The sequence below is a fragment of the Somniosus microcephalus genome, chromosome 4 (genome assembly GCF_052327205.1).
Source record: "Somniosus microcephalus isolate GS21.2 chromosome 4, FLI_Smic_1.0, whole genome shotgun sequence".
NCBI lineage: Eukaryota > Metazoa > Chordata > Chondrichthyes > Squaliformes > Somniosidae > Somniosus > Somniosus microcephalus.
The window spans coordinates 66,385,677-66,663,656 of NC_140990.1; the positions used below are offsets into that span (position 1 = coordinate 66,385,677).

At 48.3% G+C, this 277,980-nt stretch overlaps 1 protein-coding gene and 1 pseudogene across 1 annotated transcript; one reads left to right on the forward strand and one right to left on the reverse strand.

Moving 5' to 3' along the window:
- Positions 1-9,077: 9,077 nt before the first annotated feature.
- Positions 9,078-18,871, reverse strand: LOC147119108 (uncharacterized). The gene is made up of 2 exons (XM_085984796.1): positions 18,818-18,871; positions 9,078-11,423 (listed from the first exon to the last, which is right to left on the reverse strand). The coding sequence occupies exon 2, from the start codon at positions 11,177-11,179 to the stop codon at positions 10,529-10,531; it is 651 nt and encodes a 216-aa protein (XP_085840922.1). The 5' UTR covers positions 11,180-11,423; positions 18,818-18,871; the 3' UTR covers positions 9,078-10,528.
- A 2,778-nt stretch (positions 18,872-21,649) lies between these two features.
- On the forward strand, positions 21,650-216,956 carry LOC147119109 (uncharacterized; annotated as a pseudogene).
- Positions 216,957-277,980: the final 61,024 nt, after the last annotated feature.

Below are 277,980 nucleotides of genomic sequence, written 5' to 3' on the forward strand. Positions count from 1 at the left end.
AGTTGGAGTGAAGGAGGAGTTGGGGTGAGGGTGGATGGAGAGTAGGGGCGAAGGAGTAGTTCGGGTGAGGTGGGTTGGAGAGTAGGGTTGAAAGAGGAGTTGTGGTGAGGGGAGTTGGAGAGTAGGGGTGAAAGAGGAGTTGGGGTGAGGGGATTGGAGAGTTGGAGTGAGGGGGGTTGGAGAGTAGGGGTGAAAGAGGAGTTGGGGTGAGGGGGGTTGGAGAGTTGGGGTGAAAGGGGAGTTGGGGTGATGGGGGTTGGAGAGCTGGGGTGAAAGAGGAGTTGGGGTGAGGGGTTTGGAGATTTGGGATGAAAGAGGAGTTGGGGTGAGGGGGGTTGGAGGGTTGGGGTGAGGGGGGGTTGGATAGTTGGGGTGAAAGGAGTTGTGGTGAGGGGGGTTGGAGAGTTTGTGTGAAAGAGGAGTTGGGGTGAGGGGGGTTGGAGAGTAGGGGTGAAAGAGGAGTTGGGGTGTGGGGGGTTGGAGAGTAGGAGTGAAAGAGGAGTTGGGGTGAGGTTGTTGGAGAGTAGGTGTGAAAGAGGAGCTGGGATGAGGGGGGTTGGAGAGTAGGGGTGAAAGATGAGTTGGGGTGAGGGGGGTTGGAGAGTAGTGGTGAAAGAGGAGTTGGGGTGAGGGGGGTTGGAGAGTAGTGGTGAAAGAGGAGTTGGGGTGAGGGGGGTTGGAGAGTAGGGGTGAAAGAGGAGTTGGGGTGAGGGCGGTTGGAGAGTAGGGGTGAAAGAGGAGTTGGGGTGAGGGGGTTGGAGAGTAGGGGTGAAAGAGGAGTTGGGGTGAGGGTGTTGGGGAGTAGGGGTGAAAGAGGAGCTGGGGTGAGGGGGGTTGGAGAGTAGGGTTGAAAGAGGAGTTGGGGTGAGGGGGTTTGGAGAGTAGGGGTGAACGAGGAGTTGGGGTGAGCGGGGTTGGAGATTATGCGTGAAAGAAAAGTTGGTTTGAGGGGGGTTCGAGAGTAGGGGTGAAAGAGCAGTTGGGGTGAGGAGCGTTGGAGAGTTGGTGTGAGGGGGGTTGGAGAGTAGGGCTGAAAGAGGAGTTGGGGTGAGGTGGTTGGAGAGTTCGAGTGAGGGGTGTTGGAGCATAGGGGTGACAGTGGAGTTGGGGTGAGGGGGTTGGAGAGTAGGGATGAAAGAGGAGTTGGGGTGATGGGAGTTGGAGAGTAGGGGTGAAAGAGGAGTTGGGGTGATGGGGGTTGGAGAGTAGGGGTGAAAGAGGAGTTGGGGTGATGGGGGTTGGAGAGTAGGGGTGAAAGAGGAGTTGGGGTGATGGGGGTTGGAGAGCTGGGGTGAAAGAGGAGTTGGGGTGAGGGGTTGGAGAGTAGGTGTGAGGGGATTTGGAGAGTAGGGGTGAAAGAGGAGTTGGGGTGAGGGGGTTGGAGAGTAGGGGTGAAAGGAGTTGGGGTGAGGGGGGTTGGAGAGTTTGGGTGAAAGAGGAGTTGGGGTGAGGGGGGTTGGAGAGTTGGTGTGAGGGGGGTTGGAGAGGTGGGGTGAGGGGGTTTGGAGAGTAGGGATGAAAGAGGAGTTGGGGTGAGGGGTTGGAGAGTAGGGGTGAAAGAGGAGTTGGGGTGAGTGGGGTTGGAGAGTAGGGGTGAAAGAGGAGTTGGGGTGAGGGGGGTTGGAGAGTACGTGTGAAAGAGGAGTTGGGGTGAGGGGGATTGGAGAGTTGGGGTGAAAGCTGTTGGGGTGAGGGGCGTTGGTGAGTTGTGGTGAGGGGGGTTGGAGAGTAGGGTGAAAGAGGAGTTGGGGTGAGGGGGTTGGAGAGTAGGTGTGAAAGAGGAGTTGGGGTGAGGGGGGTTTGAGAGTTGGGGTGAAGGAGCAGTTCGGGTGAGGTAGGTTGGAGAGTTGGGGTGAGGGGTTATTGGAGAGTAGGGGTGAAAGAGGAGTTGGGGTGAGGGGGGTTGGAGAGTTGGGGTGAAAGAGAAGTTGGGGTGAGGGGGGTTGGAGATTAGGGGTGAAAGAGGAGTTGGTTTGAGGGGGTTGGAGAGTAGGGGTGAAAGAGGAGTTGGGGTGAGGGGGGTTGGAGAGTTGGGGTGAGGGGGTTGGAGAGTAGGGGTGAAAGAAGAGTTGGGGTGAGGGGGGTTGGAGATTAGGGGTGAAAGAGGAGTTGGTTTGAGGGGGGTTCGAGAGTAGGGGTGAAAGAGCAGTTGGGGTGAGGGGGTTTGGTGAGTTGGGGTGAAAGAGGAGTTGGGGTGAGGGGAGTTGGAGAGTAGGGGTGAAAGAGGAGTTGGGGTGAGGGGTTTGGAGAGTTGGGGTGAAAGAGGAGTTGGGGTGAGGGGGTTGGAGAGTTGGAGTGAGGGGGGTTGGAGCATCGGGGTGACAGTGGAGTTGGGGTGAGGGGGTTGGAGAGTAGGTGTGAAAGAGGAGTTGGGGTGACGGGGGTTGGAGAGTAGGGGTGAAGGAGGAGTTGGGGTGAGAGGGGTTGGAGAGTAGGGGTGAAAGAGGAGTTGGGGTGAGGGGGGTTGGTGTGTAGGGGTGAAAGAGGAGTTGGGGTGAGGGGGGTTGGAGAGCTGGGGTGAAAGCAGTTGGGGTGATGGGGGTTGGAGTGTAGGGGTGAAAGAGGAGTTGGGGTGAGGGGGGTTGGAGAGTTGGGGTGAGGGGGGTTGGAGAGTTGGGGTGAGGGGGTTGGAGAGTTGGGGTGAAGGAGGAGTTGGGGTGAGGGGGTTGGAGAGTAGGTGTGAAAGAGGAGTTGGGGTGAGGGGGGTTGGAGAGTAGGGGTGAAAGAGGAGTTGGGGTGAGTGGGGCTGGAGAGTAGGGGTGAAAGAGGAGTTGGGGTGAGGGGGTTGGAGAGTAGGGTTGAAAGAGGAGTTGGGGAGAGGGGTTTGGAGAGTCGGGGTGAAAGAGGAGTTGGGGTGAGGGGGTTTGGAGAGTAGGGGTGAAAGAGGAGTTGGGGTGAGGTGGTTGGAGGGTAGGGGTGAAAGAGGAGTTGGGGTGAGGAGGGTTGGAGAGTAGGGGTGAAAGAGGAGTTGGGGTGAGGAGGGTTGGAGAGTAGGGGTGAAAGGGGAGTTGGGGTGAGGGGGGTTGGAGAGTAGGGGTGAAAGAGGAGTTGGGGTGAGGGGTTTGGAGAGTAGGGGTGAAAGAGGAGTTGGGTGAGGAGGTTTGGAGTGTTGGGGTGCGGGTGGTTGGAGAGTTGGGGTGAAAGAGAAGTTGGGGTGGGGGGGGTTGGAGAGTTGGGGTGAGGGTGTTGGAGAGTTGGGGTGAAGGGGGTGTTGGGGTGAGGGTGGTTGGAGAGTAGGGGTGACGGTGGTTGGAGAGTTGGGGTGAAGGAGGAGTTAGGATGAGGGGGTTGGAGAGTCGGGGTGAAAGAGGAGTTGGGGTGAGTTGGTTTGGAGAGTAGGGGTGAAAGAGGAGTTGGGAGAGGGGGGTTGGAAGGTATGTGTGAAAGAGAACTTGGCCATTAGCTCTGGAATTCCCTCCCTAAAACTCTCCATCTCTCCCCCTTTCTCTCCCCTTTTAAGATGCTGCTTAAAACCTACCTCTTTGATAAAGCTTTTGTTCATCTTTCCTGCTATCCCCTTCTGTGGCTCGGTGTCAAATATTTTTTTTTATATTGCTCTTGTTGAGCGCCTTGGGACATTTAACTACGTTAAATGTGCTAAATAAATGTAAGTTATTCTGATATGAAATCTAGGGACCACATACAATGTGATACCAAATCCAGGGACCACTTGCAGCATTACATCAAACCAAGGGTCCACTTACACAGAGACAGCAAATCCAGTAACTAGTTGCATTGAGACACCAAATCCAAGTATCACTTACACTGTGACAAAAACATCCAGGGACCACTTACAGTGTGACACCCAATCAATGGACCATTTGCACTTTGACACCAAATCTAGAGACCACTTATACAATGACACCTAATTGAGGAAACATTGACACTGAGACACTAAATCCTGTGACCATTTACACTGAAACCAAATCCAGGGATCATTGACATTATGAAACCAAACCCAGGGGCCATTTACACTATGACACCAAACCCAGGGCCAATTTATGGTGGGACTATTTGCACTGCAACAATAAATTCAGGGCCCACATGTACATTCCCAGGGTTAGAATCCCCATGTACAGTCCCAGGGCTAGAATCCCCATGTACAGTCCTAAGGTTAGAATCCCCATGTACAGTCCCAGGGTTAGAATCCCCATGTAGAGTCCCAGGGTTAGAATCCCCATGTACAGTCCCAGGGTCGGAATCTCCATGTACAGTCCCAGGGTTAGAATCCCCATGTACAATCCCAGGGTTAGGATCCCCATGTACAATCCCAGGGTTAGAATCCCCATGTACAGTCCCTGGGTTAGAATCCCCATGTACAGTCCCAGGGTTAGATTCCCCATGTACAGTCCCAGGGTTAGAATCCCCATATGCTGTCCCAGGGTTAGAATCCCCATGCACAGTCCCAGGGTTAGATACCGCATGTACAGTCCCAGGGTTAGAATCCACATTTACAGTCCCAGGGTTAGAATCCCCATGTACAGTCAACGGTTAGAATCCCCAGGTACAGTCCTAGGGTTAGAATCCCCATGTGCAGTCCCAGGGTTAGAATCCCCATGTACAGTCCCAGGTTTAGAATCCCCATGTACAGTCCCAGGGTTAGAATCCCCATGTACAGTCCCAGGGTTAGAATCCACATGTGCAGTCCCAGGGTTAGAATCCCCATGTACAGTCCCAGGGTTAGAATCCCCATGTACAGTCCCAGGGTTTGAATCCCCATGTACAGTCCCAGGGTTAGAATCCCCATGTACAGTCCCAGGGTTAGAATCCCCATGTACAGTCCCAGGGTTAGAATCACCATGTAGAGTCCCAGGGATGGAATCCCCATGTACAGTCCCAGGGTTAGAATCCCCATGTACAGTCCCAGGGTTAGAATCACCATGTACAGTCCCAGGGTTGGAATCCCCATGTACAGTCTCAGGGCTGGAGTCCCCATGTACAGTCCCAGGGTTAGAACCCCCATGTACAGTCCCAGGGTCAAAATCCCCATGTACAGACCCAGGATATGAAACCCCACGTACATTCCCAGGGTTAGAATCCCCACGTACAGTCGCAGGGTTAGAATCCCCACGTACAGTCCCAGGGTTAGAATCCCCACGTAAATTCCCAGGGTTAGAATCCCCATGTACAGTCCCAGGGTTAGAATCCCCATGTACAGTCCCAGGGTTAGTATCCCCATGTACAGTCCCAGGGTTAGAATCCCCATGTACAGTCCCAGGGTTAGAATCCCCATGTACAGTCCCAGGGATAGACTCCCCGTGTACAGTCCCAGGGTTGGAATCCCCATGTACAGTCCCGGGGTTAGAATCCCCATGTACAGTCCCAGGGTTAGAATCCCCATGTACAGTCCCAGGGTTAGAATCCCCATGTACAGTCCCAGGGTTAGAATCCCCATGTACAGTCCCAGGGTTAGAATCCCCATGTACGGTCCCAGGGTAAGAAACCCCATGACCAGTCCCAGGGTTAGAATCCCCATGTACAGTCCCAGGGTTAGAATCCCCATGAACAGTGCCAGGGTTAGAATCCCCGTGTACATTCCCAGGGTTAGAATCCCCATGTACAGTTCCAGGGTTAGTATCCCCATGTACAGTCCCAGGGTTAGAATCCCCATGTACAGTACCAGGGTTAGGATCCCCATGTACAGTCCCAGGATTAGAATTCCCATGTACAGTCCTAGGGTTAGAATCCCCATGTACAGTCTCAGGGTTAGAATGCACATATACAGTCCCAGGGTTAGAATCCCCATGTACAGTCCCAGTGTTAGAATCCTCATGTACAGTCCCAGGGTTAGAATCCCCATGTACAGTCCCAGGGTTAGAATTCCCATGGACAATCCCAGGGTTAGAATCCCCATGTACAGTCCCAGGGTTAGAATCCCCATGTACAGTCCCAGGGTTGGAATCCTCATGTACAGTCCTAGGGTTAGAATCCCCATGTACAGTTCCCGGGTTATAATCCCCATGTACAGTCCCAGTGTTCGAATCCCCATGTACAGTCCCAGGGTTAGGATCCCCATGTACAATCCCAGGGTTAGAATCCCCATGTACAGTCCCTCGGTTAGAATCCCCATGTACAGTCCCAGGGTTAGATTCCCCATGTACAGTCCCTCGGTTAGAATCCCCATGTACAGTCCCAGAATTAGAATCCCCATATGCTGTCCCAGGGTTAGAATCCCCATGCACAGTTCCAGGGTTAGATTCCGCATGTACAGTCCCAGGGTTAGAATCCACATTTACAGTCCCAGGGTTTGAATCCCCATGTACAGTGAACGGTTAGAATCCCCAGGTACAGTCCCAGGGTTAGAATCCCCATGTGCAGTCCCAGGGTTAGAATCCCCATGTACAGTCCCAGGTTTAGAATCCCCATGTACAGTCCCAGGGTTAGAATCCCCATGTACAGTCCCAGGGTTAGAATCCACATGTGCAGTCCCAGGGTTAGAATCCCCATGTACAGTCCCAGGGTTAGAATCCCCATGTACAGTCCCAGGGTTTGAATCACCATGTACAGTCCCAGGGTTAGAATCCCCATGTACAGTCCCAGGGTTAGAATCCCCATGTACAGTCCCAGGGTTAGAATCACCATGTACAGTCCCAGGGATGGAATCCCCATGTACAGTCCCAGGGTTAGAATCACCATGTACAGTCCCAGGGTTGGAATCCCCATGTACAGTCCCAGGGCTGGAATCCCCATGTACAGTCCCAGGGTTAGAACCCCCATGTACAGTCCCAGGGTCAAAATCCCCATGTGCAGACCCAGGATTTGAAACCCCACGTACATTCCCAGGGTTAGAATCCCCACGTACAGTCGCAGGGTTAGAATCCCCACATACAGTCCCAGGGTTAGAATCCCCATGTAAATTCCCAGGGTTAGATTCCCCATGTACAGTCCCAGGGTTAGAATCCCCATGTACAGTCCCAGGGTTAGTATCCCCACGTACAGTCCCAGGGTTAGAACCCCCATGTACAGTCCCAGGGTCAAAATCCCCATGTGCAGACCCAGGATTTGAAACCCCACGTACATTCCCAGGGTTAGAATCCCCACGTACAGTCGCAGGTTTAGAATCCCCACATACAGTCCCAGGGTTAGAATCCCCACGTAAATTCCCAGGGTTAGAATCCCCATGTACAGTCCCAGGGTTAGAATCCCCATGTACAGTCCCAGGGTTAGTATCCCCACGTACAGTCCCAGGGTTAGAATCCCCATGTACAGTCCCAGGGTTAGAATCCCCATGTGCAGTCCCAGGGATAGACTCCCCGTGCACAGTCCCAGGGTCGGAATCCCCATATACAGTCCCGGGGTTAGAATCCCCATGTACAGTCCCAGGGTTAGAATCCCCATGTACAGTCCCAGGGTTAGAATCCCCATGTACAGTCCCAGGGTTAGAATCCCCATGTACAGTCCCAGGGTTAGAATCCCCATGTACAGTCCCAGGGTTAGAAACCCCATGACCAGTCCCAGGGTTAGAATCCCCATGTACAGTCCCAGGGTTAGAATCCCCATGTACAGTGCCAGGGTTCGAATCCCCGTGTACATTCCCAGGGTTAGAATCCCCATGTACAGTTCCAGGGTTAGAATCCCCATGTACAGTCCCAGGGTTAGAATCCCCATGTACAGTACCAGGGTTAGGATCCCCATGTACAGTCCCAGGATTAGAATCCCCATGTACAGTCCCAGGGTTAGAATCCCCATGTACAGTCCCAGGGTTAGAATGCACATATACAGTCCCAGGGTTAGAATCCCCATGTATAGTCCCAGTGTTAGAATCCTCATGTACAGTCCCAGGGTTAGAATCCCCATGTGCAGTCCCAGGGTTAGAATTCCCATGTACAATCCCAGGGTTAGAATCCCCATGTACAGTCCCAGTGTTAGAATCCCCATGTACAGTCCCAGGGTTGGAATCCTCATGTACAGTCCCAGGGTTAGAATCCCCATGTGCAGTTCCCGGGTTATAATCCCCATGTACAGTCCCAGTGTTCGAATCCCCATGTACAGTCCCAGGGTTAGGATCCCCATGTACAATCCCAGGGTTAGAATCCCCATGTACAGTCCCTGGGTTAGAATCCCCATGTACAGTCCCAGGGTTAGATTCCCCATGTACAGTCCCAGGGTTAGAATCCCCATATGCTGTCCCAGCGTTAGAATTCCCATGCACAGTCCCAGGGTTAGATTCCGCATGTACAGTCCCAGGGTTAGAATCCACATTTACAGTCCCAGGGTTAGAATCCCCATGTACAGTCAACGGTTAGAATCCCCAGGTACAGTCCCAGGGTTAGAATCCCCATGTGCAGTCCCAGGGTTAGAATCCCCATGTACAGTCCCAGGTTTAGAATCCCCATGTACAGTCCCAGGGTTAGAATCCCCATGTACAGTCCCAGGGTTAGAATCCACATGTGCAGTCCCAGGGTTAGAATCCCCATGTACAGTCCCAGGGTTAGAATCCCCATGTACAGTCCCAGGGTTTGAATCCCCATGTACAGACCCAGGGTTAGAATCCCCATGTACAGTCCCAGGGTTAGAATCCCCATGTACAGTCCCAGGGTTAGAATCACCATGTACAGTCCCAGGGATGGAATCCCCATGTACAGTCCCAGGGTTAGAATCCCCATGTACAGTCCCAGGGTTAGAATCACCATGTACAGTCCCAGGGTTGGAATCCCCATGTACAGTCCCAGGGCTGGAATCCCCATGTACAGTCCCAGGGTTAGAACCCCCATGTACAGTCCCAGGGTCAAAATCCCCATGTACAGACCCAGGATTTGAAACCCCACGTACATTCCCAGGGTTAGAATCCCCACGTACAGTCGCAGGGTTAGAATCCCCACGTACAGTCCCAGGGTTAGAATCCCCACGTAAATTCCCAGGGTTAGAATCCCCATGTACAGTCCCAGGGTTAGAATCCCCATGTACAGTCCCACGGTTAGAATCCCCACGTACAGTCCCAGGGTCGGAAGCCCCACGTACAATCCCAGGGTTGGAATCCCCATGTACAGTCCCAGGGTCAGAATCCCCATGTACAGTCCCAGGGTTAGAATCCCCATGTACAGTCCCAGGGTTAGAATCCCCATTTACAGTCCCAGGGTTAGAATCCCCATATACAGTCCCAGGGTTGGAATCCCCATGTACAGTTCCAGGGTTAGAATCCCCATGTACAGTCCCAGGGTTAGAATCCCCATGTACAGTCCCAGGGTTAGAATCCCCATGTACAGTCCCAGGGTTGGAATCCATGCGTTGGCAATGAGCTTGGGCCCCAGCATATGCTCACGGTAAAACCCGGGCAAGGGCAAACCCAGCGTGCCACTCTGAACCCGGTTTTCTGCTCACTCTGTGCCCAGCACTACCTGCACCCCCGATGCACGGATGTGGAATTTCAGCCTCAGTGTTACAAGTTTCATCGGTTACAGGCTGGAGAGAGGAATAATTCAATCTGACCCAGAGCTGTGTGATTGGTTCAGTCTGTGTATCACTGACGGGCCCTTTTAAATTTGAGTGGTCAGGTATTCAAATTCCTGTAAACTCTAATCCCGGATATAAAAGAGGGGAGAGCTGTGTTTAAATCAGAGTCCCCTTGGAGATTCTCTGAGAGAAGGAACTGGTCAGCTTGAAATTCGAATCAGAGTATCAGTGAGAAATTTCCAGTAACAGATTTTGACCATAGAATCAATGGTTACAGCACAGAAGGAGGCCATTCGGCCTGTCGAGCCCGTGCCGAAACAATGTAGCTCATCAGGACGGGGATTGAACCGACGACATTGTCATTATTAGCACCATGCTTGAACCATCTGAGCAAACTGACCAATATCAACTCCCACAGGGATGGGGAATTCTAGAATAAGAAGGAACCAGTCACGATTTGAAAGGTATTAAAGTATTCCAGGGGCCCTTACATTTGGGATATTTCTTTATTTTGTCCACTCGAGGAGTTAGATAACAGACTTCCTCCTGTGAATGTAGAGCTGGATTATTGGGCCGTGATGTGTTTCCTTGTTGATCTTCTGTTAAATACATTTCCTGAGTTAATTTAAATATAAACCAGGTTCTGGGGCGTGATGTTCTATTCACTCATCGAAGGTGAGAGAGATGCTGTGGGTCACACGCTAAGTCCAGTAGCTGAAAGTGATTAACAGACTGTGTTTTGTGTTTAGTGATCCCGGGCGTGTTACCGATACCTTCCCTGGATACCAAGGCTAGGAGAGGCACTCTGGAAGGTTTGGGGAGCTGGGACTTGTCCATGAGAGTAACCGAAGGTATGAGAACTGAAATATTCTAGAGTTAGAAAGGTGAAAAGGCCCAAATCTGCAGCAGTTGGTAACAAGACATCAATTAGTCTCTTACCTTGGAGACGTCAAGGACTCCACACACTGTGTGTTGGAAACAAAGCTGATTTATTTGGCATATGTCCAGAAGATTAAACTCCAGCCCAGTTAGGGAGTTATTAACATCAGAAACAAACCCCAACTATCAGAATGAACATGGTTCAGTCCTGGATGTGATTAACAGCAGTAGTAACAGCAGAATCCAACCCCTGCAGTCAGTTGTGAACTCGCTGGTGTTTCAGTAGGCTGGATGACTGAGTGAATCCCTTCCCACACACGGTGCAGGTAAACGGTCTCTCCCCAGTGTGAGTGCTTTGGTGTGCCAGCAGATCATTTTTCCTTTTAAAGGTCTTCTCACAGTCAGAACATTTAAATGGTCTCTTATCAGTGTGAACAAGTTGGTGTGACGTGAGGTCAGCTGATGAAGTGAATCCCTTCCCACACACAGGGCAGGTGAACGGCCTCTCCCCAGTGTGAACTCGCTGCTGTGTCAACAGATCCCTTGTGCTTTTGAAGCTCTTCTCAGAGTCAGAACATTCTAAAGGTCTCTTTTTGGTGTGAACAAGTTGGTGTGCAGTGAGGATGGCAGACTCTGTGAATCCCTTCCCACACATGGAGCAGGTGAATGGCCTCTCCCTGCTGTGAGTGCGTTGGTGTGCCAGCAAAGAATTTCTGCTTTTAAAGCTCTTCTCACAGTCAGAGCATTTAAAAGATCTATCATCAGTATGAACAAGCTGGTGTGCAGTGAGGTGGGATGAAGAAATGAATCCCTTCCCACACATGGAGCAGGTGAACGGCCTCTCCCTGGTGTGAATACGTTGGTGTTCAGTGAGGTTCCATGAATGAGTGAATCCCTTCCCACACATGGAGCAGGTGAACGGCCTCTACCTGGTGTGAATACGCTGGTGTTCAGTGAGGTTCCATGAACGAGTGAATCCCTTCCCACACATGGAGCAGGTGAACAGCCTCTCCCCAGTGTGACTGCGCCGATGAATTTCCAGCTCAGATGGGCAAGGGAATCCCTTCCCACAGTCTCCACATTTCTAGGATTTCTCCGTGGTGCAGGTGTCCTTGTGTCTCTCCAGGTTGGACAATTGATTGAAGCCTCGTCTGCACACAGAACACATATATGGTTACTCCCCGCTGTGAATTTTCCTTCTATAACAGATTCGACAAACAAATACTAATTATGATATTCATACAATATTATAGTTGTGTAGTAAAGTTCTTCTGACAGGCAGTGTCCACCAACTGAGCAGACCGATAGTTAGCAGATCTGGGAGACACCACAAGATGTTCCACCTTGACTGCAGCAGTCAGCTTTCTTATCCCCGGGTTACGGACTCACAACTAAGCTGCTAATCGCCCCTCTATTAAGGCTCGAGAAGTAAAGCCTGCGTGATTCTTGTTACATCTGTCAATCAGATCATCCTGCTGAAGGAAAGTTACAGAACACACAACCTCAAACTAATCTTACAAATAATGAACTAACAAAGGGCCTCCATCGAACTGCAAGGAATATTACTTCCAGCTGCATTCCTTTTACAGATGTGCTCATTCTAACTCGATCTTCCGTAGACATAGGCTGGGCAGACTGTGTTTGTAACTAACAGCTCCTTCAGTATATTTTCTTCCCACAATTGAGTGTTGTGCCTCAGGAGTTAATTGGAACTATAAACTTCTTAAATTGATAGTTAAGACAGATGGCTTTTGTTAGATCCGTGTATCTTGATGTTGTGTGCCCTTCAATAATTAGACAAGAGACTGCAGGGAACAATCAACAGGTGTTTACTGGATGAGGGTTACTCTAAAACTAACTGTACAGATCCCTACTCAGGGTTTATATACAGGTGTGGTCACTGCCGGTACTACAGTATACAGGAGCTGTAAAAAGTAGTTCTCCCCTTAAAGGTACATACACTACAATTCCTCCCCTTTTAGATTAACAGTACCATAACATTCATTTAACAATTAAATATCAACTAATTACAATTAATACTTTTAACATGCAACATTAACTGAAAATAGTCCATTTATAAATTCAGTCTTTGGGGCGGCTTCCTGATCCTTTCTGGATAGCGCCTTTCCTGAGTGTCTTGCTCTTGATGCAGAGGCGATTCTGGCCCCCTGTCGTCGGTTGGTTCATCAGCTTCCGATGCTACTGTTTCTGGGGTAGATGCTACCTGTATGTTGGGTCCATCACCAGGTACGCGAGACATGGGGTTGACTCATTCCTGAGACTCTAGGATCTGGTCGACATGGCGTCTCACAATGTTCTCCCCAACATCCACTGTGTACATTAGTGGCCCCTGCCATGTGCATATCGTTCCTGGTTGCCATTTCTCTGTTCGGTAGTCGCGGGCCAAGACTGGTTACCCTACATTGAAGCTCCTTGTCGGCTTCTCATTGATGTGCTGGAATTGCTATTCTCAACATCTCTTCGTACATTTGGTCTGAGCAAATCCAGACGACATCTCAACCTTCGGTTAAAGAACATCATGGCCGGGGTCTGGTTGGTGTCCGCATGTGTAGCATTTCTGTAGGCTAACAGGAAATTGTCCACCTTATGTTGCAGTGGAATGTCATCATCGCACATGGTCCTTACTGCTTTTTTAAAGGTTTGTACGAACCTCTCAGCCAATCCATTTGTGGCTGGATGATACGGGGCGGATGTGTAATGCCTTACCCCATTCCTTTTCATAAATCTTCGAAACTCTTCGGACACAAACTGTGGTCCGTTATCAGAGCAAATCTGCTCTGGCAAGCCGTTCCTGGCAAATATGGTCCGTAGGACTGCAATAGTTTTCTCCGTGGTGGTGGAGGACATTTTGATCACCTCAGGCCATTTCGAGTGCGCATCCACGGCTATTAAAAACATTGAGTCCATGAATGGACCAGCAAAATCAATATGCACCCGTTGCCATGGAGATGAGGGCATGTGGTAGTGCATTTTGGACCTTCTGGCATCCTGAGCAGCTGTTTGTCAGGTCCTCGATTTGCTGATTGATCCCCAGCCACCACACATAAGCCCTAGCAAGGCTTTTCATTTTCACCCCTCCCAGATGACCTTCGTGAAGCTCATTGAGCACTCTCTCCCTTAACTTGGGTGGGATTACCACTCGGGATCCACACATCAAGGTCCCCTGGCATACTGACAGCTGTTCTCTTCTGGATGAGAATGCTGGCAACAGTGAGTCACCATGTGTTGGCCATCCCTTCACCGTCAAGTCATATACCCGAGACAGTGTCGGGTCATTTCGGGTCTCCTTCTCTATATCCGCGTTAGTTACTGGCAAGCGTTCAATTATAGTCGAATAAAATATTTCGACAGGGTCCACTGCTGGTGTTTCCTCCGCAGTAGGCAGTGGCAGGCGTGATAGCCCATCAGCGTTTCCATGCTGTTGCGTGCCCTTATACTCGATTTCATATTGGTCCGCCCCTAGAAAAGGGACCATCTTTGTAGCCATTGCGCAGTCATCACTGGAACGCCCTTCTTTGGATTAAAGATGGAGACAAGTGGTTGGTGGTCAGTCAGCAAGGTGAACTTCTGCCCGTGCAGATAGTGGTTGAACTTTTTCACTCCCCACACTAGGCTGAGGGCCTCCCTGTCAATCTGGGCATAGTTACGCTCAGCTGAGGTTAGTGACCGAGACGCAAAGGCTACTGGCCTCTCCGAGCCATCCCGGGATTTTGTGTGACAGCACCGCTCCAATACCATAGGGTGATGCATCACACGCCAACCGAATTGGTAGTGCTGGGTTGAAATGAGCCAACAACTCTTTTGATGTGATCAATTCTTTGCACTTCTGGAAAGCTCGTTTACATTCGTCATTCCACTTCCATGGTACCCCCGTTTGCAGTAGGGTGTTCAGTGGGTGTAGTACTGTAGACAAATTCAGCAAGAACTTATGGTAGTAGTTCACCAGCCCTAGGAACGACCTCAGTTGTGACACATTTTCCGGTGCTGGAGCCTTGACTACTGCCTCAATCTTTACAGGGGACTTATGTAACCCCTCTTCATCAATAACGTGGCCACAATACGAGATCTGCTTCTGGAAAAACTCGCATTTGTGGCAATTAGCTCGGAGCCCATACTCCTTCAATCTAGTGAGCACCTGCTCCAGGTTGGCGAGGTGATCACTGTCATTTTCACCCGTGACCAGGATGTCATCCAAATAACACTGGGTCCCTGGAATCCCTTGCAGGACTTGATCCATTGCCCTTTGCCAAATAGCCGGAGCTGATGCTACCCCGAACACCAGCCGGTTGTATTGGTAGAGACCTTTATGATTGTTGATCGTGAGGTACTGTTTCGAGGCTTCTTCTACCTCCATTTGCAGGTACGCCTGGGCCAGATCAATCTTAGTGAAGCGTTTCCCTTCAGATAGCGAGGCGAAAATATCTTCAATCCGCGGAAGCGGATATTGTACCGTGTGAAGGATTGGGTTCACTGTCACCTTAAAGTCCCCACAGAGGCGAGCCTTCTTTGGTTCCCCAGGCGTATTACTCAACGACCTCTTCATTACAGGAACGATGGGTGTAGCCCACTCGCTCCAGTCCACTTTGGACAGTACTCCTGAACGTTCCAAACCTTCCAGCTCTGCTTCGACGGCTGGGCGGATCGCATAAGGCACCAGTCTGGCATTAAAATACTTTGGGCTAGCATTTTCCTCTATTTTGATCGTCGCCGTTATGCCTTTTAGTGTTCCGAGTCCCTCTGGAACACTTCTTGTGCGTCAGTTAGCATTTTTGACAATCGTCCAGGTGTGACGTCGTCATCCTTTTTGGCATCTACAGTCAGTGCTTGTATGGAATGCCAATCCAGCTGTATCTTCCGGATCCATTCACGTCCTAGTAGTGGTGGTCCTCCACCTGGCAATACATATAGGTCCATTTTTGGTGTTTCCTTGCTGTTATATATAACGTTCACCCTTATTTTTCCTTTGGGGTAGACATTTTGCCCCGTGTACGTCTTCAAGACAATCTCTGTATCTCTCAAGGGTATATTTGAGAATAGCCGCTTGTAGTCCCTTCGGTTTATGACTGTTAGGGCTGATCCTGTGTCCAATTCCATTTTCACTTGGACTCCGGCTATCTTGAGCGTGACCCAGATAGTTTGGTGATCCTCCGTTTTGATCACATTATGTAGTTTCAGACAACCCAGCTCCTTGCTTCCGGAGTCTGTATCACTCTTCTGTTCGTCTGAACTACTCTCCATCACCTTATGTACCTTCTTGTACTTCTCCTGTGGAGATTTCTTGCTGCTGGTTTTCTTTCCCAACCTGCAGACTCTTGCTATGTGTCCTACTTTCCCACACTGTCTGCACACTTTGTCCTTGAACCAGCAATCATTATGGTCGTGTGTTGTTCTGCCGCAGCGTTAGCACTGTACTGTTCCGTATGACATTTCATTTGTGCCATATTCTTGCGGTCTCCGTTGTATCTCTGCAGTGCCCCGTGCGGCTGCTTCGTGTGATACTGCCATGCTGAAAGCCTTGTCCAGCGTAAGATCCTTTTCTGATAGAAGCCATTTCTGGGTTCCTTCACTTTGAAGCCCACACACAAACTTGTCCCTTAAAGTATCTGCTCATCCCGTTCCAAACTGGCAGTGTTTCGATAGCTTGCGCAGTTCCGTTAAATACTCAGCATTACTTTCATCTTTATGCTGGTTCCTTTTGTGAAACTTAAATATTTCTGCTATCAGCAGCGGTGTGGGGTTTAAGTGGTCCTGTAGGATTGACACTATGTTTTCAAAATCCTTTTCCACTGGCTTCTCTGGGGTTACTAGATTTCGCAGTAAGCGATACATTTTTGCAGCCATTGAATTCAACAATACCAGCGCTTTCCTGTCATCTGGCACTTCATTCGCCTTGCAGTACACTTCTATGCGTTCAACATATGTCACCCAATCTTCGACTTCATTGTTGAACGCTGTGACACTGCCACTCTTCGGCATCCCTGGGTGTGGTTAGACTGGCTCCAAATGGCGTCTCCTGCGCTCTCCCTTATTCTCCGCTGTGGCTCAAAATGGCATCTCCCGTGCTTTCCTTTCTTCCCGCGCTCTCCCTTCTTCTCCGCTGTGGCTCAAAATGGCGTCTCCCGAGCACTCCTTTCTTCCCCGCTGACGCTGCTCGGCCCTTGAACACCGGCTGCGCTCTGCGCATTTTCCTGTGCACCTCTCTCTCTCATTGACGCTGCTCAGCCCTTGAACACCGGCTACGCTCTGCTCTCTCTCGTTGACGCCGCTTGGTCCTGAACACCGGCTGCGCCCTGTGCGCTTTACCCTCCCTCTTCTCCCGTCAACGCCGCTCGTTCTTGAACACCGGCTGCGCCCTGTGCGCTCTACCCTCTCTCTTCTCCCATCGACGCTGCTCGGCCTTTTTCTGTGCCATCGGTCGGCTCTAGCCGTCGCTGTCCGGGAAGGGTCTGCACGGTACCTGTTGCCAGCCCGTTTTGCTGGACCACCGTGACTTGAGAACCAAGCCCAGCTCTCAACAGCCTCCCCTGCGATGCTCAAGTCTCCGCTGGATGGTCGACGCCCGTACTTCTGGACTCAGCCTTTTTGTTTCACTGTTCTCCAGGAGCGAATCCGTGGGAGGTGATGCAGAGTTGCAGGTAGGTTTGAATCTTCCCGTCGCCAATGTTAGATCCGTGTATCTTGATGTTGTGTGTCCTTCAATAATTAGAGAAGAGACAGCAGGGAACAATCAACAGGTGTTTACTGGATGAGGGTTACTCTAAAACTAATTGTACAGATCCCTACTCAGGGTTTATATACAGGTGTGGTCACTGCCGGTACTACAGTACACAGGAGCTGTAAAAAGTAGTTCTCCCCTTAAAGGTACATACACTACAGCTTTGCCCATTGCCTAGACAGCACAATGATGTTTATGGGCGTCTCCAATAGGGAAGGTCTCTGTGTAGAGAATAACAACAACTTGCATTTATGTAGCACCTTTAACATAGTAAACTGTCCCAAGGTGCTTCACAGGAATGTTAGCAAACAAATTTTCGACACCAAACCGCATAAGGAGATATCAGCACAAAAGAGGTAGGTTTTAAGGAGTGGCTTAAAAGAGGAAAGAGAGTTGGGGAGTTTGGGGGAACGAATTCCAGAGCTTAGGGCCCAGTAGCTGAAGGCACGGCCACCAATGGTGGAGCGATTAAAACTGGGGACATGCAAGAGGCCAGAATTGGAGGAGCGCAGCAATCTGGGAGGGTTGTAGGGCTGGAGGAGGTTACAGAGATCGGGAGGGGTGAGGCCAAGGAGGAATTGGAAAAATGCTTCAATTCTAGAGAAAGCAGGGACAGGGTACTGAACTTGGATGATCAGCCATGATCTCATTGAATGGCGGAGCAGGCTCGAGGGGCCGAATGGCCTACTCCTGCTCCTAAGTTCTATGTTTCTGTGTTTCTAGCCAGTTAATCTTTTAATTCAGAATCTAGCAATTCTAGTAAACATACAATAGCAAAATACTGTGAATGCTGGAAATCTGAAATGACAACAGAAAATGCTGGAAACACTCAGCAGGTCACATGTATATGAAATAAAGAAAATCTGTCCTGTGTTTAGAAATTCATTCTAAATCTAATTTAATCATGACAATATTTTCATTTTAATTCCAGACTTCTAAAACACTATTTCCCACACTCGGTCCCTCCCTATAAAGTGTCCCTGTGTAATATTTCTCAGTTTAGGTGAAGGACGGTCCCTGACTATTCTCCATTTCTCCTCCATTTACAGACGCTCCCTGACCAGTCTCCATTTCTCCTTCATTTACAGACGCTCCCTGACCAATCACCATTTCTCCTCCATTTACAGACGCTCCCTGACCAGTCACCGTTTCTCCTGCATTTACAGATGCTCTCTGACCAGTCACCATTTCTCCTGCATTTACAGACGCTCCCTGACCAGTCACCATTTCTCCTGCATTTAAAGACGCTTCCTGACCAGTCACCATTTCTCCTCCATTTACAGACGCTCCCTGACCAGTCTCCATTTCTCCTGCATTTACAGACGCTCCCTGACCAGTCACCAGTTCTCCTCCATTTACAGACGCTCCCTGACCAGTCCCCATTTCTCTTCCATTTACAGACGCTCCCTGACCAGTCTCCATTTCGCCTTTCATTACAGACGCTCCCTGATCAGTCACCATTTCTGTTCCATTTACAGACGCTCCCTGACCAGTCTCCAGTTCTCCTCCATTTACAGACGCTCCCTGACTCACTTCCTATCTGTCCCGGAGTTTGGCGCTTTGTTGAGATTCGGGCCGGAGTGAAACAGGAACCCACGGGTGGGGGCGGATAATGTTCACTGCTCTTATAATCGGGCCTAGGGCTGCACTCGGTGTGTGTGAAGCCCGTTCACACAGCACCGAGCAGAGCGGAGCTGCTGAGAATCTCGCAGCCTCCCCCCGGGGTTCATGAACCCGCTCCCTGAGCTCGGGGTGTGAGCGGCCCGCGGTCCCCCGGGGTTCATGAACCCGCTCCCTGAGCTCTCTCACCTGATGTGTCAGCGGCTGCTGCCAAGGTCCGCGCATGCTCAGCTCACCTTCTGTTGTGCAGGTTGAAAGGTCAAGCCCCGCCCCTCACACACTCTGATTGGTTGGAGGAACCATCGCCCGCTCGGTCCTCCAGCCCCGCCCCTCTCTTCCTATTGGTCCGGAGCTCCCGTCAATCACCCGGGCTGTGTGAGCTGGGCATGTGCGGACCTTGGCAGCAGCCGCTGACACATCAGGTGAGAGAGCTCAGGGAGCGGGTTAATGAACCCCGGGGGGATGCGGGCTGCTCACACCCCGAGCTCAGCGAGCGGGTTCATGAACCCCGAGGGGATGTGGGCTGCTCACACCCCGAGCTCAGGGAGCGGGTTCATGAACCCCGGGGGGACGCGGGCTGCTCACACCCCGATCTCAGGCAGCGGGTTCATGAACCCCGGGGGGAAGCGGGCTGCTCACACCCCGAGCTCAGGGAGCGGGTTCATGAACCCCGGGGGGACGCGGGCCGCTCACACCCCGAGCTCAGGGAGCGGGTTCATGAACCCCGGGGGGACGCGGGCCGCTCACACCCCGAGCTCAGGGAGCGGGTTCATGAACCCCGGGGGGACGCAGGCCACTCACACCCCGAGCTCAGGGAGCGGGTTTATGAACCCCGGGATCCCTGACAGCCAGCCAGGAATCTTGTGCTGCTGCTGTGCCAGAGGAGAGGAGAGGAGAGGTCTCTCTCTCTCTCTGTGTCCAGGAGAAGAGACCACATCTGTTGCTGCTGCAGCTACTATTGGGGTGCCAGAGGAGAGACCAGGAGACTAGACCAGAGCTAACAACAAAGGGAAGCCATTCCATCACTGCTTCCCCAACTGGGCTCCATTACAGGAGAGGGGAGAAAAACAATCATCCTACATCTGTTCAGAAGGAGGGAGAGCCATTGGAAAACTTCTACGGGTGGGTGTTTCATGGTGCACTCTCATAAAGACTTTGTATTTAAATGGGGGGGAGGAAAGAAGAAGGAGAAGAAAACATCTAGGGGTGTGTGTGGCTCTTATGAAAACTAGGCCATGCACACCACTAGCAAACACCCCTCCCTATTGCTTGACATGGGACAGCTGGAGCTGCCCAGGCGAAGTCATCCTTTAATTATCACATCGTTCAGACCTGGTGGTGGACTGAGCCTGGGCATCTCCAGCTTTATTTTCCCAGGTGAAGACATCTTCTCCCCCCACAAGAAGACCATCAATAGAGACTTATTTTTCAGAGAGTGCACCCCTGCGAGCACCCACCCACCATCTTGAGTGGAGACCCAGCCCCTGCGGCCTCCCTCCTTCCCACTCCCCTTTCTCTCTCTCTTTGCCTCTCTCTAAGAGGCACCTCATATCCATTAATTGCCTGTTGAGCAGAGGGGAGAAGGCCCCTCTCCCAATTTAATCAACAAGGGGAGAGGTGTGCCTTCACTTTTAAAGCTCCCTCTGCTCAGGAAAAATAACCACTGAGGCCATTAAGATCACCAGGCCTGTGGCTTGGAGTGGGTGTAGCCCTTTATAATGAGCACCCCATGATGGCGACCACATCATCGTCGGTGACGGGGCCAGCAAGGTCATATGCAAGTGTGGCAGCCACGGCCATGGCTGCTCCCGCTGCTTCTGCTGCCCCGTCACCATTCCGCCTCATCACTAAAAAACACGGGGTGAAGAGCTACACTCACCCCAACATGACTATCGAGGTGTGCATGAATGCCATGGCTTAGGTTGTCGGCCCTTCAGCCATCGTCGCCGCCTTGAAAATGTACGGCAAGGCTGTGTTCTTCCTGGGGTCAGAGCGGGCGGTGTCCCTGACCGTAACCAAGGGCTCACCGTGGGTGGGACCTTCCTGCCGGTGAATCCTCTTGAGGCCACCGCGCAGAGGATCCTCTTATCAAACGTCCCGCCCTTTGTTTAAGCTGAGCTCCTCCTTCCCCACCTATGTCAACTGGGGGAGGTGAGGTCGGGGATCACACCGATCCCGCTCGGATGCAGGGAGGCCAGCCTCCAGCACGCCATCTCCTTCCGGCGCCAGCTTTTTGTTCAGCTGGCGCGGGAGGAGGACACCGAGGGCGCTTTTATTGTGTGCCACGAGGGGGCTGACTACTGTGTCTTTTGGACGTCGGACGGTGTGCGGTGCCACACCTGTAAGGAGGTGGGGCACGTACGAAAGAACTGCCCCGCCTCCAAGGCCGCCAGAACATCTGAGGCGGCCAAGGCTGGCGCCGCCGCCGCTCCTCCCTCCGATTCTGTCCGCGCGTCCTCAGCACCTGATGCACGGTCGACGTCGGAGGCCAACGCCACCACGGCCTCCAGCGGGGGGGAGGGAGAGCGTCCGCGTGAAGGGAAGGTGCAGAAGAAGATGAAGCACCTTAGGGCGGGTCCCCTCGGTGAGCACACGGATACCGACGATCTGGCAGAACTTACGCCCGCATACCTTGCGCTGGTGGCGGCGGAGTCTCAGAGTTTGGGGGCCTCGTGCCCGGGCCCTTGATCGCAACCGCTGAGGTGGAAAAATTAAGACCTGTGACCGGGCTCGGGCTCGAGGAACCCGAGCAACCCGCACGACGGGAGGGAGCGGAGGAGGAGGTCTCGGTAGGTATGGAGGTCTCCCAGCCTTCGTGTCCCTCCATAACAAAAAGGAGGCGCGAGTCCCTGGAAGAGGAGGAGGACCACGAGAGACAATGTCCCTCCTCGCGGAGGGAATCATCGCCCACCGTGGGTGCTGCGCCCCCCCCTACCATTACTGTCATCTGTATTCGGCAGGAGTTGCCTGTCCCTCGGGAGGGTACGACAGATGAGTCTGTCCCACCTGCGCCTCCCGGGGATGGGGAAGAGACCCTGCGCGTGGGTGGTCTGCGGATCTACCGCGGAGGAAATAACAAAAGAATCGTTACATCTCGCCATGTCGGGCGCCCTGGAGACTGGGGTGGGCGAGGCCAGTGAGGCTGGGCTCACCCAGGACATTCCGGACCATTCCCAGGTGCTGCTCGATGTGGCAGAGGAATGTATTCAAGCTCCCCAGTCCGCTGGGTCGGTGGCTGATGGCGGTGAGGGGGAAGGCCTCCTGACTCCGTCTCCGACGCTGGCACCAGGGGTGTTGGGGATAGTGTACTCCCCGGTTTCCCCATGCACCCTGGGGCAGAGGGGTCCCTGAACCACTGCCGCCTCCTGACCCGGCACCTCCGGAGGAGCCCAGGGAGGAATCCTCTGCCGCCGATCCTCGGGGTGGGATCGAGACAGAGGTGGGGCTGGCTGATGACGACCTCCCGGAGGAGGACGGGGAGCCGGCGGAGAGCACTGGGGATGAGTCAGACTCCGTCGCCAGTGAGGCGGCAGATACCCTCGTGCCCCGCTCCGAGTCCCCCCTCATCCCCGTTGTGGAACTCCGGGACTTTCTGGCTGCGTGCCGGGGTTGCCCTGGCAAAATCCGGCTGGCCCTAGACAGATGGTCGGATTTGGCGTTGCTCGTCGGCTCTGTCCGTGGCGCTGTCAAATCCATGGGCGCGGACGAGAGCGCGGGGCCGCGCGAGCAGCGTCGGATCAACAAGTTCCTCGCTGGGCTGCTGAGGGAGTGGCGGTCGACAAGCGGCCGCTCTCCCTCCTCCCGTTAGGTTAAGTAGAGGTTGCACTATGCTCTTGTCATGAAGATAACCATAGCCAGCCTCAACATCAACGGCAGCAGAGATGCGCGCCGTAGATTTAATAACTTCTCAGTCCTCCGGGACGGGAGGTATGCGGTGTGCTTCCTGCAAGAAACCCACACCGTTCCGGAGGACGAGGCCACGTGGCGCCTGGAGTGGCAAGGAGGGGTCAGCATGAGTCACCTCTCCAACTATTCCAGCGGGGTGGCTATCTTGCTGGCCCTGCATTTTCAGCCGGAGATCTTGGGGGTCAAGGAGCACGTGCTGGGCCGCTTGCTCCAGGTCACTGTTCACGTGGGGGGCGTGCCGCTCCATCTAGTGAATGTGTACGCCCCCGTGGCCGGTGCGCAGCAAGTGCGCTTCTTTGAAGAAGTGTCCGCTCTTCTGGGCTCCATCGACGTCGGCGAGTGCGTCATCCTCGGGAGGGATTTTAATTGCACCCTCGAGGCGAGCGACCGTTCGGGTCCCCCATAAAGCCTGGCGGCGATGGAGAAGTTGAGGGACCTGGCCGGGTCCTTCGACTTGGTGGATGTCTGGCGAAATCTCCATCCCGACTCCAGCGCCTTCACTTATGTGAGGTCTGGAGGAGGAAGGTCCAGAATCGACCTCCTTTACATTTCCCAGGCGTACGTCTCCTGCATTCCAGCAGCTTCCATGCGGCCGGTGCCGTGCACGGACCACCACCTGGTGTGGGTGGAGCTCGCTCCGTTACGCGCACCTGGGGGGTCCGTGTACTGGCATTTTAATAACCTGCTGCTGGAGGACGAGCGGTTCCGGGATTCATTTCGTCGGTTCTCTGCTGACTGGAGAAGGAAGCGGGGGGGGTCTTCCTCTCCTTGAGGCTATGGTGGGACGTGGGCAAGGCTCACATCCGTCTCTTCTGTCAGGAGTACGCGAGGGGGTCGACCAAGAGGCGGGAGGCCCGGGTCGGGCGGTTGGAAAGGGAGGTGCTCGACCTGGAGTCCCGTCTCGGTCAAGTCGTCGATGACCCGGCCCTGCGGAAGGTGTACGAAGAGAAGAAGGGCGCGCTGAAGGACCTGCAGCTCGTCGGGTCCCGAGGCGCGTACATGAGGTCGCGGATCCAGATCCTCCGGGACCTGGACCGCGGCTCCCCCTTCTTCTACTCACTGGAAAAAAGACAGGGGGTCCGTAAGCAGCTCTTGGGGCTGCTGGCCGATGACGGATCTCTGGTCTCGGATCCGGAGGGGATCAGCGCGGAGACCCGGGCCTATTACGGGGCTCTGTTCTCTCCGGATCCATCCAGTGAGGATGCATGCAGAACTTTGTGGGAGGAGCTGCCGAAGGTCGTCCCGGAAGGCACCGAAAAATTGGATGCTCCGCTAAGCTTGGCGGAGCTGACCGGCGCCCTCGACCAGCTTTTGAGGGGAAAGTCCCCGGGGTTGGACGGGCTGACCATGGAGTTCCACAGGGCATTCTGGGACATCCTGGGGGGCGACTACGTGCGGGTCCTGGGGGAAAGTCTGGCGACCAGGGAGATGCCCCTCTCGTGGTGCACGGATTATAAAATTTTTGTCAGGGCCATTTTTGCCCGCCTTGGCACCGTGCTGGCCCACATGGTCCACCCTGACCAGTCCTACATGGTCCCGGGTCAGACTATCCACGGTAATATCCATCTGGATCCGGGACCTGGTCCACCATTCCCGGAGGGCTTGTCTGTCGGTCTCCTTCCTTTCCCTGGATCAGGAGAAGGCGTTCGACAGGGTGGATCACGAGTATCTCTTCGGGAGTCTGCGTGCATTCAGGTTCGGGACGCATTTCGTCACCCGGATCCGACTTCTGTACGCCACCGTGGAGTGTCTGATTAAAGTTAATGGGTCTTTGACGGCGCCCCTTCGCTTCGGGAGGGGGGTGTGTCAGGGATGCCCCATGTCCAGTCAGTTATATGCCGTCTGCGTGGAGCCTTTCCTGCGCCTCTTGCGGAAGAGGTTGACGGGACTGGCTCTGCAAGGGCCAGGCGTGGAAGTCGTCCTCTCGGCTTACGCCGATGACGTGCTCCTCATGGTCACGGATCTCACTGACTTGCGGAGGATGCGAGAATGCCAGCAGATTTACTCGGACGCATCCTCCGCCAGGATCAACTGGGAGAAATGTTCTGGACTCCTGGTGGGCCAGTGGTGGGTGGACTCCCTGCCGGAGGAGTTCAGGCCCTTCGCCTGGAGTACCATGCACCTCCTCTACTTGGGAGTCTACCTCAGCCCCGCCGAGGACGCCTGGCCGGCAAACTGGCAGGAGCTGGAGGCCAAAGTCACCGCTCACCCAGGACGCTGGACAGGACTGCTCCTAGTGTTGTCCTACAGGGGTCGAGCACTTGTCATAAACCAGCTGCTGGCCGCCATGTTGTGGTACCGGTTGGTCACTTTGATCACGCCCCCTGCGTTTGTCGCCAAGATGCAGAAGAAGCTCATTGACTTCTGGGTCTCTGCCGCGGTTCTGAGTCTCCCGCTTAGGGAGGGCGGTCAGGCGCTGTTGTGCCTTCGCACCTGGGCGGCGACTTTCCATCTTCGGACCCTGCAGAGATACCTGTACGTCGAGAATCCTCCTCGATGGTGTGCGCTGGCGACGTATTTCTTCCACCAGCTGCACGGCCTCAACTATGACATGCAGCTCCTGTTTGTGGAATTGGGCCGTACGCGTGCCTACCTGCGGGAGCTGCCTGTCTTCTACCAGGAACTGCCATGGGTCTGGAACAGCATCGCCTCCAGGCGGAGTTCTCCCCTGTCAGGAGTGGTGGCTCTCCTTCAGGAGCTGCTGCTCAGGAATCCGCACCTCCGTGACCGCTGGATCAGGCGGCTGGCAGAGGGCAGGGCTGTGTCGGGAAAGGTGACCAGGGTTGGGGACCTGCTCGATGGCGGAGGAGCGGGCTGGATGGTGCCGGAGGAGCTGATGCAGCGCCTGTCCTGGGCCAACGTCCGGCTCGCGTTCAAAGCCATCGAGACGCTGGAAGCGGCACTGGGCCCCGACTCCACTAGGTGTATCGAGGAGGCTCAGGCACGTGGGGCGATCCCATCCATTCGGACGGAATTCCTCATCGGCGCACAGCCCCAAAACCCCTCTCGGGAACCGGCACCTCACAACTTGAGCCGTCTCGGGGAAATGCCCTCTGTGCCTTTTAGTTCTGCGCGGAGGGGTTTCCTGTACGGGCTGCTCCTGCACACTCTCCACTTTGTCATCTTCGCCTGCCGTCCGGACACGCCTTGGCATGCCATTTTGCCATCCGGCGGAGGCGGAGGTCCCCAATGGGGGGCTCTCTACGCGGGAGTCCTCCCTTTTTCTATTGGGACTTGGCCTGGAGGGTGTTGCATGGAGCAGTCCCGTGCAATAAGATTTTAAGTAAGTTCACGGACTCCCAGGCCGCTTGCTATTTTTGCGGCCTAGAGGAGTCTGTGTTCCATGTTTATGTGGAATGTGAGAGGTTGCAGCCCCTGTTCCATTATTTGTAGGGGCTACTCCTCGATTTTTGGCTGCACTTCAGTCCCACGCTTCTGATCTTTGGCCACCCGGTGCGGAGGGGAGAGGGCGGGTCGGAGGACCTCCTTGTAGGACTGCTCCTGGGCCTGGCCAAAGTGGCCATAAACAGGTCCAGGCAGCAGGCGGTCGAGGGGGTTGTTCGGCCCAATTGCCTGCCTCTCTGCCGCGGCTATGTTCATGCCCAGGTGGCCATGGAGATGGAGCACGCGGTGTCTGCCGGCACACTTGAGGCCTTCCGAGACAGGTGGGCACTGTGGGGACTGGAGTGCATCGTCACCCCGGCCACTGTGATTTTAATTTAATTTGATAAGTTTTAAAAATTAATCTAGTGTTTTCAAGCTTCTTTACAGTCCATTTGTTCGGCCAGGAGAGCGGGAGTCTCTGCTCGGCGATGCAGAGAGCCCTGCAGATGGAGAAGAATGTCGACCAGAGTCTGCTGGATCTGCACAAACTCTCCACTGGGAGCGCCGACCCTCAACTGTGTGAATTCCTGGAGACCCACTATCTGAATGAACAAGTGAAGACGACCAAGAAGCTTGGAGATCACATCATTAACTTAAAGAAAAAAGAAAAAAAAGAAAAAAACAATGAACCCCAGGGGAGGCTGCAAGATTCTCAGCAGCTCAGCTCTGCTCGGTGCTGTGTGAATGGGCTGCTCCACACCCCGGCTGCTCACGGGGAATGCCAGTGTGGAGGGCCCAGTGCAGAAGGCCCAGGGTGGAAGACCCAGAGGAGAGTGTCCTAGGCGGGAGGCCCAGCACGGAGGACCCCAGGCGGGGGGCCTAGGGCGGAGCGGCTGGTCGACAGAAGCGGAGTCGGGAGATGCTGTGCGTGTGCATGCTGCACGGTTTCTAAAGTTGAAGAACGGTCTCCGGCCCGAATGAGTTCCAGCGGCCCCGCCTGTGCACCGTTTGGTGGCAGCTGTGAGGCTTTTTCTTGGTGACGGGGGCCGGTTTGTGCGCTGCCATTTTGGTGGAGGAAAGACAGACTGTTCCCATCTATAGTATGGTGCTTGAGCGGCCATAAGATGGGAAAAGAGAACGGAATAAAAGTGAAAAAGGAAAAAAGGAAAATAAAAGGCAAAACAAAGTAATATCGGCGAGGAATAATGAATGTCTTGATGGCTGGGTCCTGTGAGTGATAACAGCAAGAAGAAGGGAATTTGAGTACTCGTTTTCTTCTTTTACGGGATTTGAGAAAGTGGTCGGCTTCCTTTCTGTGGAAAGGTTGAAGACTGCGGATAAGGATTATGACATCATATGGTTGGATAACATCAAGTGAAGATGAGGAGTTATTAGAGTGCCAATAGGACTGGCGTAGAACTGGTATTTACTTGTTTTGTTGAAGAAGTTTTGGGTTTCTGGATAAAGGTAGTCTACTTGAAGCTTTAATTGATTTCTGATATGGTTACGGGACTTTGTATATTGTGGTGTTATTTAGTGTTAAAGCTTTCCTCAATGTACGGACGAATGAACGCTCTAGTGAACGCACGCGGACACAAATAATATGCACACACACACGCATACACAATGGAACTTACGTTCGACCGAATGAAGGGCCCTCGCTCACAGAATCACAGAATCACAGAATCTACAGTGCAGATAGAGGCCATTTCGGCCCATCGAGCTTGCACCGACACATATCCCACCCTATCCCCGTAACCCCACGTATTTAATCCCCTAACACTAAGGGTCAATTTATCATAGCCAAATCAACCTAACCTGCACATCTTTGGACTGTGGGAGGAAACCGGAGCACCCGGAGGAAACCCACGCAGACACAGGGAGAATGTGCAAACTCCACACAGACAGTCGCCCGAGGCCAGATTTGAACCCGGGTCCCTGGCGCTGTGAGGCAACAGTGCTAACCACTATGCCACCGTGCTCCCCAGGATGAAAGTGGGCATCCTATTGGGTGAGCGTGAGGCCTGCCAGGATGGATGAACGAACGCACGCATGCATGCAGGTAGACAAATGACACGCACGGACGCAGACATGCACAATGGAATTTACGCTTGAGCGAACGAACGAACGGCGGAATGAATGACCGAATGATTGAGCGATGCCAGTAGGACTGGCGTATACGGGTTCTTTCTTTTCTTGGTTTATTAAATAGTGGCAGTTTGTACTGTAAACATTATTGATTTACGTGTAAAAATTTATTATTGTATTTATATTGTTGACCATAAAGCTGTTTTTGAGGCTTTATCCTTTTTATTGTGGTCAATGAATGTAATGGATTTACTATGTAATTGATGAGTTGTATAAGCACTGTTGTACTTGAATGTTAAAGTAAAAAAAAGGACAACAGGTAATACCAAGCAAAAACAAAGAGTTACTAGATTGCCAATAGGACTGGTGTAAAATAGTTTTTCACTATGGGTACCTGTACTGTTAATATTATTGGTTTATCTGTAAAATTTACCACTGCATTTATACTGTTAACCCTAAAGCTGTTTCTAAGGCTTTGTTTTATTGCGACTAATGAATGTAATAGATTTATTATGTAATTGATGAGTTGTAACAAGTACTACCATATTTAAATAAATATGTTTGGCTAAAAAAAAATAAACCCCAGTGGGACGCGGGCTGCTCACACCCCGAGTGTGGCCCCAGGCCCCATTATTAAAACACTCAACATTATCCGCTTCACACACACCCGGGGTGGGCCTCAGGCCCCAAACAAGAGCCTCCGGGCCGGGCGTTTGCCCCGAGCAGGGCGGCAGCTGCGGGGCTTTTTCCCGGTGACAAGCCCGGGGTAATGGCTGCCATCTTGAGAGGCTCAGGCGGCAGCAAGGTGCTTGCACTGCCCCCTTGGCTTGGAACCAGGAGGAGAGAATCTTAAGAGGGCACTAACAGGATGCAAAGCAACTAACGCCCGGGCACGGCGATGTTTGCGCCGCTCGCGAAATTAACTAGACATTTTGCGGCAGCGCTAAACACTACTGCAACGATCACCTGCGCCGGCAGATCGTGACGTCAGTCGAGTGCGCAACGCACTGGTAGCGCCCCGGACCGGAAATTGAGTGGGGCCCCCTGCCTTACCACCTGCCGCTGGCAACGACAGGTTGAGGAGAGCGTTTTGCAGTCAGGAAGGGACTGGGGGAGCGCTATTTAAAGGTGACCGCTTCCTGCCTTTTTTTGTTGGTGACATTGTTGCACCACAAATTCTGAGAGAGAGAGAGAGACTTCTGGAGAGATTCAACGCTGTGTGAAGGAATTTTGGGTACTGAGCAGCACTTTGCAGGTTCATTTTGATTTGCCCTTCCTTGCTTCGCCAGTGCCCTGAGGTAGCACCTCGCTCCTCAGCCTTTGCACCTTAAGACAGGTGTGAAGCACCTGATTTAGCACTCCAATCACCTCCAGGGGCGATAAAAGCCAAGTTTGCCATCGAAGGCGATAGTTAGCGCCAGGCGCTAAACTTTGCGCACGGCCGATAATGGCGCCCCAAAAGGGGCGATACTGAATTTTTCCTCCAGAGAGTCATAACGGTCAGAAGGAGGCCATTCAGCCCATCGAGTCCATGCCAGCTCTCTGCAGAGCAATCCAGTCAGTCCCATTCCCCTGCTCTATCCCTGTAGCCCTGCAAGTTTATTTCACTCAAATGCCTAACCAGTCTCCCCTTGAAAACATTGAGTGTCAGCAGTGATTTCCAGGTCCTCACCACTCGCTGTGTGAAACAGATTTTCCTCACATCCCCCCCTGTATCTCTTGCACAAAACCTTAAATCTGTGTCCCCTGGTCCTTGTGCAATCAACTGGTTGGTAAAATGTTAGAGTCCATTATTAAGGAGACAGTAACAGGACATTTGGATAAACATAATTTAATAGGACAAACTCAGCATGGTTTCATGAAGTGGAAGTCATGTTTGACAAATTTACTTGAGTTTTTTGAGGAAGTAACATACAGGGTGGATAAAGGGGAACCAGTGGACGTAGTGTATTTAGACTTCCAAAAGGCATTTGACAAGGTGCCACACAAAAGATAATTGCTCAAGATAAAAAATCACGGGATTGGGGGTAATATTCTGGCGTGGGTGGAGGATTGGCTCTCTAACAGAAAGCAGAGAGTTGGGATAAATGGTTCATTCTCAGATTGGCAACCAGTAACTAGTGGTGTTCCACAGGGGTCAGTGCTGGGTCCCCAACTCTTTACAATCTATATTAACGATTTGGAGGAGGGGACCGAGTGTAACATATCAAAGTTTGCAGATGATACAAAGATGGGAGGGAAAGTAGTGAGTGAGGAGGACATAAAAAACCTGCAAAGGGACATAGACAGGCTAAGTAAGTGGGCAGAGATTTGGCAGATGGAATACAATACTGGAAAGTGTGAGGTTATGCACTTTGGCAGGAAAAATCATAGAGCAAGTTATTATCTTAATGGCAAGAAACTGGAAAGTACTGTAGTACAAAGGGATCTGGGGGTCCTGGTGCACGAAACTCAAAATGTTAGTATGCAGGTGCAGCAAATGATCAAGAAGGCCAATGGAATGTTGGCTTTTATTGCTAGGGGGATGGAATATAAAAACAGGGAGGTATTGCTGCAGTTGTACAAGGTATTGGTGAGACCGCACCTGGAATACTGCATACAGTTTTGGTGTCCATACTTAAGAAAAGACATACTTGCTCTCGAGTCAGTACAAAGAAGGTTCACTCAGTTAATCCCGGGGATGAGGGGGTGGTCATATGAGGAGAGGTTGAGTAGATTGGGACTCTACTCATTGGAGTTCAGAAGAATGAGAGGCGATCTTATTGAAACATATAAGATTGTGAAGGGGCTTGATCGGGTGGATGCGGTGAGGATGTTCCCAATGATGGGTGAAACTAGAACTAGGGGGCATAATAAAATAAGGGGCTGCTCTTTCAAAACTGAGATGAGGAGAAACTTATTCACTCAGAGGGTGGTAGGTTTGTGGAATTTGCTGCCCCAGAAAGCTGTGGAAGCTACATCATTAAATAAATTTAAAACAGAAATAGACAGTTTCCTAGAGGTAAAGGGAATTAAGGGTTACGGGGAGCGGGCAGGAAATTGGACATGAGTCTAGGTTCGGAATGGTCATGGCCCTGTGGGTAGTGGAGTGGGCCCAGGGGCCGTGTAGCCTTGTTCTGCTCCTACTGTGTTCTAATTCTGTGTTAGATTTCAGGAGATGGTTTTATTCCTGTTCCTGGCTAGGGTGGAGATCGCCTTTACAGAAGGTAAGTACTGTAGGAAATATAGGGACAGAGTGATCTCCTGGAAGAATTTTGATCGCCTAGATGGGTCGGAGAGGAATTTCCCAGATTTCTTTCTCCCAAAGTGGCCATGGGGTCTTTTATCTGGTTTTTCACCTCTCCTGGGAGATCACATGGGATCGGGTGGATGCAGACTGATGGAAGATTTGAGGTTAGGATCAGATCAGCCATGATCTTATTGAATGGTGGAGCAGGCTCGAGGGGCCGATTGGCCTACTCCTGCTCCTATTTCTTACGTTCTTATGTAACTAGTGGGAACAGCCTTTCGTCGTCTAGCCTTACCAAACCTGTCAATCTTGTACACCTCTATCAAATCACCCCTCAACCTCTATTGCTCTAATGAAAACAAATCCAGCTTCTCCAACCTGTCCTTGTAGCTAAGATCCCCCATCCCCGGAACCATTCTGGTAAATCTCCTCTGCACCCTCTCAAGGGCCTTCACATCTTTCCTAAAGTGTGGTGATCAGAACTGGACGCAATACTCCAGTTGTGGCCTAACCAGTGCTTTATAAAGGTTCAGCATAACTTCTCTACTGTTTGTACTCAATACCTCTATTTATGAAGCCCAAGATCCCATATGCTTTGCTAACCACTCTCTAAATATGTCCTGCCACCTTCAGGGACCTATGCACATTAACTCCCAGGTCCCTCTGTCCCTGCACACTCTTTAAAACTGTGCCATTAAGTGTATATTGCCTCTCCCTGTTCCTTCTGCCAAAATGCATCACCTCACTCTTCTCTGTATTAAATTCCATCTATCAATTGTCTGCCCATTCTGCTGGCCTTTCTATGTCCCGTTGCAGTCGATTGATGTCATCATCATTGTTTGCCACACCCCCAAGTTTGGTGTCATCGGCAAATTTAGAAATTCTACTCTGTATTCCAATATCCAGGTCATTTATATATATCAAAAAAAGCAGTGGCCCCAGCACTGACCCTTGGGGATCACCACTGTCTGCCATCCTCCAGTCTGAAAAACAGCCATTTACCACAACTCGCTGTTTTCTGTCCTTAAGCCAATTCCTTATCCAAGCTGTCACTGACCCACCTATTCCATGAGCCTCAATTTTGTTAACCAGCCTTCTATGTGGTACTTTGTCAAACGCCTTCCGAAAATCCATGTAGACAACATCCATTGCATTCCCTTCATCAGTCCTCTCTGTTACTTCATCAAAAAATTCAATTAGATTCGTCAAACACGATCTGCCTTTTACAAATCTGTGTTGGCTTTCCTTAATTAGCTTAAATCGCTCCAAATGCCCGTTAATATTTTCCTAGATTATTGTTTCTAAAACTTTTCCCACCACTGATGTTAAACTGACCGACCTGTAGTTACTAGGATTGTCCTCACACCCTTTCTTGAGCAATGGTGTCACATTTGCCACTTTCCAATCACCAGACACCTCCCCCGCATCTAGGGAAGATTGGAAAATTATGGCAAGCCCTTCCGCTATCTCCTCCCTCAATTCCCTTAGCAACCTGGGATGCAAGCCATCCGGACCAGGCGACTTGTCCACTCTGAGCATACCCAGCCTTTCTAGTACATCCTGTCTATCAATTTTCACCCCTTCCATTGCTTCTACCTTTTCCATTCCACCGATATTTTGTTAGCAGCCACCTCCTTAGTAAACACCAATACAAAGTACTCATTGAGTATTCTAGCCTTGCCCTGCGCCTCTAAGCATATATCACCTTCTTTGTCTCTAATAGGCCCCACCCCGCCTCTTACTACCCGCTTACTGTTTACATGCCGGTAGAAGATTTTTGGGTTCCCTTTTATGTTAACCGCCATTCTACTCTCATTCTCTCTTTGCCAATCTTATTTTCATCTTCACATCCCCTCAACTTATTGTATTTGGTCTAGTTCTCCCTTGAAGAATTCACCTGACATGTATCATACACCCTCTTTTTTTGTTTCATCATCATCTCTATCTCCCTCATCATCCAAGGAGCCCTTGCTTTGGTTCCCTTACCCTTCCCTCATGTTGGAATGTACCCAGCCTGTACTTGGAACATCTCCTCCTTAAAGATCACCCATTGTACCATTACAGTTTTTCTGTCAGTCTTTGGTTCCATTTTACCCTGGCTAGATCCATTTGCATCCCATTGAAGTTAGCCCTATTCCAGTTTAGAAGTTCCACTCTGGATTGTTCCTTGCTCCTCTCCATTGCTAATCTAAATCTTATGATACGATGATCACTCGTACCCAAGTGTTCTCCCACAGACATTTGGTCAACCTGGCCAACCTCATTCCCCAGCACCAGATCCAGCAATGCCTCCTTCCTAGCTGGGCCAAGAACATACTGGTGAAGGAAATTCTCCTGAACACAATTCAGAAATTCCTCCCCCTCCTTTCCCTTTATCCTTGCATTATCCCAATCGATATTTGGGTAATTAAAGTCCCCCAATATCACCACTTATAGCTCTTGCATATCTCTGCAATTTCCCTGCAGATTTGCTCCTCTACTTCCCTCTCACTATTTGGAGGCCTATACAATACCCCCAATAGCGTGATCATATTCTGTTTGCTCCTCAACTCAATTCAAGGGCTCTCATCATAAATTAAGGGGAAAGATCAGACAGCAGTTCTTAAATGAACACTGCAGCCCTGACAAGTCAATCAGCAATATATCCTGAATATTAAACTTCATCCCAGTTATAGGGGTTATTAACATCAGCAGAAACAAACCCCAACTGTCAGAATGAACATGGTTCAGTCCTGGATGTGATTAACAGCACCAATAACAACAGAATCCAACCCTTGCAGTCACTTGTGAACTTGCTGATGTTTCAGCAGGTAGCTTGATAGGCTGAATCCCTTCTCACACACGGAGCAAGTGAACGGCCTCTCCCCAGTGTGAATTCACTGGTGTGTCAGCAGGTTGGATGAACGATTAAATCCCTCCCCACACACAGAGCAGATGAACGGCCTCTCCCCAGTGTGAACGCGCTGGTGTAGTATGAGGTTGGCTGACTGCTTGACACTCTTCCCACAGTGAGTGCAGCTGAATGGTCTCTCATCATTGTGAACTCGCTGATGTGTCTGGAGAATGGGCGAGCGAGTGAATCCCTTCCCACATACGGAGCAAGTGAATGGTCTCTCCCCGGTGTGACTGCGTTGATGAATTTCCAGTTGGGAAGGGTAATTAAATCCCTTCCCACAGTCTCCACGGTTTCTCTGTGGTGCAGGTGTCCTTGTGTCTCTCCAGGTTGGACGATCAGTAGAAGCCTCGTCCACACACACGTGTACGGTTTCTCCCCGCTGTGAATGGTGCGATGTTTTTTCAGGCTGTGTAACTGGTTAAAGCTCTTTCCACAGTCAGTGCACTAGAACACTCTCACTCGGGTGTGGGTGTCTCGGTGCTTTTCCAGTCACACTGATGTTTGAAATCTTTTCCCACAGACAGAAGAGACAAACATTTCTCCAACCACATTCAAAGGCCGATGATATTCAGGTCCTGATGAATGGAGTGACTCTGTCAGATCTTGATGTGATGTTTGGTTTGAGTTTGCGGTGTGTAAATGCTGCCCTTCTCACAGCCTGTAAAAGGAGTTTACAAAAGCCATCACTGTGAGTCCAGGATAGAAATTGACAAGATTCTCTCCTCCTGGTTCCTGGGCAAGGGGGCCACGCATGCGCCCTGCTGCCCCCCTGAGCCTCTCAAGATGGCGGCCGTTACCCCGGGCCTGTCACCGTGAGAAAGCCCCGCAGCTGCCGCCCCGCTCGGGGCAAACGCCCAGCCCAGAGGCTCTTGTTCAAGGCCTGAGGCCCACCCCGGGTGTTTGTGAAGCAGATAATGTTGAGTGTTTTAATAATGGGGCTTGGGGCCACACTCGGGGTGTGTGCAGCCCGCGTCCCCCCCGGGGTTTATTTTTTTTTCTCTCTTTTATTTAAATCTGGTAGTACTTGTTACAACTCATCAATTACATGATAAATCCATTACATTCATTATCCACAATAAGGCTAAGCCTTAAAAAAAAAGCTTTAAGATTAACAGTACAAATACAATAATAATTTTTTCCAGACAAGAACAATGTCAACAATACAGGTACCCATAGTAAAAAAACAATACATACCAGTCCTACTGGCAATCTAGTAACTCTTCATTTTTGCTTGGTATAACCTGTTGTCCTTTTTAAAATTTTAACATTCAAGTACAACAGTACTTATACAATTCAACAGTTACATAGCAAATCCATTACATTCATTGACCAATTATGGTCAACAATATAAATACAACAATAAATTTTACAGGTAAATCAATAATGTTTACAGTACAAACTGCAACTATTTAATAAACCAAGAATCTGTACACGCCAGTCCAACTGGCATCGTTCAATCATTCAGTCATTCATTCCTCCATTCGTTCGCTCAAGCGTAAGTTCCATTGTGCATGACTGCATCCATGTGTGCCATTTCTATCTGCGTGCATGCGTGCGTTCGTTCATCCGTCCGGCAGGCTTCACGCTCACCAAGCGGGCCTTCATCCTGGGGAGCGAGGGCCCTTCATTCGGTCGAACGCAAGTTCCATTGTGTATGCATGCGTATCATTTGTCTACCTGTGTGCATGCGTGCGTTCGCTCATCCGTCCGGCAGGCCTCATGCTCAGCGAGTGACCCCCGTCCTGGAGAGCGGGCCCTTCATTCGGTCGAACGTAAGTTCCATTGTGTATGCGTGCGTGCGTGCATATATTTGTATCCACATGCGTGCGTTCACTAGAGCGTTCGTTTATTCAATTAAGGAAGGCTTTAACACTAAATAACACCACAATATACAAAGTCCCACAACCATATCAAAAAATCACTTAAGACTTCAAGTAAACTACTTTTAACCAGAACCCGAAACTTCTTCAAAAAACAAGTAATACCAGTTCAACGCCAGTCCTATTGGCACTCTAATAACTCCTCATCTTCACTTGATGTTATCCAACCATATAATGTCATAATCCTTATCCACAATCTTCAACCTTTCCACAGAAAAGAAGTCGACCACTTTCTCAAATCCCGTAAAAGATGTGGTGCATGTGCCTTTAAAAGCAATTGTGGTGTATGTGCCTTTAAGAGGCAGCCTTTAAGGGGCAGCACGGTGGCATAGTGGTTAGCACTGTTGCCTCACAGCGCCAGGGTCCCGGGTTCGAATCCGGCCTCGGGTGACTGTCTGTGTGGAGTTTGCACATTCTCCCCGTGTTTGCGTGGGTTTCCTCCGGGTGCTCCGGTTTCCTCCCACAGTCCAAAGATGTGCGGGTTAGGTTGATTGGCTATGATAAATTGACCCTTAGTGTTAGGGGGATTAAATACATGGGGTTACAGGGATAGGGTGGGATATGTGTTGGTGTAGGGTTTACGGGGATCGGGTGGGATACGTGTCGGTGCAGGCTCGATGGGCTGAAATGGCCTCTATCTGCACTGTGGGGTTTCTGTGATTTCTGTGAAGAGCCCCAGGTGTGCGCAATGCCGGTAATTGCCACTTGGGCTATATAAGCCTGTGTATTGTGTATATCCTTTAGAACCCGCCCCAGACTTGCTTAGTAAATACCTATGAACCAACTCCTGTCTTCAGTGTCTTTATCTACACACGGACACTACAGTGGCGACGAAGTGGAAACGGACTTACCTGCAATTCAGCAGCACCTCAAGGACATCGATTCCTCCAGCGTCCAGAAGACTCAAGGAAGTAATAGAAACTGTGGTTTCACCAGCTGGCCAAGCTGGTGGCAGGTACTGCGCTAATCCTTCCTGGGCGTCAGGCTGGGGCTCCAGCGGCGGGCTCTACAGCTGAGACAGGCAGCGAAATCGGAGGCAAGCAATAACGGACTGGGAGGGTGCACTCGGGAGACGGCCGGCGCGGCAAGCAGGTCAGCGTTTAGACCTCCGTCGGGAACGTGTCTCCAACAGTGAATAAACGGAAACCACAGTAAAACAGCATTGTTATCGGTAGCAGCGGCGGGAAAGCGCAGGAAGCGCCATATCGTTGCTACAGAGAGAAAAAAAAAGCGCGGGAAGCGCCATATCTTTTTTTGAAATGCCTAAGTCTGGCAATATTGATGCTTTTGATAACGAAACAGAGCCTAACTTTGGCAATATTGATGTTTTTGATAACAAGATAGAGGATTGGACCACATATGTAGAAAGAGTGGAGGTGTTTTACACCGCAAATGGAATAGAAGATGAAAAAAAAGCTTCATTGCTTCTGGATCTAATGGGCGCAGAAACATACAAGCTGTTACGCAACTTAATCACTCCAGCCGAACCGATGGACAAGAATTTTGAGGAGATTGTTGATACCCTACACTGCCAATTCGAGGCAGGACTGGCAGATTCTCTGCAAGACAAATTCATCTGCGATCCCCTAAGTGTAGAAACACAAAAAAAGGTATCTTCTGGAAAAGATTTAACACTGGACAAGGCTTTCAGTGCAATAGGAGCGGCAAAGATACAGCAAAGGCCACAGGACTTCGGCACCCATGAAATGACACGGGGTTTCAAAAGATGTTATCGCTGCGGCAGATCCAACCATGACCAGAGGGATTGCTGGTTCAAAGAAAAAGCATGCAGGCGATGCGGAAAGATGGGACACATTCCACGTGTATGCCGATCTGAAAGTAAAAAATCCACTAATGGGAAAAGAATCAATAAGGAAAAGCACAGAAAGGTACAAATGATGACGGACAGTAGCTCCAAAGACCAGAAGAGCGATAGCGACTCCGGGAACAAGAGACTAAGCTCTCTCAAATTACATAATGTAATTGCCAATGAAGATTACCAGACCATTTGGGTTACCCTCATAATAGCAGGGTCCCCAGTTAAAATGGAGCTAGATACAGGATCAGCTCTAACCGTAATAAATCGACGAGATTATGAGAGGCTATTTTCGCATATACCTCTAAAAGACACATCCATTACCTTAAAAACATATACGGGGCAGAAAGTATACCCCAAAGGAAAAATAAAGGTGCCTGTGGTATACAACGGCAAAGAAATACAAAAGTTGTATTTATACATTCTACAAGATGGTGGTCCACCGTTGTTGGGACGTGAATGGATAAGGAAGATACGTTTAGACTGGCACTCCATTCAGGCACTGACGGTGACCAGTAAGGAAAAAAACAATGATGACATCATACCTGAACGATTAAAAGACATCTTGGCCAACGCCAAAGAAGTGTTTCAAGAGAAACTAGGAACCTTGAAAGGCATCACCGCCTCAATAAAAGTGGAAGATGCAGCAATTCCAAAAATTTTTAAGGCAAGACCGGTGCCATACGCAATACGTCTGGCAGTCGAGGCAGAGCTGGAGAATTTGGAAAAGGCAGGCGTATTATCCAAAATAGATTGGAGCGAATGGGCAACACCCATCGTTCCAGTCATGAAAAAAGCATTGAAAAATAACTCTGAGGAACAGAGAAAAATTCGCATCTGTGGGGACTTTAAGGTGACTGTAAACCCGGTCCTTCACACGGTACAGTATCCTCTTCCGAGGATAGAAGATATTTTCACCTCACTATCCGGAGGAAAACGTTTCACAAAAATTGACTTGGCACAGGCATATCTACAGATGGAGGTTGAGGAGGCCTCTAAAAAGTATCTCACAATAAACACACACAAAGGCCTGTACCAGTACAATCGACTGGTTTTTGGAGTAGCATCAGCTCCAGCTATCTGGCAAAGAGCTATGGAGCAAGTCCTGCAAGGGATTCCGGGGACTCAGTGTTACCTAGACGACATCCTTATAACAGGAGAAAACGACAACGAGCACCTTGCCAATTTGGAGCAGGTGCTCACTAGGCTGAAAGAACGGGGCCTACGAGCAAATCGCCCCAAGTGCGAATTTTTCCAAAATCAGATATCATATTGTGGCCACATAATTAATAAGGAAGGGTTGCATAAGTCACCTGAAAAAATTGAAGCAGTTATAAAAGCCCCAGCACCTGAAAATGTTTCACAATTGAGGTCATTCCTGGGATTAATAAATTACTATCATAAATTTTTACCGAACTTATCAACTATTCTACACCCTCTTAATGATCTTCTACACACAGGAGTGATTTGGAAATGGAACGAAGACTGTAAACGTGCCTTCCATAAATGTAAAGACTTAATCACATCCGAGAAAGTTTTGGCTCATTACAACCCATCACTACCAATGAGACTGGCGTGCGATGCATCCCCTTACGGCATAGGAGCGGTATTGTCCCATAGATTCCCTGATGGCTCGGAATGGCCGATAGCTTTTGCGTCATGCTCATTGAACTCAGCTGAGCGTAACTATTCCCAGATAGACAGGGAAGCACTCAGCCTGGTATGGGGAGTGAAGAAATTCAACCATTACCTACACGGACAAAAATTTACCTTGCTGACTGACCATCAACCCCTCATCTCCATATTCAACCCTAAGAAAGGTGTCCCCATTATGACGGCACAAAGACTACAGAGGTGGTCCCTTTTTCTAGGGGCACACCAATACAACATTGAATACAAAGGGTCAAAACAGCATGGGAATGCTGACGGTTTATCGCGCCTACCGTTGCCAACGATAGAAGAGGCACCTACAGTAGACCCAGTAGAGATATTCCACTCTACCATAGTGGAATGTCTACCGGTGACAAATTCTGCCATTGAAAGGGAGACCAGAAATGACCCTACTCTCTCACGGGTCTACGATTTAACAATGAAGGGATGGCCAGCACATGGCGAACCACTGTTGCCAGCATTCTCGCAAAGAAGAGAACAGCTGTCAGTGTGCCGAGGAACCTTGATGTGTGGATCCAGAGTGGTGATTCCACCCAAACTCCAGGATAAAGTGCTAAAGGAGCTTCACGAGGGGCATCTGGGTGGAGTGAAAATGAAGAACCTAGCTAGGGCGTTTGTATGGTGGCCAGGTATCGATGGAGACATCGAAGACATGACCAAGAGCTGCCTAGGATGCCAGAAGGTCCAAAATGCTCCGCCACAGGCCCCTCTACATCCATGGGAGTGGCCCTCATCTCCCTGGCAAAGGGTGCACATCGACTTTGCTGGTCCATTTATGGACTCAATGTTCTTAATCGCAGTTGATGCACACTCCAAGTGGCCGGAGGTAATAAAGATGTCCTCCACCACCACGGAAAAAACCATCACAGTATTAAGGACCATATTTGCCAGGAATGGGCTGCCGGAACAGATATGTTCTGATAATGGACCGCAATTTGTGTCCGAAGAATTCAGAAAGTTCTTAAAGAACAATGGGGTAAAGCACTACACGTCCGCCCCATACCATCCCGCCACCAATGGATTGGCTGAAAGGTTTGTCCAGACCTTCAAGAAGGCCATAAAGGCCATGGGTAATGAAAACATAAAACTTCAGCACAAGGTGGATAACTTCTTATTTGCATATAGGAATGCAACACATATGGTTACAAACCAAACTCCCGCCATGATGTTCTACAATAGAAACCAAAGATGCCAGCTGGATTTGGTCAAGCCCAACATCCGAAGGGACGTGGAGAACCGGCAGTTTCAGGGCATGAATGAAAGGCCAACTAGGGCCTTCCAGATAGGCCAACCGGTTTTGGCCCGGGACTACCGTACCGAGAAATGGCAGCCTGGAACTATCTGCACACGACTAGGACCACTGATGTATACCGTGGACATCGGAGAAAGCATAATAAGGCGCCATGCTGACCAAATCATCAAGTCATCCGAAAAGGGACAACCTACACCACCACGCTATACATCTAACGATGAAGTAGAGATACCCATATCTACCTCCGATCCGGTGATACTGGAACCCGATGAACCCGACACTGGCCTTCAAGCCGAATCCGCCTTACCAGAAGAACCTACTACACCACCAGAAACTACTACACCCGCAAGGCGTTATCCGGACCGAGTCAGGAAGCCTCCTGAGAGACTAACTTATAATTAATTAATACAGCAATGTATATTATTTTGCATATAACATGTAATTAATAATTACTTAAAATATGATGTACTAGTTAGCTAGAAGGGGAGGAATTGTGGTGTATGTGCCTTTAAAAGCAATTGTGGTGTATGTGCCTTTAAGAGCCCCAGGTGTGCGCAATGCCGGTAATTGCCACTTGGGCTATATAAGCCTGTGTATTGTGTATATCCTTTAGAAACCCCCCCAGACTTGCTTAGTAAATACCTATGAACCAACTCCTGTCTTCAGTGTCTTTATCTACACACGGACACTACAAAAGAGGAAAACGATTACTCAAATTTCCTTCTTCTTACTGTTATCACTCACAGGACCCAGCCATCAAGACATTCATTATTCCTTGCCGATATACCTTGTTTTGTCTTTTATTTTCCTTTTTTACTTTTATCCCGTTCTCTTTTCCCATCTTATGGCTGTTCAAGCACCATACTATAGATAGGAACAGTCTGTCTTTCCTCCACCAAATGGCGGCACAAACCCGATCCCGTCACCGAAACAAAGCTTCACAGCTGCCACCAGATGGAGCACAGGCGGGGCCGCTGGAACTCATTCGGGGCGGAGACCGTTCTTCACCTTTAGAAACCGTGCAGCATGCTCACCCACAGCATCTCCCGACTCCGCTTCTGCCGACCAGCCGCTCCGCCCTAGGCCACCCGCCTGGGGTCCTCCGTGCTGTGCCTCCCACCTAGGGCCTCCCGTCTAGGACACTCTCCTCTGGGTCTTCCACCCTGGGCCTTCTGCACTGGGCCCTCCGCACTGGCATTCCCCGTAAGCAGCCGGGGTGTGGAGCAGCCCGTTCACACAGCACCGAGCAGAGCTGAGCTGCTGAGAATCTCGCAGCCTCCCCCGGGGTTCATGAACCCGCTCCCTGAGCTCTCTCACCTGATGTGTCAGCGGCTGCTGCCAACGTCCGCGCATGCTCAGCTCACACTGCCCGGGTGATTGACAGGAGCTTCCACCCAATAGGGAGTGAGCAGGGCGGGGCTGCAGGAGCGAGCCGGTGGCGGGTCCTCCAACCAATCGGGAAGCCCGAGGGGCGGGACTAGCGCCAGCTGATTGTCTGATCCGCAGGGCAGCGAGTTTCTCCAGTCCCTTGTTCAGGGCCCGGGGCCAGGGGAGGCTGTGGACCGGACCTTTATTCCCCTTATTGGACACAAGGCTCTTTGTCTCACAACACACTGGCTCAGGTTTTAGTATAGGCTTTTAAAATTCATGAATAAAAGCAGATCAACCTCGTGGAACAAAATATTTAATATTTGGGAGTAAAAATACTGTTATTTTTCCTCTGTGAAATTTGTTAGTTTCAGACAATAACAACAACTTGTATTTATATAACATCATTAATGTAGTAAAATGTCCCAACGCGCTTCACGTTATTAAACAAAATTTGACACCAGGTACAAACCAAGCATATTCCCATAAGGAGGAAAGGTGGGTTGTCCAAAGCTCGAGCTCCCGATGACAAAGTAGAGGTTAGAATAAAACAGAAAAAGGTTTACGACAAATGTCAGGTACAGAATACAGTCAAAAACCAGGAGAATACAGAGAGCGGGGGAAATTGAAAAAGGATATATGAAAGAAAGACTTGTAATTATATAGCCAATGAAGTACTTTTTGAAGTGGAGTCACTGTTGTAATGTGGGAAACACGGCAGCCAATTTGTGCTCAGCAAGCTCCCACAGACAGCACTGTGATAATAACCAGATTATCTGTTTTTGTTATGTTGGTTGAGGGATAAATATTGGCCAGGACACCGGGGATAACTCCCCTACTCTTCTTCACCTGAGAGAGCAGATGGGACCTCAGTTTAAAGTCTCATCAGAAAGACAGCACCTCCGACAGCGCAGCACTCCCTCAGCACTAGCACTGGAGTGTCAGCCTAGCTTTATGTGCTCAAGTCCCTGGAGTGGGACTAGAACCCACAACCTTCTGACTCAGAGGCGAGTGTGCTACCCACTGAGCCACAGCTGACACAAGGGAGAAAATACAAGAAAAGATTAGTGGGTAACGTAAAAGGGAACCCAAAAATCTTTTATAAATGTATGAAAATTAAAAGGATAGTTAAAGGAATGGTGGGGCCAATTAGGGACCAAATCGGAGCTCATCATACAGAGGCAGAGGGTGTGGCTGAGGTACTGAATGAGTACTTAGCCTCTGTCTTCACAAAAGAAGAGGATGAAGTTAATGTCACAGTAGAGGAGGGGGGAGTAGAGAAATTGGATTAAAATGGATAGAAAGGAGGTGCTAAATAGGTTGTCATCACTCAAAGTTAACAAGTCACCCTGTCCAGATGCGATGCACTCTAGGTTGCTGAGGGAAGCTAGGGTGGAGACAGCAGAAGCTCCGACCACAATCTTTCAATCTCCCTCAGATAAATGGGAGTGGTGCCAGAGGACTGGAGGATTGAAAATGTTACACCCTGTTTAAAAAAGGGGAGATAAATAAACCTGGTACCTACAGGCCAATCAGTCTATTGTCAGTGGTGGGTGAACGACTAGAGACCATTGTCAAGGACAAAATTAATTCTCACTTGGAGAAGCATGGGTTAATAAGGGGCAGCCAGTATGGATTTGTTAAATGTAAATCGTGTCTGACTAACCTGATTGAGTTCTTTGATGAAGTAACAGAGGGTTGATGAAGGTAGTGCAGCAGATGTTGTATACATGGACTTTCAAAAGGCATTTGATAAAGTACCACACAAGAGACTTACTCGGAAAATAGAAGCACAGGGAATTAAAGGGCTGATGGTAATTTGGGTATATAATTGGCTAAGGGAGAGGAGACAGTGAGCAGTGCTGAGGGATGTTTTTCTGACTGGAGGGAAGTATGGAGTGGGTTCCCCCAGGGGTCGAGATTAGGACCATTGCTTTTCTTGTTATATTTAACTGACCTGGACTTGGGTATAGGTGTGCAATAGTGAAGTTTAGAGATGATACAAAACTTGGCAACGTAGTAAATAGTGAGCATAGTAGTAGCAGACTTCAGAGGGATAGAGACAGACTGTGAAATGAGCAGACACAAGGCAGATGAAATTAAATGAGGATAAGTGTGAAGTGATGCACTTTGGGAGAAACAACAGGGAGAGGCCGTATAATCTAAATGGGACTACTTTGAGGGGGTGCAAGAGCTGGGGGTCCATATTCACAAATCTTTGAAAGTGGCGCGGCAAGTTGGTGAGGCGGTTCAGAAAGCGTATGGGATACTTGGCTTTGCAAATAGGGCCATTGAATACAAAAACAAGGAAGTTACACTAAACCTTTACAAATCACTAGTTAGGAACATAGGAACAGGAGGAGGCCATTCAGCCCCTCGAGCCTGTTCCGTGCACAGCCAGTTGTCATGGTGCGTATAGGTACCAACGATATAGGTAAAAACCGGGAAGAGGTCCTAAAATCCGGGTATAAAAGGGGAGGGGCTAGTGCAGTGCACGGAGTGCCTTGTGCATTGAGTGGTGCTGGAGTTTTGCTAAGTGGGAGAAAAATCATTTAAGTGTATTTAGTGAATTTTAGTGTGTTAAGAAGTCAATAATTTGAAGTAAGTTTAATTTTTTAAGGGATTTTTAAACTCTTGGGCAGTTTAAACCGGAAGTAGAATCCGGGTATAAAAGGGGAGGGGCTAGTGCAGTGCACGGAGTGCCTTGTGCATTGAGTGGTGCTGGAGTTTTGCTAAGTGGGAGAGTTCGGATAAGTGGGAGGTGAGGGTGTGTTTTTTGCTGTTTTGTTCCCCACTCCCAGGCTTGGACAACGCTGCGGAGGCGGAGCAGTGAGACAAGTCAACCAAACAGGCCCCACAGACAGTATTCAAGGAGGAGGTTGGTGATCAGCTGGTTGGTTGGTTTTCTTCCTTCTCTTCTCTTTTATACCTTTAAGTTGGTAAGTCCTTTGAATAGTGGTGTGACATTATCATCTATATCCGGGCAGGGTCTTCATAACTAATAATAAGAAATTTAATTAGTTATATAGAATGGAGCAGGTGATGTGTTACTGTTGCGAGATGTGGGAGCCGGTGGTCCCCATTGAGGCTCACGGTGATTACATCTGCGACAAGTGTTTGCTGTTAGAGGAACTCAAGTTCCATGTTATGGAGCTTGAGACCGAGCTTCAGACACTGCGACACATCAGGGAGGGGGAGAAGTTCCTGGACTCTATGTTTCAGGAGGTGGTCACACCTATGAAGTTAATTACTGCAGATGTAGTCCGTGGTCAGGGACAGGACGGTGTGACTACGAGTGAGGAAGGTACAGGAATCCAGGATGTAGTGTTGAAGGAGACGCAGCCCTTGTTCTTGTCCAGCAGGATCGAGGTTCTTACTCCCTGTGAGGGCGGGAGCGGGGACTGCAGGGAGGATGAGCAACCTGGCCACAGCACCGTGGTAGAGGGGGCCATTCAAGTGGAGGGAGTAAAAAGAAATGTTGTAGTGGTCGGGGATAGTATCATTAGGGGGATAGATAGGGTTCTCTGCAGTCAAGAGCAGGAGTCCCGAAGGCTGTGTTGCCTGCCCGGTGCGAGGGTTAAGGACATCTCTTCTGGGCTGGAAAGAAACTTGGAGTGGGAGGGGGAGGATCCAGTTGTCGTGGTCCATGTTGGTACAAACGACGTAGATAGGACAAGGAAGCCGTTTCTGTTAAAGGAGTATGAGCAGCTAGGGGTCAAATTAAAAAACAGAACCTCAAGGGTAATAATCTCTGGGTTATTACCTGAGCCACGAGTGAATATGGCTAGGATAAATAAAATTAAAGAGTTAAATGCGTGGCTCAAAGACTGGTGTGGGAGAAATGGGTTTTGCTTCTTGGGACGCTGGCACCAATACTGGGACAGGAGGGAGCTGTTCCGTTGGGACGGACTCCACTTGGCCAGTGCTGGGACTCGAGTCCTGGCGAATCATATAACTAGGGCTGTAGAGAGGGCTTTAAACTAATTAGTGGGGGGGAGGTTTCTAGAGAGCAAATAATAGAAATGGCAACAGAGAAGGTCATAGACTTAGGTAGCAGTGGGGGAATTAAAAAACAGAATGTGTCAGGAAGGGGCAGAAGGTATGGAGCAAAAAGTAAAGTACTAAAAAGGGAAAAAACAGGAACTAAGTGTTACAAAACATATTTGAAAGTTCTTTATCTGAATGCACGTAGCATTCGTAACAAAATGAATGAGTTAACGGCACAAATAATGACATATGGGTATGATCTTGTGGCCATTACAGAAACATGGCTGCAGGGTGACCATGACTGGGAATTAAACATACCAGGTTATTTAACAATCAGGAAGGACAGGCAGGAAGGGAGAGGAGGTGGGGTGGCTATGTTAATAAAGGAAGGAATCACTAAAATACAGAGAAATGATATTGGGTCGAAGGAGCAGGATAGTGAAACAGTTTGGGTGGAGATAAGGAATAATAAGGGGAAAAAAACACTAGTGGGTGTAGTCTATAGGCCTCCGAACAGTTGCAACTCTGTTGGACGGAGTATTAATCAGGAAATAGTTGAGGCTTGTAATAAGGGAACAGCTATAATTATGGGGGATTTTAATTATCATATTAACTGGACAAATCAAATTGGGCAGAGCAGCCTTGAGGATGAGTTCATTGAGTGTATTAGGGATGGGTTTCTTGAGCAGTATGTAACTGAACCGACCAGGGGGCAAGCAACCTTAGATTTGGTCCTGTGTAATGAGACAGGATTAATTAAAAATGTCCTAGTAAAGGATCCCCTTGGAATGAGTGACCATAACATGGTTGAGTTCCATATTCAATTAGAGGGTGAGAAGGTTGGATCTCAAACAAGCGTGCTGAGCTTGAATAAAGGAGACTATGAAGGTATGAGAGCGGAATTGATTAGAGTGGACTGGGAAAATAGATTAAAGGGTAAGGCGGTACATGATCAGTGGTGTACATTTAAGGAGTTATTTTACAACTTCCAAAAAATATATATTCCACTGAGGAAAAAAGGGTGTAAAAGAAAAGATAGCCATCCGTGGCTAAGTAAAGTAATTAAGGATAGTATCCGACTAAAAACAAGGGCATATAAGGTAGCCAAATCTAGTGGGAGGATGGAAGATTGGGAAGTCTTTAAAAGACAGCAAAAATATAACTAAAAGATTCAGAAAGGGAAGATAGATTATGAAAGTAAATTAGCAAAAAATATAAAAACAGACAGTAAAAGTTTATATAGTTATATAAAAAGAAAAAAGGTGGCTAAAGTAAATGTTGGTCCATTAGAGGATGAGACCGGGAAATTAATGGTGGGAAACATGGAGATGGCAAAAACACTGAACAATTATTTTGTATCAGTCTTTACAGTAGAGGACACTAAGAATATCCCAACACTGGACAAACAGGGGGCTCTGGGGGGGGGGAGGAACTAAATACGATTAAAATCACTAAGGAAGTGGTACTTGGTAAAATAATGGGACTCAAGGCGGATAAATCCCCTGGACCTGATGGCTTGCATCCTAGGGTCTTGAGGGAAGTAGCGGTAGGGATTGTGGATGCATTGGTAATAATTTTCCAAAACTCACTGGACTCAGCAAAGGTCCCGGCAGATTGGAAAACTGCTAATGTAACACCCTTATTTAAAAAGGGTAGTAGGCAGAAGGCTGGAAACTATAGACCTGTTAGCCTAACATCTGTGGTTGGTAAAATGTTAGAGTCCATTATTAAGGAGACAGTAACGGGATATTTGGATAAACATAATTTAATAGGACAAACTCAGCATGGTTTCATGAAGGGGAAGTCATGTTTGACAAATTTGCTGGAGTTTTTTGAGGAAGTAACATACAGAGTGGATAAAGGGGAACCAGTGGACGTAGTGTATTTAGACTTCCAAAAGGCATTTGACAAGGTGCCACACAAAAGATTATTGCTCAAGATAAAAAATCACGGGATTGGGGGTAATATTCTGGCGTGGGTGGAGGATTGGCTCTCTAACAGAAAGCAGAGAGTTGGGATAAATGGTTCGTTCTCAGATTGGCAACCAGTAACCAGTGGTGTTCCGCAGGGGTCAGTGCTGGGTCCCCAACTCTTTACAATCTATATTAATGATTTGGAGGAGGGGACCGAGTGTAACATATCAAAGTTTGCAGATGATACAAAGATGGGAGGGAAAGTAGTGAGTGAGGAGGACATAAAAAACCTGCAAAGGGACATAGACAGGCTAAGTAAGTGGGCAGAGATTTGGCAGATGGAATACAATACTGGAAAGTGTGAGGTTATGCACTTTGGCAGGAAAAATCATAGAGCAAGTTATTATCTTAATGGCAAGAAACTGGAAAGTACTGTAGTACAAAGGGATCTGGGAGTCCTGGTGCACGAAACTCAAAAAGTTAGTATGCAGGTGCAGCAAGTGATCAAGAAGGCCAATGGAATGTTGGCTATTATTGCTAGGGGGATAGAATATAAAAACAGGGAGGTATTGCTGCAGTTGTACAAGGTATTGGTGAGACCGCACCTGGAATACTGCATACAGTTTTGGTGTCCATACTTAAGAAAAGACATACTTGCTCTCGAGTCAGTACAAAGAAGGTTCACTCGGTTAATCCCGGGGATGAGGGGGTGGTCATATGAGGAGAGGTTGAGTAGATTGGGACTCTACTCATTGGAGTTCAGAAGAATGAGAGGCGATCTTATTGAAACATATAAGATTGTGAAGGGGCTTGATCGGGTGGATGTGGTGAAGATGTTCCCAATGATGGGTGAAACTAGAACTAGGGGGCATAATCTTAATATAAGGGGTTGCTCTTTCAAAACTGAGATGAGGAGAAACTTCTTCACTGAGAGGGTGGTAGGTTTGTGGAATTTGCTGCCCCAGAAAGCTGTGGAAGCTACATCATTAAATAAATTTAAAACAGAAATAGATAGTTTCCTAGAAGTAAAGGGAATTAAGGGTTACGGGGAGCGGGCAGGAAATTGGACATGAGTCTAGGTTCGGAATGGTCATGGCCCTGTGGGTAGTGTAGTTGGCCCAGGGGCCGTGTAGCCTGGTTCTGCTCCTACTGTGTTCTAATTGTGTGTTAGATTTCAGGAGATGGTTTTGTTCCTGTTCCTGGCTGGGGTGGAGATCGCCTTTACAGAAGGTAAGTACTGTAGAAAATAAAGGGACAGAGTGATCTCCTGGAAGAATTTCGATCGCCTAGATGGGTCGGAGAGGAATTTCCCAGATTTTTTTCTCCCAAATTGGCCATTGGGTCTTTATCTGGTTTTTCGCCTCTCCCGGGAGATCACATGGGTTCGGGTGGATGCACAGTGATAGAAGATTTGAGGTTAGGATCAGATCAGCCATGATCTTATTGAATGGTGGAGCAGGCTCGAGGGGCCGATTGGCCTACTCCTGCTCCTATTTCTTATGTTCTTATGAATACAGGGAGTTAGGAGGTAAATTAAAAAATAGGACCTCAAAGGTAGTAATCTCAGGATTGCTACCAGTGCCACATGCTAGTCACAGCAGAAATAGAAGGATATTTCAGATGAATACGTGGCTAGCGGAATGGTGCAAGGGGGAGGGATTCAAATTCCTGGGACATTGGAACCGGTTCTAGGGGTGGTGGGACCAGTACAAAACAGACGGTTTGCACCTGGGCAGGGCTGGAACCGATGTCCTAGGGGGGAGTGTTTGCTAGTGCTCTGGGGGAGGGTTTAAACTAAAATGGCAGGGCATTGGGAACCTGAGCGGGGAGACAGAGGAAAGGGAAACAAGGATAAAAGCAAAAGGCAGGAAGGAGAAAAACAAAAGTGGCAGACAGAGTAATCAAGGGTTTAAATCAAACATGGCCACAGTAAATAATAATTCTAAAAGATCTAAGAGCGTGAAAAAAACAAGCTTTGTGTCTTAATGTGAAGAGCATTCGGAATAAGGTGGATGAATTAGCTGCGCAAATAGAGGTAAATGAATATATGATTGGGATTGCAGAAACATGGCTCCAGGGTGGCCAAGGCTGGGAACTCAACATCCAGGGGTGTTGAATATTCAGGAAAGATAGGCAAAAAGGAAAAGGAGGTGGAGTAGCATTGCTGGTTAAAGAAGGGATTAACACAATTGTAAGGAAGGGTATTAGCTCTGATGATGTGCAATCTGTATGGGTAGAACTGAGAAATACCAAGGGGCAGAAAACATTTGTGGGAGTGGTATATAGACCTCCAAACAGTAATGCGGAGGTCGGGGATGGCATTACAAGGGAAATTAGAGAAGCGTGCAATAAGGGCACAGCAGTCATCATGGGTGACTTTAATCTACATATAGATTGGACTAACCAAATTAGTAACAATACTGTGGAGGAGGAATTCCTGGACTGTATACAGGATGGTTTCCTGGACCAATATGTCGAGGAACCAACTAGAGATCAGGCCATCTTAGATTGGGTATTATGTAATGAGAAAGGATTAATTAGCAATCTTGTTGTGCGAGACCCCTTGGGTCGGAGTGATCATAATATGATAGAATTCTTCATTAAGATGGAGAGTGAAATAGTTGACTCAGAGACTAGGGTCCTAAATTTAAATAAAGGAAACTACGATGGTATGAGGCGCGAGTTGGGTAGGATTGATTGGGGAATGTCACTCAAAGGGTTGACGGTGGATAGGCAATGGCAAACATTCAAGGATCGCATGGATGAACTACAGAATTTGTTCATCCCAGTTTGGCATAAAAATAAAACAAAAAAGGTGACTCAACCGTGGCTAACAAGGGAAATTAGGGATAGCATAAGATCCAAGGAGAGGCCATATAAATTGGCCAGAAAAAGCAGTAAACCTGAGGATTGGAAGCAGTTTAGAATTCAACAAAGGAGGGCAAAGGGATTCATTAAGAGGGGGAAAATAGAGTATGAGAGTAAGCTTGCAGGGAACATAAAAACTGACTGTAAAAGCTTTTATAGATATGTGAAGAGAAAAACATTGGTGAAGTCAGGCGTAGGTCCCTTGCAGTCAGAATCAGGCGAATTTATAATGGGGAACAAAGAAATGGCAGACCAATTAAATACATACGTTGGTTCTGTCTTCACAAAGAAGGACACAAATAACCTCCCAGAGATGTTGGGGAACATAGGCTCTAATGAGAGGGAGGAACTGAATGAAATCAGCATTTGTAGGGAAATGGTGTTAGAGAAATTGACGGGATTGAAGGCCAATAAATCCCCAGGGCCTGATAATCTACATCCTAGGGTACTTAAGGAAGTGCCCCTAGAAATAGTAGATGCATTGCTGATCATCTTCCAACATTCGATGGAATCTGGAACAGTACCCATGGATTGGAGGGCAGCTAATGTTACCCCACTATTCAAAAAAGGTGGTAGAGAGAAAACGGGGAATTACAGACCGGTAAGCCTGACATCGGTACTGGGGAAAATGCTAGAGTCCATTATAAAAGATGTAATAGCAGAGCACTTGGAAAACAGTGACATGATCAGACAAAGTCAACATGTATTTAAAAAAGGTAAATTGTGCTTGACTAATCTACTGGAATTTTTTGAGGATGTAACTGGTAAAATAGATAAGGGAGAACCAGTGGATGTGGTGTATTTGGACTTACAAAAGGCTTTCGATAAGATCCTGCATAAAAGATTAGCGTGTAAAGTTAAGGCACATGGGATTGGGGGCAAGGTATTGACTTGGATAGAGAACTGGTTGGCAGACAGAAAGCAAAGAGTTGGAATAAACGGGTCTTTTTCTGAGTGGCAGGCAGTGACTAGTGGGCTACCGCAGGGATCAGTCCTTGGACCCCAGCTATTCACAATATATATTAATGATCTGAACGAGGGAACTAGATGTAATATCTCCAAGTTTGCAGAAGACACAAAGCTGGGTGGGCGTGTGTGCTGTGAGGAGGATGCCGAGAAACTCCAGTATGATTTGGACAGGTTGGGTGATTGGGCAGAAGCATGGCAGATGCAATATAACATGGATAAATGCGAGGTTATCCACTTTGGCAAAAACAAGAAGGCAGATTATTATCTGAATGGCAATAGATTGGGAGAAGGGGAAGTGCAACGAGACCTGGGCTTCCTTGTGCACCAGTCGCTGAAGGTAAGCAGACGGTTTAGAAGGCAAATGGTATGTTGGCCTTCGTAGCGAGAGGGTTTGAGTACAGGAACAAGGATGTCTTGCTGCAATTCTATTCAATGAAATCATGGCTGATCTGCGACCTAACTGCATATACCCGCCTTTGGCCCATATCCCTTAAAATCTTTAGAAACATAGAAGATAGGAGCAGGAGTAGGCCATTCGGCCCCTCGAGCCTGCTCCGCCATTCAATGCGATCATAGCTGATCATGCAAATTCAGCACCCGGTCCCTGCTTTCTCCCCATACCCCTTGATCCCTTTAGCCTTAAGAAATATATCCAACTCCTTCTTGAATATATTTAATGAACTGGCCTCCACCGCCTTCTGTGGTAGAGAGTTCCACAGGTTCACCACTCTCTGGGTGAAGAAATTCCTGCTCATTTCTGTCCTAAATGGCCTACCCTTTATCCTTAGATTGTGATCCCTGGTTCTGGACTCCCCGGCCATCGGGAACATCCTTCCTCCATCTAGTCTGTTCAGTCCTGTCAGAATTTTATAAGTTTCAATGAGATCACCTCTCATTCTTCTAAACTCCAGCGAGTACAAGTCCCATCGACCCAACCTCTCCTCATACGTCATTCCTGCCATCCCAGGTATCAGCCTGGTGAATCTTCGCTGAACTCCTTCCATGGCAAGAACATCCTTCCTCAGATAAAGCGACCAAAACTGCACACAGTACTCAAGATGTGGTCTCAACAAGGCCCTGTACAACTGCAGCAAGACATCCTTGTTCCTGTACTCAAACCCTCTCGCTACGAAGGCCAACATACTATTTACCTTCTTAACCGCCTGCTGCACCTGCATGCTTATCTTCAGCGACTGGTGCACAAGGACACCCAGGTCTTGTTGCACTTCCCCTTCTCCCAATCTATTGCCATTTAGATAATAATCTGCCTTCCTGTTTTTGCCACCAAAGTGGATAACCTCACATTTATCCACGTTATATTGCATCTGCCATGTTTCTGCCCAATCACCCAACATGTCCAAATCATCCTGGAGTTTCTCGACATCCTCCTCACAGCACACACGCACACCCAACTTTGTGTCATCTGCAAATTTGGAGATATTACATCTAGTTCTCTTGTCCAGATCATTTATATATATTGTGAATAGCTGGGGTCCAAAGACCGATCCCTGCGGTACGCCACTAGTCACTGCCTGCCATTCAGAAAAGGACCCGTTTATTCCAACTCTTTGCTTTCTGTCTGCCAACCAGTTCTCTATCCAAGTCAATACCTTGCCCCCAATCCCATGTGCCTTAACTTTACACGCTAATCTCTTGTGCGGGACTTTATCGAAAGCCTTCTGAAAGTCGAAATACACCACATCCACTGGTTCTCCCTTATCTATTTTACCAGTTACATCCTCAAAAAATTCCAGTAGATTAGTCAAACACTATTTACTTTTTGTGAATCCATGTTGACTTTGTCCGATCCTGTCACTGTTTTCCAAGTGCTCTGCTATTACATCTTTATAATGGACTCTAGCATTTTCCCCACTACCGATGTCAGGCTTACCGGTCTATAATTCACCGTTTTCCCTCTACCACCTTTTTTGAATAGTGGGGTAACATTAGCTACCCTCCAATCCATGGGGACTGTTCCAGAGTCTATCGAATTTTGGAAGATGACCAGAAATGCATCTACTATTTCTAGCGCCACTTCCTTAAGTACCCTAGGATGTAGATTATCAGGCCCTGGGGATTTTTCAGCCTTCAGTCTCATCAATTTCCCTAACACAATTTCCCTACAAATACTGATTTCTTTCAGTTCCACCCTTTCATCAGACCCTATGATCCCAGCATCTCTGGGAGGTTATTTGTGTCCTCCTTTGTGAAGACAGAACCAAAATATGTATTTAGTTGGTCTGCCATTTCTTTGTTCCTCATTATAAATTCCCCTGATTCTGACTGCAAGGGACCTACGCTTGACTTCACCAATCTTTTCCTCTTCACATATCTATAAAAGCTTTTACAGTCAGTTTTTATGTTCCCTGCAAGCTTACTCTCATATTCTATTTTCCCCCTCTTAATTAATCCCTTTGTCCTCCTTTGTTGAATTCTAAACTGCTCCCAATCCTCAGGGTTATTGCTTTTTCTGGCCAATTTATATGTCTTCTCCTTGGATCTCATGCTATCCCTAATTTCCCTTGTTAGCCACGGTTGTCACCTTTTTTGTTTTATTTTTATGCCAAATTGGGATGAACAAATTCTGTAGTTCATCCATGCGATCTTTGAATGTTTGCCATTGCTTATCCACCGTCAACCCTTTGAGTGACATTCCCCAATCAATTCTACCCAACTCGCTCCTCAGACCATCGTAGTTTCCTTTATTTAAATTTAGGACCCTAGTCTGTGTCAACTACTTCATTCTCAATCTTAATGAAGAATTCGATCATATTATGATCGCTCCGACCCAAGGGGCCTCGTACAACAAGATTGCTAATTAATCCTTTCTCGTTACATAATACCCAGTCTAAGATGGCCTGATCTCTCATTGGTTCCTCGACATATTGGTCCAGGAAACCATCCCGTAAACACTCCAGGAATTCCTCCTCCACAGTATTGTTACCAATTTGGTTAGCCCAATCTATATGTAGATTAAAGTCACCCATGATGACTGCTGTGCCCTTATTGCACGCTTCTTTAATTTCCCTTTTAATGCCATCCCCAACCTCCGCCTTACTGTTTGGAGGTCTATATACCACTCCCACTAACGTTTTCTGCCCCTTGGTATTTCTCAATTCTACCCATACAGATTCCACATCATCAGAGCGAATATCCTTCCTTACAATTGTGTTAATCCCTTCTTTAACCAGTAATGCTACCCCACCTCCCTTTCCTTTTTGCCTATCTTTCCTGAATATCGAATACCCCTGGATGTTGAGTTCCCAGCCTTGGCCATCCTTGAGCCAGGTTTCCGTAATCCCAACCAAATCATATTTGTTTACCTTTATTTGCGCAGCCAATTCATCCACCTTATTACGAATGCTCCTCGCATTAAGACACAAAGCCTTCAGGTTTGTTTTTTTAATGCTCTTAGACTGTTGGATAACAAAAACCTATCAATCTCACATTTAAAATTAACAATTGATCTAGCATCAATTGCCATTTGCGGAAGAGTTCCAAACTTCTACCACCCTTTGTGTGTAGAAGTGTTTCCTAATTTCACTCCTGAAAGGTCTGGCTCTAATTTTTAGACTATGCCCCTAGTCCTAGAATCCCCAACCAGCGGAAATAGTTTCTATCTACCCTATCTGTTCCCCTTAATATCCTGAAAACTTCGATCAGATGACCCCTTAACCTTCTAAATTCCAGGGAATACAACCTTAATTTGTGTAATCTCTCCTCGTAACTTAACCCTTGAAGTCCGGGTATGATTCTGGTAAACCTACGCTGCACTCCCTCCAAGGCCAATATATCCTTCCTAAGGTGTGGTGCCCAGAACTGCTCACAGTACTCCAGGTGTGGTCTAACCAGGGTTTTGTACAGCTGCAAGGTTTTGTTCACTCTGGCAAGTGAGTCGGTAACCAAACGTCACAGATTTAAAATAGTTGCTAAAAGAACTAGAGGTGAATGAGGAGAACTGTTTTCAGACAGAGGGTTGTTAAGATCTGGAACGCACCATCTGAAAGGATGCTGGAATCAACTTCCACAGGAACTTTCAAACAGTAATTGGACATGTCCTTGAAGAGGACTAGTTTGCAGAGTTCTGGGGAAAAAGCTGGGGTTTGGGACTAAATTGGACAGCTCTTTCAAAGTGCCGGCACAGACACGGTGGGCCGAATCACCTCCTTCTGTGCTTTTAGATTCTATGGTCAGTGTGAAGTCGCTGGTGTCTCTTAAGGCTCTTCGAGCTTTTAAAGCTCTTCCCACAGTCAGAACATTTAAAGGGTGTCTCGTCGGTGTGAACAAGCTGGTGTGACAGGAGGGTGGATGACTGAGTGAATCCCTTCCCACACACGGAGCAGGTGAACGGCCTCTCACCAGTGTGGAGGAACCAGTGTCTCTTCAGCTCCACGGAGCTTTTAAATCTCTTCCCACAGTCAAAACATTTAAAGGGTCTCTCGTCAGTGTGAACAAGCTGGTGTGCCAGCAGGTTGGAGGGCTGAGCGAATGCCTTCCCACACACGGAGCAGGTGAACGGCCTCTCCCCAGTGTGTAGGAGCCGGTGTCTCTTCAGATCCCCGGAGCTTTTAAAGCTCTTCCCACAGTCAGAACATTGAAAGAATCTCTCGTCAGTGTGAACTTGCTGATGTACCAGCAGGGAGGATGACTCAGCGAATCCCTTCCCACTTTCAGAGCAGATGAATATCCTCTCCCCAGTGTGGAGGCGCTGGTGTGTCTGCAGGTTGGATGACTGAGTGAATCCCTTCCCACAGTCAGAACAGTTAAACGGCTTCTCATCAGTGTGAACAAGCCAGTGTTGCTTCAGATCCCTGGCGCTTTTAAAGCTCTTCCCACACTCAGAACAGTTAAATGGCCTCTCATCAGTGTGAACAAGCTGGTGTTGCTTCAGATCCCCGGAGCTTTTAAAGCTCTTCCCACAGTCAGAACATTTAAACGGCCTCTCATCAGTGTGAACAAGCTGGTGTTGCTTCAGATCCCTGGGGCTTTTAAAGCTCTTCCCACAGTCAGAACAGTGAAACGGCCTCTCATCAGTGTGAACAAGCTGGTGTCGCTTCAGATCCCTGGGGCTTTTAAAGCTCTTCCCACAGTCAGAACACTGAAATGGTCTCTCGTCAGTGTGAACTCGCTTGTGTCCCTTCAGATCCCCGTAGCATTTAAAGCTCTTCCCACAGTCAGAACAGTGAAATGGTCTCTCGTCAGTGTGAACTCGCTGGTGTGTTTGCAGGTGGGACGAACAAACAAATCCCTTTCCACACACGGAGCAGGTGAACGGACTGTCCCTGGTGTGACTACGCCGTTGAACTTCTATTGCAGACATGGAACTGAATCCCTTCCCGTCGTCCCCACCTTTACCCGGTTTCTCCCCGGTGTGACGGTGCATGTGTCTCGCCAGGTCAGGCGATCGGCTGAATCCGCGACCACACACCGAACACGTGTGCGGTTTGTCATCGTTGCGATTGCTGCTTTCTCCTTCCATGTGCAAAGGCCGATGATATTCAGGTCCTGATGAATCGAGCGACTCTGTCAGATCTTGACGTGATGTTTGGTCTGAGCTTCCCGCCTGTAACTGTTCACTTCTATTACCCTGTAAATTGAGTTCAGAAAAGGATCAGAGGCAAACTGTTATTTAATTTATCCCTTTCTGACCCTAGGGGCAGTGAAGCTGATTTTCAGGCCCCAGCTGCTGCACAGGTTGGTTGAAAGGATCAGCAGTAATGGCGGCTGTAGTACCCACAAGCCCCAGCGCTCCAGAAAGCTCTGTTGACTCTGAGTCCCGCCCATGTGCTCATGGCCCCCGCGCTCTCCCTCCTGCTCCACAATCGCCCATCCCGATCGGTCCGCAACGCACATGCTCAGCGCACAAAACCCCGCGGTTGGAACATCGGGTGCGCATGCGGAGCCGAAACATCTGGTACGCGTGCGCGGCTCAGGTGGGGGCGAGTCGGTGTTTCACGTCAGCCACCAGGGAGGTGCACATGCGCTGAACGACTCAATGTTTTTCCTGTCAGCAATCACTCCCTCGTTTCTTTAATAAAAACAGAAAATGCTGGAAATACTCAGCAGGTCAGGCAGCATCTGTGGAGACAGAAACAGAGTTAACGTTTCAGGTCGATGACCTTTCGTCAGAACTGCTTGTTCTTTAGTGTCAGCCAGTGGCTCAGTTGGTAGCACTCTTGCCTCTGAGTCAGAAAGTTGTGGGTTCAAGTCCCACTCCAGAGACTTAAGCACAAAAATCTAGGCTGACACTCCAGTGCAGTGCGGAAGGAGTGCGGCACTGTCGGAGGTGCCAATTTTTGGAGTAGATGTTAAACTGAGGCCCTGTCTGCTCTCTCAGGTGGATGTCAAAGATCCTATGGCATTATTTCGAAGAAGAAAAGCAAAGAGAGGGCATGAAAAAATATTGGCAAAGTAAAGAAGTGGAGCCTATTAGGGACTATAAAGGTAACCTGTGTGTGGAAGCGGAAGACATGAATATGGTTCTTGATGAATACATTGTGCCTGTTTTCACAAATGAGAGGGACGATGTAGACATTGCAATCAGGGAGGAGGAGTGTTGCAGTGGAGAAAGAGTTAAACTGACATCGCTGGCAGTTTCACTGAATGGTGTAATAAAGACCATACTTTGCAGTAGTAAGCTTTTTCTAAGTTGCTGAATTGGCAGTTGAGTTAACATAGCCAGACATGGAACCATAAGAGGCCGAGAGGATGCAAGTTCTGTTCTGGCAGGAAAGTAAAACAATGAGTTGGAAGTAAAAGAGGCCGAGAGAGGCAGGAAAGGAGGACGAGTACCCCATCTGGCATTAACACAGGTCAGAGGTTTTACACACTGCTTGACATATACTTTCCGATAATAAAGGCGGTACTTTAATGTAACGCGGCATAGGCAACCAATCACTGAAGATGCATGTGGGCCAAGGTCCAATCGGGTGGCAGGAATGAATTGTGCATGAGATGGCCATGTGTATTGTAATGTATAAAAATGTAGTGTTTGCTGCGGCAATTTGGAAAGGTCTGGCTAAGACAGAGCAGACTGTTTCCCCACCGGTGCAATAAAGGCAACTTGACTATCGATCTAAAACCTTGTGTCGAGTGTTGGTTTAAAATACTCCACAACAATTGGCGTCACGAACAGGATTTGAACCTGTGCGGGGATAGACAGTATACATGGACCAGGGTCCCGCAGGGGTTCCACAATGGTCCAAATATATTCCACCGTGTACTGAGTCAAGCCTTAGACGAGTTAGACCTATCAAAGTACCAGAGCGCCCTACTCCAATATGTCGATGACATAATGATTGCATCAGAGGATGCCAAAGGATACATGGGAGCATTACTAGCCACCCTCCAGACACTTCAGAAAGCTGGCTTTAAATTGAAACCAAAAAGGCACAGGTTGGACTGTCCAAAGTAAAGTATCTGGGGCACGAAATGAGCCAGGGGTATAAGGCCCTCCCGCAGGAACGAAAGGCAGCCATAAAAGACATGCCAAGGCCAGTGACGGTCCGAGGAGTGAGGAAAGTGTTGGGACTGTTTAACTACTGCAGGAATTTTATATCAGACTTTGCAGGGAAAGCAGAGCCGATTCAACGGTTAGTTAAAGGGGGGAGACCCACCACTGATAAGATAGAATGGGAATCGGAGCAGGACGAGGCTTATGCAAAATTAAAAGCAGTCCTGACATCTGCACCCACACTAGGATTGCCAAATATAGTCAAATCATTCCATATAGACTATAGTATAGACAGGAACTTCTATAACGCTGTAGTCACCCAAGAGTACGGGGGAGATATGAGGCCAATTGCCTATTACTCCACCCAACAAACCCCCGTGGCTAAAGGAATGGCGAGATGCGTGGCGGCCCTCGACTGCGCCGCATGGGCGGTGCGGATATGCGAGCCTGTCACTATGTCAGGACAGCTGATATTACACACACAACACACAGTGTGGACCTGCTAAACACAGGCAAAATGAAGGCTGTATCAGACAGAAGGAGGGCGGATTGGGAAGCAGTATTGATACCCAAGGACAGATCAGTCCTGATTATAAGGAACATAGAGTCAACCCCGCAGAGGGAATGCTATCAGGGGGTGAGGCACACGAGTGTCAGTAATTGAAGGAGAGGTCAGAGGAACCGTATCAGAATCGCCCCTTGAAAATCCCCAAAACACCTTTTATGTAGACGGATCTTGCCGATATATAAATGGGGAGCCACCCACTGATTGGGCAGCAGTATCCGAAAAGAGAAACAGTTGCAAAGGGAGGACTTGAAGGAGGAACCTCAGCGCAGGTAGCAGAACTAGTGGCTCCCACGGAAGCACTGAAATTGGCATAGGGAAAACGAGTAAATATATACACAGACAGTAGGTATGCGTTTGGGGTAGTACATGATTATGTGATAGCATGGAATAGGAGAGGAAACATAGAAACATAGAAGATAGGAGCAGGAGTAGGCCATTCGGCCCCTCGAGCCTGCTCCGCCATTCAATGAGATCATGGCTGATCATCCAAATTCAGTACCCTCTCCCTGCCTTCTCCCCATATCCGTTGATCCCTTTAGCCTTAAGAAATATATCCAACTCCTTCTTGAATATATTTAATGAATTGGTCTCCACTGCCTTCTGTGGTAGAGAATTCCACAGGTTCACCACTCTCTGGGTGAAGAAATTCCTCCTCATCTCTGTCCTGAATGGCTTACCCCTTATCCTTAGACTGTGACCCCTGGTTCTGGACTCCCCAGCCATCGGGAACATCCTTCCTGCATCCAGTCTGTCCAGTCCTGTTAGAATTTTATAAGTTTCAATGAGATCCCCTCTCATTCTTCTAAACTCTATCGAGTATAAGCCCAATCGACCCAATCTCTCCTCATACGTCATTCCTGTCATCCCAGGTATCAGTCTGGTGAATCTTCGCTGAACTCCTTCCATGGCAAGAACGTCCTTCCTCAGGTAAGGTGACCAAAACTGCACACAATACTCAAGGTGCGGTCTCACCAAGGCCCTGTACAACTGCAGCAAGACATCCTTGTTCTTGTACTCAAACCCTCTTGCTACGAAGGCCAACATACCATTTGCCTTCTTAACCGCCTGCTGCACCTGCATGCTTACCTGCAGCGACTGGTGCACAATAACACCCAGGTCTCTTTGCACTTCCCCTTCTCCCAATCTATTGCCATTCAAATAATAATCTGCCTTCCTGTTTTTGCCACCAAAGTGGATAACCTCACATTTATCCACATTATACTGCATCTGCCATGTTTCTGCCCAATCACCCAACCTGTCCAAATCGTACTGAAGTTTCACGACATCCTCCTCACAGCTTACCCTCCCACCCAGCTTTGTGTCGTCTGCAAATTTGGAGATATTACATCCAATTCCCTCGTCCAGATCATTAATATATATTGTGAACAGCTGGGGTCCTAGGACCGATCCTTGCGGTACCCCACTAGTCACTGCCTGCCACTTGGAAAACGACCCGTTTATTCCAACTCTTTGCTTTCTGTCCGCCAACCAGTTCTCTATCCAAGGATGCTCCAATCTCCAGATATGAAACCTGGACCCATGAATGGACTAGTATTATTTACCGAGGGAGAACAATTGTATGGTAACGTGAGACACGAAATTGTACCGGTGCTAATGAACTTAACCATATTACAATGGCCAGGATATTGTGAAAGGTTTACTAAAACTAGAGAATTGTATGCATATATGATGAAGAATGTAATTAACCGAGCTGCTGATGTGACAGGGGCTACTAATTTTAGGGGATATGCTGCATTCCACCAAAGGATTAAGAGGAGCTTAGGAACCGATATACTCACGGGAATAAGCATGGGGACATCATTCATTAATGGCCTAGATATACAAGGAGTCCAAAGTAGTGTGGAACGACTACAAAGGGTAATACAACAGATTTTAGAGAAGCAAACTGGTTTGGTTCGACAAGGATCAGAGTTGGGAGGACATACGATAAGGAAATTACTCGAGGAAATCAAGGTTATAGAGGACCATGCCAGCATTATCAACAAACTAAACCATAGAGATGAGGAACAGGCAAAAGACGGGGTAGGGAGAGGCTTGTGTCATGCCTATGGCCAATGGATCACCGGACAGTTAAAACATAATCTGGCACAGACACAGCGAGGCAAGGTACCAGACTGGATTAACAGCACACAGCTCTATGGCCTGAGCCAGAATCCATGCCCTCTGAGTGCTTGTACCCTCAAAGGGATGACCAGAGTATATCCAGTGATGCAAAAATGTAAAGCAGAAGTGACAGCAATGATAGGCATGGTACTCCTGATACCAGTGGTGGGACTAGACACGACTCCATACCCACAGTACCAGGTAACAAACATAGGCATAGTGAGGGGTGAGACATACCTCCAATACTATCCAATTGATACCTATGCCATCAGGAAGAATGGTACTATGAGAGGAGTCTCCCTAAACGGATGCCACGGGAAAGGCATGCTTACGATATGCCCACATCCGGTAGGAGAAGGCCCTAAGGATGAGTGCAGCTATAATAAGACAGAGGGGTGTGTGTTGGAATTATCACATGTTGATCACCATCACACCCGCTCGGGATATAGAGGCGAAGGGGAGTATTGTATAGCCACCACAGAGACTGAGTACCAATATAGTAACCTTGTATGTGCAATCACAATGCCTAACTTCTGCTTTACGCCAAAGATCCCTGTGACAATTGGACACACCAGATTGGTGTATGTACATTCAAGGGAGGAGATAAAACTAAATGTGCCAGATAGTCTGAAGGACGAGTTGGTTAATTATGAAGATCCGGTCGGGGCCCCAATACCCCGCCTGCAAAAGGATCTGCAAGAAATGAAAGAGGATTTAAGGAAGATGGTGAAACGGTGGCATAGTGGTTAGCACTGTTGCCTCACAGCGCCAGGGACCCGGGTACGAATCTGGCCTCGGGCGACTGTCTGTGTGGAGTTTGCACATTCTCCCCGTGTTTGCGTGGGTTTCCTCCGGGTGCTCCGGTTTCCTCCCACAGTCCAAAGATGTGCGAGTTAGGTTGATTGGCTATGATAAATTGACCCTTAGTGTTAGGGAGATTAAATACGTGGGGTTACGGGGATAGGGTGGGATATGTGTTGGTGTAGGGGTTACGGGGATCGGGTGGGATATGTGTTGGTGTAGGGGTTACGGGGATCGGGTGGGATATGTGTCGGTGCAGGCTCGATGAGCCGAAATGGCCTCTATCTGCACTGTGGGGTTTCTGTGATTCTGTGAATACATAGTGTTGCAAAGGAATCTTGGGGAATTAGAAAGGGACATAGAGGTAGAGTTACAGGAAGTCCCGTGGTATGAGAAGCTGTGGGATTGGGGAGTGAATGTCAACATACACCCATGGATCTGCATCATTTCTCATATATTAGTGATAGTACAGTTAGTCATGGCTATAGGATGGGGAATAGCAGCATGCACAGCTTGTAAAAAGAAACGGACCAAACAAAGAGCTAAAGCGAGTCGGAAAACACAAGTTTGCTCTAAACATGATGGGTATGCAGGGCCTCCCGAACCAGTGTCTGATCACCGCATGGGGCAGGAGGCACAGCGATGCTTATACATGTGGTTTAACTTGGGCAAGGGTCAAGTTCCAAAAGGGGGGATTGAAGTGGGGAAAGAGGTAAACTGACATCGCTGGCAGTTTCACTGAATGGTGTCATAAAGACAATAATCTAATGGGCCTTTTGCAGTAGTAAGCTTTTTCTAAGTTGATAACATAGTCGGATGTGGAAACCATAAGAGACCTAAGAGGATGTAAGTTCTGTTCTGGCAGGAAAGTAAAACAATGAAAGAGGCCGAGAGAGGCAGGAAAGGAGGACAATGAGTCAGAAGTACAATGTTGATGAGACCCATTTGGCATAAACAAAGGTCAGAGGTGCAAAAACAGCTTGAGGGATAACGGCCGATAATAAAGGAGGTGCTTTAATGTAACGCGGCATAGGCCACCAATCAGTGAAGATGCATGTGGGCCAAGGTCCAATCGGGTGGCAGGAATTAATTTTGACATGTGTATTGTAATGTATAAAAATGTAGCCATGGTGTGGAGATGCCGGTGTTGGACTGGGGTGGACAAATGTAAGAAATCACACAACACCAGGTTATAGTCCAACAGCTTTATTTGAAATCACAAGCTTTCGGAGCGCTGCTCCTTCGTCAGGTGAAGTGGAGAGATGCATAAAGACACAACTTATATAGTCAGAGAATAATGTTAGATGTTTACAGGTAATCTTTCCAACTGCCATTTATCACACCTCGGCAGAGAGATAATCACAGCAATCAAAGGTGTAAATGGTGTCCAAACAGGTCAGTCAGGAAAACATTACATCAAAGAACAATGAGGTGGGGTCACAAGGGGTCAAATGTTGCAGATGCTGGGGTCTGTATGAAAAACAAAAAAAAGACAAAAAACATTTTTTTTGCTGGAAATCACAGCAGGTCCGGCCGCATCTGTGTGGAGAGAACAAGCCAATGACGACCCTGACGTAGTGTCATCCAGACTCGAGTCATCGTTGGCTTGTTCTCTCCACACAGATATGGCCGGACCTGCTGTGATTTCCAGCAAAAAAAATGTTTTTTGTGTTTTTTTGTTTTTCATACAGACCCCAGCATCTGCAACATTTGACCCCTTGTGACCCCACCTCATTGTTCTTTGATGTAATGTTTTCCTGACTGACCTGTTTGGACACCATTTACACCTTTGATTGCTGTGATTATCTCTCTGCCGAGGTGTGATAAATGGCAGTTAGAAAGATTACCTGTAAACATCTGACATTATTCTCTGACTATATAAGCTGTGTTTTTATGCATCTCTCCACTTCACCTGACGAAGGAGCAGCGCTCCGAAAGCTTGTGATTTCAAATAAAGCTGTTGGACTATAACCTGGTGTTGTGTGATTTCTTACATTTATAAAAATGTAGTGTTTGCTGTACCAATTTGGAAAGGTCTGGCTAAGACAGAGCAGACTGTTTCCCCACCGGTACAATAAAGACAACTTGACTATCGATCTAAAACCTTGTGTCGAGTGTTGGTTTAAAATACTCCACAATAGTGTAGTCACGGACAAATTATTCCAAAGAGCTTTTAAAAGCTACAAGATACAGGACTGACGACGTTCCTCAAACGGAGGGGGGACAAATCCCAGGGACATGATGGTTTCCATCCGAGGATTCTGAGGGGAGCCAGGGGAAGGAATAACAGAGGGTCCCCGAGTATAAATTGGCTGGCACCTTTCCCTACATTACAACAGCGACAGCAATTCAAAATCAATGAATTGGCCGTGAAGCGCTTTGGGCATCCTGGGGTCGTGAAGGGCGGCGAATAAATGCACTCTCGTCTGAGTCAGAGGTTGTGGGTTCAAGTCCCACTCCAGAGACTTGAGAGCAAAAATCCAGGCTGACACTCCAGTGCAGTACTGAGGGAGTGCTGCACTGTCGGAGGTGCCGTCTTTCAGATGAGACGTTAAACCGAGGCCTCGTCTGCTCTCTCGGGTGGACGTAAATGATCCCAGGGCACTATTTCGAAGATGATTAGGGGAATTATCCCCGGTGTCCTGGCCAATATCTATCCCTCAATCAACATCACTAAAAAAAACAGATTATCTAGTCATTATCACATTGCATAGAAACATAGAAAAATAGGAGCAGGAGTAGGCCATTCGGCCCTTTGAGCCTGCTCCACCATTCAATATGATCATGGCTGATCCTCTATCTCAAGATCATATTCCTGCTCTCTCCCCATACCCCTTGATGCCTTTTGTGTCTAGAAATCTATCTATCTACCTTCTTAAATATATTCAGTGACTTGGCCTCCACAGCCTGCTGTGGTAGAGAATTCCACAGGTTCACCACCCTCTGAGTGAAGAAATTTCTCCTCATCTCAGTCCTAAATGGCCGTTCCCGTATCCTGAGACTGTGACCCCTGGTTCTAGACCCTCAGCCAGGGGAAACATCCTCCCTGCATCCAGTCTGTCTAGCCCTGTCAGAATTTTATACGTTTCAATGAGATCCTCTCTCATTCTTCTAAACTCTAGTGAATACAGGCCTAGCCGACCCAATCTCTCCTCATACGACAGTCCTGCCATCCCAGGAATCAGTCTGGTGAACCTTCGTTGCACTCCCTCTATGGCAAGTACATCCTTTCTTAGATAAGGAGGCCAAAACTGCACACAGTACTCCAGGTGTGGTCTCACCAAGGCCCTGTATAACTGTAGTAAGACATCCTTGCTCCTGTACTCAAATCCTCTTGCAATGAAGGCCAACATACCATTTGCCTTCCTAACTGCTTGCTGCACCTGCATGTTTGCTTTCAGTGACTGGTGTACAAGGACACCCAGGTCCCTTTGTACATCAACATTTCCCAATCTATCACCATTTAAATAATGCTCTGCCTTTCTGTTTTTGCTACCGAAGTGGATAACTTCACATTTATCCACGTTATGCTGCATCTGTCATGTATTTGCCCGCTCACTCAACTTGTCTAAATCGCCTTGAAGCCTCTGCACCCTCCTCACAACTCCCACCTAGTTTTGTGTCGTCAGCAAACTTGGAAATATTACATTTGGTTCCCTCATCCAAATCATTGATCTATATTGTGAACAGCTGGGGCCCAAGCACTGATCCCTGTGGTACCCCACTAGTCACCGCCTGCCACCCCGAAAAAGACCCATTTATTCCTACTCTCTGTTTCCTGTCTGTTAACCAATTTTTAATCCATGCCAGTATATTACCCCCAATCCCATGAGCTTTAATTTTGCACACTAACCTCTTATGTGGGACTTTAATCAAAGGCCTTCTGAAAATCCAAATACACTACATCCACTGGTTCTCCTTATCTATTCTGCCAGTTACATCCTCAAAAAACTCCAGTAGGTTTGTCAAACACGATTTCCCTTTCATAAATCCATGCTGACTTTGTCTAATCCCATTGATATTTTCTAAGTGTCCTGTTATCACATCTTTTATAATCGAGTCTAGCATTTTCCCTACGACTTATGTTAGGATAACTGGTCTGTAGTTCCCCGTTTTCTCTCCCTCCTTTTTTAAATAGAGGGGTTACATTTGCCACCCGCCAATCTGCAGGAACTGTTCCATAATCTATAGAAGTTTGGAATTGCCGTTTGTGGGAGCTTGCTGAGCACAAATTGGCTGCCGCTTTTCCAACATTACAACAGTGACTACACTTCATTGGCTGTAAAAGCGCTTTGGGATGTCCGATGGTCGTGAAAGGTGCTATATAAATGCAAGTCTTTCTTTTCTTTCTTTAAGTTCTTTGTTTCTCTTTTTCACTCCATTTTGACCCAGACTGTCTCACAATGGAGGGGTTATCATAGAATCACAGAAATTTAGGGCACAGGAGGCCATTCAGCCCATCATGCCTGAGCCAGTCGAAAAACAGCTTTCCAGCCTAATCTCACTTTCCAGCTCTTGGTCCGTAGCCCTGCAGGTTACAGCACTTCATGTGCATATCCAAGTACTATTTAACTGAGATGAGGGTTTCTGCCTCCACCACCCTTTCAGGCAGAAAGTTCCAGACCCCACCACCCTCTGAGTGAAAAAAGTTTTCCTCAACTGCCCTAGAGTCATAGAGTTATACAGCACAGAAAGAGACCCTTCGGCCCATCGTGTCCGTGCCGGCCATCAAACCCTCTCTATTCTAATCCCATTTTCCAGCACTTCGTCCGTAGCCTTGTATGCTATGGCGTTTCAAGTGCTCATCTAACTGTTTCCATCAATTACTTTAAATCGATGGCCCCTGGTTATTGACCTCGCTGCTAAGGAAAATAGGTCCCTCCTACCCACTCTATCCAGGCCCCTCATAATTTTATACACCAAAGAGCAGTTAGTAACAGAGATTGGAGAAGTTTGGGGCTTTTTTTTTTGCACTGAAGCAGCAAAGGATGAGGGCCAGCCTGATGGAGGTCCTCAAGACCACGAGGGTTACTGATCAAAGGCAAATGACAGATTCCTCTCCGGGCACCTCAAAGTCCGCATGCGCCGCTCTTGTTGGGGTTTAGAACGCGCATGCTCAGGGGCAGAGTCCCAGGACCAGCTGCTAGTGTGCATGCTCAGGGGGCAGCGGAGTCCCAGAACCAGCTGCTAGTGGGCATGCTCAGGGGCAGATTCTCAGGACCAGCTGCTAGTGGGCATGCTCAGGGGCAGAGTCCCAGGACCAGCTGCTAGTGGGCATGCTCAGGGACAGAGTCCCAGGGCCAGCTGCTAGTGGGCATGCTCAGGGGCAGAGTCCCAGGACCAGCTGCTAGTGGGCATGCTCAGGGACAGAGTCCCAGGGCCAGCTGCTAGTGGGCATGCTCAGGGGCAGAGTCCCAGGACCAGCTGCTAGTGGGCATGCTCAGGGGCCGCGGCGACCCAGAACCAGCTGCTAGTGGGCATGCTCAGGGGCAGCTGCTAATGGGCATGCTTAGGGGCTGCAGAGTCCCAGGACCAGCTGCTAGTGGGCATGCTCAGGGGCAGAGTCCCAGGACCAGCTGCTGGTGGGCATGCTCAGGGGCAGAGTCCCAGGACCAGCTGCTGGTGGGCATGCTCAGGGGCAGAGTCCCAGGACCAGCTGCCAGTGCGCATGCTCAGGGGCGACACTCATTAACGGTTGAAGAGTCGGAATTACCGGCGGAAAGCGAGTTTTTTCACCTGGACGGACGAGCGGAGAGGGACGGGGAAATAAATGACGATAAACACAAACCGTCGAGGGTCCCGGGAAGCGAACGGAGCGGATTCAGCCTCGCGAAGCGGGTCAGACTTCCTCAGAGGCACGTGACCGGGGCCCACGGCCTCAGTGACGTCACCGCCTCATGGACACGTGATCCGGGCCCACTGCCTGATTGACGGGATCTTCTGACCAATAGGGAGCGAGCGGGGCGGGGCTGGAGGAGCGGGTCCTCCAGCAATCGGGGAGCCCGAGGGGCGGGACTAGCGCCGGCTGATTGTCTAATCCGCAGGGCAGCGAGTTTCTCCAGTCCTTTGTTCAGGGCCCGGGGCCAGGGGAGGCTGTGGGCCTTTATTCCCCTTATTGGACACAAGGCACTTTGTCTCACAACACACTGGCTCAGGTTTTAACAGAGGCTTTTTAAATTCCTCTATAAAAGCAGATAAACCTCGTGCTTCTGTAGAACAAACTTTCTAATATTTGGGAGTAAAAGGACAAGTTTTTTTCCCTCTGGGGAATTTGTTATTAGTTTCAGGAAACAACAACAACCACTTGTGTATTTATAAAGCGCCTTTAATGTAGTAAAACGTCCCAAGGCTCTTCACAGGATCGTTATAAAACAACATTTGACACCGAGCCACGTAAGATATTAGGGCAGATGACCAAAAGCTTGGTCAAAGAGGTAGGTTTTAAGGAGCATCTTAAAGAAGGAGAGAGAGGTAGAGAGATGGAGAGGTTTAGGGAAGGAATTCCAGAGCTCAGGGCCCAGGCAACTGAAGGCACGGCCACCAATGCTGGAGCGATTAAAATCGGGGATGCTCAAGAGGCCAGAATTAGAGGAGCGCAGATATCTCGGGGTGTTGTGGGGCTGAAAGAGATTACAGAGATAGGGAGGGGTGAGGCCATGGAGGGATTTGAAAACAAGGATGAGAATTTTAAGGATGAGACACTTGAGGAAAAGCAGGGAGAGGGGGAGGGTCAAGCCCTTATGGTACAGGGTCGCTTATTCTGTTCTGCAACAGTTACTGGGACAGACTGTATCTCCCCCTCTCCTCCACACAGGGATTTGTGGTAGTTAAAGGGACAGTGCTACTTCTTGTTCTGCAAGATTGTAATTAAAGGGTCACGACTCTGAGATGGCTGCGAACTTTTAGTGCCGCCAGCCTTTCTAAAACATCTTCCTGTCTTTGAGGATCTGTGTGAACTCGCTGGTGAGTCAGCAGGTTGGATGAACTCTGAAACCTCTTTACACAGTCAGAACATTTAAAGGGTCTCTCATCGGTTCTAGGGCAGGAGGGATCTGGTTAACAGTGATCACAATATCAGTAGGTTTAAAGTAGTTATGGAAAGGGACAAAGAAAAATCAACGGTGAAAATACCCAGCTGGAAGAGAGCCAATTTCAGTGATGTGAGAAGGGATTGAGCACAGGTGGACTGGAAACAAAGATTGTCCAGGAAAACAGTGAATGACCAATGGCAGGCCTTCAAGGCTTAGATAGTTCGGGTACAAACCAAGCACATTCCCATAAGGAGGAAAGATGGGGCATCCAAAGCTAGAGCTCCCTGGATGAGAAAGGATATCGAGGTTAGAATAAAACAGAAAAAGGAGGTTTACGACAAATGTCAGGTACAGAATACAGTCAAAAACCAGGCAGAATACAGAGAGTGCGGGGGAAATTGAGACAGGATATAAGAAGGGCAAAGAGACAATATGAGAAAAGATTAGCGGGTAACATAAAAGAAAACCCAAAAATCTTCTATAAACATATGAAAAGTAAATGTATAGTTAAAGGAATGGTGGGGCCGATTCAGGACCAAATAGGAGCTCATCATACGGAGGCAGAGGACGTGGCTGAGGTACTGAATGAGTACTTAGCATCTGTCTTCACAAAAGAAGAGGATGAAGTTAATGTCGCAGTAGAGGAGGGGGGAGTAGAGAAATTGGATAAAAATGGATAGAAAGGAGGTGCTAAATAGGTTGTCATCACTCAAAGTTAACAAGTCACTCGGTCCAGATGGGATGCATCCTAGATTGCTGAGGGAAGCTAGGGTGGAGATAGCAGAAGCTCCGACCACAATCTTTCAATCTCCCTCAGATATATGGGAGTGGTGCCAGAAGACTGGAGGATTGCAAATGCTACACCCTGTTTAAAAAAGGAGAGAGGGATAAACCTGGTAACTACAGGCCAATCAGTCTAATGTCAGTGGTGGGTGAATGACTAGAGACCATTGTCAAGGACAAAATTAATTCTCACTTGGAGAAGCATGGGTTAATAAGAGACAGCCAGTATGGATTTGTTAAAAGTAAATCGTGATTGAGTTCTTTGATGAAGTAACAGGGTTGATGAAGGTAGTGCAGTAGATATTGTATATATGGACTTTCAAAAGGCATTTGATAAAGTACCACACAAGAGACTTACTCAGAAAATTGAAGCAGAGGGAAATAAAGGGCTGATGGTAATTTGGGTATATAATTGGCAAAGGGAGAGGAGACAGTGAGCAGTGCTGAGGGATGTTTTTCTGACTGGAGGGAAGTATGGAGTGGGTTCCCCCAGGAGTCGGGATTAGGACCATTGCTTTTCTTGTTATATATAACTGACCTGGACTTGGGTATAGGTGTACAATTTCAAAATTTACGGATGATACAAAACTTGGCAACGTAGTAAAATAGTGAGCATAATAGTAGCAGACTTCAGGAGGACAGAGACAGACTGTGAAATGAGCAGACAAAGGCAGATGAAATTATGGTGTGGAGATGCCAGAGTTGGACTGGGGTGGACAAATGTAAGAAATCACACACCAGGTTATAGTCCAACAGCTTTATTTGAAGTTACAAGCTTTTGGAGCGCTGCTCCTTCATCAGGTGAAGTGGAGAGATGCATAAAGACACAACTTATATAGTCAGAGAATAATGTCAGATGTTTACAGGTAATCTTTCGAACTGCCATTTATCACACCTCGGCAGAGAGATAATCACAGCAATCAAAGGTGTGAATGGTGTGCAAAGAGGTCAGTCAGGAAACCATTACATCAAAGAACAATGAGGTGGGGTCACAAGGGGTCAAAAGTTGCAGATGCTGAGGTCTGTGTGAAAAACAAAAAAACAGACAAAAAACATTTTTTTTGCTGGAAATCACAGCAGGTCCGGCCGCATATGTGTAGAGAGAACAAGCCAATGATGACTCGAGTCTGGATGACCCTATGTCAGGTGGGGTTACATGTAGCGTGACATGAACCCAAGATCCCAGTTCAGGCCGTCCTCATGGGTGCGGAACTTGGCTATCAGTTTCTGCTCGACGATTTTGCGTTGTCATGTGTCTCGAAGACCACCTTGGAGAATGCTTACCCGAAGATCGGAGGCTGAATGTCCTTGACTGCTGAAGTGTTCCCCGACTGGGAGGGAACACTCCTGCCTGGCGATTGTTGCGCGGTGTCCGTTCATCCGTTGTCGCAGTGTCTGCATGGTCTCGCCGATGTACCATGCTCCGGGGCATCCTTTCCTGCAACGTATGAGGTAGACAACATTGGCCGAGTCACGTGTGTGTACCATGTACCTGGTGGGTGGTGTCCTCACGTGTGATGATGGTATCTGTGTTGATGATCTGGCATGTCTTGCAGAGGACATGGGGACCAAATTCGCACCCCAATACGCCAACATCTTCATGCACAAGTTCGAGCAAGACTTCTTTGCTGCACAGGACCTCCAACCAATGCTATACACCAGATACATCGACGACATTTTCTTCCTATGGACCCATGGTGAAGAATCACTGAAAAGACTACACGATAACATCAACAAGTTCCATCCCACCATCAAACTCACCATGGACTACTCCTCAGAATCGGTTTCATTCTTGGACACACAAATCTCCATCAAAGACGGACACCTCAGCACTTCACTGTACCGCAAGCCCACAGACAACCTCATGATGCTCCACTTCTCCAGCTTCCACCCTAACCATGTTAAAGAAGCCATTCCCTATGGACAAGCCCTGCGAATACACAGGATCTGTTCAGATGAGGAGGAACGCGATGGACACCTACAGACGCTGAAAGATGCCCTCGTAAGAACGGGATATGATGCTCGACTCATCGATCGACAGTTCCAACGGGCCACAGCGAAAAATCGTATAGACCTCCTCAGAAGACAAACATGGGACACAACCAACAGAGTACCCTTCGTTGTCCAGTACTTCCCCGGAGCAGAGAAACTACGCCATGTTCTTCGCAGCCTTCAACATGTCATCGATGACGACGAACACCTCGCTAAGGCCATCCCCACACCTCCACTACTCACCTTCAAACAGCTGCCTAACCTCAAACAGACCATCGTTCGCAGCAAATTACCCAGCTTTCAGGAGAACAGCGACCATGACACCACACAACCCTGCCACAGCAACCTCTGCAAGACATGCCAGATCATCAACACAGATACCATCATCACACGTGAGGACACCACCCACCAGGTACATGGTACATACTCATGTGACTCAGCCAATGTTGTCTACCTCATACGTTGGAGGAAAGGATGCCCTGGAGCATGGTACATCGGCGAGACCATGCAGACACTGCAACAACGGATGAACGGACACCGCGCAACAATCGCCAGGCAGGAGTGTTCCCTCCCAGTCGGGGAACACTTCAGCAGTCAAGGACATTCAGCCTCCGACCTTCGGGAAAGCATTCTCCAAGGCGGCCTTCGAGACACACGACAACGCAAAATCGTCGAGCAGAAACTGATAGCCAAGTTCCGCACCCATGAGGACGGCCTGAACCGGGATCTTGGGTTCATGTCACGCTACATGTAACCCCACCTGACGTAGGGTCATCCAGATTCGAGTCGTCGTTGGCTTGTTCTCTCTACACATATGTGGCTGGACCTGCTGTGATTTCCAGCAAAAAAAATGTTTTTTGTCTGTTTTTTTGTTTTTCACACAGACCCTAGCATCTGCAACATTTGACCCCTTGTGACCCCACCTCATTGTTCTTTGATGTAATGTTTTCCTGACTGACCTCTTTGGACACCATTCACACCTTTGATTGCTGTGATTATCTCTCTGCCGAGGTGTGATAAATGGCAGTTAGAAAGATTACCTGTAAACATCTGACATTATTCTCTGACTATATAAGCTGTGTCTTTATGCATCTCTCCACTTCACCTGACGAAGGAGCAGCGCTCCGAAAGCTTGTGACTTCAAATAAAGCTGTTGGACTATAACCTGGTGTTGTGTGACTTCTTACAGATGAAATTAAATGAGGATAAGTGTGAAGTGATGCACTTTGGGAGAAACAACAGGGAGAGGCCATATAATCTAAATGGGACTATTTTGAGGGGGTGCAAGAGCAGAGGGACCTGGGGGTCCATATTCACAAATCTTTGAAAGTGCCACAGCATGTTGGTGAGGCGGTTCAGAAAGCGTATGGGATACTTGGCTTTGTAAATAGGGCCATTGAATACAAAAACAAGGAAGTTACACTAAACCTTTACAAATCAGTAGTGAGGAACATAGGACAGGAGGAGGCCATTCAGCCACTCGAGCCTGTTCCGCCATTCAATGAGATCATGGCTGATCTGCGACCTAACTCCATACACCCGCCTTTGGCCCATATCCCTTAATACTGTTGGTTAACAGAAACCTATCAATCTCAGATTTACAATTAACAATTGATCTCGCATCAATTGCCGTTTGCGGAAGAGAGTTCCAAACTTCTACCACCCTTTGTGTGTAGAAGTGTTTCCTAATTTCACTCCTGAAAGGTCTGGCTCTAATTTTTAGACTATGCCCCCAGTCCTAGAATCCCCAACCAGCGGAAATAGTTTCTCTCTATCTACCCTATCTGTTCCCCTTAATATCCTGAAAACTTCGATCAGATCACACCTTAACCTTCTAAATTCCAGGGAATACAACCCTAATTTGTGTAATCTCTCCCTGTAACTTAACCCTTGAAGTCCGGGTATCATTCTGGCAAACCTACGCTGCACTCCCTCCAAAGCCAATATATCCTTCCTAAGGTGTGGTGCCCAGAACTGCTCACAGTACTCCAGGTGTGGTCTAACCAGGATTTTGTACAGCTGCAGGGTTTTGACCTCAGCTGGAGTCTTGTGTACAGTTCTGGGCACCACACTTTAGGAAGGATGTCAAGGCCTTGGAGAGGTTACAGAGGAGGTTGACCAGGATGGTACCAAGGATGAGGGACTTCAGTTATGTGGAGAGATTGGAAAAGCTGGGATTGTTCCCCTTAGAGCAGAGAAGGTTAAGAGGAGACCGAATAGAGGTATTCAAAATGATGAGGGGTTTTGATCGAGCAAGTAGGGAGAAACTGTTCACTCTGGCAAGTGGGTCGGTAACCAAAGGTCACAGATTTAAAATAGTTGCTAAAAGAACTAGAGGGAAATCAGGAGAATTGTTTTCACACAGAGGGTTGTTAAGATCTGGAACGCACCATCTGAAAGGATGCTGGAATCAGGTTCCACAGGAACTTTGAAACAGTAATTGGACATGTACTTGAAGAGGACTAGTTTGCAGAGTCCTGGGGATAAAGCTGGGGTTTGGGACTAAATTGGACAGCTATTTCAAAGAGCCGGCACAGGCACGATGGGCCGAATCACCTCCTTCTGTGCTGTTAGATTCTATGATCAGTGTGAACAAGCTGGTGTCTCTTAAGGCTCTTGGAGCTTTTAAAGCTCTTCCCACAGTCAGAACATTTAAAGGGTGTCTCGTCGGTGTGAGCTCGCTGGTGTTCCTTCAGATACTGGACGCTTTTAAAGCTCTTCCCACAGTCAGAACACTGAAATGGTCTCTCATCAGTGTGAACTCGCTGGTGTCCCTTCAGATCCCCGGAGCTTTTAAAGCTCTTCCCACACTCAGAACATTTAAAGGGTCTCTCGTCAGTGTGAACTCGCTGATGTGTCAGCAGGTTGGAGGGCTGAATGAATACCTTCCCACACACGGAGCAGGTGAACGCCCTCTCCCCAGTGTGTAGGTTTTGGTGTCTGTTCAGATCCCCGGAGCTTTTAAAGCTCTTCCCACACTCGGAACATTTAAATGGTTGCTCGTTAGTGTGAACTCGCTGGTGTCCCTTCAGCTCCCCAGGGCTTTTAAAGCTCTTCGCACAGTCAGAACATTTAAACGGCCTCTCCCCAGTGTGAACAAGCTGGTGTGACAGGAGGGTGGATGACTCCGTGAATCCCTTCCCACACACAGATCAGGTGAACGGTCTCTCACCAGTGTGGAGGAGCTGGTGTCTCTATAGCTCCCCAGAGCTTTTAAAGATCTTCCCACAATCAGAACACTGAAATGGTCTCTCAGCAGTGTGAACTCACTGGTGTTCCTTCAGATTCCCGGAGCTTTTAAAGCTCTTCCCATAGTCAGGACATGTAAACGGTCGGTCATCTGTGTGAACAAGCTGGTGTCCCTTCAGATCCTGGGGGCTTTAAAAGCTCTTCCCACAGTCAGAACACTTAAACGGCCTCTCCCCAGTGTGAACAAGCTGGTGTTGCTTCAGACCCCGGGGCTTTTCAAGCTCTTCCCACAGTCAGAACATTGAAATGGTCTCTCCCCAGTGTGAACAAGCTGGTGTCCCTTCAGATACTGGGCGCTTTTAAAGCTCTTCCCACAGTCAGGACACTGAAATGGTCGCTCATGTGTGTGAACAAGCTGGTGTACCTTCAGCTCCCCGGGGCTTTTAAAGCTTTTCCCACAGTCAGAACATTGAAATGGTCTCTCATCAGTGTGAACTCGCTGGTGTGTTTGCAGGTGGGATGAACAAACAAATCCCTTTCCACACACGGAGCAAGTGAACAGACTGTCCCTGGTATGACTGCGCCATTGAACTTCTATTGCAGACGGGGAACTGAATCCCTTCCCGCTGTCCCCACCTTTACCCGGTTTCTCCCCGGTGTGACGGTGCACGTGTCTCGCCAGGTCAGGCGATCGGCTGAATCCGCGTCCACACACTGAACATGTGTGCGGTTTGTCATCGCTGCGATCACTGCTTTCTCCTTCCATGTGCAAAGGCCGATGATATTCAGGTCCTGATGAATCGAGCGACTCCGTCAGATCTTGACGTGATGTTTGGTCTGAGCTTCCCACCTGTAACTGATCCACGTCTATAACCCTGTAAATTGAGTTCAGAAAAGGATCAGAAGCAAACTGTTGTTTAATTATCCCCTTTCCGACCCTAGGGGCAGTGAAGCTGATTTTCAGGCCCCAGCTGCTGCACAGGTTGGTTGAAAGGATCAGCAGTAATGGCGGCTGTAATACCCACAAGCCCCCGCGCTCCAGAAAGCGCTCTGTTGACTCTGAGTCCCGCGCATGTGCTCATGGCCCCCGCGCTCTCCCTCCTGCTCCACAATCGCCCGTCCCGATTGGTCCGCAACACGCATGCTCAGCACACAAAACCCCACGGTTGGAACACCGGGCGCGCATGCGGAGCCGCAAAATCTGGTACGCGTGCGCGGCTCAGGTGGGGTGAGTCGGTGTTTCACCTCAGCCGGAGGGAGGTGCATGTGCGCAGGTCGACCCAACATTCTCCCTATCAGCAATCACTCCCTCGTTTCTTTAATAAAAACAGAAAATGCTGCAAATAATCAACAGGTCAGGCAGCATCTGTGGAGAGAGAAACAGAGTTAACGTTTCAGGTCGATGACCTTTCGTCAGAACTGCTTGTTCTTTAGTGTCAGCTGTGACTCAGTTGGTAGCACTCTCGCCTCTGAGTCAGAAAGTTGTGGGTTCAAGTCCCAGCCCAGAGACTTGAGCACAAAAATCTAGGCTGGCACTGCAGTGCAGTACTGAGGGAGTGCCGCACTTTCGGAGGTGCCGTCTTTCAGATGAGACGTTAAACTAAGGCCCTGTCTGCTCTCTCAGGTGGATATAAAAGATCCCATGTGATGCGCTATCAATTACTCAAAAGACTGAGGTTAAGCGAGTAACTAACAGGCTTTTATTAACAAGAGAATGAAGGTGTGCCTCGAGTGGTCGACCAGTCCAGAATACAGAGGGACTGTGGAGCAGTCACCTTTATACCTGGACTCGTGGGAGGAGTCAGCCGAGGCATTTACAGACATGTACACAGTGGAATACAAACACCCACACAGGCAGGTATAACAGTGGTTCACCACATTCACCCCTTGTTTAAAAATAAGTCCGGCGGGGTGAAGTGTATTAAAAGTTTGTGTATTGGAGTCTCTCCGGAGGTCTTGTCTGCCGCTGTGATCGACGTGGCGATGGCAGGGGTAGTGAAGCTTCCGGCATCGAGTCCCGCGTAGGCTGCGGCACTGGTGTGTAGTCCTCGTGGGTGTCGAGCGAGTCGCGGGGCCCAGGCGTGCCGTCTGCTGGGGTTGGATATTGGATCGTGGGGGGGGGTGGTAGTGGGTAGTGGGTTACTGGGGCCCCCGAGGGTGCGAGGTCTCGTATGGAGACTGTGTCCTCCCGCCAGTCCGGGTACGCAATGTAAGCATACTGGGGGTTGGCGTGGAGGAGGTCGACCCTCTCGACCAGGGGGTCCATTTTATGGGTCCTCACGTGTCTTCTCAGTAGGACCGGCCCTGGGGACGTCAGCCATGGCGGTAGCGATGTCCCCGATGTGGACTTCCTTGGGAAGACAAACATTTTCTCATGAGGGGTGGTGTTAGTGGCAGTGCAGAGCAGTGACCGAATAGAGTGGAGCACATCGGGGAGCACATCCTGCCAGCGGGAGGTTGGAAGGCCCCGAGACTTTAAGGCTAGCAGGGCGGCCTTCCAAACTGTCGCATTCTCTCTTTCCACCTGTCCGTTCCCCCGGGGGTTGTAACTGGTGGTCCTGCTTGTGGCAATACCCCTAGCGAGCAGGTACTGGCGGAGTTCGTCGCTCATAAACGATGAGCCCCGGTCGCTATGGATATAGCTGGGGAAACTGAACAGGGTGAAGAGGTCGTTCAGACATTTAATGACCGTGGCACTGGTCATGTCCGGGCAGGGGATGGTGAACGGGAAACGGGAGTACTCATCAATAATATTGAGGAAGTACACATTGCGGTCGGAGGAGGGGAGAGGCCCTTTAAAATCAACGCTCAGGCGCTCGAAGGGGCGAGTGGCTTTTATCAGGTGAGCACTGTCTGGTCTATAAAAGTGCGGTTTGCACTCAGCGCAGACTTGGCAGTTCCTGGTCATGGTCCTGACCTCCTCAATGGAGTAAGGCAGGTTGCGGGCCTTGATGAAGTGGAAGAACCCGGTGACCCCCGGGTGGCAGAGGTCATTGTGGAGGGCCCGCAGTCTATCGATCTGTGCGCTGGCGCAGGTGCCACGCGATAGAGCATCCGGGGGTTCATTGAGCTTCCCGGGCCGGTACAAGATCTCGTAATTGTAGGTGGAAAGTTCGATTCTCCACCTCAAGATCTTGTCGTTTTTGATTTTGCCCCTCTGCTTGTTGTTAAACATAAAAGCAACTGAACGCTGGTCAGTGAGCAGGGTAAATCGTTTTACAGCCAGGTAGTGCCTCCAATGACGCACAGCCTCCACAATAGCCTGGGCCTCCTTCTCAACAGCGGAGTGCCTGGTCTCCGGGCCCTGGAGGGTTCGTGAAAAGAAGGCCACGGGTCTCCCCGCCTGATTAAGGGTAGCGGCCAGGGCAAAGTCGGACGCGTCGCTTTCCACCTGGAAGGGGTTGGATTTGTCCACTGCGTGCATGGTGGCTTTGGCAATGTCTTCCTTGATACGGTGGAAGGCTAAGCGGGCCTCTGCCGTCAAGGGAAAAGAGGTGGACTTGATCAGCGGACGGGCCTTGTCCGCATAGTAGGGGACCCACTGGGCGTAATAGGAGAAAAACCCTAGGCACCTCTTCAGGGCCTTGAGGCAGTGGGGCAGTGGGAGTTCCATAAGGGGACGCATCCGGTCGGGGTCGGGACCGATGACTCCGTGTTCCACAACACAGCCAAGGATGGCGAGGCGGCTTGTGCGGAATATGCACTTCTCCTTGTTATACGTCAGGTTCAGGAGTTGGGCGGTGCAGAGGAATTTTTCGAGGTTTGCGTCATGGTCCTGCAAGTCATGGCCGCAGATGGTCACATTGTCCAGATATGAGAAAGTGGCCTGCAACGCATTTTGATCGACCATCCGGTCCATCTCCCTTTGGAAGACGGAGACCCCGTTGGTGACGCCAAAGGGAACCCTAAGGAAGTGATAGAGGCGGCCGTTTGCCTCAAAGGCAGTATACTGGCGGTCCTCAGGGCGGATAGGGAGCTGGTGGTATGCTGATTTCAGGTCAATGGTCGAGAAGACGCGGTACTGCGCGATCTGGTTGATCATGTCAGCTATGCGGGGGAGTGGGTAAGCGTCCAGCAGGGTGTAGCGATTTATTGTCTGGCTGTAGTCGATGACCAGGCGCTGCTTCTCGCCGGTCTTAACGACCACAACCTGGGCTCGCCAGGGGCTGGTGCTGCCCTCAATAATCCCCTCCTTCAGGAGCCGCTCCACTTCGGTTTTAATGAAAACCCTGTCCCGGCACTGTATCGCCTGCTCTTTGTGGCGATGGGCTTACAGTCGGGGGTGAGGTTAGCAAACAGTGGGGGGGGGGGTGACTCTGAGTGTGGAGAGGTTGCACCTGGTGCACGGCGGGCAGTTTGGAAGCTGCTGGCTGCGGACTGTGAGTGGGGGGAGGGGTCCACCGTACGCCATCGTAACACTTTTAAGGTGGCACTGAAAATCTAACCCCAGTAGAATGGCAGCGCAGAGGTGGGGCAGGACCAGAAGTTTAAAATTATCGTACACAGCCTCGTCTACTAAGAGTGTCACCACGCAGTAGCCACCAATGTCCGCCGACTGGGACTCGGAGGCCATAGAAATCCGCTGGTGCGCAGGCAGGACTGGGAGAGAGCAACGCCGCACCGTGTCGGGGTGGATGAAGCTCTCCGTGCTCCCAGAGTCAAAAAGGCAGGTTGTTTCATGACCATTTACCTTAATGTCCATTGTGGACCGGGCCAGTTGGTGTGGTCTCGCTTGGTCCAGCGTAACGGAGGCCAGCGTAGGGGTCGGTGTGTCGCTGCGGGTATCAGATGAGGCGGTGTTGGGGGCCTGCTGCGTCCCGGCTGGCGTCCAAGATGGCGACGTCCATGATCCCCATGTGGCTGGAGGCGTCCAAAATGGCTGCTGTTCCGGTGGTTCGCACATGGCTGGGGAGGCCCAAGATGGCAGCCCGCACGGCCCACACGCGGCGCTGCTGGGGTTCGGGGTGGCTTTGGCCCTGCAGATGCTGGCGTAGTGTCCCTTCTTCCCGCAGCCCGAGCAGATCGCATTTTTCGCCGGGCAGCGCGTTCTGGGGTGTTTGGCTTGGCCACAGAAGTAACATTTCTGGCCTTGGGACACTGCTGCGGTAGTTGGGCCGTTGCTGGGATGTGGCTGGGGTGGCACGGCGCTATGAGACGGTCCTACCGTGTCCCAGGCTGTCGTTCCCCGCGGCATCCACGGTGCAGAGGAGTAGGCATCCATGCCCCGGTAGGCTGCGTCCAATGATAGTGCGAGTTCAGAGGCCTTGTTGAGGTCGAGGTCACTCTGCTCCAACAGTCGCTGTCGGGTGTAATTGGACCTGTGGCCTGCTACTAAAGCGCCCCGGATAAGTTCCTCTGTGTACACGGCGGCCTTTACATCCTTACAACCACAGGCCTGGCCAAGCACAGACAGTGCCTGAAGGTATTCCTCGGTTGATTCCCCAGGTTGTTGTTTACGACTCCCCAGGAGGTGCCTGGCATACACCTCGTTCACTGGGCGTGTGTACTGGTCCTTGAGGAGCTTGAGAGCAGCCGTGTACGAGATCGCGTCCTGGATGACCGAGTACGCTCTGTGGTTCACTTTGGAGGTCAGGACATCCAGTTTGTCCTCATCCGATTTGACTGTTGCAGCGGAGGCGATCAGGAATCTTTCAAAGCACCTAAGCCAGTGAGCAAACTTGGTGGATGCGTCCGCCTCCCGATGGTCTAAGTCCAGGCATGCTGGTGTGAGGATCTTCTCCATTATAAAAAAATCTTGTTAATAAAATTGATGCGCTATCAATTACTCAAAAGACTGAGGTTAAGCGAGTAACTAACAGGCTTTTATTAACAAGAGAATGAAGGTGTGCCTCGAGTGGTCGACCAGTCCAGAATACAGAGGGACTGTGGAGCAGTCACCTTTATACCTGGACTCCTGGGAGGAGTCAGCCGAGGCATGTACAGACATGTACACAGTGGAATACAAACACCCACACAGGCAGGTATAACAGTGGTTTACCACACCATGGCACTATTTCGAGAAAGAAAGACTTGCATTTATATAGTGCCTTTCATGACCAGCAGACGTCTTGAAGTGCTTTACAGCCAATGAAGTACTTTTGAGGTGTAGTCACTGTTGTAATGTGGGAAAGAGCAGGGGAGTTATCCCCGGTGTCCTAGCCGATGTGTATCCCTCAATCAATGTAACAAAAAGATAGATTATCTGGTCATTATCACGTTGCTGCTTGTGGGAGCTTGCTGTGCGCGAATTGACTGCTGCGTTTCCTACATTACAACAGTGACTACAATTCAAGAGTACTTCATTGGCTGTAAAGCGCTTTGGGTCATCCGGTGGTGGTGAAAGGCGCTATAGAAATGCAAGTCTTTCTTTCTTCACTGGTCTCACCAGCGACCTCTTCTGGCTGATCGTTGATTGACAGCCAAGAGCCTGCGCATGCGCACGCAGGACGGCAGTTTGGGCCAAGTCCGGCACAGCGACCAATCCCGGTCACCAAGGGTAATAACCGCGCATGCCCAGAGGACACCAACCCCCTCACCCACTCGGAGCTGCCCCTGCGCACTCGGAACCTGTCGGACGGAGTCGGCGCAGGGAATTCCAGGGAAAGGCCTTGGTGTCGGTTACAGAGTCGCAATCGGTGACGCAAAGTGAGTTTTCTCCGCTCCGATTGGGTGGAGAATCGCACGGGGTGGGGGAGGGGTGGATCGGGAGAGAATAAAGAGAAATAGAAAAACCTGAGAGTCCGCGAGGCCCCGGACGCCGCACATGATCTCCTCTCGTCGGGGACACGTGACCCGGGCCCACGGCCTGATTGACGGGAGCTTCTGACCAATAGGGAGCGAGCGGGGCGGGGCTGGATGCGTCAGCCGACGGCGGGTCCTCCAACCAATCGGGGAGCCCGAGGGGCGGGACTAGCGCCGGCTGATTGTCTGATCCGCAGGGCAGCGAGTTTCTCCAGTCCCTTGTTCAGGGCCTGGGGCCAGGGGAGGCTGTGGGCCTTTATTCCCCTTATTGGACACAAGGCTCTTTGTCTCACAACACACTGGCTCAGAGATTTTAATAGAGACTTTTTAAATTCATGAATAAAAGCAGATAAACCCCGTGCTTCTGTAGAACAAAGTTTCTAATATTTTATAGAATCATAGAATGGTTACAGCACAGAAGGAGGCCATTCGGCCCATCGAGCCCGTGCCGGCTCTCTGCAAGATCACTGCAGCTAGTCCCACTCCCCGCCCTTTCCCCGTAACCCTGCACATTTCTTTACCTCAGGTACTTATCCAATTCCCTTTTGAAAGCCGTGATTGAATCTGCCTCCACCACCCTTTCAGGCAGTGCATTCCAGATCCTAACCACTCGCTGCATAAAAAAGTTTTTCCTCATGTCGCCTTTGGTTCTTCTGCCAATCACCCTAAATCTGTGTCCTCTGGTTCTCGACCCTTCCGCCAATGGGAACAGTTTCCCTCTATCTACTCTGTCCAGAACCCTCATGATTTTGAACATCTCTATCAAATCTCATCTCAACCTTCTCTGCTCTAAGGTTTCTCCAGTCTATCCACATAACTGAAGTCCCTCATCCCTGGAACCATTCTTGTAAATCTTTTCTGCACCCTCTCTAAGGCCTTCACATCCTTCATAAAGTGCAATGCCCAGAATTGGGCACAATACTCCAGTTGAGGCCGAATCAGGTAGTGCAGGGGTCCCCTGTGGCCATCCCCCTCAAACAGATACACGAATTTGGATATTGTTGAGCGAGATGGCTTATCAGGGGAAGGCAGCAGCAGCCAACTTCCTGGCACCGTGGGTGGTTCTGCTGCACAGGACGGGAGGAAAAGGAGCAGGAGAGCTACAGTGATAGGGGATTCTATTGTAAGGGGAATAGATAGGCATTTCTGCGGCTGCAAACGAGACGCCAGGATGGTATGTTGCCTCCCTGGTGCAAGGGTCAAGGATGTCTCTGAGCCGCTGCAGAGCATTCTGGAGGGGGAGGGTGAACAGCCAGTTGTCGTGGTGCATATAGGTACCAACGATATAGGTAAAAACCGGGATGAGGTCCTAAAAGCTGAACATATGGAGTTAGGAGGTAAATTTAAAAAATAGGACCTCAAAGGTAGTAATCTCAGGATTGCTACCAGTGCCACGTGCTAGTCAGAGTAGAAATAGAAGGATATTTCAGATGAATACGTGACTAGAGGAATGGTGCAAGGGGGAGGGATTCAAATTTCTGGGACATTGGAACCGGTTCTGGGGGAGGTGGGACCAGTAAAAACTGGACAGTTTGCACCTGGGCAGAACCGGGGCCAATGTCCTAGGGGGAGGGTTTAAACTAAAATGGCAGGGGGTTGGGAACCTGTGCAGCGAGACAGCAGAAAGGGAAACAAGGATAGAAGCAAAAGACAGAAAGGAGAAAAGTAAAAGTGGCAGTCAGAGAAATCAAGGGTTTAAATCAAATATGGCTACAGTAAATAATAATTCTAAAAGGTCTGAGAGTGTTAAAAAAAACAATCCTGAAGGCTTTGTGTCTTAATGCGAGGAGCATTCGTAATAAGGCAGATGAATTAGCTGTGCAAATAGAGGTAAACGGAAATGATATGATTGGGATTACGGAAACATGGCTCCAGGGTGACCAAGGCTGGGAACTCAACATCCAGGGGTATTCATAATTCAGAAAAGACAGGCAAAAAGGAAAAGGAGGTGGGGTAGCATTGCTGGTTAAAAAGGAGATTAACACAATAGTAAGGAAGGATATTAGCTCTGATGATGTGGAATCTGTATGGGTAGAGCTGAGAAATAACAAGGGACAGAAAACGTTAGTGGGAGTTGTAAACAGACCCCCAAACAGTAATGCCGAGGTTGGGGATGGCATTAAATGGGAAATTAGAGACACGTGCAATAAGGGCACAGCAGTTATCATGGGTGACTTTATTCTACATATGGATTGGGCTAACCAAATTAGTAATAATACTGTGGAGAAGGAATTCCTGGAGTGTATACGGGATGGTTTCCTGGACCAATATGTCGAGGAACGAACTAGGGATCAGGCCATCTTAGACTGGGTATTATGTAGTGAGAAAGGATTAATTAGCAATCTTGTTGTGCGAGGACCCTTGGGGCAGAGCAATCATAATATGATAGAATTCTTCATTAAGATGGAGAGTGAAGTATTTGACTCAGAGACTAGGGTCCTGAATTTAAATAAAGGAAACTATGATGGTATGAGGCGCAAGTTGGGTAGGATGGATTGGGGAATGTTACTTAAAGGGTTCACGGTGGATAAGCAATGGCAAACATTTAAAGATCGCATGGATGAACTACAGAATTTGTTCATCCCTGTTTGGCATAAAAATAAAACAAAAAATGTGACTCAACTGTGGATAACAAGGGAAATTAGGGATAGCATAAGAGCCAAGGAGAGGACATATAAATTGGCCAGAAAAAGCAGCAAACCTGAGGATTGGGAGCAGTTTAGGATTCAGCCAAGGAGGACAAAGGGATTAATTAAGAGGGGGAAAATAGAGTGTAAGAGTAAGCTTGCAGGGAACCTAAAAACTGACTGTAAAAGCTTCTACAGATATGTGAAGAGAAAAAAATTGGTGAAGTCAAGTCTAGGTCACTTGCAGTCAGAATCAGGGGAATTAATAATGGGGAACAAAGAAATGGCTGACCAATTAAATACATACTTTGGTTCTGTCTTCACAAAGGAGGACACAAATAACCTCCCAGAGATGTCGGGGAACATAGGATCTAATGAGAGGGAGGAACTGAATGAAATCAGTGTAGGGAAATGGTGTTAGGGAAATTGACGGGATTGAAGGCCAATAAATCCCCAGGGCCTGATAATCTACATCCTAGGGTACTTAAGGAAGTGGCCCTAGAAATAGTAGAGGTATTGCTGGTCATTCAAAATTCTATGGATTCTGGAACAGTTCCCATGGATTGGAGGGTAGCTAATGTCACCCCACTATTCAAAAAAGGTGGTAGAGAGAAAACGGGGAATTATAGACCAGTAAGCCTGACATTGGTAGTAGGGAAAATGCTAGAGTCCATTATAAAAGATGTAATAGCAGAGCACTTGGAAAACAGTGACAGGAACGGACAAAGTCAACATGGATTTACAAAAGGTATATCGTGCTTGACTAATCTACTGGAATTTTTTGAGGATGTAATTGGTAGAATAGATAAGGGAGAACCAGTGGATGTGGTGTATTTGGACTTTCAGAAGGCTTTCTATAAGGTCCCACGTAAGAGATTAGCGTGTAAAGTTAAAGCACATGGGATTGGGGGCAAGGTACTGACTTGGATAGAGAACTGGCTGGCAGACAGGAAGCAAAGAGTTGGAATAAACGGCTCTTTTTCCGAGTGGCAGGCAGTGACTAGTGGGGTATCGCAGGGATCGGTGCTAGGACCCCAGCTATTCACAATATATATTAATGATCTAGACGAGGGAACTAGATGTAATATCTCCAAGTTTGCAGACGACACAACGCTGGGTGTGTGTGTGTGCTGTGAGGAGGATGCCGAGAAACTCCAGTATGATTTGCACAGGTTGGGTGATTGGGCAGATGTTTGGCAGATGCAGTATAATGTGGATAAATGCGAGGTTATCCACTTTGGTGGCAAAACCAGGAAGGCAGATTATTATCTGAACGGCAGTAGATTGGGAGAAGGGGAAGTGCAACGAGACCTGGGTGTCCAGGTGCAGCAGGCGGTTAAGAAGGCAAATGGTATGTTGGCCTTTGTAGCGAGAGGGTTTGAGTACAGGAACAAGGATGTCTTGCTCCAGTTGTACAGGGCCTTGGTGAGACCACATCTTGAGTATTGTGTGCAGTTTTGGTCGCCTTATCTGAGGAAGGATGTTCTTGCCATGGAGGGAGTGCAGCGAAGATTCACCAGACTGATACCTGGGATGGCAGAAATTACATATGAGGAGAGATTGGGTCGATTAGGCTTATATTCGTTAGAATTTAGAAGAATGAGAGGGGATCTCATTGAAACTTATAAAATTCTAACAGGACTAGACAGACTAGATGCAGGAAGGATGTTGACGATGGCGGGGGAGTCCAGAACCAGGGGTCACAGTCTAAGGATAAGGGGTAAGCCATTTAGGACTGAGATGTGGAGGAATTTCTTCACTCAGACAGTGGTGAACCTGTGGAATTCTCTGCCACATAGGGCAGTTGAGGCCAATTCATTAAATATACTCAAGAAGGAGTTAGATATATTTCTTGAGGCTAAAGGGATCAAGGGATATGGGGAGAAGGCAGGGACAGGGTACTGAGTTTGGATGATCAGCCATGATCTCATTAAATGGGGAGCGGGCTCGAGGGGCCGAATGGCCTACTCCTGCTCCTATCTTCTATGTTTCTAAGCAGGAGTCGGCCATTTTGCCGTTCCAGCCTGCTCCGCCATTCAATAAGATCCTGGCTGATCTTCTACCTCATCTCCACTTTCCTGAACTATCCCCATATCCCTTGATTAACTTAATATTCAAAAATCTATCGATCTGTCTTGAATATACCCAACGACTGAGCCTCCACAGCCCTCTGGGGTGGAGAATTCCAAGGATTCACCGCCCTCTGAGTGAAGAAGTTTCTTCTCATCTCAGTCAGCTGTGGCTCAGTTGGCAGCTTGTCTCTGAGTCACAAGGTCGTGGGTTCACGTCCCACTCCAGGGAGTTGAGCACATCAATCTAGGCTGACCCTCCAGTGCAGTGCTGAGAGAGCGCGGCACTGTCAGAGGGGCCGTCTTTCAGATGAGATGTTAAATCGAGGCCCCGTCTGCTCTCTCAGGTGGACGTAAAAGATCCCATGGCACTATTTCAAAGGCGAGCAGGGGAGTTATCCCCGGTGTCCTGGCCAATATTTATCCCTCAATCAACAGAACACAAAAAACAGATTATCTGGTTATGATCACATTGCTGTTTGTGGGAGCTTGCTGTGCGCAAATTGTCTGCCACATTTCCTACATTACAACAGTGCCTACACTCCAAAAGTACTTCATTGGCTGTAAAGCGCTTTGAGACGTCTGGTGTTCATGAAAGTCGCTATATAAATGCAAGTCTTTCTTTTTCTTTCTAAATGGCCGACCCCTTATTCTGAGACTGTGACCCCTGGTTCTAGACTCCCCAGACAGAGGAAACATCCTCCCTGCATCTACTCTGTCAAGCCCTGTAAGAATTTTGTATGTTTCAATGAGATCACCTCTCATTCTTCTAAACTCTAGAGAATATAGGCCTAGTCTACTCAATCTCGCCTCATAGGACAACCCTCTCATCCCAGGAACCAGTCTGGTGAACCTTTGCTGCACTCCCTCTATGGCAAGTATATCCTTCCTTAGGTAAGGAGACCAAAACTGTGCACAATACTTTAGGTGTGGTCTCACCAGGGCCCCATATAATTGCAGTAAGACGTCTTTACTCTTATACTCAAATCCTCTTGTAATAAAGGCCAACATACCATTTGCTTTCCTGATTGCTTGCTGTACCTGCATGTTAACTTTCAGTGATTCGTGTACAAGGACACCAAGGTCCCTCTGAACACCAACATTTCCCAATCTCTTACCATTTAAAAAATACTCTGTTTTTCTATTTTTCCTACCAAAGTGGATAACTTCACATTTCTCCGTGTTATATTCCATTTGCCATATTTTTGCTACTCACTTAGCCTGTCTATATCCCCTTGAAGCCTCCTTGCATCCTATGTAGTATACAGCAACACACATAAATGTGATGGAAAGATGGCTCCCAACTTCCCTTAACTCCAACCCTCTGATTTCTGTTTTGTAGCCATCTTTCCATCCATTCTGCTGCCTGGCCCTTCACTCCACACGGCCTGACCTTGGTCATCTTCTAGATCTTACAGACTGTTATGGATCGCAAGCTGGTTACAAAACAGAAAACAGAGAGTATGGGTCAGGAGTAGCTACTCAGACTGGCAAAAGGTGGAAAGTGGTGTTTCACAGGCTGGGCCCACTGTTTACATAAATGATTTGTACTCAGGAGTCAGAAGAACAATTTCAAAATTTGTTGTTGGCACCAAGTTGGGGGATAAAGTTAATACTGAGGAACACTGTGACAAAATACAAGAATATATTAATACCTTTCCAGAATGGGTGTGTAATTGACAAATGAATATCAATATAGATAAGTGTGAGGTGGTGTATTTTGGTAGGAAGAATGAGGAGGCCACATACTACTTGGAAATTAAGAGTCTAAATAGGGTAGAAGAGCAAAGTGATCTCGGGGTCCAGATACACAAATCACTAATAGTAACAATGCAGGTTAATAAGGCCATAAAATAAGCAAACAATGCACTGGGGTTCATTTCTAAAGGGATAGAATTTAAGAGCAGAGAAGTTATGTTAAACTTGTATTGAAACTTAGTGAGACCACACTTGGAATAGTGTGAACAGTTTTGGTCTCCATATTATAAAAAGTAGAGACACTGCATAAGGTGCAAAAAAGACTTGGCCTGTCTATATCCCCTTGAAGCCTCCCTCTGTACCCAGGTCCCTCTGTACATCAGCATTTCCCAATCTATCACCATTTAAATAATACTCTGCCTTTTTGTTTTTCCTACCGAAGTGGATAACTTCACATTTATCCATGTCATACTGCATCTGCCATGTATTTGCCCACTCTCTCAACTTGTCTAAATCGCCTTGAAGCCTCTTTGCATCCTCCTCACAACTCACAATCCCAACTAATTGAGTCGTCAGCAAACTTGGAAATATTACATTTGGTCCCATCATCCAAATCATTGATGTAGATTTTTTTTTTTTATTCATTGATGGGATGTGGGCGTCGCTGGCTAGGCCTGCATTTAGTGCCCATCTCTAATTGCCCTTGAGAAGATGGTGGTGAGCCGCCTTCTTGAACTGCTGCAGTCCATATGGTGTAGGTACACCCACAATGCTGTTAGGAAGGGAGTTCCAGGATTTTGGCCCAGCGACAGTGAAGGAACGGCGATACAGGTCCAAGTCAGGATGGTGTGTGGCTTGGAGGGGAACTTGTAGGTGGTGATGTTCCCATGCGTCTGCTGCCCTTGTCCTTCCAAGTGGTAGAGGTCGCTGGTTTGGAAGGTGCTGTTGAAGGAGCTTTGGCGAGTTGCTGCAGTGCATCTTGTAGGTGGTACACACTGCAACCACAGTGCGCCGGTGGTGGAGGGAGTGAATGTTGAAGGTGGTGGATGGAGTGCCAATCAAGCGGGCTGCTTTATCCTGAATGGTGTCGAGCTTCTTGAGTGTTGTTGGAGCTGCACTCATCCAGGCAAGTGGAGAGTATTCCATCACACTCCTGACTTGTGCCTTGTAGATGGTGGAAAGGCTTTGGGGAGTCAGGAGGTGAGACACTCGCCGCAGAATTCCCAGCCTCTGGCCTGCTCTTGTAGCCACAGTATTTATATGGCTGGTCCAGTTCAGTTTCTGATCAATGGTAACCCCCAGGATGTTGATAGTGGGGGATTCAGCGATGGTAATGCCATTGAATGTCAAGGGGAGATGGTTAGAGTCTCGCTTGTTGGAGATGGTCATTGCCTGGCACTTGTGTGGTGCGAATGTTACTTGCCACTTGTCAGCCCAAGTCTGAATGTTGTCCAGGTCTTGCTGCATATGGACACGGACTGCGTCAGTATCCGATGAGTCTCGAATGGTGCTGAACAGTGTGCAATCATCAGCGAACATCCCCACTTCTGACCTTATGATGTAGATTGTGAATAGCTGGGGCCCAAGCACTGATCCTTGTGATATCCCACTAGTTACAGCCTGCCAACCTGAAAATGACCCATTTATTCCTACTCTCTGTTTTCTGTCCGTTAACCAATCCTCAATCCATGCTAATATATTACCCCCAATCCCATAAGCCCTAATTTTGTTTCTTAGGCAGTCCCTCGGAACTGAGGATGGCTTGCTTCCACATTAAAAATGAGTTCTCAGGTGACTGATGAGTCCAATGCGGGACCTACAGCCTCTATCACAGGTGGGGCAGACGGTGGTTGAAGGGGCGGGTGGGTGGGGAGCTTGGGTTGACGTGCGCTCCTTGCGCTGCCTGCGCTTGGCTTCCGCTTGCTCCCGGCGAAGAGACTCGAGGTGTTCGGCGCCTTCCCGGATGCTTCTCTTTCACTTTGTGCGGTCTTGGGCCAGGGATTCCCAGGTGTCGGTGGGGATGTTACACTTTTTCAAGGAGGCTTTGAGGGTGTCCTTGAAGCATTTCTTCTGCCCACCTGGGGCTCTCTTGCCGTGCCGGAGCTCTGAGTAGGGCGCTTGTTTTGGGAACCTCGTATCGGGCATGCGGACGATGTGACCCGTCCATTGGAGCTGATTGAGCGTGGTCAAAGCTTCGATGCTGGGGATGTTGGCCTGAGCAAGAACACCGATGTTGCTGTGCCTATCCTGCCAATGGATTTGCAGGATCTTGCGGAGGCAGTGTTGGTGGTACCTCTCCAGTGCTTGGAGGTGCCTGCTGTATATGGCCCATGCCTCTGAGGCATACAGCAGGGCGGGTATCACTGCTGCTCTGTAGACCATGAGCTTAGTGCCAGGTTTGAGGCCCTGGTCTTCAAACACTCTCTTCCTCAGGCGACCGAAGGCTGCACTGGCACACTGAAGGCGGGGTTGGACTTTGTCGTCGATGTCTGCCCTTGTTGGCAGTAGGCTCCCGAGGTATGGAAAGTGGTCCACGTTGTCCAAGGCCTTGTCGTGGATTTTGATTATCAGGGAGCAGTACTGTGTGGTGGGGGCAGGTTGGTAGAGGACCTTTGTCTTACAGATGTTTAGTGTAAGGCCCATGCTCTCGTATGTTCCAGTGAAGGTGTTGACGATGGTTTGGAGTTCGACCTCTGAGTGAGCGCAGATGCAAGCATCGTCTGCATACTGTAATTCAACGACACAGGATGGGACAACCTTGGATCTGGACTGGAGGTGACAGAGGTTGAACAGTTTCCCGTTTGTTCTGTAAATTAGCTCCACTCCAGTGGGGAGCTTACTGAGGGTGAGATGAAGCATTGCAGCAAGGAAGATCGAGAAGAGTGTTGGTGCGATGACACAGCCTTGCTTGACCCTGGTCCGTACATGAATTGGGTCTGTGGTGGAACCGTTAGTCAGGATCACGGCTTGCATGTCGTCATGAAGCAGGCGGAGGATGGTGACAAACTTGAGGGCAGCCGAATTTGAGGAGGACACTCCATAATCCCTCACGGTTGACAGTGTCGAAGGCCTTTGTGAGATCAAAGAAGGCCATGTACAGCGGTTGGTGCTGTTCCCTGCATTTCTCTTGTAGTTGACGTGCGGTGAAGATCATGTCCATTGTGCCCCTTAGTGAGCGGAATCCACATTGCGACTCTGGGAGGAGCTCTTTGGCCACTGGGAGAAGGCGATTGAGGAGGATTCTTGCGATGACTTTCCCTGTGGCAGACAGCAGGGAAACTCCTCTGTAATTACCGCAATCGGACTTGTCACTTTTCTTGAAGTTGGTCACAATTACGGCATCTCTGAGATCGCCTGGCATGCTCTCCTCCTTCCAGATAAGAGAAATGAGTTCATGAATTCGCGCCAGTAGTGCTTTTATTTAATAACCTCGTGAGACACCTTATCGAATACCTTCTGAAAATCTAAATACACCACATCCACTGGTTCCCCCTTATCTATTCTGCTAGTTACAACCTCAAAAAACTCTAACAGATTTGTCAAACATGATTTCCCTTTTATAAATCTGTGTTGACTCTGCCCAATCTTATTATTATTTTCTAAGTGCCCTGTTACCATGTCCTTAACAATAGATTCTAGCATCTTCCCTACTACGGATGCCAGGCTAACAGGTCTGTCGTTCCCTGTTTTCTCTCTCCCTCCTTTCAACAACAACTTGTATTTATATAGCACCTTTAACACAGTAAAGCATCCCAAGGCGCTGCACAGGAGTATTGTAAGACAGAAAATTTGACACCGAGCCACATAAGGATACATTTTGGCAGGTTACCGAAAGCTTGGTCAAAGAGTTGGTTTTAAGGAGCATTTTAAAAGAGGAAAGAGAGGTAGTGAGGCAGGGGATTGCAGAGCTTAGGGCCGAGGCAACAGAAGGCACGGCCATCAATGGTTGAGTGATTGTAATCAGGGATGCTCAAGAGGGCAGAATTAGAGGAGCACAGATATCTCGGGGGTTTGTGGGGCTGAAGGAGTTACAAAGATAGGGAGGGCCGAGGCCATGGAGGGATTTGCAAATAAGGATGAGAATTTTGAAATTGAGGCGTTGCTTAACTGGGAGTCAATGAAGGTCAGCGAGCACAGGGGAGATGGGCGAACGGGAATGGTGCGAGTTAGGACACGGGCAGCCAAACTTTGGATGACCTCAAGTTTACGTAGGGTGGAATGTGGGAGGCCAGCCAGGAGAGTGTTGGAATAGTCAAGTTTAGAGGTAACAAAGGCATGGATGAGGGTTTCAGCAGCGGATGAGCTGAGGCAAGGGCCGAGATGGGCGATATTACAGAGGTGGAAATAGGCGGTCTTTCTTAAATAGTGGGGTTACATTTGGTACCTTCCAATCCACGGGAACCATTCTAGAATCTGGAATTTTGGAAAATGACAACCAATGCATCCACTATCTCTTTGGCCACCTCTTTCAAAACCCTAGGATGTAGGCCATCAGGTCCAGGGGATTTATTGGCTTTCAGTCCCGACCTTGGTTTGTAAAGAAGTCTATCATGCAATACTTTGTCAAAGGCCTTTTGGATGTCCAGGTACACTACACCATTTAATTCGGGATACGCCCCATTTAATTCGGGACGTCGTCTTTCAAAAAAGTCTAAGAAGTTGGTTAAGGAAGATCTATCTATTACATAGAAACATAGAAGATAGGAGCAGGAGTAGGCCATTCGGCCCTTCGAGCCTGCTCCGCCATTCAATGAGATCATGGCTGATCATCCAAATTCAGTACCCTGTCCCTGCCTTCTCCCCATATCCCTTGATCCCTTTAGCCTTAAGAAATATATCCAACTCTTTCTTGAATATATTTAATGAACTGGCCTCCATCGCCCTCTGTGGCAGAGAATTCCACAGGTTCACCACTCTCTGGGTGAAGAAATTCCTCATCATTTCAGTCCTAAATGGCTTATCCCTTATCTTTAGACTATGACCCCTGGTTCTGGACTCCCCAGCCATCAGAAACATCCTTCCTGCATCTAGTCTGTCCAGGCCTGACAGAATTTTATAGGTTTCGATGAGATCCCCTCTCAATCTTCTAAACTCCAGTGATTATAAGCCCAATCGACACAATCTCTCCTCATACGTCATTCCTGCCATCCCAGGTATTAGGCTGGTGAATCTTCGCTGCACTCCCTCCATGGCAAGTACATCCTTCCTCAGGTAAGGCAACCAAAACTGCACACAATACTCAAGGTGTGGTCTCACCAAGGCCCTGTACAACTGTAGCAAGACATCCTTGTTCCTGTACTCGAACCCTCTTGCTACGAAGGCCAACATACCATTTGCCTTCTTAACCGCCTGCTGCACCTGCATGCTTACCTTCAGCGACTGGTGCACAAGAACACCCAGGTCTCTTTGCACTTCCCCTTCTCCCAATCTATTGCCATTCAAATAATAATCTGCCTTCCTGTTTTTGCCACCAAAGTGGATAACCTCACATTTATCCACATTATAGTGCATTTGCCATGTTTCTGCCCAATCACCCAACCTGTCCAAATCGTACTGGAGTTTCACGACATCCTCCTCACAACTTACCCTCCCACCCAGCTTTGTGTCATCCAATTCCCTCGTCCAGATCATTAATATATATTGTGAACAGCTGGGGTCCTAGGACCGATCCTTGCGGTACACCACTAGTCACTGCCTGCCACTCGGAAAATGACCCGTTTATTCCAACTCTTTGCTTTCTGTCCGCCAACCAGTTCTCTATCCAAGTCAATACTTTGCCCCCAATCCCATGTGCCTTCGTTTTGCACGCTAATCTCTTATGTGGGACCTTATCGAAAGGCTTCTGAAAGTCCAAATGCACCACATCCACTGGTTCTCCCTTATCTATTTTACCAGTTACATCCTCAAAAAATTCCAGTAGATCAGTCAAGCACGATTTACCTTTTGTAAATCCATGTTGACTTTGCCTGACCCTGTCACTGTTTTCCAAGTGCTCTGCTATTACATCTTTTATAATAGACTCTAGCATTTTCCCCACTACCGATGTCAGGCTTACCGGTCTATAATTCCCTGCTTTTTCTCTACCACCTTTTTTGAATAGTGGGGTAACATTAGCTACCCGCCAATCCATGGGTACTGTTCCAGAGTCTATCGAGTTTTAACGCTGATTCTCTCTCCACAGATACTGCCTGATCTGCTGAGTATTTTCTGTTTTTATTTATAATAGAGAAGGGTGAAGCTGTGTCTGTGCCTTTAACGGCAGCTGCCCAGACACAGGGTGCTGTCCCTTTAAGAATGAGTGACGGGGACAATCCAGATCCCTCTTTCAGGTTTTCTGGGGATGTCAGGAGCCCAGCGCGCAGGCGTGAGACAGGCTCTGCGCGGTCGCTGGGCGGAGCTGCAGGTCGGCGGGAGCGGGGTCGGGAGATTAATAAACTGCGGGTAGGCCACGCCGCAGGGTACATAAAGTTGGAGAATGGCCTCAGGCCAGAATGAGATCCAGCGGCCCGGTCTGTGTTCCACCGGACGGCAGCGGTGAAGCTTTTTCTCGGTGACAGGCCCGGGTTACGCGCCACCATCTTGGTGGAGGAAAGACAGGCCAGTTCCACCAGCAGCACGGCGCATGCGTGGCCATCTTGGTACAGAGTGTGGGCGGGGCTTCAGGGTCCAAGTGACCAGGAGAGACAATCATTGACTCATTGATTTTATTCTCACTCTGCACACAGCGGGTGTAGAACTGAGCCCAACCAGAGCAGAGGGATGGGGAAAACTGGGAGTGGAGGAAAGAAATGTTGGAGATGGTGCGATGGGTTTGGATTTCAGCACAGGGAGGAGGGAGAGTGTGTGAGACGGGGATTTACAGCTTTGGGGGAACAAGAGAGGAAAGAATGTTCCATAGAAACTAGAATTGTCTGTTCTGAATTTCTATCCTGTATTTACAGCGATGACTTTTGTAAACTCCTTTTACAGGCTGTTAGAAGGGGAGGATTTGCAGACAGGAAACTCAAACCAAACATCACGTCAAGATCTGACAGAGTCACTCAATTCATCAGGACCTGAATATCATCGGCCTTTGAATGTGGAAGGAGGAATGTTTGTCTGTTCTGTCTGTGGGAAAAGATTTCAAACATCAGTGTGACTGGAAAAGCACCGAGACACACACACCCAAGTGAGAGTGTTCCAGTGCACTGACTGTGGAAAGAGCTTTAAGCAGTTACACAGCCTGAAAAAACATCGCACCATTCAAGGCTTCAACTGATCATCCAACCTGGAGAGACACAAGGACACCCGCACCACGGAGAAACCATGGAAATGTGGGGACTGTGGGAAGGGATTCAATTACCCATCCCAGCTGGAAACTCATCGACACAGTCACACCGGGGAGAGACTGTTCACTGGCTCCGTGTTTGGGAAGGGATTCACTCACTCATCTGCCCTCCGATCACACCAGCGAGTTCACAGTGATGAGAGACCTTTTAAATGTGCTGATTGTGGGAACTGCTTAAAAAGTTCTGAGGGACTAATTCAACATCAGCGAGTTCACACTGGGGAGAGGCCATTCACCTGCTCCGTGTGTGGGAAGGGATTCATTTGTTCTTCCCAACATCTGAGACGCCAGCGAGTTCACACTGGGGAGAGGCTTTTCACCTGCTCCATGTGTGGGAAGGAATTCACTCAGTCATCCCACCTGCTGAGACACCAGCGAGTTCATGATCGACTGCAGGGGTTGGATTCTGCTGATATTGCTGCTGTTAATCACATCCAGGACTGAACCATATTCATTCTGGTAGTTCACGTTTGTTTCTGCTGATGTTAATAACTCCTATAACTGGGCTGGAGTTTAATATTTTGATATGTCAAATAAATCAGCTTTGTTTCAAACACAGTGTGTCGAGTCCTTGATTTCTCCAAGATAAGAGGAGACTAACTGATGTCCTGTTACAGGCGGCTCCATTTTTGTGCCTTTTCTCCTTCCTATCTCTGGATTATTTCACTTCTCATACCTTCGGTTACTCTCATGGACAAGTCCCAGCTTGCCATACATTCTAGAGTGCCTCTCCTAGCCTTGGTGTCCAGGGAAGGTATCGGTAACACGCCCGGGGTCACTAAACACAAAACCCAGTCTGTTAATCACTGCCAGCGACTGGACTTAGCGTGTGACCCACAGCATCTCTCTCACCTTCGATGTGTGAATAGAGCATCACGCCTCAGAACCTGGTTTTAAATTTAAATCCACTCAGCAAATGTATTTAACAAGTAAACACATCTCATCAAATAATGGACAAAAAGCCAGAGAGGAGATGAGACATTTTTTGCTCCGTGAGTTGTTGTGATCTGGAATGCACTGCCTGAAAGGGGGTGGACGCAGATTCAATAGTAACTTTCAAAAGGGAATTGGATCTACTTAAAGGACAAGTTTGCAGGGCTATGGGGAAAGGGCAGGGAGTGGGATGAATTGGCAGCTCTTTCAAAGATGATCATGGCCCTATAAGGCAGGTCGATATTCACAGGAGAAAGGCTGATATCTAACTCCCCGAGAACAGAGAAAGATCCCAACTCTCTGAAAACACCTTGAATTCTTTCTAAAAGCCTTTCACACGCTGACAGATTCCTTCCTTCTTTTGAAATTCCACTGCCGTGCGCCGGGGGTGCAGGCAGTGCTGGGCACAGAGGGAGCAGCAAACCGGGTTCAGGGAGGGCAGGCTGGGTGTACCTTGAGATTTCTGATTGAACAGGTTAATAAGGCCGTTAAAAAAACAATCCAAGTGCTGGGGTTCATTTCTAGAGGGATAGAATTGAACAGCGGAGAAGTTCTGTTAAACTTGTATCGAACCTTGGTTGGACCACACTTGGAGCACCCTGCACAGTTCTGGTCTCCATGTTATCAAAAGATACAGAGGCACTGGGTAGGGTGCAAAAAAGATTCACAGGGATGATGCCAGAACTGAGGGATGTACTTATCAGGAAAAACTGATCAGTCTGGGGCTGTTTTCTCGAGACCTAAGTATCATGGATAGAGGGTTGGTTAACGGGCAGAAAACAGAGAGTCAGGATAAATGGACCTTTCTCAGGTTGGCAGGCTGTAACTAGTGGGGTGCCGCAAGGATCAGTGTTCGGTCTCAGCTATTTACAATCTATATTAATGACCTAGATGAAGGGACCGAGTGTAATGTATCCAAGTTTGCTGATGATACAAAGCTAGGTGGGACAGTGAGCTGTGAGGAGAACACAGAGTCTGCAAAGGGATATAGATAGACTAAGGGAGTGGGCAGTAAGGTGGCAGATGGAGTATAATGTAGGGAAATGTGAGGTTATTCACTTTGGTAGGAAGAATAGAAAAACAGAATATTTTTTAAATGGTGAGAAACTTTCAGATGTTGGTGTTCAGAGAGATTTGGGTGTCCTCATGAAAGAATCACAGAAAGCTAGCGTGCAGGTACAGCAAGCAATAAGGTAAATGGCATAGAAACATAGAAGATAGGAGCAGGAGTAGGCCATTTGGCCCCTCGAGCCTGCTCCGTCATTCAATAAGATCATGGCTGTCCATCCAAATTCAGTACCCTGTCCCTGCTTTCTCCCCATATCCCTGGATCCCATTAGCCTTAAGAAATATATCTAACTCCTTCTTGAATATATTTAATGAATTGGCCTCAACTGTCTTCTGTGGTAGAGAATTCCACAGGTTCACCACTCTCTGGGTGAAGAAATTCCTCCTCATCTCAGTCCTAAATGGCTTACCCCTTATCCTTAGACTGTGACCCCTGGTTCTGGACTCCCCCACCATTGGGAACAGCCTTCCTGCATCTAGTCTGTCTAGTCCTGTTAGAATTTTATAAGTTTCAATGAGATCCCCTCTCATTCTTCTAAACTCTAGCGAATATAAGCCTAATCGACCCAATCTTTCTTCATACGTCATTCCTGCCATCCCAGGTATCAGTCTGGTGAACCTTCGCTGCACTCCCTCCATGGCAAGAACATCCTCAGATAAGGTGACCAAAACTGCACACAATACTCAAGTTGTGGTCTCACCAAGGCCCTGTACAACTGCAGCAAGCCATCCTTGCTCCTGTACTCGAATCCTTTCGCTATGAAGGCCAGCATACCATTGCCTTCTTTACCGCCTGCTGCACCTGCATGCTTACCTTCAGCGACTGGTGCACAAGGACACCCAGGTCTCGTTGCACTTCCCCTTTTCACAATATATTGCCGTTCAGATAATTGCCTTCCTGTTTTTGCCACCAAAGTGGATAACCTCACATTTATCCACATTATACTGCATCTGCCATGCATCTGCCCAATCGCCCAACCTGTCCAAATCATACTGGAGTTTCTCTGCATTCTCCTCACAGCACACATGCCCACCCAACTTTGTGTCGTCTGCAAACTTGGAGATATTACATCTAGTTCCCTCGTCTAGATCATTAATATATATTGTGAATAACTGGGGTCCTAGCACCAATCCCTGCGGTACCCCACTAGTCACTGCCTTCCACTCGGAAAAAGATCCATTTATTCCAACTCTTTGCTTCCTGTCTGCCAGCCAGTTTTCTATCCAAGCTCATACCCCGAGCTCAGGGAGCGGGTTCAGGAACCCTGGGGGGGAGGCGGGCTGCTCACACCCCGAGCTCAGGGAGCGGGTTCATGAACCCCGGGGGGACGCGGGCTGCTCACACCCCGAGCTCAGGGAGCGGGTTCATGAACCCCGGGGGGACGCGGGCTGCTCACACCCCGAGCTCAGGGAGCGGGTTCATGAACCCCGGGGGGACGCGGGCCGCTCACACCCCGAGCTCAGGGAGCGGGTTCATGAACCCCGGGGGGATGCGGGCTGCTCACACCCCGAGTGCGGCCCCAGGCCCCATTATTAAAACACTCAACATTATCCGCCTGCTGCTTCCCGGTTTCTCCCGATTCGCTCAGCAAAGGGGCCCCACGCCAAACTCCGGGACAGAGCGGAAGTCAGGGAGCATCTGTAAATGGAGGAGAAATGTGGACTGGTCAGGGAGCATCTGTAAATGGAGGAGAAATGGTGACTGGTCAGGGAGCGTCTGTAAATGGAGGAGAAATGGTGACTGGTCAGGGAGCGTCTGTAAATGGAGGAGAAATGGAGACTGGTCAGGGAGCGTCTGTAAATGGAGGAGAATGGAGACTGGTCAGGGAGCATCTGTAAATGGAGGAGAAATGGTGACTGGTCAGGGAGCGTCTGTAAATGGAGGAGAAATGGAGACTGGTCAGGGAGCATCTGTAAATGGAGGAGAAATGGTGACTGGTCAGGGAGCGTCTGTAAATGGAGGAGAAATGGAGACTGGTCAGGGAGCATTTGTAAATGGAGGAGAAATGGAGACTGGTCAGGGAACGCCTGTAAATGGAGGAGAAATGGTGACTGGTCAGGGAGCGTCTGTAAAGGAAGCAAAATGGAGACTGGTCAGGGAGCGTCTGTAAATGGAGGAGAAATGGAGACTGGTCATGGAGCGCCTGTAAATGGAGGAGAAATGGTGACTGGTCAGGGAGCGTCTATAAATAAAGGAGAAATTATTCATTATTTTGGGGCTTGGTTTGTGTGAATAAATGTATCACTAATTTCAATTAGACTCTTTTCCATGACCCAGCTTCCGTAAATACTGGGTGGAAAGGGGCCGGACTCTCAGGAGGCTCCACACCTCTGGCTGCTCCTGCATAAGTGATCTCCCATTAGATTAATGTGTGTCTGCTGTGCGTGTGTTTAACAAAGTGCCCGAAGCAGTTCATAAGGTGGGGAACCAGTGAGTGTAGAACTGAATCCATTCAGATTCAGCACATTCAGGGGAGGAGAGGGAGGGGAACCAGTGAGTGTAGAACTGAACCCAGCCAGAGTCAGCACCTTCAGGGGAGGAGAGGGAGGGGAACCAGTGAGTGTAGAACTGAACCCAGCCAGAGTCAGCACCTTCAGGGGAGGAGAGAGAGGGGAACCAGTGAGTGTAGAACTGAACCCAGCCAGAGTCAGCACCTTCAGGGGAGGAAGAAAAATGGGTGCAGAGGAAAAAATGTTGGAGATTATGCAATGGGTTTGGATTTCAGCACAGGGAGGAGGGAGAGTGTGTGGGACGGGGATTTACAGCTTTTGGGGAACAAGAGAGGAAAGAATGTTCCATAGAAACTAGAATTGAATGTTCTTTGTTTCTATCCTGTATTTAGTGATGACTTTTGTAAACTCCTTTTACAGGGTATTAGAAGGGGAGGATTTGCACACGGGGAACTCAAACACCGTCAAGATTTGACAGAGTCACTCAATTCATCAGGACCTGAATATCATCGGCCTTTGAATGTGGAAGAATAAATATTTGTCTGTTCTGTCTGTGGAGAAAGATTTCAAACATCAGTGTGACTGGAAAAGCACTGAGACACACACACCCGAGTGAGAGTGTTCCAGTGCACTGACTGTGGAAAGAGCTTTAACCAGTTACACAGCCTGAAAAAAACATTGCACCATTCACAGTGGGGAGAAACCATACAGCTGTTCTGTGTGTGGACGAGGCTTCAACTGATCGTCCAATCTGGAGAGACACAAAGACACCCGCACCATGGAGAAACCGTGGAAATTTGGGGACTGTGGGAAGGGATTCAATTACCCATCTGAGCTGGAAAAACATCGGCGCAGTCACACTGGGGAGAGGCCGTTCACCTGCTCCGTGCATGGGAAGGGATTCACTCGGTCATCCACCCTCGCTGCACATTGTAGTGTATGTACCTTTAAGACAGAACTACTTTTACAGCTCCTGTATACTGTAGTACCAGCAGTGACCACACCTGTATATAAGCCTTGCGCATGCCTCTGTACCCCCAGTCTTGAGACTACCCTCCTCCAGTAAATACCTGTTTATTGTTAAGTTACAGCATCCGTGTGGTTATTGAAAAACATCATACTCTCAGACTCACGGATCTAACAGTGGCGACGAGTGTCGATTCGAATCTACCTGCAACTCTGCATTTCCCTTCGAGGATTCGCTCCGGGAGGGCGGTGTAAGAAAGTTGAGGCCAGGAACACGGGCGTCGACCACGAGCAACCGCCCAGTCGTCCAGCAGAGAGTGAACATCGCAGGGGAGGCTGTGGAGAGCCGGGCTTGGTTCCCCAGCCACGACGATCAGCAAGAAACTGACGACAGGTCCAGCGCAGACCCTTCCCGGACAGCGGCAGCTGGAGCCGACCGACGGTGGAGAGAAAGCCGAGCAGCGTCGACGGGGTAAGACAGAGGGTGAAGCTCACAGGGCGCAGCCGGGGGTTGAAAACCGAGCGGCGTCGAGAGAAAAAAAAACAAACCGGAGAGAGAGAGGGTAAAGCAACAGCTGGGTTCAGGACCGAGCGGCGTCGAGAAAAAAAAAAGAACGCGCAGAGCACAGCCAGGGCTCAAGGGCTGAACAGTGTCCACGGGGAGAAGAAGGGAGAGCGCGGGAGACGCCATTGAACTGCGGAGAAGAAGGAAGAGCGCGGGAGACGCCATTTTTAGAAGCCGCAGCGGAGAAGAAGGGCGAGCGCGGGAAGGAAGGGGAAGCGCGGGAGACGCCATTTTTGACAGTTAAGTCACACCCAGGGATGCCGAAGAGTGGCAGTATCTCTACGTTCGACAATGAAGCCGAAGATTGGGCGAAATATGTGGAACGTATTGAGGTGTACTGCAGGGCGAATGAAGTGCCAGATGCTAGGAAAGCACTGGTTTTGTTAAATTCCATGGGTGCAAAAACTTATGGGTTACTGCGAAATCTAATAACCCCAGAGAAGCCAGTGAACAAGAATTTCGAAAGCACAGTAGAAATCCTACAGGACCACTTAAACCCCACACCGCTGCTGATAGCAGAACGATTTAAGTTCCATAAAAGGAACCAACACAAAGACGAAAGCAATGCAGAGTACCTAACGGAACTGCGCAAGCTAGCGAAACACTGCCAGTTTGGAGCGGGACTAGCAGATACGTTAAGGGACAAGTTTGTGTGTGGGCTACAAAGTGAAGGAACCCAGAAACGGCTTCTATCAGAAAAGGACCTTACGCTGGACAAGGCTTTCAGTATGGCAGTATCACACGAAGCAGCCGCAAGGGGCGCTGCAGAGATACAACGGAGACCGCAAAAATATGGCACCAATGGAATGTCCTATGGAACAGGGAAGTGCTATCGCTGCGGCAGAACAACACATGACCAGAAGGATTGTTGGTTCAAGGACCAAGTGTGCAGACAGTGTGGAAAAGCAGGACACATAGCAAGAGTCTGCAGGTCTGGGACGAAAACCAACAGTAAGAAATCTCCACAGGAGAAGTACAAAAAGGTACACCAGGTGATGGACAGTGGTTCAGATGAACAGAAAAGTGACACAGACTCCGGAAGCAAGGAGCTGGGTTGTCTGAAACTACATAAGGTAACCAAAATGGAGGATCACCAGACTATCTGGGTTAAACTCAAGATAGACGGAGTCCAAGTGAAAATGGAATTGGACACAGGATCAGCCCTAACAGTCATAAACCAAAGGGACTACAAGCGGCTATTTTCACATATACCCTTGAAAGCTACAAAGATCGTCTTGAAGACATAGACATGGCAAAAAGTCTACCCCAAAGGAACAATAAGGGTGAAAGTGATATATAAAGGCCAGGAAATACCTAAAATGGATATATATGTATTGCCAGATGGAGGACCACCACTGCTAGGACGTGAATGGATCTGGAAGATACAATTAGATTGGCATTCCATACAGGCACTGAAGGTTGAGGCCAAAAAGGATGACAACGTCACACCTGGACGACTGTCAAAAATGCTAACTGATGCAAAAGAAGTGTTCCAGGAGGGACTCGGAACACTAAAAGGCATAACAGCAACGATTAAAATAGAGGAAAATGCAAGCCCAAAGTTTCTTAAGGCCAGACCAGTGCCTTATGCGATCAGGCCAGCTGTCGAAGCAGAGCTGGAAGGGTTGGAACATTCAGGAGTACTGTCCAAAGTGGACTGGAGCGAGTGGGCTACACCCATCGTTCCTGTAATGAAGAGGTCGTTGAGTAATACGCCTGGGGAACCAAAGAAGGTCTGCATCTGTGGGGATTTTAAGGTGACAGTGAACCCAGTCCTTCACACGGTACAATATCCGCTTCCACGAATTGAGGATATTTTCGCCTCGCTATCTGGAGGTAAATGCTTCACCAAAATTGATCTAGCCCAGGCGTACTTGCAAATGGAGGTAGAAGAAGCTTCAAAATAATACCTTACGATTAACACTCATAAAGGTCTCTATCAATACAACCGGCTGGTGTTTGGGGTAGCCTCGGCTCCGGCTATCTGGCAAAGGGCAATGGATCAAGTCCTGCAAGGGATTCCAGGGACCCAGTGTTATTTGGACGACATCCTGGTCACGGGCGAAAATGACAGTGATCACCTCGCCAACTTGGAGAAGGTGCTCACCAGATTAAAGGAGTATGGGCTACGAGCTAATCGCCACAAGTGTGAGTTTTTCCAGAAACAGATCTCGTATTGTGGCCACGTCATCGATGAAGAGGGGTTACATAAGTCCCCTGAAAAGATTGAGGCAGTAGTCAAGGCTCCAGCACCGGAAAATGTGTCACAACTGAGGTCGTTCCTCGGGCTGGTAAACTACTACCACAAGTTCTTACCAAATTTGTCCACGGTATTACACCCACTGAACACCCTACTGCAAACAGGGGTACCATGGAAGTGGAATGACGAACGTAGATGAGCTTTCCAGAAGTGTAAAGAATTGACCCCATCCACATCAATGGGGCTGTGGTGGAAAGGGTGGACAGCTTTAAGTTCCTCAGAGTCCACATCACGGAAGACCTCTCCTGGTCCCTCAATACCTCCTCTCTGGTGAAGAAGGCCCAGCAGCGCCTATATTTCCTAAGGAGGCTGAAGGGATGTAACCTGTCACCCCTGATCCTCTCTAACTTTTACCGCTGCACAATAGAGAGCATCCTGACAAATTGTATCACAGTATGGTATGGCAGCTGTAGCTACTATGACCGGAAAGCCCTGCAGCGGGTAGTCAAAACTGCCCAACGCATTACCGGCACCCGGCTACCGACCACAGACCATACCAGAAACGCTGTTTACGGAGGTCACGGTCCATCATCAAAGACCCTACCCACCCCAGCCACAGTCTGTTCACCCTCCTGCCATCTGGGAGATGCTACAGATGCATTCGCACCCGTACGACCAGATTTAAGAACAGCTTCTTTCCCAGGGCTGTCATCCTACTGAACTCCACAAATAAACTCTAAAGCCTGCACATCTGCCAATGCACTTTATTATGGTTATGTTTATGTTAATGTATTACAAGCCAAATGTATGTTGAATGTTTAAATGTCTTAATCTAAATGTACACTCTCGGGAGCCGCAAGCCTACATTTCGTTGTACTGCACTTGTGCACTAACAATGACAATAAAAGTTGATTTGATTTGAAGAGATGTTGGCCCATTTCAACCCAGCACTACCAATTCGTTTGGCATGTGATGCATCACCCTATGGTATTGGAGCGGTGCTGTCGCACAAATTCCCAGACGGGTTGGAGAGGCCAGTAGCCTTTGCATCTCGGTCACTAACCTCAGCTGAGCGCAACTACGCCCAGAATGACAGGGAGGCCCTCAGCACAGTATGGGGAGTAAAAAAATTCAACCACTATCTGCATGGGCAGAAGTTCACCTTGCTGACTGACCACCAACCACTTGTCTCCATCTTTAATCCTAAGACGGGCGTTCCAGTGATGACTGCACAACGGTTACAGAGATGGCCCCTGTTTCTAGGGGCGAATCAATATGAAATAGAATATAAAGGCACGAAACAGCATGGGAACGCTGATGGCTATCACGCCTGTCACTGCCTACTGTGGAGGAAGCACCAGCAGTGGACCCTACCGAGATATTTTATTCGTCAATAATTGAACAATTGCTAGTAACGAACGCGGATATAGAGAAGGAGACCCGCAATGATCCGACGCTGTCTCGGGTATATGATTTGACGGTGAGGGGATGGCCAACACATGGCGACTCACTGTTGCCAGCATTCTCATCCAGAAGAGAACAGCTGTCGGTATGCCAGGGGACAGTGATGTGTGGATCCAGAGTGGTGATTCCACCCAAGTTAAGGGAGAGAGTGCTAAATGAGCTACATGAAGGTCATCTGGGGGGAGTGAAAATGAAAAGCCTTGCTAGGGCTTATGTGTGGTGGCTGGGAATTGATCAACAAATCGAAGACCTAACTAAGAGCTGCTCAGGATGCCAAAAGGTCCAAAATGCACCACCACATGCCCCTCTACACCCATGGGAGTGGCCCTCCTCTCCATGGCAACGGGTGCATATTGATTCCGCTGGTCCATTCATGGACGCAATGTTCTTAATAGCAGTGGATGCTCATTCGAAGTGACCTGAGGTGATAAAAATGTCCTCAACCACTACAGAGAAAACGATTGCAGTCCTACGGACCATATTTGCCAGAAACGGTTTGCCAGAGCAGATTTGCTCTGATAATGGACCACAGTTTGTGTGCGAAGAGTTTCGAAAATTTATGAGAAGGAATGGGGTAAGGCATTACACATCCGCCCCATATCATCCAGTCACAAATGGATTGGCTGAGAGGTCCGTACAAACCTTTAAGAAGGCGATGAAGGCCATGTGCAATGATGAAATTCCACTACAGCATAAGGTGGACAATTTCTTATTAGCCTACCGAAACGCGACACATGCAGTTACCAACCAGACCCCGGCCATGATGTTCTTTAACTGAAGGTTGAGATCTCGTCTGGACTTGCTCAGACCAAATGTTTGAAGAAATGTTGAGGACAAACAATTCCAGCACATCAATGAGAAGCTGACAAGGAGCTTCAATGTAGGACAACCAGTCTTGGCCCGTGACTATCGAACAGAGAAATGGCAACCCGGAACGATATGCACAAGGCAGGGACCATTAATGTACACAGTGGATGTCGGGGGAGAACATTGTGAGACGCCACGTCGATCAGATCTTAGCGTCACAGGAACGAGTCAACCCCATGTCTTGAGTACCTGGGGATGAACCCGACATACCGGTAGCATCTACCTCAGAACCAGTAGCAGTGGAACCCGATGAACTACTGTGGTAAACCACTGTTATACCTGCCTGTGTGTGTGTTTGTATTCCACTGTGTACATGTCTGTACATGCCTCGGCTGACTCCTCCCACGAGTCCAGGTATAAAGGTGACTGCTCCTCAGTCCCTCTGTATTCTGGACTGGTTGACCACTCGAGGCACACCTTCATTCTCTTGTTAATAAAAGCCTGTTAGTTACTCGCTTAACCTCAGTCTTTTGAGTAATTGATAGCGCATCAATTTTATTAACAAGATTTTTTTATAATGGAGAAGATCCTCACACCAGCATGCCTGGACTTAGACCATCGGGAGGTGGATGCATCCACCAAGTTTGCTCACTGGCTTAAGTGCTTTGAAAGATTCCTGATCGCCTCCGCTGCAACGGTCAAATCGGATGAGGACAAACTGGATGTCCTGACCTCCAAAGTGAACCACCGAGCGTACTCGGTCATCCAGGACGCGACCTCGTACACGGCTGCTCTCAAGCTCCTCAAGGACCAGTACACGTGTCCAGTGAACGAGGTGTATGCCAGGCACCTCCTGGGGAGTCGTAAACAACAACCGGGGGAATCGACCGAGGAATACCTTCAGGTACTGTCTGTGCTTGGCCGGGCCTGTGGTTGTAAGGATGTAAAGGCCGCCGTGTACACAGAGGAAATTATCCGGGACGCTTTTGTAGCAGGCCACAGGTCCAATTACACCCGACAGTGACTGTTGGAGCAGAGTGACCTCGACCTCAACAAGGCCTCTGAACTCGCACTATCATTGGACGCAGCCTACCGGGGCATGGATGCCTACTCCTCTGCACCGTGGACGCCACGGGGAATGACAGCCTGGGACACGGTAGGACCGTCTCATAGCGCCGTGCCACCCCAGCCACATCCCAGCAACGGCCCAACTACCGCAGCAGTGTCCCAAGGCCAGAAATGCTACTTCTGTGGCCAGGCCAAACACACCAGAGCGCGCTGCCCGGCGAAAAATGCGATCTGCTCGGGCTGCGGGAAGAAGGGACACTACGCCAGCGTCTGCAGGGCCAAAGCCACCCCGAACCCCAGCAGCGCCGCATGTGGGCCGTGCGGGCCGCCATCTTGGACCTCCCCAGCCATGTGCGAACCACCGGAACAGCAGCCATTTTGGACGCCTCCAGCCACATGGGGATCATGGACGTCGCCATCTTGGACGCCAGCCGGGACGCAGCAGGCCCCCAACACCGCCTCATCTGATACCCGCAGCGACACACCGACCCCTACGCTGGCCTCCGTTACGCTGGACCAAGCGAGACCGCACCAACTGGCCCAGTCCACAATGGACATTAAGGTAAATGGTCACGAAACAACCTGCCTTTTTGACTCTGGGAGCACGGAGAGCTTCATCCACCCCGACACGGTGCTCTCTCCCAGTCCTGCCTGCGCACCAGCGGATTTCTATGGCCTCCGAGTCCCAGTCGGCGGACATTGGCGGCTACTGCGTGGTGACACTCTTAGTAGACGGGACTGTGTACGATAATTTTAAACTTCTGGTCCTGCCCCACCTCTGCGCTGCCGTTCTACTGGGGTTAGATTTTCAGTGCCACCTTAAAAGTGTTACGATGGCGTACGGTGGATCCCTCCCCCCACTCACAGTCCGCAGCCAGCAGCTTCCAAATTGCCCGCCACGCACCAGGTGCAACCTCTCCACACTCAGAGTCAGCCCCCCCCCCACTGTTTGCTAACCTCACCCCCGACTGTAAGCCCATTGCCACAAAGAGCAGGCGATACAGTGCCGGGGACAGGGTTTTCATTTAAACCGAAGTGGAGCGGCTCCTGAAGGAGGGGATTATTGAGGGCAGCACCAGCCCCTGGCGAGCCCAGGTTGTGGTCATTAGGACCGGCGAGAAGCAGCGCCTGGTCATCGACTACAGCCAGACAATAAATCGCTACACCCTGCTGGACGCTTACCCACTCCCCCGCATAGCTGATATGGTCAACCAGATCACGCAGTACCGCGTCTTCTCGACCATTGACCTGAAATCAGTGTATCACCAGCTCCCTATCCGCCCTGAGGACCGCCAGTATACTGCCTTTGAGGCAAACGGCCGCCTCTATCACTTCCTTAGGGTTCCCTTTGGCGTCACCAACGGGGTTTCCATCTTCCAAAGGGAGATGGACCGGATGGTCGATCAAAATGCGTTGCAGGCCACTTTCCCATATCTGGACAATGTGACCATCTGCGGCCATGACTTGCAGGACCATGACGCAAACCTCGAAAAATTCCTCTGCACCGCCCAACTCCTGAACCTGACGTATAACAAGGAGAAGTGCATATTCCGCACAAGCCGCCTCGCCATCCTTGGCTGTGTTGTGGAACGCGGAGTCATCGGTCCCGACCCCGACCGGATGTGTCCCCTTATGGAACTCCCACTGCCACACTGCCTCAAGGCCCTGAAGAGTTGCCAAGGGTTTTTCTCCTATTACGCCCAGTGGGTCCCCTACTATGCAGACAAGGCCCGTCCGCTGATCAAGTCCACCTCTTTTCCCTTGATGGCAGAGGCCCGCTTAGCCTTCCATCGTATCAAGGAAGACATTGCCAAAGCCACCATGCACGCAGTGGACGAATCCATCCCCTGCCAGGTGGAAAGCGATGCGTCCGACTTTGCCCTGGCCGCTACCCTTAATCAGGCGGGGAGACCCGTGGCCTTCTTTTCACGAACCCTCCAGGGCCCGGAGACCAGACACTCCACTGTTGAGAAGGAGGCCCAGGCTATTGTGGAGGCTGTGCGTCATTGGAGGCACTACCTGGCCGGAAAACAATTTACCCTGCTCACTGACCAGCTTTCAGTTGCTTTTATGTTTAACAACAAGCAGAGGGGCAAAATCAAAAACGACAAGATCTTGAGGTGGAGAATCGAACTTTCCACCTACAATTATGAGATCTTGTACCGGCCCGGGAAGCTCAATGAATCCCCGGATGCTCTATCGCGTGGCACCTGCGCCAGCGTGCAGATCGATAGACTGCGGGCCCTCCACAATGACCTCTGCCACCCGGGGGTCCCCAGGTTCTTCCACTTCATCAAGGCCCGCAACCTGCCTTACTCCATTGAGGAGGTCAGGACCATGACCAGGAACTGCCAAGTCTGCGCTGAGTGCAAACCGCACTTTTATAGACCAGACAGGGCTCACCTGATAAAAGCCACTCGCCCCTTCGAGCGCCTGAGCGTTGATTTTAAAGGGCCTCTCCCCTCCTCCGACCGCAATGTGTACTTCCTCAACATTATTGATGCGTACTCCCGCTTCCCGTTCGCCATCCCCTGCCCGGACATGACCAGTGCCACGGTCATTAAATGTCTGAACGACCTCTTCACCCTGTTCGGTTTCCCCAGCAATATCCATAGCGACCGGGGCTCATCGTTTATGAGCGACGAACTCCGCCAGTACCTGCTCGCTAGGGGTATTGCCACAAGCAGGACCACCAGTTACAACCCCCGGGGGAACGGACAGGTGGAAAGAGAGAATGCGACAGTTTGGAAGGCCGCCCTGCTAGCCTTAAAGTCTAGGGGCCTTCCGACCTCCCGCTGGCAGGATGTGCTCCCCGTTGCGCTCCACTCTATTCGGTCACTGCTCTGCACTGCCACTAACGCCACCCCTCATGAGAAAATGTTTGTCTTCCCAAGGAAGTCCACATCGGGGACATCGCTACTGCCATGGCTGACGTCCCCAGGGCCGGTCCGACTGAGAAGACACGTGAGGACCCATAAAATGGACCCCCTGGTCGAGAGGGTCGACCTCCTCCACGCCAACCCCCAGTATGCTTACATTGCGTACCCGGACGGGCGGAAGGACACAGTCTCCATATGAGACCTCGCACCCTCGGGGGCCCCAGTAACCCACTACCCACTACCACCCCCCCCCACGATCCAATATCCAACCCCAGCAGACGGCACGCCTGGGCCCCGTGACCCGCTAGACACCCACGAGGACTACACACCAGTGCCCCAGCCTACACGGGACTCGACGCCGGAAGCTTCACTACCCCTGGCATCGCCACGTCAATCACAGCGGCAGACAAGACCTCCGGAGAGACTCCAATACACAAACTTTTAATACACTTCACCCCGCCGGACTCATTTTTAAACAAGGGGTGAATGTGGTAAACCATTGTTATACCTGCCTGTGTGTGTGTTTGTATTCCACTGTGTACATGTCTGTACATGCCTCGGCTGACTCCTCCCACGAGTCCAGGTATAAAGGTGACTGCTCCACAGTCCCTCTGTATTCTGGACTGGTCGACCACTCGAGGCACACCTTCATTCTCTTGTTAATAAAAGCCTGTTAGTTACTCGCTTAACCTCAGTCTTTTGAGTAATTGATAGCGCATCAACTACCCGATGAAAAGGGGCCAGAATCGCCTCTGCACCAAGAACAAGAACCTCAGGAAAGGCGCTATCCCGAAAGGGTCAGGAAGCCACCCCAAAGACTGAATCTATAAATGGACTATTGTTGTTTAATGTACATGTTAAAGTGTTAATTGTTATTTGAATATTAGGGGTACTACTAATCTAAAAGGGAAGGAATTGTAGTGTATGTACCTTTAAGACAGAACTACTTTTACAGCTCCTGTATACTGTAGTACCGGCAGTGACCACACCTGTATATAAGCCTTGCGCATGCCTCTGTACCCCCAGTCTTCAGACTACCCTCCTCCAGTAAATACCTGTTTATTATTAAGTTACAGCATCCGTGTAGTTATTGAAAAACATCATACTCTCAGACTCACGGATCTAACACACATCACCTTGTTCACACTGATAAGAGACCATTTAATTGTGCTGACTGTGAGCAGAGCTTTAAAAGCAGAAGGGATCTGCTGAAACACCAATGCACTCACACTGGGGAGAGGCCGTTCACCTGCTCCACATGTGGGAAGGGATTCTCTTGTTCATCCCACCTTCTGACACACTGACATATTCACACCGGGGAGAGGCCATTTCCCTGCTGTGTGTGTGGGAAGGGATTCACTCAGTCATCTAACCTGCTGAAACACCAGCGAGTTCACAAGTGACTGCAGGGGTTGGATTCTGCTGTTATTGCTGCTGTTAATCACATCCAGGACTGAACCATGTTCATTCTGACAGTTGGGGTTTGTTTCTGCTGATGTCAATAACCCCTATAACAGGGCTGGATTTTAATATTTTGATACCTGTCAAATAAATCAGCTTTGTTTCAAACACACAGTGTGTCGAGTCCTTGATTTCTCCAAGATAAGAGGAGACTAATTGATGTCCTGTTACCGACTGCTCCATTTTTGGGCATTTTCTGCTTTCTAACTCTAGATTATTTCAGTTCTCATACCTTCGGTTACTCTCATGGACAAGTCCCAGCTCCCCTTACCTTCCAGAGTGCCTCTCCTAGCCCTGGTATCCAGGGAAGGTATTGGTAACACGCCCAGGATTACTAAACACAAACCCAGTCTGTTAATCACTTTCAGCTACTGGACTAAGTGTGTGCCTCACAGCATCTTTCTCACCTTCGATGTGTGAATAGAGCATCATGCCTGATAACCTGATTTTAAATTTAATTCCACTCAGAAAATATATTTCACAAATAAACACATCACATCAAACAATGGACAAAAAGCCAGAGGGGAGATGAGCCATTTTTCACTCAGTGAGTTGTTGTGATCTGGAATGCACTGTCTGAAAGGGGGCGGACGCAGATTCAATAGTAACTTTCAAAAGGGAATTGGATCTACTTAAAGGAAAAGTTTGTGGGGCTATGGGGAAAGGGCAGGGAGTGGGACGAATTGGCAGCTCTTTCAAAGATGATCACGGCCCTATAAGGCAGCTCTATCTTCACAGGAGAAAGGCAAATGTATTGAACAAGAGATGAACAAGTAAACAGATCACGGCCCAATCCTCCAGCTCTATATTGTAGGCCGATGAGACTCTGTTAAGGTGTCATGTGCTGCTGGTCCGCTCTGTATTTTGCCTGTAATGGAAAATAACTGAAGATTTGTCCCAGTGTAACCTTTGCTGTCATGAAATGAGTGTGCCTTTTAATGAGCCTCACGTCCTTGCTCATGTCGGCTGCAATTGTGTCGAAAGGGGATGTGTAAAGGGATGGTCTGTGTAAGGAGATAGAAACATAGAAACATAGAAGATAGGAGCAGGAGTAGGCCATTCGGCCCTTTGAGCCTGCTCCGCCATTCAACGAGATCATGGCTGATCATCCAAACCCTAGCACCCGGTCCCTACACCGACAGCCATCCCACCCAAGCCCTATCCCCGTAACCCCACGTATTTAATCCCCCCTAACACTAAGGGTCAATTTTAATCATGGCCAATCAACCTAACCCGCACATCTTTGGACTGTGGGAGGGAACCGGAGCACCCGGAGAAAACCCACGCAAACATGGGGAGAATGTGCAAACTCCACACAGACAGTCACCCGAGGCCGGATTTGAACCTGGGTCCCTGGCGCTGTGAAACAAGGAAACAGTGTGTGTGTGTGATAGTGACACAACCTTGTGGTCACAGTCAGAACAATGACAGATATCCTTGTGGTTATGGTTTGGGCAGAGCCAGGTCAATAATGTGGTAAACAGGTTAAATATAAATATCACCAGTGTAGTCGCAGCTTGTTAGAACAGACCTGGGGAGAAGAGAGCTCTGAATCCACTGTATTATCCCTGTTCTCCAGATCGGGTAACTATACTCTCTCTGTATTTTTGCAGTGCTGTTAATAAAGTCAGTAAAAGACAATCTGTTGTGAGCTTAATTATCTGGTGTCTGAAATCACAAGCCTCAAATTTTAGATTCAACAAGATGAACACCAAACACATCATGGCCCAATACTCCAGCTCTATATTCACAGGAAAAAGTCTGTTATCACACTCCTCGAGTGGACAGAATAAAGAAAGATCCCAACTCAAAGAGCCTCTAGAATCATTTGTAAATACCTTTCAAATCCTGACTGATATCAATTATCAGTGTACATTCCATTGAAGTCAATGGAAGGTGAGAGAGGGGCTGGAGAGCAGGGGTGAAAGAGGAGTTGGGGTGAGGGGGGTTGGAGAGTAGGGGTGAAAGAGGAGTTGGGGTGAGGGGGTGTTGGAGAGCAGGGGCGAAGGAGGAGTTGGGGTGAGGAGGTTTGAGAGTATGTGTGAAAGAGGAGTTCGGGTGAGGGAGGTTGGAGAGTTGGGGTGAAAGAGGAGTTCGGGTGAGGGAGGTTGGAGGGTAGGGGTGAAAGAGGAGTTGAGGTGAGGGGGTTGGAGAGTAGGGGTGAAAGAGGAGTTGGGGTGAGGGGGTTGGAGAGTAGGGGTGAAAGAGGTGTTGGGGTGAGGGGGTTGGAGAGTAGGGGTGAAAGGGAAGTTATGGTGAGGGGGTTGGAGAGTAGGGGTGAAAGAGGAGTTGGGGTGAGGGGGTTGGAGAGTAGGGGTGAAAGAGGTGTTGGGGTGAGGGGGTTGGAGAGTAGGGGTGAAAGAGGAGTTGGGGTAAGGGGGGTTGGAGAGTAGGGGTGAAAGAGGAGTTGGGGTGAGGAGGGTTGGAGAGTAGGGGTGAAAGGGAAGTTATGGTGAGGGGGTTGGAGAGTAGGGGTGAAAGAGGAGTTGGGGTGAGGAGTTGGAGAGTAGGGGTGAAAGAGAAATATAGAAACATAGAAGATAGGAGCAGGAGTAGGCCATTTGGCCCCTCGAGCCTGCTCCGCCATTCAATGAGATCATGGCTGATCATCCAAATTCAGTACCCTGTCCCTGCTTTCTCACCATATCCCTTGATCCCTTTAGCCTTAAGAAATATATCCAACTCTTTCTTGAATATATTTAATGAATTGGCCTCTACTGCCTTCTGTGGTAGAGAATTCCACAGGTTCACCACTCTCTGGGTGAAGAAATTCCTCCTCATCTCAGTCCTAAATGGCTTACCCCTTATCCTTAGGCTACGACCCCTAGTTCTGGACTCCCTGGCCATCGGGAACATCCTTCCTGCATCTAGTCTGTCCAGGCCTGACAGAATTTTATAGGTTTCGATGAGATCCCCTCTCAATCTTCTAAACTCCAGTGAGTATAAGCCCAGTCAACCCAATCTCTCCTCGTACGTCTTTCCTGCCATCCCAGGTATCAACCTGGTGAATCTTCGCTGCACTCCTCCCATGGCAAGGATGCCCTTCCTCAGATAAGGTGACCAAAACTGTACACAATACTCAAGGTGTGGTCTCACCAAGGCCCTGTACAACTGCAGCAAGACATCCTTGTTCCTGTACTCGAACCCTCTTGCTACGAAGGCTAACATACCATTTGCCTTCTTAACCGCCTGCTGCACCTGCATGCTTACCTTCAGCGACTGGTGTACAAGGACACCCAGGTCTCATTGCACTTCCCCTTCTCCCAATCTATTGCCATTCAAATAATAATCTGCCTTCCTGTTTTTGCCACCAAAGTGGATAACCTCACATTTATCCACATTATAGTGCATTTGCCATGTTTCTGCCCAATCACCCAACCTTTCCAAATCGTACTGGAGTTTCATGACATCCTCCTCACAGCTTACCCTCCCACCCAGCTTTGTGTCATCTGCAAATTTGGAGATACTACATCCAATTCCCTCATCCAGATCATTAATATATATTGTGAACAGCTGGGGTCCTAGGACCGATCCTTGTGGTACCCCACTAGTCACTGCCTGCCACTCAGAAAATGACCCGTTTATTCCAACTCTTTGCTTTCTACCTGCCAACCAGTTCTCGATCCAAGTCAATACGTTGCCCCCAATCCCATGTGCCTTAATTTTACAAGCTAATCTATTATGCGGGACCTTATCGAAAGCCTTCTGACAGTCCAAATACACCACATCCACTGGTTCTCCCTTATCTATTTTACCAGTTACATCCTCAAAAAATTCCAGTAGATTAGTCAAGCACGATTAACCTTTTGTAAATCCATGTTGACTTTGTCCGATCCTGTCACTGCTTTCCAAGTGCTCTGCTATTACATCTTTTATAATGGACTCTAGCATTTTCCCCACTACCGATGTCAGGTCTATAATTCCCCGCTTTTTCTCTACCACCTTTATTGAATAGTGGGCTAACATTAGCTACCCTCCAATCCATGAGTACTGTTCCAGAGTCTATCGAGTTCTGGAAGATGACCAGCAATGCATCTACTATCTCCAGGGCCACTTCCTTAAGTACCCTAGGATGTAGATTATCAGGCCCTGCGGCTTTATCGGCCTTCAATCCCGTCAACTTCCCCAACACCATTTCCCTACAAATACTGATTTCTTTCAGTTCCTCCCCCTCATTAGTCCCTATGTTCCCGGACATCGCTGGGAGGTTATTTGTGTCCTCCTTTGTGAAGACAGAACCAAAATATGTATTTAATTGGTCTGCCATTTTTTTGTTCCCCATTATAAATTGCCCTGATTCTGACTGCAAGGGAACTACGCTTGACTTCACCAATCTTTTTCTCTTCACATATCTATAAAAGCTTTTACAATCAGTTTTTATGTTCCCTGCAAGCTTACTTTCATAATCTTTTTTCCCCCTCTTAATTAATCCCATTGTCCTCCTTTGCTGAATCCTAAACTGCTCCCAGTCCTCAGGTTTGCTGCCTTTTTTGGCCAAGTTATATGCCCTCTCTTTGGATCTTATGTTATCCCTAATTTCCCTTATTAGCCACAGTTGAATCACCTTTTTTGATTTATTTTTATGCCAAACTGGGATAAACAAATTCTGTAGTTCATCCATGTGATCTTTGAATGTTTGCCATTGCCTATCCACTGTCAACCCTTTGAGTGACATTCCCCAATCAATCCTACCCAACTCGCATCTCATACCATCATAGTTCCCTTTATGTAAATTCAGGACCTTAGTCTCTGAGTCAACTACTTCCCTCTCCATCTTAATGAAGAATTCGATCATATTATGATCGCTCTGACCCAAGGGGCCTCGCACAACAAGATTGCTAATTAATCCTTTCTCATTGCATAATAACCAGTCTAAGATGGCCTGATCTCTAGTTCATTCCTCAACATATTGGTCCAGGAAACCATCCCGTATACACTCCAGGAATTCCTCCTCCACAGTATTGTTACTAATTTGGTTAGCCCAATCTATATGTAGATTAAAGTCACCCATGATGACTGCTTTGCCCTTATTGCACGCTTCTCTAATTTCCCTTTTAATGCCATCCCCAACCTCTGCATTACTGTTTGGATGTCTATATACAACTCCCACTAACGTTTTCTGCCCTTTGGTATTTCTCAGTTCTACCCATACAGATTCCATATCATCAGAGCTAATATCTTTCCTTACAATTGTGTTACTCCCCTCTTTAAGCAGCAATGCTACCCCACCTCCTTTTCCTTTTTGCCTATCTTTCCTGAATATTGAACACCCCTGGATGTTGAGTTCCCAGCCTTGGTCCCCCTGGAGCCATGTTTCTGTAATTCCAATCATATCATATTCATTTAACTCTATTTGCACTGCTAATTCATCCACCTTATTACGAATGCAATAAGGTGGATGAAAGAGGAGTTGGGGTGAGGGGGTTGGAGATTAGGGGTGAAAGAGGAGTTGGGGTGAGGGGGTTGGGCTGAAAGAGGAGTTGGGGTGAGGGGGGTTGGAGAGTAGGGGTAAAAGAGGAGTTGGGGTGAGGGGGGTTGGAGAGTCGGGGCAAAAGAGGAGTTGGGGTGAGGAGTTGGAGAGTAGGGGTGAAGGAGGAGTTAGGGTGAGGGACGCTGGAGAGTGAGGTGAAAGAGGAGTTGGGGTGAGGGGGTTGGAGTGTAGGGGTGAAAGAGGAGTTGGGATGAGGGGTTGGAGAGTAGAGGTGAAAGAGGAGTTGGGGTGAGGGGGATTGGAGAGTAGGGGTGAAAGGAGTTGGGGTGAGGGGGTTGGAGAGTAGGGGTGAAAGAGGAGTTGGGGTGAGGGGGGTTGGAGAGTAGGGGTGAAAGAGGAGTTGGGGTGAGGGGGTTGGAGAGTAACAACAACAACTTGCATTTAGATAGCGCCTTTAACTTAGTAAAACATCCCAAGGTGCTTCACTGTAGTGTTATAAAACAAATTTTGACTCTGAGCCACATGAGGAGATATTCGGGCCGATGACCAAAAGCTTGTTTATAGAGGTAGGTTTTAAGGAATGTCTTAAAGGAGGAACGAGAGATGGAGAGGTGGAAAGGTTTAGGGAGGGAATTCCAGAGCTTGGGGCCTCGACAGCTGAAGGCACGGCCGCCAATGGTGGAGCGATTAAAATCGGGGATGCGCCAGAGGCCAGAATTGGAGGAGGGCAGAGATCTGAGAGGTTGTAGGGCTGGAGGAGTTTACAGAGATAAGGAGAGGGGAGGCCACGGAGGATTCCTCTGGTGCTGGAATCAAGAACAAGAGGCCGGAATCTTAAAATTAGAGCTCGGCCATTCAGGGGTGAAATCAGGCAGCACTTTTTCACACACAGGGTAGTAGAAATGTGGAACTCTCTCCCCCAAAAGGCTGTGGATGCTGGGGTCGATTGGAGCTTTCAAGACTGAGATGATCGATTTTTGTGAGGTAATTGTTCCAAGGGATGTGGAATAAAGGCGGGTAAATGGAGTTAAGATACAGATCAGCCTGATCTAATTGAATGGTGGAGCAGGCTCGAGGGGCTGAATGGCCTCCTCCTGTTCCTAATGTTCCTGTTGTAATGATATCAGCAAATAGAGATGGTATTTGCCTGTTTGATTATGATGCCTTACCAGCATGTTTGCATGTATTGATTGCTTGTGCCTGACCAGCAGAGGGCATGTGACCGAGACAAGCAAGGCAGTTTAGTTTAGTTTCAGTTTCGCTTTAGATGGATTTCTAACATGATGTCTCCTGTAAATGCTGTTAAAAGAGTTGAACAAGCTTTAGATTAAAAGACATTGGCCTAGAAATTCAGTTCTGACGCTATTGTGGCGCTAAAGTCGGGCGCTCGTCAAATTTAGCGCCCGCCGGAAAGTGCAGGCGAGCTCGCCGAAATTCAGTAGATTTGGCCAACTTTTTGGCCGAGCGCTGCACAAGGCGTTGGAACCCTGTGTTCAGGCGCTAATCCGGCGATGCAGCCTAATAACGCCGATTCCGGGCGCAGCGCAGGTGCGATCATGTGGTGAGTGTCAGCAGACACCCTGACGCCGGCCAGCTCTTAAAGGGGGAAGGGTCAACTTTGACTGCAGCCACGCCCTGCATGCTGTAGCCCTGCAACTAGGCCTCAGGAGTGGTTGTGTGGCATATCAACGCCTGGAGGACATGGAGAGGGCCCGTGAAAGAGCCGAACGCTTCTCTGAGCATGCGCTGGGTGTGCTCCTTCATGGGGTGCGCAAAAGAAGGCGGGTCGTTTGCCCGGCTAGTGGCAGGAAGGCTCCCAGGAGCCAGTTCAGGGAGGCCTGGACCAAAATTGCCCGGAGGGTCTCCTCCAGCTCAGATGTTCCCAGGAGTGCGGACCAGTGCCGCAAGAAATACAACGACCTATGTCGGCTGGTCAAGGTGAGTACCCTTTCCAATGTCCCCCTCATCCTTGCATGTGCACCTCCCATTAGGGCCAAAGGGACATCCAAGGTCTAATGGCCAGCCCTGCTGCCGCTGCAATGGCACTTGCATGTTAATCAAGAGCTCTTTCTGCACTTACCACACTGTGCAAGCTATTCCACCATGGGAGGCCTCACACAGAGCTACAGGGCACCACACTGTGCAAGCTATTCCACCATGGGAGGCCTCACACACAGCTACAGGGCACCACACTGTGCAAGCTATTCCACCATGGCAGGCCTCACACACAGCTACAGGGCACCACACTGTACTTAGACGCCCTCCTTTCTCTTGCAGGCCAAGCTGGCGAGGAACGCCAGGAGCCTCCGTGTCACTGGTGGAGGCCCTCGCGAGTTCCAGGAGCTGACGCCTCTGGAAGAGAGGGTGGCCCGACTGCTGCGGCACCCGGTGATTGGGCCTGTGGCGATCGGCGACGCCGACCCTATACTGGAGCCCACTGGTAAGGACAGGACCGGCTGCACCTCTATCCTTGCCCTCGCGCATCAGATCTACATCCTTCCCCAGTGGCCGATAAATGCGCATAATGCACCAGTGCGGCCTCCCTCGCTGTCGGCCTGTCCTCACTCTAAAGCTACACTTGTGCCTTCCTGCTTTCAGCTGGTGAGGAGGAGGTGCTCCCTGAAGCCCACACAGCCAGGCCCTCGGAGGAGGAGGACGTGGAGGAGCAGCAGGAAGGCGCCACCTCGGGGGAACCCTCCTCCGCTCCAGGACATGCCAATGAAGGGGATACGTCTGGCGTGCCGGAGAGCCAGGGGGAGGCGGGGGAGGGGAGCCCCGAACCTGGTCCCAGTGGCATGGACGCCCACGGCAAGGCTCCGGCGGCACGCGACCCTTCTGCCCAGAGGGGGGAGGCGGTGGAGGGGAGGGCAGAACCTGGTGTCAGTGGCGTGGCCGCACGCGGCAGCGCTCCGGCGGCACGCCAGCCTTCTGGCCAGAGGGTGGAGGCGCCCTCCAGTCCGGACTCGGACGTCGCCCAGGAGGTGCGCCTCCTGGACGAGATGTCGGCGGCGTTGGAGCGCCGCCACGTGGAAATCATGGAGGTGCTGGCACAGATGCCTCAGGCCATCGAAAGCCTCTCTCAAAGTGTGGTGGCTTTCGGCCAAGCCCAGGCCAGGGGCCTCGAGGTTTTCGCTGCAGCGCACGCCAGGGTGGTGGAGCTCCTTGTGGCAGCGCATGAGAGGGGGGTCGAGCAACTCGAGGCAGCGCAGCACGCCAGTCACCAGCTGAGAGGTGCTGTCCAGACAATGGGACTGCAGATGCGGGGACATGCCGGCGCAGTTGGGGCACTGACTTCTGCGACCCTCGCACTGGCGGGGAGGCGTCGCCAGGCCAGGCGCCGCCCTGCTGCCGCACACCGGTCTGGCCACCCACAGTTTGGCGCGCTTGCTCCCCGGCCAGGCCGCCCGAGTGCACGTGTGTCTGGCGACCAGCGCGCGCCTGGCATCACCCACCTTGTACCCATTGGTGCAGGCGAGCCTGCCACTCCCCCAGCCACGGTGCAAGGAGCTCCTGCAGCCACTGAAGAGGGCCACCCACAGCTGCAGCAGCCACCAGCCGGCCCCTCCCGGGCCCGCCCTCGTGTAGGCCGACCCCCAAGGGCATCTGGCGAGACGCCTTGTCGCCCTGAGGATCCTTCCACCAGCCTCGGCACAGCCTCACGGCCCAGCTTGAGGCGCAGCAGCAGGACGGGCCGGGGCAAAAGACGCCTGTCCACACACTCGCCCTCTCGCCACACCCAATAGAGTGTGTTCACCGAGGGTTTGGGTGATGCGGGGGCTTCTGTTCTGGGGGGCATTATGTTGTTTGGTTTTATGGGGGTGTTTGTGTTGTGGGGGGGGCTTGTTTTTGTTAGGCCAGTGACGAGGCCATTTGGATGCTGATGTTATGTTAGTCCTCCCCAGGTTTTGGGAGTGACAGAAGTTTGTTACTGTTTTTTGGGGGTCTTCTCTGTTTTGCTCTTCCATGTGGGAAGGGCCCTGAGGTTTTCAAATAAAGATGTTTATTTATTCACCATGTGCAGGTGTCATGTTTCAAGTGGTTGTTGGGTTAACCGGCTGAGGGCTTGCGAAGCGGCTGCATTCAGTGGGCCAGGCCATTCCCTGACAGGGGGCCTAGAAGTGTCGAGCAATAAGCCCCCGGCGGACGGCCCTTGGACCTTGTCGCTCCCTCCTGGCCTGGTGCTGCTCCTCCTCAGGGTCCTCCTGCTCGTCCTCCTGAGGTGGTGGCCCAATGTCAGGTGGCAGTGCCTGAGTCCTGCGGATAGCCAGGTTGTGGAGCATGCAGCAGACCACGACGATCTGGGAGACTCTATCCGGCGAATACTGAAGAGACCCGCCCAAACGATCCAGGCAACGGAACCGTTGCTTGAGGACGCCTATCGTTTGCTCTATTAGGTTCCTTGTGGCTTGATGGCTTTCGTTGTATGCCAGCTCCGCTGGGGTCCTGGGCGCGCGGAGCGGGGTCATGAGCCATGTGCACAAAGGGTGCCCTTGTCCCCGAGAAGCCATCCCCTTGGTTGAGGCTGTGCCTGGAACATGTCAGCCACAGTAGTCTGTCGCAGGATAAAGGCATCGTGGATGCTTCCTGGGAAGCGGGCATTGACAGCTAGGATGCGCTGCCTGTGGTCACACACCAGCTGCACATTTAGGGAATGGTAGCCCTTCCGGTTGCGGTCTTGCTCGGCATTGCGGATAGGTGGCCGCATAGCCACATGCGTGCAGTCAATGGCGCCCTGCACCATGGGGAAGGCCGCGATCCTGGCAAATCCGAATGCACGCTGCTCCTGCTTGTGTTGGGTCATGGGGAAGGAGATGAATTGGTGGCTCCTCGCGAAAAGTGCTTCGGTGACCTGTCGGATGCAGCGATGCGCGGCGAACTGGGAGATGGTCGCGATGTCCCCAGCAGCGGCTTGGAAGGAGCCGCTTGCATAAAAGCTGAGAGCCACCGTGACCTTCACTTCCACCGAGAGAGACGCCCTGGACATGAGCTGTGGCTGCAAATCTGCATGAAGCCGCTGGCAGATCTCTTCAACCACCTCCCTTCTGAAGCGCAGCCTCTTAACACAATGCGCCGCAGTCATGGTGAGATATGAGACCTGCTCCTGGTATTGCCTGACTGGGTAAGGCCTACGTTGGCGACGCCTAATGGCCCCTCTGCGTCTAGCCATGCCTGGGCCTGTCTCAAAGCGTATGCCAGCCCTTCGCACAAAATGTCGCAACTGAGGGTTGGCCCCCCATGCAGCCCCCATTACAAAGTTCCAACCAGCAAAATCACAAGGATGCAAATGTCAAAGCACTGGCTAGAAGCCAAAAAGACCTCTCCTATGGTGTCCGAAATCAGTAATCTCTGTGCCTTGCTCTCTGTGCAGAAATCCAAACCAGTCAAGTCATTGCAGCGAAATGGCTAGCTTTTATGGGTGAGTGGATGTGCCCTTTAATTAGCGCTCCCCGAATCCCACAGGGCCTCTGTTGAGTTCCATTTCACAGTTCTTAGTAGCGCCACGCCAACATCGGCCGGGCGCCACTGAATTTCCGGTTTGGGGCGCACAAACGGCGTTGCACGACGGAATGACGTCATAAGATGCGCGCGCAGCTGACCGGGCGCTAACACTTTGCGCCGGCGCTAAAGCCCAGCTGAATTTCGGCGTAGGCGCAGATCCGGCGGTGCCCGGGCGCTAAGTGGATAGCGCCGGAAATCTGGCGCTAACGTCTGGCGCAAACAGCTGAATTTCTAGGCCATTCTCTTTCATAAATGTCTCGTCATTGAACCCACAAAGAAATCAATACATGGTGTCAGAAGTGATTGAAAGAGATGAAGAGGAAAAATCTGAAGTTAAATCAGCTCTCCACATATTAGCAAGCCAAAAGAGAACATCGTTGCTTACCATTGGAGAATAGCTAACGAAGTGAAAAATGGAAGGTTTACACCCACCGGCGATGCTTCAGTTGACAGGTAATGTGGCTGAAAATTGGAGGAGATTCAAACAACGTGTAGAGTTGTATTTATCAGCAATCGGAGCTGACGAGAAAAGTAATAAAAGGAAATCGTCACTGTTCTTACATGTCGTGGGTGATGAAGCGCTGGAGGTGTATAATAACTTCACATTCACTGCTGATGGAGACAAAATGAAACTAGATAAAATAATGGAACAGTTTGAGGCCTACTGCATACCTAAACGTAACGTGACATTTGAGAGGCACAGATTTTTCACATGTGTACAGAAAACGGGAGAGACTATTGATCAGTATGTGACTGAACTGAGAAACCGAAGCAAAACATGTGAATTTGGGGGACTGACAGACTCGCTGATAAAAGACAGACTGGTGTGTGGTATTCCGGATAATGGTCTAAGGGAAAGACTGCTAAGAGAGCAAGATCTGGACCTGGGAAAAGCCATAGCACTGTGTAGGGCTACAGAGACTGTGAAGTTGCAAGCAAAAGAGCTGTTCAGTGACAGTAGCTGCAACGTGGATGCAGTGAGAAAGAACGGACACAAACCGTTTAACAAAAAGGGCGCCAATGTGAAAAAGAGGCGTGGCCAGCAAACGAAAATGAAAGGGACAATCGAAAGACATGTAGTCGATGCGGTACACAGCATACACCAAGAAAGTGTCCAGCATATGGTAAAACATGCAATAGTTGCAACAAGAACAACCATTATGCCCGTTGCTGTAAGAACCAAGCGCAACAAAGCAAGGTCCATGCAGTAGATGAAAGCGAGATAGAGTAGTTCAATGTACATGTTGTGTCTGAAAACAAAGAAGAAAAAAGAGACTGGATGTTGACACTAAAAGTGAATGACATACATATTCCATTTAAATTGGATACTGGAGCACAAGTTAATGTGATATCAGAGACTGATTTTAAGAAAATTAGACCCAGACCAAAGATGCATGGAATAAAAGTGAAAGTGACAGGATACTCAGGTACTGATATACCAGTGAAAGGAAGATGCATTGTCAAAGTAACACACAAGGACAGAGAGCACACGCTAGCATTAATCGTGGTGCCAAAGGATGTGCAAGCCATACTAGGTTTAAAAGCCTGTGAGAGACTGAACCTGGTAAAGAGAGTCCTCATTGTGGAAAGCGAAGGAGAGACAGTCTATGATGAACTGAATGTTGCGTACACACCGGGTAAGCTGATGTATACAGCAGACACGTTGTCTAGAGCTGTTGACCCAGGAGAGCCCGCAAACACAGTGAAAAGACTGATGTACAAGGCAAAAGACAGTGGAACTGACTTCTACCAGAGCATGCTTGTATACCGCACAACGCCGCTCGAGTGTGGTATGTCACCAGCCCAACTCCTGATGGGATGTCGGCTAAGGTCAAACCTACCCATCCCGGAGAACCTCCTGAAAACAAAAGAGGGGGAGAAAGTGAGGAAGTACAAAGAGCAAAAGAAAGAAAAGCAAAAGTACTACTATGACAGAGGAACATAAAACCTACCTGAACTCCACACTGGTGACCAAGTAAGGTTCAAAGACAAAACAAACATATGGACTCAGAAGGGAACTGTCCTGAGTGAAGTTCAACCAAGATCATACACCATTCAGACAGATGAGGGTGCTGTTCTGAGAAGAAATCGTTGAGATCTTCTCATGGGACCAGCCACAGCAGGTCAAGAGACTGATACTGTTGAACAACCTGATCACACAGCTGAGAACCAATCATCTGAGGCAACAACTCAGATTCAAGGACAATCAGTCAGAAAATCCTCAAGACGCGTGAAGCCTCCTGAGAGACTCATTGAGCAAATTTAAGGACTATTGTTATAGAAGGAAGTAATGTTATCTTATTCTTTCTTCAAGTTCTAGTGTATTGACATATTTCATGTGAACACACAAAGCAAGGTTAAGAAACCTTGATCATGATAATGATAATGTAAGTTCATTAAGTGTTACAGTTAAAATGCAGATTAATACAAAGAAAACATGTTGTTAGTTAAAAGTAAAATACTTTTGTTTTAAGAAAAGGAGATGTAATGATATCAGCAAATAGAGATGGTATTTGCCTGTTTGATTATGATGCCTTACCAGCATGTTTGCATGTATTGATTGCTTGTGCCTGACCAGCAGAGGGCATGTGACCGAGACAAGCAAGGCAGTTTAGTTTAGTTTCAGTTTCGTTCTAGATGGATCACTAGCATGATGTCTCCTGTAAATGCTGTTAAAAGAGTTGAACAAGCTTCAGATTAAAAGACATTGGCCTAGAAATTGGGTTTTGGCTTAGCCAGGGCTTTAGCGCCGGAAGTTAGTGCCGGCGCTAAGTACCCTGCGCGCGCCAAAAATTCAGTGGCGCCGCGCCCAAACGGCTGCCGGCGCTACTGAAGGGTCTTTGCGGCGGTACATCGGCGCTAACTGCCGTTTCGCGCCGCAATTCCGGCGCTGCGGCACCCGATGCGGTGCGGCAGGCTGGGGACGTGCAGGCCTCCTCCTCCCATTAAGGAGGAGCTGCCTGCACCCGGCCGCGGCCCGCGCAAATCAGCTTAAAAATGAGCCCGGCACCTCGGACAAGTGCCGGGCTTGCATCTGTTCCGGGGGGGGGGGGGGAGAAGTCCGGGGAGGGAGCTGCGGGCAGGCGGCCGGCGGGAAAGTGGCCGGCTGCCGCGGGGCCTTTAATGCGCCGGCGCAAACTGGAGTAAGGCACCTCTGCCAGAACGTTGCTTGCGGCTGCCACGGGCGAGGCGGCCGCAACTCAATTTCGGAGTTCGGGTGGGTTACCACGGCAACCGGGACGCTGCGCACACCGATGACGTCATCGGTGCCGGCGCAGCGCTACCGGTGCAACGCCAATTTAGGGCCCCAGGGAATTTTTAAACTGGCCATAACTCTGGCGCTAGTCCCTCTAGCGCCTCAAAAGCGGCGCTAAGGCTAGTGAATTTCTAGGCCATTCTCTTTCATAAATGTCTCGTCATTGAACCCACAAAGAAATCAATACACCTGTGACAGACTCAGAAATGCCCCGGAGCAGTGAAATCCCACTGGGCCCCAGGAGATGCTCAATGGAAAGCCCAGGTCAAGGGCAAACCCAGCGTGCCCTCTCTGAACCCGGTTTGCTGCTCCCTCTGTGCCCAGCACTGCCTGCACCCCCGGCACATGGCAGTGGAATTTCAAAAGGAAGGAAGGAATCTGTCAGCATGTGAAAGACTTTTAGAAAGAATTCAAGGAGTTTTCAGAGAGTTGGGATCTTTCTCTACTCTCGGGGAGTTAGATATCAGCCTTTCTCCTGTGAATATAGAGCTGCCTTATAGGGCCGTGATCATCTGTGAAAGAGCTGCCAATTCATCCCACTCCCTGCCCTTTCCCCATAGCCCTGCAAACTTTTCCTTTAAGTAGATCCAATTCCCTTTTGAAAGTTACTATTGAATCTGCGTCCACCCCCTTTCAGACAGTGCATTCCTGATCACAACAACTCACTGAGCAAAAAATGTCTCATCTCTCCTCTGGCTTTTTGTCCATTATTTGATGTGATGTGTTTATTTGTTAAATACATTTGCTGAGTGGATTTAAATTTAAAACCAGGTTCTGAGGCGTGATGCTCTATTCACACATCGAAGGTGAGAGAGATGTTGTGAGGCACACACTTAGTCCAGTAGCTGAAAGTGATTAACAGACTGGGTTTTGTGTTTGGTGATCCTGGGCGTGTTACCGATACCTTCCCTGGATACCAAGGCTAGGAGAGGCACTCTGGAATGTATGGGGAGCTGGGACTTGTCCACGAGAGTAACCGAAGGTATAAGAACTGAAATAATCTAGAGTTAGAAAGGAGAAAAGGCCCAAAAATGGAGCAGTCATTAACAGGACATCAATTAGTCTCCTCTTATCTTGGAGAAATCAAGGACTCGACACCACCATGTGTCTGATAGAAAGCTGATTTATTTGACATTTCAAAATATTAAACTCCAGCCCAGTTATAGGGTTATTAACATCAGCAGAAACAAACCCGGACTGCCAGAATGAACATGGTTCAGTCCTGGATGTGATTAACAGCAGCAATAACAGCAGAATCCAACCCCTGCATTCGGTCGTGAACTCGCTGGTGTGTCTGCAGGTTGGATGACTGAGTGAATCCCTTCCCACACACGGAGCAGGTGAACGGTCTCTCCCCAGTGTGAACTCGCTGGTGTCTCAGCTCATGAAATGATTTAATGCAACCCTTCCCACACACAGAGCAGGTGAATGGCCTCTCCCCAGTGTGAACTCGCTGGTGTACAGTGAGGTGGGATGACTGAGTGAATCCCGTCCCACATACGGAGCAGGTGAACGGCCTCTCCCCAGTGTGAACTTGCTGGTGTCTCTGATGTTGGGAAGAACAAATGAATCCCTTCCCACACACGGAGCAGGTGAACGGCCTCTCCCCAGTGTGAACTCGCTGGTGTACAATGAGGTGGCATGAATGCCTGAACCTCTTCCCACAGTGAGAGCAACTGAATGGTCTCTCATCAGTCTGAACTCGCTGATGTTGAATTAGTCCCTCAGAACTTTTAAAGCAGTTCCCACAATCAGCGCATTTAAAAGGTCTCTCATCACTGTGAACTCGCTGGTGTGATCGGAGGGCAGATGAGTGAGTGAAACCCTTCCCACACACGGAGCAGGTGAACAGTCTCTCCCCAGTGTGACAGCGTTGATGAGTTTCTAGCTGGGATGGGTAATTAAATCCCTTCCCACAATCCTCACATTTCCAGGGTTTCTCCATGGTGCGGGTGTCCTTGTGTCTCTCCAGGTTGGGTGATCAGTTGAAGCCTCGTCCACACACAGAACATTGTGAAGGGTGCGATGTTTTTTCAGGCTGTGTAACTGGTTAAAGCTCTTTCCACAGTCAGTGCGCTGGAACACTCTCACTCAGCTGTGTGTGTCTCGGTGCTTTTCCAGTCACACTGATGTTTGAAATCTTTCCCCACAGACAGAACAGACAAACATTTCTCCTTCCACATTCAAAAGCCGATGATATTCGGGTCCTGATGAATTGAGTGACTCTGTCAGATGTTGATGTGATGTTTAGTTTGAGTTTCCCGTCTGTAAATCCTCACCTTCTAATACCCTGTAAAAGGAGTTTACAAAAGACATCACTGTAAGTACAGGATTAAAATTCAGAACAGACAATTCTAGTTTCTATGGAACATTTTTTCCTCTCTTGTTCCCACAGAGCTGTAAATCCCCGTCCCACACACTCTCCCTCCTCCCTGTGCTGAAATCCAAACCCATTGCACCATCTCCAACATTTCTGTCCCCCACTCCCAGTTTTCCCCCTCTCTCTACTCTGGTTGGGTTCAGTTCTACACCCGCTGTGTGCAGAGTGAGAATAAAATCAATGAGTCACTGATTGTCTCTCCTGGTCACTGGGACCCTGAAGCCCCACCCACTGTCTGTTCCTGTACAAAGATGGCCACGCATTCGCCGTGCTGCAGGTGGAACCGGCCTGTCTATCCTCCACCAAGATGGCGGCGCGTAACCCGGGCTTGTCACTGAGAAAAAGCCTCACCGCTGCCAGCCGCTGGACCACATTCAAGCCTGAGGCCATTCTCTACCTTTATAAACCCTGCAGCGTGGCCTACCCGCAGTTTATTAATCTCCCGACCCCTCTCCCATCGACCTGCAGCTCTGCCCGGCGACCGCGCAGATCCTGTCTCACACCTACGCGCTGGGGTCCTGACATCCTCCCCAGAAAACCTGACAGGGGAATCTGGATTGTCCCCGTCACTCATTCTTAAAGGGACAGCACCCTGTGTCTGGGCAGCTGCCGTTAATGGCACAGACACAGCTTCACCCTTCTCTATTATAAATAAAAACAGAAAATACTCAGCAGGTAAGGCAGCATCTGTGGAGAGAGAATCAGCATTAATAGATAGATCTTCCCTAACCAACTTCTTTTGAAAGAGGTGATGTCCCGAATTAAATGGGGCATATCCCAAATTAAATGGTGTAGTGTACCTGGACATCTAAAAGGCCTTTGACAAAATATTGCATGAGGGACTTCTTTACAAACTAAGGTCAGTAGGTTTCAAGGTGAAACATGCATATTGATTGATTACTGTCGAGGTGAAGCTAGGTTGCAAAGGGAGGATACTGAGTGGGTTACCCCAGGGGTCCATGCTGGGAATCCCTCCTGGTCTTGGTCTACAAAGGTGACCTGGAATCATAATCAGAATATAAAACAGTTACATTTGGAGATGACACCAAGCTCGGAAAAATGTGAATTCAGATGAGGCAACTAGGATCTTACAAAGGGAGCTTTCGCAGAATGACCACTGGCAGATGAAACTCAAAATAGAAAAAGGCAAGACACTGTTTAAATGGGAAAAATAGAAATGGGTGGGATAGAACTTGTCAAGTGGGAAGTTGAGACAAACCTTAGGGTGTTAGATGAGTCATCACTCATCATTCCTAAAAGGTGCGGCTCATCAATAAACAAAGGAAATAGCATGCCGGGTCATATTGTCAAATCAGTTCAGTTCAAATACCTAGAGCTAATGTCGAAGCTGCCCTGGTCACATTGCACTTGGTATGCTGCATATAGTCCTGGTCACTGTGATATTATGGGAGCCATCCAGGTCTTACTGGCAATCCAGAAGAAAGCAACAAACCCTGATCCATGGTGTTAGAGGGAAGAGTTATGATGTACAACTTGATCAGCAAGTCCTCTTCTTCAACCTCAAGAAGACAGGTCTTAGAAGCAACATTAATAGAGGAATATAAATACTTACCTGTATAGAGAAAGTAAATCTGGAACAATACTTTCAAATACATCTGGGCAGCAGGACATGAGGGCACAGGGTTCATGGGTGTGAAGAGCAAATTTAGGATAGACGGCAGGAAATCTTTCTTTACTCAGAGGGTGAACAACAGCTGAAATGAGTTGCCAGCAGGGTGGTTTATGCCAGGACACTGGAGTAATTAAGAAACAGATGCTGTAATGGAAAAATGGTAAGAAGGAGATTAAATGGGCTGAAGGGCCATCTTCATCCAAACCTATCCTGTGATCTTGTACAAACAAAATTCAGAATATTCCACCAGGAATTGTAAAAGATAAACTATTGTTTGCTTTAGATGCCAATAAGTCAGGCATCTTCTTAAAGCTGCTAATAGCCAATGTGAACCATCTGTCTAAATATAAGAACATTATAGCAAACGATTTTATGGTTTTCACAGGAAAAAATGGATGGATTGCAGAATTCAGCCTCGAAAACTCTGGTAACATTCCCAGAATCCCATGTAGTAAAATAGAACTTGCCTTGTTCGGTCGCCAGTAGTCAGTGGTCCTGTGGGTGTTCCCTCCTCCTTCTAGCAACATTACATTTGGTTATTAGTCTCCCACAGGGCCACTATATCTGTAGCCAAAATTCCCATGTCGTCACATCATTGCCAGTCACTCTCACAGCTTGCTGTTTGAAATCCTCATAACCTCGGGTTTAGTTTTCAGCCACTTTACAAGGCTGCTTATGTTGTGTCAGCGAACATGAAGGGTTGTATTGAGTGTTTTTAATTTTTGGTGTTAACATGATCATTGACATGCTTTATGCACCTGTTCCCATTTAAAAAAAAGGACGTGTGACTTTATCCACAAAATATGGTGCAGCATCACTGATTAAATTATCTGCATTGCTCTGTGGAGGGAGGTTCCCTTCCTGTCATTGTATGTCCCAAAAGAGCAGGGAGGTTATCGTAAAACTGTATAAAACACTAGTTAGGACACAGCTAGAGTACTGAGTACAGTTCTGGTCACCACATTACACGAAGATGTGATTGCACGAGAGAGGGTACAGAGGAGATTCATGAGGATGTTGCCAGGACTGGAGAATTTTAGCTATGAGGAAAGACTGGATCGGCTGCGGTTGTTTTCTTTGGAACAGAGGAGGCTGAAGGGAGACCTAATTGTGATGTATGAGGGGCCGAGATAGAATGGATAGGAAGGGCCTATTCCCCTTAGCAGAGAGGTCAATAAACAGGAAGCATAGATTTAATCTCATTGGTAGAAGGATTAGAGGGGAGTTGAGGGGAACTTTTTTTCACTCAGAGGGTGGTGGGGGTCTGGAACTCACTGCCTGAAAGGGTGGTAGAGGCAGAGACCCTCATCACATTTAAAAAGTATTTCGATATGCACTTGCAGTGCTGTAACCTACAAGGCTACGGACCAAGAGCTGGACAGTGGGATTAGGCTGGGTAGCTCTTTTTCAGCCGGCACAGACAAGATGGGCCGAATGGCCTCCTTCTGTGCCGTAAATTTCTGTGATTTCTATGATTCTAATAACGTTTCAGGTCGATGAACTTTTGTCAGAACTGGAAAAAGTCAGAGATGTAACAGGTTTTATGCAAGTACAGAGGCAGGGGAAGGGCGGGGGGAGGAAAGAACAAAGCGGAAGGCCTGTGATAGGATGGAAGACAGGAGAGATTAAATGACAAAAGGGATGTTGGTGGATGCCAAAAGGAGATGGTAAAGGGACAAGTAAAGAAATAAAAGATGGGTCTAGAGGATGTGTAAATGGGAATATCAGAATCATCAGCAACAACCGCCATCAGAAAAAATGGGGGCAGAGGTTATGATCTGAAATTGTTGAACTCAATGTTGAGTCTGGAAGGCTGTAGAGTTCCTGATAGAAAGATGAAGTGTCCCTCGAGCTTACGTTGAGCTTCATTGGAACAGTGTAGGAGGCAGAGGACGGAGAGTTCACCGTTATAGTGGGGCGGAGAATTAACCCTTCTCTATGTTGTGTGTTTTTTTTGGGTAAAGGTAGAGTGCCTCTGCTTGCCTGTGGGGTTGAGGTCGTTTTTCAAAGAGACAGTGTGAGGGAAGCGATTCACTCAGTCATGCACCAATGTTTGCACATTGATAGACCAGCTAGTTCACACTGGTGATAGATCTTTTAAAGGTCTGGACTGTGAGAAGAGCTTCAAAAGCATAAACAATCTGCAGACACACCAAAGCACTCAGACAGGGGAGAAGCCGTTCACCTGCTCCGTGTGTGGGAAATAAATTACTCGTTCATCCAACCTGCTGACACACCAGTGAGTTCACATGTGACGGCAGGGGTTGGAAGCTGCTGTTATTGCTGCTCTTAATCAAATCTCGGACTGAACCATGTTCATTCTGGCAGTTAAGGTATGTTTCTGCTGATATTAATAACCCCTATAACTGGGCTGGAGTTTAATATTCTGGGTATATATCAAATTAATCAAAGGGTGAAGATGCAGGTAATAATTCTGCTGATTGTTTTTGCCTTCAATGGAGTTTATTTTTACTTTTTCCAAACACTTCACGTTTTAAAGGGTTTTCTTCAAATACTGACAACAACCACAATGCAGCTACTATCAGACTCACCGATAAATGGAAAGTTTTTCCTTCTCCACGGTTTCGAACCCTGACATAATGTTAAAGACCTCTAACAGGTCTCCTCTTAGTCTTCTCTTTACCAGAGTAAAGAGCCCCAGCTTGCTCAATCTTGCTTGCTAGTTGCATCCTCTCTGGTCAAATCAAATCAAATCAAATCACTTTTATTGTCATTGTTAGTGCACAAGTGCAGTACAACGAAATGTAGGCTTGCGGCTCCCGAGAGTGTACATTTGGATTAAGACATTTAAACATTCAACATACATTTGGCTTATAGTATATTAACATAAACATAACCATAATAAAATGCATTGGCAGATGTGCAGGCTTTAGAGTTTATTTGTGGAGTTCAGTAGGATGACAGCCCTGGGAAAGAAGCTGTTCCTAAATCTGGTCGTACAGGTGCGAATGCATCTGTAGCGTCTCCCAGATGGCAGGAGGGCAAACAGACTGTGGCTGGGGTGGGTAGGGTCTTTGATGATGGACCGTGACCTCCGTAGACAGCGTTTCTGGTATATGTGCTCTCTGGTCGGTAGCCGGGTGCCGGTAATGCGTTGGGCAGCTTTGACTACCTGCTGCAGGGCTTTCCGGTCATAGTAGCTACAGCTGCCATACCATACTGTGATACAGTTTGTCAGGATGCTCTCTATAGTGCAGCGGTAAAAGTTAGAGAGGATCAGGGGTGACAGGTTACATCCCTTCAGCCTCCTTAGGAAATATAGGTGCTGCTGGGCCTTCTTCACCAGAGAGGAGGTGTTGAGGGACCAGGAAAGGTCTTCTGTGATGTGGACTCCGAGGAACTTAAAGCTGTCCACCCTTTCAATTCAATTCACATAGCCACAATTGCTCCTTCTGCCTACAGTACTGAAAACCCTTTTTAAAAAACAAAAATAAACTTTAAAACTGACCTCAGCATTTCTTAAAATAACTTTCCTCCCTTTCCCAAACAAAAATATTGCCTTTCAGAAGCTCCACAATAAAATATATCTTCCTCCGCAGCCTCTGGAGCAACTGTACTCATGCTTTTTTCATGTGTAAGTTGTAAGGACTTAACCTCACTGAATCCATGAATGAAATTGACGAAGTTCACTGCGCACGCGCTGCCTGTGCAGTCGCACGCGTTCTGCCTCTGAACCCCTTCGTTCAGAGGACAGGAAATGCCGGTTTTCCCCGCATGCGCTGTGCATGCTGAAAACCGGCATTTCCTCCGGCCAGACGCGTGAGTACCCCGACCGTACTCATGCGTTTGGAACGGAATTACTGGGCCAACATTTTACATGTCAATAAAATGAAAAATTTAACAATTGCACGATTTGCCCCCTCACATCTGCGACTGAGGGTCCAAGGAGGTGCATTGCGCAAGAGGTCATCGTCGTACGTATCCTCACACTGTTCCCTTTCGGGAACTGTATGAAGTGGTGGAAGGACTTCTGGCCACGTTAACGCTCCTTCCGTGACCATAACCATCTTCATACCAGCCATTAGGGTGGTTAGTCCTATGGTGTGAGGATTTTACGGGCTCCCACAACCCATCTGAGGGGGGAGGGGCCACCCACACCCGTGGACGCAAGTATCCCGCTGGATGTCCACCCAGAATTTATAGGTGGAGCTCCAACTCCTCTTGCCGGGACTGTCTGGAGCGGGGTTTGAAACCCTACTCCTTCTGGCCCAGCGGCGGGGATGCTTACCGCTACGCAAAAGGCCCACTCCGCGCAAAAGGTGACACCCATACATTTCCTGCGCCTTTTCCCTCCCCGTGACTGGAGCCCTATGCTGCCACTTGAAAGACCAAGCTATCATCTGTCCTTTTTGCGGCGCCTTTGACTTCTCATTACCAATGATGAGCAGGTGCTGCGCCTCCACCTCGTTGAGGAGATTGCTGAGGTCATCATCAGTTCAATTGTGAGTTCTTTTAATGCCGTGAATTGTGCTCATTCCAGCCATTTCACGTTGCTAATCGGAGTGGGCCTTTGGCGTAGCGGTAGGATCCCCGCCGCTGGGCCAGACGGGGTAGGGTTTCGAACCCCGCTCCAGACAGTCCCGGCAAGTGGAGTCGGAGCTCCGGCTCTAAATTCTGGGTTGACATCCAGTGGGATATTTGCGTCCGTGGGTGTGGGTGGCCCCCCCTCCTCGTATAGCTTGTGGGAGCCTGTAAAACCCTCCCGCCATAGGACTAACCACCCTAATGGCTAGTTCAAAGATGGTTACGGTCACGGAATGAGCGTTAATCACGGCCATAAATCCTTCCACCACTTCATACAGTTCCCCAAAGGGAGCAGTGTGAAGACACGTATGACGACGATGTTGCAAAATAAATAAATGGAATGAAAAAAATTCTTTCAGGGCTTTTAAAAGTCTTTAAATTGCTTTAATTCTGTTTAAAACTACTTCAGATTCTGCAAAATAATGTAAACGTTTTTAAAAGTTTATAAAAGTTACCAAAAGCTACATAAAAATACCAAAAACCTATTTGAAATGCTGCTCTGCATGTAAAAATGCTTTTCAGCTTGTGAAAAACATTGGGGGCGTGTCCTATTAAACTGAGACCTCAAGGGGCGTGTCTCAGTTGCACAGCGCGCTACAGGCTTTGCGCTGGCTGCACTCCTGGGCGGCGTGACGTCAGACGCTGCCCGGGATTCTTCTCTTTCAAACAGGAATTCCAGGCGTCCCTGGAGGTGAACGGCAGGCGCGTCGGGCAAGTGCAGATCGGGGGCTTGCACGCGCGGCAAGCCCCCGACCCGAATTTCTGCCCCATTATTCGGATGGGCGAGAGGATACGGTCTCTATTAAAGATCTTGTACCTGCTGGAGCTCGAAAAGAGTTCGACTCTGAGAGTAGAGTTTTCAATCGTGGTATTGGACCTTCAGAGACACAAACCCTCAGTGTGGAAAATACTGATGATTCTGGGAATTCGAATGAACCGGAGTTAGTACTCCGGGAGGAGCCTCAGCAAGAGTTACGTCATTCCCAGGGGATTATCAGACCACCTGACAGACTGAATCTATAGCAGGGGGTGAATGTGATGAAATAACTGTGTTCTGATATTTGCACTTGCACTTGTAATGTCTGGAATGTTCCACCAGGGGGAACCACTAATGCTCCTCCCTGGCCCCGCCCCTCTTCTGGTATGTTCTACCAAGGGCTCGGTCGATGATGGACTCTGTTAACTCTGCCATGATTCTTATTTAATAAAAGGCTTCAGTCTTAAGCTTTAACTTCGGATTCGGGCAGTTATTTGGCACATCACTCAGCACACATCATTGTCGGGCCCCCGTGTTCAGGGTCAGTGGGGGGGGAGGTGTGGTTACCTAATTTGACAGACTGGGGTCTGTTTGTTAGGAAGTCCAGGGTCCAGTTGCAGAGGGAAGTGTTCAGGCCAAGAGTTTGGAGTTTGGTGGCCAGCTTGTTGGGGACGATAGTGTTGAATGCTGAGCTGTAGTCTATGTAGTCTATGGACAGCATTCTGATGTAGGTCTCCTTACCATCTAGGTGATTCAGTGCCGAGTGTAGAGCAGTTGTGATTGCATCCTCCATTGATCTGTTTGCACGATAGGCAAACTGGTGTTGGTCAAGAGAGGCAGGAACACTGGCTTTGATGTGGGCTAAGACCAGTCTCTCGAAACACTTCATTATGATGGGTGTGAGTACGACAGGTCGATAGTCGTTCAGGCACGTCACAGCCGTTTGTTTTGGCACAGGAATAATGGTAGCGGTCTTGAATCATGTAGGGACTACTGCCTGGGCCAATGACAGATTGAAGATGGCGGTGAAGACATCAGCCAGCTGATCAGCACATTCCTTGAGTACCCGTCCAGGGATGCTATCCGGTCCAGCAGCCTTTCGTGTGTTCACTCCGCATAGAACACCCCTTACGTCGGAGGTCAACAGAGTGAGCACCTGGTCTTCCGGGGGTGGCAAGGCTTTGGTAGCCGGCTCCCTGTTGTCCCTGTCGAAGCGAGCGTAGAAGTTGTTAAGCTCCTCCGGAAGGGAGGCATCGCTAACCGGGGGGCTGGTGTTTTTGCCCTTGTAGTCAGTGATGGACTGGATGCCTTGCCACATGCGCCGGGGGTCCGAGTTGTTGTGGAAGTGATCCTCTATCCGCAGTGTCTGTTTCCTTTTGGCAGTCCTGATACCCTTTTTTAGGTTGGTCCTAGCTGCACTGTAAGCCTCCGCGTCGCCAGATTTAAATGCTGCGTCGCGTGCTTTCAACAGTGAGCGGACCTCTCCGTTCATCCAGGGTTTCTGGTTGGGGTATGTCCTGATATTTTTATGGGTCGTGACGACCTCGACGCAGCTGTTGATGTAGAATAGCACTGTGGATGCGTATTCCTCGATGTCATTATGGGCAAACATGCCCCAATCAGTGCGTTCGAAGCAGTCCTGAAGATCTGATACTGCCCCCTCTGGCCATACTTTCACTGATCTCACTGATGTTCTGCCTCTTTTGATGAGCAGTTTGTATGCCGGGGCTAGAAACAGGGAGAGGTGGTCAGACTTCCCAAGGTGGGGGCAGGGAATGGCCTTGTAAGCGTCTACAATGCTCGTGTAGACTTGATCCAGTGTGTTCTCCCCTCTTGTGGGGCAGGAGACATTCTGGTGGAATTTCGGTAGTACAGTTTTTAGATTTATGTGATTGAAGTCCCCCGCGACGATAAAAGCTCCGTCTGGGTGCACAGTTTGTTGTTCGCTGATGGCCCTGTAGAGGTCCTTCAGTGCTAGTTTGGCATTAGCGTGTGGTGGAATGTAGACCGCAGTGATGATAACAGCCGTGAATTCCCAAGGCTGGTAGAAGGGTCTGCACCTTACCATGAGGAATTCCAAATTAGCCGAGCAGGATCTATCAATTATGTCAGTGTTAGTGCACCAGGCATTGTTAGTGTAAATGCACAAACCGCCTCCCTTGCTTTTACTGGAGTCTGCAGTTCTGTCGGCGCGGAAGACCATGCATCCTTCTAGTTGGATGGTGGTGTCAGGGATGCCGTTGTTCAGCCAGGTCTCTGTGAAGATCATGGCACAGTATTCCTTTGTCCTTTTCTGTGTGGAGAGATCCAGTTTGATTTCATCCATTTTGTTCTCCAGTGACCTGACGTTGGCCAGGAAAATACTTGGGAGGGAGGGTTTGTGTGGGGCCCTCTTCAGCCTATTTTGGATCCCGGCCCTCTTACCCCGCTTCTGCTTGCGTTCTCTGCGCGGTCTGCGCTGACTTCCGGCTGGGGAAGGACGCCACGCTGGTCCCGGGGGTCGGGCGATGTCGGGAGGCAGATCGATGTCGCCGAGTGTAAGCCGCACGCAGTTGGCCCCGATGTCTAGGAGCGTCTGCCGGCTGTACAGTAGGTCAGCCTTTAATTCCCGAATCAGGAGAGTCCAGAAGAGACTCAGAAGGAGGGTGAAAATGCTCAGTCTCGGGAGAGACAAAGCCGCTGCGTCCGTGTGCGCCGCCATCTTGGGTCAGGGTAACTTCCAATTTACAGGGTGACACCTTTGTAAATCTATTCTGCACTTTCTTCAGTGCTTCAATATCCTGTTATATGGAGACCAGAACTGCCCACAGTACTTCAAGTGTGGTCTAACCAAGCTTCTACATAAATGTAACATTACCTCCCTGCATTGTTATTATATTCCTCTAGAAATGAACCCCAGTATTTTCTTTCCACGCTTTATGGCCTTATCAACTTGCGTTACTGCTTTTAGCAATTTATGTGTGTGTATTTCCAGATTTCTTTGCTACTTTACTCCGAGTGTAACATATCAAAGTTTGCAGATGATACTAAGATGGGAGGGAAAGTAGTGAGTGAGGAGGACATAAAAAACCTGCAAGGGGACATAGACAGGCTAAGTAAGTGGGCAGAGATTTGACAGATGGAATACAATACTGGAAAGTGTGAGGTTATGCACTTTGGCAGGAAAAATCGTAGAGCAAGTTATTATCTTAATGGCAAGAAACTGGAAAGTACTGAAGTACAAAGGGATCTGGAGGTCCTGGTGCACGAAACCCAAAAGGTTAGTATACAGGTGCAGCAAGTGATTAAGAAGGCCAATGGAATGTTGGCTTTCATTGCTAGGGGGATAGAATATAAAAATAGGGAGGTATTGCTTCAGTTGTACAAGGTATTGGTGAGACCGCACCTGGAATACTGCGTACAGTTTTGGTGTCCATACTTAAGAAAGGACATACTTGCTCTTGAGTCAGTACAAGGAAGGTTCACTCGGTTAATCCCAGGGATGAGGTGATGGACATATGAGGAGAGGTTGAGTAGATTGGGACTCTACTCATTGGAGTTCAGAAGAATGAGAGGCAATCTTATTGAAACATATAAGATTGTGAAGGGGTTGGATCGGGTGGATGCGGGGAAGATGTTCCCGATGATGGGTGAAACTAGAACTAGGGGGCATAGTCTTAGAATAAGGGGCTGCTCTTTCAAAACTGAGATGAGGAGGAACTACTTCACTCAGAGGGTGGTAGGTCCATGGAATATGCTGCCCCAAAAAGCTGTAGAAGCTACGTCATTACATAAATTTAAAACAGAAATAGACAGTGTACAGGCTGTGCTAGACGTGCTCCTATCTAGCTATCCAGCAAGTTAAGCACTCATTCATAATAATTCTTCGTGAAGCGGTTTGCTGTTTGAAGCTTTTACTTGAACGAATTTGTGAAACTGTAAACAAAGACAAAGTATGTTTTGTACATAAACTGAGTACTACACATTCGATATTACACAAGATATAAACATATTTACAACAGTAGAATAGACTAATTGTATAACTAACTAACATTTGTAACTAACTTCTGTAACTATTAAATATTAACCTTTTATAAACATAGTATTATCAAAATATTACTCTGACAACATTGCTATTATGCTAAGAACTAAAGATACTCACAGATATTGCGTTTGGCCTAACATATGAAGTCAGATTGCACTGGATTGAAAATCCCTTATGGAATTCTCCATTACTCAAGTCAGGTTCTTCCTGGTAAAACTGCTTCCTGGGGTCAACAGGAAGAAAGGTAAGAAGGTCAAATGACCTCTCACAGGAAGAAAGGAACAAAGGTCAAATGACCTCACACAGGAAGAAAGGTCAGATGACCTTTCCAGCATACAAAATGTTAACACAATAGCCGCCACCAGAGGGTGCTATCTGCACACATAAAATGTTCAGAATGTCACATAATGTCCATCGGTCCAGAACACTACCCGTCTGGGGTCATTAACGACTCCACATAGTCCGAACTCTACTTGTCACTGGAGTCCTCTGGCGACAAAAGAAGAACCACCTCAAAGACGGTCCGTTGATGTCGATGATTGGATGCAGCTTCCGTAGACTGCTGTGAGGGGGTAGGTTGCGTTCTGCTACGCACAGTTCCAATCTGGGTATGGTGAGGTCTGGCTGGGGCGCCAACTTGCCTCTATCAAAAGCTAAGCTGATTTTGCCTTAGCGGATGTGTCTGCAAAGACATAAAGCTCTTTGAATTGGGCATTTAAGGGAGAGAAAGACGAATAGCAGCGAGTATTCGGATCTCCTGTAAGTCTTGGAGTGAGTCTCTCCATCTGTCCCACTCTGCTTCCATCTCTTCAGGGAGAGGTGAATCCCACTCTTCAGCGCGTGTGGAGAGTTCCCTGAGGAGCAGCCTGCCTTGTATGGTGACAGGGGCTAAGAAGCCGAGAGGGTCGTATAGGCTGTTGACTGTAGAGAGCACTCCTCTACGTGTGAAGGGTTTCTTGGCATCTAGGACTTGGAACGTGAACGTGTCTGTTGCTATGTTCCATGACACCCCTAGGCTACGCTGTAGGGGGAGGTCATCAGTGAAGAGGTCTAGGTCTTTGACGCCCTTAGCACGATCTTCAGTGGGGAATGCCTCCATCACTGCTGGTCTGTTAGAGGCTATCTTATGCAGCCTGAGGTTGGATAGTGCAAGTAGTTCCTGAGCTCGTCCGAGGGTACTGATGGCCTCTGCTTCGGTCGGGAATGACTTCAGTGCGTCGTCGACGTAGAACTCTCGTTCGATGAACCCTCTCACATCACTGCCAAAGTCGTCGTCTTCTTCCTTGGCAGCCCTCCTTAGTCCGTATATGGCGACAGCAGGGGATGGGCTATTCCCAAAGACATGGACACGCATTCTGTAGTCCACAATGTCTCTATTAGGTTCATTGTCCCGATACCACAGGAAGCGGAGGAAGTCTCTGTGGTCTTCTCTCACCACGAAGCAATGAAACATGTGCTGGATATCAGCAGTGATGGCAACGGGCTCTTTCCTGAATCTCATGAGCACTCCCAAGAGGCTGTTGTTAAGATCGGGCCCTGTGAGGAGTACGTCGTTGAGAGAGATCCCTGATATGGTACACTGGAGTCAAACACCATGCGGATCTGTCTACTGCATGGGGTAAGGTAGCTTGGATGACCATTCTCCAAGATGGAAGTCTTGAGTGTGCTCACCTGAGATGGCTTGTTCTCTAGTGTGCGACGTCCTACAGGGTACACATTAACGAGGCATATCTTGGAGCATGCTCTTGCACTCACTCCTTCTCCACACACCTCGGTGCACCTGGATGTAATCTCTGTACCAACAGCTCCCTCTCTCTCCCCGCCGTGCTCTGATGCGGGAGGAGGCGTTTCTGACTTCCATGGAGCTGGGCCTGGGTGTAGTGCTGAAACGTGCCGATCACTTTCACATTCGGTGCAATTTGCATCTACCTTGCAGTTCTTGGCGAGATGGCTCGTGGACGAGCAGCACCTGAAACATATAGAGTTCTCTTTAAGATATTGTTTCCGATCTTCCAGGGACATCTCCCTGAAGCCTCTGCACTTCTTTAAAGGATGGGGCTTGTTGTGGATAGGGCATTGTTTGCTCATATCCTCAGGTTTCTTCTGAATCTTTGTGTGCTCAGTTGAGGACACTTGCATTCTGTGGACAGATATTGGTGTCTTTCCATGTCTGTCGAACTTGTCTCTTCTGGCAAGTGCTGGTTGGGAGGAGAAGAAGTTGAAGCTGGGGTCGTTCCTGGCTTTGGCTTCTTTATGGATGAATTTAACGAACGCAGAGAATGGTGGGAACGCCACGTTGTGCTTTAGCTTGAACTTTGATCCAAACGTTATCCACTTCTCCTGCAGGTTAAATGGAAGCTTCTCAATGATGGGACTTACCCCTCTGGAAGTGTCTAAGTACGATAGACCGGGTAGGTAGCCGTCCTGCTTTGCGGCTTCGAGTTCCGACAGCAGATCTCCAAGGTCGCGGAGCTTCTGGGGTTCCTTACTCGTCAACCTCGGAAAGTTCGCCAACCTGTCAAAGAGAGCCCTTTCAATGGCTTCGGGCGAGCCGTAGCTTTCTTCCAGCCTCACCCAAGCCTTCTTCAACCCCTCTGGCAGCTGCCCCACATTGGCCGCTTTTATCCTGCAGGCCTGTCCGGCGGACTCTGGGCCGAGCCATTTGATAAGGAGGCCGAGCTCTTCTCCTGCCGACAGGTCTAAGCCCGATATGGCATCGTGGAAGCAGGACTTCCAAGCCCGATAATTCTCCGGCCTGTCATCAAACTTGATTAACCCCGAAGTCACCAGCTGGGTGCGTGCAAGGTATTTGGCGAGGTCGTAGGTGCTGGGACCTGTGCCAGGGTTGCCTTGGCTGGGGGCTCTGTTGGGGGTCTCAAGGAACCGAGAGGGGATTTGCCTCCGACTTTCTCTATTCGGCGTCCTATTCCTTTGCACCGTGTCTTCCGTTCTGCTGGGGGAGACTCTGCGGCTTGAGGCACGCCGTCTGCTTTGACGTCGGTTGGCAACTTGTGGCATGTTATACGAAGTGTTTGCGTCTGTAGGGATGTGCGGGCCTCCATCCCTTTCTCCTGTAAACTGTATGTCGGCATGGTCGCTCACGTAATCTATGGTGCGCTGTCGTGGACTCTGCCATGGAACAGGAATTAAAGGTTTGTAAGCTGTCTCGGGATCAGCTCCCTCCAAAATTGCCTCGAATACTTGTGTCTCGGCTAATGCAGCATCGATCTCTTTTTGTTGCTGCAGAGCCTCTAATGTGGCTTGGAGACAGGCCTGTTCAGCCTGGCGTTCCACTTGGTGTCGGGCCTGTTCCGCTTGGGATTCAGCTTGGAGTCGGGCCTGTTCTGCTTGGAGCCGGGCCTGTTCTGCTTGGGGGTCAGCTTGGAGTTCAGCTTGGAGACGGGCCTGACTTACTTTTATTTCTATTTCACTGTCCGTATGCGTAGCTCTGGCTTGAGCTGCTACTAGTTTAGCCCGTGCTTTGGCGAGGGCTATGCTTACTCTAGAACCACCCGATGACCGTGAACCAACTTGCGACCTGTAGTAACCGGTGCTTATAGACCGATTGTCACGTTCTACAGTTTTGTCTGCCTGTTTAAGGTCTTCTACATGCTGCAAAGCATTTTCGCTATTATCTTCTGACATGTTGATGTGAGGTAGATGTGCTCTACGAGGTTAAGGCTTACTCTGTGTTCCTCCCGCTCCGCTCTTCACAGCTAGCCGTATTGCTATCTTTTCACTGATATCTTTTCACTGATATCTTTTCACTGTACTGGCCGCGCTAGACGTGCTCCTATCTAGCTATCCAGCAAGTTAAACACTCATTCATAATAATTCTTCGTGAAGCGGTTTGCTGTTTGAAGCTTTTACTTGAACGAATTTGTGAAACTGTAAACAAAGACAAAGTATGTTTTGTACATAAACTGAGTACTACACATTCGATATTACACAAGATATAAACATATTTACAACAGTAGAATAGACTAATTGTATAACTAACTAACATTTGTAACTAACTTCTGTAACTATTAAATATTAACCTTTTTTAAACATAGTATTATCAAAATATTACTCTGACAGCATTGCTATTATGCTAAGAACTAAAGATACTCACAGATATTGCGTTTGGCCTAACATATGAAGTCAGATTACACTGGATTGAAAATCCCTTATGGAATTCTCCATTACTCAAGTCAGGTTCTTCCTGGTAAAACTGCTTCCTGGGGTCAACAGGAAGAAAGGTAAGAAGGTCAAATGACCTCTCACAGGAAGAAAGGAACAAAGGTCAAATGACCTCACACAGGAAGAAAGGAACAAAGGTCAAATGACCTCACACAGGAAGAAAGGTCAGATGACCTTTCCAGCATACAAACTGTTAACACAATAACTGCCACCAGAGGGTGCTATCTGCACACATAAAATGTTCAGAATGTCACATAATGTCCATCGGTCCAGAACAGACAGTTTCCTAGAAGTAAAGGGAATTAAGGGTTACGGGGAGCGGGCAGGAATTTGGACATGAGCCTAGGTACGGATCGGTCATGACCCTGTGGGTAGCGGAGCGGGCCCAGGGGCCGTGTAGCCTGATCCTGCTCCTATTTCGTGTGTCTAATTCTGTTAGATTCAGGAGATAGTTCTGTGATAGTAGATTGGTGGTTCGGATCAGATCAGCCATGATCTTATTGAATGGCGGAGCAGGCTCGAGGTGCCGATTGGCCTACTCCTGCTCCTATTTCCTATGTTCTTATGTTCTTATTTAGTTTCTTACCTTCTTAGGAATAGGTGGCCTCCTTATTCCTCCCACCAAAATGAACCACCTCACATTTCACTATATTGAATTTCATTTCCCATTTATCTGCACAGTCTGCAAGCCTGTTTATGTATTCCTGTATATTGGCGCAGTCAAAATTATTAGCTATATATCACCCAATTTGGCGTCATCTTCAAATTGCGACAATATGCCTCCAATTTCTGAGTGCAGTTTATGGTAAACAAATATTTAGAATTGGGGCTTTCCATAGCGGGGCGTTTACCCAGAATCCCCTGCGCAGCAGAATGTGCCCCATCAATGACCACAGGAGCTCAGTGCGCAGGCACAAGACAGGCTGTGCTGTGGGCATGCGCAGGGCCAGTGGGGGCTTTGGGCTGATGAGGAAGACACGCTTCCTGGAGGCGGTAGGAGATTGTGGGCTCGGGGTGGAATTGGACCTGCGGCTGGGCTGGAAAGCTTCATAAACACCCGGTGTAGGCCTCAGGCCCCGAATAAGAGCCCACAGGCCCCGTGATTTCCCCGCGGTGACAGGCCCAGCCGCCCGGGTCAGCGGGGTCACTGGCCGCCATCTTGGGCAGGGCGGGATCACGGCGCATGCGCGGCCATCTTGGCCAGGAACAGAGAGTGGGCGGGGCTTCAGGGACCCAGTGACCAGGAGAGACAATCATTGACTCATTGGTTTTATTCTCACTCTGCACACAGCGGGTGTAGAACTGAACCCAACCAGAGTAGAGAGAGGGGGAAAACTGGGAGTGGAGGAAAGAAATGTTGGAGATGGTGCGATGGGTTTGGATTTCAGCACAGGGAGGAGGGAGAGTGTGTGGGATGGGGATTTACAGCTTTGGGGTTAAAATGTGTTATTTTGGTCATATTTCTAGATTTGCCATTTTCTGCTCACAGGGCAATCACAGGGCACTGACCAACACCTCACCTTGTCAGAATAGGGCAGGTGGAACCGAGCCAGAGGCAGCTCTGGGACTTCATCTTCTGAGCATTGGGTTGGGAAACAAGAATTCCATTGTTTATTGGGCCCTGGCGAGCACTGCCCTCCCTCCCACAATTTTAATATTTTGATGCATCTGTCTATTTATATTACTAGGAATATTTTAATTGCTTTCACAGCAAAATGCATTTATTATTAAACCTTCACAGAAGACAACTGTGGTAACAATTGAATAAAACTCAGAGAGTTGTCGGGATCGGGAACGCTCTACCTGAAAAGGTCATGAGCTGATTCCATCAATGATTTTAAAAGGGAGTTGGGCGGGTACTTGAGGATGAGGATCTTACAGGGTTACGGACAACAAGCAGGGATGTGGGACTAAGCATGAGTGCTCATTCTAAGAGCCAGCACAGGCCCGATGGGCCGAATGGCCTCCTTGGTGCTGTACTTTTCCATGATTCTATGAAAACTAACAGAACCAAACAAAAAAATAATCTTACTTGGTTATTGATCATTTCACTAAATTTCAACAGAGAACTCTATACACCAACAACAATTTACATTTATACAGAGCTTTTAATACATCTCAAGGTGCTTCACAGTAGCATAATAAGACAATAATCGACACACATACTTTGTTTGTGGTCCAGTGCACTGACACAAAGTTCCTTCACAACTGTAACAATTTTATTGCGGTTGCTGTGAAGGCTGCGCTCACTCTGCTCGTACACCTGGTCTCCAAAGGATGCAAAACAGGACTAATGCTGCCGAGCTCAGCTCTTTTTGATCAGAAAATATCAACTGTTTCACCTCGCCAGGAAATGCACAAAAGAGGCAGCAGTGCTGATTGGCTGCCCAGGAAAGTCCTATTTAGATTAAACTCCTTCACCCAGAGAGTGCTGAGAATGTGGAACTTGCTGCCACAGGGAGTAGTTGATGCGAAGAGCATGGATGTATTTAAGGGGAAGCTGGATAAACACATGGGAGAAAGGAATAGAAGGAGATGCTGATAGGGTGAGATGAAGAGAGATGGGAGGAGGCTTGTGTGGAGCATAAACACCACATGGACCAGTTGGGCCGAATGGCCTGTTTCTGTGCTGTACAATCTATGTAATTCGCTATGTAATAAGAGAGGAAAGAATGTTCCATAGAAACTGGAATTATCTGTTCTGCATTTTTATCCTCAACTTACAGTGATGTCTTTTGTATACTGCTTTTACAGGGAATATCATCGGCCTTTGAATGTGGAAGGAGAAATGTTAGCCTGTTCTGTCAGTGGGAAAAGATGTCAAACATCAGTGTGACTGGAAAAGCACCGAGACACACACACCCGAGTGAGAGTGTTCCAGTGCACTGACTGTGGAAAGAGCTTTAACAAGTTACACAGTCTGAAAAACATCACACCATTCACAGCGGGGAGAAACCGTACACGTGTTCTGTGTGTGGACGAGGCTTCAACTGATCGTCCAACCTGGAGAGACACAAGGACGCCCGCACCACGGAGAAACCGTGGAAATGTGGGGACTGTGGGAAGGGATTCAGCTCCCCGTCCGGGCTGGAAATTCATCGACGCAGTCACACCGGGGAGTGGCCATTCACCTGCTCCGTGTATGAGAAGGGATTCACTAATTCCTCCGCCCTGCTGATACACCAGCACATTCACACTGGGAAGAGGCTGTTCACCTGCTCCGTGTGTGAGACGGGTTTCACTAATTCCTCCGACCTTCTGAGACACCATCGCATTCACACTGGGGAGAGGCCGTTCACCTGCTCCGTGTGTGGGAAAGGATTCATTCGGTCATCCCACCTGCTGACACACCGGCGAGTTCACACTGGGGAGATGCCATTCACCTGCTCTGTGTGTGGGAAGGGATTCACTCAGTCATCCAACCTGCTGACACACCAGCGAGTTCACACTGGGGAGAGGCCGTTCACCTGCTCAGTGTGTGAGAAGGTATTCACTCGGTCCTCCCACATGCTGAGACACCAGCAAGTTCACAAGTGAGTGCAGGGGTTGGATTCTGCTGTTATTGCTGCTGTTAATCACATCCAGGACTGAACCATGTTCATTCTGACAGTCAGAGTTTGTTTCTGCTGATGTTAATAACCCCTATAACTGGGCTGGAGTTTAATATTCTGGATATATAGCTGATTGACTTGTCGGGGCTGCAGTGTTTATTTAAGAACTGCTGTCTGATCTTTCCCCTGAATTATTTTACAATAAAATGATGAACTTTTACTTCAATCGTATATTAATCTTTAGTATAAAATCTACAATTCAGTGCCTGAAAGGTTCCACTGATTAACATCTCCATTTAGAAAGTGCTGATTAATCCTTGCAGACAATTCTTACTGACTTGCACATTACACACAGTGGCACCTCCATTATCCACCAGAAAGAAGGGGAATGGGAATTGGTGGAGAATCGAGAGTCCCCAAATGTTTCCCCTCCCGTCTGGTACAGCAATCCCCTTGGCACGGGAATGGAGACAAGTCCAGTTATAGTAACGGGATGAGTTAAAGATATTTACTCAGATGGGCGGAAGGTGGGAAGTGGTGTTCCACGGGGATCAGTGCTGGGACCACTGTTGTTCATCATTTACATGAATGATTTGGACTTGGGAATCAGAAGTACAATTTCAAAATTTGCTGATGTCACAAAATTGGGGGGGTGTAGTTAATACTGAGGAAGACTGCGATAGCATCCTTGTAGAATTATTCAGTTGTGTTCAGTAAATAGCAGCATCTTTTAATTTGCTTTGACTGATCACATCACTATATAGTTATGTGAAAAACAGAAATCACTAACAGCTCCCAATTTCAGAATTGTCAGATTGAAACTCAACTTCTTCCAAGTACAATCTAACATTTCAAAAATTGTAATGGATGTAGGCGAGATATTAGGACTGTTGTCTAACACAATCCAAACACAGTGACACACAGACAGATGGCCAGGTGTAGCTTCACAGCGAATCCTTTCAAGCCTCACTAAAAAGTGGCAGACTGGCAATCCATTGTTCACTAATGGAGTTGTGATCTTTGTAAATTAAGAAAGGAAATGCATGGGAATGTGTCAAAGAGTTGATTAACAAAGTGGGGCATCATCTCCATTTGATTTCTATTTCTGACACCAGGCAACAGAAAAAGGTCATTACAACACGAGATAAACAGACTCTTCAGGTGTGAGACATCAGACTTCAGAACAACACGCCTGCCAGCTCTGGCCACAAACCTCAGTACAGTCAACCTTTCAGCAGCTGCAGCACTGATTAAATAACTAGTAGTTTAACATGTCTAGTAAAGCTTTTGCATTTCTAGTCAAAATAGAACAAAATCTATTTGTGACACACACACAAAGGTCGCTACAAACTTCCCTGAACTCCAACCCTCTGATTTGTTTTTTGTAGCGATCTTTCCATCCATTCTGCTGCCTGGCCCTTCACTCCACATGGCCTGACCTTGGTCATCTTGTCGATCTTACAAACTGTTTGTGGATAGCAAGCTGGTCACAAAACAGGAAACAGAGAGTAGGGGTTGGGAGTAGCTGCTCAGACTGGCAAAAGGTGGGAAGTGGTGTTCCACAGGGATCAGTGCTGGGATCACTGTTGTTCATAAGCAATTTGGACTCGGGAATCAGAAGTACGATTTCACAGTTTGTTGATCACACCAAATTGGGAGGTAGAGTTAATACTGAGGAAGACAAAATGCAAGAAGACATTAATAAATTTCAGAATGGGCGTGTAATTGGCAAATGAATTTCACTATAGATCAGTGTGAGGTGGTGTGTTTTGGTGGGAAGAATAAGGAGGCCACACACTACTTGGACAAGGGGGTGAAATTGGGTTGCTTTCTGCCTCCCGCGATATTCAGCGGGAGGTTAGCGGTGGCGGTAGCCGGTAGCACCCCGCGGCACTGCACCGCCAGCAATGACGTCATCGCCATGCGCAGCACCCTGGCTGCAACCTTGGGTTGTGACCCCTGACCTATCACCGAACGATATGTCCGACAGGGTCAGTGGTTGTTCCTGCAGCCGCGACGATGCCACTTAAAGGGCAGGTGCCGGGCGGCAACTTTTTATTTTGGCCGACTGCCAGCACCTGCCCCCTTCCCCTTTCTTCTTTGGGGTGCCGGCCGCGATCGCTCAGCCCGGCGCTCCTCCTGATCCGACACCCCACTCCCCGGTGGTCCAGCAGGGCCCCGATGTGCGCAGTGCTAGGCTCCTCCCCTTTAATTAGGGAGGGAGGTCTGCTATGACGCGGTGCTATGTGCCGACGGGCGTGGCGCTGTTGCACAAAGTGCCGTGAAATTCACTGGTAGCGCCGCAAGAGGGAGGGGAGCGCTTCCAGTAGCACCCCGCCTCCAGCCTGGGGCGCTACCACTGAATTTAATGCACAGGGGCACTAACTTTTTCGGGGGGCTAAAATTAGCCCCGGCGACATTAGCGACCCAAAGGGGGCGCCGCCGAATTTTTCCTCCTAATAGTCTAAATGGGCTGGAGGAGCAGAGGGATCCAGGGACACAGACACACAAATCACTAAAAGTAGCGACACACGTTAATAAGGCCATTAAAAAAAAGCACTGAGTACATTCCTAAAGGAGCCTTCTATTCTGTGCCTAGGAGCTCTGAACCATGGCAGAGAGCGGCTGGGACACATTTCTTACACGCCTCGAGATTAACCCGCACGGCGACTTTGCTGTCAGTGAAGAGAGACGAGAAAGACCAAAGTGCTGTTTGCCCCTCTCAGTGTGGCCCTGAAGGACTGTGTCCAGGCTGAAGTTCTGTTCCCGCCGTACGATCCTCCCCCAGATTGTCTTTTCTGAGCTCCAGCCAGGTGATGCTAAACACTCAGGTGGGAAAGACAAAAATCTACAACAATGTGTTTAACACAAAGCTGGTTTATTTGACATATATCCAGAATATTAAACTCCAGCCCAGTTATAGAGGTTAGTAACATCAGCAGAAACAAACCCCAACTGTCAGAATGAACATGGTTCAGTCCTGGATGTGATTAACAGCAGCAATAACAGCAGAATCCAACCCGTGCAATTACTTGTAAATTCGCTGGTGTCTCAGCAGGTTGGATGACTGAGTGAATCCCTTCCCACACACGGAGCAGGTGAACGGCCTCTCCCCGGTGTGAACTCGCTGGTGTTTCAGCAGGTTGGATGACTGAGTGAATCCCTTCCCACACACCGAGCAGGTGAACGGCCTCTCCCCAGTGTGAACTCGCTGGTGTCTCAGCAGGGTGGATGACTGAGTGAATCCCTTCCCACACTCAGAGCAGGTGAACGGTCTCTCCTCAGTGTGAACTCGCTGGTGTCTCAGTAGGTGAGATGAATTCGTGAATCCCTTCCCACACTCAGAGCAGGTGAACGTCCTCTCTCCAGTGTGAATGCACTTGTGTGTCGATAGGTCAAAGATTGGCTGAAGCCTTGTCCACACACAGAACACGTGTACGGTTTCTCCCCGCTGTGAACGGTGCTTTTTGCTTCCATGTTCAGAGGCCGGTGATATTCAGATACGATGAGTCGAGTGACTCTGTCTGATCTTGGCATGATGTTTGGTTTGAGCTTACCATCTGTAAATTCCTCCCCTTCTAATACCCTGTAAAATTAATTTAAAATGGGGAGCGTGGGAGAGAACCCACAAGAAACCAAAGCCAGGTTGTGAAATTGAGTTTAATGAATCTGGTCATTTGTGGGGCCGGCACTAGAAAAAAGTGACCACGAAAGCTGCCGGATTGTCATAAAAACCCAACTGGTTCACTAATGTCCCTCAGGGAAGGGAATCCACCACCTGGTCTGGGCCTACACATGACTCTGGCCTCTATGGGAGGAGAGAGAGAGAGGTGGGAGGAGGAGGGGGGCGAAGGAGATGGATTTTATACATCTGCAACTCAACCAGAAGTTTGACAGAACCTCCAAAACCCACAACCTTCACCACCTAGAAGGACAAGGGCAACTGTTGCATGGGAGCACCATCATCTCCAAGTTACTCTCCAAGTCACACACCATCCTGACTTAAGACATATATCACCATTCCTTCATCGTTGCTGGGTCAAAATCCTCGAACTCCTTACCTAACAACATCGTGGGAGTACCTTCACCACACAGACTGCAGCAGTTCAAGAAGGTGACTCACCACCACCTTCTCAACGGGCAACTGGGGATTGGCCATATTTGCTGCTCTTGCGAGCGGCGCCCACATCCCAAGAATGAATTAAAGCAAATCTGTAGATGTAAACTTGATTAAAAGCCTCCACAGAAATACTTGTTCCTAAAACAATAATCTTTTACATTGTAGGGACAGTGTCTATTTAACAACCTAATCTCCCACAGAATCCACCTCTCACAGTCTCACATCGGAAATTGTTGGGTCCTCCTGGGCTCAGAAGTACTGGGGGTTAAATCCAGCAGCTTCTCCTCCATCTCCACTCCAGCTCAAACTGAAGCAACATAAAGACCTACACAGGCGACCAGGGACCTACCTTCCTTCAGCCTGCAATAAAACTCTTCCCCACAGCCGCTGACTAATGGCGGCCGCAGCACCCACAATTCCCCGCGCCCCAGAAACCGCTCTATCCAACGCACTGATTTCCCCGCTGAGAGTGCGCATGCTCCCCAGGGCCGCGGCCCATTCTGGGAACCTGGCTCCTGTCCTTTTCCTGAGCCAGACTCGGTGGAACCGGCTGAAGAAACCGGGAAGCGGTGGCTCGGATGGGAGAGGCGCTGCACCCTGGGTTTCCTGGTGCCAGGGTCCTGGCCGCACGTCCGCCGGGCCCGGCTGCTCTGATTCTGATCGAGTTTTTTGATGAGGTAACAGAGAGGGTTGATGAGGGCAATGCGGTTGACGTGGTGTACATGGATTTCCAAAAGGCGTTTGACAAGTGCCACATAATTGGCTTGCCAGCAAAGTTGAAGCCCATGGAATAAAAGGGACAGTGGCAGCATGGATACGAAATTGGCTAAGTGACAGAAAACAGAGAATAGCGGTGAACGGTTGTTTTTCAGACTGGAGGAAGGTACACAGTGGTGTTCCCCAGGTGTCGGTACTTGGGCCACTGCTTTACTTGATATATATTAATGACTTAGACTTGGGTGTACAGGACACAATTTCAAAATTTGCAGATGTCACAAAACTTGGAAGTACAGTGAACAGTGAGGAGGATAGTGATAGACTTCAAGAGGACATAGACAGGCTGGTGGAATGGGCGGACACGTGGCAGATAAAATTTAACGCAGAAAAGTGCGTAGTGGTACATTTTGGTAGGAAGAATGAGGAGAGGTAATATAAACTAAAGGGTACAATCCTAAAGTGGGTGCATGAACAGAGAGACCTGGGGGTATGTGTGCACAAATCATTGAAGGTGGCAGGGCAGGTTGAGAAAGTGGTTAAAAAAGCATACGGGATCCTGGGCTTTATAAATAGAGGCATAGAGTCCAAAAGCAAGGAAGTTTTAATGAATCTTTATTAAACACTGGTTTGGCCTCAACTGGAGTATTGTGTCCAATTCTGGGCACCGCACGTTATGAAGGATGTGAAGGCCTTAGAGAGGGTGCAGAAAAGATTTACAAGAATGGTTCCAGGGATAGGGGATGAGGGACTTCAGTTACGTGGATAGACTGGAGAAGCTGGGATTGTTCTCCTTAGAGCAGAGAAGGTTGAGAGGAGATTTGATGGAGGTGTTCAAAATCATGAGGGTTCTGGACATTGTAGATAGAGAGAAACTGTTCCCATTGGCGGAAGGGTCGAGAACCAGAGGACACAGATTTAAGGTGATTGGCAGAAGAACCAAAGGCGACATGAGGAAAAACTTTTTTACGCAGCGAGTGGTTAGGATCTGGAATGCACTGCCTGAAAGGGTGGTGGAGGCAGATTCAATCACAGCTTTCAAAAGGGAATTGGATAAGTATCATTAATTATATTCAAGAAGGAGTTAGGTATATTTCTTCAGGCAAAAGGGATCAAGGGATATGGAGAGAAGGCAGGAACAGGGTACTGAATTTGGATGATCAGCCATGATCTTATTGAATGGCGGAGCAGGCTCGACGGGCCGAATGGCGTCCTTCTGTGCTGTAACCATTCTATGATTCTATAAAATATTAAAAAGTTTGTTCTACAGAAGCACGAGGTTTTATCTGCTTTTATTCATGAATTTAAAAAGCCTCTATTAAAACCTGAGCCAGTGTGTTGTGAGACAAAGAGCCTTGTGTCCAATAAGGGGAATAAAGGCCCACAGCCTCCCCTGGCCCCGGGCCCTGAACAAGGGACTGGAGAAACTCGCTGCCCTGTGGATCAGACAATCAGCCGGCGCTAGTCCCGCCCCTCGGGCTCCCCGATTGGTTGGAGGACCCACCGCCGGCTCGCTCCTCCAGCCCCGCCCCCCCACACCCTATTGGTCGGAAGCTCCCGTCAATCAGGCCGTGGACCCGGGTCACGTGTCCCTCACCGACTTTACAAAGAAAGCCTGGCGCGGTTGCTGGGCGGAGCTGCAGGTCAGCAGGAGCGGGGTCGGGCGATTAATAAACTGCGGGTAGGCCGCGCCGCAGGGTTTAAAAAGCTGGAGAACGGCCTGAGGCCCGAATGAGATTCACCGGCCCGGTTTGTGTTCCACCGGACGGCAGCGGTGAGGCTTTTACTCGGTGACAGGCCCGGGCTACGCGCCGCCATCTTGGTGGAGGAAAGACAGGCCTGTTCCACCTGCAGAACAGCGCACGCGTGGCCATCTTCATACAGGAACAGGGAGTGGGCAGGGCTTCAGGGTCCCAGTGGCCTTTCCCCGGAATGCCCCGCGCTGACTCCGTCCGGCAGGATCCGAGTGCGCAGGTGTAGCTCCGAGTCGGGGAAGGGGGTTGGTCTACTCTGGGCATGCGCGGTTATTACCCTTGGTGACCGGGATGGGTCGCTGTGCCGGACTCGGCTGAAACCGCCGTCCCGCCTGCGCATGCGCTGACTCTCGGCTGTCAATCAACCATCAGCCAGCAGAGGTCGCTGGTGAGACCAGTGAAGGAAGAAAGACTTGCATTTATATAGCGCCTTTCACCACCACCGGACACCCCAAAGCGCTTTACAGCCAATGAAGTACTTTTGAACTGTTGTCACTGTTGTAATGTAAGAAATGCAGCAGCCAATTAGCGCACAGCAAGCTCCCACAAACAGCAATCTGATAATCTATCATTTTGTTATGTTAATTGAGGGATAACCAGTGAAACATAGAAGATAGGAGCAGGAGTAGGCCATTCAGCCCCTCGAGCCTGCTCCGCCATTCAATGAGATCATGGCTGATCATCCAAATTCAGTACCCTGTCCCTGCCATCTCCCCATATCCCTTGATCCCTTTAGCCTTAAGAAATATATCTAACTCCTTCTTCAATATATTTAATGAATTGGCCTCAACTGCCTTCTGTGGCAGAGAATTCCACAGGTTCACCACTCTCTGGGTGAAGAAATTCCTCCTCATCTCTGTCTTAAATGGCTTACCCCTTATCCTTAGACTGTGACCCCTGGTTTGGACTCCCCGACCATCGGGAACATCCTTCCTACGTCTAGTCTGTCTAGTCCTGTTAGGATTTTATAAGTTTCAATGAGATCCCCTCTCATTCTTCTAAACTCCAGTGAGTACAAGCCCAATCGACCTAATCTCTCTTCATACGTCATTCCTGCCATCCCAGGTATCAGTCTAGTGAATCTTCGCTGCACTCCTTCCATGGCAAGAACATCCTTCCTCAGATAAGGCGACCAAAACTGCACACAGTACTCAAGATGTGGTCTCACCAAGGCCCTGTACAACTGCAGCAAGACATCCTTGTTCCTGTACTCGAACCTTCTCGCTACGAAGGCCAACATACCATTTGCCTTCTTAACCGCCTGCTGCACCTGCATGCTTACCTTCAACGACTGGTGCACAAGGACACCCAGGTCTCGTTGCACTTCCCCTTCTCCCAATCTATTGCCGTTCAGATAATAATCTGCCTTCCTGTTTTTGCCACCAAAGTGGATAATCTCGCATTTATCCACATTATACTGCATCTGCCATGCATCTGCCCAATCACCCAACCTGTCCAAATCATACTGGAGTTTCTTGGCATCCTCCTCACAGCACACATGCCCACCCAGCTTTGTGTCATCTGCAAACTTGGAGATATTACATCTAGTTCTTTACATAGGAGCAGGAGAGGGCCATTCGGCCCCTCGAGCCTGCTCCACCATTAAATGAGATCATGGCTGATCTTCTGCCTGAACTCCATTCAGCAGCCCTATCGCCATATCCCTTGATGCCCTTACTGGTCAGAAATCTATCGACTTCTGTTGTGAATATACTCAATGACTGAGCCTCCACAGCCCTCTGGGGTAGAGAATTCCAAAGATTCACCACCCTCTGAGTGAAGAAATTTGTTCTCATCTCAGTCCTGAATGGCCGACCCTTTATCCTGAGGCTGTGGCCCCTGGTTCTAGACTCCCCAGCCAAGGGAAACATTCTCCCAGCAGCCACCCTATCAAGCCCTGTAATAATTTTGTATGCTTCAATGAGATCCCCTCTCATTCTTCTGAATTCAAGCGAATACAGGCCTAGTTCACTCAATCTCTTCTCATACGACAGTCCCGCCATCCCAGGAATCAATCTCGTGAACCTTCATTGCACTCCCTCTGTGGCAAGTATATCCTTCCTTAGTTAAGGAGACCAAAATTGTACACAGTACTCCAGGTGTGGTCTCACCAAGGCCCTATATAATTGGAGTAAGACTTCTTTATCCTGTACTCAAATCCTCTTGTAATGTCAATCAACCAACAGTCAGAAGAGGTCGCTGGTGAGACCAGTGAAGAAAGAAAGACTTGCATTTATATAGTGCCTTTCACCACCACTGGACATCCCAAAGTGTTTTACAGCCGATTAAGTACTTTTGGAGTGTAATCACTGTTGTAATGTAAGAAATGCGGCAGTCAATTAGTGCACAGCAAGCTCCCACATACAGCAATGTTATAACGACCAGATAATCTATCTTTTTATGTTGATTGAGAAATAAACATTGGCTAGGAGACTGGGGATAACTGCCCTGCTCTTTCCCACATTACAACAGTGACTACTTCATTGTAGTACTTCATTGGCTGTAAAGCACTTCAAAACATCTGGTGGTCATGAAAGCACTGTATAAATGCAAGTCTCTTTCTTGAAATTGTGCTATTGGATCTTTTACATCCACCTGAGCGAGCAGACGGCACCTCAGTTTAACGTCTCATCCAAAAGACGGCTCCTCCGACAGTGCAGCACTCCCCTGGAGTGTCAGCCTGGATTTTTGTGCTCAAGTCTCTGGAGTGGGACTGTGAACCCACAACCTTATGCCTCAGAGGCGAGAGTGCTACCAACTGAGCCACAGCTGACACTAAAGAACAAGCAGTTCTGACGAAAGGTCATAGACCTGAAACGCTAACTCTGTTTCTCTCTCCACAGATGCTGCCTGACCTGCTGAGTATTTCCAGCATTTTCTGTTTTTATTAAAGAAACGAGGGAGTGATTGCTGACAGGAAGAATGTTGGGTCGTCCTGCGCATACGCACCTCCCTGGCGGCTGAGGCGAAACGCCGACTCGCCCCCACCTGAGCCGTGCGCGCATACCAGATGTTGTGGCTCCACATGCGCGCCCGGTGTTCCAACCGTGGGGTTTTGTGCGCTGAGCAGGCGCGTTGCGGACCGATTGGGACAGGCGTTTGTCTCTGATCCTTTTCTGATCTCAATTTACAGGGTTATAGAAGTGGAGCAGTTACAGGCGGGAAGCTCAGACCAAACATCACATCACAGAGTCGCTCGATTCATCAGGACCTGAATATCATCGGCCTTTGCACATGGAAGGAGAAAGCCGTGATCGCAGCGATGACAAACCGCACACGTGTTCGGTGTGTGGACGCAGATTCAGCAGATCGCCTGACCTGGTGAGACACATGCACCGTCACACTGGGGAGAAGCTGGGTAAAGGTGGGGATGGCGGGAAGGGATTCAGTACCCCATCTGCATTGGAAGTTCAATGGCGCAGTCACACCAGGGACAGTCCGTTCACCTGCTCCGAGTGTGGAAAGGGATTTGTTTGTTCATCCCACCTGCAAACACACCAGTGAGTTCACACTGCGGAGAGACCATTTCAGTGTTCTGTCTGTGGGAAGAACTTTAAAAGCCCCGGGGATCTGAGGCAACACCAGCGAGTTCACACTGAGGAGAGACCATTTCAGTGTTCTGACTGTGGGAAGAGCTTTAAAAGCCCCGGGGAGCTGAAGGGACACCAGCGAGTTCACACTGATGAGAGACCATTTCAGTGTCCTGACTGCGGGAAGGGCTTTAAAAGCCCCCAGTATCTGAAGGAACACCAGCGAGCTCACACTGATGAGAGAGCATTTCAGTGTTCTGACTGTGGGAAGAGCTTTAAAAGCCCCGGGGAACTGAAGCAACACCAGCTTGTTCACACTGATGAGAGACCATTTCAGTGTTCTGACTGTAGGAAGAGCTTTAAAAGCGCCAGGGATCTGAAGGAACACCAGCGAGCTCACACTGACGAGAGACCATTTCAGTGTCCTAACTGTGGGAAGAGCTTTAAAAGTGCCAGGGAACTGAAGGGACACCAGCTTGTTCACACTGATGAGAGACCATTTCAGTGTTCTGACTGTGGGAAGAGCTTTAAAAACTCCAGGGAACTGAAGCGACACCAGCTTGTTCACACTGATGAGAGACCATTTCAGTGTCCTAACTGTGGGAAGAGCTTTAAAAGCACCAGGGAACTGAAGGGACACCAGCGAGTTCACACTGATGAGAGAGCATTTCAGTGTTCTGACTGTGGGAAGAGCTTTAAAAGCCCCAGTCATCTGAAGCGACACCAGCAAGCACACACTGATGAGAGACCATTTCAATGTTCTGACTGTGGGAAGAGCTTTAAAAGCCCCAGGGAACTGAAGGAACACCAGCGAGTTCACACTGATGAGAGACCATTTCAGTGTTCTGACTGTGGGAAGAGCTTTAAAAACTCCAGGGAACTGAAGCGACACCAGCTTGTTCACACTGATGAGAGACCATTTCAGTGTCCTAACTGTGGGAAGAGCTTTAAAAGCACCAGGGAACTGAAGGGACACCAGCGAGTTCACACTGATGAGAGAGCATTTCAGTGTTCTGACTGTGGGAAGAGCTTTAAAAGCCCCAGGGAACTGAAGGAACACCAGCGAGTTCACACTGATGAGAGACCATTTCAGTGTTCTGACTGTGGGAAGAGCTTTAAAAGCTCCGGGGAACTGAAGCGACACCAGCTTGTTCACACTGATGAGAGAACATTTCAATGTTCTGACTGTGGAAAGAGCTTTAAAAGCCCCCAGGATCTGAAGCGACACCAGCTTGTTCACATTGATGAGAGACCATTTCAGTGTCCTAACTGTGGGAAGAGCTTTAAAAGCGCCAGGGAACTGAAGGGACACCAGCTTGTTCACACTGATGAGAGACCATTTCAGTGTTCTGACTGTGGGAAGAGCTTTAAAAGCTCCAGGGAACTGAAGGGACACCAGCTTGTTCACACTGATGAGAGACCATTTCAATGTCCTGACTGTGGGAAGAGCTTTAAAAGCCCCGGGGAGCTGAAGAGACACTAGCGAGTTCACACTGGTGAGAGACCGTTCACCTGCTCCGTGTGTGGGAAGGGATTCACTCAGTCATCCACCCTCCTGTCACACCAGGTTGTTCACACTGACGAGAGACCCTTTAAATGTTCTGACTGTGGGAAGAGTTTTAAAAGCTCTGGGGAGCTGAAGAGACACCAGCTCCTCCACACTGGTGAGAGACCGTTCACTTGTGGGAAGGGATTCGCTCGGTCATCCACCCTCCTGTCACACCAGCTTGTTCACACTGATGAGAGACCCTTTAAATGTTCTGACTGTGGGAAGAGTTTTAAAAGCTCTGGGGAGCTGAAGAGACACCAGCTCCCCCACACTGGTGAGAGACCGTTCACCTGTGGGAAGGGATTCACTCAGTCATCCAGCCTCCATAGACACCAGCGAGTTCACACTGGGGAGAAACCGTTCTCCTGCTCCGTGTGTGGGAAGGGATTTGCAGAGTTATCCAAGCTCCAGATACACCAGAGAGTTCATACTGGCAAGAGGCTGTTCGTGTGTATTGAATGTGGGAAGGGATTCACTCAGTTATACCATCTCCAGATACACCAGCGAGTTCACACTGGGGAGAGGCAGTTCACCTGCTCTGTGTGTGGGAGGGATTCACTCAGTCATCCCATCTTCTGACTCACCAACTTGTTCGCACTGTTAAGAGACCATTTAGATGTTCTGACTGTGAGAAGAGCTTTAAAAACACAAGCGACCTGCTGACCCACCAACGCACTCACACTGGGGAGGGACCGTTCACCTGCTCCGTGTGTAGGAAGGGATTCACTCAATCATGCACTCTGCTGAGACACCAGCGAGTTCACACTGAGGAGCGATCTTTCACCTGCTCTTATTGTGGGAAGGTTTTCACTTGGAAGTCTAACCTGCTTAATCACCACCAGCACTTAATGAGGGCATCGCTGGCTGGCTAGGCCTGCATTTAGTGCCCATCCCTAATTGCCCCTAAGAAGATGGTGGTGAGCCGCCTTCTTGAACCGCTGCAGTCCATATGGTGTAGGTACACCCAAAATGCTGTTAGGAAGGGAGTTCCAGGATTTTGGCCCAGCGACAGTGAAGGAACGGCGATACAGGTCCAAGTCAGGATGGTGTGTGGCTTGGAGGGGAACTTGTAGGTGGTGATGTTCCCATGCGTCTGCTACCCTTGTCCTTCTAAGTGGTAGAGGTCGCGGGTTTGGAAGGTGCTGTTGAAGGAGCTTTGGCGAGTTGCTGCAGTGCATCTTGTAGATGGTACACACTGCAGCCACAGTGCACCGGTGGTGGAGGGAGTGAATATTGAAGGTGGTGGATGGAGTGCCAATCAAGCGGGCTTCTTTATCCTGAATGGTGTCGAGCTTCTTGAGTGTTGTTGGAGCTGCACTCATCCAGGCAAGTGGAGAGTGTTCCATCACACTCCTGACTTCTGCCTTGTAGATGGTGGAAAGGCTTTGGGGAGTCAGGAGGTGAGACACTCGCCGCAGAATCCCCAGCCTCTGGCCTGCTCTTGTAGCCACAGTATTTATATGGCTAGTCCAGTTCAGTTTCTGATCAATGGTAACCCCCAGGATGTTGATAGTGGGGGATTCAGTGATGGTAATGCCATTGAATGTCAAGGGGAGATGATTAGAGTCTCGCTTGTTGGAGATGGTCATTGCCTGGCACTTGTGTGGTGCGAATGTTACTTGCCACTTGTCAGCCCAAGTCTGAATGTTGTCCAGGTCTTGCTGCATGTGGACACGGACTGCGTCAGTATCTGACGAGTCTCGAATGGTGCTGAACAGTGTGCAATCATCAGCGAACATCCCCACGTCTGACCTTATGATGGAGGGAAGGTCATTGATGAAACAGCTGAAGATGGTTGGGCCCTGAGGAACTCCTGCAGTGATGTCATGTGATTGAGATGAATGACCTCCAACAACCACAGCCAACTTCCTTTGTGCTAGGTATGATTCCAACCAATGGAGAGTTTTCCCCTTGATTCCCATTGACTTCAGTTTTGCTAGGGCTCCTTGATGCCACACTCGATCAAATGCTGCCTTGATGTCAAGGGCAGTCACTCTCACCTCACCTCTTGAGTTCAGCTCTTTTGTCCATGTTTGGACCAAGGCTGTAATGCGGTCAGGAGCTGAGTGGCCCTGGCAGAACCCAAACTGGGCGTCAGTTAGCAGGTTATTGCTGAGTAAGTGCCGCTTGATAGCACTGTCGACGACACCTTCCATCACTTTGCTGATGATTGAGAGTAGACTGATGGGACGGTAATTGGCCGGGTTAGATTTGTCCTGCTTTTTGTAGACAGGACATACTTGGACAATTTTCCACATTGCCGGGTAGATGCCAGTGTTGTAGCTGTACTGGAACAGCTTGGCTAGGGGCGCAGCTAGTTCTTGAGCACAAGTCTTCAGTACTATTGCCGGAATGTTGTCAGGGCCCATAGCCTTTGCAGTATCCAGTGTCTTCAGCCGTTTCTTGACACCACGTGGAGTGAATTGAATGGGCTGAAGACTGGCATCTGTGATGCTGGGGACCTCAGGAGGAGGCCGAGATGGATCATCCACTTGGCACTTCTGGCTGAAGATAGTTGCAAATGCTTCAGCCTTGTCTTTTGCACTCACGTGCTGGGCTCCACCATCATTGAGGATGGGGATATTTTTGGAGCCTCCTCCTGTTAACTGTTTAATTGTCCACCACCACTCACGACTGCAGAGCTTTGATTTGATCCGAAGGTTGTGAGATCGCTTAGCTCTGTCTATCGCATGTTGCTTCCGTTGTTTGGCATGCAAGTAGTCCTGTGTTGTAGCCTCACCAGTTTGACACCTCATTTTTCGGTATGCCTGGTGCTGTTCCCGGCATGCTCTCCTGCACTTTTCGTTAAACCAGGGTTGATCTCCCGGCTTGATGGTATTGGTAGAGTGAGGGATATGCCGGGCCATGAGGTTACAGATTGTGGTTGAATACAATTCTGCTGCTGCTGATGGCCCACAGCGCCTCATGGATGCCCAGTTTTGAGTTGCCAGATCTGTTCGAAATCTGTCCCATTTAGCACGGTGGTAGTGCCACACAACACGGTGGAGGGTATCCTCAACATGAAGACGGGACTTCGTCTCCACAAGGACTGTGCGGTGGTCACTTCCACCAATGCTATCATGCACAGATGCATCTGCAACAGGTAGATTGGTGAGGATGAGATCAAGTAGGTTTTTCCCTCTTGTTGGTTCCCTCACCACCTGTCGCAGACCCAGTCTGGCAGCTATGTCCTTTAGGACTTGGCCAGCTCGGTCAGTTGTGGTGCTACCGAGCCACTCTTGGTGATGGACATTGAAGTCCCCCACCCAGAGGACATTTTGTGCCCTTGCTACTGTCAGTGCTTCTTCCAATTGGTGTTCAACATGAAGGAGTACTGATTCATCAGCTGAGGGAGGGCGGTAGGTGGTAATTAGCAGGAGGTTTCCTTGCCCATGTTTGACTTGATGCCATGAGACCTCATGGGGTCCTGAGTCAATGTTGAGGACTCCCAGGGCTACTCCCTCCCGACTGTATACCACAGTGCCACCACCTCTGGTGGGTCTGTCCTGCCGGTGGGACAGGACATACCCAGGGATGGTGATGGTGGTGTCTGGGACATTGGTTGTAAGGTATGATTCGGTAATTATGACTATGTCAGGCTGTTGCTTGACGAGTCTGTGGGACAGCTCTCCCAATATTGGCACAAGCCCCCAGATGTTGGTGAAGAGGACTTTGCAGGGTCGACAGGGCTGGGTTTGCCATTGTCGTTGTCGTTTCCGGTGCCGAGGTCAATGCCGGTGGTCCATTGGTTATTGGTTAGGATTGGGGTTATTGGTTGGGGCTAGTGGTTATTGGTTAGGATTGGGGTTAGTGGTTGGGGCTAGTGGTTATTGGTTAGGATTGGGGTTAGTGGTTGGGGTTAGTGGTTATTGGTAAGGATTGGGGTTAGTGGTTGGGGCTCATGGTTATTGGTTAGGATTGGGGTTAGTGGTTGGGGTTACTGGTTATTGGTTATGATTGGGGTCAGTGGTTGGGGCTCGTGGTTATTGGTTAGGATTGCGGTTAGTGGTTGGGGCCAGTGGTTATTGGTTAGGATTGGGGTTAGTGGTTGGGGTTAGTGGTTATTGGTTAGGATTGGGGTTAGTGGTTGAGGCTCATGGTTATTGGTTAGGTTTGGGGTTTGTGGTTGGGGCCGGTGGTAATTGATTAGGATTGGGGTTAGTGGTTGGGGCTCGTGGTTATTGGTTAGGATTGGGGTTGGTGGTTGGGGTTAGTGGTTATTGGTTAGGATTGGGGTTAGTGGTTGGGGTTAGTGATTATTGGTTAGGATTGGGGTTAGTGGTTGGGGCTAGTGGTTATTGGTTAGGATTGGGGTTGGTGGTTGAGGTTAGTGGTTATTGGTTAGGATTGGGGTTAGTGGTTGGGGTTAGTGACTATTGGTTAGGATTGGGGTTAGTGGTTGGGGCTAGTGGTTATTGGTTAGGATTGGGGTTGGTGGTTGGGGTTAGTGGTTATTGGTTAGGATTGGGGTTAGTGGTTGGGGTTAGTGATTATTGGTTAGGATTGGAGCTAGTGGTTGGGGCCAGTGGTTATTGGTTAGGATTGGGGTTAGTGGTTAGGATTGGGGTCAGTGCTTGGGGGTAGTTGAGAGGATATTAGGCTTAGGAAATAGTGATTAAGGTTAGAAACCACTATTGACAACGCCAGTGTCACTAGATGCGTCCTTTTCCATTTCATGTTTTTGAACCTCACGCAGACGAGTCACAAAACAGCCTCATGAATGGTTCATTCAAGGAACCTTCTTTCTGGCCCGAGCCTGATTTCCTCTCTTTCACATCTCTACAATTCTCACAGAAATAGACATCACGGACATTAGACTTTGTGATTTTGCAGATTATATCCAATCATCAGCCTGCCTGAAAAGGGCTTCTGACAATAACCTGTCACCAGGCCCCACCAATCACCACCTGATTCCACCATCATACCTTCATCCATTACCCGCCTTTCACCCTCACTAGAGCTGGTTTCACCACCATGACCATCCTCCACACTGAGGCTCTCTGATTCCATTTATAGCCTCAGTGTAAGTCGTCCCTGGATTTGGTGTCACAGTGTAAATGGTACCTCGATTTGGTCTCAAAGTGTAAGTGGTCACAGGATTTGGTGTCACAGTGTAAATGGTACCTCGATTTGGTGTCTCAGTGTAAGTGGTCCCTGGATTTGGTGTCTCAGTGTAAGTGGTCCCTGGATTTGGTGTCACAGTGTAAGTGGTACCTCGATTTGGTCTCAAAGTGTAAGTGGTCACAGGATTTGGTGTCTCAGTGTAAATGGTACCTCGATTTGGTCTCAAAGTGTAAGTGGTCTCTGGATTTGGTGTCACAGTGTAAGTGGTACCTCGATTTGGTCTCAAAGTGTAAGTGGTCTCTGGATTTGGTGTCACAGTGTAAGTGGTACCTCGATTTGGTCTCAAAGTGTAAGTGGTCACAGGATTTGGTGTCTCAGTGTAAATGGTACCTCGATTTGGTCTCAAAGTGTAAGTGGTCTCTGGATTTGGTGTCACAGTGTAAGTGGTACCTCGATTTGGTCTCAAAGTGTAAGTGGTCACAGGATTTGGTGTCACAGTGTAAATGGTACCTCGATTTGGCATCAAACTGTAAGTGGTCACAGACAATAACTTACATTTATATAGTGCCTTTAACATAGTAAACATCCCATGTTGCTTCACAGGAACATTTTCAAACAAAATTTGACAGCGAGTCATATAAGGAGATATTAGGGCAGGTAACCAAAATCTTGGTCAAAGAGGTAGGTTTTAAGGAGTATCTTAAAGGAGGAAAGAGTGGTAGAGAGGCGGTAAGGTTTAGGAATGAAATTCCAGAGCTTGGCAACATAGGAACAGGAGTAGGCCATTCAGCCCCTCGAGCCTGCCCACCATTCAATGAGATCTTACTCCATATACCCGCCTTTACCCCATAGTCCTTAATACCTTTGGTTAACGCAAATCTATCAATCCCAGATTTAAAATTAACAATTGACCGAGCATCAACTGCTGTTTGTGGAAGAGGGTTCCAAACTTCTAACACCTTTTGTGTGTAGAAGTATTTCCTAACTTCACTCCTGAAAGGTCTGGCTCTAATTTTTACACTCTGCCCCCTAGCCCTAGACTCCCCAACCAGCAGAAATAGTTTCTCTCTATCAGTTCCCCTTAATATCTTGAAAACTTCAATCAAATCACCTCTTAACCTTCTAAATTCCAGGAAATACAACCCTAATTTGTTTAATCTCTCCTTGTAATTTAACCCCTGGAATCCGGGTATAATTCTGGTAAACCTACGCTGCACTCCTCCCAAGGCCAATATATCCTTCCCAAGGTGTGGTGCCCAGAACTGCTCTCAGTACCCCAGGTGTGGTCTAACCAGGGCTTTGTATAGCTGTAGTGTAACTTCTACCCACTTGTATTCTAGTCCTCGAGATATAAAGGACAGCATTCTATGAGCCTTTTTCATTATTTTCTGTACCTGTTCATGACATTTTAATGACCTATGTACCTGGATCCCCAAGTCTCGTTGGACCTCCACTTTTTCGAGCTTTTCACCATTTAGAAAGTACTCTGTTCTATCCTTTTTAGGTCCAAAGTGGATGACCTCACATTTGCCTACATTGAAATCCATTTGCCACAGTTTTGCCCATTCACTTAATCTATTAATATCTCTCTAATTTTATGCTTCCATCTACACTGCTTACAATGCCACCTATCTTTGTGTCATCGGCAACTTGGATATGTGACTTTCTATCCCATCATCTAAGTCATTAATAAATACGGTGAATAGTTGAGGCCCCAACACAGATCCTTGCTGGACAGCGTTAGTCACATCCTGCCAATTAGAGTCCCTGCCCATTATCCCCACTCTCTGTCTCCCACTACTCAGCCAATTCCATGGGCTTCAACTTTAGCTAACAGACTCTTATAAGGGACTTTATTAAATGCCTTCTGGAAGTCCATATAAATAACATCCATAGACATTCCTCTGTCCACTACTTCAGTCACCTCTTCAAAAAATTCAATCAGGTTTGTCAGACATGACCGACCTTTCACAAATCCATGCTGGCTCTCTCAAATCTGCTGAAAATTTTCAAGGTGTTCAGTCACCCTGTCCTTAATTATAGACTCTAGTAATTTCCCAACAACAGATGTTAGGCTAACTGGTCTCTAATTCCCCGGTTTCCCTCTCTCACCATTCTGAAATAGCGGAGTGACATGCACAATTTTCAAATCTGATGAAATGGTTACCAAATCGAGAGAACTTTGGAAGATTATAGTTTGGGCATCTGCAATGTTCTCACCTACTTCCTTTAAAACCCTGGCTTGGAAACCATCTGGTCCTGGGGATTTGTTACTCTTTAGTGACATTATTTTCTTCATTACTGTTATTTTGGTGAGTCCCCGTCCCTGATTCAATATTAGTTTCCTTGGGATGTCCGGCCTGCTATCCTCTTCCACTCTGTCAATACTGACACAAAATAATTATTCAACATGTCCGCCTTTTTATTATCATTTACAATGTCACCATTATCAGTTTTCAAGGGGCCCACATTGCTCCTGACCACCATTTTTTTCCTAATATAATTGTAATAAAAATTGTGTTGATTTTGATAATCCTTACAAGTTACTTTTCATACTCCCTTTTTGTAGCTCTTACTATCCGTTTGTCACCCTTTGTTGTTCTTTGTATTTCTCCCAATCACCAGGATTTGTGCTATTTATTGTATTTCTGTGTACTTGTTCTTTTAGTTTGATGTTGTCCCTTCTCTCTTTAGTCGTCCATGGCTGGGGTTTTTTGGTAAGTAGAGCTCTTGCCCCTCGGGGGTAGAAGCTGCTTCTGTCTCACCGTAAATTATTTTTTGAACATCTCCCTCTGATCATCTGTTGTTTTACCCATTAACAGATTTCCCAGTTTACTGTGGACAGTCTCGGTCCCATCCTGTTGAAGTTGCCCTGAACTAACACTAGAATCTTAGTAGCTGTTTCGCGTTTCTCCCTTTCAAACATAATGTGGAACTCGATCATGTTATGATCGCTGTTAGATAAATGTTCACTCACAGTGAGGCTGTTCACTAAATCTGGCTCATTACTAAATCTAATATGGCCTGCCCCCTTGTTCGTTCCAGGACATATTGTTGCAGAACATTATCCTGAACACACGTGAGAAATTCACCCGAGAAGACGATAGAGACCAAAGTGCCGTTTGCCCCTCTCAGTGTGGCCCTGAAGGACTGTGTCCAGGCTGGAGTTCTGTTCCTGCCGTACGATCCTCCCCCAGATTGTCCTTTCTGAGCTCCAGACAGGTGATGCTAAACACTCAGGTGGGAAAGAGAAAAATCTACAACAATGTGTTTAAAACAAAACTGATTTATTTCACATATATGCAGAATATTAAACTCCAGCCCAGTTATAGGGTTATTAACATCCACAGAAACAAACCCCAACTGTCAGAATGAACATGGTTCAGTCCTGGATGTGATTAACAGCAGCAACAACAGCAGAATCCAACCCCCGCAGTCACATGTGAACTCGCTGGTGTGCCAGCAGGTTTGATGACTGAGTGAATCCCTTCCCACACACGGAGCAGGTGAATGGCCGCTCCCCAGTGTGAAGTCGCTGGTGTGTCAGCAGGCTGGAGTGCTGAGTGTATCCCTTTCCACACACAGAGCAGATGAATGGCCTCTCCCCAGTGTGAACTCGCTGATGTCTCAGCAGGTTGCCAACCAGAGTGAATCCCTTCTCACATACGGAGCAAGTGAACGGCCTCTCCCCAGTGTGAACTCGGCGGTGTATCAAAAGGTCGGATGACTGAGTGAATCACTTCCCACACACGGAGCAGGTGAACGGCCACTCCCCAGTGTGAACTCGCTGGTGTCTCACCAGCTCTGCAGAACTTTTAAAGCTGTCCCCACAGTCAGAGCATTTAAAAGGTCTCTCCCCAGTGTGAATGAGCTGGTGTGTTCGGAGCACGGATGAGTGAGTAAATCCCTTCCCACACACAGAGCAGGTAAATGGCCTCTCCCCAGTGTGACTGCGTCGATGAGTTTCCAGCTGGTATGGGTAATTGAATCCCTTCTCACAGTCCTCACATTTCCACGGTTTCTCCATGGTGCAGGTGTCCTTGTGTCTCTCCAGTTTGGACAATCAGTTGATGCCTCGTCCACACACAGAACACGTGTATAGTTTCTCCCCACTGTGAATGGTGCGATGTTTTTTCAGGCTATGTAACTGGTTAAAGCTCTTTCCACAGTTAGTGCACTGGAACACTCTCACTCGGGTGTGTGTGTCTCGGTGCTTTTCCAGTCACACGGATGTTTGAAATCTTTTCCCACAGACAGAACAGACAAACATTTCTCCTTCCACATTCAAAGGCCAATGATTTTCGGGTCCTGATGAATGGAGTGACTCTGTCAGATCTTGATGTGATGTTTGGTTTGAGTTTGCGGTGTGTAAATGCTGCCCTTCTCACAGCCTGTAAAAGGAGTTTACAAAAGCCGTCACTGTGAGTCCAGGATAGAAATTGACAAGATTCTCTCCTCCTGGTTCCTGGCCAAGGGGGCCGCGCATGCGCCCTGCTGCCCCCTGAGCCTCTCAAGATGGCAGCCATTACCCCAGGCCTGTCACCAGAAGAAAGCCCCACAGCTGCTGCCCCACTCGGGACAAACGCCCGGCCTAGAGGCTCTTGATCGGGGCCTAAGGCCCACCCTGGGTTTGTGTGAAGCAGATAATGTTGAGTGTTTTAATAATGGGGCCTGGGGCCGCACTTGGGGTGTGTGCAGCCCGCTTCCCCCCGGGGTTCATTAACCCGCTCCCTCCACCAACTTTATAAACCCTGCAGCGCGGCCTACCCGCAGTTTATTAATCTCCCGACCCCGCTCCCACCGATCTGCAGCTCCGCCCGGTGAGGGACACGTGATCCGGGCCCACGGCCTGATTGACGGGAGCTTCCGACCAATAGGGAGCGAGTGGGGCGGGGCTGGAGGAGCGAGCCGGCGGCAGGTCCTCCAACCAATCGGGGAGCCCGAGGGGCGGGACTAGCGCCGGCTGATTGTCTGATCCGCAGGGCAGCGAGTGTCTCCAGTCCCTTGTTCAGGGCCCGGGGCCAGGGGAGGCTGTGGGCCTTTATTCCCCTTATTAGACACAAGACTCTTTGTCTCACAACACACTGGCTCAGATTTTAACAATCACTTTACAGGGAATAGTGAATTGAAATTTGCAAAACTGAGATTGTTAGAATTACACAGGATATACGGCACAGAAGCAGGCCATTCGGCCCAACCAGTCCATGCTGGTGTTTCTGCTCCACACGAGCCTCCTCCCGTCTTTCCTCATCCAAATCTATCACCATAACCCTCTATTCACTTCTCCCTCCTATGCTTATCTAACCGCCCCTTAAATGCATCGATACTGTTCACTTCAACCACTCCCTGTGGTAGCGAGTTCCACATTTTCACCACTCTCTGGGTAAAGAAGTTTATTCTGAATTCCCTATTGGATTTCTTGGTGACTATCTTATATTGATGGCCTCCAGTTATGCTCTTCCCCACAAGTGGAAACATTCCCTCTGTATCCACTCTATCAAAATTTTTCATAATTTTAAGGACCTCTATTAGGTCACCCCTCAGCCTTTTTTCAAGAGAAAAGAGACCCAGCCTATTCGTCCTTTCCTGATCTGTACACCCTCGCATTTCTGGTATCATCCTTCTAAATCTTCTCTGCACTCTCTCCAGTGCCTTTATATCCTATTTATAATATGGCGACCAGAACTGGACGCAGTTCTCTAAGGACTGATTTTTGCCGGTGCTCAGAGTGTGGGTTTGGAGGCAAGTCCGCTGTCAAAATCACAAAAACTGACAGCGGGTCGGTATCCTGCTCTGAACCACCTCCTTGTGAGTTTCCTAAGTGTCGGGTCTGTCATCCTGAACAGACCCGACACCAAGCGGCAGGTCAGCCAATTTAGATATTTTAAGCTTGTTAAAAGGTAGTTAAGCACCATTTTCCCATGTACTTACACCAGGCTTTTAACGAGGTTCCCGGAGAGCGGCTATCAGGTCAGGTAAGTATGTCGGGTTCTCAATGACTGGATTGCTGTGAATAGATGAAAGCTGCAGAAGTGGTCTGAAACCTACCATTTCACAGCTGTTCACTTCCCAATCTTAGAATCTGGAGTATTAATGATTTGGAACCCACTTTTGAGCTTTATACAAACATGATTTCCCTTTCATAAAACCATGTTGACTCTGCCTAATCATATAATCATTTTCTAACTGCCCTGTTCCACTAATGGATTGCAGCAAATTCCCGTGGACTGGTGTCAGGCTAACTGGCCTGTAGATCCCTGTTTCCTCTCTCCCTCCTTTCTTGAATAGCGGCGTGACATTTGCTACCTTCCATCCCACTGGGACTGTGGTGTATGTAACCTGTTCCACCTTAAGAGAACTTAAGCCTGTTCCACCTTAAGAGATGTACTACTTTCTCTGGCTGCTGTATACGTAATACCGGTGGTGACCACCAGTATATAAGTACTGTGTACTGATATTGTATTTAGTATAGTCCTGACCTCCAACTAGTAAAGACCTGTTGAACTTTATTCTTGTAGTCTGTGTCAGTAATTAATCTTAATACAACTGGAACACACAGACTTAACAGTGGCGACGAGTCCGATTCTTACCCTGCGGCAGTTTATATCCACGGCAGCTTCGTCCACAGAACGGGCGTCGAAGAGAGGCATCCACCCTCATCACCCTGCTGGAAGACACGTCGCGCGGCAGGCATCGAGAACCCGGAGTGCAGAAGACATCCTGAACTCGAAGCCTCCATCAGCAGCAGTCAGCTATCTTCTTTCTACCTCGGTAGTGGGTAAGCCAGTCAGCGACGCGAGCAGAAAGTCGGCCGCGTTGGCTGTACAGACGGGGGGAGGAAGATGGAGGAATAAGGGCGGTGAGATCGATCGCGACCGGAGATAAGGGCCGGGCCGCATTCGGGCCGAAAGGCGCAGTGCGGGGACATCGATCGCGGCTGGTGATAAGGGCCGGGCCGCTTTCGGGCCAAAAAGGCGCAGCGTCTGGGGCGACTGAAGGCGCGAGAGCCGCGGTGAAGGCGAACGCAGCCGGTGCTAATAACCGGGCTGCAAGAAGGGCTGCGAGGCGTGACATTGGGGAAGCGCGAATGCCCGAGGGAGCCGCGGTGAAGCGGAGACAGCGTCGAGGGAGTTACTAACCGCTGGGAAAGGGGAGCAGCAGCGGCACGCCAAACGCCATTGCAGCCAGTGGGTGAAGACCGCCAAGCGTGGGAAAACCGCCATTTTGTAGGCGGAGGACGAAGACAAGAGCGGGAAGCCGCCATCTTGGGATAAAATAAATTGCAACGATGCCTAAACATGGGAACATTGATACCTTTGATGGCAACATCGAAGATTGGGCCATGTATGTAGAACGCATACAAAATTATTGTAAAGCAAATAAAATCCCAGATGCAGAGAAAGCACTAACGTTATTGAACTTAATGGGTGCGAAGACATACGGGCAATTGAAACACCTTTTATCACCAGATGAACCGGCGGATAAGACGTTCGAGGAGATTGTTACTGTCCTGAAAAATCATCTAAACCCCACGCCGCTGATGCTAGCGGAACAATTTAAATTTTACAGCAGAAGGCAGCTCAAGGATGAAAGCAATGCTGAATATTTAATGGAATTGCGTAAGCTAGCAAAGTGCTGTCAGTTTGGAACGGGACTAACAGACGCGCTAAGAGATAAATTTGTGTGTGGATTATTAAAAGAAGATACACAAAAGCGACTGCTCGAGGAGAATGAGCTGACGCTTGAGAAAGCGGTCACTATGGCAGCAGCACACGAAGCCACAGCGAGAGGCACGGCAGTAATGCAGCTACGGTCACCGGAACACAGTACAAATCAATTGGGTTTGAGTACTGTAAAATGTTATCGTTGTGGAAAGACAACACACGATCAGAACCAGTGTTGGTTTAAAAACCAAGAATGCAGAACGTGTGGCAGGCTTGGCCACATAGCTAAAGTATGCCGGTCAGGAAAGAAGACCAGCAACAAAAAGTCACCGCAAGGAAAATACATAAAGGTGCACAAGGTGACAAAGACCAGTTCGAACGAACAGAAGTCAGATTCAGACGCTAGCAGTAATGAACTGGGTAGCTTAAGAGTACACAACGTTGGTAAGGATGCAGATCTCCAGACAATTTGGGTCACTCTTCAGATAGCAGGAGTCCAAGTAAAGATGGAATTGGACACTGGATCGGCATTGACGGTCATGAATAAGAAAGATTACAAAAGGTTATTCCAACATATTCCCCTACGGGATACGGAGAATATATTGAAAACATACGCGGGGCAAAGAGTGTACCCCATCGGAAAGATAGAGGTAAAAGTGGTCCACAAGGGCGAAGAAAGCCAAGTAATGGACTTATATGTGCTACCTGAAGGAGGTCCACTACTACTGGGATGGGAGTGGATTAGGAAAATGAATATGGGCTGGCACTCCTTAAAAGCACTAACGGTAGATTCCGGGGAAACAGATGTCAAACCTAAACGATTGTCCAAAATATTGGATGATGCTAAAGAGGTGTTCCAGCAAGGACTGGGAACACTGAAAGGAATTACGGCAAACATCAAGATTGATGAACATGCACAACCAAAATTTTTCAAAGACAGACCGGTACCCTATGCAATACGACCTACTGTAGAAGCGGAACTGGAAGCGCTAGAACGTTCAGGTGTACTGTCTAAGGTAGACTGGAGTGAGTGGGCTACGCCCATTGTTCCCGTTATGAAACGTCCTTCGAGCAACAAGCCAGGAGAACCAGGGAAGGTTCGCATCTGTGGAGATTTCAAGATCACCGTTAATCCGGTGCTTCACACGGTGCAGTATCCGCTTCCGTGGATTGAGGATATTTTTGCTTCGTTGTCTGGCGGGAAACACTTCACCAAGATAGACCTGGCGCAGGCGTACTTGCAGATGGAGGTTGATGAAGAGTCACGCCAGTACCTCACGATCAACACGCATAGAGGTTTGTACCAGTATAATAGGCTGGTTTTTGGAGTGGCATCGGCTCCGGCAATTTGGCAGAGGGCCATGGAGCAGGTATTACAGGGAATTCCAGGCACACAATGTTACCTGGACAATATTCTGATTACAGGTGATGGTGATGAAGAACACCTCGCAAACTTGGAACTGGTGCTCAACAGACTGAAAGATTATGGACTTAGAGTTAATCAGCAGAAATGTGAGTTCTTTCAGAAGCGGATCTCGTACTGTGGCCATGTCATTGACCGGGAGGGGCTTCATAAGTCTCCTGACAAGATAGAGGCAGTTGTAAAGGCTCCCACTCCGGATAATGTCTCTCAGTTGAGGTCGTTTCTGGGATTGATTAACTATTACCATAAGTTTCTACCGAATCTATCCACGGTACTGCACCCGCTGAACGCTCTTTTACAGAAGGGGGTACCATGGGAATGGAGCGAAAACTGGAAGAAGGCATTTCGCAAAAGCAAAGAATTGATCACCTCAGAGGAAGTGTTGGCTCACTTCAACCCAACACTGCCTATTCGGTTGGCATGTGATGCTTCTCCATATGGTATTGGGGCAGTACTCTCACACAAGTTGCCAAATGGCACGGAAAGGCCAGTCGCGTTTGCATCCAGGTCATTGATCTCCGCTGAGCGCAACTATGCGCAGATCGATAGGGAGGCTCTCAGCCTTGTATGGGGAGTGAAGAAGTTTAATCACTACCTGCAGGGCCAAAAATTCACACTTCTGACAGACCATCAGCCGTTGGTATCCATTTTTAACCCTAAGAAGGGTGTTTCGGTGATGACAGCACAGCAACTCCAGAGATGGTCCCTTTTCCTAGGGGCACATCAATATCAAATAGAATTCAAAGGTACAAAGCAGCATGGCAATGCTGATGGGCTGTCGCGCCTGCCACTACCTGAAGCAGAAGAGACGACGAAAGTTGACCCTGTTGAGTTATTTCATTCGACCATCATCGAGTGTTTACCAGTCACCAATGCAAGTATTGAAAGAGAAACCAGGAACGACCCGACACTGTCCCGAGTTTACGAGGTGACAGTGAAGGGATGGCCAACACATGGTGATCCTCTGTTACCGGCATTCTCGGCAAGGCGAGACCAGCTGTCCGTCTGCCATGGTACTTTGATGTACGGGACAAGAGTGATTATTCCTCCCAAGTTACGGGAAAGAGTTCAAAAGGAACTGCATGAAGGTCTTCTGGGGGGAGTTAAGATGAAAAGTCTTGCTAGGGCTTATGTATGGTGGCCGGGCATTGACCAACAGATAGAGGAGTTGACAAAAAGCTGCGCTGGGTGCCAAAAAGTGCAAAATGCACCTACGATCGCACCGCTACACCCATGGGAATGGCCTTCAGCCCCATGGCAACGCATACATATTGACTTTGCTGGTCCATTCATGGACTCCATGTTCCTAATTGCGGTGGACGCACATTCCAAATGGCCAGAAGTGATCAAGATGAATACCACTACTTCAGAAAAGACAATTGCGGTGTTAAGAACAATATTCGCAAGGAACGGATTGCCAGAACAGATATGTTCGGACAACGGACCACAGTTCGTGTCGGAAGAATTCCAAAAATTCTTAAAGAAGAATGGGGTGAAACATTATACCTCTGCCCCATATCATCCGGCGACAAACGGGTTGGCCGAGAGATTTGTCCAAACATTCAAAAAGGCAATAAAGGCCATGAACGATGATCAGATTCCGTTACAACACAAGGTGGACAATTTCCTAATGGCATATCGAAACGCCGCTCATGCAGTGACTAACCAAAGTCCTGCCATGATGTTTTATAACAGGAGGTTGCGATCCAGGTTGGACTTGTTAAAACCAAATGTGCGAAGGGAAGTGGAAAACAAACAGTTCCGGCATATTAATAACAAGTCCACTCGAAGTTTCGACGTAGGACAACCAGTGTTGGCAAGGGGCTATGGAAACGAAAAATGGCAGTCCGGAACAATTCGAGCCAGACAAGGACCTCTGATGTACACAGTAGATATTGGTAACAATGTGATAAGGCGTCATGCGGATCAACTGGTAGAATCAAGAGCAAGAGTCGAACCCATGGTTGCGACAGAGACAACTGTGGAAGACGTTAATGAACCTGAAGCATCTACCTCGGCAGGGACTGTACCTGATGATGACGTCCAATACATAGGAAACCAACAAGAAGAGTCACCTCAGCAACAAGAATCAGAGACCACTGAAAGGCGTTATCCAAACCGAATCAGAAGGCCTCCTGAGAGACTGAACCTTTGAACTGTTTATACCTGAAGTTATATATGTATATATGTTATGATGTTATGTTAAATGGGGATATGACTGTTAAGCTAAAAAGGGAGGATTGTGGTGTATGTAACCTGTTCCACCTTAAGAGAACTTAAGCCTGTTCCACCTTAAGAGATGTACTACTTTCTTTGGCTGCTGTATACGTAATACCGGTGGTGACCACTGGTATATAAGTACTGTGTAGTGATATTGTATTTAGTATAGTCCTGACCTCCAACTAGTAAAGACCTGTTGAACTTTATTCTTGTAGTCTGTGTCAGTAATTAATCTTAATACAACTGGAACACACAGACTTAACAGGAAACTTTCCAGAATCTAGTGAATTTTGGAAGATCACAACCAATGCATCCACTATCTCTGCAGCCACCTCTTGTAGAACCATAGGATATAGGGCATCAGGTTCAGGGGTTTTGTTGGCTTTTAGCAGGTGCAGCAGGCGGTTAAGAAGGCAAATGGTATGTTGGCCTTCATAGCGAGAGGATTCAAGTGCAGGAGCAAGGATGTCTTGTTGCAGTTGTACAGGGCCTTGATGAGACCACACCTTGAGTATTGTGTGCAGTTTTGGTCGCCTTATCTGAGGAAGGATGTTCTTGCCATGGAGGGAGTGCAGCGAAGATTCATCAGACTGATACCTGGGATGGCAGAAGTGATGTATGAAGAGAGGTTGAGTTGATTAGGCTTATATTCGCTCGAGTTTAGAAGAATGAGAGGGGATCTCATTGAAACTTATGAAATTCTAACAGGACTAGACAGACTAGATGCAGGAAGGATGTTCCCGATAGCGGGGGAGTCCAGAACTAGGGGTCACAGTCTAAGGATAAGGGGTAAGCCATTTAGGACTGAGATGAGGAGGAATTTCTTCACCCAGAGAGTGGTGAACCTGTGGAATTCTCTACCACAGAAGGCAGTTGAGGCCAATTCATTAAATATATTCAAGAAGGAGTTAGATATATTTCTTAAGGCTAAAGGGATCAAGGGATATGGGGAGAAAGCAGAGACAGGGTACTGAGTTTGGATGATCAGCCATGATCTCATTAAATGGCAGAACAGGCTCGAGGGGCCGAATGGCCTACTCCTGCTCCTATCTTCTATGTTTCTATGTTTCTAGGACAGAAAATTCTATTATATCACAGGGTCCACTTCAACCATTCAGGGAAGTGAATCCCTGTGATATTGGATTTTAACCTATGGGAAATATTCTGATAATCTGTTATTGTCACGGGGCAAAGCAGCCTTGTTACTTTAACATCAGTTTAATCAAACTCAATGGGCAATCCGATCTCCAAAGGGAAACGTCTCCTTAAAGCTGACGATGTCGGCAGTTCTGCAGCTCATTTCTCACTGTGAGCGTGTCAGAATGAAAAGCTTTAACATCAGCCGATGTTTCACAAAGGGAGACCTCACCAGACAAAAGGCCATAGTATCACATCGTTAAATGGAACTACTTTGGTATGGAACTACTTTGGTATGGTGTAGTTATATTGCTATGTGGCACACTGTGCATGGGCAGTGCACAGTGCAGCGTCGGACATCTTGTATCACTCCGCACCATGTGGCAGCACTGAAACAAAGCAGAAATACAGCTAGTAAAAGCAGTAACTAAAATGAGCTAAAAGTGTCTGTATTATTTATAGTATAAGAACACAAGGAGACACAACATGGTGGCAGTGGTATAAGTGAGTAAAATATTGTGCTATACGAACTACGAATAAGATGAAAAGTGATTTTATGAGCTGATTGTGAGTGCCGATGTCTGCGGTGATTTGAGAGTGAATCGTATGGGAAACTAAAATGACGACTGTGCAAATGCAACCCCTCATGAACTGGGAAGCCGACGATATAGAAGAAGCATTCCGCAAGTTCAAACAGAAATGTGAGCTTACATTCAAAAGCTTCCTGAAGGGTGCTACCAACGAGGAAAAGGTTAGTTACATTCTGTTGTGGACAGGAGAAAAAGGTCTAGATTTGTATAATAGCTGGAGTTTGACTGAAGACGAAAATGAAAACCCTGCGACAATTTTTGATAAATTCAGCAACCATCTAGAGCCTAAATCCAATCACCATATACACAGATACAAATTCCAGAGTCTAAGACAGGAACCCGGTGAAACAGCTGACAATTTCCTGACAAGGCTGAGAAATGAAGCCAGCAAGTGTAAATTTAAGGAAATGGAAGAAAAGCTTGTGGACCAGCTAATATGGGGGTCAGTGCATGTAGAGGTACAAAAAGCCCTGATAGGAAAAGAAAAGCTCGGAATAACAGAGGCTGTAGATACTGCGAGAGCTCATGAAGTCATGAAGCAGCAAATGAAAACACTGATTTCTCAAACGGCTGACATGCGGACGGCTTCTGAAATGGACAACAGAGTGGGTGCAGTGAGAGAAAAGTACAACACACAAAGACATGCACATGACAATGGGGGAAACATGTGCAGAAATTGTGGAAGACCGCACGATTACACAGACAAGAGGAAATGTCCAGCATAAGGGACAAGCTGCAATGCATGTGGCAAACTAAACCACTGGGAAAAGAGGTGTAGAATGAAGAAAGAAGGAACATACATCAAAAACAAAGGCGGACAGCAGAACCAGAGAAAGAAACACAATATCCATGCCATGGATGAGCAGGATGATGATGATGATCACGACAATGCACTAAACATCGAAACCATAAATATACAGCTTCACGATGTGGTGTATGTGCCTTTAAGAGCAATTATGGTGTATGTGCCTTTAAGAGCCCCAGGTGTGCGTAATGCCGGTAATTGCCACTTGGGCTATATAAGCCTGTGTATTGTGTATATCCTTTAGAAACCCCCCCCCCCCAGACTTGCTTAGTAAATATCTATGAACCAACTCCTGTCTTCAGTGTCTTTATCTACACACGGACACTACAGTGGCGATGAAGTGGAAACGGACTTACCTGCAATTCGGCAGCACCTCAAGGACATCAATTCCTCCAGCGTCCAGAAGACTCAAGGAAGTAAGAGAAACTGTGGTTTCACCAGCTGGCCAAGCTGGTGACAGGTACTGCGCTAATCCTTCCTGGGCGTCAGGCTGGAGCTCCAGCGGCGGGCTCTACAGCTGAGACAGGCAGCGAAATCGGAGGCAAGCAATAACGGACTGGGAGGGTGCACTCGAGAGACGGCCGGCGCGGCAAGCAGGTCAGCGTTTAGACCTCCGTCGGGAACGAGTCTCCAACAGTGAATAAACGGAAACCACAGTAAAACAGCGTTGTTATCGGTAGCAGCGGCGGGAAAGCGCGGGAAACACCATATCGTTGCTACAGAGAGAAAAAAAAAAAAAGTGCGGGAAGCGCCATACCTTTTCTGAAATGCCTAAATCTGGTAATATTGAGGCTTTTGATGGCGAAATAGAAGATTGGACCACATACGTGGAAAGAGTAGAGGTTTATTGCACTGCAAATGGAATAACAGATGAAAAAAAAGCTTCAGTACTTCTGAACTTAATGGGCGCGAAGACATACGGGCTGTTACGAAATTTAATCACTCCAGCCAAACCAAAGGACAAGACTTTTAAAGAAATTGTTGATACCCTGCAGGAGCATTTAAACCCAACACCGCTGCTGATAGCGGAACGATTCAAGTTCTTCAAGAGAAATCAACACAAGAATGAAAGTAACGCTGATTACCTAACCGAATTAAGAAAGCTATCAAAGTACTGCCAATTCGGAGCAGGACTATCGGATTATCTTCGAGACAAATTTGTTTGCGGTCTCTTAAGTGAAGGAACACAAAAAAGACTGCTTTCTGAAAAAGATTTAACATTGGACAAAGCTTTCAGTATGGCTGTATCATACGAAGCAGCAGCAAAAGGAGCTGCAGAGATACAACAAGAGACACAGGACTTCGGCACCCATAAAATGACACAGGAGTTCGGAAGATGTTATCGCTGCGGCAGATCCACCCATAACCAGAGGGACTGCTGGTTCAAGGGCAAAGCATGCAGGCAATGTGGTAAGATTGGACACATTGCACGGGTATGCCAATCTGGACAAAATAAATCCACTGACAGAAAACAAAAAATCAATAAAGAAAAGTACAGGAAGGTACAAATGGTGACGGACAATAGCTCCGAAGACCAGAATAGCGATAGCGACTCCGGAAACAAGAGACTAAGCTGTCTCAAATTACATAATGTACTTGCCAAAGAGGATTACCAAACCATTTGGGTTACCCTCACAATAGCAGGGTCCCCAGTTAAAATGGAGCTAGATACAGGATCAGCTCTAACCATAATAAATCGACGAGATTACGAGAGGCTATTTTCGCATATACCTCTAAAAGACACATCCATTATCTTAAAAACATATACGGGGCAGAAAGTCTACCCCAAAGGAAAAATAAGGGTGCCTGTGGTATACAACGGCAAAGAAATACAAAAGTTGTATTTATACATTCTACAAGATGGTGGTCCACCGTTGTTGGGACGTGAATGGATAAGGAAGATACGTTTAGACTGGCACTCCATTCAGGCACTGACGGTGACCAGTAAGGAAAAAAACAATGATGACATCATACCTGAACGATTAAAAGACATCTTGGCCAACGCCAAAGAAGTGTTTCAAGAGAAACTAGGAACCTTGAAAGGCATCACCGCCTCAATAAAAGTGGAAGATACAGCGATTCCAAAATTTTTTAAGGCAAGACCGGTGCCATACACAATACATCCGGCAGTCGAGGCAGAGCTGAAGAATTTGGAAAAGGCAGGCGTATTATCCAAAATAGATTGGAGCGAATGGGCAACACCCATCGTTCCAGTCATGAAAAAAACATTGAAAAATAACTCTGAGGAACAGAAAAAAATTCACATCTGTGGGGACTTTAAGGTGACTGTAAACCCGGTCCTTCACACGGTACAGTATCCTCTTCCGAGGATAGAAGATATTTTCGCCTCACTATCCGGAGGGAAACGTTTCACAAAAATTGACTTGGCACAGGCATATCTACAGATGGAGGTTGAGGAGACCTCTAAAAAGTATGTCACAATAAACACACACAAAGGCCTGTACCAGTACAATCGACTGGTTTTTGGAATAGCATCAGCTCCAGCTATCTGGCAAAGAGCTATGGAGCAAGTCCTGCAAGGGATTCCGGGGACTCAATGCTACCTAGACGACATCCTTATAACAGGAGAAAACGACAACGAGCACCTTGCCAATTTGGAGCAGGTGCTCACTAGGCTGAAAGAACGGGGCCTACGAGCAAATCGCCCCAAGTGCGAATTTTTCCAAAATCAGATATCATATTGTGGCCACATAATTAATAAGGAAGGGTTGCATAAGTCACCTGAAAAAATTGAAGCAGTTATAAAAGCCCCAGCACCTGAAAATGTTTCACAATTAAGGTCATTCCTGGGATTAATAAATTACTATCATAAATTTTTACCGAACTTATCAACTATTCTACACCCTCTTAATGATCTTCCACAGACAGGAGTGATTTGGAAATGGAACGAAGACTGTAAACGTGCCTTCCATAAATGTAAAGACTTAATCACATCCGAGAAAATTTTGGCTCATTACAACCCATCACTACCAATCAGACTGGCGTGCGATGCATCCCCTTATGGCATAGGAGCGGTATTGTCCCATAGATTCCCTGATGGCTCGGAACGGCCGATAGCATTTGCGTCACGCTCATTGAACTCAGCTGAGCGTAACTATGCCCAGATAGACAGGGAAGCACTCAGCCTGGTATGGGGAGTGAAAAAATTCAACCATTACCTACACGGACAAAAAGTTTACCTTGCTGACTGACCATCAACCCCTCATCTCCATATTCAACCCTAAAAAAGGTGTCCCCATTATGACGGCACAAAGACTACAGAGGTGGTCCCTTTTTCTAGGGGCACACCAATACAACATTGAATACAAAGGGTCAAAACAGCATGGAAATGCTGACGGTTTATCACGCCTACCGTTGCCAACGATAGAAGAGGCACCTACAGTAGACCCAGTAGAGATATTCCACTCTACCATAGTGGAATGTCTACCGGTGACAAATTCTGCCATTGAAAGGGAGACAAGAAATGACCCTACTCTCTCACGGGTCTACGATTTAACAGTGAAAGGATGGCCAGCACATGGTGAACCACTGTTGCCAGCATTCTCACAAAGAAGAGAACAGCTGTCAGTGTGCCGAGGAACCTTGATGTGTGGATCCAGAGTGGTGATTCCACCCAAACTCCAGGATAAAGTGCTAAAGGAGCTTCACGAGGGGCATCTGGGTGGAGTGAAAATGAAGAACCTAGCTAGGGCGTTTGTATGGTGGCCAGGTATCGATGGAGACATCGAAGACATGACCAAGAGCTGCCTAGGATGCCAGAAGGTCCAAAATGCTCCGCCACAGGCCCCTCTACATCCATGGGAGTGGCCCTCATCTCCCTGGCATAGGGTGCACATCGACTTTGCTGGTCCATTTATGGACTCAATGTTCTTAATCGCAGTTGATGCACACTCCAAGTGGCCGGAGGTAATAAAGATGTCCTCCACCACCACGGAAAAAACCATCACAGTATTAAGGACCATATTTGCCAGGAATGGGCTGCCGGAGCAGATATGTTCTGATAATGGACCGCAATTTGTGTCCGAAGAATTCAGAAAGTTCTTAAAGAACAATGGAGTAAAGCACTACACGTCCGCCCCATACCATCCCGCCACCAATGGATTGGCTGAAAGGTTTGTCCAGACCTTCAAGAAGGCCATCAAGGCCATGGGTAATGAAGACATAAAACTTCAGCACAAGGTGGATAACTTCTTATTTGCATATCGGAATGCAACGCATATGGTTACTAACCAAACTCCCGCCATGATGTTCTACAATAGAAACCTAAGATGCCGGCTGGATTTGGTCAAGCCCAACATCCGAAGGGACGTGGAGAACTGGCAGTTTCAGGGCATGAATGAAAGGCCAACTAGGGCCTTCCAGATAGGCCAACCGGTTTTGGCCCGGGACTACCGTACCGAGAAATGGCAGCCTGGAACTATCTGCACACGATTAGGACCACTGATGTATACCGTGGACATCGGAGACAGCATAATAAGGCGCCATGCTGACCAAATCATCAAGTCATCCGAAAAGGGGCAACCTACACCACCACTCTATACATCTAACGATGAAGTAGAGATACCCATATCTACCTCCGATCCGGTGATACTGGAGCCCGATGAACCCGACACTGGCCTTCAAGCCAAATCAGCCTTGCCAGAAGAACCTACTACACCACCAGAAACTACTACACCCCCGAGGCGTTATCCGGACCGAGTCAGGAAGCCTCCTGAGAGACTAACTTATAATTAATTAATACAGCAATGTATATTATTTTGCATATAACATGTAATTAATAATTACTTAAAATATGATGTACTAGTTAGCTAGAAGGGGAGGAATTGTGGTGTATGTGCCTTTAAGAGCAATTATGGTGTATGTGCCTTTAAGAGCCCCAGGTGTGCGTAATGCCGGTAATTGCCACTTGGGCTATATAAGCCTGTGTATTGTGTATATCCTTTAGAAACCCCCCCCCCCCAGACTTGCTTAGTAAATACCTATGAACCAACTCCTGTCTTCAGTGTCTTTATCTACACACGGACACTACACACGAGATGTCCAGAGCGGAAAATACTCCGAGGAGAGAATTGCACACCATCATCCAAATCAAAAAAAAGATCAAAGGTTGGCCCAAAACCATCAACTTAAAGTTGAAGCTGGACACAGGGGCTCAGAGCAACATTCTCCCATTGAGACTGTACCAGCAGATCTTTCCCGAAAACCTGAGAGAAGATGGCTACCCGAAAAATGGTTGTTTAAAGGCAAGTAATGTCACGCTGACAGCATACGGGGGGAGTGAGATTAAACAACTCGGAATAACCTTCATCAAAGGGACACATAAAAGAAAGAACATCAACTGCATGTTCTATGTCACCGACACTGAGGGGCCAGCGATCCTGGGATTAAACAGCTGCGAGAAGTTGAGATTGATCTCAGTGCATCACGAGCTGACGGAAACGCCACTGAAGATAGACAGCAACACCCCACTGGAGAACCGCCCACAAATCAAGAGTAAAAAAGACTTGATAGACATGTATCCGGAATGTTTCGATGATACAGTGGGATGTTTCGGAGATTTCCAATACCACATCACCATCGATCCAGAGGTAAAGCCCGTTATCCATGCTCCACGAAAAGTACCCATCGAGCTGAAGACAAAGCTTGAAAGAGAGCTAAAGGAGATGGAAGAAAAGGGAGTGATCGTAAAGGTCACTGAATCCACAGACTGGGTAAACTCAATTGTGGTACGAGAAAAGCCAAACGGGCATCTCAGAATATGTTTGGACCCCAAAGATCTAAACCAGGCGATAAAGAGGGACCACTATCCCACCCCAATGCTAGAGGAGATTACGCCATCACTGGCAGGAGCCAAGGTTTTCTCAAAACTAGATGCCAGAAATGGATATTGGAACGTGAAGTTGGATGAGGAATCAACAACACTGACAACATTCAACACACCATTTGAGCATTACAAATTCCTACGGCTACCATTCGGGCTAAAGGTCAGTCAAGATATCTTTCAACAGAAAATAGACGAGACATACAGAGGCTGTGAAGGAGCTATAGGAATAGCTGATGATATTCAGATCTATGGAGCAGATGAAAGAGACCATGACATGCACCTACATGAGGCCATGGAGAGTACCAGGAAGGCTGGCATCAAGTTAAATGCAGATAAGCGCATAGTTAAAGTCAAGGAATGCCAATTATTTGGTATGATTTATACACCAGAGGGAGTCAAGCCAAATCCAGAGAAGATTGCAGCGATTGCTGAAATGAAACCACCCAAAGACAAGAAAGAGCTGAGGAGTTACCTCGGCTTGGTCCAATACATGAGTTCTTTCATCCCACACATGTCGGAACATACAACAAATCTCAGAGAGCTATTGAAAGAAGATGCCGAATACCAGTGCTCTGAATCACACAAAAGGAATTTCAAACAACTTAAAGAACTGTTGTGCAAAGAAACAAGTCTGTCATATTATGACAGAAGAAAACCAGTCACTCTGCAAGTAGACGCTTCTACCAGAGGACATGGGGCAGCTCTGGTGCAGGAAGGAAAGCCGATAGCTTTCGCATCAAAGGCCTTGACATCAGCCGAGACGAGGTACGCCAACATAGAAAGAGAACTATTAGCAGTAGTGTACGGATGCGAGAAATTCCATACATACCTATATGGCAGGTGATTTACAATAGAGAGTGACCATCGTCCACTAGAACAGATCTATAAGAAGAATCTGTGCAAAGCGCCTGCAAGACTGCAAAGACTACTTCTAAGGATCCAAAGCTATGACCTCATGCTTAAATATAAGCCAGGAAAGGAAATGGTGCTAGCAGATGCGTTGTCTCGATTGTCACTATATGAGAAACACGAGGTGGAGGGCCTAACAGTAAAAATCCACCACCTAGTGAATGTTACCCCTACAAAGCTCAGTCAAATCAGAGATGAGACTAGCAAAGATGAGGAGTTGCAACTACTCACACAACAAGTGATACAGGGGTGGCCGGAGAGAATCCAGCAGGTACAGGTGACAATTCAACAATACTGGACGATTAAAGACGATATTGCAGTAGAAGATGGTATTCTCCTTGCTGGTACGAGGATCATTGTGCCAAAGACGATGCAGACACAACTTCTCCATCTCATACATGAAGGCCACATGGGAATGGAGAAATGCAAGCTGAGAGCCAGATCAGCTGTATACTGGATAGGCATGTACAAAAATATCGAACAGATGGTCTCCGCATGTGGTATATGCCAGAAAAACAGAAATGCACAACAGAAAGAGGAGATGATACCTAGTGAAATACCGTCAAGACCATGACACACTGTTGAGGCAGATCTCTTCATGTGCAATCAAGAATGGTATCTCATAGTGGCAGATTACTATTCCAAGTTTCCTTTTGTGAGAAGGATGAAAGACTTGAGAGCCACAACCATCACCAGGATTGCAAAGAGCTTGTTTGCTGAACAAGGAATTCCGGAAAAGGTAATCTGTGACAATGGAACCCAGTTCACATCAAGTGAATTCAGAGCTCTGGCAGAAAAGTATGGGTTCAAAATAGTAACCTCATCCCCACATTTCCAAAGGGGACACAGGTTCATCGAAAGACAGATCCAGACGGTCAAGAGAACTCTCATCAAAAGTAGTGAGATGGGGGAAGACCAAGACCTTGCCCTCCTATCACTCAGATCAACACCACTGAAAGCAGACATGAAATCACCTGCGGAATTGCTGAATGGGAGGAAGTTTAAGACTACACTACCAGCAAAAATACATCCTCCCCAGGACCAGGAGGACTTCAGACAAAAGCTGGCAGAAGCACAAATCGTAGGAAGCAAACATTACGATAAACATGCAAAGACGCTACCAGAATTGCTGAATGGACAATCAGTGCATGTGCAAGACCCAGTGTTGCAAACCTGGAATCCAGCCAAGGTCATTGTAAAAGCTGATACTCCAAGATCCTACTTCGTAGAGACTGAACCTGGTAACCAATACAGACGGAACAGACTCCACATCAGACCTTCACCTGAACTGGATAAGCAGCAGACAACATCAGCAACATTGACAACACCAGCTACCACAAGCAGTACAACACCAGAAACAAGCGCTACAAATCAAACAACCACGAGCATGCACACTCCAACTCCAAAGGCGACAGCAACAACAACAACGAGAGTGGAACACACCAAAACACTGCAGAGAGGAATGGTCACCACCAAATCCACAAGATGGAGGGACAGCATCCAACCACCTGAGCGATATCGCGAATAAAAAAAAACTCACGATTCTTTGTAGTTGATAATAATAGTTTAGATATAATGGCCTAGAAATTAGGTTTGCCTCCGCCAGGGCTTTTGCGGCCGAAATTTTGCGCCCGCGATAATTGCCGCTGCGCCCGCCAAAAATTCAGCTGCCCCGCGCCCAGACGGCTGCGGGCGCTAATGGAGGGTTTCAGCGCCTCGCTATGGGCACTGAATGCAGGTTTGCGGCACTAATCCCCCGCTGCGGCACCCGATGCGGTGCGGCAGGCTGGGGTACTGCAGGCCTCCTCCTTCTGTTAAGGAGGAGCTGCCTGCAGCCGACCGCTGACCGGTCGATTCGCCCGACAAATGAGCCCGGCACCTCGGAGAAGTGCCGGGCTCGCGGGCCACACACATCAGTGCCGCGGGGGGGTGGTGGAGGAGTCCGGGGAGGGAGGTGCGGGCAGGCGGCCGCCGGGAAAGCGGCCGGCCGCCGCTCCACCTTACTGCGCCGGCGCTACGTGCTGCAACATCCCGTTGAACAATCGTTGGTTGCGGCTGCCACGGGCGAGGCGGCCGCAACTGAATTTGGGCGTCCGGCCGCGTTACCACGGCAACCGGGATGCTGCGCACACCGATGACGTCATCGGTGCTGGCGCAGCGCTACCGGCTAACGCCGATGGTAGGGCCCAACGCAATTTCGATCGCGGCTATAATTCCGGCGCAAGGCCTTCTAATGCCTCTAATTGGGCGCTAACCCCACCGAATTTCTAGGCCAATATTTGTTAATTTAAATTGTTAAATTTCATGTTTTAGTTTTTTGAGAAAGAGGGATGTTACATTGTTATAGTATCACATCGTTAAATGGAACTACTTTGGTATGGAACTACTTTGGTATGGTGTAGTTATATTGCTATGTGGCACACTGTGCACGGGCAGTGCACAGTGCAGCGTCGGACATCTTGTATCACTCCGCACCATACGGCAGCACTGAAACAAAGCAGAAATACAGCTAGTAAAAGCAGTAACTAAAATGAGCTAAAAGTGTCTGTATTATTTATAGTAAAAGAACACAAGGAGACACAACAATATCACAGGGTCAACTTCAACCATCCAGGGAAGTGAATCCCTGTGATATTGGATTTTAACCTATGGGAAATATACTGATAATCTGTTATTGTCACGGGGCAAAGCAGCCTTGTTACTTTAACATCAATTTATTCAGACTCAATGGACAATCCGATCTCCAAAGGGAAACGTCTCCTTAAAGCTGACGGTGTCGGCAGTTCTGCAGCTCATTTCTCAGTGTGAGCGTGTCAGAATGAAAAGCTTTAACCACAGCCGATGTTTCTCAAAGGGAGACCTCACCAGACCAAAGGCCATTGGTGGAGTTTAATGGGCTGTTTGTGTCACTGGGCTACAGGAGGCCATTTTTAACCGAAAGAAAACTGGTCACAGCAAACAGAGAGTTTAACAGACTGTCCCTGGTCCACTCGAACCCCCACCTTCTCTCTCTCTCACTATTTATGGGCACTGCTGCAGTAATTGCTCCTCTGACCTTTCCTCTCTTGTCCCTCCTACACCCCTAATACACGGCCTGACACAATCTCCCTCCCCCTACATCCTCACTGTGCTGGAATCCACACCAGTCTCCCCATCTGCTTCTTGTTCTCTCCCTGGATCCTAAAACTACTGAACTCACTCTTCCCCTCCTGAAGTCTACAGGCTCTAAAAGTGAAGCTTGGTGTCCCTCAGTCCCGACTCCTTGATTTACCTCCCCTTCTCTCCTCCTCTTTCCCCCTTGGTTGTGTTCCACACTCTGGGCCTTGGGCCTTCCCTGGGGATTCTCAGTATGAACAGGTGGGATGTGTTTGGAGACAGGGTGTCCCGGCTCTCCACCTTTAAAGGGACAAGGAGACGACCAGCTGGGCTGAATGGCCCTGCTTTCTGACATCACTGCAGTGCCTAGCAACCAACCTCCCCGAGCCCTGCTCATTATGGGCTGGGTTTAGCTCAGTGCTGTTACAGGAAGGGAAACAGGAGCAGGATTCGCCCCGTGTGGAGCCCAGGATTAATGGGGAGAGGTACAGGATCAATTTATACCTTATTGAGTGAGAAATGTCATTGTCCCGGACACTCCCTGTCCCTCGGTATCTGTGTCGGGGAGCGGCTGATGGGTTTACTTTGTATCTAACCTGTGCTGTACCTGACTGGAGAGTGTTTGATGCTGACACTAGGGGCTCAGCTCCACGAGCACAGCATTTAACCCAAAGATGATCTGATAAACCCATCAGCTTCTCCCCTGGAAACAGGTCCTGAGGGACAGGGAGTGTCTCTGTTATTTTGGTTGGTGTCGTTGATGAATTTTAAACACCTCGCTCACATCTCCTCTCACCCTGCTTTGTTCTAATGAGAAGTGCCCCAGTTTCTCTCGTCTCTCCTCCTGGGAAAGAGAAGTTCGCCTCAGCTAGGAACTCAAACAGGCGCTTCACTGCAGACAGGTTATCATGAGGAAACATTTCTTTACCCAGCGAGTTATTATGATCTGAAATGCACTGCCTGAAAGGGTGGAGGAAGCAGATTCAAGAGTAACTTTCAAAAGCGAGTTGGATAAATATTTGAAGGGAAAACATTTACCGGGATATGAGGAAAGAGCAAGGGAGTGGGGCTAATTGGATAGCTCTCCCAAAGAGCTGGCACAAGCACGATGGGCCGAATGGCCGCCTTTTGTGCTGTATCATTCTCCGATTCTCTGATAACTAAAGCCTCTCATCCATGTATAACCTCAGTGAATTTATTCTGCAGCCTCTCTGTGGCCTCGGCATCCTTCCTAGTGTAAGATGCCCAAAATTTATTCTAACTGCAGCCGAACTGATGGTTTTGTTTTCTACGCCCCATTTATAAAAAAAACTCAGTTATGTTTAAACCACTTTATAAACTTGTCCTCCAACTTTTAAAGATTTGTGTATCTGATCTCCCTGTAGATTTTAGAGATATTAACATAACATGTCTGAAATACATTGACATCAAATGTCTGATATAATGTGTATTATGGGAAAGAGAAGTTTAGTCTGAGTTAAAAACTCAAACAGGCATTTCACTGCAGACAGGGTGCCATGGCAACACTGATAAGACATTCCATTCACTGAATCGACTGGTTGGAATCTGTAATCAGATCAGGAGAAAGAATAGGTTTTGTCTGTTATTAACCACAATATAAGCTTAGAATCATAGAATGGTTACAGCACAGAAGGAGGCCATTCGGCCCATCAAGCCCATGCCGGCTCTCTGCAAGAGCACTTCACCACTCCCCCGCCCTTTGCCCATAGCCCTGCAAATGTTTTTCTTTCAGGCACTTATCCAATTCCCTTTTGAAAGCCGTGATTGAATCTGCCTCCACCACCCTTTCAGGCAGTGCATTCCAGATCCTAACCACTCGCTGCGTAAAAATGTTTTTCCTCATGTTGCCTTTGATTCTTCTGGCAATCAGCTTAAATCTGTACCCTCTGATTCTCGACCCTTCCACCAATGGGAACAGTTTCTCTCTATCTACTCTGTCCAGAACCCTCATGATTTTGAACACCTCCATCAAATCTCCTCTCAACCTTCTCTGCTCTAAGGAGAACCACCCCAGCTTCTCCAGTCTATCCACGTAACTGAAGTCCCTCATCCCTGGAATCATTCTTGTGAATCTTTTCTGCACCCTCTCTAAGGCCTTCACATCCTTCCTAAAGTGTGGTGCCCAGAATTGGACACAATACTCCAGTTGAGGATGAACCAGTGTTTTATGAAGGTTCATCATAACTTCCTTGCTTTTGTACTCTGTGCCTGCCTTGCTTTTGTTGCCTCTTGTTGCTGGCTCCAGGTACTGGAGCGGTTCCTGTGTGTTCAGCTCTCAGCTGCAGTCAGTACCTGGGCCGGGCTCAGCACTTTACCCAGCACATCTCTGTCCACGTTGTCATACTTGACACGGAGGGGCTGCGCAGGCTTCTCGTCCACCTCGGTCAGGGCGAGAGGTCCCGACCACTCGTGCAAGTCTATGGGCATGTTGCGGCCGCACTGCGGACAGCCCGGGCTTAGGCTGTGCGAGCTGGAGCTGTGTAAGCTACACTGGAGAAGGTTGAGATTCCAGAAATAGTGGGGAACCAAGGGGCTAATGAGAGCGAGGAACTTAAAGTAATTCAAATCAGTCGAGAAAAAGTACTTGAGAAACTAACGGGACTAAAAGCCAACAAATCCCCTGGAACTGACGGCCTACATCCTAGGGTTCTAAAAGAGGTTGCTGCAGAGATAGTGGATGCATTCGTACTGATCTTCCAAAATTCTCTAGATTCTGGAAAGGTCCTCGTGGAATGGAAGGTAGAGTGGATACAGAGAGAATGATTCCACTTGTGGGGAACAGCATAACTAGAGGCCATCAATATAAGATAGACACCAAGAAATCCAATAGGGAATTCAGAAGAAACTTCTTTACCCAGAGAGTGGTGAGAATGTGGAACTCACTACCACAGGGAGTGGTTGAAGTGAACAGTATCGATGCATTTAAGGGGAGGCTGGACAAGCAGATGAGGGAGAAGGGAATAGAGGGTTATGCTGATAGATTTAGATGAGGAAAGACGGGAGGAGGCTCGTGTGGAGCATAAAAGCCGGCATAGACTGATTGGGCCGAATGGCCTGTTTCTGTGCCGCATATCCTGTGTAATCCTGTGTAATTCTAACAGTCTCAGTTTTGCAATTTTCAATTCACTATTCCCTGTAAACCGACTGTTAAAATCTGAGCCAGCGTGTTGTGAGACAAAGAGCCTTGTGTCCAATAAGGGGAATAAAGGCCCCTGACCAGTCACCATTTCTCCTCCATTTACAGACGCTCCCTGACCAGTCACCATTTCTCCACCATTTACAGACACTCCCTGACCAGTCACCATTTCTCCTCCATTTACAGACACTCCCTGACCAGTCACCATTTCTCCTCCATTTACAGATGTTCCCTGACCAGTCTCCATTTCTCCTCCATTTACAGACGCTCCCTGACCAGTGACCATTTCTCCTCCATTTACAGACGCTCCCTGACTTCCTGTCTGTCCAATCAAACACCCCCAGAGCAGGTACAACATGGGTTAGATCCAGAGTAAAGCTCCCTCTACACTGTCCCATCAAACACTCCCGGGGCAGGTACAGCACGGGTTAGATACAGAGTAAAGCTCCCTCTGCACTGTCCCATCAAACACTCCCGGGGCAGGTACAGCACGGGTTAGATACAGAGTAAAGCTCCCTCTACATTGTCCCATCAATCACTCCTGGGGTAGGTACAGCACGGGTTACAGTCCAAGATCCCTCTGTGATTCTGCAATTATTTACACAGGACATCCCCAGTACCCACATTCCTGATTATCCAGCAGAATTTTCACAGGGATAAACCCTGCAAGAGACTTCACTGCATTGACACTAATCTCCTGTGTGATATACTCGCTGGAGTTTAGAAGAATGAGAGGTGATCTCATTGAAACATACAAGATTCTGAGGGGGATTGACAGGGTAGATGCTGAGAGGTTGTTTCCCCTGGCTGGACTGTCTAGAACTAGGGAGCATAGTCTCAGTATAAAGGGTAGGCCATTTAAGACTGAGATGTGAAAGAATTTCTTCACTCAGAGGGTTGTGAATCTTTGGAATTCTCTGCCCCAGAGGGCTGTGAATGCTGAGTCTTTGAGTAAATTCAAGGCTGAGATCGATAGATTTTTGGACTCTAGGGGAATCGAGGGATATGGAGATTGGGCGGGAAAGTGGAGTTAGAAACATAGAAACACAGAAGATAGGAGCAGGAGTAGGCTATTCGGCTCCTCGAGCCTGCTCCACCATTCAATGAGATCATGGCTGATCATCCAAACTCAGTACCCTGTCCCTGCCTTCTCCCCATATCCCTTGATCCCTTTAGCCTTAAGCAATATATCTAACTCCTTCTTGAATATATTTAATGAATTGGCTTCTGTGGTAGAGAATTCCACAGGTTCACCACTCTCTGGGTGAAGAAATTCCTCCTAATCTCTATCCTAAATGGCTTACCCCTTATCTTTAGACTGTGACCCCTGGATCTGGGCTCCCCCACCATCGGGAACATCCTTCCTGCATCTAGTCTGTCTAGTCCTGTTAAAATTTTATAAGTTTCAATGAGATCCCCTCTCATTCTTCTAAACTCCAGCGAGTATAAGCCCAATCGACCCAATCTCTCCTCATACTTCATTCCTGCCATCTCAGGTATCAGTCTGGTGAATCTTCGCTGCACTCCCTCCATGGCAAGAACATCCTTCCTCAGATAAGGCGACCAAAACTGCACACAATACTCAAGGTGTCGTCTCACCAAGGCCCTGTACAACTGCAGCAAGACATCCTTGTTCCTGTACTCAAACCCTCTCGCTACAAAGGCCAACATACCATTTGCCTTCTTAACCGCCTGCTGCACCTGCATGTTTATCTTCAGCGACTGGTGCACAAGGACACCCAGGTCTCATTGCACTTTCCCTTCTCCCAATCTATTGCAGTTCAGGTAATAATCTGCCTTCCTGTTTTTGCCACCAAAGTGGATAACCTCGCATTTATCCACATTATACTGCACCTGCCATGCATCTGCCCAATCACCCAACCTGTCCAAATCATACTGGAGTTTCTCGGCATTCTCCTCACAGCACACACGCCCACCCAGCTTTGTGTCGTCTGCAAACTTGGAGATATTACATCTAGTTCCCTCGTCTAGATCATTAATATATATTGTGACGAGCTGGGGTCCTAGGACCAATCCCTGCGGTACCCCACTACTCACTGCCTGCCACTCGGAAAAAGACCCGTTTCTTCCAACTCTTTGCTTCCTGTCTGCTAACCAGTTCTCTATCCAAGTTATTACCTTGCCCCCAATCCCATGTGCCTTAACTTTAAACGCTAATCTCTTATTCGGGACCTTATCGAAAGCTTTCTGAAAGTCCAAATACACCACATCCACTGGCTCTCCCTTATCTATTCTACCAGTTACAACCTCAAAAAATTCCAGTAGATTAGTCAAGGACGAGTTGAGGTCGATGATCAGCCATGATCTAATTGAAGGCTTGAGGGGCCCGATGGCCCACTCCTGCTCCTATTTCTTATGTTCTTAACACCACAGTCACTGACACCAATCTCCTCCTGTCTGACATAAACCAACTCCACAGTCACAGACACCAATCTCCTCCTGTCTGATATAAACCAACCCCACAGTCACTGACACCAATCTCCTCCTGTCTGATATAAACCAACCCCACAGTCACTGACACCAATCTCCTCCTGTCAGTTATAAAACAACCCCACAGTCACTGACACCAATCTCCTCCTGTCTGATATAAACCAACCCCACAGTCACTGACACCAATCACCTCCTGTCTGGTATAAACCAACCCCACAATCACTGACACCAATCTCCTCCTGTCTGATATAAACCAACCCCATAGTCACTGACACCAATCTCCTCCTGTCTGATATAAACCAACTCCACAGTCACAGACACCAATCTCCTCCTGTCTGATATAAACCAACCCCACAGTCACTGACACCAATCTCCTCCTGTCTGATATAAACCAACTCCACAGTCACAGACACCAATCTCCTCCTGTCTGATATAAACCAACCCCACAGTCACTGACACCAATCTCCTCCTGTCTGATATAAACCAACCCCACAGTCACTGACACCAATCTCCTCCTGTCTGACATAAACCAACTCCACAGTCACAGACACCAATCTCCTCCTGTCTGATATAAACCAACCCCACAGTCACTGACACCAATCTCCTCCTGTCTGATATAAACCAACCCCACAGTCACTGACACCAATCTCCTCCTGTCAGTTATAAAACAACCCCACAGTCACTGACACCAATCTCCTCCTGTCTGATATAAACCAACCCCACAGTCACTGACACCAATCACCTCCTGTCTGGTATAAACCAACCCCACAATCACTGACACCAATCTCCTCCTGTCTGATATAAACCAACCCCACAGTCACTAACACCAATCTCCTCCTGTCTGATATAAACCAACCCCATAGTCACTGACACCAATCTCCTCCTGTCTGATATAAACCAACCCCACAGTCACTGACACCAATCTCCACCTGTCTAATATAAACCAACCCCATAGTCACTGACACCAATCTCCTCCTGTCTGATATAAACCAGCCCCACAGTCACTGACATCAATCGCCTCCTGTCTGATATAAACCAGCCCCACAGTCACTGACACCAATCTCCTCCTGTCTGGTATAAACCAACCCCACAGTCACTGACACCAATCTCCTCCTGTCTGATATAAACCAGCCCCACAGTCACTGACACCAATCTCCTCCTGTCTGATATAAACCAGCCCCACAGTCACTGACACCAATCTCCTCCTGCCTGATATAAACTAGCCCCACAGACACTGACACTAATCTCCTCCTGTCTGATATAAACCAACCCCAGTCACTGACACCAATCTCCTCCTGTCTGATATAAACCAACCCCACAGTCACTGACACCAATCTCCTCCTGTCTGATATAAATTGACCCCACAGTCACTGACACCAATCTCCAGTGTATGTCAGACTGAAGTTGTTTACAATCCTCATGAGCTTTTACGCTATTCCTAGTTGAGTTCGAGATCGCCAATGTAACACTCCACACACCTTAATCCCCCTGAGCACAGGCTTTATTTTTAATATGTAGATTCTACAGTAATACAACTCCTATACTAAATGAGTGCAAAATATTTACATGGGAGATTCTACAAAGGAATATTTATTGTAATATTTACAATATTATTGTAGTTAGATAGTAAGACTCATAATCTAACAAGCTGTATCCATGAACTCAGACTTTGATAATTGCCAAGCCTGGGAGGCACGAAAGGATGTTTGACTCTTTTAAAAGGCCAATTAGAATGACATTGTCATCAATCGATGTCACATTACCGAGAGGGCCCCCTTTTTAAAGGGGCACAAACAATCAACTCCAAATTATCATTAAATCAGATCCGAATACTGTTGCTGATGTTGACAATTGACTCCAGTCCCTCCGGTGCCCACCGGTCACGGAAGGCCTCCAGCATCCCGGCGGACACCGCGTGCTCCCTCTCCAGGGACAGCCCGAAGGATGTTCCACCTTGGCTGTAGCCGTCAGCTTTCTTCTTCCCGGAGTGCTCTCTGACCTGAGCTGCAAACTGTTCCTGTATTTAAAGCCCTGTGGCGTTGCCACATTGGGGAAACACTGTGTGTATGTAGATAAACCTGTATAATCCCCTTTTAACTGCTGTATTCCCCTCCCCCCACAAGACAGTTGCAAGCTGAGAGGAATAAGGCATGTTCAGACTTGCCTGTTGCTGAGAGAAGGAAAACCAATCAGGTTCCAGCAGGTGACCAATCCGTGAGTCATCACAGGTTCGCGGGCTGTACGAATTCAGTACTGTATTGTGAGAGTTGGAGTAAAGACCTATTTCTTGTAGCTCGCTGTGTTGCCTATTTCTTTACGCGGGAGACTGTAGTCTCCCATATTGGTGACCCCGAATGTTGGCGGCCGAAGCCCCCAACTCACGTAGCCCTACAGAGGCCAGCAACGACCCGACGGCAACCAGCAGCAGCCCGATATCGGCCGGCGCCGTGTCCTTGAAGCTCCCCACCTTCTGGGAACACCAAGCACTGGCTTGGTTCGCGCACACGGAGGCCCAATTCACCCTTCGCAGGGTTCAAGACGATGAAGAAAGGTACCTCCACGTAGTCTCAGCACTAGCAAGCTCCACCGCCGCCGAAGTTCTCGACCTGCTGGGGAACCCACCGCAGACCGGCAAGTACTCAACCATTAAGGGCCGCTTGCTGCAGGCTTACGGCCTGTCCGGGGAGGAGAGGGCCCGCAGGCTTCTTTCACTACCAGGCCTCGGCGACTCTACCCCGACCCAGTTGATGAGCCGGATGCTTGCGCTCCTGGGCTCTGAACCGCAGTGCTTCTTGTTTCAGGCCCTTTTCCTCAGCCTGCTTCCTCAGCAGGTACAGACTGCCCTCGCGGGGTCCCCGATCACGGACTGCGTACAACTGGCAGCTGCCGCGGACAAAGTCTTCGCCGTCGCCCAACTCGGCTGTGCAGCCGCGAGGCTCCCCGACACCACCGAGCGCGTGCCGCCACGCCAGGCCACAGAACTATGCTACTACCACGCGCGTTTCGGCCACAAGGCCCAATGCTGCAGAGCACCCTGCTCTTTCGATCAAACCAAGATGGCCACCCGGCCCAACGCGCCTGCCCCGCACCGCCGTCTAGGCCCGCTCGACCGCACCCCCGCCGCCACGATGGCCATCGGCACCGCAGGTAAACTGCTGTACATAGCCGACTCCCTTTCAGGGCGCAGATTCCTTTGCGACACCGGAGCCCAATGCAGCATAATTCCTGCCTCCCAGCTCGACATCCAGGCAGGCTGCAGCGGCCCACCCCTCGTGGTGGCAAATGGCGCAGCCATCGCTACTTTTGGAAAGCGATGGGCCGAGGTTTGTTTCAACGGCCAGCGATTTACGTGGGATTTCGTGACGGCCTCGGTGGCACATCCCTTGCTGGGCGCCGATTTTCTTTGCGCCCACGGACTCCTGGTCGACGTCCGCGACAGGCGCCTGATCAATGCAGCAACTTTCGCTTCACTGGCCTGCCAGCAGAGCAACAGCCCGGCCCTCGTCGGGTCCTGTTCTGCCCCGGCGGATGACGACTACGCCCGCCTACTCGCAGATTTCCCGAGGCTCACACAACCGACCTTCTCAGCCGCGGCAGCCAAGCATGGTGTCGAGCACCACATCGCCACTACGGGACCACCAGTGTTCGCCCGAGCCAGACGCCTGGACCCAGCCAAGATGGCGGTGGGCAAGGAAGAATTCGCCATGATGGAGAAACTGGGCATCATCTGCCGCTCGAACAGCCCCTGGCCATCCCCCCTCCACATTGTGCCCAAGCCGGGCGGTGGCTGGCGCCCCTGCGGCGACTACAGATGGCTCAACGATGCCACCACGCCCGATAGATACCCCATTCCGCACATCCAAGACCTCTCAGCGCACCTAGCAGGAAAGTCCGTCTTTTCCAAGGTCGACCTGATTTGCGGCTACCATCAGGTCCCCGTCCACCATGCAGACGTCCAGAAGACGGCGGTCATCACCCCCTTCGGACTGTTCGAGTTCCTGCGCATGCCCTTCGGGCTCAAGAACGCCGCACAGGCCTTCCAATGGCTCATGGATTCCATCCTACGGGACCTGAGCTTCCTGTTCATCTATCTGGATGATATCCTCGTGGCCAGCACCAGCAAGGCCGAGCACATCACGCATTTGCGCTCTCTTTTCCAGTGCCTCAGCCAACACGGGCTAATCATCAACCCGGCCAAATGCCAGTTCGGAGCAGCCCAAATTGACTTTCTTGGCCACAGAATCTCGCCAAGGGGAGCCATTCCCCTACCTTCCAAGGTGCAGGCGGTGGCGGACTTTCCCCAGCCCACCTCGGTCAAGGCGCTGCAGGAATTTTTGGGGATGGTCAATTTCTATCACCGTTTCGTGCCCAAGGCCGCCTCACTCATGCGGCCCCTCTACGAAGCCACCAGGGGCAAAACGGGCAAAGAGCAACTCACCTGGTCCAGCGAGATGGCGACAGCCTTCCACCAGACCAAAAGCGCCTTGGCCAACGCCACACTACTGGCCCACCCCATCCCGGGCGCCAAGACCGCCCTCACCACGGATGCCTTGGATTACGCCGTCGGCGCTGTCCACCAACAGTGGGTCGAAGGCGCGTGGCAGCCACTGGTATTTTTCAGCCGACAGCTGCGCAAGAACGAGCAGGCCTACAGCACGTTCGACAGAGAGCTCCTGGCCCTGTTCCTGGCAATCCGGCACTTCCGTTTCCTCCTGGAAGGCCGGCCATTCACCGCATTCGTGGACCACAAGCCGCTCACTTTCGCCATGGTCAAAGTAACCAAACCCTGGTCCGCGCGCCAACAGCGCCAACTCAACTTGATCTCGGAGTTCACCACGGACATCCGCCACGTCGCCGGCAAGGACAATTTGGTGGCCGACTGCCTCTCAAGACCCTCGCTCCACGCAGTGCACCTGGGCGTCGACTACGCCAGCATGGCGAGAGACCAGGCCACCGACGCGGAGATCCAGGCCCTCAGGACGTCAACCACCAGCCTCACTCTGGCCGACATCCACTTCCACGCAGTCGGCACAACCCTTCTGTGCGATGTCTCAGTCCCCTCGCCTAGGCCGGTCGTCCCATCCGCCTGGCGCAAGCGAGTTTTCGACATCATCCACGGCCTCTCACATCCAGGGATGCGTGCGTCTCAGAAACTCATGCCCGCCAAGTTCATCTGGCCTGGACTCCACAAGGATGTGAGAGACTGGACCAACACATGTGTGGCGTGTCAGTGCGCTAAGGTCCAGCAGCACACCAAGGCGCCATTGGAGTGTTTCCCAGTGCCCGAGAGGCGTTTCGACCACGTCCACATCGATCTGGTAGGCCCCTTGCCGCCGTCGCACGGTTTCACACACCTGCTCACGATCATCGACCGCACCACCAGATGGCCCGAGGCGGTTCCCATCGCCTCCACCACCACGACCGACGTCGCGCGAGCATTCGTCTCGACATGGGTGGCCCGGTTCGGTGTGCCGACCGACATATCCTCGGACAGAGGCCCCCAGTTCACCTCCCACTTGTGGAATGCCATCACCGCCGGCCTCGGCACCAAGTTGCACAGGACAACAGCCTACCACCCGCAGGCCAACGGGCTCTGCGAGCGCTTTTATCGTTCCTTGAAAGCCTCCCTCCGCGCCAGCCTGGCCGACACCAGCTGGATCGACAAACTACCCTGGGTCCTCCTGGGAATGCGCACCGCTCCCAAAGAGGACCTCTGCGCCTCCACGGCCGAGATGGTCTACGGCCAACCGCTCAGAGTACCAGGCAACTTCCTCCCCTTGACAACGGAGCCATGGTCGGCCAGCTTTCCCTGCACCAGGACGCGGCCCAGCAATTCCGTCCAGTGCCCACTTCGCAACACGGCCCGCAGCCGTCTTACGTGCCTCGAGACTTACGACATGCGGAGTTCATCTTCATGCGCCGGGACGCGCACAGAGGCCCGCTGCAGGCACCATACACCGGCCCCTTCTCAGTATTGGAGACGGGGGACAAAGCTTTTCTTATCGACGTCGGCGGGAAGCCAGACCTTATTTCAGTAGACCGCCTCAAACCGGCGCACCTGGACCTCAGCTTCCTGTTTCGTCCGGCTCTCCCCCAACGGCGGGGCAGACCTCCCGCGTTGGCGGCGGCCCCACAAGAGGACCAAGACACGCCAGAACCTTACTTCCCAGCCGCCGCCCCACCTTCGCCGGCAGCCCGTCCAGCCAGCCCACCAGCAGACCAGCCACCAGACCAGCCGACGAACCAATCGGCCGACCTCCCAGACAGCCCTCCTCACACGCCAGATGGCTACTACAGCCGCTACAGCCGTTTGGTCAAACCTCCGCAGAGACTGACTTTTACAGTTAACGAGGATTCTGGGGGGGCGTATGTGGCGTTGCCACATTGGGGAAACACTGTGTGTATGTAGATAAACCTGTATAATCCCCTTTTAACTGCTGTATTCCCCTCCCCCCGCAAGACAGTTGCAAGCTGAGAGGAATAAGGCATGTTCAGACTTGCCTGCTGCTGAGAGAAGGAAAACCAATCAGGTTCCAGCAGGTGACCAATCCGTGAGTCATCACAGGTCGCGGGCTGTACGAATTCAGTACTGTATTGTGAGAGTTGGAGTAAAGGCCTATTTCTTGTAGCTCGCTGTGTTGCCTATTTCTTTACGCGGGAGACTGTAGTCTCCCACAGCCCAATCAGGTACAGCCCATGTGACCCTGGTTACCTCGGCCAATCAAACCATTGAGCGGAAAGACATTCATCAAACAAAGCATTCCATTGGATGGCTGTTTAGGGTTCATCGCGTAACTGCTTCCTGTTCATTGGAGCTACGAGGAAGCTGCGAGTCAGAACAATGTCAGAGTTTGCTTTTACTGGGGCATTTCAAGAAACAAATGGCCTTCATGGTTCAGCTCAGTCCACACAGGCAGAGCTCTCAGCTCTGCTGGTTCTGTTCACACGAGGTCTGTTTCAGCTTAAAAGTGATAATTACAGCCTGTTCTGTCTGAGGTGATTACAAGCTAATAGTTCACTAGACACAGGTCTTTAATACAAAGTTTACTCATATTAAACATACATGTACATAAAACTAGGAAGACTTTACTTTTATGACTCTATTTCATGTTAAATCTGATTTTCTAGTAAAACCCAGCTTTCTTCCAGTCCACTCCTGGAGGCCCCACTCCCTGAGCCTACAACCTTCAGCAGGGTCAGTGGTGGAGTTCCACAGCAGCAGTGATCCCAGAGTAACTGTGGGGATTGCATCCCCGTGGATGTTCTGGTCATGTATTTTTAGTTATCCTGGTGTCTAACACACACATCAATAAAACAGGGATTCCTGGAAACACTCTGCAGGTCCTTCTTTATCTGGAGATCAAATGTCTGTTGTATAATTGTACCAGCAGTTAACAGGCTCCTGTGAACTCCTCCGTCTGCTATTTTAATGTAGGCTTTAACCAATTTATTTTAAACGGGTTTATATTAAATGGGTTAGTGCCTGCCTTAAAATGGTAGACTCAGGACTGTCACACAATCATGTTAAATCTTCATGGAATAATTACCTGTGATTTATAGACTAGAAACTTAAACCTGCCGTGTCACTTTCAGTCAGGAGAAGAACGCAGTTTGACACCAATCTCTGATTTGACAGCACGTTTCCAGCGTTCACCGTTGTTCTTCCTGACTCTTGTAAAGGGGCCTTCTGTTCCATGCCTAGGAGCTCTGAACCATGGAAGAGAGCGGCTGGGACACGTTTCTTACAGGCCTCAAGATTAACCCACACGGGGACTTAACTGTCAGTGAAGAGAGACGAGAAAGACCAAAGTGCTGTTTGCCCCTCTCAGTGTGGCCCTGAAGGACTGTGTCCAGGCTGAAGTTCTGTTCCTGCCGTACGATCCTCCCCCAGATTGTCCTTTCTGAGCTCCAGCCAGGTGATGCTAAACACTCAGGTGGGAAAGTAGAAAATCTACAACAATGTGTTTTAAACAAAGCTGATTTATTTGACATTTATAAAAGAAAGACTTGCATTTCTATAGCGCCTTTCACGACCTCAGGACATCCCAAAGCACTTACAGGTAATGAAATACTTTTGCAGTGGAGTCACTGTTGTAATGTGGCAGCCAATTTGCATACAACAAGCTCCCACAAACAGCAACATGATAATGACCAGGTAATCTTATTTTTTTTGTTATGTTGATTGAAGGATAAATATTGACCAGGACACCGGGGATAACTCCCCTGCTCTTCTTCGAAATAGTGCCATGGGATATTTTACATCCACCTGAGAGTGCAGAAGGGGCCTCAGTTTAACGTCTCCAGAATATTATCCAGAATATTAAATTCCAGCCCAGTTATAGGGGTTATTAACATCAGCAGAAACAAACCCCAACTGTCAGAATGAACACGGTTCAGTCCTGGATGTGATTAACAGCAGCAATAACAGCAGAATCCAACCTCTGCAGTCACATGTGAACTCGCTGGTGTCTCAGCAGGTTGGATGAATCAGTGAATCTCTTCCCACACAGAGCAAGTGAACGGCCTCTCCCCAGTGTGAACATGCTGGTGTTTCAGTAGTTGGGATGAATGGGCGAATCCTTTCCCACACATGGAGCAGGTGAACGGCCTCTCCCCAATGTAAACTCGCTGGTGTGTCAGCAGATCCTTTTTGCTTTTAAAGCACTTCTCGCAGTCAGAACATTTAAAAGGTCTCTCATCAGTGTGAACAAGCTGGTGTTTAGTAAGCTGGGATGACTGAGTGAATCCCTTCCCACACACGGAGCAGGTGAACGGCCTCTCCCCAGTGTGGGTGCGCTGGTGTACAGTGAGGTCAGATGATCGCCTGAACCCAGTCCCACAGTGAGAGCACCTGAACGGTCTCTCGTCAGTGTGAACACGTTGATGACACGTCAGTTCCCTGGAACTTTTATAGCACTTCGCACAGTCCGGGCATTTAAAAGGTCTCTTGTCAGTGTGAACTCGCCAGTGTTTCAGCAGGGCAGAGGAATGAGTGCATCCCTTCCCACACTCGGGGCAGGTGAACAGTGTCTCCCCGGTGTGACTGCGTCGATGAATTTCCAGCTCAAACGGGTAACTGAATCCTTTCCCACATTATCTACATTTACACCGTTTCTCCCCAGTGTGACTGCGCTTGTGTCTCGACAGGCCAGATGATCGACTGAAGCCTCGTCCACATTGAGAACACGTATACGGTTTCTCCCCGCTGTGAACGGTGCTTTTTGCTTCCATGTTCAAAGGCTGATGATATTCAGGTCCCAATGAATCAAGTGACTCTTGTCAGATCTTGATGTGATGTTTGTTTGAGTTTCCTGTCTTCAAATCCTCCCCTTCTAATACCCTGTAAAATGAATTTAAAACAGGAAAAAGGGAGCGTGAGAGAGAACACACAAAAACACAAAGGCAGTTGTGAAATTGAGCTCAATGAATCTGGTCATTTGTGGGGTCGGCACCAGAAAAAAGTGACCATGAAAGCTGCCGGATTGTCGTAAAAACCCAACTGGTTCACTGATGTCCTTCAGGGAAGGGAACCTGCCACCTGGTCTGGGCCTACACATGACTCTGGCATCTATGGGAGGAGAGAGAGAGAGAGAGGTGGGAGTGGGAGGGGCTCAAAGGAGAGAGACTTTATACATCTGCAGCTCGACAACAACTTTGACAAAAACTCCCAAACCCGCAACCTCCAGCTCGTAGAAGGACAAGGGAAGCAGGTACATGGGAACACAATCACCACCAAGTTCCCCTCCAAGCCACTCACCATCCTGACTTGGACAAATATCACCGTTCGTTGCTGAGTCAAAATCTGGTAACACCTGGCATTGTGGGAGTATCTTCACCACACGGACTGCAGCGGTTCAAGAAGAAGGCCCACCATCACCTTCTCAACGGGACACTGGGGACTGGCAATATATGCTGGCCTTGCTAGCGATGCCCATATCCCAAGAATTAATTTTTTTAATCTGTATGTAAAACGGATTAAAAGCCTTTACAGAAATAATTGTTCCTAAAACAATATTCTTTTACACTGTGTGAACAGTGTCTGCTTAGCAATCTAATCTCCCCCAGAATCCACCTCCCTTGACAGTCTCACATTGGAAATTGTTGGGTCCTCCTGGGCTCAGAAGTACTGGGTGTTAAACCCAGCAGCTTCTCCTCCATCTCCACTCCAGCTCAAACTGAAACAAAAAGACCTACACAGGCGGCCAGGAACCGACTTCCGTCAGCCTGCAATAAAACTCTTCCCCACAGCCTCTGACTAATGGCGGCCGCAGCACCCACAATTCCCCGCATCCCAGAAACTGCTCTGATTCTGATTGAGTTTTTTGATCAGGTAACAGAGAGGGTTGATGAGGGCAATGCGCTTAATGTGGTGTACATGGATTTCCAAAATGCGTTTGACAAAGTGCCACATAATAGGCTTGCCAGCAAAGTTGAAGCCCATGGAATAAAAGGGACAGTGGCAGCATGGATATGAAATTGGCTAAGTGACAGAAAACAGAGAGTAGTGGTGAACGGTTGTTTTTCAGACTGGAGGAAGGTACACAGTGGTGTTCCCCAGGGGTCGGTACTAGGACCACTGCTTTACTTGATATATATTAATGACTTAGACTTGGGTGCACAGGACACAATTTCAAAATTTGCAGATGACACAAAACTTGGAAGTATAGTGAACAGTGAGGAGGATAGTGATAGACTTCAGGAAGACATAGACAGGCTGGTGGAATGGGCGGACACGTGGCAGATAAAATTTAACGCAGAAAAGTGCGAAGTGATACATTTCGGTAGGAAGAACGAGGAGAGGCAATATAAACTAAAGGGTACAATCCTAAAGTGGGTGCATGAACAGAGAGACCTGGGGGTATGTGTGCACAAATCGTTGAAGGTAGCAGGGCAGGTTGAGAAAGTGGTTAAAAAAGCATACGGGATCCTGGGCTTCATAAATAGAGGCATAGAGTCCAAAAGCAAGGAAGTTATGATGAACCTTTATAAAACACTGGTTCTGCCTCAACTGGAGTATTGTGTCCAATTCTGGGCACCGCACTTTATGAAGGATGTGAAGGCCTTAGAGATGGTGCAGAAAAGATTGACAAGAATGGTTCCAGGGATAAGGGATGAGGGACTTCAGTTACGTGGATAGACTGGAGAAGCTGGGGTTGTTCTCCTTAGAGCAGAGAAGGTTGAGAGGAGATTTGATAGAGGAGTTCAAAATCATGAGGGTTCTGGACAGAGTAGAAAGAGAGAAACTGTTCCCATTGGCGGAAGGGTCGAGAACCAGAGGACACAGATTTAAGGTGATTGGCAGAAGAACCAAAGGCGACATGAGGAAAAACTTTTTTACGCAGCGAGTGGTTAGGATCTGGAATGCACTGCCTGAAAGGGTGGTGGAGGCAGATTCAATCACAGCTTTCAAAAGGGAATTGAATAAGTAGCTGAAGTAAAGAAATGTGCAGGGTTACGGGGAAAGGGCGGGGAGTGGGACTCGCTGAAGTGATCTTGCAGCGAGCCGGCACGGGCTCGATGGGCCAAATGGCCTCCTTCTGTGCTGTAACCTTTCTATGATTCTACTAGCTAGGGGGGCCCAGCGTTGCCAGGGCAGTTTACAGGGCCGCGCGGTTGACGGCCGGCCATTGCCGCTCCCCCGGTCTGTGTCTCGGGCCGAGCGGTTGTGAAGCCCGGCCGGAGTGAGCCCAACTCACCTCCCGCCCGAGTGACCCCAACTCACCTCCCACTCCGGCGGGCCGCCGCAGCAGCTGCCCCGCTCGCTGTTGAGGAAAAGCAGGGGATAAAATGGCGGCTACGTTTCGGGAGGCTGCAGGATTAGGTCCCGCCCGCGATGCACCAATTGGTCAACCATCAGGTCACTGAAGTGTAGGATTGGTCAACCATCACGTCACTCAAAGCTAATGAGCGGTAGGATTGGTCAACCGCTAATGAGCGGATTTTTGAACGTTTTGTGTATACTGTCCGAACAATTTTTGTCTGACCAAAAAGTAAATACACCTATGAGACTCCCCTAATGATAAGCTTTCTTTTGATACAACATATGTGTAGGTACACTCTGTAACTTTTGAGTGTATAGCAGACAGGCAGACATACAGACATACAGACAGACATACAGACAGACAGACATACAGACATACAGAAAGACATACAGACAAACCAACTCCTTTATATATATAGATAGATAAAATATTAGAAAGTTTGTGCCACAGAAGCACGGGGTTTATCCGCTTTTATTGATAAATTTAAAAAGTCTCTATTGAAACCTGAGCCAGTGTGTTGTGAGACAAAGAGCCTTGTGTCCAATAAGGGGAATAAAGGCCCACAGCCTCCCCTGGCCACGGGCCCTGAACAAGGGACTGGAGAAACTCGCTGCCTGCGGATCAGACAATCAGCTGGCGCTAGTCCCGCCCCTCAGGCTCCCCGACTGGTTGGAAGACCCGCCGCCGGCTCGCTCCTCCAGCCCCGCCCCGCTCGCTCCCTATTTGTTGGAAACTCCCGTCAATCAGGCTGTGGGCCCGGGTCACGTGTCCCTGAGGAGATCACGTGCTCCGTCCAACTGACGCCGCTCAGTCCGGAGCATCGCGGACTCTCAGGTTTTTCTATTTCTCTTTATTCTCACCCGATCCACCCCTCCCCCCACCCTGCGCGATTCTCCACCCAATCGGAGCGGAGAAAACTCACTTTGCGTCACTGATCGCGACTCTGTAACTGACACCAAGGCCTTTCCCCGGAATGCCCCGCGCCAACTCCGTCCCACTGGTTCCGAGTGCGCAGGCGCAGCTCCGAGCTCCGAGTGGGGGAGGGGGGTTGGTGTCCTCTGGGCATGTGCAGTTATTACCATTGGTGACCGGGAGGGGTTGCTGTGCCGGACTTGGCCCAAACCGCCGTCCCGCGTACGCATGCGCGGACTCTCGGCTGTCAATCAACCAACAGCCAGAAGATGTCGCTGGTGAGACCTGTGAAGAAAGAAAGATTTGGATTTATATAGCGCCTTTCACCACCACCAGATGTCCTAAAGCGCTTTACAGTCAATGAAGTACTTTTGAAATGTAGTCACTGTTGTAATGTAGGAAACACGGAAGTCAATAATCGCACAGCAAACTCCCACAAACAGCAATGTGATAATGACCAGATAATCTATCTTTTTGTTATGTTAATTGAGGGATACACATTGGCTAGGACACCGGGGATAATTCCCCTGCTCTTTCCCACATTATAACAGTGACTACACTCCAAAAGTACCTCGTTGGTTGTAAAGCACTTCAAGACGTCTGGTGGTCATAAAAGCACTGTATAAATGCAAGCCTATCTTTCTCGAAATAGAGCCATGGGATCTTTTACATCCACCTGAGAGAGCAGACAGGGCCTCAGTTTAATGTCTCATCCAAAAGACGGCACCTCCGACAAATGCAGCACTCCCTCAGCCCTGCACTGGAGTGTCAGCCTAGATTTCTATATTCAAGTTTCTGGAGTGAAACTTGAACCCACAACTTTCTGACTCAGAGGTGAGAGTGCTACCAACTGAGTCACAGCTGACACTAAAGAACAAGCAGTTCTGACGAAAGGTCATCGACCTGAAACGTTAACTCTGTTTCTCTCTCCACAGATGCTGCCTGACCTGCTGAGTATTTCCAGCATTTCTGTTTTTATTAAAGAAATGAGGGAGTGATTGCTGACAGGAAGAATGTTGGGTCGTCCTGCGCATGCGCACCTCCCTCTGGCTGAGGTGAAACACCGACTCGCTCCCAACTGAGCCGCGCACGCGTACCAGATGTTGCGGCTTTGCATGCGCGCCCGGTGTTCCAACCACGGGGTTTTGTGTGCTGAGCATGTGCGTTGTGGACCGATCGGGACGGGCGATTGTGGAGCAGGAGGGAGAGCGCGGGGGCCATGAGCACATGCACGGGACTCAGAGTCAACAGAGCGCTTTCTGCAGCGCCGGGGGCATGTGGGTATTACAGCCGCCATTACTGCTGATCCTTTCAACCGACCTGTGCAGCAACTGGAGCCTTAAAATCAGCTTCACTGCCCCTGGGTTCAGAAAGAGGAAAATTAAACAACAATTTGCCTCAGATCCTTTTCTGATCTCAATTTATAGGGTTATAGAAGTGGAACAGTTACAGGCGGGAAGCTCAGACCAAACATCATGTCAAGATCTGACAGAGTCACTCAATTCATCAGGACCTGAATATCATCGTCCTTTGCACATGGAAGGAGAAAGCAGCGATCGCAGCGATGACAAACCGCACACGTGTTCGGTGTGTGGACGTTGAGTCAGACGATTGCCTGACCTGGCGAGACACGTGCACTGTCACACCAGGGAGAAACCGGGTAAAGGTGGGGACGGCGGGAAGGGATTCAGTTCACCGTCTGCATTGGAAGTTCAACGGCGCAGTCACACCAGGGACAATCCGTTCACCTGCTCCATGTGTGGAAAGGGATTTGTTTCTTCATCCCACCTGCAAACACACCAGCGAGTTCACACTGATGAGAGACCATTTCAGTGTTCTGACTGTGGGAAGAGCTTTAAAAGCCCCCAGGATCTGAAGAGACACCAACACCTACAAACTGGGGAGAGGCCGTTCACCTGCTCCGTGTGTGGGAAGGGATTCGCTCAGCCCTCCAACCTGCTGGCACATCAGTGAGTTCACACTGGGGAGAGACCATTTCAATGTTCTGACTGTGGGAAGAGCTTCAAAAGCCCCAGGGAGCTGAAGCAACACCAGCTTGTTCACACTGATGAGAGACCATTTAACTGTCCTGACTGTGGGAAGAGCTTTAAAAGCCCCGGAGTATCTGAAGGAACACCAGCTTGTTCACACTGATGAGAGACCATTTCAGTGTCCTAACTGTGGAAAGAGCTTTAAAAGCGCCAGGGATCTGAAGCGACACCAGCGAGCTCACACTGATGAGAGACCATTTCAGTGTTCTGACTGTGGGATGAGCTTTAAAAGCGCCAGGCATCTGAAGCAACACCAGCGAGCTCACACTGATGAGAGACCATTTCAGTGTCCTAACTGTGGGAAGAGCTTTAAAAGCCCCCAGGAACTGAAGGGACACCAGCGAGCTCACACTGATGAGAGATCATTTAACTGTCCTGACTGTGGGAAGAGCTTTAAAAGCCCCCGGGAGCTCAAGCAACACCAGCGCGTTCACACTGGGAAGAGGCTGTTCACCTGCTTCGTGTGTGGGAAGGAATTCACTCAGTCATCCAACCTGCTGAGACACCAGCTTGTTCACACTGTCAAGAGACCCTTTAAATGTTCTGACTGTGGGAAGAGCTTTAAAAGCCCCAGGAACTGAAGGGACACCAGCGAGCTCACACTGATGAGAGACCATTTAACTGTCCTGACTGTGGGAATAGCTTTAAAAGCTCCGTGGAGCTGAAGGGACACCAGCGAGTTCACACTGACGAGAGACCATTTAAATGTTCTGACTGTGGGAAGAGCTTTAAAAGTTTGAAGAGCCTTAAGAGACACCAGCGTGTTCACACTGATCATCGAAACTAACAGCACAGAAGGAGGTAATTTGGCCCATCGTGTCTGTGCTGGCTCTTTGAAAGAGCTGTCCAATTTAGTCCCAAACCCCAGATTTATCCCCAGAACTCTGCAAACCAGTCCTCTTCAAGGACATGTCCAATTACTGTTTGAAAGTTCCTGGTGAACCTGATTCCAGCATCCTTTCAGATGGTGCGTTCCAGATCTTAACAACCCTCTGTGTGAAAACAATTCTCCTCATTTCCCTCTAGTTCTTTTAGCAATTATTTTAAATCTGTGACCTTGGGTTACCGACCCACTTGCCAGAGTGAACAGTTTCTCCCTACTTGCTCGATCAAAACCCCTCATTATTTTGAACACTCAATTAGGTCTCCTCTTAACCTTCTCTGCTCGAAGGGGAACAATCCCAGCTTCTCCAATCTCTCCACATAACTGAAGTCCCTCATCCCTGGTACCATCCTGGTCAACCTCCTCTGTACCCTCTCCAAGGCCTTGACATCCTTCCTAAAGTGTGGTGCCCAGAACTGTACACAAGACTCCAGCTGAGGCCAAAACCCTGCAGCTGTACAAAACCCTGGTTAGACCACACCTGGAGTACTGTGAGCAGTTCTGGGCATCACACCTTAGGAAGGCTATATTGGCCTTGGAGGGAGTGCAGCGTAGGTTTACCAGAATGATACCCAGACTTCAAGGGTTAAGTTACGGGGAGAGATTACACAAATTAGGGTTGTATTCCCTGGAATTTAGAAGGCTAAGGTGTGATCTGATCGAAGTTTTCAGGATATTAAGGGGAACAGATAGGGTAGATAGAGAGAAACTATTTCCGCTGGTTGGGGATTCTAGGACTGGGGACATATCCTAAAAATTAGAGCCAGACCTTTCAGGAGTGAAATTAGGAAACACTTCTACACACAAAGGGTGGTAGAAGTTTGGAACTCTCTTCCGCAAACGGCAATTGATGCGAGATCAATTGTTAATTTTAAATCTGAGATTGATAGGTTTTTGTTACCCGAAGGTAGTAAGGGATATGGGCCAAAGGCGGGTGTATGGAGTTAGGTCACAGATCAGCCATGATTTCATTGAATGGCGGAACAGGCTCGAGGGGCTGAATGGCCTCCTCCTGGCCTATGTTTCTAACTAGTGATTTGTAAAGGTTTAGTGTAACTTCCTTGTTTTTGTATTAAATGGCCCTATTTACAAAGCCAAGTATCCCATACGCTTTCTGAACCGCCTCACCAACTTGCCGTGGCACTTTCAAAGATTTGTGAATATGGACCCCCAGGTCCCTCTGCTCTTGCACCCCCTCAAAATAGTCCCATTTAGATTATACGGCCTCTCCCTGTTGTTTCTCCCAAACTGCATCACTTCACACTTATCCTCATTTAATTTCATCTGCCTTGTGTCTGCTCATTTCACAGTCTGTCTCTGTCCTCCTGAAGTCTGCTACTACTATGCTCACGAGTTACTACATTGCCAAGTTTTGTATCATCCGTAAACTTTGAAATTTTACACCTATACCCAAGTCCAGGTCAGTTATATATAACAAGAAAAACAATGGTCCTAATCCTGACCCCTGGGGGAACCCACTGCATACTTCCCTCCAGTCAGAAAAACATCCCTCAGCACTGCTCACTGCCTCCTCTCCCTTAGCCAATTATATACCCAAATTACCATCAGCCATTTAATTCCCTGTGCTTCTATTCCCCGAGTAAGTCTCGTGTGGTACTTTATCAAATGCCTTTTGAAAGTCCATATATACAACATCTGCTGCACTACCTTCATCAACCCTCTACAAAGAACTCAATCAGGTTAGTCAGACACGATGTACCTTTGACAAATCCATACTGGCTGCCCCTTATTAACCCATGCTTCTCCAAGTGAGAATTAATTTTGTCCTTGACAGTGGTCTCTCGTCGTTCATCCACCACTGACATTAGACTGATTGGCCTGTAGTTACCAGGTTTATCCCTCTCCCCTTTTTTAAACAGGGGTGTAACATTTGCAATCCTCCAGTCCTCTGGCACCACTCCCATATATCTGAGGGAGATTGAAAGATTGTGGTCACAGCTTCTGCTATCTCCACCCTAGCTTCCCTCAGCAATCTGGGATGCATCGCATCTGGACCGGGTGACTTGTTAACTTTGAGTGATGACAACCTATTTAGCACCTCCTTTCTATCTATTTTTATCCAATTTCTCTACTCCCCCCTCCTCTACTGCGACATTAACTTCATCCTCTTCTTTTGTGGAGACAGAGGCTAAGTACTCATTCAGTACCTCAGCCACGCCCTCTGCCTCCGTATGATGAGCTCCTATTTGGTCCCTAATCGGCCCCACCATTCCTTTAACTATCCTTTTACTTTTCATATGTTTATAGAAAATTTTTGGATTCTCTTTTATGTTACCCGCTAATCTTTTCTCATATTGTCTCTTTGCCCTTCTTATATCCTGTTTCAATTTCCCCCGCACTCTCTGTATTCTGCCTGGTTTTTGACTGTATTCTATACCTGACATTTGTTGTAAACCTCCTTTTTCTGTTTTATTCTAACCTCGATATCCTTTGTCATCGGGAGCTCGAGCTTTGGATGGCCCATCTTTCCTCCTTATGGGAATATGTTTGGTTTGTACCCGAACTGTCTCAGCCTTGAAGGCCTGCCATTGGTCATTCACTGTTTTCCTGGACAATCTTTGTTTCCAGTCCCCCTGTGCTCGATCCCTTCTCACATCACTGAAATTGGCTCTCTTCCAGCTGGGTATTTTCACCGTTGATTTTTCTTTGACCCTTTCCATAACTACTTTAAACCTAATGATATTGTGATCACTGTTAACCAGATCCCTCCTGCCCCAGAACCAATGAGACACCCTTTAAATGTTCTGACTGGGCAAAGAGGTTTCAGAGGTCATCCAACCTGCTGAGTCACCGGCGAGTTCACACAGATCTTCAAAGAAAGGAAGATGTTTTAGAAAGGCTGGTGGCACTAAGGTTCGCAGCCATCTCAGAGTAGTGACCCTTTAGTTACAATCTCACAGAACAAGCAGAATCACTGTCCCTTTAACTACCACAAATCCCTGTGTGGAGGAGAGGGGGAGATACAGTCTGTCCCAGTAACTGTCGCAGAACAGAATTAACGACCCTGTCCCATAAGGGCTTGACCCTCCCCCACTCCCTGCTTTTCCTCAAGTGTTTCATTCTTAAAATTCTCATCCTTGTTTTCAAATCCCTCCGTGGCCTCGCCCCTCCCTATCTCTGTAATCTCTTCCAGCCCCTACAACCCCCCGAGATATCTGCGCTTCTCTAATTCCGGCCTCTTGAGCATCCCCGATTTTAATCGCTCCACCATTGGTGGCCGTGCCTTCAGTTGCCTGGGCCCTGAGCTCTGGAATTCCTTCCCTAAACCTCTCCATCTCTCTACCTCTCTCTCCTTCTTTAAGATGCTCCTTAAAACCTACCTCTTTGACCAAGCTTTTGGTCATCTGCCCGAATATCTCCTTATGTGGCTCGGTGTCAAATGTTGTTTTGTAACGCTCCTGTGAAGAGCCTTGGGATGTTTTACTACATTAAAGGCGTTTTATAAATACAAGTGGTTGTTGTTGTTTCCTGAAACTAATAATAAATTCCCCAGAGGGAAAAAAACTTGTACTTTTACTCCCAAATATTAAAAAGTTTGTTCTACAGAAGCACGGGGTTTATCTGCTTTTATTGATGAATTTAAAAAGTCTGTATTAAAACCTGAGCCAGTGTGTTGTGAGACAAAGAGCCTTGTGTCCAATAAGGGGAATAAAGGCCCACAGCCTCCCCTGGCCCCGGGCCCTGAACAAGGGACTGGAGAAACTCGCTGCCCTGCGGATCAGACAATCAGCCGGCACTAGTCCCGCCCCTCGGGCTCCCCGATTGGTTGGAGGACCCGCCGCCAGCTCACTCCTCCAGCCCCCCCCGCTCGCTCCCTATTGGTCGGAAGCTCCCGTCAATCAGGCAGTCGGCCCGGGTCACATGTCCCTCACCGACTTTACAATGAAAGCCCCGCGCGGTCGCCGGGCGGAGCTGCAGGTCGGTGGGAGCGGGGTCGGAAGATTAATAAACTGAGGGTAGGCCGCGCCGCAGGGTTTATAAAGTTGGAGAACGGCCTCAGGCCCGAATGAGATCCCACGGCCCGGTTTGTGTTCCGCCGGACGGCAGCGGTGAGGCTTTTTCTCAGTGACAGGCCCGGGTTATGCGCCGCCATCTTGGTGGAAGAAAGACAGACCGGTTCCAGCTGCAGCACGGTGCATGCGCGGCCATCTTGGGCAGGACCAGAGAGTGGGCGGGGCTTCAGGGTCCCAGTGACCAGGAGAGACAATCATTGACTCATTGATTTTATTCTCACTCTGCACACAGCGGGTGTAGAACTGAACCCAACCAGAGTAGAGGGAGGGGGAAAACTGGGAGTGGAGGAAAGAAATGTTGGAGATGGTGCGATGGGTTTGGATTTCAGCACAGGGAGGAGGGAGAGTGTGTGGGACGGGGATTTACAGCTTTGGGGGAACAAGAGAGGAAAGAATGTTCCATAGAAACTAGAATTGTCTGTTCTGAATTTCTATCCTACTTAGAATGATGACTTTTGTAAACTCCTTTTACAGGGTATTAGAAGGGGAGGATTTACAGGCGGGAAACTCAAACCAAACATCACCTCAACATCTGACAGTCACTCAATTCATCAGGACCTGAATATCATCGGCTTTTGAATGTGGAAGGAGAAATGTTTGTCTGTTTTGTCCGTGGAAAAAGATTTCAAACATCAGTGTGACTGGAAAAGCAGCGAGACACACACACCCGAGTGAGAGTGTTCCAGTGCACTGACTGTGGAAAGAGCTTTAACCAGTTACACAGCCTGAAAAAACATCGCACTGTGGTAAAACCACCAATGGACTCCTGTACAAATGAATAACTCTTTAAAGCAATGTTACAGCACCTATGTCCGTTTGCTGAGTGTAAACAAGCTTTCTGTAAAAACCCTGAAACAACGCGATGACGTCATCACGTTGGTCACGTGGTGCCCCGAGTGGCGGGAAATGTAATGACGTCATGACGTCAGAGGTGGGAGGTTCTGAGTTCAGACCTCGTGGAACAAGCTACTGTATAGAACTGTTTGCTGTTGCTCCTGCATGTTTTTGTTTTTTTCACCAGTTTATTTAAATTCGGTTAATTTACTGAACTGACTCGACCTCAGTGATTTAGATAGGAATCCGTTGATTCCTACAGCACCATTCACAGCGGGGAGAAACCATACACGTGCCCTGTGTGTGGTCGAGGCTTTAACTGATTGTCCAACCTGGAGTGTCACAAGGACACCCGCACCATGGAGAAACCGTGGAAATGTGGGGACTGTGGGAAGGGATTCAATTTCCCATCTGAGCTGGAAACTCATCGACGCACTCACACCGGGGAGAGGCCGTTCACCTGCTCTGTGTGTGGGAAAACATAATTTGTTTCCCACTTGGCGCAAAAAGAATATATTAATGGCAACAATTCATTTGAGTTGATTTTAAATAGATTAGTTCACCAATTGAATCATATTTCTCTCATTGTATTTCCCAACTCAGATTCATGGCCTCATTTATTTTCTTCCTCTGAGTCCCTGACCCTCATCTGGCAGCGTAATGTTGGCGAGTGGTGATTGATGGCCCTGGGAACCAATAGGAAGAGAGCTCAGAGGCCGGAGAGCCAAGGGAGCAGCGAGTTCGGCCACCAATCGCAGTGCTTGAGGGGCGGAACCTGAGTCGGGTGAGTCAGTGTGAACCCGTTAGCAATTTATCTTTTAAAACTTAAATTGAGATTTCATTTGTCAACAGAACAGTTTAACATTTGTCAGTATTTTGTTTCCCTGGAGTTCCTATTATGAGTTTCAGACACTTCAGTGCCAAGTGGACCAAGTGTTTATCACCCTCTTAATAAGGAGAAACTGACTCCAGTGTCAGAAGGGTCGGTAACCAGAGGACTCAGATTTAAGGTCATTGTCAAAGAACCAGCGGCGACATGAGGAAAGAATTTAAGCAGCGAGTTGTTATGGTCTGAAAGGCACTGCCTGAAGTGGTGGTGGAAGCAGATTCAATGGCAACTTTCAAAGGGGAATTGGAGAACTACTTGAATTGGGAAACAAATTGCGGGTCTGTGGGGATAAAGCAGAGGAGTGGGCCTAAATTCAAAGAGCTGGCTCTGGGACAATGGGCCGAAGGGCTGTACCATTCTCTGATTCTATGAACTCTGCATTCCTCCAATTCTGGCCTGTTGTGCATCCCCCACTTCCTTCGCTCCACCATTGGTGGCCGTGCCTTCAGTTGCCTCGGCCCTAAGGTCAATTTTTGCCTGATTCCGCTCTTGTGAAGCACCTTGGAATGTTTCACTACATTAAAGGCGCTATGTAAATGCAAGTTGTTGTTGCTGTGCTACCATTGGCTTCAGCTTTTCCAGACAGAATCAGCCAGGGACGGCAGCTGTGCTGCTCCCCATGGTCGAAATGCTGGCAGCTCACTGTATCGCCTCACATCTCAGAATTTCTATTGGTGAGGTACTGGAAGGCAAAGAGTGACTGGGGCCAAACCCCACCATCACGCAGCACCTTCAGGAGCGAAAGGGAGAGAAACCCAAATTTCTATCCTGACTTTTGTAAACTCCTTTTACAGGGTATTAGAAGAGGAGGATGTGCAGACGGGAAACTCAAACCAAACATCACATCAAGATCTGACAGAATGACCCGATTCATCAGGACCTGAATATCATCGGCCTTTGAATGTGGAAGGAGAAATGTTTGTCTGTTCTGTCTGTGGGAAAAGATTTCAAACATCAGTGTGACTGGAAAAGCACCGAGACACACACACCCGAGTGAGAGTGTTCCAGTGCACTGACTGTGGAAAGAGCTTTAACCAGTTAAACAGCCTGAAAAAACATCGCACTGTTCACAGCGGGGAGAAACTGTACACGTGTTCTGTGTGTGGACGAGGCTTCAACTGATCATCCAACCTGGAGAGTCACAAGGACACCCGCACCATGGAGAAACCGTGGAAATGTGGGGACTGTGGGAAGAGATTCAGTTCCCCATCGAAGCTGAAAACTCATCGACGCAGTCACACCAGGGAGAGGCCGTTTACCTGCTCCCTGTGTGAGAAGGGATTCACTCAGTCATCCAACCTTCTGAGACACCAGCGAGTTCACACTGGGGAGAGGCTATTCACCTGTTCCGTGTGTGAGAAGGGATTCACTCAGAGATCCAGCTTGCTGATACACCAGCGAGTTCACACTGGGGAGAGGCCGTTCACCTGCTCCATGTGTGAGAAGGGATTCACTCAGAGATCCAGCTTGCTGATACACCAGCGAGTTCACACTGGGGAGAGGCCGTTCACCTGCTCCATGTGTGAGAAGGGATTCACTAATTCATCCGATGTTCTGACACACCAGCGTGTTCACACTGGGGAGAGACCGTTCACCTGTTCTGAGTGTGGGAAGGGATTCACTCGGTCATCGCACCTCACTGAACATCAACTTGTTCACACAGATAAAAGACCTTTTAAATGTTCTGACTGTGAGAAGAGCTTTAAAAGCACAAAGGATCTGCTGATACACCAGCGAGTTCACACTGGGAGAGGCCGTACACCTACTTTGAGTGTGGGAAGGGATTCACTCAGTCATCCACCCTGCTGAGACACCAGCGAGTTCACATGTGACTGCAGGGGTTGGATCCTGCTGTTATTGCTGCTGTTGCATGTTCATTCTGACAGTTGGGGTTTGTTTCTGCTGAGGTTAATGACTCTGTAACTGGGCTGGAATTTAATATTCTGGATATCTGTCAAATAAATCAGCTTTGTTTTAAACACATTGTTGTAGATTTTTGTCTTTCCCACCTGAGTGTTTAGCATCACCTGGCTGGAGCTCAGAAAGGACAATCTGGGGGAGGATGGTACGGCGGGAACAGAACTTCAGCCTGGACACAGTCCTTCAGGGCTACACTGAGAGGGGCAAATGGCACTTTTGTCTTTCTCGTCTCTCTTCACTGACAGCAAAGTCACCATGTGGGTTAATCTCAAGGTGTGTGAGAAATGTGTCCCAGCTGCTCTCTTCCATGGTCCAGAGCTCCTAGGCATGGAACAGAAGGCTCCTTTACAAGAGTCAGGAAGAACAACGGTGAACGCTGGAAACGTGCTGTCAAATCAGAGATTGGTGTAAAACTGCGATCTGCTCCTGACTGAAAGTGAAATGGCAGGTTTAAGTTTCCAGTCAAAAAATGACTGTGGTAATTATTCTACGAAAGTTTAGCATGTTTGTCTGACAGTCCTGAGTCTACCATTTTAAGGCAGGTGTTAACTCATCTCTATATATATAAATGAGTCTGTCTGTGTGTATGCGTGCGGTAAACTCAAAAGTTATAGAGCGTACCTACACATATGTTATATCAAAAGAAAGCTTATGATTAGGGGAGTGTCATAGGCATATTTATTTTTTGGTCATACAAAACTTGTTCGGACAGTGTACAAAAAACGGACAAAATCGTGGATGGACCAATCGACGGGCTGCATTAGCGTTGAGTGACGTGATGGTTGACCAATCCTACGGGGGAACCACGGTATGATGCATCATGGGGGGTGTTTCATGGCGTATGTGGGCGGGGCCTAAGCCTGCGGCCTGCCATGTGTGCGGGACCGGGAAAAGAGATACAGAGAAAGAGACAGAGAGAACCACGTGGCCCGAGAGCCCTAGAGACAGCGAGCGGGGGAGCGGTGGCGGTGGGCCGGAGCGGGAGCTGAGCTGAGCTGAGGTGAGTCGGGCCGGGCCTGCGGCGCTAAGCCACGCACGGGGGCTCCGGGTCACCGCGGCCGGGCTCTGAGTCCAACCCCTTCCCCGGGGTGCGTTCCTCTCTTCTCTATCTCCTTCCCTCACTGCTCTCCTTCCCTCTCTCTCTCTCTCTCTTTCTCTCTCCTTCCCTCTCTCTCTCTCTCCTTCCCCCCTCTCTCTCCTTCCCCTCTCTCTCTCTCTCCTTCCCCCCTCTCTCTCTCCTTCCCCCCTCTCTCTCCTTCCCCCTCTCTCTCTCCTTCCCTCTCTCTCTCTCTCCTTCCCCTCTCTCTCTCCTTCCCCCTTTCTCTCCTTCCCCCTCTCTCTCTCCTTCCCCATCTCTCTCTCTCTCCTTCCCCCTCTCTCACTCACCTTCCCCCTCCCTCTCTCTCTCTCCTTCCCTCTCTCTCTCTCCTTCCCTCTCTCTCTCTCTCCTTCCCTCTCTCTCTCTCCTTCCCTCTCTCTCTATCCTTCCCCCTCTCTCTCTCTCCTTCCCTCTCTCTCTATCCTTCCCCCTCTCTCTCTCTCTCCTTCCCCCCTCTCTCTCTCCTTCCCCCTTCCCTCTTTCTCTCTCCTTCCCTCTCTCTCTCTCCTTCCCCCCCTCTCTCTCCTTCCCTCTCTCTCTCTCCTTCCCCCTCTCTCTCCTTCCCCCTCTCTCTCTCTCCTTCCCCCCTCTCTCTATCTCCTTCCCCCTCTCTCTCTCTCCTTCCCCCTCTCTCTCTCTTTCCCTCTCTCTCTCTCCTTCCCTCTCTCTCTCCTTCCCTCTCTCTCTCTCTCTCTCCCTCCCCTTCCCTCTCTCATTCTCTCTCTTTCTCTCCTTCCCTCCCTCTCTCTCCTCCCCCTCTCTCTCTCTCTCCTCCCCATCTCTCTCTCTCCTCCACCCCTCTCTCTCTGCTTCCCCCTCTCTCTGCTTCCCCCCTCTCTCTCTCCTTCCCCCTCTCTCTCTCCTTCCCCCCTCTCTCTCTCCTTCCCCCCTCTCTCTCTCTACTCCCCCCACTCTCTCTCCTCCACCCTCTCTCTCTCTCCCTCTCTCTCCTTCCCTCTCTCTCTCTCTCCTCTCTCTCTCTCTCTCTCCCTCCCCTTCCCTCTCTCATTCTCTCTCCTTCCCTCTCTCTCTCCTTCCCCCCTCTTTCTCTCCTTCCCCCCCTCTCTCTCTCTCTCCTTCCCCCCTCTCTCTCTCTCTCTCTCTCCTTCCCCCCCCTCTCTCTCTCTACTCCCCCCCTCTCTCCTTCCCCCTCTCTCTCTCTCTCATTAATGTCAATGATAACATTGCAAAATTATAATTCTGCTTGCTACCTCCAAATTCACATAGAAGGAAAACTGTAAAACCTGGCTACTGGCGATCCCCATTAACAAAAAACGAAGTTAAAGAACCACCTCCTGGGTGCTTAGCAAGAATTCTTCAATCCCAACAGTTTTATAAACAGTTTTATAAACATGGCAGAGGGTTCTTAAGTTCCTTCGGCAACACCGGGTACTCCAGCTAGTTTAAAATAAATTGGTTAAAGTCTGCATTAAAATAGCAGATGGAGGAGTTCACAGGAGCCTGTTAGCTGCTGGTACAATTTAACAACAGACATTCAGGGGGAAAAATTCGGTATCGCCCCATTTGGGGCGCCATTATTGGCGGTGCGCAAAGTTTAGCGCCTGGCGCTAATTATCGCCTCCGACAGCAAACTTGGCTTTTATCGCCCCTGGAGGTGATTGTAGTGCTAAATCAGGCGCTACACGCCTCTCTTAAGGCACTAAGGCCGAGGGGCGAGGCGCTACCTCAGAGGGCGGGTGCAGCACAGGTGCTGTCAGTTAGCGATTCAACACAGACACACTGGCGCCGGTCAGTTCTTAAAGGGGAGGGTCGATCTTGCTCTGCAGCCACACCCTGCTCATTGGAGCTTTGACTCTCGGCCTGGGCAGACCTGTGGCTAAATCCTGCAGCCAAGGACTATGGGGAGGGCCAGGGAGCGAGCACAGCGCTTCTGCAAGCGGGCCTTGGAGGCTCTGGTTGGCGCAGTGGAGCGCAGAAGATCTATTCTGTACCCAGAGAGTGGCAGGAGGCCTTTGCCACGCGAGTACAGAAGAGTGTGGAGGGAGGTGGCTCAGAGAGTCTCCTCAAGCAGCATGGTGCCCAGGACCCATCTCCAATGTAGGAAAAAGTTCAACGACCTCTCCATCCCTCCATCTCAACCTCACTTTTTGGCCAGAGGGTCTTGAAAGCCCCAATGCCCAACACTCATCCAACACCTATGGCCCTTTCATCAAACACACACGCACATTCCACACTTTGCATACAGTAAGTCTATTCAACTATGGCAGGCATTTCAGGCAAGACCATGGCTGCATACAGTAAGGACTATTCAACTATGACAGGCATTTCAGGCAAGACCATGGCTGCATACAGAAAGGGCTATTCAACTACGGGAGGCACATCAGGCAAGGCCATGGCTGCATACTGTAAGGGATATTCAACTATGGCAGGCATTTCAGGCAAGACCATGGCTGCATACTGTAAGGGCTATTCAACTATGGGAGGCATTTCAGGCAAGACCATGGTGTAGTGTATGTAACTGTTCTACCTTTAAGAGAACTATTGTATGTAACCGTCCACCTTTAAGAGAACTATTTTAGGTGTGGCACTACTTTATCCTGGCTGCTGTATACTGTAATACCGACGGTGACCACACCGGTATATAAGTGCTGTGGCAGAATTTATTGGGCAGATTCGCCCTGACCTTCGAATAGTAAAGTCCTGTTTAAGTTACTCTTGTAGTCTGTGTATTACTTCGCTATACAACCCACAGACTTTACAGTGGCGACGAGTTCGATCTTACCCTGTGGCAACAATACTTCTGAAGAAGTAAACGAGCGTCGAGATGAGGCACCCGCCCTCGTCGTTTTGCTGAGAGAAAACTCGAGTCTGCAGACCAAGAAAGGAGGAAGATTTCAAACACGAAGTCTTCCATCAGCAACAGGCACGGATTGTCCCTTCTGCCACGGTGGTGAGTGAGCCGATCAACACGAGAAGCAAGTCGGCCACGGTGACTGTGAGTAAAGGGAAAATAGAAACAAATAAACGGAGGATAAGGGCGGTGCGCTCGACCACGGTCGAGGGGGAAAGGAGCCGGACAGAAGTCGGGCCCAGAGGCGCTGAGACTGGGGCAGCGTGGAGCAGAAGCCGCGGTACAAGCGGGCTGGGGAGCGTCGTGAGACGACTAGGCCGCGACGGCGAAAAAGGCCGGACAAATACCGCGACCACGAGGCGCTGCGACCGGGATCGTAAGGCGCGGGAAGATATAAACATAAATAAGCCACGGAGAACTCAGCCGCAGCCGGGGAGGGAAGCACCGGACTGCGAGAGGGCTGGGAGGCGCGATTGAGAGCCGCGCGAGCGGGAGAGACAGAGCCCGAGCGAGAGCCGCGCGAACGGGAGAGACAGAGCCCGAGAGAGAGCGAGCGAGAGCCGCGCGAGCAGGAGAGACAGAGCCCGAGGAAGACTGAGCGAGATCCAGCCCAGCGGCTGAAACTGTTCGCCGTCAACGGGTTGTACCCAGCACCGGAGAGACAGAGCCCGAGCGAGGGAGACTGAGCGAGATCCAGCCAGCGGCTGAGACCGTTCGCCGTCAACGGGTTGTACCCAGAGCCGGTTGCCCGGCCGAGAGAAGGGAACGCGCTGAAGCCGAAGAGCAGGCTGCGAACCCCGAAAGCCAGCGGCCGTCGCCCGAGGGAAAAGCTTACCCCTCCCGCCAGGGGAAGAAAAGCGGGAACCGCCATCTTGAAAGTGGGCGGGGAAAGAAGATAAGCGCGGGAAACCGCGGGAAGCCGCCAGTAGGCGGAGAAAAAGACAGAAGCGGGAAGCGCCATTTTGAAAGGGGCGGGGAAAGGAGATAAGCGCGGGGAAACCGCCATCTTGGAAAAAAAAAGAGTTAAAGAAATATTTCGTTGTTGTTTATCAGGGAGGTGAAGATGCCTAAGCGTGGTAACATCAATGATTTTGATTCCGAGGTAGAAGATTGGGCCACGTATGTAGAACGCATTGAGATATATTGTGAGGCCAATAAAATAGAGGATGATGATAAAGCTATAACCTTGCTAAACTCGATGGGGGCGAAGACATACGGGCTATTGAAGCATCTTCTAGCACCAATTAAACCGGCAGATCAAACCTTCGATAATATTGTTGCTGTTCTGAAGGATCACTTGAACCCCACACCACTGATGTTGGCGGAACGATTCAAATTTTATGCGAGAACGCAACGGAAAGAGGAAAGCAACGCGGAATTCTTGGTTGAACTGCGTAGGCTAGCGAAATACTGCCAGTTTGGAGGAAATCTGACAGAGGCATTGCGAGACAAGTTTGTGTGCGGGTTGTCGAAGGAAGGAACGCAAAAGCGACTGCTCGAAGAGAACGACCTTACACTGGATAGGGCTGTCCTTATTGCAGCATCACACGAAGCCGCAGCGAAAGGAACTGCGGAAATGCAGCTGAAGGCAGCGGTCCTCAGTGTGGATCAAATTACTTCGGGTGCAACGAAATGTTATCGTTGTGGGAAGACAACACACGACCAGAACCAATGCTGGTTTAAAAACCAGGACTGTAGGAAATGTGGCAAACTGGGTCACATAGCCAAAGTATGCCGGTCAGGGAAGAAGACCAACAACCAAAAAAAAAAGCCATCACAGGAAAAGTACAACAAAGTACACAAGGTGGTTGAGAAGAGTTCAGATGAACAGAATTCGGATTCAGACCCAAGCGGCCAAGAACTGGGTAGTCTGAGAATTCATAATGTGAGTAAGGAAGCTGACCTACAAACTATCTGGGTCATGCTAAAAATAGCTGGAGTCCAAGTGAGAATGGAATTGGACACTGGATCAGCCCTATCAGTCATAAATCAAAGGGATTACAACCGGCTATTCTCACATATACCCTTGAGAGATACCAAGTTCGTATTGCAGACATACACAGGGCATAAAGTATACCCCATGGGAAAGATAAGAGTCAAGGTGAGAGACAGGGGCAAAGAACACCCCGGAATGGACTTATACGTACTACCTGAGGGAGGACCACCACTTCTAGGACGGGAATGGATCAAGAAAATAGACATGGAATGGCACTACCTCAAAGCAATAATGAGTGAGGACTCGGGGCAGACAATCAGCTCAGACTCTGAAACAGATGACGATAAGACCAGCCCAAGCATGAAAGACAAGTCTAAAATGAACTTGCTGACTAAGGTTGGTAGAACGAATGTGGGCATAAAGGCTTATGCTCCAGAGGAGAACAAAGTTTCAGAACAGAATTCCTCTGAACAACAACAACATAGCTTGACAGAGAATTCTGAGTCTGTTCAAGTTACAGACATATATATTACTGAGGAACATCGAGCTCGAACGCAAACTTATTTCAGATTACGACAGCAATTAGAACAATTGAATTGCCGTCTCGAGCAAGAGATGAAAGCAATGAAAAAGTTCTATGATACCGAATGGGAGAATCTGGAAAGACAACAGAAGCAGCTGGGGAAGAAAAGGGAGCAGGAGCACACAAACCGTCTGCACGAGGAGGCCAAACGAATCAAAGCTGATTCGGCTTCTGAAGGGGCGTGCTCCAATCCGGTGGAACAAGATGTGCCGCAACTGAAGGCGCTGGTTAGCAGGTTGCAGGCAGAAAAAGCTGAGTTGGTCGACATGACTTCCGAGCTCCTACTGAAGTTGGGTGCAGCATCACCGGATGATTCATTTGTGGAAATTCGAATGATGGGGGCTGCGGATGATGGCAAAGTAGAAGCAGCAAAGGAGCCCCAGGACAAGGTTCTAAACAGCCCTGCAGCTAATGGAAAAGGGATGATGGCAGAAGAGTTAACAGTCAGCCAACTCATTCATATGCTGAGGGATAAAACTCTAAAATGGGAAAAACTTAAATACGAGCCTCAATCTTCAAAGGGAAGGGAGCTCTCAAAAGTCATTGGAAGAGCTGAGGTGGCAACCCAGACTGAGAAGTCTGCAGCAGAACAGCCCTTGGATGCCAAAAGTACGCTGACGCACGGCAATGTAGAACAACAGAATACTGAAACAGCTACTTCAGTAGAGGGATTGAATAGTCCGATCAATCAATCTCCGAATGAAGTTGAAGTATTGAAATCACAAATGAGGTCATTAGTAAAAGACTTGCAGGAAGCCCAGAAAAAGCGGGATGAATCTGAACGCATGATGAAGTCTCTTCAGGACAGATGTCGGGATTTGGAACAAAAGTCGGCTAATGTCCAGCTGGTTAAGGAGGAAATAGAAGACCCTCTCGCTGGCCTAGCTCAGGACGACACCGAATATTACCATGATCTGTTGAGTGACACTGAATATTACGAGGACCTGGTCTGCCCAGCTTGTGCCGAGAACTCCCAAAGTGCCGAAATCAGGATGAATCACTTAAAGTCTAAGGAACATAGGGAGATGGTGGCATTACAGTTGGCAGCTGACAATGGAGCCCCGAGAGTCTCCAAGAAGCAAAAAAGGAAAAGACGAAGCAGAAGATGATAACCATCTGAACCATTATTACCTCTACCCGATCACACACGTGGTCCCCCGAACGGAGCCAAATCAGTTGGAAAGTAGGAAAATTTCCCAAGGCAATCCAACTGTTTTTTTTTTGTTTGTTTAAAAAGTCAGCAATGCTGGTTCAGAAGTGATGGAAGTAAAGCTGTTAAGTCTAGGGAAGGACTATGGGATGAGTCCCTCTAGCAAGGTGACCCGACTACACCACGGAGGCGTGGTCCGGACCGAGTCAAGAAGATCAGAGACTGAATCTGTGAACTGTTTCCCGCAGAGACTGAATCTGTGAACTGTTTCCGCAGAGACTACCTCTGCGAACTGTTGTAACATGAAGTTGGATATGTTATGATGTTATGTTAATGGGGAATAAGTATGTTGTAAGCTAAAAAGGGAGGATTGTAGTGTATGTAACTGTTCTACCTTTAAGAGAACTATTGTATGTAATCGTCCACCTTTAAGAGAACTATTTTAGGTGTGGCACTACTTTATCCTGGCTGCTGTATACTGTAATACCGACGGTGACCACACCGGTATATAAGTGCTGTGGCAGAATTTATTGGGCAGATTCGCCCTGACCTTTGAATAGTAAAGTCCTGTTTAAGTTACTCTTGTAGTCTGTGTATTACTTCGCTATACAACCCACAGACTTTACACATGGCTGCATATTTACTCAGACACCGTCCTTTTTCTTGCAGGCCAAGTTGTCTCATAATAGGAGACAGCAGCAACGGACTGGTGGAGGGTGGCCTCAGCTGCAACCCCTCAGCGATCTTGAGGTGCGCGTCCAGAGGATTGTGGCAAGCCGGGTGATTGGTCCCGTCGCCACTGGAGGCGCCGACCCCGTTCAGAACAGCAATGGTAAGGTCATCACCTTTTTGTCCTCTCTCCTTCCACTTGTTCCTCACAACACCAGCCTTTGACACTTTCAATCCAAATTACTAAATCGCTGCACTCATGCCTCCCTTGCTGCCACCCTGTCCTCACACTAAAGCCACTCTTGTACCTCCCTGCTTTCAGATGGTGATTCACCAGGTGAGGAGATGGGCCCTCAAGCTGCCAGTGGGAGTGAAGCTGAAGGCGAGGAGGAAGAGGAAGCCGGAGCATCAGCGCCACCCTCTCCTGAGGAAGCCCATGCCCACACTGGGAACATGCCTTCCCTGGAGGGGAGTAGAGGGGAATGGTCTGATGAGGGTGAAGCTCCAGGACCCAGCGGGCTGCAGCAACTCGATGGGGGTAGGGAAGCTCGGGGGCCTTCTCCCCGGAGGGAGGGTATGCCATCGAGTCCTGCTGCACTGGACGCAGAGGAGGAGCGGGTCCGCGCTGAAATGAGCGCCCAGGTGGAGCGCAGGCACACTAAGCTCATGGCTGCAGTGGCATGGGTGCCCGAATCCATTGAATCACTGGCAAGGAGTGTGGAGCACTTCGGTGTAGCACAGGCGGCTGCCACGCAAATGCTTAGTGCTGCAATGCATTCACTGGCTGGTCTCATGCAGATGCAGATTGAGGCCACGTGAGCACCGACTGCTGCCAACCTCACTGGATCGGGCACATTTCCCCGGGGCTCTCACCGCGCCACAACAGGCCAGCAATCTGTGCTCCATCAGATTGCTCCAGATGCTGAAGTGCTGCCCCGTGGGAGTGCCAGTGTCGGTCAAGCAGGGAGTTGCTGTCCTCTCAAGATGACAGCATTCCTGCTGCCACCACTGGCACTTCTCCACTGCAGTTGCCACCACCTGTAGGACAGACTGCTGCCACCCATACAGAGTTGGTGCAGTCAGCAGCCGGGCCCTCCAGGCCCAGAGCTGGTCCAGGCCGAACTTCAAGGGCACCTGCAGTCTCAGGTTGCGACAATCAGCAGCCTTCCAACAGCCTTGCTCCAGCCACTGGAGGAGCTGCAGGGTGGAAAGGGGGGAATTTCGCAAGGGAAGGAGATCACCCTCGAAGGGCAAAAAGTAGGAAGTGTGACAAAATGTTTTTCATTCTTTTATTAAAGGCTGAGGTTCGTGGTCAAATTTTTGTAACTGTTTTGGACATTGTCTCCAGGTTGTGAGAGCCAGTTATGTTAATCACTGGTTTTTTTTGTGTTTCTTTCTATTAGTTTGTCATGCGGAAATGAGACACACAGAGTTTGTCAAATAAAGAAGTTTCTGTATTCAAAATGTACATGTTTGGTCTTTGCAATCATTGTTGCCTTGACCGGCTTAGGGGTTGCGGGATGGTTTCATTCAGGTTGTTTGAATGGCAGAAGCCATTTCCTCAGAGGGGGCCTAGAAGTGACTTGCTATGAGCCTTTGACGGACGGCCCTTCCACTTTGTACATTGTGTGCCTCCCTCCCGCCTTGGTGCTGCTGATGATCATCTGTTGTATCCGTGTGTTAATGGAGACACGGAATGCAGGAGTTGGTTTCACAGGTGTTTATTGAACAAAGTCTGGAGGTGAACTAACAGATACAAGACACTATACAGGTTTATATAGCCCGAGTGCCCATTACCAGCATTACAGTACACAGGGGCTCTTAAAGGCACATACACCACAATTCCTCCCCTTTTAGACAACCAGTACATAACATTTTAAGTAATCATTAGTTAACATATTACAAGAACAATAATCTACACATTTGCTGCAGTTAATCAATTGTAAGTCAGTCTCTCTGGAGGCTTCCTGACTCGGTCCGGATAATGCCTCGGTGGTGTAGTAGTTTTTGGTGGTGTAGTAGGTTCTTTTGGCAAGGTCAATTCGGCTTCAATGCCAATGTCGGGTTCATCTGGTTCCAGTATCACCGGGTCGGAGGTAGATACTATGGGTATCTCTGCTTCATCATTAGACGTATAGAGTTGTGGTGTAGGTTGTCCCTTTTCGGATGACTCTATGATCTGGTCAGCATGGCGCCTTATTATGCTTTCTCCAATGTCCACGGTATGCATCAGCAGTCCTAGTCATGTGCAAATAGTTCCAGGCTGCCATTTCTCGGTACGGTAGTCCCGGGCCAAAACTTGTTGACCTATCTGGAAGGTTCTAGTTGGCCTTTCATTCATGCCTTGAAATTGCCGGTTCTCCACGTCCCTTCTGATGTTTGGCTTGATCAAATCCAGCCGGCATCTTAGGCTTCTATTGAAGAACATCATGGCGGGAGTTTGGTTTGTAACCACATGTGTTGCATTCCTGTATGCAAACAAGAAGTTATCTACCTTATGCTGAAGTTTTATGTCTTCATTACCCATGGCCTTTATGGCCTTCTTGAAGGTCTGGACAAACCTTTCAGCCAATCCATTGGTGGTGGGATGGTATGGGGCGGACATGTAGTGCTTAACCCCATTGTTTTTTAAGAACTTCCTGAATTCTTCGGACACAAATTGCGGTCCATTATCAAAACAGATCTGTTCAGGCAGCCCATTCCTGGCAAATATGGTCCTTAATACTGTGATGGTTTTTTCCGTGGTGGTGGAGGACATCTTTATTACCTCCGGCCACTTGGAGTGTGCATCAACCGCGATTAAGAACATTGAGTCCATAAATGGACCAGCAAAGTCGATGTCTGCCCTTTGCCATGGAGATGAGGGCCACTCCCATGGATGTAGAGGGGCTTGTGGTGGGGCGTTTTGGACCTTCTGGCATCCTAGGCAGCTCTTGGTCATTTCTTCGATGTCTCCATCGATACCTGGCCACCACACAAACGCTCTGGCTAGGTTCTTCATTTTCACTCCACCCAGATGCCCCTCGTGAAGCTCCTTTAGCACTTTGTCCTGGAGTTTGGGTGGGATCACCTCTCTGGATCCACACTTCAAGGTTCCTCGGCACACTGACAGCTGTTCTCTTCTTTGCGAGAATGCTGGCAACAGTGGTTCACCATGTGCTGGCCATTCCTTCACCATTAAATTGTAGACTCGTGAGAGAGTCGGGTCATTTCTCGTTTCCTTTTCAATGGCAGAATTTGTTACTGGTAGACATTCCACTATGGTTGAGTGGAACATCTCCACTGGGTCCACTGTAGGTGCCTCTTCTACCATTGGCAACGGTAGGCGCGATAAACCGTCAGCATTCCCATGCTGTTTTGATCCTTTGTATTCTATGTCATATTGGTGTGCCCCTAGGAAAAGGGACCACCTCTGTAGCCTTTGCGCTGTCATAATGGGAACACCCTTTTTAGGGTTGAATATGGAGACGAGGGGTTGATGGTCAGTCAACAAGGTAAATTTTTGTCCGTGTAGGTAATGGTTGAATTTCTTCACTCCCCATACCAGGCTGAGTGCTTCCCTGTCGATCTGGGCATAGTTACGCTCAGCTGAGTTCAATGAGCGTGATGCAAAAGCTATCGGCCGCTCCGAGCCATCAGGGAATCTATGTGATAATACCGCTCCTACGCCATAAGGGGATGCATTGCACGCCAGTCTGATTGGCAGTGATCGGTTGTAATGAGCCAAAACTTCCTTGGACGTGATCAAGCCTTTGCATTTATGGAAGGCACGTTTACAGTCTTCGCTCCATTTCCAAATTACTCCCGTTTGTAGCAGTTCGTTAAGAGGGTGCAGAACCGTTGACAAGTTCGGTAAAAATTTATGATAGTAATTTATCAATCCCAGGAACGATCTTAATTGTGAGACATTTTCAGGTGCTGGGGCTTTTATGACCGCTTCAATTTTTTCAGGTGACTTATGCAACCCTTCCTCGTTAATTATGTGGCCACAATATGATATTTGTTTCTGGAAAAATTCGCACTTGGGGCGATTTGCTCGTAGGCCCCGTTCTCTCAGCCTAGTGAGCACCTGCTCCAAATTGGCAAGGTGCTCATTGTCATTTTCTCCTGTTACAAGGATGTCGTCTAGGTAGCATTGAGTCCCCGGAATCCCTTGAAGGACTTGCTCCATAGCTCTTTGCCAGATAGCTGGAGCTGATGCTACTCCGAAAACCAGTCGATTGTACTGGTACAGGCCTTTGTGTGTATTTATCGTGAGATACTTTTTAGAGGCCTCTTCAACCTCCATCTGTAGATATGCCTGAGCCAAGTCAATTTTGGTGAAAGGTTTTCCTCCGGATAGTGAGGCGAAAATATCTTCTATCCTCGGAAGAGGATACTGTACCGTGTGAAGGACCGGGTTTACAGTCACCTTGAAGTCCCCACAGATGCGAATTTTTCTCTGTTCTTCAGATTTATCATTATTCAATGTTTTCTTCATGACCAGGACGATGGGTGTTGCCCACTTGCTTCAATCTATCTTGGATAATATGCCTGCCTTTTCCAAATTCTCCAGCTCTGCCTCGACTGCAGGACGAATTGCGTATGGCACCGGCCTTGCCTTAAAAGACTTGGGAATTGCCGCATCTTCCACTTTTATTGAGGCAGTGACGCCTTTCAAGGTTCCTAGTTCCTGTTGAAACACTTCCTTGGCGTTGGCCAAGATGTCTTTTAATCATTCAGGTATGACGTCCTCATCATTTTTTTCCTTACTGGTCACCGTCAGTGCCTGAATGGAGTGCCAGTCTAAACGTATCTTCCTGATCCATTCATGCCCCAACAGCGGTGGACCACCATCTTGCAGAACGTATAAATACAACTTCTGTATTTCCTTGCCGTTGTATACAACAGGCACCTTTATTTTCCCTTTGGGGTATACTTTCTGCCCCGTATATGTTTTCAAGATAATGGATGTGTCTTTCAAAGGTATATGCGGAAATAGCCGCTCGTAATCCCGTCGACTTATGACGGTCAGAGCTGATCCTGTATCTAGCTCCATTTTAACTGGGGACCCCGCTATCATGAGGGTAACCCAAATGGTCTGGTAATCTTCTTTGGCAATTACATTATGTAATTTGAGACAGCTTAGTCTCTTGTTTCCGGAGTCGCTATCGCTCTTCTGGTCTTCGGAGCTACTGTCCGTCATCATTTGTACTTTTCTGTACTTTTCCTTATTGATTTTTTTCCTGTCTGTGGATTTTTTGTGTCCAGATCGGCATACACATGCAATGTGTCCAATCTTTCCGCATTGCCTGCATGCTTTGTCCTTGAACCAGCAGTCCTTCTGGTCATGGGTGGATCTGCCGCAGCTATAACATCTCTCGAAACCCTGTGTCATTTCATGGGTGCCGAAGTCCTGTGGCTTTTGCTGTATCTCTGCAGCTCCTCTTGCGGCTGCTTCGTATGATACAGCCATACTGAAAGCCTTGTCCAGTGTCAAATCTTTCTCAGAAAGTAGCCTTTTCTGTGTTCCTTCACTTAGGAGACCACAGACGAATTTGTCTCGAAGAGAGTCTGCCAGTCCTGCCCCGAATTGGCAGTGCTTTGACAGCTTCCTTAATTCGGTGAGGTAATCAGCGTTACTTTCATTCTTGTGCTGATTCCTCCTGAAGAATTTGAATCATTCCGCTATCAGCAGCGGTGTTGGGTTTAAGTGCTCCTGTAGGGTATCAACAATCTCCTTAAAATTCTTGTCCTTTGGTTTGGCTGGAGTGATTAAGTTTTGTAACAGCCCATATGCCCTTGCGCCCATTAGATTTAGAAGTACTGATGCCTTTTTATCATCTTCTATTTCATTTGCTGTGCAATATACCTCCACTCTTTCCACATATGTGGTCCAATCCTCTATATCGCTATCAAAAGCATTAATATTGCCAGCCTTAGGCATCCTGAAAAAAAATGGTGCCTCCCGCGCTTTCCTTTCTTCCTTGCAGAAAAAAAATGGCGCTTCCCACGCTTTCCCGCCGCTGCTGCTGCTGACAACGCTGTTCTCCGCGGTTTTTATTTACATAGGTTTTTTTTTAATAGGTGGAGACTCGTTCCCGCCGGACTCTCTGGGACTTTTCCCTCCCTCTGCTTGGTCCGAACGCCAACCTGCTTTGCAGCGCTGGCCGTCTCCCGAGTGCTCCCCCCCTCTGTCTCTGTTTGCCTCCGACTTCGCTGCTCAGCCCCGCTGCAGAGCCAGCCGATGGAGCCCCAGCCCGCCCAGGAAGGATTATTGCAGTACCTGCCACCAGCTCGGCTAGCTGGTGAAACCAAAGTCTTTCATATTTCTCTTTTCTTTCTTGTTTTTCTTCGACTTTCGTCTGAGGAATCGATCTCCTTGAGGTGCTGTCGAATTGCAGGTAAGTCTGTTTCCAATTCATCGCCACTGTTGTATCCGTGTGTTAATGGAGACACAGAAGGCAGGAGTTGGTTTCACAGGTGTTTACTGAACAAAGTCTGGAGGTGAACTAACAGATACAAGACACTATACAGGGTTATACAGCCCGAGTGGCCATTACCGGCATTACAGTACACAGGGGCTCTTAAAGGCACATACACCACATCATCATCCTCATCTTCCTCCTCCTCTTCCTTCTCCTCCTCTGCTGGTGCTCCAATGCCTGGTGGCATTGGCTGGGTCCTGAGGATTGCAAGGTTATGCAGCATGCAGCACACAACAATGAAGTGGGAGACTCGCTCAGGCGAGTACTGAAGGGCTCCTCCAGAATGGTCCAGACAGTGGAACCATTGCTTGAGCACGCCGATTGTGTGCTCAATGATGTTCCTGGTAGCTTGATGGCTCTCGTTGTATCGCAGCTCAGCAGGGGTGTTGGGCGTACAGAGCGGTGTCATCAGCTAGGTGCACAGAGGATATCCCTTATCCCCGAGAAGCCAACCTCCTGGGTGATGCAGTGCCTGGAAAAGGCCTGCCACAGAAGTCTGGCGCAGGATGAAGGCATCGTGGCTGCTGCCAGGAAAGTGGGCATTGACAGCGAGTATCAGCTGTCTGTGGTCACAGACCAACTGAACGTTTAAGGAATGGAAGCCCTTTCGGTTGCGGAAATCCTCGGCATTCTCTTGCGGCACACGCAAAGCCACATGCGTGCAGTCAATGGCGCCCTGCACCATGGGGAAGCCCGCTATCCTCGCAAAGCCCATTGCGCGTTTTTGCTGCTTGTCTGGGGCCATGGGGAAAGAGATGTACTCTCGTCTCCTTTTAAAGAGGGCATTTGTGATCTGACGGATGCAGCAATTCACTGCGAACTGGGAGATATTGGTGATGTCCCAAGTAGCTGATTGAAATGAGCCGGTGGCATAAAAGTTGAGAGCCACTGTTATCTTCACTGCCACTGACAGAGATGTCCTGCTCCTCAGTTGAGGATGCAGGTGGCAGAGCTCAGTGACCACCTCCTTGCTGCAGCGTAGTCTTCGCAAACACTGCTCCTCAGACATATTAATGTAGGAGAACTGTTGGCAAAAAACTCTGGGAGGGTAAGGTCTCCTGTACAGAGGCCTGTTGGCCCTCCTCCGTCTGGCCATGATTGCCACTCTCTCTCTGCATCTCTCTGGTCTCCGAATGTGATGGAGAAGGACAACGTAACCATCCATTACAGCCCCCATAGTATCTAGGCAATCAAAGTTATGAAGGTCAAAAACCAAAGTACCTGCAAAGTTATGGTCAGAAGCCAAAACTACCTCAGACAGCGTTGACTCAATGCAGAAGTCTCTCTTTCTCTCTTTGTCTCTCTCAAAATCTCTCTCTCTCTCACAGAACGAGTGGTGCAAAAATGGCTACCACACAGAAGCCAGGAAGAGGCCCCCTTTAAATAGCATCCCCCCAGCCCCACAGTGACTAGGAAGCGTTCCAGTCAACCTGTCGTTGGGTGCGCCAGGCGGAAAGGAGGGGGGCGCCACTGAATTTCCGGTCCGGGGTGCCCCAAGGGCGTTGCACTCTCGAATGATGTCAAGATCTGCATGCGCAGGAGATCGGGCGGTATTGTTTAGTGCCGCTGCAAAATGTCCGGTCAATTTCGTGAGAGGCGCAGATATCGCCGCGCCCAGGTGCTATTTGCTTTGTGCCCCACTTGGCACCCTCTTAAGGCACTAACGGGAGGCGCAACCAACTGAATTTTCACCCCTTGATCTCCAGATAAAGAAGGACCTGCAGCGTGTTTCCAGGAATTCCCTCTTTTATTGATGTGCGTGTGCTAGACATAACAACAATTAAAAATACATGACCCGGAACATAGAAACATAGAAACATAGAAGATAGGAGCAGGAGTAGGCCATTCGGCCCCTCGAGCCTGCTCCGCCATTCAATGAGATCATGGCTGATCATCCAAACTCAGTACCCTGTCCCTGCCTTCTCCCCATATCCCTTGATCCCTTTAGCCTTAAGGAACATATCCAACTCTTTCCTGAATATATTTAATGAACTGGCCTCTACCGCCCTCTGTGGCAGAGAATTCCACAGGTTCACCACTCTCTGGGTGAAGAAATTCCTCCTCATTTCAGTCCTAAATGGCTTACCCCTTCTCCTTAGACAATGACCCCTGGTTCTGGACTCCCCGGCCATCAGAAACATCCTTCCTGCATCTAGTCTGTCCAGGCCTGACAGAATTTTATAGGTTTCGATGAGATCCCCTCTCAATCTTCTAAACTCCAGTGAATATAAGCCCAATCGACACAATCTCTCCTCATACGTCATTCCTGCCATCCCAGGTATCAGCCTGGTGAATCTTTGCTGCACTCCTTCCATGGCAAGAACTCCCTTCCTCAGGTAAGGCAACCAAAACCACACACAGTACTCAAGGTGCGGTCTCACCAAGGCCCTGTACAACTGTAGCAAGACATCCTTGTTCCTGTACTCGAACCCTCTTGCTACGAAGGCCAACATACCATTTGCCATCTTAACCACCTGCTGCACCTGCATGCTTACCTTCAGCGACTGGTGCACAAGAACACCCAGGTCTCTTTGCACTTCCCCTTCTCCCAATCTATTGCCATTCAAATAATAATCTGCCTTCCTGTTTTTGCCACCAAAGTGGATAACCTCACATTTATCCACATTATAGTGCATTTGCCATTTTTCTGCCCAATCGCCCAACCTGTCCAAATCATACTGGAGTTTCACGACATCCTCCTCACAGCTTACCCTCCCACCTAGCTTTGTGTCATCTGCAAATTTGGAGATATTACATCTAATTCCCTCGTCCAGATCATTAATATATATTGTGAACAGCTGGGGTCCTAGGACCGATCCTTGCAGTACCCCACTAGTCACTGCCTGCCACTCGGAAAATGACCCGTTTATTCCAACTCTTTGCTTTCTGTCCGCCAACCAGTTCTCTATCCAAGTCAATACCTTGCCCCCAATCCCATGTGCCTTAATTTTGCACGCTATTCTCTTATGTGGGACCTTATCGAAAGCCTTCTGAAAGTCCAAATACACCACATCCACTGGTTCTCCCTTATCTATTTTACCAGTTACATCCTCAAAAAATTCCAGTAGATTAGTCAAGCATGATTTACCTTTCGTAAATCCATGTTGACTTTGTCCGATCCTGTCACTGCTTTCCAAGTGCTCTGCTATTACACCTTTTATAATAGACTCTAGCATTTTCCCCACTACGGATGTCAGGCTTACCGGTCTATAATTCCCCACTTTTTCTCTACCACCTTTTTTGAATAGTGGGGTAACATTAGCTACCCTCCAATCCATGGGTACTGTTCCAGAGTCTATCGAGTTCTGGAAGATGACCAGCAATGCATCTACTATTTCTAGGGCCACTTCCTTAAGTACCCTGGGGTGTAGATTATCAGGCCCTGGGGATTTATCGGCCTTCAGTCCCATCAATTTTCCTAACACCATTTCCCTACAAATATTGATTTCTTTCAGTTCCACCCTTTCATCAGATGTTATGTTCCCCGGCATCTCTGGGAGGTTATTTGTGTCCTCCTTTGTGAAGACAGAACCAAAGTATGAATTTAGTTGGTCTGCCATTTCTTTGTTTCCCATTATAAATTCCCCTGATTCTGACTGCAAGGGACCTACACTTGACTTCACCAATCTTTTTCTCTTCACATATCTATAAAAGCTTCTACAGTCAGTTTTTATGTTCCCTGCTAGCTTACTCTCATAATTGTAGTGTATGTACCTTTAAGAGGAACTATGTTTTTGAAGCCCTTGTATACTGTAGTACCAGTAGTGACCACTCGGGTATATAAGCCTGTGTAGCGTCTTGTGTTGTTAGTTCACCTCCAGACTTTGTTCAGTAAACACTTGATAAATCAACTCCTGCATTCCGTGTCCCCATTAACACACGGATCTAACAGTGGCGACGAGTTAGAAATGAACTTACCTGCAATTCGGCAGCACCTCAAGGGCATCGATTCCTCAGACGAAGGTCGAAGCCAGAAGCAAGAAAAAAAAAAATAACTCGAAGAAACTCGAAAACGAGGGCCAGGCTTGGTCTCCAGTCTGTGGTTTCCCCAGCTAAACGGACTGGTGGCAGGTAGTGCACTGATCCTTCCTGGACTGCGGTGGGCCAGAGCTCGATCGGGTGGCTCGGCAACAGGGCCGGGCAGCGAGTCGGGAAGCAGAAGCAAAGAGAGAGAGAGGGTGGAGCACTCAGGGCGCAGCCGGTGCTGCAAAGCAGGTCGGCGTTCGGACTGAGCAGAGGGAGGGGAAAGTCCCAGAGGGTCCGCTCCACGACGGGAACGGATCTCCAAGTAACGGAGAAACTATTGAAGCGATATATAAAAAAAATAGAAACACCGCGAAAAGCTGCAGGTCGCAACGGGAACCGCGGAGAACAGCGTTGGCAGCAGCGGCAGCAGCAGGAAAGCGCGGGAGGCGCCATCTTAACTCGGCGGGGAAGAAAGAAACGCACGGGAAGCACCATTTTAGATTTTCAAGATGCCGAAGACTGGCAATATTACTGCTTTCGATAGTGATATAGAAGATTGGGCCACATATGTGGAAAGAGTGGAGGTATATTGCAAGGCGAATGAAGTAGCGGATGATAAAACGGCATCAGTACTTCTAAATCTGATGGGCGCAAGGACATACGGGCTGTTACGAAACTTGATCACTCCAGCCAAACCGATGGACAAGAATTTTAAGGAGATTGTTGATACCTTACAGGAGCACTTAAACCCAACACCGCTGCTGATAGCGGAATGATTCAAATTCTTCAGGAGGAATCAGCACAAGAATGAAAGTAACGCTGATTACCTCACCAAATTACGAAAGCTGTCAAAGCACTGCCAATTCGGGGCAGGACTGGCAGATTCTCTACGAGACAAATTCGTCTGCGGTCTCCTAAGCGAAGGAAAACAGAAAAGACTACTTTCTGAGAAAGATTTGACACTGGACAAGGCTTTCAGTGTGGCTGTATCATACGAAGCAGCAGCAAGAGGAGCTGCAGAGATACAGCAAAAGCCACAGGACTTCGGCACCCATGAAATGACACGGGGTTTTGAGAGATGTTATCGCTGTGGCAGATTCACCCATGACCAGAAGGACTGCTGGTTCAAGGACAAAGCATGCAAGCAAAGCGGAAAGATGGGACACATTGCACGTGTATGCAGATCTGGAAAGAAATCCGCTGACAGTAAAAAGGTCAATAAGGAAAAGTACAGAAAGGTACAAATGATGACGGACAGTAGCTCCGAAGACCAGAAGAGCGATAGCGACTCCGGAAACAAGAGACTAAGCTGTCTCAAATTACATAATGTAATTGCCAAAGAAGATTACCAGACCATTTGGGTTACCCTCACGATAGCGGGGTCCCCAGTCAAAATGGAGCTAGATACAGGATCAGCTCTGACCGTCATGAGTCGACGGGATTACGAGCGGCTATTTCCGCATATACCTTTGAAAGACATTGTCTTGAAGACATATACGGGGCAGAAAGTATACCCCAGAGGGAAAATAAGGGTGCCTGTTGTATACAGCGGCAAGCAAATACAGAAGTTGTATTTATACGTTCTGCAAGATGGTGGTCCACCGTTGTTGGGACGTGAATGGATCAGAAAGATACATTTAGACTGGCACTCCATTCAGGCACTGACGGTGACCGGTAAGAAAAAAAACGATGATGACGTCATATCTGGACGATTAAAACAAATCTTGGCTAACGCCAAAGAAGTGTTTCAACAGGAACTAGGAACCCTGAAAGGCGCCACCGCCTCAATAAAAGTGGAAGATGCGGCAATTCCCAAGTTTTTTAAGGCAAGGCCTGTGCCATACGCAATTCGTCCAGCCGTCGAGGCAGAGCTGGAGAATTTGGAAAAAGCAGGCGTGTTATCCAAGGTAGATTGGAGCGAGTGGGCAACACCCATCATCCCGGTCATGAAGAAAACGTTGAATAATGATAAATCTGAAGAACAGAGAAAAGTTCGCATCTGTGGGGACTTCAAGGTGACTGTAAACCCGATTCTTCACACGGTACAGTATCCTCTTCCGAGGATAGAAGATATTTTCGCCTCACTATCCGGAGGGAAACGTTTCACCAAAATTGACTTAGCACAGGCATATCTACAGATGGAGGTTGAGGAGGCCTCTAAAAAGTATCTCACGATAAACACACACAAAGGCCTGTACCAGTACAATCAACTGGTTTTCAGAGTGGCATCAGCTCCGGCTATCTGGCAAAGAGCTATGGAGCAAGTCCTGCAAGGGATTCCGGGGACTCAATGCTACCTAGACGATATCCTTGTAACAGGAGAAAATGACAACGAGCACCTTGCCAACTTGGAGCAGGTGCTCACGAGACTGAAAGAATGGGGCCTACGAGCAAATCGCCCCAAATGCGAATTTTTCCAGAAACAAATATCATATTGTGGCCATGTCATTAACGAAGAAGGGTTGCATAAGTCACCTGAAAAAATTGAAGCGGTCGTAAAGGCCCCAGCGCCTGAAAATGTCTCACAATTAAGGTCGTTCCTGGGATTAGTAAATTACTATCATAAATTTTTACCAAACTTGTCGACAGTTCTGCACCCGCTTAACGCACTGCTACAAACCGGAGCAGTTTGGAAATGGAGCGAAGACTGTAAATGTGCCTTCCATAAATGCAAAGGCTTGATCACGTCCAGGGAAGTGTTGGCTCATTACAACCCATCACTGCCAATCAGACTGGCGTGCGATGCATCCCCTTACGGCGTGGAAGTGGTATTATCGCATAGATTCCCTGATGGCTCGGAGCGGCCGATAGCTTTTGCGTCACGCTCATTGAATTCAGCTGAGCGTAACTATGCCCAGATCGACAGGGAGGCACTCAGCCTGGTGTGGGGGGTGAAGAAATTCAACCATTACCTACACGGACAAAAGTTTACCTTGTTGACTGACCATCAACCCCTCGTCTCCATATTCAACCCTAAAAAGGGCGTTCCCATTATGACAGCGCAAAGGCTACAGAGGTGGTCCCTTTTCCTAGGGGCACACCAATATGACATAGAATACAAAGGATCAAAACAGCATGGGAATGCTGATGGTTTATCGCGCCTACCGTTGCCAACGGTAGAAGAGGCACCTACAGTGGACCCAGTGGAGATGTTCCACTCGACCATAGTGGAATGTCTACCGGTGACAAATTCTACCATTGAAAAGGAAACGTGAAATGACCCGACTCTCTCACGAGTCTACGATTTAACGGTGAAGGGATGGCCAGCACATGGTGAACCACTGTTGCCAGCATTCTCGCAAAGAAGAGAACAGCTGTCAGTGTGCCGAGGAACCTTGATGTGTGGATCCAGAGTGGTGATTCCACCCAAACTCAAGGATAAAGTGCTAAAGGAACTTCATGAGGGGCATCTGGGTGGAGTGAAAATGAAGAACTTAGCCAGAGCGTTTGTGTGGTGGCCAGGTATCGATGGAGACATCGAAGAAATGACCAAGAGCTGTCTAGGATGCCAGAAGGTCCAAAACGCCCCACCACAAGCCCCTCTACATCCATGGGAGTGGCCCTCATCTCCATGGCAAAGGGTACATATTGACTTTGCTGGTCCATTTATGGACTCAATGTTCTTAATCGCGGTGGATGCATACTTCAAGTGGCCGGAGGTAATAAAGATGTCCTCCACCACCACGGAAAAACCCATCACAGTATTAAGGACCATATTCACCAGGAATGGGCTGCCTGAACAGATCTGTTCTGATAATGGACCGCAATTTGTATCCGAAGAATTCAGGAAGTTCTTAAAAAACAATGGGGTTAAGCACTACACGTCCGCCCCATGCCATCCCGCCACCAATGGATTGGCTGAAAGGTTTGTCCAGACCTTCAAGAAGGCCATAAAGGCCATGGGTAATGAAGACATAAATCTACAACATAAGGTAGATAACTTCTTGTTGGCGTACAGGAATGCAACACATGTGCTTACAAACCAAACCCCCGCCATAATGTTTTTCAATAGAAGACTAAGATGCCGGCTGGATTTGGTCAAGCCAAACATCAGAAGGGACGTAGAGAACCGGCAATTTCAAATCATGAATGAAAGGCCAACTAGAACCTTCCAGATAGGTCAACCAGTTTTGGCCCGGAACTACCGTACCGAAAAATGGCAGCCTGGAACTATTTGCACATGACTAGGACCGCTGATGTATACCGTGGACATTGGAGAAAGCATAATAAGGCGCCATGCTGACCAGATCATAGAGTCATCCGAAAAAGGACAACCTACACCACAACTCTATACGCCTAGTGATGAAGCAGAGATACCCATAGTATCTACCTCCGATCCGGTGATACTGGAACCAGATGAACCCGACACTAGCATTGAAGCCGAATCGACCTTGCCAAAAGAACCTACTACACCACCGAGGCGTTATCCGGACCGAGTCAGGAAGCCTCCAGAGAGACTGAATTTGTAATTGATTAACTTCAGCAAATGTGTATATTATTGTTCTTGTAAAAATGTTATTTAATGATTACTTAAAATGTTATGTACTATTTATCTAAAAGGGGAGGAATTGTAGTGTATGTACCTTTAAGAGGAACTATGTTTTTGAAGCCCTTGTATACTGTAGTACCAGTAGTGACCACTCGGGTATATAAGCCTGTGTAGCGTCTTGTGTTGTTAGTTCACCTCCAGACTTTGTTCAGTAAACACTTGATAAATCAACTCCTGCATTCCGTGTCTCCATTAACACACGGATCTAACAATATTCTATTTTCCCTTTCTTAATTAATCCCTTTGTCCTCCTTTGTTGAATCCTAAACTGCTCCCAATCCTCAGGTTTATTGCTTTTTCTGGCCAATTTATATGTCGTCTCCTTGGATCTTATGCTATCCCTAATTTCCCTTGTTAGCATCCATGGGGGTGCAATCCCGACAGTTACTCTGGGATCACTCCCGCTGTGGAACTCCACCACCGACCCCGCTGAAGGTTGTAGGCTCAGGGAGTGGGGCCTCCAGGAGTGGACGGTAAGAAAGCTGGGTTTTGTTACAAGATCAGATTTAATATGAAGTAGAGTCATAAAAGTAAAGTCTTCCTAGTTTTATATACATATATTTTAATATAAGTGGACTTTGTATTAAAGGCCCGTGTCTAGTGAACTATTAGCTTGTAATCACCTCAGACAGAACAGGCTCTAATTATCCCTTTTAAGCTGAAACAGACCTCGTGTGAACAGAACCAGCAGAGCTGAGAGCTCTGCCTGTGTGGACTGAGCTGAACCGTGAAGGCCATTTGTTCTTGAAATGTCCCAGTAAAAGCAAACTCTGACACTATTCTGACTCACAGATTCCTCGTAGCTCCAATGAACAGGAAGCGGTTACTCAATGAACCCTAAACAGCCATCCAATGGAATGCTTTGTTTGATTAATGTCTTTCAGTTCAATGGTTTGATTGGCCGAGGTAACCAGGGTCACATGCGCTGTGCCTGATTGGGCTTTAACACAGAAACATAGAAGATAGGAGCAGGAGTAGGCCATTCGGCCCCTCGAGCCTGTTCTGCCATTTAATGAGATCATGGCTGATCATCCAAATTCAGTACCCTGTCCCTGCTTTCTCCCCATATCCCTTGATCCCTTTAGCCTTAAGAAATATATCTAACTCCTTCTTGAATATATTTAAAGAATTGGCCTCAACTGCCTTTTGTGGTAGAGAATTCCACAGGTTCACCATTCTCTGGGTGAAGAAATTCCTCCTCATCTCTGTCCTAAATGGCTTACCCCTTATCTTTAGACTGTGACCCCTGGTTCTGGACTCCCCCGTCATCGGAAACATCCTGCATCTAGTCTGTCTAGTCCTGATGGAATTTTATAAGTTTCAATGAGATCCCCTCTCATTCTTCTGAACTGCAGCGAATATATGCCCAATCGACCCAATCTCTCCTCATGCGTCATTCCTGCCATCCCGGGTATCAGTCTGGTGAATCTTCGCTGCACTCCCTCCATGGCAAGAACATCCTTCCTCAGATAAGGCGACCAAAACTGCACACAATACTCAAGGTGTGGTCTGACCAAGGCCCTGCACAACTGCAGCAAGACATCCTTGCTCCTGTACTTGAATCCTCTCGCTATGAAGGCCAAATACCTTTTGCCTTCTTAACCGTCTGCTGCACCTGCATGCTTACCTTCAGCAACTGGTGCACAAGGACACCCAGGTCTCATTGCACTTCCCCTTCTCCCAATCTATTGCCATTCAGATAATAATCTGCCTTCCTGTTTTTGCCACCAAAGTGGATAACCTTGCATTTATCCACATTCTACTGCATTTGCCATGCATCTGCCCAATCACCCAGCCTGTCCAAATCATACTGGAGTTTCTCGGCATCCTCCTCACAGCACACACGCCCACCCAGCTTTGTGTCATCTGCAAACTTGGAGATATTACATCTAGTTCCCTCATCTGGATCATTAATATATATTGTGACTAGCTGGGGTCCTAGGACCGATCCCTGCGGTACCCCACTAGTCACTGCCTGCTACTCGGAAAAAGACCCATTTATTCCAACTCTTTGCTTCCTGTCTGCCAACCTGTTCTCTATCCGAGTCAGGACCTTGCCCCCAATCCCATGTGCTTTAACTTTACAGGCTAATCTCTTATGCGGGACCTTATCGAAAGCCTTCTGATAGTCCAATTACACCACATCCACTGGTTCTCCCTTATCACTGTATCACAGTATGGTATGGCAGCTGTAGCTACTATGACCGGAAAGCCCTGCAGCGGGTAGTCAAAACTGCCCAATGCATTACCGGCACCCGGCTACCGACCATAGAGCACATATACCAGAAACACTGTTTACGGAGGTCACGGTCCATCATCAAAGACCCTACCCACCCCAGCCACAGTCTGTTCACCCTCCTGCCATCTGGGAGATGCTACAGATGCATTCGCACCCGAATGACCAGATTTAGGAACAGCTCCTTTCCCAGGGCTGTCATCCTACTGAACTCTACAAGTAAACTCTAAAGCCTGCACATCTGCCAATGCACTTTATTATGGTTATGTTTATGTTAATGTATTACAAGCCAAATGAATGTTGAATGTTTAAATGTCTTAATCTAAATGTACACTCTCGGGAGCCGCAAGCCTACATTTCGTTGTACTGCACTTGTGCACTAACAATGACAATAAAGTTGATTATGATTATGATTATGATCTATTCTACCAGTTACATCCTCAAAAAATTCCAGTAGATTGGTCAAGCACAATTTACCTTTTGTGAATCCATGTTGGTGTCAGTGACCGGTATCCGGTTAGAGAGCGAGATGCACTCCAGGGTCTCCAGCACTACCTGCCTGGTCCTCCTTTTCACTAGCAATCGCTCATTCCCTCTCCGCCTGCACACTCTTAAGCTGTGGAGTGACCACCTCCTGAAAAGTGCTCTCCACGAAGCTCTCAGCCTCGCGGTTACAATGCAGTGACGCCAGCTGCTGCTCAAGCACTGAACCTGGAGCTTGACATCCTCCAGCTCACTAACTTACTGCAAATGTGGTTGTCCAGATACGAGAAGCGCGTTTGCCCCAAACCACAGAGTTTCATCTGTTTAAAGCCACGACAGAAAGGTTCAGTTTTCTCCTGGAGTTTGAGAGAAATCAGGTTTCAAAATGATGCAGGGTTTCAGCAACAGACAGTCACTGACACCAATCTCCTCCTGTCTGATATAAACCAACCCACAGTCACTGACACCAATCTCCTCTTGTCTGATATAAACCAACCCCACAGTCACTGACACTAATCTCCTCCTGTCTGATATAAACCAACCCACAGTCACTGACACCAATCACCTCCTGTCTGATATAAACTAACCCCACAGTCACTGACACCAATCTCCTCCTGTCTGATATAAACCAACCCCACAGTCACTAATACCAATCTCCTCCTGTCTGATATAAACCAACCCCACAGTCACTGACACCAATCTCCCCCTGTCTGATATAAACCAGCCCCACAGTCACTGACACCAATCTCCTCCTGTCTGATATAAACCAACCCCACAGTCAGTGACACCAATCTCCGCCTGTCTGATAAAAACCAAAACCACAGTCACTGACACCAATCTTCTCCTGTCTGATATAAACCAATCCCACTGTCGCTGACACCAATCTCCAACTGTCTGATATAAACCAGCCCCAGTCACTGACACCAATCTCCTCCTGTCTGATATAAACCAACACCACAGTCACTGACACCAATCTCCTCCTATCTGATATAAACCAACCCCACAGTCAGACACCAATCTCCTCCTGTCTGATATAAACCAGTCCCACAGTCACTGACACCAATCTCCTCCTGTCTGATATAAACCAACCCGTCACTGACACCAATGTCCTCCTGTCTGATATAAACCAACCCCACAGTCACTGACACCAATCTCCTCCTGTCTGATATAAACCAACCCGTCACTGACACAAATCTCCACCTCTCTGATATAAACCAACCCCACAGTCACTGACACTAATCTCCTCCTGTCTGATATCAACCAACCCACAGTCACTGACACCAATCTCCTCTTGTCTGACATAAACCAACCCCACAGTCACTGACACTAATCTCCTCCTGTCTGATATAAACCAACCCACAGTCACTGACACCAATCACCTCCTGTCTGATATAAACCAACCCCACAGTCACTGACACCAATCTCGTCCTGTCTGATATAAACCAACCCCACAGTCACTGACACCAATCTCCTCCTGTCTGATATAAACCAGCCCCACCGTCACTGACACCAATCTCCTCCTGTCTGATATAAACAAACCCCACAGCCACTGACACCAATCTCCTCCTGTCTGATATAAACCAACCCCACAGTCAGTGACACCAATCTCCGCCTGTCTGATATAAACCAACACCACAGTCACTGACACCAATCTTCTCCTGTCTGATATAAACCAATCCCACTGTCGCTGACACCAATCTCCAACTGTCTGATATAAACCAGCCCCAGTCACTGACACCAATCTCCTGCTGTCTGATATAAACCAACACCACAGTCACTGACACCAATCTCCTCCTGTCTGATATAAACCAACCCCACAGTCGCTGACACCAATCTCCTCCTGTCTGATATAAACCGACCCCAGTCACTGACACCAATCTCCTCCTGTCTGATATAAACCAACCCCACAGTCACTGACACCAATCTCCTCCTGTCTGATATAAACCAACCCACAGTCACTGACACCAATCTCCTCCTGTCTGACATAAACAAACCCCACAGCCACTGACACCAATCTCGTCCTGTCTGATATAAACCAGCCCCACAGTCACTGACACCAATCTCCTCCTGTCTGATATAAACCAACCCCACAGTCACTGACACCAATCTCCTCCTGTCTGATATAAACCAATCCCACTGTCGCTGACACCAATCTCCAACTGTCTGATATAAACCAGCCCCAGTCACTGACACCAATCTCCTCCTGTCTGATATAAACCAACACCACAGTCACTGACACCAATCTCCTCCTATCTGATATAAACCAACCCCACAGTCAGACACCAATCTCCTCCTGTCTGATATAAACCAGTCCCACAGTCACTGACACCAATCTCCTCCTGTCTGATTTAAAGCAACCCGTCACTGACACGAATCTCCTCCTCTCTGATATAAACCAACCCCACAGTCACTGACACCAATCTCCTCCTGTCTGATATAAACCAACCCACAGTCACTGACACCAATCTCCTCTTGTCTGATATAAACGAACCCCACAGTCACTGACACTAATCTCCTCCTGTCTGATATAAACCAACCCACAGTCACTGACACCAATCACCTCCTGTCTGATATAAACTAACCCCACAGTCACTGACACCAATCTCCTCCTGTCTGATATAAACCAACCCCACAGTCACTGACACCAATCTCCTCCTGTCTGATATAAACCAACCCCACAGTCACTGACACCAATCTCCTCCTGTCTGATATAAACCAACCCCACAGTCACTAATACCAATCTCCTCCTGTCTGATATAAACCAACCCCAGTCACTGACACCAATCTCCCCCTGTCTGATATAAACCAGCCCCACAGTCACTGACACCAATCTCCTCCTGTCTGATATAAACCAACCCCACAGTCAGTGACACCAATCTCCGCCTGTCTGATATAAACCAACACCACAGTCACTGACACCAATCTTCTCCTGTCTGATATAAACCAATCCCACTGTCGCAGACACCAATCTCCTCCTGTCTGATATAAACCAGTCCCACAGTCACTGACACCAATCTCCTCCTGTCTGATATAAACCAACCCCACAGTCACTGACACCAATCTCCTCCTGCCTGATATAAACCAACCCCGCAGTCACTGACACCAATCTCCTCCTGTCTGATATAAACCAACCCGTCACTGACACCAATCTCCTCTTGTCTGATATAAACCAACCCCACAGTCACTGACACTAATCTCCTCCTGTCTGATATAAACCAACCCACAGTCACTGACACCAATCTCCTCCTGTCTGATATAAACCAACCCCACAGTCACTGACACCAATCTCCTCCTGTCTGATATAAACCAACCCCACAGTCACTGACACCAATCTCCTCCTGTCTGATATAAACCAACCCCACAGTCACTGACACCAATCTCCTCCTGTCTGATATAAACCAACCCCACAGTCACTGACACCAATCTCCTCCTGTCTGATATAAACCAACCCCACAGTCACTGACACCAATCTCCTCCTGTCTGATATAAACCAACCCCACAGTCACTGAAACCAATTTCCTCCTGTCTGATATAAAACAACCCCACAGTCACTGACACCAATCTCCTCCTGTCTGATATAAACCAGCCCCACCGTCACGGACACCAATCTCCTCCTGTCTGATATAAACAAACCCCACAGCCACTGACACCAATCTCCTCCTGTCTGATATAAACCAGTCCCACAGTCACTGACACCAATCTCCTCCTGTCTGATATAAACCAACCCACAGTCACTGACACCAATCACCTCCTGTCTGATATAAACTAACCCCACAGTCACTGACACCAATCTCATCCTGTCTGATATAAACCAACCCACAGTCACTGACACCAATCACCTCCTGTCTGATATAAACCAACCCCACAGTCACTGACGCCAATCTCCTCCTGTCTGATATAAACCAACCCCAGTCACTGACACCAATCTCCTCCTGTCTGATATAAACCAGCCCCAGTCACAGACACCAGTCTCCTCCTGTCTGATATAAACCAACCCCACAGTCACCGACACCAATCTCCTCCTGTCTGATATAAATAAGCCCCACATTTGGTGACACCAATCTCCTCCTCTCTGATATAAACCAACCCCACAGTCACTGACACCAATCTCCTCCTGTCTGATATAAACCAGCCCCAGTCACAGACACCAGTCTCCTCCTGTCTGATATAAACCAACCCCACAGTCACTGACACCCGTCTGATAAAAACCAACCCCTCAGTCACTGACACTAATCTCTTCCTGTCTGATATAAACCAACCCCACAGTCACTGACACCAATCTTCTCCTGTCTGATATAACCCAACCCCACAGTCAATGACACCAATCTCCTCCTGTCTGATATAAACCAACCCCTCAGTCAATGACACCAATCTCCTCCTGTCTGATATAAACCAACCCCTCAGTCAATGACACCAATCTCCTCCTGTCTGATATAAACCAACCCCTCAGTCAATGACACCAATCTCCTCCTGTCTGATACAAACCAGCCCCACAGGCCCAGAGAGATTAAACTCATCCCGTTACTTTGACTGGACTTGTCTCCATTCCCGTGCCGAGGGGATTGCTGTACCAGACGGGAGGGGCAACATTTGGGGACTCTCGATTCTCCACCAATTCCCATTCCCCTTCTTTCTGGTGGATAATGGAGGTGCCACTGTGTGTAATGTGCAAGTCAGTAAGAATTGTCAGCGAGGATTAATCAGCACTTTCTAATTGGAGATGTTAAAAAGTGAAACCTTTCAGACACTGAATTATAGATTTTGTACCAAAAATCAATTTAAGTTGAAGTAAAAGTTAATAATTTTATTGTAAGATAATTTCTGAGGTATGTCCCTTAATTAAGGGGAACGATCACAGACAGCGGTTCTTAAAGGGCCACTGCAGATCCGAGAAGAAAATCAGCTACATCTCCTGAATATTAAACTTCAGCCAGTTATAGGGGTTATTAACATCAGCTGAAACAAACCCCAACTATCAGAATGAGCATGGTTCAGCCCCAGATGTGATTAACAGCAGCAATAACAGCAGAATCCAACCCCTGCAGTCACATGTGAACTCGCTTGTGTGTCAGCAGGTTGGATGACTGAGTGAATCCGTTCCCACACACGGAGCAGGTGAACAGTCTCTCCCCAGTTTGAACTCGCTGGTGTGCCAGAAGGCTGGATGACTGAGCGAATCCCTTCCCACACACAGAGCAGGTGAACGGCCTCTCCCCATTGTGAACTTGCTGGTGTGCCAGCAGGTTGGATGATTGAATCCCTTCCCACACACGGAGCAGGTGAACATCCTCTCCACAGTGTGAATACAATGGTGTGACAGCAGGTCGGATGGTATAGTGAATCCCTTCTCACACCTGGAGCAGGTGAACGGCCTCTTGGTGTGAACTCGCTGGTGTCTCAGAAGGCTGGATGAATGAGTGAATCTCTTCCCACAGCGCAGGTGAACAGCCTCTCCCCCGTGTGAACTCGCTGGTGTGTCAGAAGGTTTGATGACTGAGTGAATCCCTTCCCACACACAGAGCAGGTGAACGGTCTCTCCCCAGTGTGACTGTGTCGATGAGTTTCCAGCTTGGATGGGTAACTGAATCCCTTCCCACAGTCCCCACATATCCATGGTTTCTCCGTGGTGCGGGTGTCCTTGTGACTCCCCAGGTTGAACTATCTGTTGAAGCCTCGTCCACACACAGAACACGTTTACGGTTTCTCCCCACTGTGAATGGTGCGATGTTTTTTCAGGCTGTGTAACTGGTTAAAGCTCTTTCCACAGTCAGTGCACAGGAACACTCTCACTCGGGTGTGGGTGTCTCAGTGCTTTTCCAGTCACACTGACGTTTGAAATCTTTTCCCACAGACAGAACAAACAAACATTTCCCCTTCTATATTCAAAGGCTGATGATATTCAGGTCCTGACGTGATGTTTGGTTTCAGTGACCCGTCTCTAAATCCTCTGCTTCTAGTACCGTGTAAAAGGAGTTTACAAAAGTCATCACTGTAAGTACAGAACAGAAATTCAGAACAGACTATTCCAGTTTCTATGGAAGATTCTTTCCTCTCTTGTTCCCCCAAAGCTGTAAATCCCCGTCCCACACACTCTCCCTCCTCCCTGTACTGAAATCCATGGCATCGCATATCGCCCAACAGTTTGTCCTCCACTCCCAGTTTTCTCCCTCGATGCAGATGGGTTCAGTTCTACCCTCACTGGTTCTCCTCTCCCTCTCCCTCTCCTCCCCTGAAGGTGCTGACTCTGGCTGGGTTCAGTTCTACACTCACTGGTTCCCCTTGTAAGGGGTTTTCTCTCCGAGGTCGCAGAGGTTTCTCTCGCCAGAGGCCTCTCTCTCTCTTTTGCACAGTAAAATCTTGAGTGGGTAATACCCCTACACCACCTGGTTCATACATATTATTTTTTATTAACACACCTAAAAACTTCAATAAGAGTAAGGAAAGTAAGTACACACAAAATCACGCTTGAATACTAACGATTATAGAGGAGGGAGGGAAACTTTAACTTTATACACAGCAGCAAAAATCTAAACGGGTGTTTCTTCGTCTACCTGCACATAATGCTCCCTCCGTTGTCCTCTGTTCTCATACTTCTGTAAACATTTGTTCTTTTTACAATGTACAAAAACTAAATAAATCACAAAAACAATCTGACACACTACGAGGATGTGTGAGGCTATCCTAATCCAAGAAGGGACTTCTATATTAGTGAACAGGTCCCACCACTGTGGAGTTGTTAAGCTGGATTAATCCCATACTGCCTTACCAATGATTCGCAAAGCATGATGGACTACTTGACATGCAGTGAATAGTTTAAATGTAAAAAACTGATGCAGGACTGTGGGAATGCAGTACACATCGATAAGAAAGGGCAGGAACAGAATGTTTAGATAACTGTTGGAGACAGTCTCATGGTCGGATTTTGTTGAAAGCAAAAGTGAATTTTAAACAGAACTCTGTAAAAAGAAACAAATGTCTTGTGCAGTGTGTGATCGCCTAGTTTCTGTATTCTCATGATGACTTGCAATTTATGAAAATGTATAAATATTGTAGCCCCGTGAGTCTAGGGGCGCACTCTTTGGGAGGCATACTTGTGTTCAAACACAGTTGGGTTTCTCAGAGTGAAGTCCAGGTACCTTAATAAAACTTTACTTATTTTACAGTTTCTGACTTTGTGTATTACTGAGAAAGTGACAATAGACTGACCGGCGTGTTTAGTCTCCTAAAGCAGCGAACCCTGATCCCCCAAGTTAGGGGTAGATCCTCCTCACAGAAGCGAGGGGTTAACAATTCTGGCGACGAGGATGGGATTCCAAAGCACTTCGGTCCAAACCACAGCGGTCTAGGCTGACGAGTCGCTTTCGGACGACTGAGCAACTAAGTGGCCACAGGTAAGGTTTTTACTTTTTTGCTCTGTCTGTTACGAAATGACTTGCCGCATTCGCTGTGATCCTGGCCTTGTGCTGACGGAATCCTTTAGGTAAGAATTCGGGATATCACACTTTCTCAAAGTCAGAAGTGTTAGGTTAAAGTCCTTTGGGTTCGAGTCCCATAAATAGGTTCAAGTCCTTTGGGTTCGAGTCCCATAAAGTGTTAGGTTAAAGTCCTTTGGGTTCGAGTCCCATAAAGTGTTAGAGAACAGAGGTTATACTCCTTTGGGTTCGAGTCCCATAAAGTGTGTTATGGAGGTTATACTCCTTTGGGTGAAAGTCCCATAAAGTGTGTAAAGGGTTAAGCGCATTAAACCGGTTCGCAAGTACGTACACAAATTGGAAAAAAATCAAGTACGTACTAAAAGTGGGAAAATGGGGGTAGGAAAAAAATAAGAGTGGGGAAAATGGGGGCAGGAAATATAATAATTGAACAAAATAAGAAAAAAGGGGAAAAAAGATAAACTTAAAGTTTTACCGACATGGAAGTTATTAACATCTGTGCCGAGACAAATATAACACAAGATTGCTGAGTGAAAGGAACCTTAAATAAAATTGCTGGAATTTCAGTTTGTGTGAAAGTGTGTGTTAAAGTATGACTGTTTTTCTGACTATGAATGTTTAAGAAGTTACAGTATTTCTTTTGTCTGAAAAGTCTGTCTTTAAAAGAAAGATTCTGTTATGTGTGTTTTAGCTCCACCCACTTCTCTGTGTCAAAAGCATTTTGATTTGATTTTGGAAGTTTTAAGAATGTGCGAATAAGATTGTGCCCCAAGAGAAAAAATCTTTGAACTACAATTTAAAAGTGATGGTTTGTAAAAACTGAGAGGAACAACAAAAGTTTGTTTTTCAAAAGATTAAGTTTCAGTCTAAGATTTAACCTTGGAGTTGCAGTTGCTGTGGTGAAATCTTCTAAAGCAGTTTGATTTGATTTGTTTTGTGAAAGACTAATTTTCTCCAGTTATACTCAATGTTTTTACAGTATTTTGGAAAGATATCTGAAGAAAGGACAATAAGAAAATTAATATGACGTAATTTACTGTTTTCTGCAAGAGTTTGCTATTTTGTTTTGTTTGTTCATAGTTTTACAAAAGATGGGCTTCTGCCTTAAAGTGACAGTTGCCAATGTGCTTGGAAGAAAATTAATTTGAATGTTCACAAGATCTGGAATAAATTGGAGTTTTGAGGTTAATTAACCTAGTAAGACCAGACTTTCATTGTGGCCACGGTGAAATTCTGGTTGGTGTGAATTTGTGTAGACCGCATTGAATAATACTTAGCTTGTGAATTTTGCTCAATCCCGTCTTTGTCCATATTACCTCCGTGTTCATGTTTGGTTAAAGTGTAAAAACACAACTGTCTTTTTCGATCGGGAAAGTTTTTTTTTTAAGTTTACGTGAAGTAACGTAATGACGTGCATTTGATAATGTTTTGCTCCACCTTCTTAGAATCCTGCAAAGGAGTTAACCCAACTTTAGTATGAAGTTTAAAGATATTGGACGTTAAATAATTTAAGTTTCTTAATTTTAAGTTAATATTTCCCCAGTGACAGAAGGAATTTATGATTTGATAACTTAACCTTGGGCTCTAAGCAGAGTCACAATGGAGTCTCTTCTTTCTTTTGTTATATGGAAGTTACCTTGTAAACTAATTGCAGCACTTCTGTCACTAATGTTAAAACACTGTGTAAGCTACCTAGCCTGAGAATTACTTGTTTCTGAAATTGGAAATGGAGGATAAATTGATAGAAATGAAATTGAACATTGACAAAACCTGCCGGTACAATAATACTGCTGTTTGGATTTTGGGATAATTTTGAAATGACGAAATGGACTCAGGCACTATATATTGGGTTACTTTTGGGAAAATAAAATATCCTCTAAAATAATGATAAATAAAAAAGTGTTAATAACTTGGATTAAGTGAGAACGTTTGATCTATGTTTTCTATCTTAAATATTGTACTGGGCAGTAAAGTTTCTCCAGGACTCATGAATGAGATATGAATGGTAATTAAAGGAAAGTGACTGAGAGTGTAAGATGTAGTTAAGAATAATAAAAAACCTGCCGAGTGTGTGCTCATTCATCTTCAGTGTGCTATCCCTTTAAAAGCCTGTGCTTACCTCTTCGAGGTCACAGGCTGCGCACTTTCTCTCTCTCTCTCTCTCTCTCTCTCTTTCTCTCTCGCGATCATGACTGCGGCTAGAAGTTGTGATTGAAGTTGCATGGTGCGTGTGTGTGTCAACTAATGTGCAATATGCACTGAATTACGAAATGAGAATGTACCCGATGGCTGAGAAATCGGCTAAAGACGCGACGGCAGCTGTGGATAAAGTAGAGCAGGATATGTTAATTACGAAACAAGCTTTTAAACAATTGCCATACGATGAAGCATCAGAGGATGATGAAATTATCACTCAAACGTTGGTGAGATTGGGGGAATTATTGGTTTCAGCTCAGTCCCGGCAACAGCGATGGATTGTTAAATAGATACAAAATTCATTTTGAACCATTTGTCAAGGGAAGGGTATGTAGTATCAAAAGCAAAGATTCAATTTTGCAAAAAGCATGTAACATACTTAGGGCACATTCTGACACCAGATGAAAAAGTCCTGCTTTCAGAAAGGACCCAAACAATATCCCAACATCCAGAACCCACCACTAAAAGGGGGATACGAGCATTTTTAGGATTAATAAATTTCTGCAGGCAATGGATACCAGAAATCACTAAACATATGAGGCCCCTAACTATACTAACAGGATCACAGGTTAGAGAACCGTTCGTTCTATCAGAAGCACAAAGAGATGTGTTCAATTCTTTAAAACAAGCCTTAAGAGAGGCCCCGCCCTTAGGGAGACCAATGTATGATGGACCATTTAGGTTGTATGTGACTACTACCGATGGATGTTCACATTCGGTCCTAACTCAGGAACATGGAGATAGGCAGAGACCGGTGGCATACTTCTCCACTAACCTAGACCCAGTAGAGAGAGCCCTCCCTAGATGTCTGCAGGACATAGCCTCAGCCTATCATGCAGTGACCTCAGCAGAAAATATTACCTTACACTCAAATGTGGAAATTTATAGTAGTCACGCCTTACAATCATTACTGAACAAATTATCCACACAGCACATGACGTCGGCAAGGATAAGTAGATACGAGATCAAGTTAATACAGTATCCCTTGTTGACTTTCAACTTTGCAAAAAACATAAACCCAGCTGAATTCTTACAACTACCCACAGAACATGTAGGAGAACCAATACATGACTGTGTAATGAAAATTGAGACTCAAACAATAATCAGACCTGATTTAAAGGACGTGCCTTTGAATACCCCAGACCATGAGTACTTTGCAGATGGATCAGCCTCTAGATCAGATACAGGTGAAGGACAGCTAGGATACGCAATTGTAGAATCACCAAATGTGGTAGAATCAGGTAAACTTCCAAATCATTGGTCAGCACAGAAAGCAGAATTACACGCACTAGCAAGAGCATACGAATTATCAGAAGGGATGAAAGCAAATATTTATACGGACTTGAGATATGCCTTCGGATTAGCACATGATTTCGGAATAATATGGAAAAGGAAGGGTTTTCTGACCACATCTGGAACTCCCATATTGAACCAAGTACAGGTAGAAAGATTGACACAGGCAGTATTACTACCCGGGGAATTAGCCATAGTAAAATGCCAGGCACACACACGGTTACATACACAGGTTGCCGAGGGGAATAGATTGGCAGATGAAGCAGCAAAATATGCCGCTATGTATGAGGACCAAAAACAAATGCCCCAGTTGGAACAAAAGGAGGGAGGGAAGTATCCCTCTTGTGCACCATCGTTGGAAGATGTACAAAAGCACCAGGAGGATGCTCCTGAAGATGAAAAACAAAAGTGGATAAAAGAAAATTGTAAAAAGGATCCTTTGACACAACTATATGCCGACCCAAAGGGAAGGATAGTTGCTCCAAATTGGAAAATTCTTGGTGCAACCTAAATTGGGAAAAAGTGGCACAGCAGACAATTGATCACTGTCTGATATGTCAGCAACACAACCCAGGAAAAGCCATACCAACAGTAACAGCAACAACTCCTATCCCAGGCGGTCCCTTTTCAAATACTGCAGTTAGATTTTGTACAATTAGAATCAGCTTATGGATATAAATATGTACAAGTTATCATTGATGTATTTCGTAAATGGATAGAAGCCTTCCCAACAAGGAACAATACCGCAAAGACTGTGTGCAAAATAATACTGAAAGATATTGTGCCAAGGTTCGGAGTGCCAATACAATTGAGTTCCGACAACGGACCACATTTTGTTGCAGAAATTAATGCTGAACTTTGCAATGTCCTCAATATTAGACAACATTTACATTGCCCACTCCATCCACAATTAGCAGGACTGGTGGAAAGGGCTAATGGAGCCCTAAAACTAAAATTGGCCAAACTCTGTGTAGAAACCAAATTAAAATGGCCATAAGTATTACCAATGAAAGACAGGATTATGACTAGCAGAAATTATCTTCGGAAGACCTTTAAGAACCCCGTTCTTGGCTCCCATCCAAGACGACAGACAAATAGTTATTCATGTAATGGACAATCAGATGATGTCTTATTGTATGTCACTAACCTCTGCTTTAAAGTTGTCTCATCAACAGGTAACAGCTGTTACTAAACCAACACCAGAGGACGCCTGTCATCGACTCAAACCGGGTGATTATGTTTTCGTAAAGAACTTCGACCGAAAAGGATTAGAACCCAGGTGGAAGGGACCCTATCAAGTACTGTTAACCACGCATACCGCAGTGAAGGTCGAAGGAAAGACAAAATGGATTCACGCTTCACACTGCAAGTTGTCATCACCACTCTTGTCATAATGGACATAACCTTAACAGCGACAGAGGGACAATGCATCAATCGCTGCTCCAAACAGCATGGGTGCACTGAATTTTCTTGCGGATGGGGATGTCATGACAATTTTAATATTAACCGAGGGAACTGCATGAATGACTCTGCCAATGATGATAAAATTAAGACATCCGCAATGTATTGTAAACAGGGACAGACTACATTGTGCACCTGTACCCAGAGACTTCCCACGGGACGCAAATGGTGTACCATAATTGACGAATGGTCAACCATCAGCAAAACAGCCAGTCCGAGAGAGAACACTCAGGAAAGGGGATACAACCAAGCAAAATATGAGTGCAGAGAAGGGTATAGAGCTAACGTACCAGGAATGGATAAAAACTGTGCTGATGTGAATGAATGTAAAAACATCACTAGATGCCCACTGGACCCCTTTCAGGTGGTGTTATCACATCAATTAAATTCTACAGGTCGGATGTGTGTAAATGTACCAGGAACATACTGGTATCTATGCAATTTTACCAAACACTCTTTAAATAGAACTGGAAACTACAAAGGCCCGTATGATAGCCAATGCAACATCACTGTACATAAACCAAGATGGAAAAATTCTTATAATTTCCCAGGATGGCAGAATATGTATGATCCCGGAAGAAGGTGGTCCCATAAGGACGTATACGTTTATGATCAGACCCACATAAACGAGTGTTGTCATGGTCAGAATCGAGTACAGTTATCGGCACTAATAAATACAAATGGTTCCCTCATAAAAAGAGGAAGGAAACTCCTGGCATCTCAAGGAGAAAATCTATACCAGAAGTGGCTCGAGAGGATACAAAATATCTACAAAAAGGCACAAACTATAGAAAACCACCCATGGAAGAATAAATCAAAACTATGTACTCCAAGGCCAGTAGGAATGGCGGGAGGTTTTCCATTGATGGCAGTCACATCTGACGACTGTCTGATATGCGACTTAATGCATAAACAAGCCAAACTTACATATGCTTCCGATAAAGAGTGCAACTTGACAAGGCACGAAATACGACCCTGGTCCAAAGAATATTGCACCGGAACCGATAACTGTAAAAAATGTACCAATGTAGACGGTATATCTATAACAATCGTACCGCATTTCGAATGGTGCATGGAATCAAAAATTGGTGAGGTGGAGGTTGGGGCGCTTTCCCCCACATTTTGTGACATCATCATCTCCATAAATGGTAAAAGAGAGGGACAACACAACGAAATTATGTGGCCTACCAAACCCCATGATAATTCAAAAGGACATACCAAATGTCTGCAAACTTCAGAATGGAATCTAGAGAACCTAGCCAGACCATCACACCAGTGTTCTCTGAGGGCACTTGAAGGGACTATGTGGGTGTGCAACCATACTGGATACCCATATTTACCAAATAATTTTAAAGGAAGATGTGCTATAGCATTTATTGTTCCAGCCTTCAGACTTGAAGATGAAATTCCGAGTGAAGACCCAACCTACAGTCAATGGAAAAAAAGAAATTATGGGACTAATTTCGCCATGCGCAAACTCTTGGACTCAGATCCTTTCAAAACACACCACCAAAACTGGTGGAACCGACTCCTAGGAACTTTAATATCATCTTACGGAGTAATGATGGCATTAGATGAAATAAGAAATTTGGCACAGGATGTGGAGGATATTGCCAGAGACATAGCCATGGCATTGAAACTGATCAATAAGGAAATGGGCCAAATAAGAATGTTTGCCCTACAAAACAGGATGGCACTAGATTATGTTTTACATGCACAAGGAGGAGCACGCGCAGTTATCGGAGCAGAATGTTGTACGGACATTAGTGATTTCTCAAAGCAGATCCAAAACGAAACTGATGAAATTGAAAGAAAGGGAAAGGAGGCCGGAGACATTGATCACACAACGGGAAATTGTGGATGGGGACCGTTGTGTCTATTAGATGGACTGTTTGGAGGACTGTTTAGAACCATCTTGGAATGGGTCATTTGTCTGGTTGTCTTATATGTACTAGTCTCGGTGATAATCAACCGACTGATTAAGCGTGGATCAGGAGGTGAAAAGCAGATGGTTATAATCAATCAACCTCAAGGAAATGTCAATGTCACACAGGATTGGACTAGGAGTAACATGAAAGAGCTGCAAGAATTAGAGGAAGATGATAGCATTTACGAAGATTCGGCATAATACTAAGATAAAATGGGACAAGAATGGACCCAACCCCTGGACATTGATAACGGGTTACCTTTGCTTGATTGCATGCTTATATTGTATATTGCATTTACTTCCCAACTGAAGTAGGGCGACTGACTCAGATAACCATATATGCTGTATAGGTTCAAAGGAAACTATGAATGATAAAAATATAATCTTTAAACGTATATATGGAATAAGTGACACCCTGTCCAGTATGTAGAAAAAGGTCGAGGTTATCATGTAATGATAAAAGGAGGGAATGTTAAGCTGGATTAATCCCATACTGCCTTACCAATGATTCGCAAAGCATGATGGACTACTTGACATGCAGTGAATAGTTTAAATGTAAAAAACTGATGCAGGACTGTGGGAATGCAGTACACATAGATAAGAAAGGACAGGAACAGAATGTTTAGATAACTGTTGGAGACAGTCTCATGGTCGAATTTTGTTGAAAGCAAAAGTGAATTTTAAACAGAACTCTGTAAAAAGATACAAATGACTTGTGCAGCGCGTGATCGCCTAGTTTTCTGTATTCTCATGATGAGTTGCAATTTATGAAAATGTATAAATATTGTAGCCCCGTGAGTCTAAGGGCGCACTCTTTGGGAGGCATACTTGTGTTCAAACACAGTTGGGTTTCTCAGAGTGAAGTCCAGGTACCTTAATAAAACTTTACTTATTTTACAGTTTCTGACTTTGTGTATTACTGAGAAAGTGACAATAGACTGACCGGCGTGTTTAGTCTCCTAAAGCAGCGAACCCTGATCCCCCAAGTTAGGGGTAGATCCTCCTCACAGAAGCGAGGGGTTAACCATTCTGGCGACGAGGATGGGATTCCAAAGCACTTCGGTCCAAATCACAGCGGTCTAGGCTGACGAGTCGCTTTCGGACGACTGAGCAACTAAGTGGCCACAGGTAAGGTTTTTACTTTTTTGCTCTGTCTGTTACGAAGTGACTTGCCGCATTCGCTGTGATCCTGGCCTTGTGCTGACGGAACTCTTTAGGTAAGAATTCGGGATATCACACTTTCTCAAAGTCAGAAGTGTTAGGTTAAAGTCCTTTGGGTTCGAGTCCCATAAAGTGTTAGGTTCAAGTCCTTTGGGTTCGAGTCCCATAAATAGGTTCAAGTCCTTTGGGTTCGAGTCCCATAAATAGGTTCAAGTCCTTTGGGTTCGAGTCCCATAAAGTGTTAGGTTAAAGTCCTTTGGGTTCGAGTCCCATAAAGTGTGTTATGGAGGTTATATTCCTTTGGGTGAAAGTCCCATAAATAGGTTCAAGTCCTTTGGGTTCGAGTCCCATAAAGTGTTAGGTTAAAGTCCTTTGGGTTCGAGTCCCATAAAGTGTGTTATGGAGGTTATACTCCTTTGGGTGAAAGTCCCATAAAGTGTGTTATGGAGGTTATACTCCTTTGGGTGAAAGTCCCATAAAGTGTGTAAAGGGTTAAGCGCATTAAACCGGTTCGCAAGTACGTACACAAATTGGAAAAAAATCAAGTACATACTAAAAGTGGGAAAATGGGGGTAGGAAAAAAATAAGAGTGGGGAAAATGGGGGCAGGAAATATAATAATTGAACAAAATAAGAAAAAAGGGGAAAAAAGATAAACTTAAAGTTTTACCGACATGGAAGTTATTAACATCTGTGCCGAGACAAATATAACACAAGATTGCTGAGTGAAAGGAACCTTAAATAAAAATGCTGGAATTTCAGTTGGTGTGAAAGTGTGTGTTAAAGTATGACTGTTTTTCTGACTATGAATGTTTAAGAAGTTACAGTATTTCTTTTGTCTGAAAAGTCTGTCTTTAAAAGAAAGATTCTGTTATGTGTGTTTTAGCTCCACCCACTTCTCTGTGTCAAAAGCATTTTGATTTGATTTTGGAAGTTTTAAGAATGTGCGAATAAGATTGTGCCCCAAGAGAAAAAATCTTTGAACTACAATTTAAAAGTGATGGTTTGTAAAAACTGAGAGGAACAACAAAAGTTTGTTTTTCAAAAGATTAAGTTTCAGTCTAAGATTTAACCTTGGAGTTGCAGTTGCTATGGTGAAATCTTCTAAAGCAGTTTGATTTGATTTGTTTTGTGAAAGACTAATTTTCTCCAGTTATACTCAATGTTTTTACAGTATTTTGGAAAGATATCTGAAGAAAGGACAATAAGAAAATTAATATGACGTAATTTACTGTTTTCTGCAAGAGTTTGCTATTTTGTTTTGTTTGTCTGGTCATAGTTTTACAAAAGATGGGCTTCTGCCTTAAAGTGACAGTTGCCAATGTGCTTGGAAGAAAATTAATTTGAATGTTTACAAGATCTGGAATAAATTGGAGTTTTGAGGTTAATTAACCTAGTAAGACCAGACTTTCATTGTGGCCACGGTGAAATTCTGGTTGGTGTGAATTTGTGTCGACCGCATTGAATAATACTTAGCTTGTGAATTTTGCTCAATCCCGTCTTTGTCCATATTACCTCCGTGTTCGTGTTTGGTTAAAGTATAAAAACACAACTGTCTTTTTCGATCGGGAAAGTTTTTTTATTAAGTTTACGTGAAGTAACGTAATGACGTGCATTTGATAATGTTTTGCTCCACCTTCTTAGAATCCTGCAAAGGAGTTAACCCAACTTTAGTATGAAGTTTAAAGATATTGGACGTTAAATAATTTAAGTTTCTTAATTTTAAGTTAATATTTCTCCAGTGACAGAAGGAATTTATGATTTGATAACTTAACCTTGGGCTCTAAGCAGGGTCACAATGGAGCCTCTTCTTTCTTTTGTTATATGGAAGTTACCTTGTAAACTAATTGCAGCACTTCTGTCACTAATGTTAAAACACTGTGTAAGCTACCTAGCCTGAGAATTACTTGTTTCTGAAATTGGAAATGGAGGATAAATTGATAGAAATGAAATTGAACATTGACAAAACCTGCCGGTACAATAATACTGCTGTTTGGATTTTGGGATAATTTTGAAATGACGAAATGGACTCAGGCACTATATATTGGGTTACTTTTGGGAAAATAAAATATCCTCTAAAATAATGATAAATAAAAAAGTGTTAATAACTTGGATCAAGTGAGAACGTTTGATCTATGTTTTCTATCTTAAATATTGTACTGGGCAGTAAAGTTTCTCCAGGACTCATGAATGAGATATGAATGGTAATTAAAGGAAAGTGATTGAGAGTGTAAGATGTAGTTAAGAATAATAAAAAACCTGCCGAGTGTGTGCTCATTCATCTTCAGTGTACTGTCCCTTTAAAAGCCTGTGCTTCCCTCTTCGAGGTCACAGGCTGCGCACTTTCTCTCTCTCTCTCTCTCTCTTTCTCTCTCGCGATCATGACTGCGGCTAGAAGTTGTGATTGAAGTTGCATGGTGCGTGTGTGTGTCAACTAATGTGCAATGTGCAATGAATTACGAAATGAGAATGTACCCGATGGCTGAGAAATCGGCTAAAGACGCGACGGCAGCTGTGGATAAAGTAGAGCAGGATATGTTAATTACGAAACAAGCTTTTAAACAATTGCCATACGATGAAGCATCAGAGGATGATGAAATTATCACTCAAACGTGGTGAGATTGGGGGAATTATTGGTTTCAGCTCAGTCCCGGCAACAGCAATGGATTGTTAAATAGATACAAAATTCATTTTGAACCATTTGTCAAGGGAAGGGTACGTAGTATCAAAAGCAAAGATTCAATTTTGCAAAAAGCATGTAACATACTTAGGGCATATTCTGACACCAGATGAAAAAGTCCTGCTTTCAGAAAGGACCCAAACAATATCCCAATATCCGGAACCCACCACTAAAAGAGGAATACGAGCATTTTTAGGATTAATAAATTTCTGCAGGCAATGGATACCAGAAATCACTAAACACACGAGGCCCCTAACTATACTAACAGGATCACAGGTTAGAGAACCGTTCGTTCTATCAGAAGCACAAAGAGATGTGTTCAATTCTTTAAAACAAGCCTTAAGAGAGGCCCCGCCCTTAGAGAGACCAATGTATGATGGACCATTTAGGTTGTATGTGACTACTACTGATGGATGTTCACATTCGGTCCTAACTCAGGAACATGGAGATAGGCAGAGACCGGTGGCATACTTCTCCACTAACCTAGACCCAGTAGAGAGAGCCCTCCCTAGATGTCTGCAGGACATAGCCTCAGCCTATCATGCAGTGACCTCAGCAGAAAATATTACCTTACACTCAAATGTGGAAATTTATAGTAGTCACGCCTTACAATCATTACTGAACAAATTATCCACACAGCATATGACGTCGGCAAGGATAAGTAGATACAAGATCAAGTTAATACAGAATCCCTTGTTGACTTTCAACTTTGCAAAAAACATAAACCCAGCTGAATTCTTACAACTACCCACAGAACATGTAGGAGAACCAATACATGACTGTGTAACGAAAATTGAGACTCAAACAATAATCAGACCTGATTTAAAGGACGTGCCTTTGAATACCCCAGACCATGAGTACTTTGCGGATGGATCAGCCTCTAGATCAGATACAGGTGAAGGACAGATAGGATACGCAATTATAGAATCACCAAATGTGGTAGAATCAGGTAAACTTCCAAATCATTGGTCAGCATAGAAAGCAGAATTACACGCACTAGCAAGAGCATACGAATTATCAGAAGGGACGAAAGTAAATATTTATACAGACTCGAGATATGCCTTCGGATTAGCACATGATTTCGGAATAATATGGAAATGGAAGGGTTTTCTGACCACATCTGGAACTCCCATATTGAACCAAGTACAGGTAGAAAGATTGACACAGGCAGTATTACTACCCGGGGAATTAGCCATAGTAAAATACCAGGCACACACACGGTTACATACACAGGTTGCCGAGGGGAATAGATTGGCAGATGAAGCAGCAAAATATGCCGCTATGTATGAGGACCAAAAACAAATGCCCCAGTTGGAACAAAAGGAGGGAGGGAAGTATCCCTCTTGTGCGCCATCGTTGGAAGATGTACAAAAGCACCAGGAGGATGCTCCTGAAGATGAAAAACAAGAGTGGATAAAAGAAAATTGTAAAAAGGATCCTTTGACACAACTATATGCCGACCCAAAGGGAAGGATAGTTGCTCCAAATTGGAAAATTCTTGGTACAACCCAAATTGGGAAAAAGTGGCACAGCAGACAATTGATCCCTGTCTGATATGTCAGCAACACAACCCAGGAAAAGCCATACCAACAGTAACAGCAACAACTCCTATCCCAGACGGTCCCTTTTCAAATACTACAGTTAGATTTTGTACAATTAGAATCAGCTTATGGATATAAATATGTACTAGTTATCATTGATGTATTTCGTAAATGGATAGAAGCCTTCCCAACAAGGAACAATACCGCAAAGACTGTGTGCAAAATAATACTGAAAGATATTGTGCCAAGGTTCGGAGTGCCAATACAATTGAGTTCCGACAACGGACCACATTTTGTTGCAGAAATTAATGCTGAACTTTGCAATGTTCTCAATATTAGACAACATTTACATTGCCCGCTCCATCCACAATCAGCAGGACTGGTGGAAAGGGCTAATGGAGCCCTAAAACTAAAATTGGCCAAACTCTGTGTAGAAACCTAATTAAAATGGCCAGAAGTATTACCAATGAAAGACAGGATTATCACCAGCAGAAATTATCTTCGGAAGACCTTTAAGAACCCCATTCTTGGCTCCCATCCAAGACGACAGACAAATAGATATTCATGTAATGGACAATCAGATGATGTCTTATTGTATGTCACTAACCTCTGCTTTAAAGTTGTCTCATCAACAGGTAACAGCTGTTACTAAACCAACACCAGAGGACGCCTGTCATCGACTCAAACCGGGTGATTATGTTTTCGTAAAGAACTTCTACCGAAAAGGATTAGAACCCAGGTGGAAGGGACCCTATCAAGTACTGTTAACCACGCATACCGCAGTGAAGGTCGAAGGAAAGACAAAATGGATTCACGCTTCACACTGCAAGTTGTCATCACCACTCTTGTCATAATGGACATAACCTTAACAGTGACAGAGGGACAATGCATCAATCGCTGCTCCAAACAGCATGGGTGCACTGAATTTTCTTGCGGATGGGGATGTCATGACAATTTTAATATTAACCGAGGGAACTGCATGAATGACTCTGCCAATGATGATAAAATTAAGACATCCGCAATGTATTGTAAACAGGGACAGACTACATTGTGCACCTGTACCCAGAGACTTCCCACGGGACGCAAATGGTGTACCATAATTGACGAATGGCCAACCATCAGCAAAACAGCCAGTCCGAGAGAGAACACTCAGGAAAGGGGTTACAACCAAGCAAACTTTGAGTGCAGAGAAGGGTATAGAGCTAACGTACCAGGAATGGATAAAAACTGTGCTGATGTGAATGAATGTAAAAACATCACTAGATGCCCACTGGACCCCCTCCAGGTGGTGTTATCACATCAAATAAATTCTACAGGTCGGATGTGTGTAAATGTACCAGGAACATACTGGTGTCTATGCAATTTTACCAAGCACTCTTTAAATAGAACTGGAAACTACAAAGGCCAGTATGATAGCCAATGCAACATCACTGTACATAAACCAAGATGGAAAAATTCTTATAATTTCCCAGGATGGCAGAATATGTATGATCCCGGAAGAAAGTGGTCCCATAAGGATGTATACGTTTATGATCAGACCCACGTAAACGAGTGTTGTCATGGTCAGAATCGAGTACAGTTATCGGCACTAATAAATATAAATGGTTCCCTCATAAAAAGAGGAAGGAAACTCCTGGCATCTCAAGGAGAAAATCGATACCAGAAGTGGCTCGAGAGGATACAAAATATCTACAAAAAGGCACAAACTATAGAAAACCACCCATGGAAGAATAAATCAAAACTATGTACTCCAAGGCCAGTAGGAACGGCGGGAGGTTTTCCATTGATGGCAGTCACATCTGACGACTGTCTGATATGCGACTTAATGCATAAACAAGCCAAACTTACATATGCTTCCGATAAAGAGTGCAACTTGACAAGGCACGAAATACGACCCTGGTCCAAAGAATATTGCACCGGAACCGATAACTAAAAAATGTACCAATGTAGACGGTATATCTATAACAATCGTACCGCATTTCGAATGGTGCATGGAATCAAAAATTGGTGAAGTGGAGGTTGGGGCGCTTTTCCCCAGATTTTGTGACATCATCATCTCCATAAATGGTAAAAGAGAGGGACAACACAACGAAATTATGTGGCCTACCAAACCCCATGATAATTCAAAAGGACATACCAAATGTCTGCAAACTTCAGAATGGAATCTAGAGAACCTAGCCAGACGATCATACCAGTGTTCTCTGAGAGCACTTGAAGGGACTATGTGGGTGTGCAACCATACTGGATACCCATATTTACCAAATAATTTTAAAGGAAGATGTGCTATAGCATTTATTGTTCCAGCCTTCAGACTTGAAGATGAAATTCTGAGTGAAGATCCAACCTACAGTCAATGGAAAAAAAGAAATTATGGGACTAATTTCGCCATGCGCAAACTCTTGGGCTCAGATCCTTTCAAAACACACCACCAAAACTGGTGGAACCGACTCCTAGGAACTTTAATATCATCTTACGGAGTAATGATGGCATTAGATGAAATGAGAAATTTGGCACAGGATGTGGAGGATATTGGCAGAGACATAGCCATGGCGTTGAAACTGATCAATAAGGAAATGGGCCAAATAAGAATGTTTGCCCTACAAAACAGGATGGCACTAGATTATGTTTTACATGCACAGGGAGGAGCATGCGCAATTATCGGAGCAGAATGTTGTACGGACATTAGTGATTTCTCAAAGCAGATCCAAAACAAAACTGATGAAATTGAAAGAAAGGGAAAGGAGGCCGGAGACATTGATCACACAACGGGAAATTGTGGATGGGGACCGTTGTGTCTATTAGATGGACTGTTTGGAGGACTGTTTAGAACCATCTTGGAATGGGTCATTTGTCTGGTTGTCTTATATGTACTAGTCTCGGTGATAATCAACCGACTGATTAAGCGTGGATCAGGAGGGGAAAAGCAGATGGTTATAATCAATCAACCTCAAGGAAATGTCAATGTCACACAAGATTGGACTAGGAGTAACATGAAAGAGCTGCAAGAATTAGAGGAAGATGATAGCATTTACGAAGATTCGGCATAATACTAAGATAAAATGGGACAAGAATGGACCCAACCCCTGGACATTGATAACGGGTTACCTTTGCTTGATTGCATGCTAAATTCGTCTTTCATATTGTATATTGCATTTAATTCCCAACTGAAGTAGGGCGACTGACTCGGATAACCATATATGCTGTATAGGTTCAAAGGAAACTATGAATGATAAAAATATAATCTTTAAACGTATATATGGAATAAGTGACACCCTGTCCAGTATGTAGAAAAAGGTCGAGGTTATCATGTAATGATAAAAGGAGGGAATGTTAAGCTGGATTAATCCCATACTGCCTTACCAATGATTCGCAAAGCATGATGGACTACTTGACATGCAGTGAATAGTTTAAATGTAAAAAACTGATGCAGGACTGTGGGAATGCAGTACACATAGATAAGAAAGGACAGGAACAGAATGTTTAGATAACTGTTGGAGACAGTCTCATGGTCGAATTTTGTTGAAAGCAAAAGTGAATTTTAAACAGAACTCTGTAAAAAGAAACAAATGACTTGTGCAGCGTGTGATCACCTAGTTTTCTGTATTCTCATGATGACTTGCAATTTATGAAAATGTATAAATATTGTAGCCCCATGAGTCTAGGGGCACACTCTTTGGGAGGCATACTTGTGTGCAAACACAATTGGGTTTCTCAGAGTGAAGTCCAGGTACCTTAATAAAACTTTACTTATTTTACAGTTTCTGACTTTGTGTATTACTGAGAAAGTGATAGACTGACCGGCGTGTTTAGTCTCCTAAAGCAGCGAACCCTGATCCCCCAAGTTAGGGGTAGATCCTCCTCACAGAAGCGAGGGATTAACAGGGTCACTATATCCAATATGTCTGCCCCATGTCTAAAGTCTTCTGCTCCAGCGTGTAAAAATGTTTTTGTGAAACGGCAACTGCTTTTAGTATCTTGGTGAGGTGTTCAGGGAGAGGGGGAATGATATATCCAAAATGTGCAATGAATCGTTGCAGATTGGTGAAGTTTTCTTTGACAGTGATGTGAACAATTGAAGGTTCAGGAATAGGGACAATTCGCTCTTGGGCCACTTGAACTTCTACCTTGGGTTTGAAGCAGAAACTGCTGTCACTGACCGGACACCAGCCATGCTGTCCATGTTGGTAGTGGGGCACTGCAGTGGTGATACAGTATGTCCCACCTCCTATATATGCCACCTGCGGGGGCACATGGCTTTGTGCCATTGCCTCCATGGTGCAATTTATAGGCTTCGCGCCAGCAGTTCTGAACCCGCACTGTGGTTTCGAATAGGCATTCAAGTGCTGGGGACACAGGATGATGTGTGCTCCCCGGCTCCGGCACCCCAAGAGGTCGGTACCCGTCATTGCATGCTCCCATCGAATGACGTAAGGTGGACCGCTGTGTAGCAAATGTGTGCACCCACTTGAATGACTCCAATGTTCTCCACCCTGTATACCGGGGCGGGTTTAGCTGTCTTTCCCATAACCGGCATTCTTACCACTATACCCATAATGGTGTGATTAGACCGCCCACAGTCCACTGGGACTGGGTAGGCCTCTGAAGCTAGTCTGAACTGGCACGGACTTAATGCATTCTCAAAAGGGTGGAGGGCTGCGAGGTGCTTGTTGCTGATCCAGGGGGGGACCAAACCTTGTTTTAAATCCTCCAGATTACTGTGGCCCTCACCCAGCAACCACGCCCTGTACAGCACGCACACCTCGTTCTGCGCAGCCTGATCTGACGCATTCCGATCCTCTCTGATGAGAGCATTTACCATTTTAGCGTGTTTCTCCAGCTTAGCTATGATTTCTTTTAAGTGTAGTGTCATGGCCTGGTCCTCATGCAACTCAGAACCCACTACCTTATTCTCATCCGTCAGTATCTTTCTTAACTGTGTTTTCAAACCATTGATCTGGGTTTGCAGCTCCACGTCATCCAGAGTGTTGATGATGGAAGTCCCTGTGTTAAAGGCGGTAAAAATATCATTGACTGCACCCCTTCTTTGTCTCCCTACCCTGTCCAAGACCTCATGTGGTGTGGTGTACAATCCGGCTCTGTTGACATCGGCAAAGTCGAATTCATAAAATTGTCTGAACATATTTGTTAACAGGACCAGGTACAATTGCTCCGTTTCCTTGGGGCACCACTCTGGCAATCGCACCTCGGTGAGGTTTAAAATCACCGAGGCTACCACGTAGTGCACCCCTTGGTACAGCACCTGACCTGTGGGTACCAATACCAGTCCGTTCCCGGGTCCCTTGGTAGTGGTGGGGCACCCTTCCTTGCGGGCTCTGGCTACCGGAATCGTGGGCAGGGGCTTGCGGGGGCGGGTGATGAGCTCAGTGGTGTTCACCGGGATCTGGGAGTATGGGACTCCGCATGCCCACGTGCTGATGTCCCACCTCATCCCTTTCCCAGCATCCTGTCATTGTCTCTGGAAAAAGATGGAGACGCCTGCGGGGCAGACGCGTTCTGAACCCCACATGCAGATGTAAATCCACTCATCTGGTTCCCACCATTTGTCCCAACAGACACTCAATCCCCCATGAGTCCCCGTAATAGTCTGATGGGTATTGTTACCCAGTCGCTCCCACTCGACCGTGGAGTTCTTCATGGTCTTACTCAGCTTCCTGAGCCACCACCATCTTTCCAAAGAAACATGTCTGGTACAAATCAAACAAATCTTCTTCCCGACGGTGACGCTGACTCTGGGCGCGATGATCCTCACCCTGGGACACATTAGAGAAGTCTCTCCATATGTGAAACCGGATTGGCTGGAGTATTCTGTAGAGTTCGACCCCAGCCATCCTGGCCACCTCCCTTCGTGGAAGTAGGTGGCTGTTTCTTCAACGTCCCGTTCTCCCGTCCCATCGGTCGCGATGGTGCTGTGTCCCCGGAGCATCCATACACGATGGAGTCCTTGGTGTAGCCCCGATAGGCCAAGCTACACCCGATCACCGCGAACATGATGAGAATCCTTTCCATGGTACCTTTGGTTCCTGTAACAAATTAAACGATACAGCCAGGCTCCCGAGAGATTCTGGCCTAGGTGAAGGCATGATCGGGTCTTTCGACCTCGATCCAAAACAAAACACACATGCTGGGCAGATTCCCAAACTACGTCTTATAACACTCATCACTATATTAAAAAAATTACACAACTCAAACTTAACCTTACAAAACTTATATACAACGCCGCCCGTCCCCGGGCGGCCTGCCTAATCCCTGTTCAGGTTGCAGCTCACTGCTCCCTGTGGCGGGGCTGCACTGACCTGTCGCTTGAGTCCTCCGCAGCCTTTTGCTGTCAATTGGGGACTGCGTCTCTCTAGGGGTTTCCCAAGTCAGTGTCTGCTGAAGTAGGGGGAATCGGGCCAGGGTTTCCTTAGCTGAGGTGTCCGAGACGACCTGCGAGGAGGTACCTTTGGCGAGGCTCCCTTAGCGAGTGGACCTTTGGGTGGGACTTTAGCCCTCTCAGCCCGTGGCTCCTCCACGACTGCCGGCTTCAGCTCCCTTCCCTCAGACTCCGCCCCTTTGGGATTTGGGTCTGTGGCAGACGGCTCCTCCCTACCTGTCCCTACAGATGGAGAATCTCTGCCCCCAAGTTCTACCTCTCCTACGCTTGAGTCGAGGGCGGGACATCCGTCCTCCGACTCCACCTCCTCCAGAATCGTGTCAGGGGCGGGGCCTAGCTGTTCGGGCTCCTCCCTAACTGGGTCGGGTCAGGGGGAGGGCCTTGGTCTTCGGGCTCCTCCCCGTCTGAGTCCCAGGCCAATGGGGAAACCTCCCAGGTGAGCGGGATGGCTCCTCCCCTCAAGCAGGCTGCGGTTCCTGCCTGTGTGGTCTGTGACTTATTGCACGCCTCAGGCTGAGGATCTTTACCCTCAGACCTGGCTTAGGTTGCTGGCTCTTTTGCACCCGGCAAACAGTTTGCACTGGTTTATGTGAAACCATTTAGTGCGCTGGGGCAACTTCACTGCGTAAACCATGGGGCTGGTTTTGTCTACAATACTGTAGGGCCCCATGTACAGTGGTTCTAAACTCCCCACTCGGGCATAGTTTCTCACCATGACCTGATCTCCAATTTCCCACTCTTGTGTCTTACGGGGTTCGAGCAGCAGTCAGTTTCCCTGATGCTGCTTTCCCATGTTCCCAGCCGCCTGCCCATAAATCTGTTTCAGGCGCTCCAGAAGGGTCCGGGCAAACTTGTCCCGATTCACCTCTCAGAGCTGACCCTCAGTGAGCACTGGGGCTAATACATGGGTAGGGGTTCGCAGGACTCTCCCAGTCATTAATTCGTGTGGGGAGTACCCCGTACTTTTAGACTGGCTAGCCCGGATCCCCATAAGGACCAGAGGCAAGGCTTCCGCCCATTTCTGGGGCGAGTCCATCGTCTCTTTCCTCAGCTTTTCTTTGAGGGTGCGGTTCATGTGTTCCACAATCCCGGATGACTGAGGATTGTGGGCCACGTGCCACTTCCCTTCGATGCCTAAGAGCATGAGGGTGTCCTGCGTCACTTGGCCGGTGAAATGACTCCCTCGGTCAGACTCCACAATTGTGGTAGTCCCCACCGCGAGAACACCTCCTGGACCAAGATCCTGGCAGTACCCAGTGCCGTGGCTGTTATACATGGGAAGGCTTCTACCCGTTTGGTGAACACATCCACCAGGGCAAGGCAGTACTTATAGCCTCCCTGGGCGGTGGGCAGGGGCCCGATGTAGTCGACCTGTATCAACTGCCATGGTCCCTCTACTCTCCTGATGGGCCCCATGGGCACCTTCCTTTTCTGGGGGTTTGGGTTGTTTGCAGCGCACACAAGGCAATTGGTACAGAACTCGCGGACATCGTCCCGAAGTCCCGGCCACCATCCCGCCTGTTCTACCCATTACCAGGTGACCTCAGGCCCGGGGTGTCCCGCTCCTGGACCCTCATGGGCCAGTTGAAGGAATTCCCTCTGGTGCTGCTGCGGCACAACCCACTGTTCTTCTCGGAACAGCATGCCTTCCTTGAGAGGGCTGCTGTACCGTACGGACCCTCTACTTCCTTGCCCTCAGTGATGGCATTGAGGACTGTTTTTAGGGCAGGATCTAGGGTTTGGACGGTCTTGAGGTCTGGGGGCAGTGTTACCCCTGTGGTCCCCTGAGTCCCATCCCTGCCTCGGATTACTGCCATGGGTTTGGACCCATAGGGACCCCAGAAGGTGCCGGCGCGGGCACCCTCCCTGGCTAGCGTATCCGCTCGCTGGTTACCCTGGTTGCGGGGTTCCGTGGAGGAATGGGCCTTTACCTTGTGGATAAAAACTTCCCCTTCCTCCCCCACTGCGGCCAGGATCTTTTCTAATAGGGGCTTTACGGTCAAGGGTCATCCGTCTGCAGAGGTATATCTGCGGCGGGACAAGATGGCTAGGTATTCCGTACACGAGTTGCACGTGAACATGCTGTCTGAGCAAATCGTGTATGGGGTGGGGAAGATCTCGGGGTGGGTAACCACTTACGCCACCGCGGACAGTTCAGCCTGCTGGGCGCTCATAGTGCTGGGGAGCTTAATCGCCAGGGCAATGTTTGCCATGGGGTCATAAACTCCACACCCTGTGAGCCGCTCGCCAGCGGATACCATGCTGGAACCGTCTACGTAGATTTCGCGACCTGTGGGGTGTATCCCGGCCCGTAAACCTACGTTCACTTCCCATACCCCTTCTACGGAACACCGATGGGCTGTTCCGGGATATACCAGTTGACCGCGAGCTTGGGCTCGCAGAGACCCTTCACCTTCAGCTCCATCTGTGAAAGGAGGAGGGTCCAGCGCGCAATGCGGGCACTGCTTACTGTCCCATCCTTAATCCTTCCATCCAGAAGCATCTGAGTGGGTGTGTGATGGGTGAGGAGAGTGATGGGAGAGGTGCCTGTGAAGATCAAAGACCTTTTCACAGCCCAATGCGTGGCCAAAAGATGCCGCTCGCAATTGTAAAAACTCCTTTCCACATCTGTGAGCACCCTGGAGGAGTAAACCACCGGCCTTAGCCTGCCGTGTCGCTCTTGAAGCAGTACAGCGCTCAGGCTATCCCCGCTAGCCGCTACCTCCAGGAAAAACTCCTTCCCCCCATCTATGGCCCCCAGAGCTGGCGCGGTCTGCAAGTCCCCCTTGAGTTTTTCAAATGCTGCCTGAGAACCCTCATCCCAGGACCACTCCACTCCCTTGTGTAGGAGTCGGAGCAGCGGGGCTGCTGTGGCTGCATAGTCCTCAATGAAGTCTCTGCAGTACCCGGTCAGTCCCAGAAAGGACCTCATACCTGATACGGTGGTGGAGATCGGTAGATCTTGCACCGATTCCCGTCTGGCCTTGTCTATGGCTCTTTCACCGGCGCAGATGGTCAGACCCAGGAATTTTACTTCCTGCTGGCCAATCCGTGCCTTCTTTGGGTTTACCTTGAAACCCTTTCTGCCTAACAGTTCCAATAGTTCGGCCAATAGTGGGCCATGCTCCTCTCTGGAATCTGTGAACAGGAGCAGGTCGTCCACATACTGCACTAACTGATTGGGCTGGCTGAACTCCTTTAAACTCCCTGCCATATATTGATGGAAAATGCTGGGGCTGTTGTGGAAACCCTGTGGCAAGCAGTTCCAGGTGTACTGTTGCCCTTTAAAAGTAAAGGCAAACTTGTACTGATCCTCCCTCCTTAAAGGGATGGACCAAAACCCATTAGAAATATCCAGCACCGTGAACGTGGTCGCGGATGCTGGAATACTCCCTATCAGGTCGGCGACTGCTGCTACCGTCGGCGCGCAGGCTGGGATGTTACTGTTGAGGACTCTGTAGTCCACCGTGGCTCTCCATGAATCGTCCGGCTTCGTCACCGGCCACAAAGGAGGGTTCACGTGGGTGGCTATCGGTCTCAACACGCCCTGCTGCACCAGTGAAGACATTGCTGTCTCCATGTCGGGCTCCGCTTCCCGGGGGAAGTTGTACTGTTTTTGGGGTTGGGCCATGGGGTCCCCGTCTACTCTGACCTCAAACCCGGTGACCCTCCCGCAATTGTGTTTGTGAGTGGCAAACGTAGTCAGGTGGTCTGACACGAATGCCTGCAGATCTTGGGGGACGCTGGCGACCATGAGCTCGAGGTCGTAGCCCTCTTTTGGCTTCACGGTGCACAGGGTCCCTCTTCCTCCCTTCCCTGGGATGATGACTACCTCGCCCTTCTTACCCTTACCTGCTCCCCAGAGACAATGATTTCTTAGATCCACGAGGATCCCGTGTTCTACCAAGAAATTGGACCCAAGGATCCCCGTCCCACCCCCCGCCTCCCACTTCATCAGTGTACACTTCCACATGGTGCGGAGTGGTCCTAAATGAATGGAGAGGGGGATGGAAAATGCACCAGCCTGTTCTTTGCCTGTGAAGCCCGACAGAATATATGGAACCCCGGTGGTAGGGTTATCTGTGTGGATCACGGTGCACGATGCCCCCGTATCCAGCAGATAGGTCCCCTTTTCCTGCGCTACCTCCATCTCCACGAAGGGTCGCCTCCATACATCATATCGCAGCACGCACAAGTAGACGGGCTGCGCTGGCTCTAGTCATTGGGGCTCAGCGATCGGGGCTGCGGGAGCGACAGGACCGGTGGTGGCTGCTATCTTCCCTTGCAAGATCATAAGAGACGGCATTGTCTCTAAAATTGATTCTATCGCAGCGGGATCCATAGCTGCACCAGCTCCTCTTTCTAGGGCAGGGGCTGCAGCTTGAACCTGGACTCGTGCTGGGGCAGCGGTCTGGGCTTGGGCTTTGGGAGATTTTCCCTTATTATCCTTCCACGGATTTTCACAGTCCCTGCGCCAATGTCCATCCTTCCCACACCCGTAGCAATTGAGCTTGGCTTGGGGAGGGCGAATCCCCTCCTGACGCCACTCCTTCTTACTTGGGGCTGCAGGTTTTGCCTCATGCACTTTTCCCTTAGAGGGAGGTGCCTCCTGACTTCTGCAATTCTTGTACACAATGGTGAGGCGTCGGAGCACTGTCTCCTCCATGGTACCGGGACCTTGGGGGTCAAACCAGGATTTGGCTTGGGCCCGTATCTCTGGCAAGCTGTTAGCAACCAGGCAACGGAACCAATGAACCTGCTCGACGTCGTTCATTGCGGCCCGTTCCGGCATGCCCGGACAGCTGCGCCGATACACTGGCCACAGCCTTTCTGCGAAAACCCGCGGGGGTTCTCCAGTTAGCTGTACAGTCCCTTCTACATGGAGGAACGGATCACCTTCGTCCACTCCCAGGACCTCATCCCTGAGTTCCACATACCCTTTCTGTCCCCTCTTACTCCCTGCTGAGAGGCACTGAAGGATTGTGCTATCCAGGGAGAATAGCAACATCTTCACCTGTTCAAGATCATCACAATCATTGACGGCGGCTGTCTCCTCTACCTCCCTGAAATGGACTGAGGGATCTCCCCTCTCGGTGAGTTTTGGGAGGTGGCTTATCATTGCTCTGAGTTGTTGGGCACCGTGGGGCAGCACGATCTGGTTCAGGAGGGGTCCGTCCATGCCATTTGCGTCATTGGGACCGAGCCTCTGGTGCCGAGTAGGACACATTGGTGCCGGCTCCAGCTTTACTACCAGGGGTTGTTCCTCCTCCTGTACCACCTCGGCTTCCTTTTCTTCTACCACCCCCCCTTCGGGCCAAACCTCATTATAGCTCGGCGGTGCTGAGGGCTCAGTGGCTGGTGCCACAACTACTTCGCATGGAATTGGTCTTTTGGATTCCTTCAAGAAGTCTATGTGACTTACTTTTGGGCTTACGAGGCATACCATGTCTTTTGCCTTAACCAGGGCCGCTCTTAGGTCCTCTATGTTCTTTTGGCAGGGGCCATGGTCTGCGCTCTCAAACCCCTGTTCGGTGGCCAGCTTGTAAGCTGCCTTAATTTCCACTACTTTCTCCTCCTGCGTTCTTAGCTGTTGTGTGAGGCGGGCGCTTTTCTCCCGTATTCTCGCTTCATGTATCTTTGCCTCAGTAACCTGGCATTCCAGGTACTCCACTCTAGCCTGATGTTGGCTGGCTATAACTTGGCGTTCCTGATTCAGCGCGTGGAGCGCTGCGATGAGTTTTTCCCCACCCAGGGCCTTTTACTCTATTTCTGCTGCCTGGGTTGTGATATTGGCTGTCTGCGCTGCAACGACTCTGTCCAAAATCTGGACTTGTCTTTTGTAGCACATCAGCCACACCGCCTTCTCCACTGACTTTTTATGTTCTTTGCTCTCTGTCCACCTGATGGCTGCGTCTACCGGACGCCCAACCAGTAAGAGATCGGAAATCCACTGTTTAGTGAGATTTACCTTGCTAAAAACATAATCGGCTATCCTCTCATCCATAACATTTCGTCCATTCAAACCTGGATCTAATACATTGCAATCCTGCTGTCAATGTCCTGCCGTGGTCGCCATTTTCTGTAAGGGGTTTTAGATCGCAGAGGTTTCTCTCTCTAGAGGCCTCTCTCTCTTGCACAGTAAAACCTTGAGTGGTTCAACCCACTCGCCCCTTAGGTTCTATACACTGAACTTTGAGGCAGGAACTACAATGCAGAGAATACTCTATAGACCAGGTTTAATGAAAACAAAATGAAGTTTTATTACATAAAGGAAAAATATTGAATGCATGTCAATAAAATGGTACATGGGAGGGAAAAACAAATCATAATACAGTACTAACTAATATATATATATATACAGGCATATTATACTTTACAAAAGTCATCACGAAATGGGGAAACACACGGAACATCGAGGGACAACTCAATTAATTATCCCCTGAAATGCCCACCCCCGAAACCTATCTAGATCAGATTATGAGGGGCCAGAAACATGCTCACCAACCCAGTTAGAAAGTATAAGGTTTTGAAAGGTCTGCGTTTTGATCCTCTCAGGCGTCCCGTCTCCACGTGGTCAACGCTGCGGGCTGCGGCACTCTCTCTTCTCCCTCGAGGTGAAGGTCACGGACAGGCTGGATGTTAGCAGGCCTGGATGTCGGTGTGGAGAGAGATTAACTGCTTGACCATGTTCATATGGGTTTCGTTGCACAGCCCACCTGTTTCACCATCTTCATATGGTTTCCCCGAGGAGGGTCATTGACCTTTGTCTCGTCAACGGCCCGGAGCGTATCGATGGTCTCCCGATGGCTACCCCGGGGCTGGACAGACTCGAATCATCATCTTGACCAGTCTCCGGATCGACGTTCCTCAATGGCCGATCCACGAGGTTCTCCAAGCTGTCTTCCCGCTATCAAAAGGCTAAGGCGAAGCGATCATCTCGTAGAAGCGCTGACAAGGCTTCTGCAAAAGGCTCTTCTGAAGCGCTAGCCCTGGGTCCCCAATTATACTTCTCATCGAGGCCCTTATCTCCCGCCACATCAAGGTTAGTCTTTGTTTAACTTTTGGTGGGCTGGTAGCACAGCGGGGTAGTTATTATATTTAAAGTACTTTCGGGATGGCCGGTAACGGCCATCTCTGGTCTGGATTGACCTTGTATTGTCTTGAATGTCTTCTTGATGTCTTTAATGGGTCTTTGATGTTCCCCCTATGAATATGAAACTGTTTCCCTTTGTCTGGGTAAACATTTAGATGGCCTTTATCTACAGGCCGATCTGACTGGATCTGCATCCAATCCATATAGGGTTCTGTCTGGTTTCGTTTTCTGCGAAACGGCCTTCCAGAACTTACTGTGGGCTGAATCCACAAAGGCTGTCTGTGGACTGCAGGAACCATTTTAAAATGTCCCAAAAGCTGGTCACGGGGTCTGGCTGCCATTTTGTGTGCCCTTTTTCCTGGGCTTCTTTTAAAACAGCCTTTAAAAGTTAAGGCCTTTTCTGCCAATAGACTCTTATAGGACAATATTTAATTTTGCAAATCTTACACCAGTCCCTTGTTTAGGGGCCAGGCGAGGCTGTGGGCCTTTATTCCCCTTATTGGACACAAGGCTCTTTGTCTCACAACACACTGGGTCAGGTTTTAATAGAGACTTTTTAAATTCATCAATAAAAGCAGTTAAACCGCGTGGAACAAAATATTTAATATTTGGGAGTAAAAATACTGTTATTTTTCATCTGTGGAATTTGTTAGTTTGAGACAATAACAACTTGTATTTATAGGACGTCTTTAATGTAGTAAAACGTCCCAACGCGCTTCACGTTATAAAACAAAATTTGACACCAGGTACAAACCAAGCATATTCCCATAAGGAGGAAAGACGGGGCGTCCAAAGCTCGAGCTCCCGATGACAAAGGATATAGAGGTTAGAATAAAACAGAAAAAGGAGGTTTACAACAAATGTCAGGTACAGAATACTGTCAAAAACCAGGAGAATACAGAGAGTGGGGGAAATTGAAAAAGGATATATGAAAGACTTGCATTTATATAGCGCCTTTCACAACCACCAGACATCTCAAAGCTCTTTACAGCCAATGAAGTACTTTGAAGTGGAGTCACTGTTGTAATGTGGGAAACACGACAGCCATGTGATAATAACCAGATAATCTGTTTTTGTTATGTTGGTTGAGGGATAAATATTGGTCAGGACACCAGGGATAACCCCCCTACTCTTCTTCAAAATAGTGCCATGGGATCTTTTACATCCACCTGAGAGCAGACGGGGCCTCAGTTTAAAGTCTCATCAGAAAGACGGCACCTCCAACAGTGCAGCACTCCCTCAGCACTGCACTGGAGTGTCAGCCTAGCTTTATGTGCTCAAGTCCCTGGAGTGGGACGAGAACCCACAACCTTCTGACTCAGAGGCACGTGTGCTACCCACTGAGATACAGCTGACACAAGGGAGAGAATACAAGAAAAGATTAGTGGGTAACATAAAAGGGAACCCAAAAATCTTTCATAAACGTATCAAAAGTAAAAGGATAGTTAAAGGAATGGTGGGGCCGATTAGGGACTAAATAGGAGCTCATCATACGGAGGCAGAGGGCGTGGCTGAGGTACTGAATGAGTACTTAGCATCTGTCTCCACAAAAGAACAGGATGAAGTTAATGTCGCAGTAGAGGAGGGGGGAGTAGATAAATTGGATAAAAATGGATAGAAAGGAGGTGCTCAATAGGTTGTCATCACTCAAAGTTAACAAGTCACCCGGACCAGATGGGATGCATCCTAGATTGCCGAGGGAAGCTAGGGTGGAGATAGCAGAAGCTCTGACCACAATCTTTCAATCTCCCTCAGATATATGGGAGTGGTGCCAGAAGACTGGAGGATTGCAAATGTTACACCCTGTTTAAAAAAGGGGAGAGGGATAAACCTGGTAACTACAGGCCAATCAGTCCAATGTCAGTGATGGGTGAACGACTAGAGACCATTGACAAGGACAAAATTAATTCTCACTTGGAGAAGCATGGGTTAATAAGGGGCAGCCAGTATGGATTTGTTAAAGGTAAATCGTGTCTGACTAACCTGATTGAGTTCTTTGATGAAGTAACAGAGGGTTGATGAAGGTAGTGCAGCAGATGTTGTATGCATGGACTTTCTAAAGGCATTTGATAAAGTACCACATAAGAGACTTACTCGGGGAATAGAAACACAGGGAATTAAAGGGCTGATGGTAATTTGTGTATAATTGGCTAAGGGATAGGAGACAGTGAGCAGTGCTGAGGGATGTTTTTCTGACTGGAGGGAAGTATGCAGTGGGTTC

Coding starts and splice junctions, on each gene's coding strand:
- LOC147119108 (XM_085984796.1), bottom strand. CDS start 11,179: ATGTGTGGGAAGGGATTCACTCATTCATGGAACCTCACTGAACACCAA.